General features: G+C 37.5%; 2 protein-coding genes and 1 pseudogene across 3 annotated transcripts; all 3 read left to right on the forward strand.

Annotated features, from left to right (window-relative positions):
* Nucleotides 1-13,442: 13,442 nt before the first annotated feature.
* LOC149151959 (probably inactive receptor-like protein kinase At2g46850) lies at nucleotides 13,443-14,265 on the forward strand (annotated as a pseudogene).
* A 264,300-nt stretch (nucleotides 14,266-278,565) lies between these two features.
* On the forward strand, nucleotides 278,566-282,895 carry LOC149151960 (transcription factor bHLH35-like). 2 transcript variants are annotated; one of them, XM_089439818.1, is made up of 4 exons: nucleotides 278,566-279,158; nucleotides 279,530-279,760; nucleotides 282,039-282,212; nucleotides 282,513-282,895. In XM_089439818.1, exons 1-4 carry the CDS (start codon nucleotides 278,886-278,888, stop codon nucleotides 282,591-282,593), a joined length of 759 nt encoding a protein of 252 aa, XP_089295944.1. In that variant the 5' UTR covers nucleotides 278,566-278,885; the 3' UTR covers nucleotides 282,594-282,895. The 2 variants fall into 2 exon arrangements, with proteins under 2 accessions (XP_089295944.1, XP_089295943.1); XM_089439817.1 differs by having other exon boundaries at nucleotides 278,574-279,158; nucleotides 279,518-279,760.
* Nucleotides 282,896-283,097: 202 nt separating this feature from the next.
* Nucleotides 283,098-285,918, forward strand: LOC149151961 (uncharacterized). Its single transcript, XM_089439819.1, has 3 exons — nucleotides 283,098-285,146; nucleotides 285,265-285,424; nucleotides 285,512-285,918. The coding sequence occupies exons 1-3, from the start codon at nucleotides 285,139-285,141 to the stop codon at nucleotides 285,671-285,673; spliced, it is 330 nt and encodes a 109-aa protein (XP_089295945.1). The 5' UTR covers nucleotides 283,098-285,138; the 3' UTR covers nucleotides 285,674-285,918.
* The last annotated feature ends 2,440 nt before the right edge of the window (nucleotides 285,919-288,358 follow it).

Genomic DNA, 288,358 nt, shown 5'->3' on the forward strand with positions numbered 1-288,358 from the left:
GACAGATTGCAGGTTAGCCCATGCATAAGGAAGAACAATAGAAGGATACCAGAATGAATGAGAGAGTGAAAAGCCTAGAGAAAAAGTTAACACTGAGTGAGCCTTTGGGAAAGGCAAAACAATTGTTATGGGCCAATATCATTGACTCTATCAATGAGATTTGGCCATCTATTCAAGTCATTTTTTAGCAGATAGACTTAATCAAATAGGCTACATAAGCCATCCAAAAGGTCAAAGAAGAGCTTGCATGTTGTAGGGAAAAGTATCCGATTCGGATGACCCTATCCCACTCTAAGGGTGATAGTACCTCAGCAACAACTGTAAAGAAGACTACTTAAGGTTTACTTCTTTATGAAAGCAAGAGAGAATGAAGAAATGCACTAACCGTTGCCTTGCGCTTAATGTCGAATCCAAACTCTTCTCTTTGCTTGCTTGCTCCCAGCTCCTTGCTCTTTTGTCGGCCCAGCTACAATGAGATCCTGCAAAATAACAAAGAAGGAAACTACAAGAAGCATGCAATCATAACTGATTCAAGGATTAGCATAAATCAAATATACAATTATCACAATACATCATTGAAACAAGTGCATATAGAAGAACCTCAATAGCTTTTATTAATGGAAGAAGTAAAGTTCTGAGAGTGTTACAACCATTGAAGGCCCCAATCCAGCAACACCTCCCAGCAGAAAGAATTTCTCCTCTTCACCTCCTTCAAGCAATCACCCAATAGCTCTATAGTGAAACCAACAGCATATCTTTACTTTGCACAAAATTTCAGCCTCCTGAGCTCATAGGAGAGAGCTCAATATATAGATGAATTGAGAAAGGATGAGTCAGCTTGCAACTGATGTGTAGCTGCCTTGTGTCCTCTCTCTCTTCAGTTGATCTTCAGTTCTTGAGTCCACTTGGAGAACCTTGCTTCCACTTGGAGAAACAGAGCCTCTGACTCATCACAAGGCGAAATCCCTGATCCAAGTGTCATTTTTGGAAGATTCCAGAGCAATGACTCAGTGTGCCACTTGTCCCATCTCGCTCAGCGTAGGTGGCCTTTGTTCTACCTGCTTTGCAACGCAGGTACACCATGGAGGAGTTGAGTTTCAGCGCAGAAGCCTAGTGGAGCACCTGCTTTGATTTCAGGATTGCATGTTTTTGAGTGTTTTCAGGTGGAGAACTGATCTGAGAGCTGTTGGTTTGCTGACCTTGTTCCTCTAGGGGTAGGAACATCATGTTTAGAGACTTTGGATCCCTTGGATTATTGACAATTCATGCTTGATGCTGCAAGGCACAAAATTGTCTATAACAGATGCCCCCTAAAGTATGAGGTCGTTTATCGGGTGAAATGCTTTATTAGGAGGATCCGAAGTTCATTCAATCTGCTGAGAAGTGTCCTGTAATAAGATACAATACAATACATTATTTTTTCATACTTTTTCATGATCTAGCTGAGGCGGGCATTCCCATGCTCAGCTTTATAAATTCATTTTGGTACATAGAACAGACGATCGTCTGATGGTAGACTGATAATTCTCTGCTGAAATTATCATCCTTTGAGAAGGATGATCATCTGCTGCAATGATGTACACATCAAATGTCTTTATATCCTGAATATATATCGCAGCCCGGATGGATGAAACTAGATCCGGGGTCTTCAATCTCTTCCGATCTTCACTCGATGTACAAGTCGATCCATGTGAGAATTTCTTGAAGTCGAACATGGAAAGACATCGCTTGATTACCGGTCAATGATGTAAACCGTTAACAAGCGCGAGAGGAATCACCGATAAGGATGATGACCCTCAAGGTACAGCAGTACAATTCACATGGTGGGAATAAAGGACTTGGCGTCAACCACCATGCAAAATCCTCTGGTCGAAGGTCATTGATGTATACCTGTCGCCGGAAGTGAGAAACTTGCCATTGAGGCATGCAAGCTTCAAAGTACTGAAGGGGTTGTTCCTAGATCAACTCCTTGGATAATGAGCTGATGTCGACAAGGAGCGATCCGTCAAAGGAGGGCCTTAATGAATCCCACATCATTGACACGGAACGGAGCTAGTGATTGTGATGAGGTGAAAACAAACTGTGATGTATGATTCAGGGTGGCGGTCATGAAATGGATGAAGGACAATGTATGGCAGTGGATGGGACACGGTTGACTCTTTGCAGAACAACATCTCTTGAACATATAACGACACTGATGTGATGGATTGGTAGCATTACCCCAAATGTGGATGGTGTGGCGAGGACCATGGTGATGAGACCGGTGAATGAAACAACCCAACCCGATGTGATACGGAGGACAAAGTGTCATGTTCAAGAGCGACTTGCTACCATTAAAGCTGTGAGGTTCTTCCAATTTTTCCCCAGTCATTGCTGACCAGTACCTCTTTATTTTTATCAAGCTTGAGGAGGATAACATATGCTTGTTCTATAACCTGCCCTTCGGGCAAGCCCATCGCTATGTTTTAACGAGCCTAGCGATAGGGAAACTTGTTCTCGTCTAAAGACAATTTTGTCGCTATTTAATGAATTTAACGAGTCTAACGACAAGGATAACTCGGTCCTTTTCATTTTTAGAGAGTCTGAAAAGGTACATAAAGTCAACTCCTGAATTCCTTTTTCGTCATCTAATCCCTTAAGTCCGAAAAAGTATAAAACAATACAAAAGGGATGAATTTTCGATTGCTTTAACGAGCCGAACAAAACAAGCGCTCGATCTTTTTGTGCAATAATCCCTCAGGTCCAAAAAGATTAAAATCTAGAGGAGGGATAGCTCTTCCGGTCGTTTAACGAGCTGGAAGGCCAAAACTCGGCAAACTTTTCATATTTTACGAGTCAGGAGAAAAGAGCTCAAAGAAGACTCGTCTTTTGAGGAACGAGTGATAAACAGGGATAGCAGCAGATTCCAGGTACAGGTTGGAATTTTCCAATCACGGCAGTGTCACAAGGATGGCTAAGTGAAATCACTCTTCGCAGCTGTTCCTCAAAAAGGGTAAACAAACATATGGAGATGAACGATTGGCCAAATGAACGGATGGAGGTGATGGCATATAAACACGACCAATGGCTTTTAATATGGCTGTCAAAGGTTACATTTACCAAGGTTATTTACCGGTTCATTTTTTCTGGGTGAGCTTGAACTCTAGGGGAAGATTGCTCACAACTTATGTTTATTTTTTAACGAGCATGAACTATGTGCGAAAACTGCTCGGATCTTGCGTTTATTTTTTAACGAGCATGAACTGTGTGCTAAAACTGCTCGAATATACCAGTCATAATACAAGAAACGCCTCAGGTGAGATAGCTATTTTTTAAGGAGCTTTATCTCACGAAGCTATGCTCCTATTTGGCAAGTTTTGACTTTTGCCCCACATCCTTTCTTTATGCAAGCTGGAAACGGCTAATCCTACGAGTTTAACGGGTTAGACCTACAGGTTTAAAGGGAGGACCTAAAAATTTAAAAAATAAATAGTCGTCCCGTGCTTGCACTCCAAAAGGTTCGCATGCCCCCAGGTATAAAGTATAATTTCAAGGCGCTGCCTCTTTCTTACTATCCGAAAAATGGTTCTGTTCGCTGCCGCAAACTAAACTCTTTTTCCCGGCGATGTCTATCATTAGGTTGCTAAGGATGGTGACTACTTGTTGCAGCAATTTCATCTCTTTCTTTGGAGGCTGCCCCTACTTATCCTTCAAAACATATGTTTTAATGGGTGAGGCTTGCCTTCAAAGATGGTGGCTACTTGCCGCCACAAATGGATCTCCTCCCTCAGGAGAGCCTACTTTTTAGACAAAGGGAGCGAGAAGCTGATTATCTCACTCACATAACTTTGACAAAAGAACTTTATCCTAGAACAACCCTCTCTTCCTTCTTTCGGACGGGGTACGGACTAGTCCCATTCTTCTGCGGAAATTAACTTTATACCCAAGGTTTCCTCTGCCCAAGGGAGGCCAGGGTGCATGCCCCCTGGGTCCCAGTTACATCTTTCCGAATCACTCGCATTCATCGGGAAGTAGAACCGGGGGTGGAGGCATTCCTTGAGTGAATAAACCGTTAAGGGATGGTATTTGACTATTTGCGATGCGTGATCCTGGAAATGAAAGTTGGTCTACGAGCTTGACCATTCTTCCTTCGTGCGGAAAACACATAACTCTGAAGAGTGAGGACACTATCGCCTCCATGCAATATATATAGTCTCGTCCAAGGAGTAAGTTATACACCAAGGGTCCTTGGACGACCATGACGTTCATATGAACTGTCTTCCCCTTCAATGTAATGGGAACATTGGGGAGAATCCCTAACGGGCGACTGGTTCCTTTATCAAAACCTGATAGATTTCTCATCTCAGGTAAAAGCGCCGGGGAACCCAGTGCTTTCCAAGCAATAGAGGAAAGGATACTCACAGATGCCCCTTCATCAATGATAGTTCTAGCCATCACCATTCTGTAGATTTGGACGATGATTCTGAATGGGATACTGGCTGGTAACCGGGGTCTACCTAGTTGATTCCAATCAAAGGACACAACCAGGTTGCTTGGTGGTGGGACCGAATACACGGCCAGATACGACCCTGACGATGTTCCTTCCTGCGATAAAGGAATGGGCGCGTTGCCCTGATGCTCATCAGAGTCTGTGTTGATGAAAAGAATCTGGATGGTGTCATCCTTATTCTCTTCAGTGAGGGTGTCATTCGAAGATGAATCTTCAACGACGGTGTCATTTGAGGATGAAACCTCTGAACGAAGAACCGGGTCAACTGCCGTTTCGACCTTTAGACTTTCGTCTGGTCTGGATTCAGTAGGTTCATTCTCAATGACCGACACTTCAGCTGACCACTTGATCGGGCCAGCTGGATTTTCAACTATCGAGGGACTTGGCACGAGTTTTTGGTATCCAGGAGGAAGTCGTAACGGTGAAACCGGACGATCTTCTAAAACTCTCTTCGCCTCATCTAAGAATGGACAACGGTGGATGGCGTGATCGCCTTCACATAGTCTGCAGGGTGATCTTGGTCTCCCTCTTTGTCCTTCACTCTCGCTAGTTGACGGAATGCAATCAACATGTCTATCAGAGGTTGATGCTACCGGATTGTGCAACCTGGGGGACTAGTCCCTTAGTATCCGGGGAATACAAGGACAATCACGGTGGAAGTGGGTCCCTTTGCAAATGACACATGGCGATTTAGGCCCGGTCGGTGCAGTGTGTGGATTTTTGTCAGATGTCTTTTGCTTGCCCCCAGTCGCCTTCGCCATAGGCCCCTTCTGCTTCTTTTCTCTCTTCTTCTTTTCCTTCTTCTCCATGGGAGGCTGACTTTTGCCGGCTCTACCTTGCGAAGATGAAGGATCAGAGGAAGAATTGTAAGAAGTGGAAGGCTGGTGGGTAGCTCTAGACTGGTCTGACTGTTGATTCGACTGCTCAGGATTTGTGGTGGTCTGAACTACATTAGTTGAAAAGAGCCATACAGGTAGGCCAATTGTCAATCCTGGAAGTGACAATGTGGCCATATGGGGCGCACCAACATCTCCCCAAGAGGAGAAGGGACTGGGACTTCCGCCAAGGTGACTTCCTTGGTTGGTGGGCTCCATACTTTTCAACTGAAAGATCAACGCGGGAATAATAGGTGATTATGTTCCGTTTAAAATAAATTTTATTAACGACGCTTTAGACACAACTTTGCTTTTTCATGTTTTAAGAGTCGAGAAAAAGCTAAAGATGACTCTAGTCTCCTTCGATGTTTTAACGAGCCCAAAATGACAAATGCTCGGATGGAATTTTTCAGTTATAGAGTTTGAAAAAGGCCAAAAGAAACTACTCTGGAGTTCTAGGCAGAGGGTGTGCCAAACTTTTCGCGAAACCACAGAATACGTTTTACGGTACGGGTGGTCGATCTTCGTGAATGCTGTGTTCACTGCATCGCGATCAGTAGGGCGGCCGACACGGCTTCCTATGGATAAAGGCTTTGTTCCTATAGGGGTCTCCCAATATATACGCGACGGTACGTGGGAGCACAAGTCCGTATTAGTGCCACCGACTCTCAGGAGGAATCACCCACCTTCGTAGAGATCGACAGTCACTACGTTTAACGACGCCGGAACACGTCTCTACCTAGACCTCTATGTGTTTGCGTTATGTTTCAAAGCGTTGTTAAGTAAATTGGATTTATTTTAATGTTGATCTTGCTTAGCAGTTTGCCTTTAAGGATCACCACGAGATGTATGTAACAAATTCCTGAATGCAGTCTAAGATGAGAAGCAAACTTTTCAATCTTTCAACTTTGAAAATCTTAACTACTGAGGAGAAGAAAGGCAAATCTTTTCACACAGATCATAGAGCACACACTAATGCAAAATTTCCTAAATCAGCATGCAAACAGTCAAATGCAAAATGCACAATGCATGTATTTTCTTTTCCCTTTCTTAATGTTGATGTATTACAAAAAGAAAGTTGTTATATAACTTTGATTTCGATTTAAAGCGAAAACAAACAAGCCTGTCCAAAATCAAAAGACACCTTAAGATTTACTTGTTTAATCACTGGAAATACATGAAATCAAACCATAATGACGAAAGTAAAAAGACTAATCAGCTATGGACAGCAAACAAGCTAACTCTTTAGACCAGCAAAATGCCTAACACAGGTTCAGATCTAAGAGGCCAAAGCAAGACTAGTTCACTTTCGTTATGGGAAATTGTAAATGATGTAAGAAATACAAAAGAACAAGTACAATTTCGTTATATAACAGAGGCGGAATGATGGCAAGTAAAGTTGGTTTCAGAACAGGTACAAGACTGGTAACTGGCTGCAAAATCTATAGTGAAAACAGGCAAGAAAAAGGGAGGAAACCCCAAATGCACAAGGCAAATTTGGGCCAACGCAGGTGCTGCACAGCCAGTCTGGCTCTCAGCGCAGGTAGCCCCTTCGGGACCTGCGTTGCAAAGCAGGTAGCCTGTGTACTACCTGCTTTGGAAAACGAAAGTTGCGTTTTCTCAGTTTCCGGGTCACAATTTTCTCAAAAATTCACAGTTTTTGCTCAAATCAGAAGCTATCAGTCAAGCACACACTAAGGGATGACAAGGAAGATGAAAAGCTATCACTAAGAGCTTACAAGGATCCTTGTAGATCAGCTCTTCAAATCATGAACATGCTCAGAAATGAGCTAGAGTAGCTGCCCTCTACTTCGCTTTTGATATAGTCAAAAGCTTTTCGATTTGGTACTCTTTTGTTCAGGAAATGAATAGCAAAATACTACAAACAATCAAACAGATACGATCCCCAGTGGAGTCGCCAATTTTGTTGTAGGGAAAAGTATCCGATTCGGATGACCCTATCCCACTCTAAGGGTGATAGTACCTCAGCAACAACTGTAAAGAAGACTACTTAAGGTTTACTTCTTTATGAAAGCAAGAGAGAATGAAGAAATGCACTAACCGTTGCCTTGCGCTTAATGTCGAATCCAAACTCTTCTCTTTGCTTGCTTGCTCCCAGCTCCTTGCTCTTTTGCCGGCCCAGCTACAATGAGATCCTGCAAAATAACAAAGAAGGAAACTACAAGAAGCATGCAATCATAACTGATTCAAGGATTAGCATAAATCAAATATACAATTATCACAATACATCATTGAAACAAGTGCATATAGAAGAACCTCAATAGCTTTTATTAATGGAAGAAGTAAAGTTCTGAGAGTGTTACAACCATTGAAGGCCCCAATCCAGCAACACCTCCCAGCAGAAAGAATTTCTCCTCTTCACCTCCTTCAAGCAATCACCCAATAGCTCTATAGTGAAACCAACAGCATATCTTTACTTTGCACAAAATTCCAGCCTCCTGAGCTCATAGGAGAGAGCTCAATATATAGATGAATTGAGAAAGGATGAGTCAGCTTGCAACTGATGTGTAGCTGCCTTGTGTCCTCTCTCTCTTCAGTTGATCTTCAGTTCTTGAGTCCACTTGGAGAACCTTGCTTCCACTTGGAGAAACAGAGCCTCTGACTCATCACAAGGCGAAATCCCTGATCCAAGTGTCATTTTTGGAAGATTCCAGAGCAATGACTCAGTGTGCCACTTGTCCCATCTCGCTCAGCGCAGGTGGCCTTTGTTCTACCTGCTTTGCAACGCAGGTACACCATGGAGGAGTTGAGTTTCAGCGCAAAAGCCTAGTGGAGCACCTGCTTTGATTTCAGGATTGCATGTTTTTGAGTGTTTTCAGGTGGAGAACTGATCTGAGAGCTGTTGGTTTGCTGACCTTGTTCCTCTAGGGGTAGGAACATCATGTTTAGAGACTTTGGATCCCTTGGATTATTGACAATTCATGCCTGATGCTGCAAGGCACAAAATTGTCTATAACATTGCAGAAATTCCAAAGGAAGCAATAAGAATTATTCAATTCCTCAACTCCAAAAACAAATATGAGCTACAATAACTTGACATAACTGACAGGACAGGTACCATTTTGGAAGTCAAGGGCATCCTAGCCAAGATAAATTTAACGTTCAATTTAGAATATAAGTGTCAAACCATTCGACTAGCCATTGATAGGTTTATGACCAAGTTTGAGCTTTTAAGAGAAAAGGGACTACCTAGTCCCTTAGTCATAAATGATAAATTGACGACACAGGAGGACTACAACAAGAAAAGAAGAGAAGTAGCTAGAGAACAAGCAAATACTTCATCATTGAGTGGTATACCAAATGGTAGAGTATTATACCAGATTTTGAAAATATGTTTTACCTCCAGCATGAGGTGAAACACTTATTTATTAACAAGCCTACTTTTTCCAAATATACAGAGGCTGATGAGATATACAAAATAGTCAACATATAGTTACTAGATGAAGAAACATGGAAAATTCTGAATGATTTACTGTAGTAAAAACATAGTAGATTATAAACTATAAATTATAAGTGTACAATAAAAAAGTAAATGAGCAGGGTAAAAGGATGAAGATAGGTCAACACAGTCAAAGTGCATCAGGTGAAAGAGTATCAGTTGAAAGATGAAAGTCAAATAGAATATCCAACATGAAAGTCAAATAGCTTGCCAGCATAAAGGGCTAAAAATCAAAGTCTATAGCCAGCAGAACCAAAATAAAAGTGACAACATGAAACAGTTCAATAGTTGCCTCTATCTTCTTGCAAGAAGATATTTTCCTTTTCCTAGATTAATTCTCAAATTAGTTTGAGATATTTTGTAATAAACATTTTGTATAAATACTTCAAAATTCGAAGTATTAGGGTGGATTATTTTACATTTGTAGAGTTATTGTGATTTTGAACCTAAGGGTGATTGTACTATTTTCAAGTCAACAGACTGGAGCAAGTAATAAAAAGCATTTCGCTACAGGATTCATGAGATGAGCCATTTGTAGTGAAGTAATTTTTTTGTGTTATTGTGTTACCTTTCTTTTTTTTGTCATAATCATAAATGTGTTCTAAAATATAAATGAATTAACTGGAAATATCATACAGAAATTGTTTAATTACACATTGTTTTGCACAGTAATTTATTTACATGTTTTCTTCTGATACTCGGATCTGAAAATCCTTGATTGCTCTCCCATCCCAATTGACTTCTTTCATTCCTTCCATGGCCATTCACCATTTAGACACTATTTTTAGAACTGTATCCAGTTTTGTTTGTTAGACATCCGACTCCATAGCCCATTGGTAGAAGCCCATCCTCTTTCAAACTAAGTAAAGTGGTCCCACCACGAAATTTTCAAAACAAAACCCAAGTGAAAGCAATAACTAGCCTAAAATCATCTTAACTAAAACAACATTAAATCTTAAAGAGAGAGCCTTCTCTGACCATCAGGAAGGCTAGGTCCTAATCTCCAAAAGTGGTTTGTGGTTACCTTTGGTTTTTCTTTCTTCTTACTTCAAAAGAATTATCAGAGTGATAACATTTCTGGCAGCCATACAGGGGACTTCGATCCTCAATATCATAAAACTTTAAGGAAACCTTTAATTGAATGATTAATCATTTAGAATTGGTTAAGGTGTAAAACTTACAAATTCACTTTAGGGACACTTGTTCCATTTAAAGAGTCATAAACGTTGAATTTAAATTTAAGATGTCACCAGCTAGATGTATTCTTACAGTGGTCGATGGCTAGTAGATAAAACCATTGGATAACAAAAATCAATGTTCGATAAAGAGATTAAAAATACCAACTGCAGAACAGAAGATGATAATCCCCAAAAATTTTCTACCAAATCTGCATTTTCTGGCAGACCTCGGGATATACAGTAGCTACAACTATTGTATGTCATAGTTAGGATAGAAATAAACAAGGATACATTACAAATTTCCATTACTTATTGCAATAGAGTGTTGATATAATTATCAACACATAGTGATAATGGTTGTAAGGTGACAAGAAACAATGTATATCTAAATCACAAACTATACCTACATATGCTTCAAGACTTAACTCATAGGCCTGTAACTGAATTCTTACAACCATCAAATTAATTCATGCACTATCAAGCAGTATCATCAGTGATATACATTGCCTTATAAAATATTATGCCTCATACCTTGAATCCGACCTAGAGTTTAATGCACATTTCAATCATAAGTGCTTACCTCAGATAAAATTGGCAACTGAGTTAGGGACTAGGCTTACCCACCCAACCATAGATTGGGCAACACTATGGTCTTTCTTGCTACCCAATCACCCCCAAGCTAGATTCCAGGGCATAAGGAGGTTGCTCAAGAACGAAAACAATCAAGAATCCAAGGAAATATCTCCACCCCAGGTTGTCAAAGGGAAATGTTGAAGATGCAGTTGAACTCATTGACAAAATGCTTGAATGGGATTCCGTGTCTTGGAAAACAAACATTTCAGCTTGTACCTAGCAAGGCCACAATAAGGAGGCTCTAAAGCTTTATTTTCAGATGAAGCCTGCATATTTCAGGCCAATAATTTCAGCTTGTGCCCAACAAGGCCACAATAAGGAGGCTCTGAAGCTTTACTTTCAGATGAAGCTTGTAGATTTCAGGCTAGACCAATTTACATTAGCAAGTGGTCTAAATCTGTGCACCAACTTATTGTCTCTGTAGTATGGAGCGCAAGTTCACATTGAGGTAATAAAAGTGGGACTTGAATCAAATTCCTTTCTGGAGCTTGCTCTTATTGAAATTTGTGTGATAAAATGGAGGATGCAATCCAAGTGTTTGATTACATCTACGTGCCTAATGTTTTAACATGGAATTCTTTGGTTGTCGAATATGCCCAATGTGGTAGGTTAGAGCATGCAAGGTGATTGTTTGATATGATTCCTGAAAGGGATGTGGTCTATTGGAGTACATTGATTGGGATCTATACCCAACATGGGTATAGTGAGGAATCCCTCTAACAATTCCATGAAATGCATAGGTATAGCATGAGGCTGAATTATATTACCTTCACTAGTGCCCTCAATGCTTGTTACCTTACACTTTATTGAGCAAGGAAGACATCTACATGGCTTGATAATCATAAATGAACTTCAATTGAATGTCTTCTTTAGGAGTTCCCTTGCAGACATGTATACTAAATGTGTTGGAGTATAGATGATGCACACCTTTTGTTTGATAAAATGGTTACGCGAGATGACATTTCATGGACATCAATCATTACGAGCTTGGCACCTTAGATAGTGCACACCAATTATTTGATACAATGCCTACAAGGAATGTAGTTTCTTGGAATGCAATGATGGCAACATATGCCCAGGTTGGGTATGGTGAGAAAGCCCTACATATTTTTAGAGAAATGTTGTTGGAGAGAATGAAGACAGATTGGGTCACCTTCGTTAGTGTTTTAAGTTCATGTGTCTATTTAGCAACTTTGAAGTAGGGAAGGCAAGTCCATGTACACACTATCAGAAGTGAACTCAAGTCAAAATGGGAAGCCACCTGACTTGAAGACTACCATGCACATCGAATTGGTGGACCATGCAATCTGGCGAAAGCTAGCTAGTGTGGGGTTTGAAGTTTGAACCTGCAACCTACCAATGACAATGCACAGATATGAGTTTGCAAGGAAGGTGGTATTCCTAGTGAGATATTAGAGTTTGCAAGGAAAGTGGTATTCCTAGTGAGAGATTAGAGTTTGCAAGGGAAGTGTTTGTTAAAATTCCACTAAGAATATGCATTGAGGTAGTACAAATGGTCTCCCTCTAAAGTTTGCTCCCCAAGTTTAACAAAGGGTGGATCAGCTGCACAAGTAGCACCAAATGCCTCTATATTCAGACATTCAATTTTATTTCAAACTGCTCAAAGCTCAAACGTAGCTTTGTTCTTATTAAATATCCACGTAAGAGGTCATAAGGTTGTCACAACTTATAAATTTACAATTTGGCACATAGCAGTCGCCATGAATGTTTACGAAGATCCAAAATCATTGTAGTCTCTTCGAGCTTTTTCAAAGAAAACTTTCACCAAGTTGGTAATATTTCTATTTTGACAAAAATGAAGACCCCCTTGGGTCTATATTGTATTTTTTTATTGGAATGGTTCATGGCTATTGTCAAAGCATTGCAATATTTTGCAGATTGGTAAAAATCTGTGCAAAATAAATGTTTTATTGCACTAATTGCAGAGATATGGACTTGAAATTAATCTGCCTCAGTGCAACTACTTTTGGTTTTGGTGAAAAAAAACATATTATCAGAGTGGCACTTGTATCAAAGTGGTGGTTTCCTCGTATTTTATATTGTGAATGGGTGACTGAAAAGTAGGACTCTTGGCTCACATGCAAAAATATTTCATTTCAAGGATTTGGTGATATACCTAATGTGTATATTGTAGACTAAAATGTATACACAAGAGCTATCAGGATTCGACAACAAAGCACTATTCATGTCTTCACGACCATCCTAACAACAAAGCACTATTCATGTCTTCATGACCCAAATCCAAGAGGTTTGAACCCACATGTCCAAAATGTCATTTTTGGTATTTGGATAGATATGTATATGTAATATGAGTAAATATACATGACATATACTCAGTGGTTGTGGACATACAATGAAGCACTAATCAAGCACACAATGAAATACAGGCTACTACAGTGTCTAAGCAATTATTCAACCTCTTGTCTTGTAGAGAACCAACAAAGAATATATATATCTATATATATATATATATATATATATATATATATATATATATATATATATAGATAGATATATAGAGCCATGATTGTCCTACTTTTGGGTTGATTTGATAGGGACCATTGTAGACTTTGCGATCGATTGAAGTAGTGAAGCTGAAAGGAGATATTTAGAGTAGGTAATGAGCATAGGATGAACACTACCATCATATCAGGTGCAAAATCTTGCCATAGCAGGCTTCAAAACTAGGTGGATACACAAAATATACATGGGTATTTGTTTTGTTATTTTGGGAAGTATATATTGTCTTAGCATGCCTTAAAATGATGTGGTAAATTTCAAGACAAATGAGTATTAGCCTTTCCTATCTTGTTATTCTAGCCCTTTTGGGTTCAGGGTTGCCTCAGGTCTTCTCGATTAGAGTGTTTTCTAACATAGCCTAGGGCACAAGCAAAAGCAGTGAAAGTTGTGGGAATGCCTCAATTCCATATCCTTTCTATATCAATTCAAGGCATTGTCAGCTGGATGGATTCAAATTGCAATGCTATAACAATACTACAAGGATTTAAGTGAACAAGCTTTACTATAATGTCCTCAGTTTCTCATCATATGGGATCATCATCGATCCTCTCTAATCTTCCTATCCTAAAAACCTCAAGGGCTTCAGTGTCAAAGGCATGAAGAATTATGCAAATTCTGTCAGCAACTTTCTCTAGTTGTCTGATTGCAAGAACACTACAGGTTGTCTGCTAAAGTGCAATATTCCTTCCATGCAGCACTACAATGAGAAGTTCATGTTTGATAGGAAATTTTGCTATCCCCTTCTAAATGCGACAATATGGCACCATGGAGATGATGACTTTTCTCACTTCTCCTAGTTGCAGTGCCAGAGTTTCATTAGTTGGATACTCACTCCCACATTGACCCATTTGGATGCAAAGTGTGGGCTAAAGTGGGAGTTGGGTGTTATGGCCACTTTTTGATGATGTTCACTATGACCCCAATGTGTTCTATCAACATGTGGTAGATGTAACTGAAAATGTGAGGTGTGCTTCTAAAGATGGCTATCAAGGAGATGGGTTTGGTCAAGGCACTGGATACATAAGAGTATGCAAAAGGCATGGTGAGAAGGCATATGATAAGGACTGTAAAAGAGATCAAAATGCCTAACTGTGAATCAAAGTTATAGTATCATCTTATCATCAGTAATCTTTTCCATCCCTTGGTGCAAACCCACAAAGGAGATTTATTCATAAAAATATTTGTACTTAAGGATCTATACAACACAGTCTATTTTTCCAGTTTGTTTTCAATAAAAGGATTGGTCCTGTCTTCTTAGGAATACATCCTTTGTACTCTATCTACAACATACCTAGAATGAAATTCAGTCCACTTTCCCAAAATGAAACAAAGTCAACCACAAAATCCTTAAAAAAGGAAGATAGAGAAAGATGTTGCAAGGTTTATGGCATACAACAACACTTTCAGAATGGTAGATAGCTACGTTAAATTTTTAAGAGTGCAGGCTTCAGCACAATTGGGTAAGTTGTAGGTAAGAGTACAAAATAATGCATCCCTTGGAAGAAAGGACTGATGGATTTTATAGAAGATGATCCCTAAAAAAAGAAACTATCCCTAGAATCTAGATCCATAAGTACAAATTATTTTATCATTTAATCTCCTGATGTGGGTTTTCACCAAGGGATGGAAAATGTTGCCAACAATAGGAAAGGTGGTTGACAATAAAAGGTAATGAAAGTTGGATTTGTAGGGAGGCATAGGGATCAAAAAACCACAAGGTATGTTCCTGTCATCTGTTGGTCAGAGTAGCTGCACATCAAGACAAGCCACAAATTGAAGAAGCAAAGTAGTGGTGACTGAGGCCAATTCAATTTTGTCTCCTGTTGCAGATATGAGCTCATTTTCATTTTGCAGTGTTATAGGTCAACAATGCTCTCCAGTAGGTTCCAAAGGTCTCAAGCTCTGAGTCACTAACCATGGTGCATCAAATTCTAGTAAGTATGAAGTTACATTGAAAGGCATTAATGTGTCTCTCTTGATAAGGGAAGAAAGAAGTAGTTGAGGTTGATAATGGAAGCTTTCTGGTTTTACAATTTTATAATACAATACAATACATAGAATACAGAATACATAATACAAAATACACAAACAGAGATATAATGGAATATTTCCCTCCCATTAAATTTCTAGCTTGATTCGAGATTAAACCTGAAATTGAAGGTGCTCTATTTTGTCAACCAAAAGTTCTATCTTTTCACCCCAGTCAAGGACCTGTAAAACCAAGAACAATTGTTACCTAAAAGGCTATACAAAAGTAGGAAAACTAGCAATTAAGATTAAAAGAAACAATACATAAAATGGAAGCACATTCTGCACCCTGCAATGGACACAAATCCAACAACAGGCAGTCTATCCCCAAAGGATCCAAATACAGTACAAGCTGAGTAATTTCCTTCCATAAAATGAAAAAGAAAAAAATATATGTAGATGTTGGCACAAATCTATAAATGCTTGACATTAGTCTGATACCAATCTTTTATGTTCTCAAATAGATTCCAGATAAATGACTGGAATAGTAGGAAAATAATTAACTACTTTATACTAAGAGGTGATTTATTGGTTCTTGGGTAGAATGCCATTTGTTGCAAATCATAGGAACAAAATAGTTCTCTGCAATTCCCAAATTATTGGTTGCATGCGAATCTTTGGTTAGATGTTAAAAGCACATTTTCCCTAGGAAAATTGAAGCGCTTGGAGCATCTTTCTCTATTTTTCCTTTTGAGGGAATATTGTGGTTGGCTTTGTTTCAAATTTTGGGAATAAGTTGAACTTTTAAGTGTGTTTGGGTATGTGTGAGGTAGAATACAACAACGTGTTCCTTTGAAGAAAGGACCATTATGCCTTGTGCATAAGGCACACTCTGAATTTTGAAAAGATAGGTTATGTTGCATAGGCCCTTTCGTGAGTTTTTACCAATGGATGGAAAAGGGGATGCTAAAATAAAAATGATAATAGAAAAGGTGGTTGAAAATAACATAATAATGTAACTTATATTTGTTGGGAGCATTGTTGTGTCGGGATCACAAAACCACAAGATATGTGTCTGTCCTCTGTTGGTTAGAGTAATGGCACATTGAGTTGAGCACCAGGTAGCAGGGGTGGCTGAGGTTGATTCAATGGTGTACAAGGTTGATCCAACACTAGTGTACACCTCTGTCAACTGTCACCACTACTTGCCTACTACTGAAAACTGGGCAGTATGCCAATGCTATAGTTATATGATCCCAATGCCTACCTGTGCATCTAAGTTACTGTATCATCTTATTTTTAGTAATCTTTGCCATCCCTTGGTGCAAACCCACAAAGGAGATTTATTCATAAAAATATTTCTACTTAAGCATGTATACAACACAGTCTAGTTTTCCAATGTGTTTTCAATAAAAGGATTGGTCTTGTCTTCTAAGGGATACATCCTTTGCACTCTATCTACAACATACCCATAATGCAATTCAGTCCACTTTCCCAATATGAAACAAAGTCAGCCACGAAATCCCCTCAAAAGGAAGACATATAAAGATGTTGCAAGGTTTATGGCATACAACAACACTTTCAGAATGGTAGATAGCTATGTTAAATTTTTAAGAGTGCAGGCTTCAACACAATTGGGTAAGTTGTAGGTAAGAGTACAAAATAATGCATCCCTTGGAAGAAAGGACTGATGGATTGTATAGAAGATGATCCCTGAAAAAATAAACTATCCCTAGATCCATAAGTACAAATGCTTTTATCAATAATCTCCTGATGTGGGTTTTCACCAAGGGATGGAAAATGTTGCTAACAATAGGAAAGGTGGTTGACAATAAAAGGTAATGCAAGTTGGATTTGCAGGGAGGCATAGGGATCATAAAACCACAAGGTATGTGCCTGCCATCTATTGGTCAAAGTAGCTGCACATCAAGACAAGCCACAGATTCAAGAAGGAAAGTAGTGGTGACTGAGGCCAATTCAATTTTATTTATTGCTATAGATATGAGCCCATTTTCATTCTGCAATGGTATAGGTCAACAATGCTCTCCAGCAGGTTCCAAACGTCTCAAGCTCTGAGTCACTAACCATGGTGCATCAAATTCTAGTAAGTAAGAAGTTACATTGAAAGGAATTAATGTCTCTCTCTTGATAAGGGCAAAAAGAAATAGTTGAGGTTGATAATGAAAGCTTTTTGGTTTTACAATTTTATAGTACAATACAAAATACACACACACATATATAATACAGAATATAGAATACAAAATACACTCACACACATATATATAAATTATGATACATGCACACCAAGACTGTGGCATCAGGGCCCAAAGAATAGTCAAACAAGGTTGGGGGATAATGTCTCAAAATGAATACCAAGGGATTCTATAGTAGTAATGGTGGTCACACAAATATCTTACAAGCATAAATTAACCCATATAAAATGCTCTTAAAGAGGACCACCATTGTTTTAGGGCATACATTTTAGGAAGGGGCATAAGGCGAGCCCAATGAATTCCTCCAACAACTCCATCTCACATGCCACAACCTTCTCCACAAATGTATTTCAGACGTACAAGTTTGATACAATGTTAAATTTTCAGTTTCACAGCATGGTGGGCAGATCTACACTTAAAACCCTAAAGAAAGTAAAATGAGACTGCTTAGAATACTATCTAAATAGGGGAATTCTAAGCACCAGTTCTACTAACACATAACTCTAAAAATTAGAACATCAGGCTATAGAGATTCGAAACAACAGATGTAAATTCCGATTCTGTGTAAAACAAAGTTCTGGAAACTAGGACAGTGAGAGGAATTTGCAGCACACAGTCACATATATCTTAACTGGAAAAGACTTCCACAACAAACTTTTTCACTCCTAAAACATGTCTGTAATGAAGCACCCTATCTCCCTTTATAGAACTAGAGAGCAAGGGTTACAATGAATGTGGAAAAAACCAACAAACCACCTATCTTAAGGAAAGTTTCATGACCCTATTGTGCCTAGGAGAGAGTACCCTCATGCATGGAATACACTACCTAGAATAGAATACCCACTAGAGAAAACAAAGTGTAAATATGCATGCACCTTCCAACCTTGGAAATAATGGCAAGTATAAATCTAGAAGCTCACCTAAATCATGCACTCTATCTAAGACTAAACTTACAACAACACCCTACTCATCTAAAGATAGCACATGCATGTGCCTCACACACTGGTTGCCTACTTAATTGTTGTGCGTTCCTAGTGGATTCTCTAGTGCACCACCATTCCAAATGTAAACAAGTGTATGAAGAAGAATGGCTGAGAAACATGTACAATCTCACAAAACACTCAATAATGGCACATGTAAAATCTAAGCTTTCTATTTTTTACAAGATTGTTCTAACGAGTTTTTGATGTATAATTCCAAAGCATTATTTATATTAAATGCAGATGCAGGGGCAAGGTCCTATGTAGAGAATTGGAGATGGTGAAGTGGGAGCCTATTTATATCTATGAGATGAAGGGCATTTATGAGTTGGTGCAACACTCCTCTAACATCAGGCTCCACTTTAATAAAAAGGTAGGGTCTTGGAGATCCAGTGGAGAGATAGTTGTAGTGTTGTCAGTTCATTGGAAAGGGTCATGTCTCTTTTAAACATAAAATTTGGGGTTGGTTATTGCTTCATCATGGATTAGCTTACAAGAGTAGGTTGCACAAATTTGGTACTATTAGAACCTATGAAGTACAATCTTCACTGGAACTAAACTTTACTTTATGTGTGGAGGAGGTGTTATGCTCCTATACCAATAGGTGTCATGTTTCATGATTGACTTGACTAGCTCTGCGATATGTACATACCTTTTTCTTGTTGCAAAGGTTTTCCATATTCTCAAAAAAATCAAAAAAATTTTAAAAATGTAAAAAAATATACCTTAAAAGAAAAATCAAAGGTTCAAAAGATAAATGGTCAAAAAAAAATGAAATGTAACCCAACATTTAATTTCAATTGGATCTTGATATATTACAGTGCCTACCACAAATTCATCGAAAAATAAAACAATTCGATTAAAAATTAGATTACAGCATGAATCATATTTTCTTCGCGCTCTCTAGCAGGTGCGGTCACCTAAAAATGTGGGGGCTGACGAATTGGAGGACATGGGCTGGAGAATTGGAGGACATGATTCGCCAAACCATCGCCAGTGATTGCTCCAGCTGAATTTAGTCAAAGATTAGTGATGGTTAATCTAACTCCATAGCCATGTTTGCTAAGGCTGAATTTAGTCAAAGATTAGTGACGGTTAATCTGACTCCATAGCCATGTTTCCGGAGCTTTTCAGCGCGAGGTGCTGTTGTTTCTGTCATGTCAAAATTACAATTAGATTTCTGGCTTGAAACTGCTTTTCGTAAAGTGGGACAAGCATGTTATTTTCACTTCCAGAATTATGTTGAGGGCATAGAAATATGGTCATTTTTTTCGAGGTTCAATGGTGTTTAAATAATCGAAATGCAAACGAAAAAAAAAACCGTGTGCAAAATGTCTAATATATTCCACAATATGAGAACAAACAAACAAACCATTGCTAAAATACAGCGTGTGTGCAAAATATCTAAGATATTCCAACTTGTATTAAAGGGAGAGATCCAAACACATTTTTATTTTATTTTATTTCTGGAAATGTTATTTACAATCGCTGCATTATGAGGACTACTTCAACTTTTGTGGGGATTTTTTTAATGGTGTCAAACTCATGAAGGGGGATATTTTAGGGTGTCTTAATCATGGAGGACTTACACACCGTTATCTCTCACCTGTTATGCAGGATATTATACTAATTTTGTAGTAAATGGACAAGGATTTAGTATCTCGTTGGCCTTTCATTAACTTTTAGGAGAGGCATTTTAATGTTATCAAATTAACGAAGGACATGTACTTAGGCTTATGTACATATGCTGAAGGGGCTTTGAATCAAGTGTCGTTGTTAAGACAATTGGATCACCTGTACTTTTCCACACCCATTCCAGGGACGTTGAGCAAAGTTAGTGTTAGGACAAGTTGCTTTATAAAATATGATCTTTTCATAAAAGACAATTAAGTTCTTATAACACATTTCTCTCTCATATATATATAGCTTTGAATTAAGTAACGATTGGATCACCTTTACTTTTTCCACACCCATTCAAGGGATGTTGAGCCATGTTAGTGTTAGGACAAGTTGCTTTATAAAATATGATCTCTTCATACAAGACAATTAGGTTCTTATAACACGTCATATATATATATATATATATATATATATATTTTAATCAAGTGTCGTTGTTAAGACAATTGGATAAGTGTACTTTTCCACATCCATTTAAGGGATGTTGAGCCAAGTTAGTGTCAGGACAAGTTAATATGATATTAGATTTTTATAACACATCACTTTTATATATATATATAAAAAGCCCCAAACTTAATTCATTCATAGCATTTTCCTAATCTCCTTTACTTATATATAATGGTTTCCTTAGGTATGAAAAACATCGCAATTGTGCATTTTTCTCGATCTTTTTTATATATTGATTTTCTTAGTTACTAAGATTCTCAAATATTTTTTTAATCCTTAATACCTTTCACACCTCTTAAAAAGACATAAAATATAGTATATCAACATAAAACATGATTATTAATATACTTTTTGGTATTTTTTTAATTATTTTTATGACACTTCGTCACATTTATATTAACTTTTAATATTTTTCACATAAAATAGATTTTTTAAATATATAGCTTTTATTTATAGTTTTAAGGGTTAATTTAAATTGTTTTTTAATTATTTTTAAGATATATTTTCATAATTATATTATTTTTATTCTTAGTATATAAATTTTATTTATAGTTTTTGAGAGTTAGTTTAAATTGTTGAATCCCTATCGTTAAAACATTTTTGCTATTGAGAGTTTTTAAACACTCTCTTGCACCAATTCCATGGTTAAGTTAGCAAGAAGTGATCTATCACACCCCTACACTAGCGATACTCTTCGAATTGCACTATAACGAGGTGCGGCACCACCGACCACTTTCTTTTCACCAATACTTGCGGTCGTGGACTACGCCTACTTTCGATACTTAGTTTATTTTCTTCTTTACCAAGTATTATGTTTTCCTTTATACACAATGAAACCATAAACATTCACCATAAACAGCATTACACACATAAATGCACAACAGTATAAAGGGAGGGGCAACTCCCTGTAATGAGTCTGCCCACAATATCAATATATATAAGTTTAATCTTGGGAAACCCTAAATGTACACTTAGCCAAATTTACAACATCGACAAACTCGGTTGCCCAGCTCTTCGTTTACCTCTGAATGCATTCGTTCAGCTCGTCGTGTTGTTTTCCCAACTCGAGCGTCGCTACCCATGTTACCGTGCCAACCTACCCGGGCACCTCTACACGCTGGCCGCACCTTCGTCCTCAACCCAACACTCTGTCGCACTTCGTTTTGCCTCACCATGTCGTTTGCCCAACTCGAGTGCACACTCGTGTCACCGCTCCACCCAACTTAGGCACGCTTGCACACCAGTCGCACCTCCCATTCACAACCCAAACATTTCGTTTCTTCTCTATCGGGCACGCCCACCCATGGGTCGCCCTGCACAAGTTACTTACCCTGCTCATTCAACGTTCCAACCGACGGGCACACACGCCATGTCACCCTGCACGTTAACTCTGCCCAATTCACCCATCGTGCGGGTTCATTACACCTACGCCCTATGCCTTGACCACAAAACCGTGTACCCAACTTGCACTTCGCACTTGGTTAATCGTCCGTCGAACGAATGATGCCTCGTCCAACTCCACCATCGAGTTACATATACACATCGCACGTTTGTGTGGGGGTGCTCGGCCGAACCACCAATCGTTCACCATAACTAATCGGCCCACCCACCTTAACTTGTCATCCCGTTCAATTGTCACGTCGGCCGCCCTTCGTTAAGTTGGCTTCACCCGCCCATTTGACTGTTCGCCCGTCGTCTTGCTCGCTCGTCGGGTCGCTAGAGACTGCCCTCACGGGTATATATGTTCTAACCTCCAAAAATCATCACATTTGCTTTGTTTCCCTTCACATGTGCTGCAGCTCGTTCAGTTCGTCCACGCCTTCACCCTGTGCGCTCTCGCTCAACCGCCCTCGTAGCTTGAGGTCCTTACATCCTCCCCCACTTGAAATCATTGTCATCCTCGATAATCTCTCATCCCAGCAACCATATGTCACCAAGATATCCATACCAAGGCATATAATCCACCGGTATGTCATACATCGGAAAGTCCCCTCAATCCATGATCATCAACCACATCCGTCGCAATCTCCACATGTTGCTCCCATTGTGGAAGGCTAGTCCCTCCAACTCAAGCTACATGCTTACTGCAACATCTCATGTCGACCTCATCATGTATCATCATCGTGTGAACCGCTGTCATGATACCCCAACACAATGCTAACACATCTCTAGACACTGCTATAGCCCTCATGTCTTGAACTAGTTGGGTAGCTAATCCAACCATCACGCACAAACCATGAGAATGCACATCCTCATGTCATCATCAATCATTTCTCAGACTCTTGTCACAACATCAACTCAATCAAGAATCCATCTCCATATAAGCCATGTCCAAGTCCATGAAGTAGTCCATATCTCATCTGCAATATGTTGTCCATGATGTTTGGTACCAATGTGCTGCATGAAATCAGTCGCATCTATCCCAACATCATCATCCATCTGCAAAACATCCATCTCCTCAAAGTGAAGAGATCCTCTCATCAAACTTTGACTCTCAATGTGCCACATCCAGGTCCATGAAGCAACCTCCATCATATCTGTAATGTGTCATCCCTCAAGTCTACCATAGAAACAAGTATACACCTGTCTCATCTCCCATGTGCTGCCCATGATCATAGATCAATCAACTCCCATGTGTCAAAAGTGGTTAAGTCTCGGCTCAACCCATGCCCAAGTGTTGCCACCAAGGCATCATCATCGTTGTAACTCCATCACTCCAAAGTGTCTCATATCGATCCTCCACATCAAGTCACTCTTTCAAGCACACCCATACATGTACTCAAAATTATGCACCCCATCCTGCATCAAAGTCCCTGACCTCAGCTCCGATTCCACCTACAGTGGGATCAACTGTCCACCGTTCACTAGCTCTGATACCACATGTCACGCCCCTACATTGGTGGTACTCATCCAACCGCACTATAGCAAGGTGCGGCACCACCGACCACTTTCTTTTCACCAATACTTGTGATCGTGGACTACGCCTACTTTCGATACTTAGTTTATTTTCTTCTTTACCAAGTATTATGTTTTCCTTTATACACAATGAAACCATAAACAAAATTACACTTATAAATGCACAACATTATAAAGGGAGGGGCAACTCCCTGTAATGAGTTTGCCCAAAATATCATATATATATATATATATATATATAAGTTTAATCTTGGGAAACCCCAAATTTACACAGCCAAATTTACAACATCGGTAAACTCGGTTGCCCAGCTCGTTATTTGCCCTTGAACTCATTCATTCAACTTGGCGTGTTGTTTTCCCAACTCGGGCGCCGCTACCCGTGTTACTGTACCAACCTACCCGGGCACCTCTGCACGCTAGCTGCACCTTCGTCCTCAACCCAACACTCTGTCGTACTTCGTTTTGCCTCACCATGTCATTTGCCCAACTCGAGCAGCCACCCGTGTCACCGTGACACCCAACTTGGCCACACTTTCATGCCAGTCGCACCTCCCATTCACAGCCCAAACACTTTGTTTCTTCTCCACCAGGCGCGCCCACCCACGGGTCGCCCTGCACGAGTTACTCACCCAACTCTTTCAACGTTCTAACCGGCGGGCACACACGCCGTGTCGCCCTACATGTTAACTCTGCCCAGTTCACCCGTTGTGCGGGTTCATTGATTAAAAGAATGGTGTTATTTTTAAGATTAATATGCTATTTTTTCTCCAAAACATAACGCATGTGTTCATGTTACAGCCTTGGCATGGTATGTAAATTATGAATTAAAAAAAAAATAAAAAAAATAATTATGTTTGGTTGTAGATAACATATGAAGAGGTTGACCATTATGCCCCACTATGAGGGTCTTAGCATATTCAATTTTTTATTTTACTACTTAAGATTTCATATCTATTAATGTGGGTTCTTTTTGGATTTCAAAATACGTTAATTAATCAAATGCTATTGCATAAATAAACAACCTATGTTTTTTTATATGGATTTGAGATAAATTATAAAAAAAGCAATAATTAATTTCTCAAAAATATATATTTAGAATATCCACATAGATCTCTATAAGTATGTGTAGTTGCATTAGTCATGAAAATGTACAACATATATACAAACATGGTTGAAACTTAGGAAATTGTAAAAATGGATATGTTTTGGTTTCCCAACCTAAAACCGAAGTGGCCACTTTATCCACCATGTAATTGGAAAAATATTTTTCTGCCAAATATTGTTTTTATTTTAGTAACATGTGGGTTTTAATAAAGTGTGCACATTAATAAAGCATGTCCATTCTATAATAATGCACACATTTTAATAATGTGTATGTGTTTTAGTAACACACACGGTCTCTTATCCATCTCTCATTGTCATTCCACTGATTTCTAGTAATGTTGGATAACTAGCATATGTCAGACTTTGTTATGATGTAAATATTATTTAATTGATATATATAAATAGAATTGAAGGAAAGGGTAGTCAACATAGATCCTGATGCCTAGAAGATACACATTACTAAAGGAAAAACTATGGGTTGATTGAGAAACTTCCTACCTTTCTTGAATTCAATTATACCCTAATATCCTAATTTGGTAGTTGAACTATCAATGGCCACTAGTTATGAGTGGAGTGGGGAGTAGTACTAGACATTCCCAGAGGTATGGTTTGTGTATCCAACAAGTGATTACAATATTTTATCACACAACTGAAGGTAATAGCTTGAACTCTCATGTTGGGAAACTCTTTTGGGGGTAAGTAGACATAGAGAGAGAACAAATAAAGTGAGGGGAGATTGAGAGAAGTGTGAATGAGAACTTGAGAGATTACATGCCAGAGAAATTGTGGGTTATGTATTGGGTGAATAGAACTAACCCACACATGGGGGAAGAAGTTGTGACTCTGAACAAGAATTGAAGAAAGTCCTTCTAAGTCATAACCACTTAGTGTGGAAGTGAGTTCTAAAGTGAGTTGGATTAGGAATTAATAAGGACACATTCACTTGAGTTTCATGGGATTGGAAGATTCTTGAATACTTCCTATGACTGAGGCATGTAATGCATTGGAGAAGGAAAGCATGGAGGGGCTATTAGATCAATCACAAGCTCCTTTTTTAGCTTTATTGACCCTAAATTGTAATACTTTTTTGTGTTGATAGGCCCTGACTCATCATTTGAAGTGAAAATCTTGAATCTTATATATGAAAGACAATGACCTTCATGTCTTTTACCTAATTTAAATCTTGCTAAATCTTGGGTGAAGCTTTTCCTTAAGGAAATATATCTATCTTAGGGGTGGCCAACTGCAAGCAAGAGTTCATTGTAGCCAAGGATAATGTAGGTGGAGTGTGGCTCTCCCCTTTATAGTTTATAACAAGTTTAAGAGAAAGAAATAAATGTAATTTGTCTTTGTTAATGAAAGGATATTGTTGTTGAATATTGAGTAAGTTGGTATTTGTTGTCATTGATATCAAGTCTAGTCATTTGTGTCAAATGATGTGAAGTTCAGGGGGAGCTTGTTGAGTCTTCATGCATAATTCTTATGCTATTATTGATGCGTGTTTTGTTTGCTAATCGCTTGATGTTTAACCTAGTATCCTATGTTTTAAGGCATTTTGTCTACAAGTAACTTTCGCAGAGCACATGAAAGGTGCTTGGTTGGATAGCCCTCTCCAAAAGCTTTCCAATGGTATATGGCACTTAGAATAGCTCCCTAGACATTAGGAAAAATTAGAGTTTGAACTGTTGAAGCTGAGTCATGGTTCTAGATGCTCAAGGTTCCATAAGGGCCCCACCTCATCAGATTAGTTCTAGTTGACAATGAAAGGATGAAATATCGAGAGGAATATGTTGTTGGATGAAAGGTAGTGACCCGACAAGATGTTGGTCACAATGCCCAGTTATAAGGGGTCGAAAATCAGTGTCGAAGTACTTATCGGACTACTGATAAGACTTGACCTATACATAACGAGTGATGAGTTGCAAGAAATGAAGTGTCAAGGCCACCAGTCAAATCCCTTGATCATAAGAAACTAGACTTAAGCACTCAAGCTTCTATCAGATCACTCGACTAAGAGTGTTGTTGCAAATGATGAACATGGTCAATGAGCAGTGAGCGTTGGAGTGACAATGTGTTGGTCATAGTGCCCAATCACTGTGGAGGCTGTAGATAAGAGCCCGTGCATTAATTGGACTTCCAGGTCTAACGATGTGCACAAAATAATGATGGGAAATGAGCAGTAGGCCAACAAGCCAACATGACATGGAAATATATGTTGAATATGACATAGATCGGGTGATGACATGGAACCCTGAGGTGAGGGCACGTGGCAAGTGGATTTTGGCCTTTTTGGGTGGATAATTACCCCCTTTTCAAGTGACACATGAGAATGACATGAAACCCTAAGGTGAGGATAGATGGAATTAACATGGCATGACAGGCGACACCGAATAGACATCATGAATGAGGTGGTAGTGACCTAGCAAGTGAGGTGGAAAAACCTCGATATTCGAGGTAGGGAGGAATTTTGTTAGGATTCGCAGCGTTAGGTAATTTAACCATGGATGTGAAGTGAATGATGGAGCTCAGGAAGTAAGTCAATCGTCTCGAATAATCAATGTGGTGCCATGCTCGAACAAGGGCACATATGAAAAAACTCAAACTCCCCTTCTTGTTAAAATTCAGAAAAGCAGGGGGGACTCGAAGTGAATTATATGCTGCAAAATTTGATGGGCTCATAGGATTAGTTGGTGCAATAAAAAAAGGTGGTCATGAGTTAAGTTGCATATGCGACAAATTATGAAACCCCCCATTAAAGTGTAGAAAGGCAGGGTAGGGGGGTGATAGTTTAATCGTTGATCAAAACGAAAGAGCTTGGCATGCCCTAGAAAGTGTCTATTGTTTAACCAATGAATGATTCACAGTGTCCTAGGTTGAGTGCCCTTTGAATCTAAGCCCATGGGAATGGTCAATTATCATATGTTGTAGGAAGCTATCCACTAGGGGCTACCAGACTAAAAATTTGACATTTGGGTGCTAAATTCTATTAGAGAATTAACGCTATTTCACACAACAAATTTAGTAAATGAGTGTGAATTAAAGTATTTGTTTTGCGAACATATATAAATGGAAATGAAAGGTCATAATAAATTAGTGTTCACATTCATAACAAAGTGTGGTAGTTGTTGTGAAAAGTAGTAGAACACCCAGTTCAAACAAAATGAAGAAAGGAGATGGAGTTGAGTAGCAGAGTGCATTATTGTGAATCTTAACCAGAGTATGATTATGTGTACTGTGGAGAGGATGAGTGAGGAAAATATGATTTTTAAAGATCTAAAGTAGATCTAGAGTCGTGGTGTACAAAATGATACATATCTAAGATCTGAGATGCAGTAGAAAAGTGTATGAGAAGTAGAGTTGTAGGGCATGAATGCAAAATGAGTGTGAGCTTGTACCAAAACAATACAGATCTAAGATAAAGATTGTTGAAGTGTTTTGTAGAGTTTCTGCATATTTGTTGAGGTCCAAGGTTGTTGCATTAAATAAAAGTGTATAACTAAGATAGAGTTGTAGAGGATTGCTAAGAAGAAGCTGAGTGTGTAGCATGGCTAAAATATGGAGCTATTTAGAGGAAATTTAATTTTAAAAAGTTAATATTGAGTTTCCATGTCATAATGTGTAAGATAATCAAAATCCTTTTAAATTCAAAAGAGATACATGTGTGACTTGGCACCAAAAAATTATTCAATAACATAATTTACCTACCTTAAGCATGAATGGTGTCCAAGTGACTCAAAACTACTTAAATATTAAAAATTAAATTAATATCTTATTCTATAAAAGTTATAATATTGAGAATATTTTTAATGAAAGGTAAATCATGGGTTAAGTGTGTTTTTAATGACTATAACTAATTTAAATTTTAAATTTGATTAAATCTGATATATATATATATATATCTATATATATTTTGCATTTATTTGGGTAATTTAAATTTAATTTAAATTTTGAATTTACTTTTCTGATTTAAATTTTATTAAATCTTGTGTTAATAACTTAATTTAAATATAAAATATATATTTATCGTTATTTATTTTTAATGATGAGTAACTAATTTAAATTTTAAATTTTATTAAATCTTGTGCTAATAATTTAATTTAAATATAAAATACATATAAAATTATTATGAAAAATAAGACATTTATTTGGGTAATTTTGATAACAGTAAAATAATAAAAATAATATATTAAAAAATTGTCTACATGCCATTATTTTATTAATTTTTTAATTATTACCATGAGTTACTCCCCACCATAATTTAAGCAAGTATTTGTGTAAAAGACGGGATATGGAACATGACGTAAATAAATATACTTACCATGACTTACTACACACCATTATATATGTATTCTTCAACACTTTTAATAAATAAGAAAAAAATGTAAATGAGCGGACTTACTAGCGATTACTACCCACCAAAATTTAATTTGGAAAGAATCATCCCTCTTGGGCATCCTAAAATCACTATAAAAAGATACTTTAACTTTTCATTTCTTCACTCACTTATCACTCTTACACACACACACACACACACACACACACACACACATATATAATATCCCATATCACATGAGAAGCAATCTAAGAAACATGCCAAAGTTTCTAAGGAGCTAAATTTTTTAGACAACCTAAGTTTTCAACATTGTGATCTCTACTTTCCTTTTATGATTATTGGTTAAATTTATAAAGTGTGATTGCTTGATGAAGATAAAAGAACTATAATATATATTCACAAGTAATTACATAGTTCAGGAATAGTGCTTGTATCCATTCCACTCTATTTTTTTTTAACAAGAAGGAGATAACAACATAAATTAGTTTCACCATTTTGTTTCTTTTAGAAGAAGAAAAATATCCATTTTTGGAATTAAAGAAATGAGATGGTTCAACTACACAATTTTTTCAAGATAAAGTATTAGAAGGATTCATACATGTCAAGAATGTTTTTAAGGAACCTCTAAGATGTCCCATGAGGGAAATTCTAGTGATCATTTCCAAATTGCATCCTTTCATAACAAAATAATCGGACCTAGAAATACAAGAGGAAGTCTCTAAAAATGAAATTAAATCCACATTACCCTCCATGTAAAGAGGAAAGAGCCTAGGGTTGAATAGACTTCCAATCAAATTTAGCTTGGATTTTTATAATCTAATCAAGGATGACTTACTCAAGGTGGTTCACAAATCCCAATTTTTAGGGAAAATATTGGGAGCATTAAACTCCATTGTTTTAGCTCTCATTCCCAAAAACATGTGGAAGCAACATTTTATGATTTTGTACATATATCATGTTGCAATGTTATCTACAAGATAATATCTAAAGTTATAGCCCATCACATAAAAACCCATTTTTTGTGAGTTCATCTCTGATGAGCAATTCAGATTCTTATGTGATAAACAAATTCATGACGTAATCTCTATTGCACAAAATACCCTACATTCTATCAAAGACCCTCCAACCTTGCACTCAATATAGATTTATAAAAGGCCTTCGACCGAGTAAATTTGACCTTTCTTAAATTGATTTTACACAAGTTGGGTACCGGACTCCAAACCATCAACATGATCATGGGGTGTTTACATTTTTCTTCTCTTGTTATTTTGACCAATAACTCTCCTTCCACTTTCTTCAAAGCCTCTCAAAGTCTTCGACAATGATTTACTCTCTCCCCTCTTCTATTCCTTCTCATGGATGAAGCCTTGAAATAACATAATCAAGGAAGCCAAATCTAAAAATACAATCAAAGTAATTGAGGTGGTTACACTAAAAAAAATTACTCACCTTCTCTTCAATGAAAACATCCTCCTTTCTTCATATGCACCTTTGATTCCCTCATCACGATTAGGACTCTCTTCCCTTTTCTATTAAGTCTTTGCCATGCATGCCAACCCCAACAAATGTTTCCTTATTCATCCCCTCCTTTCTTCTCAGGAAACCTAGAGTATAAATCTACTCTTCCCATTTGATATCTCCTCATTGGATGAAGGTTTTAAATACCTTGGTTTCTACCTCAAGCCTTTGGGGCATCTCTTTGTAGATTGTTTCTAAGTATTTTAAAAGTAGGAACTCGAATTAATTCACAAGGGGACATACTAATTCTTATAAGGGATGTCCTACAAAGCATCTTGGATTACTGGTGCTCAATCTCATACGTTACAAATGGAATCCTTACAAAATTAAGAAACCTTGCTTCCAATTTTTGTGGTCAAGTAACAAACACACTGGAGGCATCCCTCTTATTAAATGGGATGAACTACCTTTACCAAAATAATTGGGAGTTTGGGGTTTCAAGAACATGTACACCTTTAACGAGGCTCTGGAAACCAAAAGCATCTAAAGACTAGTGCATAATACATTTCTCTGGGGTACCACTCTCAAAACTAAGTATCTTTCTACTACCTATTTCTCATATTAGTATCATCTTCCAAGAAAATACCCCAAATGATATAACACTTGGAAAACCCTAGTTTTAGGATTCCCACTCATTGGCTCTTGGATAATCTAGCAAGTTGGTAGTGGACAGCAAATTAATTTCTTCCTAGAGCCTTGGCTCGGAGCAGGGAAAGACTTCATCATGTTTAACTCCCTCATTAATCAACTTCACAACTTGGGAGTCTACATGCTTGTGGTTTCAAAAGCTCATTCTCTGTGGGGATGGGGATCAGTGGGCTAGAAAAGTTCTTCCAATATAAATCTAACAAGCTAAGAAGACGAGGAATTTAAAAACTACTTTAAACTCCTAACTTTCAATTTCATCACGGTGAAGGATGATGTAGAGGATGACCTGGTATCATTAAAAGACCCCAACAATGGGGACTTCACATCAAAATTTGGATATAAAGTGCACATTGAACAAAAGTTCATAAAATCCAAATGTTAGTAGTGGGACCCTTTATGGAAGTTACATGCTACACTAAAAAGAAAAATAACTTTGTAGCTGGACTTATCCAATAAAACTCTCACTTGGGATAATCTCAATAAAAAGGGATGGCAAGAACCTAGTCTATTCCCTTTATGCAAATCACCAAGAGAGAACGTGTCTCACCTTTTTATTTCTTTCTCCTGTAAAGGACATGGCTTTCATGAATTGGACATAAAATGTTGTTGGATAGGAAGAGGACTAGAGGATAGTTTTAAAGCCTAGAAAAAAAGCACATTGAAAAATTCAAAGGATTTCCTTTCATCCTCATAAATTTCATAGGGTGGTCTAGAAACATTGACATTTTTAATTATGGGGACATCTTAGTAGAAGTCACTTAAAGACTAGTTATAAATTTCTTCCATGAATATAAAGTGGAGCCTAAGTCTCAAAAACATCAGGCCCCTATCATGCCTCCACTCACTTGAGCCATGCCATGGGGATTATTTGATTGCACAACCCAAGGGATTTCACTAAGGCGTGGAGTGAGATTGGTCCTCTTTCTTTCATAGTCATACTATGTACAAGTAAGATATGATCCTAGAATAGGAACCAATACTTGATCATAATTCATAGCCCTTTGTTGAAGCCTATAAATGTCCTCCTTTTGATAATCCTTTTTTCGTCCTTTTCATCCTTTTCCATAATAATTTTGTTACAGTTCCAAGCAAAAAGGGTGATCCTAGACACACTCAAGCATCTAAAAAGGTATTAATCATCCATTATTTATGATCTTTTGCTTCTTTGTGAAATTAAAATTAAAATTCCTACAACTACCCAATCTCATTCATTCTATAGCTAACCAAGAATTCTAAAACTATCTCCATGGTTAGACAGGTTCTAGTGCACCAAAAGATGAATAAAATGTCTTAGCAGATGGAAAATGGCCAGCATATGAATATCCACTTGTCTTGATGATCTAGAAAATTACATGGTTCGAGAGATTTGGAAGTCAAACTAGAAGTCAAATCTAATTATGACACTCCAAAATAAGCATATTTTGAAGGTGGTTTGTGGCAAGATCAAGTGAGCATGCATATGATTGAGAAACCTTCGAACCTGATGTGTTCGATCAAATCCGTCATGATCTTATCTTTTAGTAGCAAATAATGAGAATACTGAATTTCATATTGATTTTAATTCTTAGTTATTAGATTATTAAAGTTACCTCTCAACTTAGGACTCTTGAAATAGTTATTTAATAAAGGAGTATAAAAACCCTGAGGCAAGGCTAGAGATATTAGTTATCATTGTTAATTGTTGCAATCTCTTTGTATTGAAGACTTCTAAGATTAATAGAAAACGCTCTTTTCTGGACCAATGCATGGCTAAGTGATTTAACATTTGATTGTGTACTTGCACTCAATAGGACACCCCCATAGAGAGTTGTAAGAGCAGAATAGATTTTGATTATTTTCATTGCAATTTGTTTGATTAGTATCATTATTTAATTGTAGTATGTTGATGCATTTTATTGCAACAAACAGAGTGCTCATAAAAATATAAAAAAAATTGATTTCCCTAGTTCATTTCATTCAACACTTTCATTCCATAATTCAATTAATTTTGATAAGCAATTTCATAAATGATAAATAGAGAGATTCTAAAGTACAACTGCACACACTAGTAATCCTTTGAAGTTACAATTTTATTCGATATTTTGTTCGAGAAGTCTAGTTTTGATTTACTTCCTTTCTGCAAGTAGAATTAGAATTTCCTTTCTGTAAGTAGAATTAGAATTTCCTTACTGCAAATAGAGTTTGAATTTCCATTTTGAGATTAGAATAAGTTGTCATATTAAATTCATAGATTAAAATTTCAATTCAGTAAGTAAAATTTTGATTTCATTTTTCTTTGAAGTAGTTTTAATGGAAAGAACATGTGTGTGGGAACACTTTGATTCAATATAGCATTCATTCATATTTAGATCAATTTCATATTTTAAAAACCAAAAATAGAACTCCTAGCATATATTATGCACATTCACTTCATAAGTACACGAACATTGGTTGACAATTAATGAAGTAATTTAACATCAATTAAACTACCCAACATTTTGGCGTTGTTGCCGAGGAAGTGTATATAGGATTCCATTTTCAGTTTGCATATCATTTCATATGCATTCAATCTTATAGATGCATGACTAAAATATTTTAAAATACATGAATAGAGAAAGGGATTTTATAGACATATTTGTAAGTAGAAGTAGAGAACATAGTTTAATTCCTACATCACCACTCATTCCCACTAGACCATGTAGTGCCACACAATCCACCAATTTTCATATTCCATCCTTAGTAGGTAGAAATAGGCTTCCTAAGGTGCATAGATATGGAATCCAACCTAGATATTCACAAACTTCTTCCACTGAAGTTGTAGTTGAAGAACCTACATCCCCAATTGGAGTAATATTTCTCTCTTCAACAGGATAACAAATCATAGGTCAAGAGCTAGAGGTACCTAGTGAAGAGGAGGGATATTATTTTGAAATACCATTAGTAGAACTAGAAGAAGAGCTAGAAAATCCTATTATTGAACTTTATATTAGCTGTAAAGATTCTACAATGGCAGGCAAAGGGGAGGGAGAAGTACACAATGTAGAAGGTGAACTTAGGATTGGAGGTGGAAGTGGAAAATGAGGAAATAGAGGAGGATGTGGAGAATGAGGTGGTAGCAGAGGTAGGGTAGAACCATATCCTTATGGATTTCCTATCTTTGATGAAGATACCACAACCACAATAAAAAAATCACCTTCTATTCTTCCTAATTTTCATGGCTTAAGAACTGAGGATCCAAAAACATTTATTTTTGAGTTTGAAGTATTATGTAGATCCTATGATTACTTACTTGATACTTAGCAATTGAAATTGTTTCAAGCTACACTAAAAGATGGAACAATTAAATGTTTCATGGGACTAGGGGCACATAGTATTAGAACATGAGAAGAAATTAAAAGAGCAACCCTAGAAAAATATAAATATTAATGTATGCCCCATAACCCCGAGGATGAAGTCTTTAAGATGGTGCAAATGGAGGATGAAAGCTTTAAAGAATTAGTTGAAATATTTTCCTATAATGTTAAAAGGGCTAAGATGCATGAATTGGATGAAGAAACATTAAAATATCTTTTGTTAAAATATATAAGAGATGACTGGATTGACCTTCTCAACTTAATGGGAAAATGAGATATTTATCAACTTTTATTTGGTGAAAGTTTTGATTTGTGTAAACACATCTCAAGGGGTGAGGCTAGATCTCGCAAGAATCCAAGATATTTTCCATGTCAAGAGTTAGTAAATTTGCAACTAAAATAGTAAGTAGAGCAGAATTAGGCAATTTGTTGGAAAAGTTTAAAACATATATCCTTGGGAATCTTAGTGAGCAACTAGATACTCTCAAAATACAAAATAAGGAAAAATATGAAAAATGTTGCATTGTCTATTTGTTTTCCCAATTTTAGGAACAAACATGCTCTAAGAGAATTCCCTTTTTATAGTATAGAAATTTCTATCGTATATGCAGAAAAACATGATATAAGGGAATGTCCCTTAATACCTTGTCTTAAAGTTGTCTTTCAAGATAAATTTCGAACAAGCCAAGCTGAATCACTCTATTTTGTTGCTAAAAGACCATGGAAAATTCAACAAACAAATATGACTCAAGGTTTCAATACTAAATACCAACCTTATGAAAAACCAAAAAATAATTGGAGTGCACCTATGGCTTGGCAACTTTGGCCTCCTCAACCCCAAAATCCATCTTGGGCATAAGGTTGGTAGAATTATTTTGCAAAAAATCCTCAACATCCTCAATTCCAATAATATTATCCCCCTTTTCCACTACAATATTATCCTCCTCAACTGATCCAATCCCCTAAATTTCAAGCTCACCCACCAAATCAACAACTTTCATTACTATCCACTCCATTCCCTAAACAATCCAATCAACTAAAATGCCATGGAAAATTCAACGAAAAAATATGACTCAAGGTTTCAATACTAAATATCAACCTCATGAACAATCAAAAAATAATTGGACTACACCTATGTCTTGGAAACTTTGGCCTTCTTAACCCCAAAATCCATCTTGGGCATAAGTTTGGCAGAATTCTTTTGGCAAAAATACTCAATATCCTCAATTCCAACAATCTTATCCTTCTTTTCCACCACAATATTATCCTCCTCAATCAAACCAACCCCCTAAATTTCAAGCCCAACCGCCAAATCAACAACTTTCATTACCATCCACTACATTCCCTCAAAAATCCAATCAACTACCTCCTCAACCATTCCCAAATCCAAATAATGAAAATCAACAAACTGTCTATAATATAGAAGGTCAAAATTTTCAAGCTTGTATGATAGCCCCATTAGGTATAAATGATTTTCAACTTAGATTTGGTAGGGTTTTAGGAAAGAAGTCTCCACGAGTTGTCATCCAAAAATTTAAAGAGGATGAAGTTCTTGAAAAAGAAACACATCTTTATAAAGAAAAGACTCCTCCAAAGGATGATGTTACTATATATTTGAAGGATGACAAAATAAATCTATCTCCTATAGTTCCTCTAGTAGAACAACCTTCTATTTCCTTACAAGGTCCACCTTTTCCTAAAAGGCTCAAAATTGATAAAGGAATAGAAAGGAAAATTGTCTTACCATAATATGATATTCTAGATGAACTAAAGAATGTTTGCATGAAAATTATTTTGATTCAAGCTATAAAGGAAATACCAACATTTTCAAAAACCATTAAGGAGATATGCATTACAAAACCAGGAAGGAAAACAAAAGATGTCAAGAAAATCCAATTGGTAGGAAAAATTGTTTATATTATGATTAGGAAACCAATAGTTCAAAAATATCTAGATCCATGTAGCCCTATTGTAAAAATTCACATCAATGGTATCGAAATTCCAAACACCTTGATTGATTTAGGGGCAGCCATCAATATCATGAGAAAACAAACTATGGATCAACTAAAGCTTCCCAATCTTCAATATACCCCTACATTATTACAATTAGCAAATAGATTTATTATGAAACCTGATGGTATATTGGAAGATGCATTTGTTTCTTTAGATTCTTGGGAATATGTTGATTTTATGATTTTAACCCCCAAAAATAATTTAGGAGGCCATTCATTGATTCTTAGTAGACCTTCACTAGACACAAGTAGATCTGGTGATATGTTTATTTTTGGTGGAAACTCTACAAGTTATAAATTCACATTGTATCCACCTATAAAAACAATAACTGAAGTAGAAAGTGAAGTTTGGATAAATAATGATAATGAAGAATTTTATGATATTCAACTAGTATTCACTTTTTCACAAATAGATGTTGAAGATCAATTAATAGATTTAATGAATAATAATGATTCTTATTCATACTATGCACAAGATCAAAGTTTTTAAGAACAATGTAATATTGAATATTTATCATCTCATCAAATGACTTTGCATTCTATGGAAAAGTTTGGCAATTCTTTAGTATAAATCTTTCCAAGAAAATAATTAAACATTAATAATTACTTAACAGGAATTTTAAGAGAGAAAATTGATAAAAATGCTACAAAAACATTCCTATGCTGATGCATGGGAGTATACTGAAATGAAAGGGATTTATCCCAAAACTTGTATGCATCATATTTATATCCAGGAAATGCCAAATCAATTAGAAAATGTCAGAGAAGGATGAATCCTAATATGACAGAAATAGTTGAGGAATTGAAAATTTTATTTAATGTGAATTTTATTTATTCGATATCAGATAGTCAATGGGTGTCACCTTTGGTGATTTTTCCAAAGAAGAATGGAAAATGGAGAGTGTGTATTGATTATGGGGAATTGAACATAGCTACTTTGAAAGATCATTTTCCACTACCTTAAATGATATTTCAAAGTATCTCTACAAAAAGACTATGGAAAATTCAACAAACAAATATGACTCAAGGTTTCAATACTAAATATCTACCTTATGAACAACAAAAAAATAATTGGACTACACCTATGTCTTGGCAACTTTGGCCTCAAATCCAAAATCTATCTTGGGCATAAGGTTGGCATAATTCCTTTGGTAAAAATCCTTAATATCCTCAATTCCAACAATATTATCCCTCTTTTCCACCACAATATTATCCTCCTCAACCAAACCAATCCCCTAAATTTCAAGCCCAACCACCAAATCAACAACTTTCATTACCATCCACTCCATTCCCCCAAAATCCCAATCAACTACCTCCTCAACCATTCCCAAATCCAAATAATGAAAATCAACAAGCTATCTATAATATAGAAGGTCAAAATTTTAAAGCTTGTATGATAGCCCCATTAGGCATAAATGATTTTCAACTTAGCTTTGGTAGGGTTTTAGGAAAGAAGCCACCACTAGTTGTCATCCAAAAATTTAAAGAGGCTGAAGTTCTTGGAAAAGAACATATCTTGATAAAGAAAAGACTCATCCAAAGGAATATGCTCCTATACATTTGAAGGATGACCAAATAAATCCAGCACCTATAGTTCCTCTAGAAGAACAACCTTCTATTTCTTTACAAGGTCCACCTTTTCCTGAAAGGCTCAAAATTGATAAAGGAATAGAAAGGAAAATTGCCTTACAAGAATATGATATTCTATATGAACTAAAGAATTTTTGCATCTAAATTATTTTTCTTCAAGCTATAAATGAAATACCAATATTTTCAAAAACCATTAAGGAGCTATGCATTAGAAAACCAAGAAGGAAAATAAAAGATGTCAAGAAAATCCAATTGGTAGGAAAAATTGTTGATATTATGATTGGGAAATGAATAGTTCATTAATATCTAGATCCATGTAGCCCTATTGTAAAAATTCACATCAATGTTATCAATATTCCAAACACCTTGATTGATTTCGGTGTAGAATTTCCTGCAAATTGTCTACAAATCTACCTCTGGTATCTATGTAGAAAATCTGACTATAGATTAACTCGATAATGCAATATACCAAAGAAAAATACTATAATCTACTTCTACTATCAAGCTTGTGGAAGCTTAAAGATCAATCTAAGTCAGAGCTTAACACATATAACCATAAGAAGAAGAATCAATGCACATAAAACACATAAAATACTCAGGGGAAAGACTCAGCTAAAAACCCCACTATCTGTATTATCATAATACATCAAAATTATACAAAGCCTTAGCTCTCACAGCTAGCTAGCTCTCAATACAATCCTCCTGGATGCTCACAGGCAATCAAAGCTTCTCACAAGCCTTCTCCTTTGCCCTCCAAGCTCCTATTTCCTTGCACAGTTACCTCTAGGATGATCTCGTTCACCCAATGTAACACTGCTCTATCACACTGTTAGAACTACACAATCCTCAAGGAACCTTTTCTTGACTGCATGGATGAGTTTCCTTTATAGGAAAACACATGCAACTGATAGTAACCTGTCCTTGACATTTAGCTCAACTAGGTCTTTCTTAGAATAGACATGCATGAGTTTCTAATGAGAGAATCTTCAGTTATCTGGAGTACACTTGTTGCGTGCATGCATGCATCAACTGACTGATAACTCAAAATCAGTTCCTCAAACAATTTGGAACTAATTTAACCGGACTTAACTCAGTACACTGAGCTAACTAATTACAACTCAAATATTACTCAATCTTATCTCCTTAATTAAGGGATAATCTCCTTAATTTAAGTGATAACTGTTGCACGACTGCAAAAAGACTTCTAACTTGAATTTCTCCAACTAATTAATCCATAATGATTTAATTAATTATTTCCAAGCAGCTGTTGAGACTAAATTTGAATTTAATTCATAATTTTAATTCAAGGACAAATTAAAATTGGAATATTCTGGATTCTATTTTTATCATTTCTTATTTCTATTTTCAACACTCCCTCTCAACAAGAAAGAAATTCAACTCGATCCCGATCCTGAACCTTTGGAATGTTCTACATGCAACACTTCTCTCTATTGTTGTTGCTCCAGAAACTCCAGAAAAAAAAAAAAAAAAAAAAAAAAAAAAAAAAAAAAAAAAAAAAAAAAAAAAAAAAAAATCCAACCTAAAAATTAGAATGATGCCTTTGTCATCAAAGTCTCTGACTACTATTGCCTCTGTCAACTGAAAACTTTGCGCTTCTGCTGACTCAGCCTTTATGCATTGTTGTCAATCATTCTTTGCACTCTTCAGTATTTGATTGATCTAGCCTCTGTCACTTTGATCTCTGACTGCATTAATCCCACTGATTCCTACCACTACTATGTACTTTGGCCTCCCATAGCAAGGTACGATCCATGAGATAAAACCTCTTAATGGACCCTACCCAATTTCAGCCTTCTTGGGACTATCACTTCACATTGCCCCACCTCACACCTAGAGGTATGGTTGCATGTGATCCCTCTACTGACTCTAATTGTGGCTCCTCCACAATTGTCTAAGAATTCTTCTGGGACTACATGTTAAGAGGTAATTTATTCTCCCTCTCAACCACCAAGTCTCTAACATTTGCCTTGCTTCTCAAAGCTTTGCATGCATCTTGAACCTCAAGAGCATATAGGTTCTTGACTCATGAACTGATTTGCTTCACCTGTCTCGTGGTGATGTGTCTAAGGAAAACCTTTCCCTTACTAAAGACAATATTTTAGCCTTTGTCCTCCAACATCGTGACTGATACCAAGATCTTCTTCAGTCCAGGCACATACTTCACATCTGTCAAGGTGATAGGAGCTCCATGCTTCCTCTGAAAAGCAACCGTGCCCACTCCTAAAACACTAAACCTTTCATCGTCACCCATCTCTATTTGCATCTTGAGGTCTTTCTCCTCCAAGATACTGAATAAACATTTATTGTCGGTCATGTGGAATGAGGCTCCACTGTCAAGAAACCAACCACAACCCATCATCCATGACACCATGCATGCGATGAGGGTAAAGTCCATTTCGAACTAAGAGGCTAATGCCTCACCTTCCGATCCTTCCGAGGATCCCTTCTTGGACTTCTTCGATGGGAAATTAGTCACATAATGACCCATCTCGTGACAATTAAAGCATCTCACTTTAGACTTGTCACCCTTCTTCTCACCATGAGAAGAATGCAATTTGGAATGGGAATCCTTCCCCTTCCCTTTCCTTGCCTTACTTGCTAAGGCCAGATTTTCTTCATCATCATCCTTGGATGAAGAACCATCTTGAGTGCTCCCCTTGATCTCCTCCAGCATGAGATCCGACCACAATCGTTCCCAATCTGGCAGTTTCTCCCTTCCATTCACAGAGTCTTGGTAGCTATTCTAGCTCTTTGAAAGGCCAAGGAGAGCGAGGCTCACCATATCATCATCAACAGTAGTTATTCCCACACTTCCAAGCTCATCTCTGCCAATGGTGAGCTTGTTCAGATATGTGGAAATAGTATCGCCATTCTCCATCTTGATTCTTCGAAGATTATCCTTGAGCACCAATTTCCTTTGGTCGCTATTGTTCCGGTAGAGGTCCTTCAATGTCTTCCACATTGAATATGGATTATCCTTCCCATGGAGACTCAAGACAATATGGTCTTGAACTCCCTCAAGGATGATCCGTCTCACCCTCGCCACACACTTCTTCCACTCAGCCAACTCTTGTGCATTAGTTGAACTTGGATTTGGTATTTCTTGATCAATGAAATCCTTCAAGCCATTGTCTTCTAATACAGCCTCCATGTGATCTTTCCATGCTATGTAATCCAAGCTGCCTTCCAAGGCATACTCAAGTCTCAAGCCATAGAACACCATTGGCCAACCTTGAAGTATGATATGAAATCGATTTGCACCTGCAACCCCAAACTTCAAATTTTGAATTCTCCTCCGTATACTATTCACTAATCGATAAAATAGGCTCTAATACCATGTAGAACTTCCTTCAAATTCTCTACAAATCTACCTCTGAGATCTATGTAGAAAATCTAACTTTAGATTAACTCAATAATGCAATATACCAAAGCAAAATACTATAATCTACTTCTACTTTCAAACTTGCGGAAGCTTAAAGATCGAGTTGAATCAGATCTGAACACATACAACCATAAGAAGAAGAACCAATGCATATGAAACACAGAAAATACTTAGGGGAAAGCCTCAGCTAAAAACCCTACTATCTGTACTATCATACAAGGTGGAAATACATCAGAATTATATAAAGCCTTAGATCTCACAGCTAGCCATATCTTAGTAAAATCCTCCTGGATGCTCACAGGCAATCAAAGCTTTTCAGAATCCTTCTCCTATACCCTCCTAGCTCCTATTTCATTGTGCAGTTACATTTGGGATGATCTCCTTCACCTTGTGTAACGCTGCTCTCACACATTGCTCTAACACACTATCAGAACTGCGCAATCCTCAAGGAACCTTTTCTTGATTGTATGGATGAGTTTCCTTTATAGGAAAACACATGCAACTAATAGTAACCTGTCCTTGACATTTAGCTCAACTGGGTCTTTCTCATAATAGACATGCATGAGTTTTTGATGAGAGAATCTTCAATTATCTGGAGTACACTTATTGAGTGCACACATGCATCAACTGACTAATAACTCACAATTAGTTCCTTAAATAGCTTGGAAATAATTTAACTGGACTTAACTCAGTAAACTGAGCTAACTAATTACAACTCAAATATAACTCAATCTTATCTCCTTAATTAAGGGATAATCTCCTTAATTTAAGGGATAACTGTTGCATGACTGCAGAAAAACTTCTAACTTGAATTTCTCCAACTAACTAATCCATAATGAATTAATTAATTATTTCCAAGCATCTGGTGAGACTAAATTCGAATTTAATTCACAATTTTAATTCAAGGACAAATTAAAATTGGACTATTCTGGATTCTATTTTTATCATTTCTTGTTGCTATTTTCAACATTAGGGGCATCCATCAATATCATGAGAAAACAAACTATGGATCAATTAAATGTTCCCAATCTTCAATATACCCCTACATTATTACAATTAGAAGATAGATTTATTATGAAACCTGATGGCATATTGGAAGATGTATCCATTTCTTTAGATTCTTGGGAATATGTTAATTTTATGACTTTAACCCCCGACAATAATTTAGGAGGCCATCCATTCATCCTTAGTAGACCTGGGATATATACAAGTAGATATGGTGATATGTATATTTATGATGGAAACTCTACAAATTATAAATTCACATTGTATCCACCTGCAAAAACAATAACTGAAGTAGAAAGTGAAGTCTTGATAAATGATGATCATGAAGAATTTAATGATATTAAACCAGTATTCACTCTTTCACAAATAGATGATGAAGATCAATTAATAAATTAATGAATACTAATGATTCTTCTTCATACTACACAAAAGATCAAAGTTTTCAAGAACAATGTAATATTGAATATTTATCATCTTATCAAATGACTTTTCATTCTATGGAAAAGTTTGGCAATTCTTTAGTAGGAATCTTTCTAGGAAAAGCATTAAACGTTAATAATAACTTAGAGGAATTTTAAAAGAGAAAATTGATAAAAATGTTAGAAAAACATTCCTCTGTTGATGCATGGGAGTATACTGATATGAAAGGGATTTATCCTAAAAATTGTATGCATCATATTTATATCCATGAAAATGCCAAACCAATTAGACAACCTCAGAGAATGATGAATCCTAATCTGAGATAAATTGTTAAAGAGGAATTATAAAAGTTACTTAATGTTAATTTCATTTATCCGATATCAAATAGTCAATGGGTGTCACCTTTGGTGATTGTTCCTAAGCAGAATGGAAAATGGAGAGTGTGTATTGATTATGGGGAATTGAATAGAGCAACTTTGAAAGATCATTTTCCACTACCTTAAATGATATTTGAAATTAGCTCTACAGAAAGACAATGGAAAATTCAACAAACAAATATGACTCAAGGTTTCAATACTAAATATCAACCTTATGAACAACCAAAAAATAGTTTGACTGTACTTGTGTCTTGGCAACTTTGGCCTCCTCAACCCCAAAAGACATCTTGGGCATAAGGTTGGCAATATTCTTTTGGAAAAAATACTCATATCCTCAATTCCAACAATCTTTTCCCCCTTTTCCACCACAATATTATCCTCCTCAAACGAACCAATACCCTAAATTTCAAGCCCAACCACCAAATCCACAACTTTCATTACCATCCACTCTGTTCCCTCAAAAATCCAATCAACTACCCCCTCAACCATTCCCAAATCCAAATAATAAAAATCAACAAGTTGTCTATAATATAGAAGGTCAAAATTTTCAAGCTTGTATGATAGCCGCATTAGGTATAAATGATTTTCAACTTAGATCTGGTAGGGTTTTAGGAAAGAAGGCGCCACCAGATGTCATCCACAAATCTAAAGACGATGAAGTTCTTGAGAAAGAAACACTTCTTGATAAAGAAAATGCTCCTCAAAGAAAGATGTTCCTATACATTTGAAGGATGACCAAATAAATCTAGCTCCTACTGTTCCTCTAGTAGAACAACCTTCTATTTCTTTACAAGGTCCACCTTTTCCTAAAAGGCTCAAAATTGGTAAAGGAATAGAAAGGAAAATTGTCTTACCAGAATATGATATGCTAGATGAACTCAAGAATGTTTTCATCAAAAATATTTTTCTTCAAGTTATAAAGGAAATACCAATATTTTTAAAAACCCTTAAGGAGGTGTGCATTAGAAAACGAGGAAGGAAAATAAAAGATGTCAAGAAAATCCAATTGGTAGGAAAAATGGTTGATATTATGGAACCAATAGTTCAAAAATATCTATATCTAGGTAGCCATATTGTAAAAAATCACATCAATGGTATCGATATTCCAAACACCTTGATTGATTTAGGGGAAACCATCAATGTCATGAGAAAACAAACTATGGATCAGTTAAAGCTTCCCAATCTTCAATATACCCCTACATTATTACAATTATCAAATAGATTTATTATGAAACCTGATGGTATATGGGAAGATGTATATGTTTCTTTAGATTCTTTGGAATATCCTTTTGATTTTATGACTTTAACCCCCAACAATAATTTAGGAGGCCACCCTCTGATCCTTGGTATACCTTGGCTAGATACAATTGATGCATTCATAAATTGTAGATCTGGTGATATGTATATTTCTGATGGAAACTCTACAAAATATAAATTCACATTGTATCTACCTACAAAAACAATAACTGAAGTAGAAAGTGATTTCTGGATAAATGATGATAATGAAGACTTTGATGATATTCAACCAGTATTCAATCTTTCAGAAATAGATGATGAAGATTAATTAATAAATTTAATGAATAATAATGATTCTTCCTTATACCACGAACAAGATCAAAATTTTCAAGAACAATGTAATATTGAATATTTATCATCTCATCAAATGGCTTTGCATTCTATGGAAAAGTTTGGAAATTCTTTAGTAGAAATATTTCCAGGAAAAACATTCAACATTAATAACAAATTAGAAGAATTTTAAAAGATAAAATTGATAAAAATGCTACAAAAACATTCCTTTGTTGATGCATGGGAGTATACTGATATGAAAGGGATTGACCCCAAAAATTGTATGCATCATATTTATATATAAGAAAATGCCAAACCAGTTGGACAACCTCAAAGAAATATGAATCCTAATCTAAGAGAAATTGTTAAGGACGAATTGCAAAAGTTACTTAATGTAAATTTCATTTATCTGATATCAGATAGTCAATGGATGTCACCTTTGGTGATTGTTCCAAAGAAGAATGGAAAATGGAGCGTGTATTTATTATGGGAAATTGAACAGAGCTACTTTGAAGTGTCATTTTCCACTACCTTTTATAGATCAAGTATTAGATACCTTAGCAGGGAAGAAATATTTTTCATTTCTTGATGGTTTCAGTGGGTATAACCAAATCCAACTGGCACTAGAGGATCAAGACAAAACAACCTTTACATGTCCATGGGGAACATATGCCTACAGGGTACTTCCTTTTGGATTATGTAATGCACCTGCAACATTCCAAAGATAATTTTTGGGTATCTTTTCTGATATAATTCATGATTGTGTGGAAGTTTACATGGATGACTTTACTGTCTATGGAAATACTTTTGAAGAAGCTCTTGAAAAATTAGAAAAAGTTCTCATTATATGTAAAGAAGAAAATATTTCATTAAGTCATGAGAAATGTTCTATGATGTTAATGGAAGAATTGTTTTAAGCCACCATATTTCAAGTGATGGAATTAAAGTGGATACATCTAAGGTAGAAGTATTTTATAAAATTTCAATTCCTATTTGTCAAAGAGACGTTATAATTTTTCTTGGTTTCACTGGTTATTATAGAAGATTCATGTAAAATTTCACAAAAATAGCCTCTCTAGTGTTTAAACTTCTTACAAAAGATTGTGCCCTTTTTTGGAATTTTGACTAGCAGAAAGCATTTGAGACATTGAAGCAGAAAATCATTGAAGCACCAATTTTAAGAGGGCCTAAATGGTCTCTTCCTTTTCACATTTCAATTGATGGTTCAAATAAAATTTTAAGAGTTGTGTTGGGACAAGAATATCTAACTCCTTATGCCAAACACAAACAAAAATTTGACTCCTGCAAACTTAAATTATATTGTAACAGAAAAGGAGTTTTTAGATATTGTGCATGCCATTAATATGTTTTGTCATTTTTTTTCCCAAGGGAAAATCATAACTTTCATTATATATTAGAAAATTACATGCTATAGATGCTTCTCAAGAAGCATATATCAAAATCTAGTGGCAAGCCACATACATAGTAAAAAGTATGTTACATATCTGTAACGTGATGTCCTACGATAAATATACAAGAGATAAACAAAAAATATACAATTCAGTAAGTTATATCAGTAAAAAAAGTATCCTCTCCAAAATCAGGGCAGAGTTGCCCCTTGTGAGGGTTTTTCATCAAATGGCCTGTGAAAGTACTAGTAAAAGTCATGTCTATTTTGACCTTGAATCATCCAGTGACCACGTGGAAGGTGCGCTACCTCCTTGGAAAGTTGATCGGAAAGTTGATTCCTTTCCCTGTAAATATGATGACATGAAATGGTGTCAAATTGGGATTTTAATAGTAAAACATCATCCAATAGGTTCCGCAGTGTGTGCACGTGACATGTAGATTGTTGATTGAACCAATTAATGATGAGTTTGGAATCTCCAAAAATCTGAAGGTGTCTGCATCCCTTTTCTAATGAGAATGAAAGAAGGTGTCTGAGATTGATAAGCTCTGCAAAGTTATTTGTGCTTCTTCCTAGGCCCATTTTTTATTTGAAATGTTGATCCTCATTTAGATATAAAATCACACCACCCCCACAACCATCATGTTGTGCATTTCCATCAAAATATGCCCAAGGGATTGATTTTTCAATGGTATTTGTAGTGATGCTCTTGTTGGTTCATTTGGGTTCTTCCTTGGGAATGATGTGATAAAGAGTAGTAATGTGGGCAGAGGCCACAGTCTAGTTTAGATTCCTACCATGAAAGATAAGGGAGTTCCTACAAAGCTAGATACCCCAACAAACCAGTAAAGGGAGCTTCCAGAGCTTAGTGGGGGTTGTTTGATTCCACCATGCTTCACAGGTTATAGTGACTGTCTGACCAGTCAAGGGTATGCTGATGTTGAGAAAATGCAACAGATGACACTCTTATCACTCAGATTTTCCTTAGAATGTTATTGGAAAGAAGGAAAGGATCCAAGGTAACTAAAAACTAACTTTTAGACTCAGGTGCTAGCCCACCTAAGTCCAGAGAGAGCTCTCTCTTTATGATTTAGCTATGTTTTGATATGATATTAGGCTAGCTATTAATGTTTGATGAGGTTGTTTTGTTTGAGAATGGTGGAGTTCTAAAACAAATGGGAAAACTAGGCTTTTAGGCCATTGGGATTTGAAGTCAACCAGAGATACTGCACTGGATCAAGTCAAATAGTTGAGGTAGGATTTCAACAGGCATGATAGCAGAATAAAAACAAACTTTGGGACTTGAATGGATGATATTTCTTCTCAAAACTAGAGGGAAATTAAGAATCCTCAAGTTAGAATTAGAAAGAGGAAAGGAAGATAGGTCAACTAGCAAAGGACAATTAAGAATACAATACCAGGGACTTATTAGAGAAAAACTACAGGGATAGAGGAGCAATTAAGAATTCCTTTATCGAGATAGTTTTGAAGAAAACATATAAATGGTAGACAGTTGATAGCAGAGAGCAATAAAGATAATTCTGATATACATTGACTATTTTACCATTTAGATTTCAGATGCATGAAACATTGAAACATATAGGAAACACATAAAATCACAAGGATAGAATACTTATTTGCAATTATACTGCACGAGAATCTGATGAAATGTCCTCAACTTTCATTCCTTTTCCAGCAAAAATCCAGATTTGAGTACAACAACTTTTTTAACTTAACAGCATAGGCTTACAGAGATGTTATAGAATCCACCCTGAATACTTCGAATAGAGAAGTATTTATACAAAAGTTACATCAAAAATATCTCATAACTACATGAGATTTATTCTAGGGAATACAAAATATCTTTTACAAAAATATAGAGACAGATGTAAAACTAATTGATGTTGTCCCTTTATTCATGCATGAGCTGGAGGTTGAAACCCGGATTTGCCTCTTATTATTGCTATGGTGATTATGTGCTGGATCTTTGTTTACTTTTCCCTACTGGTACTCTTTACCTGTTTATCAACCTTTACTTTAGTAAATATTTCTATTTACCTCTGAATTGCCATAGTAAATTATAGGATATCGAGCATATTGGTCCACCATTCTTCATTTGGTACCTTCATCCTAATCAATTTCCTGTATATTTCATTAGCCTCAGTGTGCTTTGCAAAATTGGGTTGGGCTGTGAACAAGTGTTTCACTTCATCCTCAATATAGAAAAGATTTTCTAAACCATCATACAACACCTTTCCAGTTGGTAGTGCTTTTACTGTGGAAGGGTTGGCTTGACTTTTGGATTTCCGGTGCAGTTTCTCAATGTAGTCTACGTGAGTCATCAGATTGTTATTTATGACCAGTGGGTTTGGAAGTCCTTTATCCCTTAGAATGTCAAATTTTACCATGAAATCATCTATGTCCTCTTGAATACTTTGACATCTTCTTTCCAGCTTAAGCATTAAATTCTTTTTAGTAAGAAATTTCTTCACTTCAAGGATAGTACCAGTTTGATCCTCAATTTCCCATTGTTCCAGCTATTGCCTGCTTTTTCTATTCAAAAATTTGATCAATTGAGTTGCCTATTCAGGTTTGTCTCGAAATTCTTCCCTGGTCTTCTGTATGACCTCAGTAGCTAGTTTAACTAACTCAATCTATTCAAAACTGATCTAAATAAAAGACCAAATATCATTTATGGAATCAATGATATTGGTCCATAAAATCTCTCTAATATCTCTTAAGGGCTTTTCAAATGTTAAGTCCTTCTCTAATGTTTTTATTCTATCAGTCATCCTTCTACTCTTTCTCTCTTCTTTAGTGTAGTTAATTTGTGATATCTCATAATTGTGCTCCAAGCTAGTAACCATTTCTTTTAATTTACGTATCTTAGTTGCTTGGATTTTCATTTTTTCCATGGATTTGATTAAGTCCTATGTTTGCTTTGTTGAAGTTGCTGCTGCTTCATAAGTATTTGCTATTACGGTTACTGGAAGAGCTGTTGCTAGAGGAATGTTGGGTGCCAAAGATGTTGCAATAGTAGATGGAACTGTTGTAGAAACCATGGGTATTATAGTTTGAGGCATGGTGGTCAACTCAACCAGTTTAGACTGTAAAGCTTTTTCTAGTTCGTGTTCTGTTTCTTTCAACTGCTCATTCAACTTAAGGATCAGGTCCATAAGTTCTCCCTCATTTTGTTTCTCAATTACTTCTGCAGTTTGTGGATGTATGAGGGGAGGGAGTTTGAGTTGTTTCTTGAGTGTAGCAATGTCATCATTCTTTTTCTTTATTAAACTTTCAACTACTTTAACATCTTTGGGATCATGTCCCAACTCAATCACTAAATCTTCTAATGATTTTATCCTTGTGCCCTTAGCGTGAGAAGAGGATTTTTCCAACTATAATTGTGATGTAGTATTACTCAAAGAATTTTGCAACTGATGTGCAATGATGGCTTTGTTGGTCAATGTGGAATAAACCATCTCACCCGTTTGCTTATGGAGCTCAATCTGATCAATTGGGTGGATGTCTTTAGCAAGAACTTCAAAATTTGTTTTAAAATAATCAGCCATAGACTTTGGTTGTTGTACTGTTGGCTTCAAAAAGCTCATCTGCATCTTTCCCTCTTTGATGTCAAATGCTGACATCAATCTTGTCTGATTTGTAGGAGCCATTTTTAGATATTTGGCATAGGTTTGAGCCTTGAGCTGCTCATTCCTAGCCTTAATCTCTTTGTACTTTTCTTTCAAATCTTGATTCTGCTCTAAAGCTGTCCTCAGTGATGATACTTCTACACTTTGTTGTCTGCTTAATGCCTGTGTTTGGGAGGTAGATGGTGTCTCCCCTACCAGTGTTGTCTACACTGTGTCACTTCTTGTTTCTTCATATTCCTCCTCAGATAGAGGATTCAATCTTTTCCTTTTTACATATACTTGGTCCAATGGTACTGTAGAGGGGCTGGCCTCATTTCTACTTCTTTTTTGAATTCTTTCCTCATTAAGAGGAGTCTGCAATACTGGAGGATTGCCCATGTTTGTATCAGTTTGGGTCAACTCCTCAGAAATGCTCTGTGATCCTGAATCTTTTCCTTGTCCTGAAGTCTCTGGTTGTCCTAATGTCTGTGCACTATCCTCCTGTGTTGGTCTCTGTGAAGATTCTTCAGGCACCTGTACAAAGGAATCCAGATCAATTTGTCTTTCCAAATCTTTCATAACATTTTCTACTTCAACTTGTTCACTATCTTGTTCTATAAGTGTTCCCTCCACCCATTCATTTTGATTTGCATACTGTTCTATTTCTGGAATTCTATGATGGATGTAGGGGGATAGTTTATGCTTTTGTCTTCTATCACAGATGAAGCTATGAGGATCATAAGGCCAGATGAAACTCTTTTTCAATCTCAATCTCTCAAGGATTTCTTTTGCCTCTTTCCCTACCTTTCTGTTGTTGTAAACAAATGGTCCTAGGTGATCCTTTATCCTTAACTGGGATTTCTTCTTAGCTTTCATAAAATGGATTTCATCAGAGTTGATCATTTGCCTATAGTACTCCAAGGCAAATAATCGCATGGGGAGGTATTTAGGCATTTTAAAAGGAGGGAGTTCACACCCATAAATCCTTATCTCGTTATGGTTCTGGTACAATTACCAGTCTCCAACCTTATATTGCTTGGATAACTAAAGAATTTTCTTGATATCATCACTGATTCTAGGAAGGGGACTTCCTATCAACATGGTAGTTACTGGATGCACAAATTGATCAATAAAATGTGTATAAGGGTAGGGAGAAGAAGGTGAATTGTCAAAAATGGAAGTCCAAACGATAACTGACATGGGGTTCCCTCTGGTGTCAAGTTTTTGTATAGAGAAAGGAAATTTATCAGTTTGGTAGTAAAGGAAAAGATGATACAGGACTGAAGAATATTTAAATACCCTTTCATTCTCTAATCTCATGAATTGGTCATACATCTTATCAGAAATGAATGTAGCATAGTCATATTTGGCTGCAGGAGGTTGACCAGGGGTGAAAATAGACATGTAGACTAAGGTCAACTCATCTACATACTCACTAGTAGTAAAACCCAAAATGTAAGAAATCATGGTGATGATATCCTAGCCCAAACTTGTAAAGAAGCTTGACATATAAGGAGGGGGTTCTTTTGGCCTATATTTTTCTTCCATGAAGGTTTGACAGACTTGGTTGATTTCAGAACTGGACAGCCTTGAGGATTTTTCAAGTAAATCTGCAATGGAAAGGGGAGTGAGGTCCTGGCTGGGCTGTAATTGCAACATTTCATTTATAGACTTAGATGTAATGGTGAAAAGGACTTCCTGGTTAGGGGACATTACAGCTCTCAGATTAGGGTTGTAATTTTCATGGCATTGGTGGACAATATCTGGGAAAATATGGACAACAGGGAATTGATATTTGGGAAGGTTGGACTCCCAAAGACCTATTTTGTCTGCATTGTTCAGATAATTGTCCCGATACCTGCAATATAGCTTCAAAGTGGTTTCATCAAAAGTAAGGTCCTTAATTTGAAAATCTTTATCGGCCAAAGGAAGGTAGTCCAAATCCCTATGAGGAGTAGTGATTGGTGTGTCATTTAGGGCAACAGGAGCTTCCATTCTTGGTTCTTGCGTATTCAAGGAATAAAGTTGGGGTTTTCAAGGATTTCAGATAAACAGGTGCTTGGGGAATTCTTGGGACTTAGAAAACAGTTTAATTGTACTGAATTATTTGGGTTTAGAGAAATTTAGTGGAAGTTCAGTACAAAAACAGGGTTTCTAAGAAGGAAATGTGGTAAATACCTGTTTTTGGTTGACTGTGGGGACAAATGGCTACAATGAAGGCTTTGCAGGGTGCACACAGTAGTCCGTAGTGGCTTGGAGTTCAGCAACTGATGGTGGTTGACGGTTAGAAGTCAGTTGCTAGACTAGATGTACTCTGTGCGTGCATGGAAGGTAGAAGTCACTTTCTCGGAAAAAAGGGAAAACAATACATATTCTTGTTTTTATGCACAAAGTCAATGACTTTTGGCGGGTGAATGAAAACAATAGTTGGCTTTAACTACCCGATGGGACACTTTGTCGTTTAGTAGAGGCGGTAAGTAGGAGCGGTAATGGTTTTCACCACATAGCTTTTGGGAGGTTGGTGGTTTTGGCGGAGGGTCGCGCAATGCCACAAACTGAATGACACGTAGCATCGGTGAAAAGTCAAAACTGCTTGCATCGCGTAGTTAACATTCAGCCAAAAGGACTGCGTGATATGGGTGAGAGTCGTTGGGTGTGGGAAGGCCGATTGGATGGTAGTCGACAACAAGGAGTGGTGGAGATTTAATGGAGGGGCCCGATCATAATTAAAATGAATTTAATTTTATCGGGGGTGATATGATTAGCGGAGAGGCTATTAACTAATCCAGGTGATTAATTAATCCCTTTTTAACACGACGAGGGGTTTGGTTCTTAACTAATCGCGGTTCAATTAATTAATCCGACTTAATTAACTTTATTATGGTTTATTTTTCAAACCATTGGGAAGGGATATTTATTGATTTTGGGATTTTTATTAATAATACAAGAAAGGGTAATTTGTTTTGGGAGTTAAATAATAAAAATTAAAAGTTAATATGACCATGGAAAAGAAAATGCGCTAAGTAAATGTTTTCGAAAATACATTCATCATCCAACATTATAACTTAGGCTAAAATGTGTTTGGGAGGTTTTTATAAAGAACCTTTATTTTTCCTAAGTAAACGAGTGATTTTACCTTAGGAAAAGGATTTTAAGAGAATGAATGAATTATGAAGGGAGGTGAATTTTGATGAAGGGGTTTTAGTACTTATGCCTTACAAGTTATTGGGCCGAGGGTCTGGTCCCTCCAGAAGTTAGAGAAATGCTTTGAGCCCCTTTAAATTTCAGGTTGTTGGTGTCTTTAGTACTTATGGGAAATTAGCAAAATTTAGGAAAAATGAATGAGGAGGTTAATTAGTTTGACTTTTGTATATGATGTAAAATGTCTTCATTGTCATCCATATCTTTAAGTGATTTTGATGATGAAAGTATATGACTTGATATCTGGATAATCATTGATCACACATGATTCTTCAACCATTCATCTACTTACCCTACCTACTTGTCCTACCATTTTTTCTTCTTTTATTTAGGGTGCACTTAAACTGGCAAACCCTTATCAAAACCTTTTCTTTTCTTTTACAATGGAAATTTGTCTAAGTCTATCCTTATTACATCCAAGGGCTTAGATTAAACTATTGAGCTCCTTTTATTCACTCTACCTAATATAATTATCTGCCAAGATTACACAGTTTGGTCATATTTTATTCTCTATCTTTATAAATATGAAATTCAAAACATGGAATAACCAAGATTAAACTATTTGGTTACCATGGATTGTGGCATAGGTAACAAGTTGCACATAATCTTTATTACAAAAAGTGAAATAGTAGTGGCATTTGGGCTTGCACACTTTCATGGTCTTTTATTCTTCTTGGGGTTCATTTTCTTTCATTTTTTGACCTTTTCATTCTTTTTGTCCTTTTATTCCTTTTCTAGGATATACCCTCTTTACATTTTTTATTTTTTTTTTACAAATATGGAAAACATTTGTAGCAAGCAAAAGTATGTACATATTTCAGAGCCAAACCAAGTTAATCATGATATATGACACCTATTGGTAAAGGAACATAACAGTGGCTCCACTTGGTGATGGATTTTCCTTGTGGAAAGTCAAGAACAATCGATCAATGGCCTTCTGAAAGACTGTGATTGTGCTCTGCAATTTCCCTTTTACTTTGTTGCTTTATTGATATTTACTGACAGTAAAACTTTGGAAGATTAGGGCCTTCTCTTCGGGCTTCAACTCCAAAATTACCATCCAATCAACACTGAACATTATAAAGGATATAGTATGTACAACTTGAACTGGTAAAATTAGTAAATTGGGTCAATGTAGTGCTTTAACATTCAATCATTGACTGGTCCTCCTTCGATCTCTGCACCATCCATTTTTTTAAGAAAATATGAATTATTTCCTTTGAGGGCATGTATTATGTATGGTCCTTTCCACAGGAAGTCAAACTTCCCATGTTTCCCTTTTTCCTCTCTCCTTGAATCCCATTTTAACACTTTTTCTCCCAGATAGAAGTCTTCTGCTTTGGTCCTTTTGTCAAATATCTTCTTAAGTTTTTCTTGTAGTACTTGGGTTCTGTTGTATACTTCCTCCCTGGTTCACTGTAAATGGATAGTCTGGTTAATTCTCCTCTATATATCATTTGATTCCACTTGGGCTTATTGAGTAATTCATGAGTAGAACTCCTAAAGATGAGGGGAAAACTGCCTCCATTCCATACACTAACTCATAGGGACTAGTTTCAATTGATTTCTTAGTTGTAAGCCTATCTTCCCACAAAGCATTGGTTAATTTCTTATTCCAAGTTTTCTTTATTGTCTTCCAATAGTTTTTTGATAATATTTATTAGACTTTTATTGGAGGATTCGGCAAGTCCATTCCCTTGAGGATAGTAAGTTGTGGAATGACCAAGTGTTATATGATATTTGTGACAAAAATCAATCATTTTCTTTGACTTGAAGGCTGCAGCATTATATGTGATAATTTTGTTAGGACAACCAAACCTAGACAGAATATTAGCCTCTAGAAAACCTATTATTACAGTATCAGTGACCTGTCTAGAGGGAATAGCTTCTACCAATTTGGTAAAGTAATTAGTTGCAGTGAGTATCCATTTATGCTGAGTAGAAGAGGGTGGACGAATTTCTCCAATGAAGTCAAGACCCCATTGTTGAAAGGGTTTTTCTGTGGAAATAGGTTTCAAAGGAAAGGGTAAAAGTTTTCTTTTTCCTTCAAAGATCTAAAACTTGTGGTAGGAAGTTACAAAATTTTTAACATCTGAAAACAAGTTTGACCAGTAAAATCTAGCTCTTAGAATTTTGTCAGCAATTGACTTCCAGTAGAGATGCCCACCACAATCCCCTACATGAAATTCTTGGAGTACTTTGTCAGATTCTTCTTCTAATAAACAATTTAACAAAATTCCTTCATGATTTTTCCAAAATAAAGTATTATCCATAATGCAAAATTTTGAAGCTTTCATTTTCAAAAACCTACTTTTAGTTCTAGATAACCCTGGAAAAGCCTGCAGGTTTTGTAGAACATATATAATATCAACGTACTGGGGGGAATCTAGAAAAGGCTGGTTGATCTGTGGAGTCGCCATCTCCTGTTCGTTATCCAGTTCTACAATCAGATTTATGTCTAGGGCTTGGCAATTTATTTCTGCCATAAGTTTGGCCAACCCTTGACCTTTAATTAACTTGGTAGGTTTTATCTCTATATCATATTGTAAAATAGTAGCTATCCATTTTCCCCTTTTGCCATCGACTCCATCCTGTGTTAGGATATCTTTGACTACAACATTGGGAACATAAGCTACTACATGAGAATACAAAATATACACTCTGAAATATTTAATAGCCTTTATCAAAGCAAAAGCTTGTTTCTCCATTATTTTATACTTTAATGAGGCATCTCTAAGAGCTTTACTAAAAAAGGCTATTGGTTTTTCACATCCTTGATCATCCTTTTGTAGTAAGACTGCAGCTATGGTGTGTTCTGATGCAAAGGAAAAGATAATGAAGTCTTTGTCAAATTTTGGGCTTGTGAGGACTGGTGTTTGAGTTAAGGCTAATTTTATTTCTTCAAATGATTGTTTAGCCTCTACTATCCACTTAATAGTCGAATATTTTTTCAACATGTTATTTAATAATCTAATTAGTTCAGCTAAATTAGAGATGAATCTCCTTAAAAAGTTTATTTTTCCTAAAAATGCCTGAAGTTCTTTAATGTTTCTTGGGTGAGGTATTTGCAAAATAACTTCAATCCTGGTTGGGTCAATCTAGATTCCATCTTTATAAATAATATGGCCTAACAATTTTCCTTCTTCCAAACCAAATAAAGACTTCTTTGGGTTCAGTGAGATGCCAAATTTTCTGCATTTAAGGAAAACTTGCCTGAGATGATCCAGGTGCTATTGATCTGACTTAGAAAAGACCGTTATATCATCAAGGTATGTAACCAGGAAATCATGGATTTCTTTTGCAAAGGCAATATCCATTGCCATTTGAAAGGTGGCCCTGCATTTTTCAATCCAAAGGGAATTTTGACATACATGAAGGTGCCCCATGGTGTTGTGAATGCAGTTTTTTCTCGATCATCAGGATGAACTAAAATTTGGTTGTAACCTAAGAATCCATCTAAAAATGAAATCCTTGTAGAACCCACTACCCTTTGCAGTATGTGATCCATTTTAGGTAAGGGATAGTTGTCTTTGAGTGAGACTTTGTTCAAGTTTCTAAGGTCAACACACAGTCTAATTTCTCTTGTTTTCTTTCTTGTAGGGACAAGATTAGATACCCAATATGAAGACCTAATGGGGGCAATGATTCCTGCTTCATACATTCGTTTGATCTCTTTTTCAATGGAAGGTAATAAAACATGATTAATTCTTCTTAGATTTTGCCTGAAAGGTTTCTAATCTTCTTTCCAAGGGACAGTGTGTTGTAAAATATTGGTATCATAGGATTTTAAGTCTTCGTAACTCCAAGCAAAAACATCCTAGAATTCTTTCAACGGTTCAATATATTTCAACTTTTCCTTAGGGGGTAATGATTTAGACAATTTTATCAGATTAGGATTATCTTGAGTTCCTATGTTTTATTCTTCAATGTCTGCTTTCAAAGGCTCCATCGTAGGCTTTTTAGGAATATCATTAGAGTCAAATAAGTCCTCCAAAGGAGTTAATCCCTTGGGTAATTGATTATCTTTGAGATTTATGACTTCAGTTTCATCATAAATTATTTCATCAATATCCATTTGTTTTAAGTACTGAATATCTGTTTTCGTGAATTTAGTAGGGTGAAGCATGTTTAATGAATTTTCTTCCAATTTGTTAATGTCTAACTCATTAGTGTGATCAAAATTTGAAACTATGTCTACATCTATATTAATTCTAGCAAATTCTTCATCTAATTTCATAAAGTGATTAATCTACTTATCGTTTTCAAAAACTTGCCAGTTCTTAAGATTATCAGGTATAGCTGACATGTGCCTGACCTCAGCAGTATACTGGTGATTGGGCTGAAAAGGCAATTTGCAGGTGCTGACAAACACAACTAGGCTATGAGCTTGCATGTTATGTATTCTAGGGATGGTTGCAAGCTTAGTTTGTAAAAAAGTGTTAAGGATTTCTACAACTGTACCTCTGTAAAGTCCTAATCTAGGGTCTTTGGTTATGTAGACTCCTTTAATCTGTTTAACTATTAGTTCAAAATCTCCCATGATTGATACCCTTATAGCTCCTAATCTTTTAACTAGCTTGAGGTCTAGCAGGAGTGCTTCATATTCTGCCATATTATTTGTACATTTTAAATTTAATCTATAGGCATGTCCCTCTGCATGATCATTTTCTAGGTTATGTATCCTTACTCTTGCTCCTACACCTAATTTGTTTACTGACCTATCAAACTCTAAATGCCATAAGATTTCATGTTCATAGTTTTCATCTAGGGTAGTGGAATCTCTCTTAGCTAAGGCATCTGGGTTTTCTTTGTCATTTGATATCTCTTGAATTTGGACTGTTGACTTTTCTTTTATAATTTCTTTTGGTTCTGCTACTATATCATTTGCAATATCTTCTAGATTAGTTTCTGCATTATAGAGAATGAAGGAATCCATATCAGAATGCATTGAGTAAATAGGAAAGTTTTGAGGTCTCTCCTGACTACTCACTACATACTTCATTAAAGTTTCTCTATATAGCTTCTTTGGTTGTCCAAAAATAGATATGGTAGCGTATGACATGTCTAATTGTAGAGACCCCTAATGTTTGGCACCTTAGGATCTGGATAACAACATGCCATACTTGGGTGGAATATCTGCTACCACTATGTCCATGAGTATGGTTTTGGCAGGGTACTAAACCAAAGAGACACATAAATCCTTTATAAGTCCTAAACAATTCACTTGACTTGAATCAAAGGAAAATAAATCCTTATAGGGTCTAGTGATGTCTAAGTTAAGTTTCTCCATAACATACTTGGGCATGAGATTATGCAAGGCACCAGAGTCGAACATGGCATTATACAAAATCTTATCATGGATATTGAGACTGACATAGAAAGGTGGTATCCCTCCTTCCAGTGGTTTCCCATTTACTTCAGGACCAAAAATCAACTCGGGCTGGTCATCAAAGAGATTTACAGAATCTGCATTTTCAACGATATTTAATGATTTGTTTATTTGAGACCTGTAAATATCATGTTTTACCAATTCTGTCAAGGGGACTGAAATTTTAAGCTTGGCTACCTCTGCTCCGAGATTAAAGGGCAGGATTACTTTGTCTGTTTGAACTTTTGGATTTCTGGCAGCAACGTTTTCTATGTTTTCTTGTCTTTCAGGATTTGGGACATCCTTTGCTGATTTTTCTAATCCGATCTTTGGAGACTCTTCCACTGTTTCCTTGGAAGGAAGTGAAGTGGAAGGTTGTTCATTATCGGGCTGATTATCAGAAACATCTTCTATGGTGGGGCTGGAGGGGTTTTGATTTTTTCTTGAAAGGATCTGAAGTGTTTTGGTCACTGGAACTATTTTACCCTTTTTAGGTTGATTAGGACCTATTTTTTGGTTTGTTTCTAGGGCATCAATACTTTTTCTACTTCTTAAATTATATTGCTTATGTACCTCAAAAATAGCAGAGTCATATCCCTGTCTGAAATCAAATGACTCTCCTGTTTGGGTTTTGAATTGTTGCAGTATGTGGGACTCTTGGTCATCCTGAGTTAGGAAGACATCTTCCTCATCATCTAGACCCATTAAATTTATCTGAGTATCTGGTTCAGGGTCTTCTGAATTGGAGGCCTCTGCATAGTTTTCTTGGAAAGGTGGTCTAATATTCTGATCAGGAATATTTTTTCCAACATTTTGGTTCTGATTTTTCCTAAAGTTAGGATTTCTCCCTGAATTAGCCTGTTGGCCATCCCAAGGAGATTTCCTTTCGATAATTTCAACTCTGTCGAACAATTTGTCCATTCCTTTGACAATAGCATCAAGCTTTTGTTCAAAGGGTGTACTTTCATCTTTTACAGGTATTCTTCTTTCATTTCTAGCTTTGGCTCTTTTGGAAAGTAGGTTAGCCTCAACACTTACAGCTATGCTTTTCATTTCTTCCAAAGAAGGGGGGTTCCTTTCTCTTAACTGAAAAGCCATATGTGAATCAAATCCATCAGGAAATTTGATCAGGGCTAAACCGGATGGGGGCCTAAGGTCAACTGGAATGGCACTATAAACACTATTGAACCTGGTGCAATAGTCTTGAACAGTTTCATGAGGTCCCCTTTTAAGGCCCTCATATTCAGATAAAATCTGAAGTTGGTCCTTCTTTTTCTCCCACTTATTCAAGAATTGTTGGTAAAGGACTCTTAAACTGTCTATGCTTTGGGGAGATAAAGATCTAAACCAGGTTCTAACTTCTCCAACTAGACTTTGGACGAAAATTCTCATTTGGACATCTGTTGTGTCGATCTCTTGAAGTTCAAAGTAGTTAGTCATTTTCCTAGTGTGTTGCTGAGTGGTGTAGGTCCCAATTCCATCAAAAGTAGTAATTTTACTCTGATAATCCTATGGCATAGCACCTGGGACAAAAGGCAACACAAGGGGAGCATATATATTTTCCATGATTGTAGGTTGGGTAGTGGTATGAACGGGAGTTGGGGTAATAGGAGGTGTTTGGGTTGTGGAGGAAGAACTAGAGCTAGTGGTAGGGTGCTGAGTGATGATTAATTGAAGAGGAAGTGAAGGGATGAAGGGAGGAGTGGAATGGATTTCAGAAGATTGAATGAATATTGATGAACAACAGAAAGATAAGTAGTCTCAAAAAGTTCAGGTGTTCTATCGGTGGTAAGAGATAACTGAGTGGAATTTTGAAGATATCGATCAACTGACAAATTGGCTCATTGGATTTCAAGTTCTATGAGGAATTTTGGATCTTGGACAAGGTCCAATAATTCACTATCAGATGTGGTTCTAAACAGAGAGAGTTCAAAATGTTCGTCAAAAGGAAGATCTTCTAGGAAAAGCCACTCAATAGGGCAGGTATGTGATCTGAACAAAGGTCTAGGACTCAATGAACTTTCTTGTCTTCTGATGATTCTAGGAATCAGGTTAGGATTTTCAAACATAGAGGGAGGATTTGGATTAGGATTAGCCCTAGTGTAATGAGTCCTTTTTGAAGCCTGATTTAAAATTTTTATATGCTTTCTTATATGAATTTTCAAAATAACTTCTAAAAATCCTTTAATATATTTTAAATCAAACTCTCGAGTTTCTTAAAGGCTTATTTCAACTGAGGAATTGTTCATTCCCCAGTGGAGTCGCCACTATGTTATCACTCAGATTTTCATTAGAAGTTATTGGAAAGAAGGAAAGGATCCAAGGTAACTACAAACCAACTTTTAGACTCAGGTGCTAGCCCACCTAAGTCCAGAGAGGGCTCTCTCTTTATGATTTAGCTATGTTTTGATATGATATTAGGCTAGCTATTAATGTTCGATGAGGTTGTTTTGTTTTAGAATGGTGGAGTTCTAAAACAAATGGGCAAACTAGGCTTTTAGGCCATTGGGCTATGGAGTCAATTAGGGATAATTCACTAGATCAAGTCAAATTGTTAAGGTAGGATTTCAATAGGCAGGATAGCATAATAAAAACAAACTTTAGGACTTGAATGGATGATATTTCTTCTCAAAACTAAAGGGCAATTAAAAATCCTCAAGTTAGAATTAGAAAGAGGAAAGGAAGATAGGTCAACTAGCAGAGGAAAATTCAGAATCCAATACCGGGGACTTATTAGAGAAAAACTACAGGGATAGAGGAGCAACTAAGAATTCCTTTATCGAGATAGTTTAGAAGAAAACATATAAATGGTAGACTGTTGATAGCAGAGAGCAATAAAGCTAATTTTTATATACTTTAACTATTTTACCATTTAGATTTCAGATGCATGAAACATTGAAACATATAGGAAACACATAAAATCACAAGGATAGAATACTTATTTTCAATTATACTGCACGAGAATCTGATGAAATCTCCTCAACTTTCATTCCTTTACCAGCAAAATCCAAATTTGAGTACAACAACTTTTTTAACTTAACAACATAGGCTTACAGAGATGTTATAGAATCCACCCTAAATACTTTGAATGGAGAAGTTTTTATACAAAAATTACATCAAAAATATCTCGTAACTACATGAGATTTATTCTAGGGAATACAAAATATCTTTTACAAAAATATAGAGACAGATGTAAAACTTATTGATGTTGTCCCTTTATTCATGCATGAGCTAGAGGTTGAAACTTGGATTTGCCTCTTATTGTTGTTGTGGTGATTATGTGTTGGATCTTTGTTTATCAACCTTTACTTTAGTAAATATTTCTATTTACGTCTAAATTACCATAGTAAATTATAGGATATCGAGCATATTGGTCCACCATTCTTCATTTGGTATCTTCATCCTGATCAATTTCCTGTATATTTCATCAGCCTCAGTGTGCTTTGCAAAATTGGGCTGGGCTATGAACAAGTGTTTCACTTCATGCTCAATATAGAAAAGATTTTCTAAACCATCATACAACACTTTTCCAGTTGGTAGTGCTTTTACTGTGGAAGAGCTGGCTTGACTTTTGGCTTGCTAGTGCAGTTTATCAATGTAGTCTACCTGAGTCATCAGCTTGTCATTTATGACTAGTGGGTTTGGAAGTCCTTTATCCCTTAGAATGTCAAATTTTACCATGAAATCATCTATGTCCTCTTGAATACTTTGACATCTTCTTTCCAGGTTAAGCATTAAGTTCTTTTTAGTAAGAACTTTCTTCACTTCAAGGATAGTACCAGTTCAATCCTCGATTTCCCATTGTTCCAGATGTTTCCTGCTTTTGCTATTCAAAACGTTGATCAATTGAGTTGCCTCTTCAGGCCTGTCTTCCAATTCTTCATTGGTCTTCTGTATGACCTCCGTAGCTAGTTTAACTAACTCAATCTGTTCCAAAATGATCTGAATAGAAGACCAAATATCATTGATGGAATAAATGATATTGGTCCATAAAATCTCTCTAATATCTCTTAAGGGATTTTCAAATGTTAAGTCCTTCTCTAATGCTTTTATTTTATCAGTCGTCCTTCTATTATTTCTCTCTTCTTCAGTGTAGTTAATTTGTGATATCTCATAATTGTGCTCCAAGCTAGTAACCATTTCTTTTAATTTTTGTATCTCAGTTGCTTGGATTTTCATTTTTTCCATGGATTTGATTAAGTCCTTTGTTTGCTTTGTTGAAGTTGTTGCTGCTTCAGAAGTATCTACTGTTGCAGTTACTAGAAGAGTTGTTGCTAGAGGAATGTTGGGTGCCAAATATGTTGCAATAGTAGATGGAACTGTTGTAGAAACCATGGGAATTATAGTCTGAGGTATGGTGGTCGACTCACCCTATTTGGACTGTAAAGCTTTTTCTAGTTCCTGCTCTATTTCTTTCAACTACTCATTCAACTTAAGGATCAGGTCTATAAGTTCTCCCTCATTTTGTTTCTCAATTACTTCTGCAGTTTGTGGATGTATGAGGGGAGGGAGTTTGAGTTGTTTCTTGAGTGTAGCAATGTCATCATTCTTTTTTTTTATTAAACTTTCAACTACTTTAACATCTTTGGGATCATGTCCCAACTCAATCACTAAATCTTCTAATGCTTTTATCCTTGTGTCCTTAGCCTGAGAAGAGGATTTTTTCCAACTATAATTGTGATGTAGTATTACTCAAATAATTCTGCAACTGATGTGCAATGATGGCTTTGTTGGTCAATGTGGAATAAACCATCTTACCCGTTTGCTTATGGAGCTCAATCTGATCAATTGGGTGGATGTCTTTAGCAAGAACTTCAAAATTTGTTTTAAAATAATCAGTCATAGACTTTGGTTGTTGTACTATTGGCTTCAAAAAGCTCATCTACATCTTTCCCTCTTTGATGTCAAATGCTGACATCAATCTTGTCTAATTTGTAGGATCCATTTTCAGATATTGGCATAGGTTTGAGCCTTGAGCTGCTCATTCCTAGCCTTAATCTCTTTGTACTTTTCTTTCAAATCTTGATTCTTCTCTAAAGCTGTCCTCAGTGATGATACTTCTACACTTTGTTGTCCGCTTAATGCCTGTGTTTGGGAGGTAGATGGTGTCTCCACTACCAGTGTTGTCTGCACTGTATCACTTCTTGTTTCTTCATATTCCTCCTTAGATAGAGGATTCAATGTTTTCCTTTTTACATATACGTGGTCCAATGGTACTGTAGAGGGGCTGGACTCATTTCTACTTCTTTTTTGAATTCTTTCCTCATTAAGAGGAGTCTGCAATACTGGTGGATTGCCCATGTTTGTATCAGTTTGGGTCAACTCCTCATAAATGCTCTGTGATCCTGAATCTTTTCCTTGTCCTAAAGTCTCTGGTCGTCCTAATGTCTGTGCACTATCCTCCTGTGTTGGTATCTATGAAGATTCTTCAGGCACTTGTATAAAGGAATCTAGATTAAGTTGTCTTTCCAAATCTTTCATAACATTTTTTACTTCAACTTGTTCATTATCTTGTTCTATAAGTGTTCCCTCCACCCATTCATTTTGATTTTCATACTGTTCTATTTATGGAATTCTATGATGGATGTAGGGGGATAGTTTATGCTTTTGTCTTCTATCACAGATGAAGCTATGAGGATCATAAGGCCAGATGAAACTCTTTTTCAATCTCAATCTCTCAAGGATTTCTTCTGCCAATTTCCCTGCATTTCTTTTGTTGCAAACAAATGGTCCTAGGTGGTCCTTTATCCTTAACTGGGCTTTCTTCTTAGCTTTCATAAAATGGATTTCATCAGAGTTGATCATTTGCTTGTAGTATTCCAAGGCAAATAATCGCATGGGGAGGTATTTGGGCATTTTAAAGGGAGGGAGTTCACAACCATAAATCCTGATCTCGGTATGGTTCTGGTACAAGTAGCAGTCTCCAACCTTATATTGCTTGGATAACTGAAGAATTCTCTTGATATCATCACTGATTCTAGGAGGGGGACTTCCTATCAACATGGTAGTTACAAGATACAAAATTGATCAATAAAATGTGTATAAGGGTAGGGAGAAGAAGGTGAATTGTCATAAATGGAAGTCCAAAAGATAATTGACCCGGGGTTCCCTCTGGTGTCAAGTTTTTGTATAGAGAAAGGGAATTTATCAATTTGGTAGTAAAGTAAAAGATGGTACAGGACTGAATAATATTTAAATACCCTTTCATTCTCTAATCTCATGAATTGTTCATGCAGCTTATCAAAAATGAATGTAACATAGTCATATTTGGCTGTAGGAGGTTGACTAGGGGTGAAAATAGACATGTAGGCTAAGGTCAACTCATCTACATACTCCCTAGTAGTAAATCCCAAAATGCAAGCAATCGTAGTGATGATATCCTGGCCTAGACTTGTAAAGAAGCTTGAGATATAAGGAGGGGGTTCTTTTGGCCTATATTTTTCTTCGATGAAGGTTTGACAGACTTGGTTGATTTCGGAATTGGACAACCATGAGGATTTTTCAAGTAAATCTGCAATGGAGAGGGGGGTGAGGTCCTAGCCGGGCTATAATTGCAACATTTCATTTACAGAATCAGCTGTAATGGTGAAAAGGACTTCCTGGTTAGGGGACATTATAGCTCTCAGATTGGGGTTGTAATTTACATGGCATTGGTGGACAATATCTGGGAAAATATGGACAGCGAGGAATTGATACTTGGGAAGGTTGGACTCCCAAAGACCTATTTTGTCTGCATTGTTCAGATGATTTTCCCGATACCTACAGTATAGCTTCAAGGGGGTTTCATCAAAAGTAAGTTCCTTAATTTGAAAATCCTTATCGACCAAAGGAAGGTAGTCCAAATCCCTGTGAGGAGTAGTGATTGGTGTGACATTTAGGGCAACATGAGCTTCCATTCTTGGTTGTTGTGTATTCAAGGAAGAAAGTTGGGTTTTTCAAGGATTTCAAATAATCAGGTGCTTGGGGAAGTCTTGGGACTTAGAAAATAGTTTAATTGTACTGAATTATTTGTGTTCAGAGCAATTTAGTGGAAGTTCAGTACAAAAACAGGGTTTCTAAGAAGGAAATGTGGTAAATACCTGTTTTTGGTTGACTGTGGGGACAAATGGCTACAGTGAAGGCTTTGTAGGGTGCACACAGTAGTCCGCAGTGGCCTGGAGTTCAACAACTAATGGTGGTTGACGGTTGGAAGTCAGTTGTTGGACTGGACGTACTCTGTGCGTGCATGGAAGGCAGAAGTCACTTTCTTGGAAAAAAGGGAAAACAATGCATATTCTTGTTTTTATGCACAAAGTCAATGACTTTTGGCAGGTGAATGAAAACGACAGTTGGCTTTAACTACCCGATGGGACACTTTGTCGTTTAGTAGAGGTGGTAAGCGGGAGCGGTAATGGTTTTCATTGAATAGCTTTTGGGAGGTTGGTGGCTTTAGCGGAGGGTTGCACGATGCCACAAACTGAATGACACATAGCATCGACGGAAATTCAAAACCACTTACATCGCGCGGTTAATGTTCAGCCAAAATGTCTGCGCGATATGGGTGAGAGTCATTGGATGAGGGAAGGCCAATCAGATGGTAATCAGCAGTGGGAAGTGGTGGAGAGTTAATGGAGGTGCCAATCATAATTAAAATGACTTTAATTTTATCGAGGGTGATATGATTGGCGGAGAGGCTATTAACTAATCCAAGTGATTAATTAATCCCTTTTTAACACGACGGGGGGTTTCGTTCTTAACTAATCGTGGTTCAATTAATTAATCTGACTTAATTAAGTTTATTATGGTTTATTTTTCAAACCATTGGGAAGGGATATTTATTGATTTTGGGAATTTTATTAACGATACGGGAAAGGGTAATTTGTTTCGGGCGTTAAATAATAAAAATTAAAAGTTAATATGACCATGGAAAAGAAAATGTGCTAAGTAAATGTTTCTGAAAATACATTCATCATCCAACATTATAACTTAGGATAAAATGTGTTTGGGAGGTTTTTATAAAGAACCTTTATTTTGCCTAAGTAAATGAGTGATTTTACCTTAGGAAAAGGATTTTAAGAGAATGAATGAATTATGAAGGGGGGTGAATTTTGATGAAGGGGTTTTAGCACTTAGGCCTTACAAGTTATTGGGCTGAGAGTCCAGTCCTTCCAGAAGTCAGAGAAATGCTCTAAGCCCCTTTAACTTTCAGGTTGTTGGTGCCTTTAGTACTTATGGGAAATTAGAAAAATTTAGGAAAAAATGAATGAGGAGGTTAATTAGTTTGACTTTTGTATATGATGTAAAATGTCTTCATTGTCATCGATATCTTTAAGTGCTTTTGATGATGAAAGTATATGATTTGATATCTGGATAATCATTCATCACACATGATTCTGCAACCACTCATCTACTTACCCTACCTACTTGTCCTGCCATTTTTTCTTCTTTTATTTAGGGTGCACTTGAACTGGCAAACCCTTATCAAAACCTTTTCTTTTCTTTTACAATGGAAATCTGTCTAAGTCTATCCTTATTACATCCAAGGGCTCAGATTAAACTGTTGAGATCCTTTTATTCACTCTACCTAATCTAATTATCTACCAATATTACACCGTTTGGTCGGATTTTATTCTCTATCTTTATAAACATGGAATAACCAAGATTAAACTATTTGGTTACCATGGATTGTGGCATAGGTTACAAGTTGCAGACAATCTTTATTACAAAAAGTGAAATAGTAGTGGCATTTGGGCTTGCACACTTTCATGGTCCTTTATTCTTCTTGGGGTTCATTTTCTTTCATTTTTTGACCTTTTTCATTTTTTTTGTCCTTTCATTCTTTTTCTAGGACATACCCTCTTTACATTTTTTAAATTTTTTGTTTTGTTTACAAATATGGAAAACATTTACAACAAGCAAAGGTATGTACATATTTCAGAGCCAAACCAAGTCAATCATGATATATGACACCTACTGGTATAGGAACATAACAAACGCTATAATGCAATAATGGTGGGAAAGTGAAGGGAAATATGATCAATACGTTCTTCTGTGTTCGTACGCATAGCACACCAAGAGGGACCATAGAAGGATCTTTTATGTAGGTTGTTACTAGTGGGTGCTTTGTTGTGAAAAATACACCACATAAAGAGTTTTGTCATGGGAGGGAATTTCAATTTCCATAAGGGTCGCCACCACTAGATCAAATCAAGTGCCTTATGATCAACATATATGATTGAATATCCATCCTTGGGGGTGTACCTGCCATGTTGTGAGAAGATCCATATAAGTTCATCATCCCTGTCAATGATTCTTATGTGTGATTCTGTAAGTGCACCAATGTAGTTAGCCCATTCCTGATTCCATTCAGTAGGGATGTCGAGGTCGAGCATTGATTTCCAGGCTTATGATAATATAGAAGTGTTAGTCAGATCAACAATATGGTCAAGTGTTGTGATGCCAACTTGTTCCAAGAAATGAATGAGGCCAGGAGAGAGGGAGTGAGCATTGCCACATCTAGACCATGGATCTTTACCAATATGAACTTGTCTTCCTAAGACAATTCTCCATGCCAATCCATTTCGAATGTATTCAATAGAATTAAGAATAGCATGCCAAACTGAGGAGATGCAAACCTTGTTCCCTGGTGGACTTCTGATCCAATCAATGGGTCAAAGAGGACTGATATATTTCTGAGTGACTACCTTGGTCCACAAATTGTCAGCAGTGAGGATTTTCCATCCCAATTTAGCAGCAAGTGCCCTCGAGAAACATGAGAGTTCTTTTAATCCCCAACCTCCCCATTTTTTTGGCAGGTCAATAAGATCCCATCTTTTCCAAGAAAATGTGTGACCTTCCTTGGATCCTTTCCATAGGAATATACAATAGATTTGTTGGATTCTGGAAAGTATGCCTTTAGGAATCCAAGCTAATGACATCCAGTAAACCGAGGTCGCTTCTAGGAATGATTTGACGATGATCGGATGGCATGCTATAGAGATCCATTTATGCTACCAAATATTGAGTCGTTTCTCAATCTTGGCCACCAACCAAGTCCAGTTAGCTATTCTGTATTTATTTGGTCTTAGACGAAAGCCAAGATATTTGAATCCTTCTTCAAAATCTATATCAGAGAAGGGAAATCTATGAAGAGAAAATTTTATTTCATGTTGTGAGAAACCCAAATCTGATAAAGTGGATTTCAAATTATTACACATCATACCTATGGCTTTACATAAAATCTTGAGCACTATATTGAAGACTGTGGAGTCACTGATTGAACCATTCAGGAAAATAAGTACATCATCCACAAAAAGGAGATGTGATAAAATATAGTTATCAACTATTTTGATGCCCTTTAGTCTCCCAGAGTTATTTTCATCGATAATAAGTCTACTTAGGCCCTCCATTACCAAAAGAAAGAGTAGTGGAAATAAAAGGCATCCTTTCTTGAGTCCTCTTTCGACATGAAAAAAGTTAGTTGCAACACCATTTATAAGGAAACTGTATGATACTGATGTGATACAACACATAATATAATTGATGATGGAGATAGGGAATCCCAGGTGTGTCAGGAGCATCTGAATGTATATCCAGCTGGTCCCTTCAAAATCCTTTGCAATATCAATCTTGAGAATCATGCCCTTAATATTTTTAATATGCATAGAATGTATCCCTTCCTGTGCAATTCCAATGGCATCGTGGATCTATCGATTATCCAAAAATGAAAATTGTTCCTGAGAGATATAATGAGAAAGAATAGGCTTAATCTGGTTAGCAATGATTTTGGCGATAATTTTTTATATACAGTTGCATAGAGAGATAGGTCTGTAATCTGAGAAGGTGCGAGGCAAATCCGATTTGGCGATGAGGGAAATGAAAGTATAGTTAAAGGCATGATACATATTACCATTTGTCTTGGATTCTTCAACCACCTAGAGAAGATCATGACTAAGAAAATCGAGGAAGGTTATATAGAACTCCACTGGCCAATAATCCAGACCCAAGCTCTTGTCTTTCTTGAACCATTTGAGTACAACTTCTAATTCCCCCATCGATACAGGTTTGTTCAGGTCCTCCGCTATATCATCATCGACAAACTTGGGTAAGAGGCAAATTTTTTAATGATTTATGCCAGAGTGGCCTCCTATGGAGATTTGTAGATTCGACCAAAATGGGAAGTGTCTAGGGATGCAAGTGTCCTTCCTCATCTTCTAGGGACCATATGGTGTTGATGGCCTTTCCTCCATTAGAAAAATGATGGAAGAATTTTGTGTTATCATCTCTAGATTGTAGCCAAGTTCCTTTGCTCTTGAGCCTCTAGGTATCCTCTCTTTCGTTGAGGATTCTAATTATTTCTGATTCCAACTTAATGATTCGATATTTGGCTTCAATGGAGGAGAAGCCTCCTTTTCTAGGATCTTTAGATCTGATTAGTTATTCTTTGATATAGTTTAGCAACTGGTCTTCATGTCTTCTCTTAGCCCTAACCCACTCAATTCTTTTCTTTTTGAGGCATAAGAGCTTATTAGCAAAGATAGCAGAGGCAGACAGCACCGGGGAGGGTTGATGAGCAAGCCAGGTCTCTCTGACAAGCTGGGTGTAATTCTCGTCCATTAGCCAAGTTGAGTTGAATTTTAAGGGTGCTTTCAGCTTGGAAAAGGGTCTAGAGATGTCAAGATAAACCAGAGAATGATCAAAAATACCACCCAAACCCACCCATTATCTGTACATAACTAATTTTTCAAGGAAGGCTTCTTTAATCAGAAATCAATTCAGCCTTCGGGCAAGCATAACATCCCCAATTCTCCTATTCCACAAAGTAGGTTGGAGGCATTCCATTGAAATATCAATTAGTTATTGGTGTTCCAACAATGGACTAATCATGTCTGAGAGAGGGTCCATCTGAGCATGGGATCCCCAAGATTTTGCGGCTCTATAGAGAAATTGAGATCTCCCCCTAGTAAGATGTTGTCAGCTTGCATAAAGGAAGAATTCAACACTGTCTCCGAGAAAACCATTCGATTATGGAAAGGTCCATAGATATTCACCAATAGAAGTTCCATCCCTATATGTTCTGATAAAACATCTGCTACCAGTACTCCTTCCCTACACCATACATTAATGAGTCTCAAGGTCCCGGGGATGATGCCGGTATCGATACCCACTGAATGATTACGAGCATCAAGGGCATGGAGGGTTTGACCTCGTAATATCGATGCTATGATTGGGATGATATGTGTTGGAAATAATACTGAGAGGGGGGGTGAATCAGTAATATCTAATTCTTTTAATAAATCTTCCTTATATGTTCTTTGAATTATTTTTGCATGTCAGTACCATAAAATAATGAGCATGAACAAAGAAAACAGATAGTCACACCAAAGAACACAAGATGTAAGGTGGAAACCCAATGTGGGTGAAAACCACCTGCTGCAATATGTCTCTATCTTCTTTCAAATTAGAAACTCCTTTTACAATGGTTTTGTACTGGTGCAGTCCTTTACCAGTACGCAGGCTGCAACCTGCAGAGAGCTACAACTCTCTCTCGTTTTCCAGTCTCTTCTGGAAGGGAGCTACAACCCCCTACTTCTTTTCTTACAAGGACCACTTTTCATAAATTTTCAAACTGGATCCATAAGCATCAAATGATCATCAAGTATAAGAAAATCACCCAGTCAACTGTAGTAACCAAATCAACAATAATAGAACAAAACCCAGAACACCTTATCAACAGAAAAATATAGCCAAACAGAATGTCTTAAGACAGATACGCAGTTCTTCTTTCTCTGGTCTACGTGCGTACGCACTACAACTTCTGCTCCCCTGCGTATACCCGCAGAGACCCTTCTGCCGCACTGCATGTCCACGCACTGTTTCTTCAACTGCGCTGCTTACTGTTACTACAGGTACGCACCCAGAGACACTATTACGTCGCGTACTATTGCTGTAGGTACGCGCCCAGAGATACTATCGCACCGCGTACAGTTACTGTGCGTACGCACCTGAACCTTTGTCACTCTGCGTATCCACGCAGGTCTTCTGTTTCTTCTCTGCGTACCCACGCAGATCTTCTGTTTCTGCTCTGCGTACCCATGCAGATCTTCTGTTTCTGCTCTGCATACCCACGCCGCTCTCCTGTTAAACACCTGCATACTTCTGATTAGGGCTGAATAAGCAGTCCACCAGAGTGGCACAGATGCTCAGATGCCCAGATCTGATCATGCGCTCGAGAGATCACCCTTCATAGATTCACTTTCAACTTCATTTAGATCAATCTTTTAAGACCATAACCCAATATTTCAGATCTTAAGATATTCAATTGCAAAAGATACTTAGCCAAGTGATCTCCTTTGCTTTATATAGGCAAGCTCCTCCTAAAATCATGGATCAATACCACGAGCCAAAACCATAGAAACACAAATACCGTCGGCTAGTTAAACATAAGAAACCCCACGTGTGCTTTTCTTTGCCTTGAAATGTGTGCACTGGGGTACGCACCTTCTGGACAGCTTATCTGCGTATCAGGCCGCGGTCCCTTCACGGTGTACCTGCGGGTACGCACTTTCTGAACTGATCTCCTGCGTACTTCTTAATTTTCAACATATTGAGAGCCTTGCCACGGGAGTTGCCATCAAGTACAACATCTGTAACATATAGCCATACCAGAAACATAATGCCAACAATCTCCCCCTTTGGACTTGATGGCAACCTCACAAACTTCAGCTTCATTCTCCCCCTTTGACATCAAGGGCAAAGGGTTATGCTCCCCCTAAGAGCATGCTCCCCCTGAATATGAACCAGATCTGCAGCGAAAAACCATAATCCACCATGAAAGAGATAGAGACATATTGCAGCTACTTCCAAGATCTCCTTCTGCACATCCTCCATAATGCCAACAATGCATTATTTGCTCCCCCTGAACCTGTACCATCAATCTTCAACCAATCAGCCACCCAGCTCATGTATGCATATACAACCATCAATCAGAAGAGGTTCAGCAATAAGATGATGCATCAACAACCCCTAGCTTTTGCCTGAGGTATTCAAAAGTGTCCCTGGGCAATGGTTTGGTGAGTATATCAGCAACTTGTTCCTTAGAAGGAACATACTCCAACTTGACCTTCTGTTCAAGCACTTGTTCCCGGAGAAAATGATACTTGATTGGTATGTGCTTGGTTTTTGAATGCATAACAGGATTCTTTGAGATGCTGATTGCACTTGTGTTATCACATAAGATGGGGATAGGTGGTGTACAAGTGATTTGAAAATCCTGCAAAGTCTGCATCATCCAAAGGAGTTGGGTGCAACAAGATGCAGCAGCAACATATTCCGCTTCAGCTGTAGACAAGGCAATCGAACTCTGTTTCTTGCTGAACCAAGATACCAGTCTGGAACCCATAACGAACGCACCACCACTTGTGCTTTTCCTGTCATCCACGCTTCCGGCCCAATCTGCATCTGTATAAGCATGAAGTGTAAGATCTGTATCTCTAGGATACCATAAGCCATAATTTTGAGTCCCTTGAAGATATTTGAAAATTCTCTTCACTGCCTGAAGATGAGTCTCCTTCGGATTTGCCTGAAATCTTCCAACTATTCCAACTGCATGCATGATGTCCGGTTGGGTACCTGTCAAATAAAGTAAACTTCCAATCATAGATCTGTAGGTTGGTTGATGTACTGCTGCAGATTCATCATTTGTACTAAGGCTACATCCTGTGACCATGGGTGTACATACTGGTTTTGCATCTTCCATGCAATATTTCTTCAAAATCTGTTTGAGATACTTGGTTTGAGATAAGAAGATTCCTCCTTTTTTTTGTTGGATTTGCAAACCAAGGAAATATGTCAGTTCTCCTAGCAAGGACATTTCAAATTCTTTCTGCATGACCAAGGCAAAGCTTTGACTCATAGATTCTTCATTGCTGCCAAAAATAATGTCATCTACATACACAACAAGTATTAGCAATTTGTCATTTTCAACTTTTATATAAATATTGCTATCTGCTGATCCTTTTGAAAAGCCTTGTTGATGAAGATATTTGTCCAAACGGTAGTACCAAGCCCTTGGAGCTTGCTTGAGACCATAGAGAGCCTTTTTCAATCTGCATACAAGATTTGGATCATTTCCAAGAATGAACCCATCTGGCTGTTCAATGTATACTTCTTCTTCCAAGTCTCCATTCAGAAAGGTTGATTTCACGTCCATTTGAAATACATTGAAGTTTTGAAAACTTGAGAGAGCAAGGAACATTCGGATGGCCTCAAGTCTTGCAACAGGAGCAAAGGTTTCTTCAAAGTCTATTCCTTCTTGCTGCGCATACCCTTTACAAACAAGTCTGGCTTTGTTTCTAATTACTTCTCCATTTTCATTCAATTTATTTTTGAAGACCCATTTTGTTCCGATAACATTCTTATCCTTTGGTCTAGGAACCAGCTCCCAAGTGTTGTTCTTTTCAATCTGCTCAAGTTCTTCATCCATTGCTTTCACCCAACATTCATCTTTGCATGCCTCTTTCACATTTTGTGGTTCAGTAGAAGAGAGTAATGCCAAATAGCTTGAAGCTTCTGCAACTGTTCTTCTTGTTTGTACACCTGCTTCTTTCTGCCCCATAATCTGAGATTCTGGATGATTCTTCTGAACATATCTGGATGGAGTCTTTTCTTCTATTCTTGTTTGCTCCTCTGGTTCTTCTTGAGGTTCTTCTTCTTCATCATTCTGTCATTGAGGGTAGCCTTCATCTTCTTCGATGTCTTCATGATGTACTTGCCTAGGAATGTATCCCTTCTCATCAACCACTACATCAATGCTGTCAACAATTCTGCCAAGTCTTTTATTGTAGCATTTGTATGCTTTGCTATGTGGAGAGTAACCAAGAAGAATGCCTTCATCTGCTCTAGGTTCAAGTTTGCCAAGCTGCTCATCAGTATTCTTGATATAGCATTTGCTCCCAAAGATTTTGAAGTGCTTTACCGAAGGAGTCCTACCACTCCAGAGCTCATGAGGAGTTTGAGTGTTGTTCACCCGGACATTTGTTTTGTTGAGAATAACAACCGCAGCATGTGCAGCTTCACCCCAGAAAGTTGCGGGAGTTCCTGACTCATCAAGCATAGCACGAGCCATTTGTTGGACTGTTCTGTTCATTCTTTCCACAACTCCATTTTGCTGAGGAGTTCTTGCTGTAGAGAATTCTCTTCTTATCCCATGTTCTTCACAGAAATCGAAAAATTCATTTGAAGTAAATTCCCCACCTCTGTCGGATCTGAGGCACTTAATTTTGTGACCTGATTCATTTTCAACCAAAGCTTTGAAGGATTTGAATTTTTCGAATGCTTCATCTTTGTGTTTCATAAGTCCTAACCAGACAAACCTGGAGAAATCGTCAATGAATAATATCAAGTATTCTTCTCCTCGAGGTGTTCTTTTCCTGAAAGGACTGCATGTATCTGTATGTACTAGCTCAAGAGGCATGCTAGCTGATCCTTCTTTCTCTGGAAAGTTAGTTCTGGTTTGTTTTCCAAACTGACATGATTTGCATATGGTGTTGTCAGGAATTTTGATATCTGGAAGATCGCGAACTGCCTGATATTTGCATGCTTTCCTTATTTGTGAAAAGCTTAGATGTCCCAACCTCCGATGCCATAACCAGTGCTCATCATCCTTGCTCAGATAGCATTGTTGTTGTCCTTCTTCAAATATGTACAGATTATTTGGAGTTCTTTTGCCTTTGATCACTGTTTTACCTGTATCAAGATCACGAACAAGACATCCATTTGATCTGAATATAACCTCGGTTCTTTGATCACACATCTGGCTGACACTTAGAAGATTATGCTTCAATCCATCAACATACAAAACATTTCCAGCCTTGACCTTTTCTTTTAACTGAGCAATGCCTTTTCATTTTATAGTTGCAGGAGTATCATTTCCAAAAGAGACTTTCTTTCCTTTTTCTAGAGCAGAATATGACTCAAGTTTTTCTTTATCGCCTGTCATATGCTTCGAACATCCACTGTCAATGTACCATAGATTTTCCTGTCCCTCTGCATAAAATGCTATCCCACATCTTTCTGTTTGTGGTTCCTTTATTCTCCATGTTTTGGTGCTTGAGGCTTGTTCCTTTTTCTGCTGAAACCTGCTCCTGCATTCAGAGTCTTCATGACCAAAGTTATTGCAAATAGAACATTCAACTTCATTTTCAAGAACCGAAAAGTTGTTATAGGTCCTTTTTGTAATCCCGGTCATACTTCTTTGTTTTTGAGCTTCCCTAGTCATGATCGTTTTATATGCAACACATTGAGCTACTTTGTGACCAAAGTTATGGCAAGAAAAACATTGTCCATTGAAGAAACTTCTGCGGTTATCGAATCTACCAGCCAATTGATTGTAATTTTTATTGTCATCTATTCTTGAACCAAATTGAGAAGATTTTACCTGTGGCTGGTTGTAGCTTTTGTTCACCCTTAAGATGGATTGCCCCTGATAGTTTCTGTTTGCAATTCGTCCCTGCTTTACCTGATGGTCTTCATTGTGCTTTTGCTCATTTCTTCTTGCTACATCAAGATAAATTTTTGAGGTGGATACTTGAGAAGTTTCTCCATTATAGCCCAGACCTGTCTTGTTTAGTGGAGACCGCTGCACATTGATGATCTCATCCAAAGTTTCAGATCCTTTGACAAACTTAAGATTAATAGCTTTTGTTTTCTCAATCTCTTTTCTAAGACCAACAATTTCACCTTCTAATTTTTCAAGATGTTTTTCCTTTTCATCAATTTGAAATTGTAGAGTATCAATGATCATATTCTTTTCTTCTATACATCTCTTGAGTCTAGTAATTTCTTCATGAAGGTTATCCACATCTATAGCATCCATATAATCATCATCTTCAAATGCCATTAACAACTTATATTCATTACCTCGTTCATCTTCATCACTGTTTGATAGACCATCACTATCTTCATGGGTTCCGATTGGGATATACATCCTAATAGGGTACTGACTGCTTTCGCATTTGTTTCATACTTCTTTTTCTCGGCTGCATCTGTAGGAGTAGCTGAAGGAAAAGCGTAGCCTGTCTCTACGATGTCCCAAACTTCTGTACCAAGAGATTGAAGATAGGCTGTAACTCTTACCTTCCAATAATTGAAGTTTGTCCCATCAAAAACCGGTGGCCTGATTGATGCTTCTCTCTCGTAGTTGCTCATGATGAACGATCTACCTTCAAGCGATCAGGCTTCTCTGAAGGACCTGCTCTGATACCAATTGTTGGAAATAATACTGAGAGGGGGGGTGAATCAGTATTATCTAATTCTTTTAATAAATCTTCCTTATATGTTCTTTGAATTATTTTTGCATGTCAGTACCATAAAGTAATGAGCATGAACAAAGAAAACAGATAGTCACACCAAAGAACACAAGATGTAAGGTGGAAACCCAATGTGGGTGAAAACCACCTGCTGCGATATGTCTCTATCTTCTTTCAAATTAGAAACTCCTTTTACAATGGTTTTGTACTGGTGCAGTCCTTTACCAGTACGCAGGCTGCAACCTGCAGAGAGCTACAACTCTCTCTCTCGTTTTCCAGTCTCTTCTGGAAGGGAGCTACAACCCCCTACTTCTTTTCTTACAAGGACCACTTTTCATAAATTTTCAAACTGGATCCATAAGCATCAAATGATCATCAAGTATAAGAAAATCACCCAGTCAACTGTAGTAACTAAATCAACAATAATAGAACAAAACCCAGAACACCTTATCAACAGAAAAATACAGCCAAACAAAATGTCTTAAGACAGATACGCAGTTCTTCTTTCTCTGGTCTGCGTGCGTACACACTACACCTTCTGCTCCCTTGCGTATACCCGCAGAGACCCTTCTGCCGCACTGCGTGTCCACGCATTGTTTCTTCAACCGCGCTGCTTACTGTTACTGTAGGTACGCACCCAGAGACACTATTACGCCACATACTATTGCTCTAGGTACGTGCCCAGAGATACTATCGTGCCGCGTACAGTTACTGTGCGTATTCACCTGAACCTTTGTCGCTCTGCGTATCCACGCAGGTCTTCTGTTTCTTCTCTGCGTACCCACGCAGATCTTCTGTTTCTGCTCTGCATACCCACGCAGATCTTCTGTTTCTGCTCTGCGTACCCACGCCACTCTCCTGTTAAACACCTGCATACTTCTGATTAGGGCTGAATAGGCAGTCCACCAGAGTGGCACAGATGCTCAGATGCCCAGATCTGATCATGCGCTCAAGAGATCACCCTTCACAGATTCACTTTCAACTTCATTTAGATCAAGCTTTTAAGACCATAACCCAATATTTCAGATCTTAAGATATTCAATTGCAAAAGATACTTAGCCAAGTGATCTCCTTTGCTTTATATAGGCAAGCTCCTCCTAAAATCATGGATCAATACCACGAGCCAAAACCATAGAAACACAAATACCGTCGGCTAGTTAAACATAAGAAACCCCACGTGTGCTTTTCTTTGCCTTGAAATGTGTGCACTGGGGTGCGCACCTTCTGGCCGGCTTATCTGCGTATCAGGCCGCGGTCCCTTCACGGTGTACCTGCGGGTACGCACTTTCTGAACTGATCTCCTGCGTACTTCTTAATTTTCAACATATTGAGAGCCTTGCCACGGGAGTTTCCATCAAGTACAACATCTGTAACATATAGCCATACCAGAAACATAATGCCAACAATATGGTCACAATCACCAAGAGTCTCCTGTATCAAGATCACATCTACTTTATCAACATCAAAAAGTCATCTAAGGGCTAGTCGTTTTGTAGGGCTAGCCAACCCACGACAATTAAAAGAGAGCCACTTCATGAGGAGATCGAGGAGGGGTTATATATTTATCTAAGAGCCCTATCAATGGATAGTTGTCTACCTTTAGACACAACAAGACCATCTTGTTAGATAGCTTTGGACAATTTCCTATATGATCTAGGGTTCTTTGAGATCTTCAAGATCTTCAGGGGAGGCAGTGTAAACAAACCACCACTAGAAGATGAGATAGGTTTGTCTAGAGATCACAATTTATAATGTTTTCCGAAATGTGATTCCGAGGATGCATCAATGGAGGAGTAGGGGCAGAGGGAGAAAGCGGGAATGATAGGAGGAGGGATAGAGAATACATCAGGGGAAGTATTCAAGGGGCAGGATAAAGGAGTAAGATTGCATCCATATTGAAAAACAACCCTAGGAATAGCTAGTGAGGATACAGATGATTCAATCGAAATAAAATGAATATAGAGTAGAGGAGAGGAGTTAGTACCTAAAGGATGTCCAATAGCAGTAGAGCACACCTTGGTGACCCTTGGAAAAGGTGGTTGTGTGGCAGCAACCGATCTCCTTTGATGAGCCATGCTCAATTTTGATTTCTATGGCCCCTCCTTCATCGAATGTTGTTCCTTTTGAAGAGATTGTCTGACCTTATTAATATCAGCCAAAGTCACCAAAGGAGGGAGGTACTTAGAAAGAAGGGGACACTCTTTGTAGAGATGGCGAACTTTGTGGCATCATCAACACCTGAATGGTACTCCTTCATAATCCATAATTTCCAATTTGGTGGTATTCCTCCATTATATCATCATGTTCTACTCTAGACCTTCATGGGTGTCAAGGTGTACCAGGATGCGAAAAAATTCCATCTTCTCTGTCTCAATAAAATATTTTTCATGGTCGAGGTAAGTCCCCAGGGTATTTCCAATGTGCTTGCATATGTTCTCTAACCATAGATGCAGAGGAAATCTAGGCAACCTGACCCAAAGGGGGCTACACCTAGTTATTCCCAATCAGGATTGAATAGGGTACTCCACCGTTTAAGCAACACAGGCACCAATTCAATATGCCAAAATTTAGTGAGGACCCAATCGACATGTTCAGGTTTGTGAAATTGGAGAGCAAACCAACCCTTTAACATTGTGAAAACTGATGGTAACACCTTCATTATTTGGCCCGAAATATCCGTAATCCATTTTCACAGATGGGGAGTAGTATAATTCCTTTCATGAACCCTTACCACCAGTACCTTATTAGTGGTGTTGATGACATCATACATAGGAAGCCCTTCTCCAAGAATTAGCTGATTCCGCTTATTACTAACTTTGATACACTTGGATTTTTTCACACTGCGCTTGCGAGCTACAAGTTCTAGGTTAACTACCTTAGTGAAAGGAGCTTCAGAGGATATACTGACCTTGGCAGCTTCAATAGGGCTATCAAGCTGAGGAATGGGGCCTCCTTCGAAATAACTTGAGGACGGAGGTACAGGTATAGAGGGGGGATGAGGGGAATGTAAGGGAAGAGAGGGATGAACAGATGGAACCGAGGTGTAAACCCTAGAGGATCTTGGATCGACAATAGAGGTCCCACAAGGATGTAGGGCAAGACAAGATTCAAAAAAGTGAATCAAGGAAGGGTATGAAGTAGGGTAATTTGGCAGGTTAAAGAGAAAGGGGTCTTTAGGGTAGTAGTGAAATGGGGTTTCCACAGACACTTGACCAACCGCTCGAAAGGAGACCAAACCAGAAGGGTTAGGGTTTTCATGGGAATATACCAGTGAAACACTAAAAGTGCCAACTATGGAAGCCGATAAGTCGTCTGCCGGCGGTGGATCCATAGCTACCAAGTGATGTGGAGGCTTAGTCTAGAGGGATGTAGGTTCATAGGGGTCCTCTGAAAAGTCCACAATCTCTCAATCCATCTCAACCTCTGATAGTGATGCAGCTAACCTATGAGAGGATGTTGGGTCTGACAAATGCCTATCCCTATGGAAGATACACTCAAGCACCCACGTTATGCAACTGCCAGAAGATCTGTAGAGAGGGATGGGGAACAGTGAATAGTCTGTCAAGCTAGAGTCAAGCAGCGAGGCTTAACTGTGGTCATAAAGAGGTTACAGGCTCGAAACGACGCACATACTCAAAGCCATTTTTTCCTATGTTTCATCATTATGTCACTGGTTATGAAACTTTCATTCATATAGATCATTCTTCTATTGGATATATAATGAACAAACCAATTACTAATGGTAGAATTACAATATGGTTGTTATTATTATAAGAATTGAACATTACTATCCTTGATAGACATTGAAAAGAAAAAAAAGTTGTTGATTTTCTTTCTAGAATATAGAATAATAATGATCATGTTCCTGCAAGGGATAATTTTCCTGATGAATATATTTTTGTAGTGTGTACTAAATCTCCTTGGCTTGCAGATATTGATAATTATTTGGATAATGGAAAGCTACCCCAAAATTATCAGCCAAAGAGACACAATTTTTTTTAATCCAATGCACCTTATTCTTGGATAGATGGAGAATTATAGAAAACTAGACCTCATTTGATCATTTGAAGACGTGTTCGAGAAGATGAAGTACCAAAAATTTTGAAAGCTTGTCATGATGAGCCATGTGGATGACACTTTTCCGATAGAATATCTACTTACATGATCCTTCTTTCGGGATATTATTGGCCTTCTATTTTCAAGGATGCCAAGGAATTTGTCAAAATATGTGATAGTTGTTAAAGAATGGGAAAGGCTATTCCATCAGATGAAATGCCTCTGCAACCACAAATTATTATGGGCTATAGATTTTGTTGGACCAATCAATCATCCATCTAACCAAACAAGGTATATACTTGTTTGTAAAGAATATGTTACAAAACGGGTAGAAGCTAAACCTCTTTCATTTGCAACTAAATTTTTTTTAGTTAGATTTCCTTCTTAGGATAGTTTTACTCATTTTGGTTTTCCAAGAGAAATTATAACATATCAAGGTACTCAATTCACATCCAAGCTGGTGCAAAAGATAATGGAGCAATATAAGATCAAGAATTGAAAGTCTACTCCATATCATCCACAAGCTAATGGACAAGTGGAATCTTCCAATACGGTACTTGAAGCAATTCTAACCAAGATTGTGCATTTTCATAGAAGAGATTGGGAAGAAAAGCTTTTAGAGGAACTATGGGAATATAGAACCACATGGAGAAATACAACTAGACACACTTCTTATGAGCTTGTCTATGGAAAGAAAGTTTTGCTTCCAATTGAGTTCTGAGTGGAGACCTTCAGAACAACAACCAAATTAGGCCTTGATCTATCCAAAGCTCATAAACAAAGATTACCACAATTGAATGAGCTAGATGAGATTTGACAAGATGTTATCCAAAGAGCCAGCATAGTTCAGTAGCAAAGATCAAGATGGAATGAAAAAATAATCAAGGCTAAAAGGTTAAAGGCAGGTAATTGCGCTCTTCTTTTTTATTCCAAATTTAAATGTTTTCAAGAAATTTTCAAACTCACTGGATTGGTCCTTATGAGATAGATACTGTCTTTAATAGTGGAGTAGTCAAAATCAAAATTACTGATGATCAACAAGTTAATTTTCTTGTTAATTGTCACAGATTAAGATTATATCATGGATTATATCATGAACCATTAACAAGAGAAGATTTTTTCAAGCATTTGCAAGATAATTCTGAATTTAAGTTGGTTAAGAAAGGAGATCTTTCTCCTTGTTCTCCAATCATTGTAATTTTCTTATATATATATATCTTTCTCCTTGTTCTATCATAATATATATATATATATATATATATATATATATATATATATATATATATATATATATATATATATATAAGCATGAAAACCAACACTATTGGCATGTTTATACAAAAAATCTTAACTAAAAACCAAGAGTTCTTGGCAATTTATAATCCCCCTATCTCTTTCCCATTTCTTTTTATCCCTCTTTTTATAATAATTTTATAGATTTCAAAGAAGCACTTCTAAGGACCAGCCGCCTTCGATTTCCAACAAGAAGTAGAAGCAACAAAGGTTCTCTTCTAATCAGTAGCAAATTTTGGAAAAAATGAACAACTATGGAATCAGTGACATTTTGTAGCCAATCTCTAATTCCGCAGGTGATCCAATATTCTACAGCCAAATTAGTCTACATTCAGAAAAGTACAAAGAACCTACAACAAAGGAAATTACAAACATGACGAGGTATGTAGGGCATTGATTTTTTTTTCATTTAAGGAACAATAGATTTTCAATTCATGGGATTATCATAATACAATTCTTGAGCAATTTAAAAAAAGACCTCATAGCACTACCTAATATTATACTTCTACATCATAATCATAATAACCCTATCCTATATTAATACCCAAACCCATCACACCAAATCTCTTCAAAATCGCCTAAATTTTAACAATCCCATGGAATTAGATCTTAAAATATTGGCAATCATGAGAAATGAGTTAGTATTATTATGAATTGAATACCTTGCAAGCACCTTATTTCACCATCACTCAACCTTCATTCGATACCCTTCACCATCCATCTCTGTCAACCATTCCTCTTACTCGCCTTCTTCACCTTTGTCAAAAAGAGATAGTTCAGGACTGAAAATTCCGCCACCATGGGTGTCATTGTTGATCTTATCCCAATGTAGTCAATTTTCTTCAGGCATATCCATGAGTTAGAGAACAATAACAGTAGGTGAGTTGGCTCAAGTTCTTTGAAAATTTTCATGGGCACGAGACAGAGGGCACCAAATCTTTGGCACGACATTTTGATCGGGTAGTGGTAAAAATTGGCGACATCAAAATTATACTTACATAGTCCATAATTTCAGAAGCTACAGAATACCCTAGAAATAGAGAAAGTTGGTTCAAAAACAGGAAAATTGAGGATAAAGTGTGGACAACCTTCCTCAAAAACCCAGGTATGGTCATTTCTATTTTCAAAAAGGGAATTCTAGTAATAGTATTGAAAAATAAATGGAGGAATGTATTTCTAGTCATTCAAAAGTTCTTAACCTATGAAGGGAGGTTTGGAACCATGTTTGTTTAGCATTTCTAACTTCTGATGCATTTCATTGATGTGAATGGGATAAATTTGCCATATTTCCTACATTTTAGCCTTATGAAGATGGCGTCTAGTGTGAACGAGAATAAAAAACCCTCGAGAGTGCTCTCTATCATCATGGAATCATTAAAATTATCATAGAAGAAACACTTAGAAGCCAAAGGAGACAATTGGAAAAATTTTATAGTCCATAACCACTTTCTGGAAGCTCAAGAGGAGAAAACAAGCATAAAAGTTAAAAGAAGCTCACTCAGAATGCTCCCAAACCCTAACCATGAATATGAAAGTGAAATAGTGGGTGTGACTCTTGATCCAGGTGGATATTGGTGGCCACTTGCCTATTCCACCTGGACCCCCACCATTTTTTCTTTCAATTTTTCAGTTTGCTTAATTGTAGCATAATTTACTATTTTTGGCAGTTTTTCAGATTCCTTAACTTCTAGTGCCATTCTGAGGCCCTAAATGACTATTTTTTTGAAAAATTGTTGTGATTGGTTATTCAATGTTTACAATCAAAAGTTATAGTCTTCATATATATCTTTTTGATGAGGTATTGTGTGTGTCAAACAAAGACTGTATGCCAAAGTTACGACCCCGGGAAGTTGATGTACCAATTTACCCCAACGGGGCCCATAGTTTGTGCTTCATCTCCTAGAGTTAGGTTTTTGGATATTTAGAGTTTTCCATTATTTATCAATAATAAATAGGTTTTCGAGCCTCATTGTAACATAGTTCAGAGGCATGTAGCCACCATAAGCTACCATCACCCGAGCTAATTTATTTCCATTTTGTATGTAAGCATATTTTAGTTCTTTGATATTAATGAAATGAAGTTTTATTTCTGCTACAACTTTGTGTTTATTTTTATATCTATATTTTTTTACATTCCTACATAAGTTTGGATCACTGGTATCAGAGTGGTCTACTCTTTCTCTGTTTTTCTTTGCATGTCCCCAATGAGGTCAAGGTATAAGGAGTTAGGGCTTAAACTAGTTGAACCTTTGCAATACTAGCTTCACAAATCCTCATGACCTCCCATGGTAGAAGCAAAGAAAGATGAGGGAGCAGGAGATCCCTTCAAAATATTGCTTGAAGAATCCCTTGAGTGATAGAGGAATGCAACGATGGACAACTTTTCCCAGATCTTTTGGCAAATGCCCATAGGTGATGCATCTTCATCCGACAGCCACTCTAGAGGCACCACTCCCTTCAAGGTACAATTCAAATTCGATATTCCCATATTTGAAGGACAGATAGATGTAGATGCCATAGATAGATGGTTAAGTCTGTTGGAAGGGTATTTTTCAGTGCATGAATTTTCCAATAGGGAAAAGATTACTTTTTCACTCCTCAAAGTCACCCCCATGCCAAGGACTGGTGGGAAACCTACTTTGAGTAGAAGGACGAGAGGGAACCATCACTATTTTTAGGTACATCCACTTGGAACTCTATCTCAGTTTCCATCAAGGAGAAGTATTACCCTATCGGGAGCTATGAAGATAAGTATATAAAGTGGACCACATTAAAATAGGGAAGGGACCAAGACATGCTGAAGTTCACAAATAATTTTCATACCCTTCACACGAAGTTGGGTATCAAGGATTCTAAGTGACATCTGGTACTGAAGTAACATGGTTATCTACATAAATACATCGAGGTCAAGAGGGAGTTCCTACACATCTCCTTGCTTAGCATTTCTTACCATACATTGTCAATATCGAGCAGAAATTTAAACAAAAGAAGCGAGACTTTGGATCTGCGAATATGAAGCAAGGGAAAGGCACCCCCGAACCACAGAACAAAGGACAAAGCCAAGGCAAGGTGACCCAATACAACCTGTCAAAGCCACAAGAAAAGGATAACACCACGAAAACAAAGAAGGAAAAAAGAAAGTGGTGTGAGTTCCATAAGAGCCCCACTCACAACACAAGTGAGCGTCAAGCCAAGAAGTCACTGGTTGTTGAGGTGAAGGCTTCAAAATCATATGCATGTTTCGACTCTGAGTTAGAACCCAAGAAATGGAATGAAAAAGGGAAGCATATTATCGATGCGGAGCCTAGTGCCACTGTTGCTACCACCAAGGTCTAAAATATTGAGTCCAAAGATCGAAAGGAAGGGTAGTGTCTCTTCCACTCACAGATGTGGGTGAAGGGTTTGCCGCTACAATTCATTGTCGACAGCGAGAGCCAAAAGAATCTCATTTTAGTAGAGTCCATGAAATGGTTGGGCCTACCAACCACACCACACTCATAGCTATACACCATCGAGTGGCTTCACCAAGGACGAGATCTTCGCGTTAGCCAACAACGTCACCTTCCCTACAACATCAAGCCCTTCACGGATGAGTTATTTTGTGATGTTTCTCCTCTTGAATTTTGTGATGTATTATTAGTCCAACCATACTTGTGGAAGCATCATGTTGTATATAAGTCGAGGCCTCACACTGTTATTATTTCTTTTGGTAATAAGTTATACAAGATACCGGAGGTAGTCCTACCTACCCCCATCTCTTTTATATTTGCTAAGCAATGCAGTAAGAACATCTTTGAGGCTGGGAATTTTTTTTCTTTCTAATTTACTCTCAAAGTATGGGGAAGATTATGGCCACATCCATGGCCCCTAGGACGGGTTCCTCACATAGCAGAAGCAGATGGATAAGTTCGTGGAAGAATGCAGGGACATCTTCTCCTCCTCCAAAGGGGTACCCTTGCAATGTTAGGTCAAGAATTCAATCAATCTGACTCCTAGAGCACCTCTACCCAATGGGCCGATATATTTATGCTTTATTATGGAAACTGAAGAGATCAAGCAACAAATCCATAGGTTGCTGCAAAAGGGAACATCCGACCATTTTCCTCATCTTGTGAGAGCATGATTGTACTGGTACAGAAGAAGGATGGGACCTAGTGGCTCTACATTGATTATCAGACCCTAAACAAAATCACAATTAAGAATAGATATCCAATCCCAGGGATTGATGACCTTTTGGACCAACTTAAGGGGGCTCAGTATTTCAGCAAGATCAATTTGAAGGCTAGTTATCACCAGGTTCCAATAGAGACCACAAATGTATGGTAGACCACCTTCAAATCCAAGGAAGGCCTTTTTGAATGGTTGGTTATGCCCTTCGGGTTAACGAATTCCCCTGCAAGAACAATATCATAGCAGAGGACACTATCAAACTCTTCTTTGAACGAGTGTGGGTACATTCTTGGATTCTGCATACCATTATATCAAATCGAGATAACAAGTTCCTGAGCACATTCTGGTCAACACTCTAGAAACTATTGGACACCAAGCTGACCAAGTTGATTGCATTCCATCCCTAGACTGATGGCTAGATAGAGGTCGTTAATAATATGATAGTTCACATACTCCGCATGTACAACTCTGAGCATTCATGAACCAAGGATGAGATAATTCCCTATGTGAAACATAGTTATAACAAATCTCTCCACAGCTCAACTAGTCACAGTCCCTTTCAAGTGGGTGTAGGATTGTAACCATTATGTATGATTGATGTTTCCATGCCGCATGAAACTACACAGACATAATATACACATGTACTATCCAAGGCTGATAAATCAACCAAATTTATTGAACGCATCCAACATCTTCCAGTAGCTTCACGACATCTTGGAGAATTCTAACACCAATTACAAGTAGCGACATGATCAACATCACGTGCCATGCAAGTTTCAGGTGGGCAACAAAGTTTGGTTTCATTTGAAAAAATAATGCCTTATCGGAGCCCATCGGAATCTCAGACCACTCTGATATGGACCTTACACCATTACCAAGGTTGTGGGAGACAATGATTTTGAGCTCAACATTCCCCCATTCCTTGGCCTACAACCAGTTTTCAATGTGGACCGTGTTCGACCATATTTTCCACCATTACTTGACACATCAGACATTGCATAACAACTCACACCAACAGAGTTAAACCTAGACTACATGGAAAATACCACAACTGATCGAATCATTGACACGCAGATCAAGAACACTCCCTAGCAGAATATCCAATTGTATCGGGTTGTCAAAGCTAGTCAATTCGAGAACCAAGCAATGTAGCTCACTAGGGAGTAAGTTCAGCAGAAGTTTCTCCATTTCATAGAGGCACTCAACACAATGGGGATCATTACTTCCTAAGGGGGGAGGACTAATCCAGGTGGATATTGGTGGCCACCTACCTATTCCACTTGAACCCCCACCATTTTTTCTTTCAATTTTCGGTTTCCTTAATTGTAACACAATTTACTATTTTTGGAATTTTTTAGAGTCCTAAACTGATGAAGCCATTTTGAGGCCCTAAATGACAATTTTTGGAAAATGGGAAACTGCGAAGCTTTAACTAATTATTGCAATTGAAATTTATATTCCTTGGATAGATATTTCAAACGAAGTATCTTGCATGTCAAACAAATATCGTATTCCAAAGTTACGACCCTAGGAAGTTGATGTACCAATTTACCCCAATAGGGCCCATAGTTTTGGCACTTCATCTCCTAGGGTTAGGTTTTTGGATTTTTAGAGTTTTCCATTATTTCACAACAATAAATAGTTCTTTGAGCCTCATTGTAACAAAGTTCAGAGGCATGTAGCCACCGCATCTCTTCTTAGAGATAAGTTTCCATCGCCCGAGCTAGGTTATTTCCATTCTGTATGTAAGCATATTTTAGTTCTTTGATATTAATGAAATGAAGTTTTATTTCTACTGCATCTTTGTGTTTATGTTTATATCTGTATTCTATTGCATCCTTGCATAAGTGTGGATCATTGGCATCAGAGCAATTTTCTCTTTCTATGATTTTCTTTGGATGTCCCCAACGAGATTAGGGTATAAGGAGTTAGGGTTTGAACTGGTTGAACCTTTGCAAGACCAACCTCGCAAACCCCAATGACCACCCTTGGTGGAAGAAAAGAAAGACGAGGGAGCAGGAGATACCTTCAAAATATATCTCAAAGAATCCCTCGAGCGACAAAGGAATGAGATGATGTATAAGTTTTCCCAGATCCTACAGTGAATGCCCATAAGTGATGCTTCCTCATCCAGCAGCCACTCTGGAGGCACCACTCCCTCCAAGGTAAAAGTTAACTTTGATATTCCCATAATTAAAGGCTATATAGATGAATATGCTGTAGATAGATGGTTAAATATGTTGGAAGGGTATTTTTTGGTTCATGATTTTTCCAATAGGGAAAATATTACTTTTGCACTCCTCAAACCCACCCCCCACATCAAGGACTAGTGGGAAACCTACTATGAGTAGAAGGACGAGAGGGAACCCTCATTGTTTTTAGCCACACCCACTTGGAACTCTTTCCGAGACACCATCAAGGAGAAGTATTACCCTATCGGGAGATATGAAGATAAGTACATAAAGTGGACCACACTACAGGAGGGAAGGGACCAATATATGTCGGAGTTCACAAATATTTTTCATACCCTTCACACAAAGATGGTTCTCAAGGATTATGAGTAGAATCTGGTACTCAAGTACAACAGTTGTCTGCGTAAATACATCTAGGATGAGATGGAGTTCCTAGACATCTCCTCACTTGGTGTCGCCTACTGATATGTTGTCAAGATCAAGCAGAAGTTTAAATAGAGGTGAGGCTTTGGATCTATGAATCTAAAGCAAGGGAAAGGCATCCCCAAACCGCAAAAAAAAAGAACAACCCAAGGCAGGGTGACCCAAGACAACCCATTGAAGCCACAAGAAAAGAACAACACCATGAAGACAAACAAGGAAACAGGAAAGTGGTGTGAGTTCCATAAGAGCACAACTCACAACACAAGTGAGTGTCGATCCAGGCAGTCATTGGTGGCCGAGCTGAAGGATTCTAAATCAGATGCATGTTATGAATCTAATTCAGAACCCAACAAGGGGAATTAAAGTGGAAAGTATATTATCGATGCGAAGCCCATCGCCATTATTTCCACCACAAAATCTAGAAAATTGTGTTGAAAAAGCAACAAGAAAATCATAATTTAGTTTTGTCCTTGAATTAAACTAGGAATAAAATTGTAATTCCACATCTCATGATAACTTGTATTATTTAACTAAGTTAATTTGACTTAGTTGGTTGATTTAATTAGAATTGAGGGTCTAACTTGAGTCATTCACATTGTCTCCTACTTTATAGGAGCCCTAGTTGAGTTTATTTTGAGTTGTAGCTAATTAATTCAGTTTAAGTTAAAGTTAGTTAAACTAGTTCCAACTGTTGGAGGAACCACTGGGAGGTCTAATAGTGTGGTGTTCCCTGTAGTGACCAACCTGATAACTAATGATTCACTCATAAATAACTCATGCATGTCAGATATTAGAGTTACCTAGGTGAGATTGGAGTTCAGGGTCAATGTACTATCAATTGTATAATCATCCAAAGTGTATAGGTGGTGCATGCAAGTAGAGGAAGGTCTACGATGGATTGCACAATTCCTTTGTGGAATTCTCTAATTAATAGGGGTGCTAATTCTCAAGGAAACAATGCAAGGAAATAGGGACTTTAAAAAGCAATAAATTGGTTAATTATTGGCTTAGTCTCGTCTACGAAGTTGTGAGATAGATAGAGATAGTGCAAATATTACTCGAGCTTGAGAAAATCATTGTAATCTTCTCATATTTTATGACTAATGCAATATACAGATATCACGGGTTTTTAGATGTGGCTTTCCCCAGGAAATCAGTGTGTAATGTGTTGATTGAATTCTTTCTCTTGTATGCTTCGTGATTTCATGATCATTTAATTGTTTCCGCTGATGAGTAGAGTAGATTCAAGTATATTATTTTAGAAAATTATAATTAGTAGTTTGAATCTACAAGGAATTTCTACATGGTATCAGATTAGAAATAACTCTAGAAGAGGAGAATACAAATTTGTATTTTGCAGGTAAAATCAAATTTGTAGTATCATACTTCAGAGCCAGCAAGATGTCATTCTACAGATTAAGACTTGAATATGCCCTTGAGGGTAGTTCAAACTATATTGCTTGGAAGGGCAAGATGGAGGTAGTGTTGGAAGACAATGGGCTATAGGAATTTATAGACAAAGATATTCCTAAGCCTCCAGTATTTGATGCTTAAGATCTAGAAAAGTGGAGAAAATGTGTTTCAAAGGCAAGAAGGATTATCCTAGAAGGAGTTCGAGATTATATTGTGTCTAAAATCCATGGTAAGGAGACTCCATATGAAATGTGGAAGGCATTGATAGACCTATTTCAAAACATCAGTGACCAAAGGAAGCTAGAAGTGAAGGATAAGCTCAAAAAAATCAAGATAGAGAAGGATGACACAATACCAAAGTACTTGACCAAGTTCACCTAATGTCAGGAAGAGCTTTGAAGTTTTGGTGTTACATTTGTTGAATATGATTTGGTCAACCTAGCACTACAAGGCCTTCCTAAGAGCTGGCACATCTACCAGGATTCAGTAAATGGGAGGGAGAAGCTACCAGAGTGGGAGTGTTTGTGGTCTAAATTTGTGAAAGAAGAGATTCATTGGAACACTAGAGATGGATCCTCATCCAAGCATGATGATGAGGATAGTTGTGCCTTAGTTGGAAAGGAAACGAAAGGGAAAGGGAATTCATCCCATTCCAAATCAGATTCCAGTGAGGGTGTGTTGGGAATGGATTCCCCCATGAGCAGTTTTAGGGCTAAAAGCCCATGTTTTGGGATAATTTTGTAATAAAGTTGTAAAGTGTTCGCAATTTGTGGTCACGAAGTGCGAAGGTGTCAAGAGTCATAAAGGGTTGTCTTCCCTTATTTTGTTTAATATGTCAAGTCAGCTGTAAAGATCTATCCATGGTCTACACACCATGGGATTGTATAAAAAGTAGCTAAGTAAGTAAGCTCTAAGTAGTGATAGTGAAGAGAAAAGCAATGGAGTTTTTGTAGAGAATTCTAAGTGTTTCGGGTCTTACGTAGGTAGAGGCTCTGCAGCTGAGTGCGCAGAGGCCTAGGGTGGAAGTCTGCAGCTGAGTGCGTAGAGGCCTAGGGTGGAATTCTGCAGCTGAGTGCAAAAACCCCTGTAACTGTGTGCATAGGGCAGACAGAGTCTGTATTAAAGTAGAAGACATCAATAAAGAGAAGTATTCTACAAATTTTTTGTATTTAGTTCTTGTTAATACATCTGATTATATTGCGTTTTGGGTCTAATTTACAATGTTCATGTGATGCGCAAATATATGTGATTGTATTGGTTAATTGAACGCAAGTAAGGATATCAATTTACGCAGCACTAACTGTGATATATTAGTAAGATAAATAAAACACCTGAGATAACTTGGGAACCTATACAATACATTATCATAGCTGCGTGAAAGTACTCGAACCACGGGTTAGGGCTGCACAAAGGTCAATCATACACCTTCACGGAGGTACTGAAGGGCGGAATAATGGGTAGATTGACAGAGCCCCAAGGCTTAACTACCTACGCAAAAGTAGGGGCAGAGGGTATAAATCAACATCACGACCATCTCAGGGTGCAGAAACTTGGTTCTAGCATCCCCCCACATTGCTTTGGGTGAGACTTCGATCCATGCTCTGCGAGTTGATGCTGAAAGGGCTAGTAGTGTAGGGATTTGTTTGGCTAACTAACGCTGAACCTGGGTCAGGCCCCATAAAGCTAACAAATGGTTTCGTTGCCGCGACCAGAATTTGCATGAGAGATGTGTGATTTCATATCACTAGAATCCAACTAAGAAAGAGGTCGCAGACAGGTTGGATAGGAAGATCCACGAATTCATGGCACAGGAGAACATAAATCCATGGCTGACAAAGGAACAGTGGTTGGACATGTACCTATATACAAAAATCCACGAGATCTTTTTTTGTTCCTTCCCAGTTGAGTTATACGAGTGGATCGCGAAGCTAATGGATAGCCAGGGAAGGTGAAGGCTTGACGGTCCTATTGTCTGGACCTCAGAGTTGGTACAGAGACTGGAAGCTTCTGAGGATAAGATCACTCACGTTGTTGATCATTGGCTCGATCGTATCATAGGGGGGTTTGTGACAGAATTAGCGGTCGATACCTTAGGCAGCTACAGCGAGGCGGAGCAGCGCTTTTTCAAAGGTCTGCAAGGTAAGTACTTGAAGTTTTTAAATACTTGGATTAAGATGTTATTGTGCAAAAAGTGGGTTATGCAGCTACCTTGATGTTTAGAGCTACACGAAGTGGAAAGAATTACAGGAACGAAGGAAGAAAGGGTCCTGAATACAACCCACTGATTTCAGCTCCATTAAGTGACGAAGAAGGAGTAGCATAGACTTCTTCGTGAAGTGCATTTCAGTTAATAAAGCAAGGATTCCCATGACTACCACCTCCACCTACACCACCTCCAACTTCACCACCATCACTTGCAACTTTGCCGCCACCACCCCCACCTCCACCACACTTCAATATGGTGAATTCAGTGAAGCTACCTTTGTTTAAGGGCTTGGGAAATGAGGACCCGAACCATTTCTAGTTTGTAAAAGTTGTATGGGAAGCTCAGGGTGTCACAGACGATCACATGAAGAAGGAAACGCTGGTTACTGATTTACAAGATTGTGCACTAACTTGGTACATCAAGTACTCTAATGATAACCCAAACGCTAGGTTGGTAGAGATCTAGATCATGCTGAATAAAGAGTTCAGTAGGCCTAAATTCGAGGCACAGTCAATTGTGGGGTTCAAGGAAATTTCAATGAAACCAGGTGAGACGCCTTGGGAATTGGATCAAAGATTGAAGTGTAAAATACTCAAAGCTAATATGAACTTAACAGATGGACAACGCTGCGAATGGTTCGTGGCTTCGCTCCTGCCTCACCTAGGGGTTGCACTGTCACAATAGAAGATTACGACTCAGGAAGAAGCCTTGGAGATTGCAATAAGACTGCATGAAACACAGATGCAAGACCCGAATCTGGGGGTTCAACAGATCCATGTGCAGTTGCAAAATCTTTGCCTCGAAATGAAAAGTTTGAAGTAAGACAGAACAGTTCGACCAATGGCGCACGAAGATATATGGTTCCTGAAATGTAAAGGTCAGGGGCATGACAAAGACCACTGCCCCGTCTTTGTAAATTATATTGCAAGAGGAGGACCGATGCCTTTGAGTCCGGAAGCCCAAGCAGGGTCGAGTGCGGGGCTTGCATTGTGGTGCGCTATATGTCAGGTAGCAGGGAAACATACGACTGATAACTGTCATTTGCTGCAAAAGTTTGTACAAACACCGCAACAACTATTATGCAACTTCTAAAGGTCGGTAGGGCATGATGAGAGCAACTGCCAAAGTTATGAATTGATGATGGAAAAAACACCTAAATATAGAGTTCAGGCAGAAACATGGCCCCCTAACTAGAGTGGTGGGATGACGCGAATAGGATTTCAGGGGCAAGGATGAGGCTGAGGCGAAGGACGACTTGGCAGAGGTCGAGTACAATTGATCTGTTATAATTGTGGAGGACCATGACACTATGTCCGTGAATGCACTAACTCAACACGTCCGTCATGCAAATATTGTACTCATTTTGATCATGAAACGGTGGACTATCCTACACTGATAGCAAGGATACGCGACAAATGGGTGCTACCATTGCAGCCGACTCAGAACTTGTAGATGATGAGTGTTGAGCCTCGCAAAGAGGATTCAAATGTGAATATAGTGCCCCGAAGTGGAATTGCAACAGGCGACGATAATGGGAAACAACCTGAAGACATCGCATGGGTTCACAAAGCTCTGATGAAGGAGGCTAAATTTGATTTGGAGTGCGCACAAAAAATGTTCATGGAGGAAAAGAAGAGCTGCACTGAGGCCTCTACCTCAGGGAGCTAGTATAAGCCTGATCAATGAATAGACCCTTCTATGCTTACGACCTTTCTAGAGACCTGCATGAAGTTGTTGCGTTATAACAAGGCTATGAAGGGGTTACAGGAACTTATAAATAGATGCATCGGAAATGCTCCAGGTGAACCGCGCGTGGTATGAAAGATTGGTAAGCATAAAGCAAGGACAGGGCGTGAGATGAGACTCACGACACAGATAGGAGAATATGAAATGGATCAAGTTATTCTGGATCTGGGGTCAGACGTGAATGTTTTATCGAAGCAGACTTAGGAGTAGATGGGGAGACCCGTGCTATAGTGGTCTTCGATTCAGTTAAGGATGGCGAATCAACAGAAGGTCATCTCCATGGGACAGTTGCAAGGAGTAACTGTCGATATTGAAGGCGCGAGCACGTTGGCTAATTTTAAAGTGATAGAAATTGTGGATGACAACGACCCCTACCCTGTGCTCCTTGGCATCGATTGGGCTACTGATATGAATGGGGTAATCAACCTAAAGAAGCGAAAGATAATATTTGAAAGGAAATCGCTTCATATAATAGTACCCCTAGATCCTGCTAAAGGATCTCACTATACTGAACTAGTCCGTGATTACGAAAGCAATGACGATTTCGACTGCATATATAAAATAATAGCGCAAGACCAAGATTGGGTGAATCCGACAGTGAATGGATAAATTACATGGGATCGTGAGAGTTCCTGCAACTCAGACTCGGACAAAGAATTAGAGCACCGGTAGAATCAACTACATGAAGTAACCTCGTTGAGCTATAACATGATAACCCGGTTGCTGCGCTGTGTGTCGTCAAAGGTAACAAATTTTCCCACTTATGATGGCTTGAATGATGTGGATGTTTTTTTGGATGCATTTGAAAGGGAAGTATTAGAGAAGCAGTGCTTCTAGGCTTTGGACTGGGCACTACGCGCTACGCCCGTGAGATGGTGGGGTATGCACAAGGATAGTTTTGATGATTGGTGCGAGTGTAGGAGGATGATGCAAACATGCTTTGGGAAGCTGAAGGTATGAGTGATAGACAAGTATGATGGGAAATGGGCTAAGGCCTATGGAGCAAAGCCCCAACCTAAATAGGTACACTTGTTCTGTCATACCTTGGATGTCATCCTGATGAACTGGTACTTAGAGACAGAGCTCCGCCAAAGTGAATGGGATATTCTGCGCGAAGGGTTCATAATGACGTTCAAATTTGAAGACATGTTTGACTGTATTGACGAAGCGCTACAAGAAGTTAAAGCAATAATCTTTAGGATACTGCAGGATCCTTTGGATTTGGTTCAAACCAATTGGACTACTCAGCTGAGTAACGCATTGAAATGCTATAACGTGGCTGCTGAAGAAGAAGATGAGGATCCACGAAAGATTAATATCCCTAAAACCGAGGGTCACTACGAGGTTGAGGGACTGCAGATCGAGAATCCTGATATAATTACGCCACTAAAAATGAAACAGGTAAATATCGGTACGGAAGCAGAGCCCAAATTTGCGAAGATTGGAGATTATTGGGATGAAGCGACGGTAGATAAGGTCACTGAATTGCTCCGCGAATACCAGGATTTGTTCCCTACCAAGTTTACAGAGTTAAAGGGGATAATAAGAGACTTAGGCATTATGAAGATCATGTTAAAACCTGACGTAAAGCTGGTTAAGAAGAGACTTTACCATCTCAATCTGAAGTATAAGGAAAAGGTCCAGTTGGATTTGGATAAGATGCTCATGACAGGGATCATTGAGCCCGTAGAAGAATCTAATTGGGTAAGCCCAATGGTGGTATAGGAAAAGAAGCAGAAGGATGAATAAGGATATGCGTATATCTCTGGAAGTTGAATGATGCTTGCGTACATGATCCCTTCCTGACTTCGTTCACTGACGAGGTATTGGATAATGTAGGTGGCCAACAAGCATGCTCCTTCACTGATGGGTTCTCTAGGTACGATCAGATCAAAATCACGCATGAAGACAGAAGCAAGAAGACCTTCGTGACTAAATGGGGATGTTTTCAGTACACTGTAATGCCTTTCGGATTGAAGAATGCGCCTGCGATTTTTTCGTGCGTAGTCATTGCTACATTAAAAGACTTCACTCATAAGTTTCTGGAGGTGTACTTCGATGACTGAACTATGTTTGGGCTGGTAAAACGCCATATGGCAAGTTTGCGCTTAATGCTCGATACCTATCTAAGGTACCATATTGCGCTCAATATGAAGAAATGTTTGTTTTGTGTTCCTTTTGGGACTTTGATGGGTCATGTGGTTTGTAGACAGGGACTGATGGTAGATGCTGCGAAGATCGCAATGATACTTGGAGGCGCCCAGGAGTGTGAAACAGCTGTGCGTAACCTTGGGAGATAATGGGTACTATAGGAAGTTTATCAAGGGCTATGCCTAGATCACCACGCCTATGGAGAAGTTGTTGAAAAAGGATGTAACATTCTATTGGAATGAGGACCGTCAGAAAATCTTGGACATGCTGAAAGGAAAAAAGGTCACCACACCGATTTTAGTCTTCTCGAATTGGAAGAAAGAGTTTCATGTACATGTAGACGTGTCATGTATAGCACTAGGATCAATACTGGCATAGGCTCGCAGAGGATAATTAGACCATCCTATAGTGTTCACAAGCAGGAGGTTATCGAAGGTTGAGAAGAACTATTCCACCACCAAGCGCAAAGGACTAGCCATGGTATACTCACTCCAGAAGTTTATACATTGTTTGTTGGGTGGAAATTTTAAGATGTATATGGATCATTATGCGTTGAAATACCTGGTCAATAAGCCCATGTTGGGGGGGGGAATCTATACGTGGTTTTTATTATTCCATGAGTATGATTTTGAGGTTATTATGAAGCCTGGATGACTGAGCATGGGACCAGACCATCTGTCAGGCATCGAAATGGGGGAAGAGCCCACTAATTTGGAGGAGGGATTGCCTGACACGTATCTATTTGCAGTGTGCATCACGGATGGTCACTTCGAAGACACAGTACACTTCCTAACGACAGGAACCACCCCAGAAAGCTACACTGTCCAACAAAAAAAGGAGTTAGTGGTACGAGTGACAGACTTTTCTATCATCGTCGGACATCTGTACAAAATGGGGTCTGATGAAGTATTACGATGATATCTACCAAAGTTTGAAAGGAGAAGTATCCTCGTGGATGCTCATGGGGGCACCGCGAGAGGCATTACGTAGTAAGGGTGACCACACAGAAGATTCTACGCACAGGGTTGTGGTGGCCAATCCTCCATTAGGATTAAAAAGCTTTCTGCAAGGCATGTGATGTGTGTCAAAGGACTCACAGGCCATCGCGGAGAGATGAGTTGCCTCTGAACCCACAGATGACGTTACAACCTTTCGAGAAATGGGTGATAGATTTTGTGGGAACCATTCAACCCTAAGGAAAGAAGACGGGAGCACGGTACATTATCATCGCGACTAAGTATTTGACTCGATGGACGAAGGCATAGCTTGTGAAGGACTGCACAGGCACGACCACCGCAAAGTTTCTCTTTGAGTATGTACTGACGATATTTGGATCTCCAAATATTTTGATAAGTGATCGTGGTACGCACTTTCTGAATGAAACGATCAGCACACTCACAGAGGAAATTCAGGTATATCACCAGAAAAGCATGCCTTACAACCCACGGGGTAATGGGATGGTGGAAGCATTCAATAAGGTGTTGGAGAACATGCTGACCAAGGTTTGCAATGCTCAGCGAAGTGATTGGGACCTGTGCATACCCTTCGTACTATGGGCCTATCGAACGACATGCAAAAATTTGATTGGGAAGACACCCTTTAGGCTTGTATATGGTGTTGAAGCAGTGATGGCCATGGAATAAATTGTACCTAGTCTGCACATAGTGGAACTCATGGGTATGACAGATTGCGGAGCCCTGGAAGAGAGGTTCGTGCAGCTTGCTGAGCTTGAGGAAGAAATATTTTTGGCTGGATTTCACTAATAGTTCCAAAAGAAACACTGAAAAGCATGGCATGATCGGCACATTAAGTTGTGCACCTTTAAGGTAAATGATCTAGTTTTTTTATATGACAGAAAGTTTGATAAATTTCTAAGGAAATTCAGAATGCACTGGCTAGGGCCCTATGTCATTAAGGAGATTACTTATGGTGGAGCAGTTCAATTGGTCAAATTGAATGGAGATCCCTTCCTAGGAAGGGTGAATGGCAGTCGATTGAAGCCATACACCAGTGATCCGACTAGGTGACTATATGAAGGCAGCATAGTCTTAGCGCTCCAGGCAACTGAATGGAGGTGCGAGACTATAAAATACACTGCCCGAGTTGGGAAACTGCATGATTGGAGGATTGTGTGGAACAAGGTGATGTCACAGGTGAGCTCTCAAATGTGCATGATCTGTGCATTCCTCGAAGCATTGCTTGACTGCCTAGTGTTTGATCGATTTCTAAAATCCAACCACAATTTTATTTGTGATTTTATCCCAGGATCCGAAGCTATGGACGTTGAAGTAGTGACAGCTGAGGGGACTATGCTAGAGGTTGTTATGGAGGTAGAGGGATCTGCTCCAGAGGTTGCAGAGGTATTAGTTGAAGTCCCCAAGTCACCATGGACACTTAGACTGAAGCCTACCCTGGCCAAGGAGAGTGCGAAGGATAAGAAGCAAAAGCAGGCTATGATAATGGTGCGAGTGTCACCTAGAAGAAACCCACAGAAGGACAAGCCCGCCGCATAGGAAAAGAGTAAAACCATTAACCTAGAGCCGGAGGAGGAAGAAATTGAGGATGTCCTAATAGATGATGAGGATTTGAGGGTGGAAGGGGAGGAAGTTGAAGTTGATGGTTCTTCCCCTATCACTAAGTTGCCCGAATACATCCCTCCACGCAAAGGCAAGACAAAAGTGACGAAGGACATTGATGAAAGTAAGGTCGCCTTGCACACACCTCTGCTGCCAGATGAGATTGTCTTTGAAGGACCGCGCTTGGGGCGGGTTCCTCTGTTGAAACTGGAAGATTTGGACTTAGCTGACCATGAGAAGTTCCTGCATGTGGTGACATAATACCCAATGTGCTGCGTTGTTCACACAACCACTGGGATGACTGCATTGGAACTGTAGAAGTGGCTGAGGGGAGTAGAAAAGGCATGTCTACTCAAACTGCTATGGGTGTCGCACAATAATTGTACACCCATTACAGTATTGGTCATCAAGCAATTTCTATGATTGGTGTACGATGGGTGTCTATGGCTGGAGGGGATGATAACCATCATCGACAGGTTGATCCATAGGATCACGTGGCTGCCCTATACATTAGAGAATATGACCATGATGTTCGGTAGAAAAGGTGGTGAGAAGGCCCTCGCGGAGGCCATGAAGGAGAAATTCAACCTCCTAAAGAAGCCGCACGGCTATGCCATCTCGAGCATCTACGACCCTACAGTCAAGGTGGTGACATAGATCCTAGCAGGAAAAGTTATGTAGAAGTGTCGTACAGATGAAGTGTTGGCACCCATTGTTGCTCTTGCAACCCAATGCGCCGAAGGAGTCCAATTTAATTGGGCACACTATCTTTGCAGTGAGTTCCTTGTGAACTGTCATGAGACACACAAGCTCAGCAAGACCTTCCACTATGCGTGGCTTTCGCTATCTATTGTGCTGGCAGCCTGAGAGTTGTCGGAAGACAGTCAATTCCCCTCCGTCGCACTGAACCTGCCAGAAGCAGCGAAGTACGCTTCACTATGGGTGACCAAGGATGCTCAGCACATCAAGGATAGCAATATCTTCTGGATCTTGATGGAAATGAACATACGCATGGCTATCAATTGCAAACCGCAATTGTCACCTACTCTATTTTCCAAACTACAGGAGTACACGGAGTTCAAGGGAGACTTTCAACATGTATCGATCAGGGCATGGAAGGACCCTGAGAAGACATGGCATGACTTGCCTTACTTGGCGACGGATGACGCGATTGGTGTAGTCCTTGATCGTTGGCCAACGGAGTGGCGCACAACCTCAGACTTGGAAGCGGGATCGAGCAAGGCTATCATGCAGTGCAAAAAGGGGGAGGCCAAGCTCAAGTTGGCGTAGATGGTCGAGAACAGGAAGAAGGAGGCCACTAACAAGGCCTAGGCAGAGTGCGATGCCACCCAATAGGCAGAAAATCAAGCAGGCGAAACACAGCGTGGCTCTGACGAAGGTGTAAGGTCACCTTCACCCGAAACAGAGGAAGTGACGGAAGAGAAAACAGAGTAGAGTGAATCAGACCCAGAGACGGCTTCGTACCACATCAAACATCCAAGAGAACAAGAAAAAGTGGGGCCACGGAAGAAATCCAAGGCCAGTAAGGCGTCACTGAACCCAATCAACCTCACAAAGGGATATTTGAATGACATTGGAGACACGGTGCAGGATGTCACCGTAGAGATATTGCAACAGTTCGAGCAACAAGAAAAAAAACTATTGGGGACCATCCAGACGAGTCTGCATTAGCTGTAGATCTGTGCTTCACAGGCTGGCAAGGTGTCAACTAGCCCCGCTAACGGTACTTCAGAAGCTGCCGAGATGCTGCATGTGAAGGACTCCTGAGCGATAGTGCTGCCGGATGGAGCACTTACCATAAAAAATGAAGATGACAGGTCCACCGTCAGCGCCCTCAAGGGAGTGGGGTTAAACTTGGTAGCACTCCCTAACGAGGCGCTCCACCTACTGCAGGATGGAGTGATCACAGAGATGAGGGCCTGCGAACAAAGCATTGTGCAAGTAATCAGTGAGAAGAAGATTAATAATGTGTATATGGCCCTACAGCGAGACACCGCCCTCACTTCCATAGTGGAACTTACCAACACAAACATGTGCATGATTAAAGCCATGAGGGATGTTGAAAATGGCAACAAGAAATGATAAAAATAGAAGTGCTAAAAATAGCACTGCTATAAATAGCAGTTTGGGTACCAGTGTTGGACATAGCAACAAGGAATTAAAAATGGAGGTGCTAAAAATACCATTGCTATAAATAGCATTTCGGGATACCTTCCTATTTTAGTTAGTCCCTGAACTAAAATAGAGAAGTAAAAATTCGAATGTGATCCTAGCAGCTGTTTGTAAAACAATTAATTAATTCATCTTGAGTTAATTAGTTAAGGAAAATAAAACATGAAGTCTATGTGGGGACATGCAACAGTTTCTCCATTAATTGAGGAATTTATCCATCAATTAAAAGATAAGGTTTAGTTGTAATTATGAGTTCCAATTAGTTGACTTAGTTAACTGAGTCAAGTCCAATTAGATTAATTCAAATGGTTTGTTGAATTAATTGTGAGTTCAATTAGTTAATGCTTGCATTCATGTAAATGTTGCACTTTAGATAACTGAATATTCTCTCATAAATAACTCATGCATGTCACTTTAGACAGAGACCTAGTTGAGATCAGAGAAGGGACAATGTACTAACAGTTGGATGGGTTTTTCCTATAAAGGAAACTCATCTATGTAGAAGGATTAATCTCCTTCAGTTTTGTGCAATTATTTCTGAGCCAAGTAAGCAGTGTGAGGTGGGAATTCACACAAGTGGAAGCACTGGACCCCAGGAAAAACTACACAAGGAAATAGGAGGCTTGGAGGGTAGAGGAAGGTTGTGAGAGCTTTTGATTGTCTATGAGCAGCATTGTTTGATTGCAGAGAGAGCAGGATAGCTTGAGAGCTGATTCTTTTTGTAACTTGAACAAGATTTCCACTTGTATGATAATACAAAGATTGGGGTTTTAGGCTGAGGCTTTCCCCGGGTTATTTCTTTTGTGTTATGTGTGATTGATTTCTCATTCTCAGTTATATGTGTTCTCAATTGATCATGCTCGAATTGATTAAGCTTCCACAAATTTTGTTGTAGAAGTAGATCTTTATTTTTCTTTAGTCTATTGCATAATCTGTTGATCTACAGTGAGAATATCTACATGGTATCGGAGCCAAGTTTATCGGAGCTGTGAACAATATACGAAGAAGAGTATTTGAAGTGGAAAAAAATGGGCCACGAGTTTTCATAGCAGATCCGAAATTTTTTGTGCAAAATTTTCAGAAACAAATAGAAGATCTGGATTCCTTGTGGAAAAATACCCAAATTCAAAAAAATCAACTGAATCAGAGTTAGGATGAGGGAGATATCGCTGATTTAAAATCAGCTCCTTTTCCAGAAAATTTCATGACGGCGAGAAAGATGAAACTGATTAGTGTTCTAGCCAAGAACCTGTATGCACTTGAGGTACAAGACGCATGAAAAACCTTGAGGAGAAAGGCAAAGGTTAGATACTTGGTGGTTGAGAGGGAAAGTACATTACCTCTTTACATGTAGCGCCAGAAGAAGCCTCAAACAATTGTGAAGGAGCCACAATTAGTGAAGCAGCTTCAGGAGGTTGTGGAGCATCCACAACTGGAGAAGCCGCGAGGAGACCAAGTGGAGGCATCCACTCATGCAGAGACCTCCATTAGGCGGAAATTTCGAGCCAAGTGAGTAGAGTGATCCAATGCATCCATACCTCTAGGTCGGAGGTGGGGCGATGTGGAGTGACAGTCCCAAGAAGGCTGGAATAGGGGCATGATCTTTGAGGTACCCAACCTCTTTGATTAGACCTTGCTACAGGAGCCCCGGCGAGGAGTAACAAGATTGGTTGAGTGGGTAGAGACAGATGTGGATGGAGTGGTAGAGAGAGCTAGAGTGCAAGAATCCCAAGACAGTGCAGAGCTAGCAGGCTACAGCAATGCGAGAGGCACATGAGTTTTGCACCAATGCAGGATGGCACAGAGAGGTGTGCAACGGTGCAAGATGCATGGAGTGTTGTAGCAACTCAGAGGTCACAAAGGGAGCACTTGTCAGCAGCAAAGGAAGCTTCAGCATCAGAGGATGTTTCTAGCCCAACAGGGAGGTCAGTTGGGAGATTTTTTGTTTCTAGAGTTGTTGGAGCAACAACACTTGGGAGAAGTGTTACATGTAGAACATTCAAAATGTTCAAGATCATGTTCAAGTTGAGTGCCTTTCTTGTTGAGAGGGATGGTTGAACATGGCAACAAGAAATGCTAAAAATAGCACTATTATAAATAGCAGTTTGGGTACCAGTGTTGGACATAGCAACAAGGAATGAAAAATGGAAGTGCTATAAATAGCATTTCGGGATACCTTACTATTTTAGTTAGTCCCCGAACTAAAATAGAGAAGGAAAAATTCAAATTTTGTCTTAGCAGTTGTTTGTAAAATAATTAATTAATTCATCTTAAGTTAATTAGTAAAGGAATATCAAACATGAAGTCTATGTGGGGACATGCAATAGTTTCTCCATTAATTGAGGAATTTATCCATCAGTTAAAGGATAAGATTGAGTTGTAATTATGAGTTGTAATTAGTTGACTTAGTTAACTAAGTCAAGTCTAGTTAGATTAATTCAAACAGTTTGTTGAATTAATTGTGAGTTCAGTTAGTTAATGCTTGTATGCATGTAACTGTTGCACTTTAGATAACTGAATATTCTCTCATAAATAACTCATGCATGTCAGTTCAGACAGAGATCCAGTTGAGATCAGAGGAGGGACAGTGTACTATTAGTTGGATGGATTTTTCCTATAAAGGAAACTCATCTATGCAGAAGGATTAATCTCCTTCAGGTTTGTGCAATTATTTCTGGGCCAAGTGAGCAGTGTGAGGTGGGAATTCACACAAGTGGAAGCACTGCACCCCAGAAAAAACTGTGTAAGGAAATAGGAGGCTTGGAGGGCAGAGGAGAAGGTTGTGAGAGCCTTTGACTGTCTATGAGCAGCATTGTTTGATTGTAGAGAGAGCAGGATAGCTTGAGAGATGATTATTTTTGTAGCTTGAACAATATTTCGACTTGTATGATAATACAAAGATTGGGGTTTTAGGCTGAGGCTTTCCTCAGGATCTTTTGTGTTATGTGTGAATGATTTCTCATTCTCAGTTATATGTTTTCTCGATTGATCGTGCTCAAATTGATTAAGCTTCCACAAAGTTTGTTGTAGAAGTAGATCTTGTATTTTGCTTTAGTCTATTGCATAATCTGTTGATCTACAGTGGGAATTTCTACATGGTATCAGAGCCAAGTTTATCGGCGTTGTGAATAGTATATGAAGAAGAGAATTCGAAGTGAAAAAAATGGGCCGCGAGTTTTCAGAGAAAATCCGAAAATTTTTGTGCAAAATTTTCATAAACAAATAGCAGATCTGGATTCCTTGTGGAAAAATACCCAAATTCAAATAAAAAATCGGTTGAATCGAAGTTCGAATGAGCGAGATATTGCTTATTTAAATCAACTCCTCTTCTAGAAAATTTCGTGACGGCAGGAAAGATGAAACTGATTGGTGTGCTAGCCAAGAACCTATATGCACTTAAGATACAAGATGCATGAAAAGCCTTGAGGAGCAAGGCAAAGGTTATATACTTGGTGGTTGAGAGGGATAGTACATTACCTCTCAACATGCAGCGCCAGAAGAAGTCTCAAACAATTGTGAAGGAGCCATAATTGGTGAGCAGCTTCAGGAGGTTGTGGAGCAGCCACAACTGGAGAAGCCAAAAGGAGACCGAGTGGAGGCATCCACTCATGCAAAGATCTCCAGTAGGGGGAAATTTCGAGCTAGGTGGGCAGACGAATCACATGCATCCATACCTCAAGGTCGAAGGTGGGGCGATGTGGAGTGACAGTCCCAAGAAGGCTGGAATAGGGGCAGGATCTTTGAGGTACCCAACCTCTTTGATTAGAACTTGCTATGGGAGCCTCGATGAGGAGTAGTAGGACTGGTTGAGTGGGTAGAGACAGATGTGGATGGAGCAGCAGAGATAGCTACAGTGCAAGAATCCCAAGATAGTGCAGAGCTAGTAGGCTGCAACAATGCGAGAGGCGCATGAGTTTTGCATGAGTGTAGGATGGCACAGAGAGGTGTGCAATGGTGCAAGATGCATGGAGTGTTCCAGAAGCTCAGAGGTCACAGAGGGAGCACTTGCCAGTGGCAGAGGAAGCTTCAGCATTAGAGGAGGTCAGTTGGGAGATTTTTTGTTTCTAGAGTTGCTAGAGCAACAACACTTGGGATAAGTGTTGCATGCAGAACACTCCAAATGTTCAGGATCAGGTTCAAGTTGAATGCCTTTCTTGTTGAGAGGGAGTGTTGAAAATGGCAACAAGAAATGCTAAAAATAGAAGTGCTAAAAATAGCACTTCTAGTGTTGGACATAGCAATAAGGAATGAAAAATGGAAGTGATAAAAATAATATTGCTATAAATAGCATTTTGGGATACCTTCATATTTTAGTTAGTCCCTGAACTAAAATAGAGAAGTAAAAAATCGAATTTGATCTTAGCAGCTATTTGTAAAACAATTAATTAATTCATAGTGAGTTAATTAGTTAAGGAAAATCAAACATGAAGTCTATGTGGGGACATGTGACAGTTTCTCCATTAATTGAGGAATTTATCCATCAGTTAAAGGATAAGGTTGAGTTGTAATTATGAGTTGTAATTAGTTGACTTAGTTAACTGAGTCAAGTCCAGTTAGATTAATTCAAACAGTTTGTTGAATTAATTGTGAGTTCAGTTAGTTAATGATTGCATGCATGTAACTGTTGCACTTCAGATAATTGAATATTCTCTCATAAATAACTCATGCATGTTAGTTCAGACAGATACCCAGTTGAGATCAGAGGAGGGACAGTGTATTGTCAATTGTACGGATTTTTCCTATAAAGGAAACTCATCTATGCAGAAGGATTAATCTCCTTCATGTTTGTGCAGTTATTTCTGAGACAAGTGAGCATTGTGAGGTGGGAATTAACACAAGTGGATGCACTGGACCCCAGGAAAAATTGCGCAAGGAAACAGGAGGCTTGGATGGCAGAGGAGAAGGTCGTCAGATCCTTTGACTATCTATGAGTAGCATTGTTTGATTGTAGACAGAGCAGGATAGCTTGAGAGTTGATTATTTTTGTAACTTGAACAAGATTTCCACTTGTATGATAATACAAAGATTGGGATTTTAGGCTGACGCTTTCCCTGGGTTATTTCTTCTGCATTATGTGTGATTGATTTCTCATTCTTAGTTATATGTGTTCGCAATTGATCGCGCTCAAATTGATTAAGATTCCACAAAGTTTGTTGTAGAAGTATATCTTGTATTTTACTTTAGTCTATTCCATAATCTGTTGATCTACAGTAGGAATTTCTACAAGGGAAGCTTGCCGAATGGTCCCCAAATTGGCCATTCCTCAAGATGCAGAGGCAGATGAATAGGTCTACAATCTTGCTACAGGGGTGCGTTATGCGCGCACAGAGTTGGCTAAGGTTTAGCTAGAGCTGAACCTACAGATTGCAGATTTATAGTTGAAGGCCCGGCATTCAACTCCACTGGAAGTAAAGGAGCAGCGTGCAATCGTTGTCACAAAAATGATAGCGGTGGTCGACGGTGCAGTAGCAGACTGCACACGGGTTTTTGAACAATTGTTCGAGGTCCTGACGAGCCTGCAGGAGGATCCTAATGTATAGTGGCTAGAGATAAAGGCACGAGAACTGCATCAATTCTATGACAAAGTAAAAGGTACAGCGTGCATTGTCGCTCTCACACAAAGATTGGCGAAACTACAGGAGGCCAAAACATTGAAAGAACGGGTAGATGCAGCACAACACAAAGAGGCAGTGCTGAAGGCACGCTTGAAGCCCTGCTTGGATGAATCTTATTCTTTCACAACCTCCATTGAAGGAAATCTTGCTAATCTGCAAGTGACTTAGCATAAGCTTCAGGCTAACAGTTCAGGACTAGCGACAGAGCAGTTGGTTGAAGAAGTGAAGCAGGCAGCCACATAGTGCACCATCGAGGTTGAGGTCATACAGGTCGAGCTGGGAGGTCTTCGTGCCAACATCTCCACACCCACAGAGTGACTCGAGGGTGAGTCACCATGTTTGTGTTGGGGGCCTATTGGGAACGGGTTCTCCCAAGAGCAGTTTTGGGGCTAAAAGCCCATGTTTTGGGATAATTTTGTAATAAAGTTGTAAAGTCTCCGCAATTTGTGGTCGCGGAGCGCGAAGGTGTCAAGAGTCATAAAGGGTTGTCCACCCTTATTTTCTAAAGTGTCAAGTCGGCTGTAAATATCTACCCATGGTCAACGGATCATGGGATTGTATAAAAAGGAGCTAAGTAAGTAAGCTCTAAGTAGTGAGTAGTGAAGAGAAAAGCATTGGATTTTTGGTAGAGAAGTCTAAGTGTTTTGGGTCTTCGCATAGGTAGAGGCTCTATAGCTGAGTGCGCAGAGGCCTAGGGTGGAAGTCCGCAGCTAAATGCGTGGACCCCTACAGGTGTGTCCATGGCGGATAGAGTCTGTATTAAACTAGAAGACATCAATAAAGAGAATTACTCTACAGATTCTGTTTATTTAGTACATGTTAATGCATCTGATTATATTGGGTTTTGGTTTAATTTACAATGTTCATGTGATGCGCGAATATATTTGATTGTATTGGTTAATTGTACGCAAGTAAGGATATCAATTTACAGGGTGTTAACTATGATAGATTCGTAAGATAAATAAAACACCTTAGATGACTTGGGAACCTATACAATACATTGTCATAGCTGCGCGAAAGTACTTGGACCAAGGGTTAGGGCTACGTGAAGGTCAATCGTACACCTTTGTGGAGGTATTGAAGGGCAAAATAAAGGCTAGGCTGAGAGAGCCCCAAGGCTTAACGACCTGCATGAAAGTAGGGGAAGAGGGTATAAACCGACACCGCGACGATCTCAGGGTGCAAAAAATTGGTTCCAACATCCCCCCATACTGCTTTAGGTAAGACTTCAGTCCGCACTCTACGAGCTGATGCCGAAAGGGCTAGTAGGGTAGGGATTTGTTTGGCTAACTAATGTTGAACCTGCGTTAGGCCCCACAAAGCCAGCAGGGCATCAAGAAGAAGCACTTGTTGAAGATTAAATGTTTTCACAGTTGTAATTTAGGACACTATGCCATGAAGTGTCCACAAAATAAGGCCAGGAAGAAGCCCTCAAGAGGAGCGGCAAGTGAAACTCTTGCATCACAATTCAAGTTTGATTTCACCCTCATTTCTTGCATGGGGACATTGGTGATGGGTAGTGTGTGGTATCTGGATAGTGGAGCCTCATTCCATATTACTAACAACAAAGAATTCTTCAGTGACATGGACGAGAAGTACCTCCATATACACATCAAAATGGGAAATTATGGAAGGTATGGTGCAACTAACATCGGTACTGTTACTTTTCATAGGGATTCTATTTCTCCTCTCACATTAAAAGATGTCATGTATGTTTCGGGTCTGAAGAAGAATTTGGTTTCAATTGCTGTGTTGGAGGACCATGGCTATGATGTGATATTTAGCAAGGGAAAGGTTTTCCTTCATCACATAGCCTCAGGAAAAGTGAAGTGGATCATGGTTCAGGTGAAGAACCTCTACAAATTGGATGTAGAAGACTCTATTACTTTGAACACAAAAGCAGAGAAGGTGTAGAGCTGAGACATCAGCGAGTTGTGGCATAGAAGATTGGGTCACTTGCACCATAGAGATTTGAAGATCATGTAGTAGATTTCTACAAGACTTCCCAAGGGTGCACTAGAGTAGATAGATACATGTGAAGGGTGTACATTTGGGAAGTACACCAAAGCCACCTTTCGTGATAAGGACAATCAAGCGCAAGTGATCCTTGAAAGAGCTCACTTAGATGTGTGTGGACTATTCTCGATAGCCTCCATGAGCAAGCACAAGTATTATGTAATACTTGTAGATGATTTCTCACGTAAATGTTGTATTTTCTTCATGCAAAAGAAAGATCAGACATTCACTATATTTTGTGAACCTAAAGCACTTGTTGAGAAAGACACTAGCAAGAAAGTGAATGCTCTCAGGAGCGATAACCGTGGATAATTTGTGTCGAATGAATTCAAGAACTTTTGTGCATCAGAAGGCATTCAATGATAATTAATAGCACCCCCTAACCCACAAAATAATGTGGTGGTTGAATGGAAGAACATAATTATTGTGGGAGTTGCACGGGCAATATTACATGATTAGGGCCTACTGTTGCACTTGTGGGTTGAAGCATGCAACACAATTATATATGTGCAGAATAGAAGTCCTCATTGAATTACCAGGATGAGTACACTAGAATAATATTTTTCAGGTAAGAAACTAGATGTGTCACACTTCAGGATCTTTGGTTCATCAGTTTACTATGAATTTACCAAGGATGCAAGGAAAATGTTGGAACCAACAACTGACTTAGGGGGGTACACTGATACACCTCACAACTATCGGGTGTACCTACCATCTCACAGGATGAAAGTGGTTTGTAGAGATGTGAAGTTCGATTGAAGAGAAGTCAATGAGATGTGCCCTTGAGAGGGAGCTTCAGTTGCATGGACAAGAGGAGCTTTTAGCTCCAAAGGAAGAAACTCAGGATGATGTAGAGCAACCACATGCAGAGGAGAAGAGAGTGGAAGCACCCACTCATGGAAATACTCCCAGAGATGGATCAAAGTGCACCAAAAAGGCTGATAGATTGATGCATGATGTTAGAGAGAATGTGGGAGCACCCACATCACAACGCAGGTAGAGGAGTTCACCAGATCAGTACACTGGCTATAGGGATCTAATGAGCGAAAGTGTAGAGATTGAGCCATCCTCATTCAAGGAAACAGTGGAGTAACCAGTATGGGTTGATGACATGGTTGAGGAGTATGACTCCATTATCAAAAGCAATGTTTGGGAAGTGGTCCCAAGGCTAACAAACAAGTCAGTGGTGAGTTCTAGATGGCTTTACAAGGTAAAGCAAGTAGTATTTGGGAGTGTGGAGAAACACATGGCTAGATTTGTGGCCAAAGGGTTCTCTCAGATGGAAGGAATTGATTACGAGGAGAACTTTTCTCCAATAGTAAGTTACTCTTCAATCAGATCTATTCTAACATTTCAATGTAGATGGGATGGAGGATACATCAGATGGATGTGAAGACAACATTCCTCAACCGTGTGATTTAGGAAGAGGTGTACATTCAGTAGACTAAAGGATTTGAGACCTTCAATAGAGAGTTGCATGTGTACAGACTCAAGCGAGCATTGTATGGATTGAAACAAGCACCCCGTGCTTGGTACACTGGGATTGACAATTATTTCACCAGGTTGTGCTTCACCAAAACTGATGCAGATGCAAACCTTTACCATATTGTGTTTGAAGGTAAATTGTTGATTAGTATTATATGTTGATGATTTAATTCTAACAAGTGATGAGAAGCTGCAAAAATCTTGCAAAGAGAATCTTGTAAGAAAAATCGAGATGAAGGACCCACGGCTCATGCATTATTTCCTTGGTATGGAAGTATGGCAAGGAGATGAGGAACTATTTGTTTCTCAGGGAAGCTATGCCAACGAGATACTAAAGGAGTTCCACATGGAGAGTAACAAACCCATGGAGACTCCTCTAGCAGGGAATTAGAGGAAGGAAGATGTTACTGGTGAAGTAGTGGATGCTACTATTTACAAGAAGCTTGTCGGTTCACTTATGTATTTAGTGAACACATGAATGGACATATGTTTTTCAGTTAACCAACTTAGTCAAGCAGTGGTTAACCCAACCAAAGGTAGTTAAACATGTGTTGAGATACCTCAGAGGCACCACTCATTTTGGTCTTTGGTACAAAAAGACAAAGGGAGTGAAGATTCAAGGCTTCACAACTGCAGATTGGGCAAGGTGTCCATATGACGGGAAGAGTACATCAGGGGGAATCTTTAGTATTGGGTCAGCAACAATTTCTTGATATAGCAGGAAGCAGAGATCAGTTGCACTTAGTTCAACAGAAGTAGAGTACGTGGATGCTAGTCAAGCAACTTGTGATGCTGTTTGGATGAGGAATATCCTTGTTGGGTTATTTGGTCAGCAGATGGATCCTACAATGACTTACTGTAACAATAAGAGTTGTATCAAACTCTCTAAAAATCTAGTTTTTCATGATCAGTGTAATCATGTAGACATCCAGTATCACCATCTACAAGATTGTGTGCAGAGGAGAATCATATTGTTGGAGTATACTCTTATAAAGGAACAAGATGAAGATATTTTGGCAAAGGAATTTTCGAGGTGAAAATTCGAGTGTCGTAGAGGCTGGATTGGGGTAGTAGATAATACCTTTCTTGTTGAGAGGGAGTGTTGAAAATGAAACAAGAAAATCCTAATTTAATTTTGTCCTTGAATTAAACTAGGAACAAAATTGTAATTCCACATCTCATGACAACTTGTATTAGTTAACTACGTTAATTTGACTCAGTTGTCTTGCGTAATAGAAGTTGAGGGTCTAACTTGAGTCATGTAGAGTGTATCCTACTTTATAGGATCCCTAGTCGAGTTTATTTTGAGTTGTAATTAATTAATTCAGTTTAACAGAGTTAAAATCAGTTAAAATAGTTCCAACTATTGGAGGAACTAGTGGGAGGTCTAGTATTGTGGTGTTTCCTGTGGTGATCAACTAGTTAACTAATTATTCACTCATAAATAAAGCATGCATGTCATTTCTAAGAGTTAATCAGTTGAGATTAGAGTTCAGGGACAATGTAATAGTAGTTGTATAATCATCCAAATTGTATAGGTGGTTCATGCAGTCAGAGGAAGGCCTATGATGGATTGTGCAATTCCTTTAAGGAATTTCCCCAATTAATGGGGGGATAATTCCCAAGGAAATAATGCAAGGAAATAGGGACTTGGGCAAGTGAGAAATTTTTTAAGTAGTAGCCTAGGCTTGTCTAGGAAGTTATGAGACAGATAGATATAGTGCAGAGGTTGCTCAGGATTGAGAAAAGCATTGTAATATTCTCATATTTTCTGTGTAACGAAATATACAGATAACAGGCTTTTTTGTTGTGGCTTTCCCTAGGAAATCATTATGTAATGTGTTGATTGAATTATTTCTCTTGTATGCTTTGTGATTTCACGATCATTTAATTATTTCCGATGATGAGTAAAGTAGATTCAAGTCTATTGTTTTAGAAAATGACAATTAGCAGTTTGACTCTACAAGGAATTTCTACAAATTGAGCCTGAAGATCTAGAGGAGGGGAAGCATATCATCCACTCACAGAAGTGGGTGAAGGGTTCACTGTTGCAATTCATTATCAATAGCGAGAGCCAAAATAAACTCATTTTAGTAGATTTCATGAAGTGGTTGGGCATACCAACCAAACCACACCTACAGATGTACACCATCAGGTGGCTTCACCAAGGAAAAGATCTCCACCTCAACCAACTGTGTCGCCTTCCCTCCAACATCAATCCCTTCATGGATGAGGTATTGTGTCAAGTTGAGGCCCCACTTTTCTATTATTTATTTGGGTAATAAGTTATACAAAATACCAGAGGTATCCCTGCCTATCTCCATCTCTTCGATCTCTGCTAAGCAATTCAGTAAGATCATCTCCCAGAATGGGAAATTCTTCTTCTTTCTAATTCGCTCTCAAAGTAAGGGGAAGATCATGGCCACATCCATGGCCCCGAGGAAGGGTTCCTCTATGCAATAGAAGTAGGTGGATAAGGTCGTGGAAGAATATAGGGACATCTTCTCCTCACCCACAGGGGTACCATTGCACTATCATGTCAAGTATTTGATCGATCTGACTCCCAAAGCACCTCTACCCAACGGGCTGATATATCATAGTTCCATTCTAGAAAATTAAGAGATCAAGCAGAAAGTACAGGAGTCATTGTACAAAGGGCACATTCAACCAAGTTCCTCACCTTGTGGGAGCCTGATTGTACTTGTACAGAAGAAGGATGGGACTTAGAGGCTTTGCATTGACTATCCAACACTAAACAAAATCATTGTTAGGAACAATTATCCCATCCCACAGATTAATGACCTTCTATACCAACTCAAGGGGGCCAAGCATTTCAGAAAGTTTGATTTGAAGTTTGGCTATCAACAAGTTCTAATAGAGCCCACAAATGTATGGAAGACTGCCTTCAAATCCAAGGAAGGCCTTTTTCAATGGTTGGTTATGCCCTTTGGGTTGAAAAATTCCCCTGCTACTTTTATGAGGCTAATGGATAACATCTTGCGGTCCTTTACCAACTCATTTGTGGTTTTTTATATAGACGACATCCTCATCTTCAACAAGAGTTGGGAAGAATAGTTTCAACACATTCAGCAGGTCCTTCAAACCCTACGACAACACAAACTGTGTGCCAACTATAAAAAATGCACTTTTGGCATGAGCTAGGTCAAATATCTGGATTACATCATAGATGAGCGAGCTCTGCATGTGAATCCAACTAAGATCTAAGGCATTCGGGATTGGACATCCCCAACAACTCTAATAGAGCTTCACAACTTTTTGGATCTTACAAATTTTTATTTGAGGTTTGTGTTGGGATTCTTCCATATCACTTGGCCTTTGAGTCAGATTAATAAGCACGGAGCGAAAGAAAAGTTTTTTCTGGTCTAAATCCCAACATAAGGCATTGGTTGAGTCGAAGTCACGCCTCTTCTCTGCACTGGTACTCACATTTCCAGACCTACAACAACCATTTGAAATTGAGACAGATGCCTTTGACTATGTTATTAATGCATTCCTCACCCAACAAACGCATCCAATGGCCTTTCATAGCGAGACACTTTCTGATATAGTTAGGAAGTACCCCGCCTATGATAAAGAGATGTATTCCATTGTATAGGCTTCCAGGCAATGGAAGCATTAAATTCTGGGGAAGGAGTCAGTCATCCACACCGATCACCGACCTCTTTAGTTTATACAGAAACAAGGGAAGTTGTAGAATGATTGTCATCATAAGTGGTCTACATATTTGCAACAATAACAGTTGAACATTAAATATAGAAAAGTTAGCACCAATCATGTTGCAAACTGCTTTAGCTTCCCCCAGTTGCAGCACTAACTATTGTTCTCAACTCTTATGGACATGAGACCTGTGAATGGCTACAAATATACAAACATGATCTAGAGTTTGCCTCCACATACCAGATTCTAGTAGATGACAAGAAAGTTCCTGATTTCCACCTCTAGGTTGCATTGTTATTCTACCTGGGCCACCTTTGGGTTCCTTCAAATGACCATGCCAAGATGACTTGGGAGGCGCACTACAGTTGGGTCGTAGGACAATTTGGTGTGGAGAAAACTGTGGTCATACTACAAAAGTAATTTTATTTTTCAAAACTCTGATAGGATGTTGGGAAATATATCATATCTTGCACTTCCTGCAACATCGCCAAGCCAACCATCAAGAACAAAGGCCTGTACACTCCTCTGCATACTCCCAGCCAACTTTGGGAATCCATGTCCATGGACTATATGTCTGGCCTCCCTTCTACCGAGCATGGTAATGACCATGTATTTGTGGTCGTGGATAGTTTTTCTAAGATGGCTATATTGGCGGCCTATAAGAAGAATATCATATTAGAGGACACTGCCAAACTCTTCTTTGAATGAGTGTGGGTACATCTTTGGATCCCATTGACCATTGTATCAAATCGAGATAAGAGGTTCTTGAATGCATTCTGGTCAAGCCTTTAGACACTATAGGACACCAAGCTCACCTAGTCGACTGCATTCCATCCCCATATTGATGGCCAGACAGAGGTCGTCAACATGTTGATAGTGCACATACTCTGCATGTACAACTCCAAGTATCCACAAACCTAGGATGAGATCCTTCCCTATGTGAAACATAATTATAATAGAGCTCTCCATAGCTCGACTAGTTGTAGTCCCTTTCAAGTAGGTTTAGGGTTTCAAGTATTGTGTCTAATTAATGTTGTCATCCCTCATGCGACTACATGAACAAAATCTACACATGTACTGTATAAGGCTGATAAAGAAGCCATATTTATTTAACACATCTGGCATATCAACCAGCAAGTTCATGACACCTAAGAGAAGTCCAATGCCAAGTACAAGAAACAACATGATCAACATCGGGTGCCACACAAATTTTAGGTGGACAGAAAAGTTTGGTTGCATTTGTAGATAAAACGCCTTACCAAATCCCATCAGAAGCTTATAACACTCCGATATGGGCCTTACACCATTACCAAGCCTATGGGAGACAATAATTTTGAGCTTAGCATTCCCCCTTCCTTGGCCTACACCCAATTTTCAATGTGGACCACCTTCAACCATACTTTCGTACATTACTGGACACATCAAGAACAACTCACACCAAGAAAATTTAAACCCAAACTGCATGGAACATGCCACAACTTATCGGACATGGAAAAACAGACCAATAACACTCGCCAACAGAAGATTCAACTATATCGGGTTGTCAAAGTTGGCCAACTCCTCCACCAAGGTAAGTGGCTCAGGAGGGACCAAGTTCAACAGAAGTTCCCCATCTCATGGATGCACTCAATGCAATGGGGAAAATTTCTTCCTAAGGGAGGAGGATTAATCTAGGTGGATATTGGTGCCCACCCACCTATTCCACTTGGACCACCACCATTATTTCTTTCAATTTTTCAGATTCCTTAATTGTAGCACAATTTACTATTTTTGGCAGTTTTTCAGGCCCTGAACTACTAGAGCCATTTTGAGGTCCTAAATGATGTTTTTTTGGAAAATGGGAAAACGTGAGTAGAAATTTATAGTCCTCGGATATATATTTCTAACAAGGTATCATGCATGTCAAACAGAGATTTTATTCCAAAGTTACGACCCTGAGAAGTTGATATACCAATTTACCCCAACGGGGCCCATAGTTTTGGCGCTTCATCTCCTAGGGTTAGGTTTTTGGATGTTTAGGGTTTTCGATTGCTTCTTAATAATAAATAGGCCTTTAAGCCTCATTATAAAATAGTTCATAGGAATGTAGCTGCCACATCTCTTCTCATAGATAAGCTACCATCGCGCAAGCCAGCGTATTTCCATTATGTATGTAAGCATAATTCAAGTTTTTGATATTAATGAAATGAAGTTTTATTTTTGTTGCATCTCTATATTTATGTTTATATTTGTATTCTTTTGCAATCATGCATAATTCTAAATCAACTCTTGATGAAACAAAGGAATTAGAAGACCCACTAGAAATACCTGAAGTTGACACTCCTCTTTCTTATTTTTTGGAAAATATTAAACAAAAAAATGGAAAAGAAAATGCTTTAATAAAGAAAGGCAACTCAAGTTTTAATCTACCTGAGGAAAAATATGAAAAAAAAGAGGATAATAAATAGGGAAGAACCAAAAAAAAGGGAAAAACATCCAAAATACTCAAGAATCGGGGATAAAATTGAGAAGAAGCAGGAGAATTTCTAAATACTCAAGTGTACAGTCTCCAGAAGTAGTTGATCTTGAAGAAGAAAATTACAAAACACCACCTTAGACTCTGATTCAGATAAGAAGGCATCAAATATTGATCCATTACAAAAAAAATCTATGATTATTTCAAATCTTTGGAGCAAAGAGCAGAACAAGGCATAAATTCTCCTTCTCAGAATCAAGAAGATACTTTCAACGGGGAAATTCATTTTCCATATAATATTCCTTAAAAAAGAATACATAATTGAATATGCTTTAATGAAACACATATATGAGTTGGAAGTACTAAACAAACATCTCAAACAAGAGCATGAGGCAATTCATGAACAAAATGAAATCTTGAGGACTCGGAATGACAATATACTCATACATTTGTGCCATTGGTATAAAAAGAAGAAGAAACTCAGAGAAAACAATAAATTCCTCAGAAATAAATTCAGAGGGTTACAGAGAAAAATTCTGATGAAGAATCCAATGACAGTATTTGATATCAAGAAAAGAAAGATGAGCACTAGTTTTGATGTCCTAGCTCAGGCCCCAGTGATAATACATTGAATAAAGGAATGGGAAAATTTTGAAATTTTGATGCATGAGGGCATGCAAAACCTTTGGTTCGAGAGAATGTTGAAGCCTACAATTGTCCTCTTTTTGACAATCCTTTTGCCTTCCTTTTCATCCTTTTCCATAATAATTTTGTTACAATTCCAAGCAAAAAGGGTCATCCTAAACATGCTCAAGCATCTCGAAAGGTATTAATCATCCATGATTGATGATCCTTTGTTTCTTTGTGAAATTTAGAATTATACATTCCTACAACTACTAAATCTCATTCTTTTTGCAGCTAACCAAGAATTCTGCAACTATCTCCATGGTTAGACGGGTTCTAGTGCACCAAAGGATGAATAAAAGGTACCAACAAATGGAAAATGGTTAGCATATGAATATCCACATGTATTGATGATACCAAACTAGAAGTCAACTCTAGTTATGACACTCCAAGATAAATAGGTTTTGAAGGAGGTTCGTGGAAGGATCAAGCGAGTGTGGAAATGATGAGAAAACTTTGAATCCAATGTGTTCAATCAAATCCCTCATGATTTTATCTTTTAGTAGCAAATCATGAGAAGAATGATTTTCATCTTGATTTTACTTCTTAGCTATTAGATTATTCAAGTTATCTCTCGACTTAGGACCCTTGAAATAGTTATTAATAAAGGAGTATAAAAACTCTAAGGAAAGGCTAGAGATAGTAGTTATCATTGTTAATTGTTGCAATCTATTTGTATTGAATACTTTTGCGATTAATAGAAAAAAATTTGTTTCTGAACCAATGCGTGGCTAAGTGATTTAATATTTGATTGTGTACTTGCACTTAACTGAAGGCCCCCCTGGAGAGTTGTAAGAGTAGAATAGATTTTGATTATTTTCATTGCAATTTGTTTTATTAGTATCCTTCTTTCACTGTAGTCCATTGAGGCATTTTCTTGATCAATTCTTAGTTTAATTTTTGTTTTTTCAACAAACGAAGCGCTTATAAAAATACAAAATATTTGATTTCCCTAGTTCATTTCATTTAGCGCATTCATTCCATAGTTCAGTTAATTTTGCTAAGCAATTTCATGAATGATAAATATAGAGATTTTGAAGTACACCTATGTACACTAGTAATCCTTTGAAGTTATAATTTGATTTGATATTTTGTTTAAGAAGTCTAGTTTTGATTTATTTCCTTTCTGCAAGTAGAATTATAATTTCCTTTCTAGAAGTAGATTAGCAAGTAGAATTAGAATTTCCTTTATGCAAGTAGAATTAAAATTTCCATTTTTGCAATGAGAATTGAAATTTCCTTTATGCAATTAGAGTTAGAATTTCCATTATGAGATTAGAATAAGTTGTGATATTAAATCCATAGATAAAAATTTCAATTTAGTAATTATAATTCTAATTTCATTTTTCTTTGAAGTAGTTTTAATGGACAGAACATGTGTGTGGAACACTTTGACTCGATCTAACATTCATTCATATTTAGATCAATCTCATTTAAAAAAAACCAAAAATAGAACTACTAGCCTATATTGGGCACATGCACTTCATAAGTATATGAATCTTGGTTGATAATTAATGAAGTAATTTAACATCAATTAAATTACCCAACACCCTTCACACCCTATTGGAATGGCATATCAAAAAAATTCAAATCACTTCAAATCATGGGAGAGTCAAAACTTGTTAGTGGCTGAGAAGAAAACAAAATTGCCATTGAGAATATCTACCTGCAACCAATTTTACATGACATCAGAGACTCCATTTCCTCCTCTAACTGGTTCTCTTTCACTCACATCCTCTTAGAGCTAAACAATATTGTTGATAGACTCTCAAAAGAGGCCCTCAAATTAGACTCTCAAAAGAGGAACTTTTGTTGCTTCTGACTTTTTGGATAGTGTGGAACATGACCAAATGGTCATCCATGTCTAACTGATAAACTGCACAAGATTTTAGTATAATTCACACTTACAAACATTGTTTTTAACATGTTTGTCTCAAATAGGTTAATAAGAATCTATTTTTCACATAGCATCAAAAATAGGTACTTACAAACCATCAACAACCAAATGCATCACTAATGGAGCCCCACAAAGAAAATACCAACAATTACATGGTTTGTCTCTAAGGATTTGTTTTTTTATATTGTGTTCACTTTAGATTAAATGTAACTAAATCCCAAAAAATTTAAAGAGTTTTCAATGGAAAGAGTTACAAAACTACAAAAGTGAGTATTCGAGTGAACCCTTCATTTTTGGGTATTAATTGTTTTTTTATAGTTATTTGAGCTCAACCATTTTCTCTTGTTCACACTTTTCATGCATAGTAATACATTAGGATTTAATAAGTTTAACAAGTTTATATGTGTATGATAATAAGTTTAATGCGTTTAAAAATAATAATTTTTTTAAAGAACACCGTTCAACATGTTCATGGATAATAATTTCAATAAATAAATAAAATATTTAAATAAATTAACTATTGTTGTATAAACAAAACATTTTTGTGTTTTTTTTGGATGAATGTAATTCATTTAAAATAATTTATTTTAAACTAATACATTAAATTTTAGGAAAAATAAAATATCGGATATTTTTTATACTCAAGTAAATAAATATATTTACCTAGTGTTACTGCCTACAATAATTTAAGAAAGTCTTCCTTTCAAAATAAGTAGGATTCATACTTAATTAAATACAGACTTAAGACTCCACCAAAATTTATACAAGTTCTTTCACATGAAAACATTTTTTCATTTTTAACTCCACATATATTAACATGTGATCATTTAATAAGTTTAATAAGTTTAGTTGAATTTTTTCCCCTTCTTACTGTGTCCAATTTTGGGAAAACATACATATTAAACAACATTATTCAACATGTGGCTAGATAGTTATAACCCATTTAAGGTGGTTATATTTTATTTAGATAAAAAAAATCTTGAATAACTGATGTACTAAGAACACATCTATATGTCTTGTAGATGAATATAACTCATTTAAAATAACTTATTTTAAACCAATACAATAGGTTATAGTTGAAGTTTCAAATTCAATTCCTAAGAATAAGAAAATTTCAGATTTAATGCCTTTCATACTTTAAGCAAGTACTTCAACTAAAATATGTAGGATTCATATGTAACTAAGAACACTTATTAAGAGTTACTATCCATCATTATTTATGCATTTCTTAACACAAATATAGGTAGGAGTAAAAATGTAAATGTGCAAATTTAAGATGCCACCAAAATTTTTGTAACTCCTTGCACATGAATATACAAGAGAATTATGTAAACTAGCATGGATCTATCCTAACATTCAAGTGGGGTCAAATCTCTTAAGGTGCAAATTGCTTTTAAATATATTTTTCTAAAAAAAATTTAAACCTCTAAAAATTTGATCTTTCTTTATACTAATTAAAATGAAACTTCTGATATATAATTCAAAAAATTTAAATATATAAGTTAATTTATTATTTATACATAATTTAAAAGGAAAAAAAAAATCACAAGAACAAAGATAAGGCGATTTATTATATAATAGAAAAAGAAAAAAGTATGATTTATTATATAATAGAAAAAGAAAAAAGTATGAAGAGAAACCATCCCTTTGTGTTTTATTCTTACTATTACAATATTGAATGAATGCTAAATTCAACCATGTAGAGTGACTATTCGAAATTCTATGTTTCACATTGAATAATTTAATTTAGTTATTAGCAAATTTGAGTTTAGTTGGTATAATAATAACAAATTTGCGTTAGTTTGATAATAATAAGTTTGATAAGTTTAATGCATTGTTTAAGGTTTATAATTATAAGTTTAATGTGTATACTAATAATAGGTTCACATTTATATTTAATAATAATTAGTTTGTATTTGATATTAGTTTAATGTATTTAATATTAATTTGATTGGAAAGTTTTTTTAAATTATCTAGTAAAAAAGATGTAACTAGAATTTAAAGGTTTTAGAGAAATATAAATTATAACAAATACATCATACCTATAATAAGATATAGGTTAGAGTTTATAGAAATTAAATGATGTATAATTATAATAGATACCTTATAAATATATTAAAATATAAGTTCACATTTACATTTAATAATAATTATTAAAGAATATAAGTTCACATTTACATTTAATAATAATTAACAATAATTATTAAATTAGTTTGTATTTGATAGTTTAATGTATTTAATATTAATTTGATTAAAATATAAGTTCACATTTACATTTAATAATAATTATTAAAGAATATAAGTTCACATTTACATTTAATAATAATTAACAATAATTATTAAATTAGTTTGTATTTGATAGTTTAATGTATTTAATATTAATTTGATTAGAAGGTTTTTTTAATCATCAGTAAGAAAGATGTAACTAGAATTCAAAGATTTTAGAGAAATATAAATTATAAAAAATATTTTTTTTTTACCTATATTAAGATATAGGTTAGAGTTTATAGAAATTAAATGATGTTAAATCTGAAAGAAATATAAATTATAACAAATATCTTATAAGTATATTAAGATATAGGTTAGAGTTTACAAAAATGATATGATGTATAATGAAGGTTACATAATTTTCATAGTTATATATTAATTAACTTAATAAATAAGATTTGAATTTATTAGAAAAAATACTTATTATAAGTTAGTTATATGTATGAATTAAATCTGAGTGTAATTAAATAATTTAGGTGTTACTAAAAATACATTAAATCTAATGTAATAGGTTTTTTTCGCATTATTAAAAATGTAAAACATGATCATCTATGAGCTATGAGATATCAAAGTTTTAAGTTTTAACATGATTGACTTTAATGCAAATGTTAATTTCTAATTATATTTGATTGATTACAATAAATGCATTGATTTAGGGTACATATTAATTTATAATATGATTTGATAGATTTAAATAGATGCATAAGTTTCAAAATATTTAGATTTCTAACGTGCATTTGTTTCAACATATGGAAATTTTAGATTGGCGACATGCATTCATTTTTGTATACATGCATTTCTTTCATCATTTCAACTTTATACTTGTTGTGCGTTGCATTAATTTCAATATTTACTTTCCTTCATATAGGGTAGACTTATAATTGTATTACATTAATTCAAGTTATGATGTCCTCTCATAATAACCAGATGGATGATATGCATTTTGAGGATGTAAGGATACAAACATATGAACATATTAGACAACAAAAATAGCAACATAGAAGAAATTAGAACAAATGAGTGACGAAAAAATGGAAGATCGAAGAAATAAAAAAGTGAAAAAAAAAACATATTGACAAAGAAAGTCACAACTAACAATAATTGAACAACAACAAGAATAGATGAAAAAAAAGGCGCATTAAATAACAACTAAAGAACATGAAAAATGGAGATACAAAAAAAAAACAATATCAAGTAAATTCACAAGAAATGACATTTGAACAATGAGAAGAATAGAGAGAACACACAACCAAATGATAAATGGAATATCAAAGAGCATATTGACAATGAAAGGAACTCCAAATGGTAGTTGAAGAGTGTTAAGAACAAAGAACAGAAAAACTTGAACAACGAGGAGTAGATATTGGTATGAAGGTTTTCAAACAAGTGCAAGTTGATACATACAATGATGACAATGATAATTCCCTTATTGATGCATATACAAAGTGAAATGCCCATATTGAGCACTTTGCATTGATAGATGTCACAAAATCATGGCCATATGAAAAACATGGATGTGGGTATAAATGGTTATCACAAAAGAATGCAATTATTGTACATATGTTTCCTTGATTTAACTTAGTTCCCAATTGAGAAGATGACAAGTTTTTATAATTTTGTTAGCTTGAGTTAGTATTATACAAGAAATTTCATGATTTTAGCAGAGATCATTAGGGGAATTTTGAGATCTAAAATGGGTCTCCTAGGAAAAATAATAAAATAATAGTTAAAATAATAAATTCGGATTTATGAACGTTTAAAGGAAAAAAGGGAAACTACTTTTTAATTGTATTTTTAGCTTATATGTGTATATTTTAACTCAAATATAAAGTGTAGAAACCCATGGGATATGGATATAAATTCTGTGAAAATTTGGAAACCTAAATCCTATTACAAGAACTAGAAACAATTCTCTTAATTGTTAAATTAATTTTTAACAATTTATTTATTATTTTCTACAACAAACAATGAATCAATCACACTGCAACCTACACAAATAAAACCCCAGAAGAAATAAATTCTAGAAGAAGTGCTAGCACACACACCTGAATTTACATAGTTATTTTTGGAGCAATGTCCTGGGAAAATCCCAACTTGGGAAAACCGGTGCAGCAGCTGGGGGTTTTATTATTATGTAGTAGTGAAATAATATGAGTGCAAATGGATGCCAAAACTGGTAGTCCTATAGAGAAAAAATGGCAATAAAATTCTAGTGAGGAATTTCCTCACTCCACAAGAAAATCTGAGCTATGACCTTAGCTCAAATTGAGTTGTCCAAACTGGCTATGCGTAGCTACTATGTCACCCTAGGGCAGTCACTTATGTACTCACCTCGAACAAGCTTCTCCTCAAGTCGTTTAGTTTGCTCTTGTATGGGAAAATGACTCTCCTGGCCTCTCGAACCTCTGTCTAGTTTTTGGCATTGAAACTCAACTTTCCGTAGCAGATTCGAAATTGCACCTAAAGGCTACTGTGCTGCTCTGCATTAAACTCACTGTGCCTCACTTGCCTCTCTGCAAATGCACTCATCGAAACTAGAAACCTTCCTCTCGCCTCACTTTCTCTGCACCTCTCTCACCACTTCGATCTCATTGGCTCTGTCTCTGACAAGTGACTGCTGCTACTATGGAAATCAATCTATTAAGAAATAAAACCTCTCAAGTATGTTCTCCATCACCACATCGACCTCCTCTTATAATACTACATTGGAGCACCAACGACCAAGATTAAAACATAATCAATAGCTATGATCATATTTGAATTGATCCGTGTGAGTTTCTATATCGTTCGTGCCTTGAATTAATTAATACTGATTAATTAACCATATTCCCTAAGTTTAGACTTAGGAAATATATAAAAATTGGTTAATAATCTAATTAAGTCATTTCTAAGTGGAATTTCTAGAAACAATATTTGGGTTTTGGAGATATCATGTAGTGTAGCCTCTCCAAAAAAATTCAAGGTTAGAAAAGATCTAATGCTACAGAAAATAACACTCCCTCTTAGAGAGAAATGTGTTATGGTGTTACTACAACCCCTATTTTTGCATCATCTCTTGTCACGCTACTGATGTCTAACCATACTGCCTACCAACCACTATGGAAATCTAATATGTGATGCATCTATGTTGTTGTTAACTTTGTTGAATTGCTACCAACACTACATCTTCGTTGCAACTCCCTCTCCATCTGTTGCTGCTACAACTGCAACATCTGCAACTAAAAAGCATCATAAATAATGAATCAAATGTGATAAGTATGATGCATTTGTCTCCCGAGTCTTTGACTGCTACTAGTATCTGCACTGTAACTGAGGCATCTGTGCTACTGCAGACTCTGCATTGCACTCCCCAGCATCTGACTGTAACTAGACTCAGCATCTGTCATTCTGGAAACTAACTACATCTACTATCACTAATCCATCCCGCTAATGAATACTCTAGGCTCCCGTAGCAAGGTACTGATCCAAGAGGTGGACCTCCTCAAGGATCCTGCCCATTTGTATCACTCTGGGGCTATAAAAATAACTCACCCCACTTCACTCATGGGGGTGAAGTCTTCCTCTAGCCTGGAGGACAACCTATTGATCTCTTCTAATGCTACCTATTGGTCCTACTTATCCTCCTTGTCATTCTTCTTGAGAGGACTTCACCACATCTTAAGCATTTGACCTTTGATAGGTCCTTCTTCTTCTTTCATTGTTGCCCCTATCCCTGACTAGAGCCTTCGATGCAAGGGCCACATTCTCCTCCTCCTTCACCTGCTTCGATCCATTGCTTCTTCCACTGATGGAGCTCTTTTCTAGAGCTCATCTCAACTTCTCCTGTTGCAAATCAACCAACATCCTGTCCCACCTTGGCAAGGTATCTTTGCCCAAGATACTTTGGAAAAATACCTGCCACTCTTCTAAGACATTGTTGAATGCCAATCACACTATCTATGTGGGATGAGGCACTGCCCCAATAACTACAAGTTGGTCCCAGATCTCCTAAATCCTAGTGAGGAAGGGGTATATGCCTTTTCCCTTCTACATCCTTGTGCATCTCAAATTATCCTCTAAGTATATCTTTTTCTGCTCATAAGTGCCCTGGTGTAGCATGGTGAGAGTCTCCCACATTTCTATGGTAGTCCCTTTACGAGCTATGTGTGAAACCATGTGATCCCGAACACCATCAAGGATCAACCTCTTCACCCATGCCATCACCTTTTTGTACTCCTTCAGATGATCGACATCTATGGGGATAGTTAGCACTGCATCTATGAATGGCTTCAGGTCATATTAATCTAGAAGGAAGGACATTCTTTCCTTCCAGATGACATAGTTGGAAGTACAATCCAACCTACCCTAATCTCAATGTCCAACAGTGGCCATCTAAAATAATGTCAAAAATATCCTCTTCCCTTCTGCTCAATTGCTACTAGGCTATTCGCACTCCCTTATGGAGTGAGAAACTCTACTCACAACAACTGTTGATATGCAAGGAAAATCAAACTTCTTGAGACTAGAAGTTCCCTAAATTTTCCCTCAGTGTGTGCTCCTCTTCCTTCCACCCGATGCTAGCTTTTCTCTAGCAAACTACTGCATCCATCTAGAGATTTTCTCTCTAAAAAATAATGGTTGGTCCCTGTCCCTCTAGAATCCCTCGATCTAGAGAGATCAAATTTTCTGTCCCTCTCTCAGGAAAAATGATTCTCCTCAATAAATTCAACCTCTTAGCCAAGGTGATTGCGATGCCTCTGAGGTTTTGATCTACTGCCCCTCAATGAATAACAAAAATCCCTCTTCCTTCACTACTGAGCTCTCGGGATGATAACCTGGATCTGATACCATGTGAAAATTTAGAAACCTGAATCCTATTGCAGCAACTAGAAATCATTTTCCTAATTGTTAAATTAATTTTTGACAATTTATTTATTGTTTGCTACAACAAATATTGAATCAATAACACTGCAACCTACACAACTAAAACTGTGGAAAACCCAACTTGAGAAAACTGATGCAATAGTTGAGGGTTGTATTATTATGTAGCAGTGAAATAATCTGAGTACAAATGGATGCCAAAATTGACAATCCTACAGAGAAAAACTGGCAAGAAATATCTAGTGAGGAATTTCCTTACTCCATAGGCAAATTTGGGCTTTGACCGCAACTCAAATTGAGTCATCTAACCTGGCTTTGTGCAACTACTGTGTCACCCTAGTGCAATCACTTATGCACTCAGATCGAACCAACTTCTCCTCAAGCCATCTTTTTTGTTGCTGTGTGGGAAAATGTCTCTCCTGACCTCCATAACCTCTACCCATCTTCTAGTACAAAAACTCAACTTTCCCTAGCAGATTCAAAATTTCACCTAAAGGTTATTGCACTGCTCTGCATCAACCTCACTATGGCTCACTTGCCTCTCTGCAAATTCACTCACTAGAACTATAAATCTTCCTCTAACTTCACTCTCTCTTCCCCTCTCTCAATGCTACGATCTCACTGGCTCTCTCTCCGACAACTGACTATTGCTTCTCTGGAAATTGATTTGTTCATAAATCAGACCTCTAAAGTGTGTTCTCCATCACCACATCAACCTCCTCTTATAATCCTTTGTTGGAGTACCAATGGCCAAGATTAAAACGTAATCAATGGCTAGGATCATCTTTGGATTGATCCATGTGAGCTTCTAGATCATTCATGCCTTGAATTAATTAATATTGATTAATTAACCATATTCCCTAAGTTTAGACTTAGGAAATATATAAAAACTGGTTAATAATCTAATTAAGTCATTTTTGGGTGGCATTTCCAGAAACAATTTCTGGGTTTTGGAAATCTCATTTATTCTAGCATCTCCACAAGATTTCAAGGCTAGAGCATATCCTATGCTAAAAAAAACTAACAAATTCCACATCTAATTAGTAACCACTTTACATAATTTTGAATGGACCCACATCATGTAAAAATGAAAATACATGGTAATGTTTTCCCAATGTGGGTCTACGAAGAATTATGCAGAGTGGGTACTCATTGTATGTGGAATTTAATTATGCACCCAATGGGTGTCTACACTTGATAATTGAGTAAACCTATAAGGAGATAAGCCAAAAATAGAATTAAAGAAAAAAGTTTTCTTCTTTTCCCCCTGAAATATTTACCCCTGGGGATGACATCATCATCTTGAATCCTATCATAATAACCTAATGAAAAGTTACACTAGCAGATGCAATGAAGCATTCCGTAAGCTGCCACATTCGAGTGCTTTTAACGTTACGCTTCAATTTCGACCTTGCGCCATTCTCCTTGAGTGGGCTCGATTCTGAAGTATCTGAGCTATTGGTTCATTTAAAGTTAATTTTGTTAGTATTTTTTTTTTTTTGAGGCCCATTTTTTACCTCAAAATTCCTCGAATGATATTTCAAACAATTGATGACATAATGCATAATTGAGAAAAAAATTGATATAAGCCATCACAATCCATCACCTCCAATTGATCCAATTGAATTGAATAGATAAGAATAAGTTCAAAATCCACCTGAAGATCCTAAGGAGAATGAGTGGGAGATCATTTGTGGATTGTACAAGAATAAATTTATAAATTACAATGAGTTTGAGATAATTAGACATAGATATTTTGATGTTATGCATAATTGGAACACGAAAATTGTGGATGAAGATGGTTCCAATCATGCTATTCATTTCATATTTCAAAAACTAAAGTTGAATTCAATTAGAACTAACTAGCATGCATAGTATTATTTCTGTCAAAGTTTGGGGGTTAACCAAAGAAAATATTTTGATATTATGCTTGGACATTATAGATTTGGGGTTGATCCACTACGTATGATAACTGAACGAAATGTAGGTACATTATTTAAAAATTCCCTTAAAACTGAGTGCCTTCCTAAGAACAGTCCACTACTTCTTTTATCTAAGATAGGGGTTGTAACTTTCAACATATTTGCAACAAAAAATCACTTTGCACTTCAAATTCCAATCAAAGAAATAACACCTCCACAAGGATCATGTTTAATTACCTTACATGAAGATATGAAGCATGTGAAATATATCTTGATACTAATGAAATGAGTTTCATTGGAAGAAATATATTTAAAAACATTGATTCAATGCTTCAAAAGGTTTTCCTATAAAATGGTAACATTCCTTTTGGTGGGAGGTCAATTATATCTGTCAGTGATTTGGGAAAGTTTCCACCTATTTTGGATAAGCCCATATATGTATATCAAGTTCTTGAAAAAGAATTATGGAACTCATTCACAACATTTGTGACCCTTGATATTGTGTTTTGACAAGATGGATAGAGGAATGAACAAAATATTATCTTCATTTATCGATGAATATTAGGGATGCAATGCTAACTATCAAATACTAGAAATTACTTCTGACTCGTATATGTACATACTTACATGCTTCCATGAAAGAGTAATTTGATAAGGAAATGCATTTGTGTGCAACAAATGATGATGTAAAAAATCATAACAAGCTTTGTTTAAGAAATCTAAATTGTCCCAATGTAGTCTTGATGTTGTTGCAAGAGGAAAAAACAACTACATGGAAATAGATTAGGAAGAAATGGAACTTGAGTTACAATTGCAATTGGAGCTTGAGTGATTCTTACATCAAACTTATGGACTAGTGAATGAGTTGTAAATTGTGCTCTTGGAGTTTTATAAAAAAAAATTGTATAACCGTAGAATTTTATCCCCATAGCCACCCACATATGTCTTAGTTAGATTTTATAATTATATGGCATTACCATTGGATGCATTATCTTCTCAGATAGTTCCTATTACACCTATTGAAAGAGGCAATAGAAAATAAATTCCTTTGAAACTTGCTTGGGGCTTAATAATCCATAAATCACAAGTATTAAAGTTGAGAAAACTATTATTAATAGTGGGAAGCAAGATAGATAGTGTATGAAATTTACTGTAATATCTCGAGTTAGAGATTTGAATTGCCTGCAATTTCAAACTCCATTTTCATATGATCGATGTGAAATTATGTAAAAAGTAGTAGGTATGACTATAAAAAAAGAGGAAGAAGAGGGATTGAGATTAATTTCAATGTTATCTATTTGTAACTGACTACATTCTTATTATTTGTATTTTTCGTCATTCAATATTGTGACATTGTAACTTTGTATTCTAAATTTTTATTTTATCATTTTTTTATCCGAACTTAAACAAGAACACAACAAATTATAGATATAATCATAAACACAAAGATGCAATAGAAAAACCTTTCATTTCATTAATAGAAAAATATTGAACTATGAATACAAACAGAATGGAAATAAGATAACTCAGGCGATGGTAGCTTACCTCTGAGAAGAGATGTGACGCATACATGCCTCTGAACTGTGTTACAATGAGGCTCAAGGGCCTATTTATTATTGGAAAACATGAGAAAACCCTAACCCTAGGAGATGTAACACCAAGATTTTGTGGGCCTTGTTGGGGTTAATTGGGCAGCCAAATTCCCGTGGTCGTAACTTGGTCATATTATCTTCATTTGGCACATACGATACCTTGTTGGAAAGGTATCTTTGAGTACTACAGGTTTCATTGTATGCCCGTGATACGATCGTGCCATGGACCCATAAAAACATCGTTTAGGGGGTCAAAATTGCTCTGGAAGTTCAAGACCTAAAAAACTGCTAAAAATAGTAAATGTTGAAATGAACAAGGAAACAGATGAAACTGATTGGGGGCCCTAGGTGGAATAGGCGGGTGGCCACCAATATCCACCTAGATCATTCCTTCCCCCTTAGGAAGCAATGGCCCCCATTGCATACAGAGCCTCCATGAGGTGAGGAAATTTATGTTAAACCTGGACCCTGGTGAATTAGTTGGCCTGCTTTGACAACTTGATATAGTTGTATCCTCTGTTGGCGAGTGTTCTTGATTTGTGTGTCCATGATCTAATCAGTTGTGGCATGTTCCATGCAGTCCAAGTTGAGCTATGTTGGTATGAGTTGTTCTGCAATGTCAAATGTGCCCAACAATGATGGAAAGTATGGTCGAAGGCGATCTACATTGAACATGCGGTGCAGACCAAGGAACAGTGGGATTCTGAGCTTGAAGGCATTGTCACCGATGACCTTGGTGATGGTGTATGGCCCATATCGGAGCGGGTGAAGCTTGCGGTGGGGTCCAACAAGGCGATCCTTCTGCAAATGTAGCCAAACTTTGTCGACCACCTGGAACTTGTGCAGCACTTGATGTTGACATGGCATTGCTTATACTTAGGATTGCCTATGTCTAATATATCATGCACCTACTGGTTGATGTGTTGAATGCACTCAATGAAGTTGTTCTCCCTTTCAATTTCGGACTCAACGTGAGCTAAATATACCTGAGTGGCTGCAAATGGTATGGCCACCTCAATGGGGCATAATGGCTAAAATCCAAACCCTACTTGAAAGGGGTTGTCGCCTATTGAGCTATGGAGAGCTTTGTTGTAGCTGTTTTGGACATAGAGGAGACTTTCATCCCACATGCGTGGATGCTTCGATTTGTACATGCACAAAATGCGTACGATCATCCTTTTGATAACCTCTATTCGACCATCAGTTTGGGGATGGAAAGTTGTGGACTTAGTAATTTTTGTATCTAGCATTAACCAAAAACTTGACCAAAATGCACTTAGGAATCTGCCATCCTGATCTGAGACAATGGACTGTGGGATCTCAAAGTGTACCCATACTCACTCAAATATGAGCTTAATAGTGGCTTATCCTATGATACTCTTCTTGTAGGCCACCATGATGGCCATATTGAGAATCCGTCGACGACCATGAAAATGAAATCATTGTCGTGCTTAGTAGAAGGAAGGACTGACATGTAAATGCCTAAGGCCGACTAGGAGTATATAGGTCTTGCTTCTTGATGGTTGGTTTGGCAATGGTGTAGGCAATGCAGGATCTAATGTACTTCCCAACATCCCGACAAAGTTTTGGCCAATAAAAATACTTCTGCAATACCACCATTGTTTTCTCTACTCTGAAATGTTCAATGACCCAATTGTAGTGTGCCTCAAAAATCATCTTGGCACGCTCACTTGAAAGAACACAAATGTGTCCCAGGTGGCATAACAATGCGTCCTGAAGGTGAAAATTTGGAACTTTCTTCCCTTCGAGGAGTGTTTGGTATATGTTGTCGAATTATGGATCGCTCTTGTAAAGAGGGGGCTACACTAATGTCTCCTGCTTACAGGAGTCAAGCACAGTGATCAACGCCACCGGTGATCAGCTGAGGAAATCAACAACATTATTGGTGTTGCCCTTCTTATACTTAATGTTCAAATGGAATTGTTGCAAATAGGTGGACCATTTCTGATGGTGATTGTTCTACAACTTCCCTTGTAACTATGTGAACTGTAGAGGTCGGTGGTCTGTGTGGATGATCATTTCCTTCCCCAGAATGTAATGCTTCCATTGATGATAGGCCTGCACAATAAAATACATTTCTTTGTCATAAGTGGTGTACTTGTGGATTGTGTCTGAAAGAGTCTCACTGTGGTAAGCCACTGGATCCCCATGCTAAGTAAGAACCACACCAATAGCATAATCAAAGGCATCTGTCTCAATATCAAATGGTTGTTGTAGATTTGGTAAAAAAACTTTGATTTCACTCTGCCCTTGGTGACTTGACTTAAAGGCCAAGTGATATGAGAGAACCCCAACACGAACCTATGGTAGAAATTGGAAAGACCCAAAAAGTTGCAGAGCTATGTTAGAGTGCTTGGGGCTGGGCCATCTCGAATTACTTATATCTTGGATGGGTCCACATGTACACCCTGCTCATCAATGATGTACCCTAGATATTGAACCTGGGTCAGGCCAAAGGTGCATTTCGCCAAGTTATCCCATAAATTGTGTTGGCACAGGGTTTGAAGGACCTGTCAAATATGGTGGAGGTGATCTTCCCAACTCTGGCTAAAGACCAAGCTATCATCTAAATACACCACCACAAATGCATTGGTGAAGGGTTGCAAGATGTCATCTAGCAGTCTCATGAAGGTTGTAGGGGCGTTCGTTAATCCGAACGACATGACCAACCCTTCGAAAAGGCCATCCTTAGATTTGAAGGAAGTCTCTCACACATCGGAGGGTTCGATAGGCACTTGGTGATAACCTAACTTCAAGTCAATCTTGCTAAAATATTTGGCCACCTTGAGTTGGTTCAGAAGGTCATCAATCCACGAGATATGGTGCCTATTCTGGACAGTGATCTTGTTCAGCGCCCGATAGTCAATACAGAGCCTCCAGGTCCCATCCTTCTTCTATACCAATACAATCGGGCTGCCATAAGGTGATGAGCTTGGCTTGATGTTCCCTTTTTGCAATAGTTCTTGAATCTGCCTCTTGATCTCATCGTTTTCCATAATAGAGTGTCGATAGATCAGTCCATATGGGCAGCGGAGCACCTAGGTTCAGATCGATGGAGTGCTTGACCTGACAGTGCAAAGGTACCCCTGTGGGTGAGGCGAAAATATCTCCTTACTCTTCCACAACCTTGTCCATCTACTTCTGCTGTGCAGAGGATCCTTGCCTGGAAGCTGTGGCCACAACCTTCTTCCTGCCCTTGGGGCGAATCATAAGGAAAAAAATTTCATGGTCTCATAAATAATCTTACTACATTTCTTTGTAGTGATCAAAGAGATGGCGATAGGCAGGGCTACATTTGGTGTCTTGTACAACTTATTAGACAAAGTAATAATCACAGAGTGAGGTCTAGACTCATATACAACATGTCGCTTCCACAAGTATTGTTTTCCTAAAAATACATCAAAAAATTCAAGAGGAGAAATGTCACACAGTGCCTCATCCATGAAGGACTTGATACTATAGGGAAGGCGACACTGCTGGCTGACACAAAGATCGCATCCTTATTGAAGCCACCTGATGGTGTACAGTTGTGGATGTGTTATAGTCTTTAGGCCCATCCACTTCATGACCTCTGCTGAAATGAAGTTCTTTTGGCTCTCTTTGTCGACAATGAACTGCAACGAAGAACCCTTCACCCATATGTGAGTGGAAGAGGTGTTCCCCCTCCTCTCAATCTTCATCTCAATATTTTTGATCTTGGTGGTAGCCACGATGGCACTAGCCCCACATCAATGATCTTCTTCCCTTTGTTAGTTCCCTTATCAAGTTCTGATTCAGAGTCGGAATTTGAGTCTGATTCAGAAGCCTTTAGTTCGACCACCAGTGACTTCTTGGCCTGAAACTCACTTGTATTGTGAGTGGAGCTCTTATGGAACTCACACCATTTTCCCATGTCCTTCTTCATCTTCAAGGTGTTTTTCTTTGCTTGAGGCTTCAACGGGCTCTCCTGGGTAGCACCGCCTTGGCTTGGTCCTTTATTCTATGGTTTTGGGGTGCCTTTTCCTTGCTTTGGATTCGCAAATCCAAAGTTTCGCTTCTTCTGTTTAAACTTCTGTTCAATCTTGATAGTGTATCGATATGTTGTGCCGAGCGAGGAAATGTCCAAGAACTCCATCTCATCCTGGATGTACTTGTGTGGACTGTCGCAATACCTGAGCACCAAAAGCCACTCAGTATCCTTGATACACAACTTCATGTGAAGGGTATGGAAAGTATTTGTGAACTCTGGCACATCTTGGTCCCTTCCTTGCCGTAGCATGGTCCAGTTCATGTATTTGTCTTCATAGATCCCGACAGGGTAATATTGTTCCTTGATGGCATCTTGGAAATAATTCCAAGTGGGTGCAACTAAAAACGGTGAGGGTTCACTCTCGTCCTTTTGCTCACAGTAGGTTTCCCACCAATCCTTGACATGTGGGGTGGCTTTAAGAAGTGTAAAAGTAATCTTTTCCCGATTGAAAAAGTCATGAACTGAAAATATCCTTCCAATAGATTTAATCATTTATCTACAACATCTACATCTATCAGGCCTTCAAATATGGGAATATCGAAGTTAACTTGTACCTTAAAAGCAATGGCTGCTAAATGAAGATGCATCGCCTGTGGGTAGCCGTTGAAGGATCTAGGAAAAGTTATCCATCATCGCATCCCTCTATCGCTCGAGGGCTTCCTCGAGTAAAATTTTTAAATGATCTCCTGCCCCCTCATCTTTCTTTTCTTCTGCCATGGGAGGTCGTCAGGTTTTGCGAGGCTAATCTTGCAATGTTTCAACCATGTCAAGCCCTAACTCATTATACCCTAACCTCGTTGGGGACATGCAAAGAAAAATAGATAAAGAGAAGACCGCTCTGATACCACTGATCCGAACTTAAACAATAACTCAACAACTTACAAATATAATCATAAACATAGAGATGCAGCAGAAAAACACTTCATTTCATTAATAGAAAAATATTGAACTATGCTTACAAATAGAATGGAAATAAGATAGCTCGGGCAATAGTAGCTTATCTCTGAGAAGATATGTGGCACCTACATGCCTCTATACTGTGTTACAATGAGGCTCAATGGCCTATTTATTATTGGAAAACATGAGAAAACCCTAAACAACCAAAACCCTAACCCCAGGAGATGTAACACCAAGATTTTGTCGACCTCGTGGGGTTAGTTGGGCAGCTAACTTCCTGGGGTCATAACTTGGTCATATTATCTCCATTTGGTGTGTATGATACCTTCTTCGATAGGTATCTATGAGTACTATAGGTTTCACTGCAAGCCCCTGCCTATTGCGATGGGCCTACCGCCGACCCCAAAAAAAATGTTGTTTAGGGGGTAAAAACTGCTCTAGAAGTTCAGGACCCGAAAAATTTCTAAAAATAGTAAATGCTGAAATGAATAAGGAAACATATGAAATTGACTAGGGGTTCTAGGTGGAATAGGATGGTGGCCACCAATATCCACCTGGATAATTTTTCATCCTTGAAGTTATTAACTCTCTATGTTTTCAAGATTGGATCTTTGATAATGAAGTACATCATTCAATTCTACATCTCATGCACATTGGCCCAATATTAAAATGATCATATTAATTTGAGAAATATTTAGTATATTTAAAATGATTGGATTAATCATATGTTCAAAAAATTTGTTTTACCGCACATGACTAGAACCAACCTAGAGCCATCTTAACCTTGGATGAAATCTCTCGAGGTACAAACCTTTTCTCAAGTTTTGCACTCAAAAATACTTTTGCACCTAAAGAGACCTTGTTGGAATTATTTGGATTCTAATTCCAACATTTAACTATCAATCTGGGGTCATAAGAATTAGAGATGCAAGCACAGAAAATGCAGGAACTAAGTTAATCTAATTGAGATTACAAAACGAACTTAAAATCTTGAAAGGAAATTTTATTCTAAATCTATTTAAAAAATAAATTAACCAAACACTAGTCACATTCTTAGATGAAAAATAGGTTCAAAGGTAAATGCTTCAATCACAGTAGAAACTAAAATCTCCCTATTATATTCTTCACACACCCTTCAAAACTAAATAACACTACTCAAGGAAAGAAATCCAATGAATAACATGCAATCTAGAAACTACTCTGTTTCTGCAAATTAACTAAATCATTTCAAGACTTTCCATTTACTAGCTCATGAAGTATGAAATATGGAACCTTGAATTGTTCTTGTAGAAACACACTTGAAACATAAATCTCAAAGCAATTCTGCAAGGGATTGGAAAGGAAACAATTCTATAAATTCAATAAACAAATCTCAATAAATCTATAAAACTACCCTAAAGTGGGTTGCTTGTAATGGCCTAAGAAACCTGGTGCACCACACACCTATTAAATTCACACAAGATCAATCATATAAGAGAATCACTTCATCACATATATACAAATATAATTAACCATAAACATTCAACACTCTTCTTTCATTGTATGAACTTGACTGTAACATAGGTACCAAATTAGAAAACTATATTAGCATACATAATAGAACAAGTACAAAAACAAGAAATATAAACTAATCATGTACAATAGCTTACCAAGATGGATCAGTGGGCCCTTTCTGACACCAAAAAGGTAGCTAAGAACTCACAAGATTAAATGCTTCAAAAACTCAATGAATCATCAACTGTGACTTTTATTAACCTTCAACAAAAATACAATTTACAAAGAATTCCAAATGATGATTTCTCTCCCTCACAAAATATTAAATTAAAAACTCATGATCCCCTTCATTAGACCTGTGAGGTATTCTTTATACACTAAAACTAGTGGGTAAGGATAAGATCCAATCCAATAAACTCGGAATTGTTTTTACAACTTTAGAGGAAAATATTAGAAATCTGGTTTTTTTGCAATTTTATACCAAATGGTATTAAAGAACTAATCATATCTTCTCGATCATGATGCATTTTAGAAATTAGTTTATAAGGACCCTAACTTGACATATTATGAACAAAACGTCTCTTGTAATTTGATTCCATGGCCTCGGAAATCATGCATGAAGTTGATTGTTTGAGTACTTTTGCCAATCTTGGTTTTGCAGAAAATTTCTACAAAACTGCTTCGAAGAACCGATTGTAAATTTTAAATGGTAATGAATTTTAGGAAACAATTTGAGATACAAGTAAACTGATATGTTTTGAAAAAACCCATTTCTATGATTCTTGAGATTCTCCACCATGTGCACATAAATCGAGGAAAAACACGGTAGTTTAAAAATTGTTACCTATTTTTTATTGTAGCTTAAATCATGTGCTAGGATCCCAAACGTGTGAGTTATGTATATTACAATGCTTTTACCAGCATATTAGGCCCATGTGGCACCTAATTTACCATGCCAGAGAAAAGAAAAACATATTTTATAATTTTGAATTTTTTCCCTTCATTCGCGCAAGTGCAGAATTAAGTACCGAACTATTGAACTAGTATCGAACCAAGTGACCTATCACATTGTTTATGAGCTAGTCAAGAAATAGAAAATTTTATATTCTAACATTCTGCTTGGCCACATAACCACATTAGTAAAATTCCATTTCTAAAACCATGTTAAAAACACATTTAACTATTAAAAAATAAGAAATCCATCATAATTAACCATAAGGTGAAATAAGTACATTTAGCAGAAGTTGGTGGTATAATTGTTATGAAAATGTCATAGATGCGAGAATCCAAATTATGAATGGAGAATTTATATACTGAATGATATGACATATTCAAAGCCCAACATTCCCCCATGCCTAAGATTTTGCATGCCCTTATGCAAACAAAATCCTCGCCTATGACATTGTTTCTTGGTGCAGGTGATTAAAGGTGAACTATCATACCATCATAGACTTGATATGTTTCACAACAAGGTAGAAAAAATTGAGAACAAACAAAATATCGACTAGGAATGGATGGTGGGTAGTATAAAGTAAGGATGAGGATAAGGGTTGCAAACTTTGTAAGACCATTATTCACTTTGTGGTTATTTTCTTAGATAAACAATAATGACTTCATCCTCCTATTGAGAGCATTCAGATGATGATTTTGTGAATTCTTTATGATGTACAAGGAGAAGACACTATAGATGTAGCTTTATTCATGTACCATGATACTTTTTCATTCTTATGGTCTTACTAGAATATGCATTGATGGATTTGGAAATGGGGGTTTAATGGTGGTTTAAGAAAAGTAGATATTTATGGAATAGAAAGTGGTTAATCATCAAGATTCCTTAAATTTTAATGAGTTAAAGAGCCTTTAAACATGTTTTACCTCAAGTATACCTTTTGAATTTTGATTTGTACCATAGGCTGCAATGGAAGTTGTATGAAGTTGAAGATGAGGTAGAGTAAGGCTGAGAGTCTAGAATGATCTGAAAGAGCTAGAGTTGATGAGTGCCAATATGATATGTTGAAGGAAGCTAAAGAGAATGAATTGAAGATGCTAAAAATGTCCCAACAACCACTCCCCCATGCCTGAGGTTTTGCATGTCCTCATGCAAACAAGGTGAGGTACTGAAGAAGTGAGGAGGATTGCTAAGATGGATATAGTACAAAGGAACCTAAAAAACAAAACAATGGAACTAATGAGATGAATACTGAACAAAAATAAGTCATCTCAGATTTATTAAAATGATGGAAAACTAATACAAGCATAAAAGAAATTCTAAATCACTCATTACACATGATTTCATCAATTCTTAACAGTTTTATGCTCAAGAAGATAATCCTTTTATAAATTTAGGGGGGCTCTCTTTCTTTGTAGGTAGGAGGTTTTTTATGATCACAAAAAATGATGAACTAATGAAAAATTAGTTATTACTAACCAAATCCAAAAGTATTATGGTTATCCAAGTATTACAGATAAACTTTGGAGTTGAGTTTTATTAATTCTTAATGATCATAGGTCCCACTTCTAAGATAATTAAATCTTAGGTATAGTATGAAAAACCAATGATAGAGGACTCAAGATTACCTTAAGGCCATTCTTTAGCAAGAAATTTATGGAGTTCATTTTTCCTTTGACTTCATCCACACATGCTTCCTTTTGATTGTAACACTATAAAGTAGCCATCATACGTGTAGACAAAAATAATTGGTTTGGTTGACACTTATTTAGGAAGAATGCCCCATTGCCTGCGAGCATCCATAGCCTCAATGGGTTTGCATAGTGGTATCATAGGTTAGTACCTGCTACCAACAGGCATTCATAACATCGACGGTTTAACCTCTTAAACCTATTTTACACTGAAGGCTCTAGTCCCATGTTTCCTACCATTTTAGTTTTATATTATGGATATCTATTTTGCAATTGGTAAATGAGGGAGCGACTTCAGAAATCCCCTTAAAGGAATAGGATGACACCTTTCAAAGTGACTTAGATTACCTGCATAATGTCTTGGATTCATAAGGTACTTATAGGTACTCAAAGGACATAACATGAATCAGCCATTTTTAATGTGAGATGGATGAGGTTGCCAAAGAATAACCAAAGAACACCTAAAGTCCTAATCATAGTTTTCATATATGTTTTCTCTTTTAAAGTAGTGTTCCACTATGAATAGAGACTTCATTAACTCTCTTGCAAGTCTTAATAAAAATACTCAGGTATCATGCTTTGGTGTTATGGTTATAGTATTCGAGCTGGTTTTTTTTCATTGGTATCATTGTATGAACCTCTCAACTTTTTTATGATCCCCTTAGTGTGTTTTCATAACTATAGTTTGAGCAACTGTTTTGTATTAATAAATATGTCATCAAATACTCCCCTAAGTGTTCCATTCCGTTGATGAATATGTCTTTTCCACTCTTGAAAATATTCTTCCAGTATTTAAGCATCCCAAATGAACAATATCCTTGAATATTTCTTTGACATTGAAAAATATAAATTTGATACCAATATTATGGGTACGGGTACCGAATTGAGTACTGAAATTCTGGGAAATAAAATTTTGGGTACTGGTTGGCTAAAATATGCTACCAGATAGTTGGTATGCAATACCGACAATGTTGCAATGCAATCATTTCCAACCTCACATAAGATTCCAAACAAAGTTATCATTGCTTACTTTATTGAAAATAAAAAAATTAGACACAAGTCTAACTATCAAAATAAATAATAAGTGGGAAAGAATTGTGATAGTCGAATCATGTTTTTGTTTTGAAATAAGATTGAGTAGCAACCTTCATTAAAACACTATGCAACCGAAAGAGACCTCAACAACAATATGCAATAGGAACGTAGATCTCTCATTTTCAACTAATTTCTTTTTAGCTATTAACATCCCCACTTATAAAAAACAAATGAGAAAGATGTTGCAATATATTTTAGAACTAAACTAATTATTATATGCAGCAATTATTTATTTATTTACTATCCTATTCTACCTGAGAAAAATAAATTCCTCTCCTCAAGTATAGGAGTATTTCCAATGTAACCATGTGCGTAACAAATATAAAAATGCATTCATACTCAAGTTTAGAATATAATCTTCAATGCATACCTGAGTATGAAGAACCAACAATTTTAATGATGATGTCAAGAAGTAAGGAAGAATGAAGGAGGGGTATGGCCTTATAGTTTCTTGAAACCAATTTTCAATAAAATCAAAATGCTCTTGGTTTAACTCTTTATTTGGCTCATTTAGCATATCCTCCTTTACCATTCCATGCAAACCTCTATTATGAGCCGACTATCCTCTTGTGTGCTTAGAGGATACATAGATAGGCATGTCGAGAATTGTTCAATCTCAAGTTCTAATGGCTGCTCTCCATTGGATTTGGTCCATGATTCTTAAATTTCTTTGACAACATTGCAAGGGTCAAGATCTTCATGTGGATGTGGTTCATGGATTTTTTGTTCTTCTATCACTTCTAGGGAGGCAGATAAGTTCTTGATTGTTGCCAATATTTGTTCTTCCTGATAAGAAGAGATCCAAATTGCTGTTAGTATTTGACAAAGTTCTCACAAAATATTTATCTTCCTTGAATGCTGATTTTTGTTTGCTAATCTTTGTCATGCACATGGGTTAATGTATGGAGCTCTTATTAAAAATCCTAATTAAATAAGAAGAAAACACAATTAAAACAAATGCAAGCAAACCAATCATGTACTCGAAGTGCCACTATTCTACTAGGATCCTACTATCACCAAGTTACATGTTAACACAAGTTAGTCTTCTCTTATTTTCATGAATCAATCTAAAGTAAAACACACTTGCAAAGAAAAATAAGGGGAAATGAGGCTTTAGATCCTACCTTTAATTCTATGCATATGAAAAACAAACTAGAAAATCAATTAGAGATAATGAGACTTTGGAGTGACCCCAAAACAAAGCATATGCGTGGATCTTCACTCATGTCTTACAATCTTTCTCCACCCTCTTGTTGTCTTGCAACTGAGATCATGAAAAAAAACTTGTGAAAGAAACTATGCTATAATCCCTTTAGCACCTCCTCAGCAACGACGCTAAAAATATTGTTGGAATTATATGTATTCTAATTCCAACATTTAATTATCAATATAGGGTCATAAGACTTAGAGATGCAAGCACAGGAAATGCAGGATTAGAGCCTAAGTTAATCTAATTGAGATTACAAAACAAACTTAAAAGCTTGAAAGGGAATTTTATTCTAAATCTATTTAAAAAAATAAATTAGCACTAGTCACATTCTTAGATGTAAAATAGGTTCAAAGGTAAATGCTTCAATCACAATAGAAATTGAAATATTCCTATTCTATTCTTCACACACCCTTCAAAACTAAATAACACTACTCAAGGAAAGAAATCCAATGAATAACATGCAATCTAGAAACTACTTTGTTTCTGCAAATTGACTAAATCATTTCAAGACTTTCCATTTACTAGATCATGAAGTACAAAATATGGAACCTTGAATTGTTCTTATAGAAACACACTTGAAACATAAATCTCAAAGAAATTCTGCAAGGGATTGGAAAGGAAACAATTCTATAAATTCAATAAAAAAATCTCAATAAATCTATAAAACTACCCTAAAGCAGGTTGCTTGTAATGGCCTAAGAAACCTGGTGCAACACACACCTATTAAATTCACACAAGATCAATCATATAAGAAAACCACTTCATCACATATATAAAAATCTAATTAACCGTAAACATTCAACACTCTACTTTCATTGTATGAACTTGAATGTATCATAGGTACCCAATCAGAAAACTATATTGGCATACATAATAGAACAAGTACAAAAACAAGAAATCTAAACTAATCGTGTACAATAGCTTACCAAGTTGAATTAGTGGGCCCTTTCTGACACCAACAAGGTAGCTAAGAAATCACGGGATTAAATGCTTTAGAAACTCAGTGAATCATCAACTGTGACTTTTATTAACCTTCAATAAAATTACAATTTACAAAGAATTCCAAATGATGATTTCTCTCCCTTGGAAAATATTCAATTACAAACTCATGATCCTCTTCCTTAGACCTGTGAGTTCTTATTTATACACTAAAACTAGTGGGTAAGGATAAGATCCAATCGCATAAACTCAGAAAAAAATATTCACAACTTTAGAGGAAAATCTCAGAAATCTAGTTCTTTTGCAATTCAATGATCTAAATTATTTTAGATGGGATATTAGAAAATGGGGCTAGACTTGGTAGAGACATTCAATGAGAGACACCCTAGAGTCAGCAAGACTGTTGAGGCATTAAACATTGAGCCACCAAATGCTAATTTAACTTATACTTTTAAATGACATATTAGATTGACAAATTTAGTATTTTGAAAAACGAATTTTAACATGTACTTAAATATACATAGTTACATATTTATATTTTACGTATTAAATAAATATAAAAATAATAATATTTACATAGGTTAAAATAGTTGATGATTAAATAAATATAATAAAAATAAAAATAAAAATATTTACATGGGTTAAAGTAGTGGGTGAAAAGGTGTTTTTTATGAAGCACTATGTGATGAAAAGGTCTCATTTCATGAGTACTAGTTAGTATGGTTCGAGGTAAAAGGAATTCTTGATTATTCAAATTTTATTAAAATCATAAATTTTACTATTATAATATATTGTTGAGTAATTTACAATAATTATTAAAATTATTTTTAAAAAGTAAGATTTGATAATAATATTTTATTTTATCATAATATTAATAATGTTATTAATTAATGTTCTCAAGGTGTAGTTTGGTTGGTGATCACTATGATATGAAGTATTTTGTAAACTAAGAGACCCAAGGTTCAAATCCTCTTGAAATAACTTGTGATATTTAAATTGCAATTCTAATATATTGAAAAATGAACGAAAATTGTCAAGCTCGCAGTTTTGAATTATTTAAATCACAATTATTAGATTTGAGCCACAATCATGTCTAAAAAGATATAGAAAACATCGTATTTCAAGGAACTTTTACTTTGTGCTCTCCACATAAAAGTTTTATAATTTTGAAGTAAATTGTAAGCACCTTCGTCAAAAGTTAGCAAATCTAAAAAATTATTAACGACATTAATATTTTATTGAAATTGTAGTTTGACATTCATTAAGATTACAGTAGTTGGTTTTGGGCCAAACAAGGTTAGGAAACACATGAGAAACATGGTGTTACGTTGATTAAAATATTATTAAAGTTCATTAACATAATAACTTTAAATTGATAAACTTATACCATTTGAAAATATTTGTCATATTACTACTATTTAAAATTAAAATACTTTATATTGTTTATGAAAATTGGATTACATAGATAACACCAGGAACACACAAGAGGGAGCATCGAAACTCAATCCTCAATGTCTATTGTCTAAATGATCCACTAAACACTTCTTAAACCAAAACCAGTACATAGAGCCTTACAAGGCATGGACTCCTCATACCAGTCATGCATCAAAGCCAAAGCCAAAGACCACATGGGAACATCAAAACAAATGCCCACAACATCAAACTCCTTAGAATACATAGAAACCATATAGTGAGCCTCTTTTGAAGAATCCAGAAAACAATGTTGAAACCACTGACCCACTAAAGAGGAAACAACAATCGCCAACTCAAGAACATGTAGATCACCACCAAAAGTCACAACAACTCAAGAGATGGAAGAAAAGAAACATACACGACATGCAAAAATAAACGATCATGACAATGATATGTCATTGTAATTTGTAAAATCCAAAGGCCATCCAGGGGCCCGCTAGAGACAAAACAAGAGGCTTCAGGAGAGATTCAAATTGTGCAACCCATCATCCAGCTCAGAAACTTGGGGTGCACAACACTCTAGCCACTAGGGCAATACGTATTTCAGATCATGATAATTTTCAGCAAGAAAAGAACCACCTCTTGGATGTTTTCACAAAGAATGGATACAAGACACACCAGGGAATCAATGCTTTTAAGAAAGTTGAAAATCCAAGAAACAAACAACACAGGGATGATTATGCTGGTAAGGTTCACCTTACCGACATTCTAGGCACCACTGATAAGATTTCACACATCTTAAGAAAGAACAACATAAAAACCACTTTCAAACCTATGAAAACTATTAGCAGATGTTTGAAATCAGTAAAAGATCCTATTGACCCTAAACACCCCAAAGGAGTCTATTTGGTCCCTTGTTCATGTGGCAAGACATACATTGGTGAAACCGGCCGGTCTATATTAACTAGGATTCAGGAACATGTTATTGACATCAAACATAGCCGATCCAAAACCTCAGCTTTCACTGAGCACTCCAGTAAAACCAACCATCACATTTGCATCGAAAACTCCTGTGTTGTGGCCAAAATAGAGCATTACCACCATAGGAAATTTAGAGAAGCTATCGAAATAGGAAAACACCCCAATAACCTAAATCGTGATGACGGTTGGAAAATAAGTGATAATTGGATTCCCACGCTAACACGGGATTCCAACATATCCTAGACAAATCCTGATCAATATATTAAATTAAATTAAATTAAAATTAAATTAGATTAAATTAGAATTATAACTAAATTAATTAAAATAAATCATGATTAAATTATACTAAACTAAAACTAAAATAAATTTAAATTTAAATTTAAAAAGATTTGATTTAATTTAATTTAATTTAAATAAATTATTTTAAAAAGATAATTAATATTAAATTAAATTAAATTAAAACAAATTAGATTAGATAAAATTAAAATTAAAATAAATTAAATCATCTAATCCATTAAGTTAATCTTAAAAAATAAATAATAATAAATAATAATATAATTAAATTAAATTAATTAAAATAAAATAAAATGAAAATAGGAATTAGAATTAAATCAAACTAAGAATAACTAAATTCTATTAAGTTAAATTTCATTACATTATATTAAAATTAAATTAGAACTAAATTAAATTATACTGAATTAAATTATAATTAAATCAAATTAAAATTAAAATTAAATTAAATTAAATTATCAAATCATATTAAATCAAAATTAAATTAAATGAAAATATATTAAATTAAAACAAAAATCATAATTAAATTTAAACTTAAATTCAAATTTAATTGAAATTAAATTAATTAAAAATTAATTAAAAACCACACCTTAATCATAACCTGTTAGCCCTTTACACTACCTACCATAACCTTTATTTATAACTCAGCATTCTCTGACTTCTTCACATATCTAATCCTGATGATGAACCACAGAGGATGGTTCGAAATGTCGATACAAAAAACAACAAAATGCGATGGATCCGGAAGACATAATCACACAAAAAGCAGATCGCAGAAGTCTCAAATCCATTATTTTCAACCTATACGGAAGGGAGAAATCACAAGAAGTTCAAGCACTTGAACAATACAGGGTAAAAATGGCAATGAAGAAGTCAGACCTTACCTTTCTCAAGCGTTGCAGAGACGCCTCCATTATTCCTCCATTTGCCTGCATTAAACACAACCTTAAAAACTATAGAAACAACCACATTTTCACCAAAGCCAGCCATTCTCTCATTCGCTCAGAGATAAGAAAATTACAGTTAGAACTGAATCTATTAAATGAGAAAGCCCTTAAACTGCACTTGAATCTACCTAACCTCATCGAACCAGCACTATGGTCCAGAATAGACTCGTGCGTAGCTCTAAAATCCATTAAAACTGAAGAATGCAAGAAGAAAAAACAAACCTTGAAATTTTAAAGATTAGAAAAGAAATTAAGTGCCGGTACAAACTCCTCGGCAGCCTCCAGACCTCACACAAGTTCCAGAATCAAACCTACGCAGATCGCATTTCTTAATTCCCTTATCTCGAAAGATGAAACACACCACAACACTGTGAATGAAACATCGCATAGATCCAGGTCTGAAGGCAATAAGCTGGATACATATTCGGTTCCCATGAATACTCATAAAGAATCCAACAGAAACAGTGCTGAAGGTAACGCACATCTGCTGGAGAATGAGCTAAAGAGCATGGAAATCAACAGAAATAACAATTTCACGCTACCAGATGTGGTGAATAATGAAAATTATAACACTGCGTTATCGAATAGAGGGAACAATGTAAGTGAGGAAATCGAAACAACGTTACCTCATTCTTTGAACGTAGAGATGTGGTCCGATACATTACACGACAACATGATTATTAAGACCAGGAGTAGTAAGAATGGAATTGTGACAAAACACAAAGAAATCTCCAGGAAATACGTTAAACCCACAATGACAGCAATTGTTATTAAGTGTGAAGGCAATAAGCTGGATCCACATTCGTCACATGCACATCTGCTGAAGAACGCACATCTGCTGGAGAATGAAGCACTACAACTACTACACAACGTGGAAAACAAAATACCCCAGTCACAAAAACTTTAGGTAGACAACAGAAATAACAACACCACGCCACCAGATTTGTCAAATAATGAAAATAATTATACTGCGTCATCGAATCTAGGGGATGATGAAATTGTGGGAATCAAAACAACGCTGCCTTATTCATTGAACAATGAGTTTTGGACAGATACATCACAGGACAGCGGGATCATCAGGAACAGGAGCAGTAAGAAAGGAACTGCGACACAACAAGAAACCTCCAGCAAATGTGTTAAACCTATGGTGACAGCAACTGTAATTAATGGAACAATGAGCAGCAAATATGATGAGGCCCCCAATGGAGACACTAATAAGACCCTCAATAAAGACATTAATCTCATGATAGATGAGACAAGAAATGACAGAATAGAATCTCAACAAATCAAAATAAACAGTGAGACAAAAACATCCAATGATGAAAAAGTAAATATAATAAATCTCTCAAACACCCATATTGACGAAGTTACTATAGGTTTACTTGAAAAAGGCTTGAATTTGCTATTTCCCCCCGCACTATCCCCAAAGAAGATATTTTGTGTAGTATAGAATATGGGATCAAGGACATGCCTAACAATATTAAGGAAATCATCAGACAGGATTGTTCTATAATCCTCAGAAAAGCTAAACCGCCCAAAAGAAACATTTCAATACAAGAATACCTAGCTCTCAAAACTTTAACCAAAATCCTGACATTGTGGTCCTAAAGGCGAACAAAGGGGGTGCGACCGTTATAACACAAAAGACTACAATGAAAAAATGCTAGACCACTTAACCAATAATGGGTGTTACATCAAATTAAAAAAGAATCCCATAAGGAAGATCTCTAAGAATGTCAACAACTTAAATTAAGCAATGAACACAATATTAAGAATCTTATTGAAACCAACCCCTACACCCCTAGGATATATGGAGCCCCTAAAATTCACAAAGAAGGTACACATATTAGACCCATTGTCAACACGATTGGAGGCCCTATGTTATGAAACCAGCTCAAGAAAAGATAGAAAGGATAAATCCATGCCTTAGAATTCAGCCTCTTCGAGGGGGAAACCTCCTTTACATTACATAAATGAAAATATCTTGGATGATACAAATGAAAAGACCTCCTTTCTATATATAGGAGTCTAAGGGGTCATAACATAACCAGAGCCGACATACCAATAATAATGTAAGGGCACAATAATAACAATAGTGGGCTTCTATGGGGCACATTAGTAACAATATGGGCACTACATGGGTACATCAATATAATAAGTGGGTTGTACTAATAACAATAAGGGGTTACACTAGCAGTATAGGGGCCTAACATGCCCCTCTCCTTCAAAAATCGTTGTCCTCAACACTTGAGTAGTTCTTGATGCTTCTGTATAAAATTCTTGTCCTCCCATGTGGAATCTTCAGTGGGTAAGTTCTTCCACTTGATGAGATACTCTGAAATTGATCAATTTCGTAGCTGTCGGGTTCCTGTTTCTGTGACTACTCCAGGTTCCAATATGATTTTTCCTTCCTTTTCAATATCTGGTAATATTGTTTGAATTGGGATCTTTTGCAAGTTTTGAATAAGTGGTCATACTTCTTTGTCCTTCTTCCATTCATCCCTTGCTTCGTTTATCCAATCTGGTTGGATAATAGAAATAGCACAAAACAATGCTTCCACATCCTCATCCTTGAAGAGTCTTCCCATTCGGTAAGGTCGCCATTTTTTAAGTGCATGTAGTATTGCCAACGTCTCCTTCTCATAAATAGCTTGCATTAGATGTAGCAGTAAAAATACCAAATCGCCTACATCAAAACATTTTTCACTATGATGTTGATCTACCTGTTGTTTCATTTGATTTTGCACCGAAGTGGCGCTATCCTTTAAAAGTTGGAGAACTTGTTGTTGATGCTCGATGTGATATTTCACTGCTTGAACCTTTTTCTTCTTGATATGTCCTTCTATCTTTAGATTTTGAGGAGTGGTAATTTCTTCCAATCCTTTACAAGATATGGTCGGATTCATTTCTTGATGCTCGATGTGATCTTTCACTTCTTCAACATTTTTCTTGTTGATATGTCCTTCTTTCTCGCGAGTTTGAGGAGTGGTAATTCCGACCAGTGAATTACAAGATATGGTTGGATTCATTTCTTCTTTCTTGATGTGATCTTTCACTTCTTGCACCTTTTTCTTCTTGATATTTCCTTCTATCTTGAGAGTTTGAGGAGTGGTCATTCTTGCCAATAGTTTACAAGATATGTTCTGATTCATTTATTCTTTCTCTGGGGTCGGGTCCTGGCATATATCCTCTTCTTTTGATGTTTCTTGATCATCTTCATACTCTATGTAAAATAATTTCTTCTCAGCACACTTATGACCTTTAGTGCATTTGCTATCACAATTGTAACAAAGCCCTTTTACTCTTTCCAATTGTTGTGGTGTTGCTGTAAAGAAGGTGTTGCTCTTTGTATCCTCATAATGTGCTATCATTTCGTCCGTGAGAATTGACCACGTAACAAGTTTTTTACGAGAACAAAGCCCTTTATACCATAAAAATTGATTCGGTTCTAAATATGAAGATGCAATACATACCTTTTGTAACAGTGGTACACCATTTAGATCAAAATATTGCTCCATCTGAAGTATCCAATTTACCGGATCCTTGCCATCAAACTTCCTCATCTTGCTTTTTCTTGATTTTAGGACCTCGAACTTGAAATGACCATAACTCTGTACTTGTGGATATTTAAGTTCTGAAATTGCTACTTGTAGTAGCCCTCTATGTCCTCTTTCCAATGCCACCAGTCTGATCCAAATTGGATTCCCCAAAAAAGAGTTATGCACAATCTCCCAAGATGACCTGATTATAGACCTTTCCAGAAGAGTGAACTTGTATGAAGTTCCACGTGTCAATTTTTCGACCTATGGATCTGAAAAATGCATATATAAAACTACAGTCCGTTCTCTTTCTGTACCTTCTTACGAAATTTCAATCCAATGCTCAGAGAGAAAGTTATGACTATTTTCCCCAGGTCACCTGTTTTGAATGTAATTCAGGAGTCTGCAAAAAGACCAACTTCTTCAGATCATATCTCCACAAATATCACATGAAAAGCTCTGAAATTCGGACCCAAGGTTTAGAACTATGTATTCTCAAATGGGTTTTTTTTGCGACTTCTGAAACATCACAGAAAAAAAGTTATAGCGAAAATGCCACGATGACCTGTTTGGAGTAGCGAAACCCTAGAATCCAAAGCTCTGATACCAAATGTTATGAAACCAGCTCAAGAAAAGATAGAAAAGATAAATCCACACCTTAGAATTCAGCCTCTTCGAGGGGGCAACCTCCTTTACATTACTTAAATGAACAATTCTTGGATGATACAAATGAAAAGACCTCCTTTCTATATATAGGAGTCTAAGGGGTCATAACATAACCAGAGCCGACATAACAATAATAATGTAAGGGCACAATAATAACAATAGTGGGCTTCTATGGGGCACATTAGTAACAATATGGGCACTACATGGGTACATCAATATAATAAGTGGGTTGTACTAATAACAATAAGGGGTTACACTAGCAGTATAGGGGCCTAATACCCTACTTATCACCTTGCTAAATATCTTGCTAAAAAGCTTAAACCCTTGGTGTGTAACACTAGCTCCTTTGTCAAAGATTCCAATCAATCAATTAATGAGATCAAACATATAAAACTAGACCAAGATGACATCTTAGTGAGCTTTGATGTAAAAGCTCTCTATACCAACATTCCTATAGATGAAGCTATGGATGTTGTTTACAAAATCACTGACCCTAACACAGCTAAATTGGTAGAAATCTGTCAAAAATCCACCTTTTAGTTTCATGGATGAGATATATGAACAAACTTGCGGTGTGGCCATGGGATCACCCTTGTCTCCCATCATTGCTAATTTGTTCATGGAACATTTTGAAACCAAGGCCATTGAGTCTTCCCCTTTAAAAACCTAAATTGTGGAAAAGATTTGTTGATGACACTTATGTCATTTGGCCTCATGGAAAAGAAAAATTAAACAAATTCCTGGAACACCTTAACAGCCTATCAAATTCCATCAAATTTACAATGGAAGTGGAAGAAAACGGTTTTCTTCCCTTTCTTGATATCCTAATTAAAAGAAACCAAGATGGCACAATATCTCACCAAGTCTATCGTAAGAAAACACACACTGAACATTACCTACATGCTAACTCTCACCATCATCCGGCTCAGAAACTTGGGGTGCTCAACACTCTAGCCACTAGGGCGATACGTATTTCAGATCATGATAATTTTGAGAAAGAAAAGAACCACCTCTTAGATGTTTTCAAAAAGAATGGATACAAGACACACCAGGGAATCAATGCTTTTAAGAAAGTTGAGAATCCCATAAACAAACAACACAGGGATGATTATGCTGGTAAGGTTCACCTTCCCTACATTCTAGGCACCACTGATAAGATTTCACACATCTTAAGAAAGAACAACATAAAACCCACTTTCAAATCTATGAAAACAATTAGTAGATGTCTGAAATCAGTAAAAGATCCTATTGACCCTAAACACCACAAAGGGGTCTATTTGGTCCCTTGTTCATGTGGCAAGACATACATTGGTGAAACCGGCCAGTCTATATTAACTAGGATTCAGGAACATGTTGCTGACATCAAACATAACCGATCCAAAACCTCAGCTTTGGCTGAGAACTCCAGTAAAACCAACCATAACATTTGCATCGAAAACTCCTGTGTTGTGGCCAAAATAGAGCATTACCACCATAGGAAATTTAGAGAAGCTATCAAAATAGGAAAACACCCCAATAACCTAAATCGTGATGACGGTTGGAAAATAATTGATAATTGGATTCCCACGCTAACACGGGATTCCACCATATCCTAGACAAATCCTAATCAATATTAAATTAAATTAAATTAAAACTAAAACTAAAATTAAATTAGATTAAATTAAAATTAAAATTAGAATTATAACTAAATTAATTAAAATAAATCATGATTAAATTATACTAAATTGAAACTAAAATAAATTTAAATTTAAATTAAAAAAAGTTTGATTTAATTTCATTTCATTTAAATAAATTATATTAAAAAGATAATTAATATTAAATTAAATTAAATTAAAACAAATTAGATTAGATTAAATTAAAATTAAAATAAATTAAATCATCTAATCCATTAAGTTAATCTTAAAATAAATAAATAAAAATAATAATAATAATAATATAATTAAATTAAATTAATTAAAATAAAATAAAATAAAAATAAAAATTAGAATTAAATCAAACTAAGAATAATTAAATTCTATTAAGTTAAATTTCATTACATTATATTAAAATTAAATTAAAACATAATAAAATTACACTAAATTAAATTATAATTAAATCAAATTAAAATTAAAATTAAATTATCAAATCATATTAAATCAAAATTAAATTAAATGAAAATATATTAAATTAAAACAAAAATCATAATTAAATTTAAACTTAAATTTAAATTTAAATTAAATTTAATTAATTATAAATTAATTAAAAACCACACCTTATTCATAAACTGTCGGCCTTTACACTACCTACCATAACCTTTATTTATAACTCATCATTCTCTGACTTCTTCACATATCTAATCCTGATGATGAACCACAGAGGATGGTTCGAAACGTCAATACAAAAAACAACAAAATGTGATGGATCCGAAAGACATAATCACACAAAAAGTAGATTGCAGAAGTCTCAAATCCATTATTTTCAACCTATACGGAAGGGAGAAATCACAAGAAGTTCAAGCACTTGAACAATACAGGGTAAAAATTGCAATGAAGAAGTTAGACCTTACCTTTCTCAAGCATTGCAGAGACGCCTCCATTATTCCTCCATTTGCCTACATTAAACACAACCTTAAAAACTACAGAAACAACCACATTTTCACCAAAGCCAGCCATTCTCTCATTCGCTCAGAGATAAGCTAATTACGGTTGGAACTGAATCTATTAAACGAGAAAGCCCTTAAACTGCACCTGTATCTACCTAACCTCATCGAACCAGCACTATGGTCTAGAATAGGCTCCAGGGAAAATTTTAAGAGCCCCCCCTAAATTTATAAATATAATAAATGGACGAATCTCCATGGTATATAGGAAAAATGGAAGGCGATTTTATCAATAATTTAATATGTATATATAATTTTTTGGCGAATCTCTCACCAGGCATGGCAAATATTTTACTCAATTATAAAATCTTGTAAGATCTTGGCGAGTCTTTCACTAAATAATAAAACTTTGTAAAGTCCTAGTGAATCTTAGCATAGGCTACATGCTGGTTTAATTCCCCCATTTAAATAGGCTACATTCTAGGTGAATACCATGGGTCAATACCATGTGCCATTTTGGTGAATACCATGGGTCAATACCATGTGCCATTTTTATTTTTATTAATTCTAATATTAGGGTTAATAATGGTTTTTTGCATGGTATTAATAACAATCTAGTCCATGGTATTTGTCCCATAGTATTTTGGCCATAGGTTTCACCTAAATATAACCCATTTTTTGAGTGTTCGTAAATATAAGGTGACTTATGGAGTAAATATAAAAAAATGTTTTATTTGTTTACCATACCTCTCGTTTATTTATATTTTTATTAATTTACCATACCTCTTTTACAAATATGGTATTTGGCCCATAGGATTCACTTAAATAAAACCTCTTTCTTGAGCCTTCATAAATAGAACGAGGGTTATGGACTAAATATAAAAAGAGGTTTTATTTATTTAGGATACGTCTAGTTTATTTATATTTTTATTTATTTACCATACCTTTTGAGTAAGTATAAAAAGACGTTTTATTTATTTACCATGCCTCCACTTTACTTATATCTTTATTTGTTTACACCCTTACATGTATATAAGGTGACTGATGGAGTAAATATAAAAAATGTTTTATTTATTTACCATACCTCTCATTTATTTATATTTTTATTAATTTACCATACCTCTTTTATAAATATGGTATTTGGCCCATAGGATTCACTTAAATAAAACCTATTCTTGAAAATGGGCGAATGGATTCACTTAAATAAAACCTATTCTTGAAAATGGGCGAATGGAAGGTTGTAAGTCCTAATTTCAAGGGCTAAATTTACCCTTTTTACCCTCTCCCTTAAAATAAGGTGGGCTATTTGAGGTGATTTGTAAAAATGTACTATGATACAAAATATTCGCCCACTAAAAATTCAAAACCCCTTAATTTCGCCAAAGGGCGAACATTCGCCCCTAAAATTATCCTTGATAGGCTCGTGCGCAGCTCTAAAATCCATTAAAACTGAAGAATGCAAGAAACAAAAACAAACCTTGAAATTTGAAAGATTAGAAAAGAAATTAAGCGCTGGTACAAACTCCTCGGTAGCCTCCAGACCTCACACAAGTTCCAGAATCAAACCTACACAGATCGCATTTCTTAATTCCCTTATCTCGAATGATGAAACACACCACAGCACTGTGAATGAAACAATGCATAAATCCAGGTCTGAAGGCAATCAGCTGGATACATATTCGGTTCCCATGAATACTCATAAAGAATCCAACAGAAACAGTACTGAAGGTAATTCACATCTGCTGGAGAATGAGCTAAACAGTGTGGAAAACAACAAAAATAACAATTTCACGCTACCAGATGTGGTGAATAATGAAAATGATAATGCTGCGTTATTGAATAGAGGGAACAATGTAAGTGAGGAAATCGAAACAACGCTACCTCATTCTTTGAGCATAGAGATGTGGTCCGATACATTACACGACAACATGATCATTAAGAACAGGAGCAGTAAGAATGGAACTGCGACAAAACACAAAGAAATCTCTAGGAAATACGTTAAACCCACAATGACAGCAACTGTTATTAAGTGTAAAGGCAATAAGCTGGATCCACATTCGTCACACGCACATCTGCTGAAGAATGCACATCTTCTGGAGAATGAAGCACTACAACTACTACACAACGTGGAAAACAAAATACCCCAGTTACAAAAACTTCAAGTAGACAACGGAAATAACAACACCACACCACCAGATTTGTCAAATAATGAAAATAATTATACTGCGTCATCGAATCTAGAGGATGATGAAATTGGGGGAATAAAAACAACGCTGCCTTATTCATTGAACAACGAGTTTTGGACAGATACATCACACGACAGCGGGATCATCAGGAACAGGAGCAGTAAGAAAGGAACTGTGACACAACAAGAAACCTCCAACAATTGCGTTAAACCTACGGTGATAGCAACTGCAATTAATGGAACAATGAGCAGCAAATACGATGAGGCCCCCAATGGAGACACTAATAGGACCCTCAATAAAGACATTAATCTCATGATAGATGGGACAAGAAATGATAGAATAGAATCTCAACAAATCAAAATAAACAGTGAGACAATAAACATTCAATGATGAAAAATTAAATATAATAAATCTCTCAAACACCCATATTGACGAAGTTACTATAGGTTTACTTGAAAAAGGCTTGAATTTTGCTATTTCCCCCCGCACTATCCCCAAAGAAGATATTTTGTGTAGTTTAGAATATGGGATCAAGGAAATGCCTGACAATATTAAGGAAATCATCAGACAGGATTGTTCTATAATCCTCAGAAAAGCTAAACCACCCAAAAGCAACATCTCAAAACAAGAATACCTAGCTCTCAAAACTTTAAACCAAAATCCTAACATTGTGGTCCTAAAGGCGGACAAAGGGGGTGTGACTGTTATAATAAACACAAAAGACTACAATGAAAAAATGCTAGACCACTTAACCAATAGTGAGTGTTACATCAAATTAAAAAATAATCCCATAAGGAAGATCTCTAAGAATGTTAACAACTTAGTAAAATTAAGCAATGAACACAATATTAAGAATCTTATTGAAACCAACCCCTACACCCCTAGGATACATGGAGCCCCTAAAATTCACAAAGAAGGTATACCTATTAGACCCATTGTCAACACGATTGGAGGCCCTACTTACCACCTTGCTAAATATCTTGCTAAAAAGCTTAAACCCTTGGTGGGTAACACCAGCTCCTTTGTCAAAGATTCCAATCCTTTCATTAATGAGATCAAAGATATAAAACTAGACCAAGATGGCATCTTAGTGAGCTTTGATGTAAAAGCTCTCTATACCAACATTCCTATAGATGAAGCTATGGATGTTGTTTACAAAATCAGTGACCCTAACACAGCTAAATTGGTAGAAATCTGTCTAAAATCCACCTTTTAGCTTCAAGGATGAGATATATGAACAAACTTGCGGTGTGGCCATGGGATCACCCTTGTCTCCCATCATTGCTAATTTGTTCATGGAACATTTTGAAACCAAGGCCATTGAGTCTTCCCCTTTAAAACCTAAACTGTGGAAAAGATTTGTTGATGACACTTATGTCATTTGGCCTCATGGAAAAGAAAAATTAAACAAATTCCTGGAACACCTTAACAGCCTATCCAATTCCATCAGATTTACAATGGAAGTGGAAGAAAATGGTTGTCTTCCCTTTCTTGATATCCTAATTAAAAGAAACCAAGATGGCACAATATCTCACCAGGTCTATCGTAAGAAAACACACACTGAAAATTACCTACATGCTAACTCTCACCATCATCTGGCTCAGAAACTTGGGGTGCTCAACACTCTAGCCACTAGGGTGATACGTATTTCAGATCATGATAATTTTGAGCAAGAAAAGAACCACCTCTTAGATGTTTTCAAAAAGAATGGATACAAGAGACACCAGGGAATCAATGCTTTTAAGAAAGTTGAGAATCCCATAAACAAACAACACAGGGATGATTATGCTGGTAAGGTTCACCTTCCCAACATTCTAGGCACCACTGATAAGATTTCACACATCTTAAGAAAGAACAACATAAAAACCACTTTCAAACCTATGAAAAAAATTAGCAGATGCCTGAAATCAGTAAAAGATCCTATTGACCCTAAACACCACAAAGGGGTCTATTTGGTCCCTTGTTCATGTGGCAAGACATACATTAGTGAAACCGGCCGGTTATATTAACTAGGATTCAGGAACATGCTGCTGACATCAAACATAACTGATCCAAAACCTCAGCTTTGGCTGAGCACTCCAGTAAAACCAACCATCACATTTGCATCGAAAACTCCTGTGTTGTGGCCAAAATAGAGCATTACCACCATAGGAAATTTAGAGAAGCTATCAAAATAGGAAAACACCCCAATAACCTAAATCGTGATGACGGCTGAAAAATAAGTGATAATTGGATTCCCACGCTAACACGGGATTCCACCATATCCTAGACAAATCCTGATCAATATTAAATTAAATTAAATTAAAATTAAATTAGATTAAATTAAAATTAAAATTAGAATTATAACTAAATTAATTAAAATAAATCATGATTAAATTATACTAAATTAAAACTAAAATAAATTAAAATTAAAATTAAAAAAGATTTGATTTAATTTAAATAAATTATATTAAAAAGATAATCAATTAAATTAAATTAAAACAAATTAGATTAAATTAAAACTAAAATAAATTAAATCATCTAATCCATTAAGTTATCTTAAATAATAATAATAATAATAATAATAATAATAATAATTAATTAAAATTAAAATAAAATAAAATAAAAATAAAAATTAGAATTAAATCAAACTAAGAATAATTAAATTCTATTAAGTTAAATTTCATTACATTATATTAAAATTAAATTAAAACATAATAAAATTACACTAAATTAAATTATAATTAAATCAAATTAAAATTAAAATTAAATTATCAAATCATATTAAATCAAAATTAAATTAAATGAAAATATATTAAATTAAAACAAAAATCATAATTAAATTTAAACTTAAATTTAAATTTAAATTAAATTAAATTAATTAAAAACCACACCTTAATCATAACTTGTCGGCCCTTTACACTACCTACCATAACCTTTATTTATAACTCATCATTCTTTGACTTCTTCACATATCTAATCCTGATGATGAACCACAGAGGATGGTTCGAAACGTCGATACACAAAAAACAACAAAATGCGATGGATCCGGAAGACATAATCACACAAAAAGAAGATCACAGAAGTCTCAAATACATTATGACATCAGTTGTCAAAATCCTTACACTGGAGCCAGGGGGATCCCCCATTTCCTCACCATTAGATGTGCAAGGAATGTGGCTCTCAACATGCAGCAGATATGCATCAATTTTATCCACACTGAACCACAAGTTTCTAAGCACCATTTTAGCATCCTCTGGAGAGGAAAAATTTGTGTACTTCTCCACCTACTTATCCCTTAGGGAAATGGCTAGTAGTGTATTCATTTTACAGTGAAGTGTTACTAAGTTCATATATTGCTTCTTCCTACCTGGGGTGTTTTTAGGGTCTGACACCCATCCTGACAAATCCTCCAACAACTTAGAACATGAAAGAGACTATCTTTCCTCTCCAACTTTAAAACTCAACCTCCCAGATTTCCTAGCACGTTTTGGGCGGAGTTACATTGAAGTAAGATGCTACAGAGTCATGGGAAAAGAGTCTTTCCCCTCTCAGAGCCATATTACTTATGTTAGTGAAACTTCTAAGTTAATCAAATTTTAATTAATTTAAAACGATTTTTGAATATGGAAATAAAATATTTTAATTTAATAAAATTATAATTAAATTACACTATATTTTAAATATATAAATAAAAATTTATAGCCCATGGTTCTTCTAGAAATTTGATAGAAATTGTAATTTCTCAAGATTTCAACCTGAAAACAAGAGACACAATTCTACTCTACTAATATGCGGAATGGAAATCACAATTTAGAACAACATGCATAGACATGTAATAAGCAAAACCACAAATACACAGTGATTTCTAAGGGAACACAACTAGGAAAAACCCCTCAAGCATGTTTGCATTAATTAGTTGAATAGAGAAACTATTACAATTGCTTGCTCCAACTCTGAGCACAACCTACAAAATAATAATTTTTCTCTCTGCTGAATGAGAAACTCTGACCAACGCTTAACCAATTATTTTCTCATCTAGCCTCATATTTCCTTGTGCAATCCTTGAGGAAATTAGCTCCTAAAATATAGGAATTTCCTCCTATTTTCTTGCACAATTCCCAAGGATTGATCTCATGACCTCATGAAACAATTGTACACTCAAATTAGTATACAAATCATGTTACACTCCCTTGTCATCTCCACTTCAGCTGAGGAATTCGAATTCCATGCATGCATTAACTATTTTGGGTTGATTGATCAAATAACTGATAGGTATCTAAGTTAGAGTGTTGTCCCACTGCCCAACTTACCTTCAATTGACTCTATCAATAGTTAGAGGTCAGTTAACTAAATACAACTAAAAATAACTTAACTAGATTGCCAAAATTTAGCAATCAACATTCATAACTAAAATCCAAGCCATCTAACTCGAATTTATTGATCTAACTAAGTGAGAAGAGTTGTGTCACACTAGTTAATTGCCTCCAATTTGTCTTGCTAATGTGAAATTCTATTTACTCAATTTAACTAACGCTAAAGTCAAATTGAGCCTTTATTGCTACATCTTTTAACACTCCCTCTTAGCAAGAAATGGATTTTTCACCACCCCTATCCTGCACCAGTGGAATTTGAATTTACCTCTTGACAATGCCTTTGTCAATATGTCAGCATCTTTCTCCTTAGTTGGAATGTACTGTAGAAACATAATTCTCCTCTACACACAATCCTGAAAATGATGATACCAGATATCAATGTGCTTGGACCTGTCATGAAATACTAGATTCTCATACAGCTTAATGCAACTCTCATTATCATAATATATCACTATCAGATCCATCACCTGACTCAAAATACCCACTAGTATTTTCCTCATCCATATGGCCTCACATGTTACTTCAATTATAACCATGTATTTAGCCTTTGCTGAGCTGAGCATCATAGACCTCTGCTTCCTATTGTACCAGGAAATAGTTGTGGATCCAACACCGAAGATAGCACCTGAAGTACTTTTCCTATCTAATGGAATCCCTTCCCAATCTTTATCGATGAAGCCTTGGGTATTCACTCCCTCTATCCTCCTATACCATAATCCATACTCAGTAGTGCCTCTAAGGTACCGTAAAACATGTTTTGTTTCCTTGAAATACAACTTGGTAGGCCTCACCATAGATTGACTCAACTGGTTTACTACATTGCACATGTTGGGTCTTGTGTTCACAAGAGACCTTAAAGACCCCACAAGATACCTGTAAATGGTAGCATCGACCTCTTCACGTGAAGTGGCATTGTCTTTCCTCCAATTTGTATCTAGAGGTGTATCCATAGGCTTACAATTCTCCATGTGAAATTTATGAAGTATTTTAGAGGCATACCTCCCTTGAGAAAAACACTTCAACATCACCTTGTCATACTTCCAACCCAAGGAAGTAATGCATTAAGATGATGTCTTTTCATCTCAAATTCCCTTGCAAGATCCTCTTCGCAAGAGTGGATCAACTACTCATCACCTGTCAATATTAAATCATCAACATACAAAATAAGAATAAGAAACTTACCATCTACCACAACGCGAAAGAGGTTCACATCTACTTCACTTTTGGTGAAGCCCAATCCACTGAGATAATTGTCGATTTTATTGTACCATGATCGGGGTGCTTGTTTGGGACCATACAATTCTCTCCCAAGTCTACACACATGTGAATCCCAATCATATGTCTCAAACCCTTATGGGTGCTCTATGCAAATTTCCTCCTCAACAACATCGTTGAGAAAAGGTGATATTGACATCCATCTAGTAGGTTTCCCACCTCATCTATGAAACCAATGCTAGAATGGATTTGATTGAGGAATATCTTGCAACTAGTGAAAATGTTTCCTCATAGTCCACTCCCTCTACCTGAGAGAATCCTTTGGCCACAAATTCATACTTGTACTTCTCGATGCTCCCATCTGCTGCATGATTCACCTTGTAGATCCATTTGGAACCAACCACTGATTTCCCTTTTGGCCTCGATACCACCTCCCATACACTATTCTTCATGATGGATTCATATTCTTGCACCATGGCATGAACCCAAATAGGTTGAGAAATTTATTCTTCAAATGAAGAAGGCTTTGTCTAAATGAGCTCTATCATGAGAGCCATGTAACCAGTGTACCTATGAGGTGACCTCCTCTACATGCGCTATGATGTAGGGGCTCCCACATTCTCCCTAGCATCCTGAACTGATCTATTAGCTTCTCTGGTTCTCTTTCTTCCCTTTATCGAAGATTCTAGTTGAATGGGTGACTCCACTCTACTTCTTGTCTCTTCCTCTACAAGTGACTACTCCACATCCTCCTAAAGTTCATCCCGTGGCTCCTCCTTTAGAGCTAGAAGCTCTTGCTCCAGTGGGATACTCATCTCTCGTTCCAGAGAACATCTCATAAGCTTGTCTTCCTCGAATTTGAAAGCTCTCCTTACCATTGTCATCCTTAGTGAAGGAAAATACACCTAGTAATCATGTGGAGTTTCGGTGTATCCTACAAAAACTCCCAAATCTGTTGTAGGCCCAAGTTTCTTCCTTGAATCCTTGGAGACATGACAATAAACTAAAGCTCCAAAAATTTTGAAATGAGACGCATCATACTTTCTTCCAGAGAAAACTTCCAACGGTGTGATCATACTAAGAATTATATGAGGAATCTGTTTTTTCAAGTAGATTGTAGTGTTGCATGCTCCTTTCCATATATGTAATGACAACCATTGATCATGAAACATGGCCGTCATTGCTCCCACTATGCTCTTGTTCTTCCTCTCAACTACCCCATTTTGTTGTGGTTTATGGGGTGATGTCAACTCTCTTCTAATACCTTTTGTGGCACAGAAATCCATTAAGGGAATTTTGAGGTCTAAAATGGGCCTCCTAAGGAAATTATAAAATAATAATGGAAATAAGAAAGTAAGACTAGATTACATCATCAAATTCTAGAGGGAAAAATGAAAAAACTAATTTTTCAACTCGTATTTTCAGCTTATCTACCTATGGGTTTACTCAAATTTTGAGTGGAAACACTAGTTGGATGCAAAATTTGATTCCTCATCCAAGAATTACCCATGTTGCATATTTTCTATGGTCCTTGCTACACGAAAAATGAGAAATACATGAAAAAATGTGATTGTAATCATGTTTTTTCATGTATTTCTCATTTTTCGTGTAGCAGGGTCCATCAAAAGTATGTAGCATGGGTACTTCTTGGATGAGGAATTAGATTTTTCATCCAATGAGTACTCCCACTCAAAGTTTCAGTAAAAATTTATGGAGATAAGCTGAAAATATGAATTCAAAAAGTAGTTTTATTATTTTACTATTTTTTGATCCTTTTACTTTTTTACTCCAAAAATGGTGAATCATCCCCTATGGTTGACATCATCATCTTCAATCATATTTGGTTCTTATAAAGTTTATTTTGGTTGTACATTTTTCTTAGGAGGCCCATTTTAGACATCAAAATTCCCCTAATGCTTGAAGGAATTCGAAACAAACTCACCTCTATTGTTGCTCCTAAGAGCTTTCACATTCTTCCTAGTCTCCTTCTCAACCAATGCTTTGAATTCAACAGATTTTGAGAAAACTTCATCCTTCTTCCTGATGCAGGAGCATTTACCTCAACATTATCATTGTATTTTAGTAGACATAAGGGGTCTTGTGTTTCAGGGAAGTTGGTTTCCTAAGTATTGAATTAATGTAATTATTAAGAGTTTTGAGTGATTTTAATGAGGGACAATAGAATAGGATTTAATTGAATATAGTGAGACATATTTTTAAATATTCTCGAATATAGGAGAATATGAGAGATTTAGGATAGTTGAGGGAACTCAGGGATTTGAGAATTGATTGTAAAACTCATATTAGGAGTTAGTTCATGATTTTGTGGATTTGAGAGAATCCTTAGGGATGAGGAAGAGATTTTAGGATTTTGTTGAGAAGCTTATGGATCTAAACCAGGAATTGGTTTTAGAATCCTTTTGTACAAATGCAAGCCAAAACGGCACAGACAAAGATTGGTTGGATAGGTTAGATAGATAGCAAGTTAGATAATTGGAGTGTGACTGTAAGCCTATGGGCATCTTGTAAATCAGAGGCCACTATAATTAGAAGATCAGGCCAAAGAGGGACAGAGAGTATTGTTATGTAATTATTGGTTGTATGTACATATACAGAGATTTAATTCCAAAGTGTGTAAATGTGTGATTTGAATATCAAATGTTAAAGTTATGTATGAATGAGAGTATTCTATATAACATATGTGTGCAGGTAGAGTCCAGGCGAATACACAAAGGAGAAGAAGAATACAGAGGAACGTAATGGATCATTGAATCCATTTGAAGAACCCAAGTAATGGTTTGGAGTGATCTTGATCAAAGAAACACATATTGTTAAGCTTAGGATGAGTCACGCAACGGAAGAGTGGAAGGACGGGAACCATTGAAATAACCGAAACCACAGTGAACCATTGAAGAATGGCGTATAACTCAAATAAAGAGATGAATGAAGAAATGAAGTGTTAGTATACAGGAGCCGTCGGATTTGGAAGATCAATGGACAGGATTAAGTTGCAACGAAGGGAGGAAGTTGTGTCACATCGCAACATATTATAGCAGTGGGTAAACCCCAGCCGCAAGCGAGTTGCGATTGCAAAATGCAATCTTATTGTTAACCGTTGGATCGAGCGCTCAGATCAACGGTGGAGGACTGCTGTTAAATCTCGCATTGCAATATTCCAAAGGGAGGACTTAACCTTGGGCCACAAGTCTTGCAACATGCGAAATGCGATGGGTGATTGCGATTTCCGATGCGATCGGAGATTTGATCGCATCGCAAGTATTCCATAGTAGATGTGCCATGACCCTTAACCCTTGCGATATGCGACATTGCGATGAGCGGTATTGATCGAGCGAGAGGATTTGCGATATGTGATATAGAGCGGACCCAAGAAGGTAATGGAATCGGGTTTATTGTAGTTTGGAATCCAATGTGTTATCACATATCGGATGTAATGGAGGAAGTCATGTGTTAGTGTGACCCACGGAGAATTGTGATTGCGATTGCAATAAAGGAAGCCTCGAGAAATGTGCTAAGTAATGAAGGAACACGAAAAGGTATGTTTACGCATGGTTTATGTGGATTCTATTATAAAAGGTTTATAATAGTATTAAAGCGTCGATAGCTGATTTGTGGGTTAAGCCTATGTATGACCCAAAGTTAATAAAGGTTTGTGGGGTTTAGTTATATGTGTGGGCATTAATATTAATGAAGGTTTAATGAAAGCTTAATGATAGTGGATGTATAAAGAGCGTCGATATTAAATATTAATAAAGGATTATAAGAGTCATTAAGTCCCGATGATGAAAGGATTGATTAAGGGTTGATCTGTGGTTAGTTTGATAAATCATTCCACTGAGATTTAATAAACGGGGCCTTAACCATTATCTAATGAAGATTTGACCTGGTAGGTCATATTAATTCCTGGGGCAAAATGGTTTATGCAATTCAATATGCATACTATGGGTAAGAGCAGTGTTTTCCTGCGTCAAAGTGGTATCAGAGTAGAAGAATATTCTGCGTGCAAAAGAAGGGACATAGTATTGCTGATAGTTGGTGATTTTGACCAAGGTAAAGCTAGGAGATTGGTAAGAGGAATATTAATCTTATAATTTCTGCATTTTAATAGAATGTTCATATTTTGAGAAAAGTAGAGCAATTGATTTATGGCCAATGAATCTGTATAGTTGGAATTGTGAAATGTTTGAAATTGAAATTGGAGAACAGTTAAGTTCTTAGAGGCAGGTGAGTAAAATTAAGAAGAGATTGCAGAAACATAAAGAATCCACAGTGATGTTTTGAAGAATGGAGATTCACTTGAATGTGAAGAGTGCATGGAGACTGCTTGTGAAATCATGCTTGTATTGTTTTATTTAACTCTGATTTGAGTTTTGCTAGATAAAGAAATAGATTGAAGATTGATAGTTGTAGCTAATGAAGTACCTTAGCAAAAGAAGATCAAGCCTTAAGAAGCAGTAATGAAAGAAAGTGGTAAGGATTTCTAAGTGGAAGAAATATCAGTGAAGGAGAAATTGTTGCCTACAGTTAAGCTTTGCCAAGATAAAGCTGGAAGATTGAAAGAAAGAACTAGATTCTAAATCTGATTGACAGTAGTTGAATGTTGAAAGTTTGCACAGTGGAAGCATGAAGATCTGCTGAAATAGATTTGCAGGAGTGGTGAGATATTGAAGACAGGCGAAGGTATGCAAATTTGTCTAACGATTAACAGATATTGAATAAGTGAAATTTTAGAGTAGGATTACAGTAGTTAAACTGTAAGAGGGATGTTTGCAAGTTCTTGAAGTAACAGAGTTTGAAGATACAGTTGAAGGCTAGTGAAAAGAATAGTCCATTGAAAGTGCACGTGAATGGGGAGACAAGATCATACAGGGATATTGAAGGTGAGATAAAATATTTTTATTTTAATTTTATTTGAATATTGGAAAGTTGTGGTCTTTGTATTGATGCAAAAGTATTGTTGCAACTCCCAAAGGAAATTCCACAAAGGATGTGGGTAGAATTGATAAGAGATCAAAGAATTTGGTAAGAGTTTCTAAGTGAAAGCAGAATGTGGCAGAACCTTGAGGAATTCCAACAGGGACTGGATAAAGAGGACAATTGTGTTCTTAGAAGATGCAGATGAGTTAAATCCTAGAAGGAGCAAAGAGATGTGCTCAAAGGAGGTTCCAGAGATAGAGAACCAAGTGCTTGCCAAAATACCAAGTACAAAGGATAGCTTGGTGAGGTAAGTGGCAGTAGGGAGGACTTGCTGTTGTAGAGGCTTTAGTGAAACTCATAGAGAAGTGAGTGAGGAACTCATAGAGATGGAGAGGATGATGACTAGTGACAATCATAACAGAGGTTTTGAAAGAGATCATAGCAAAGGACAAAAGGAGAAGGATGCCAAGGAAAATGGCATGAGAATGAGTGATGAAGAATATGATAAAGAAATGGCTGAGATAGCAGTTCAACTTGAAGTATTAATGGAGATGTTGCAGGGAAATGAAATAGACCAAAAATATGGTTATGCCATGAGAAATAAAGTGAAGGGGCAGAGGCTACAAGAGAAGACGAATCAGCAGGTGAATATGCAGTTAATAAAGGAACTGAGGGAATTTGAATAGATTTTAGATGCCAAATTGGAGACAGAGAAGTTCAAAAGAGTTGAACTACAGCAAAGAGAGATGCTGAAGAAGATGTTGAAGTTTTGATATGTGAACCAAAACGTGGACCATTAATTTTTGAAAGTGATGAAGAGCCAGTGGATTTGAATCATATGAATGATTCAGAGCAGCCAACAGACTTGATGATGGAAGCATCAAATGGGACTGTAAGGACTTGTGATTTTAAAACTGATAATTTGTGTAGGGTTGCAAGTTTGGAAGAAGATATGCAGTCTATTAAAGCTGTCAAAAACATCAAAGAATACCTTCCAGAAAATGAAAGTTTTGAAGAAAAATATGACAAGGAGACTCGACAAGAAACAGTTCGCTACAGTGAACAAGTACAGAGAGGCATCATTAAAACAGATGGTGTTGGAGCGATACTTGCTGACAGTCTCAACGGTTGTTTGAGTTTGTATAAGCATATTGATGTGCTGACAGAGGAGTTAAAGGAGAGATCAGAGCAACATACTGAAAGGTTTCCAGAAGAAGAAGAAGAGGTACACATGCCTTATATTTTTTATTTTGATGATTGTCTTATGAGTGCAGATTTTGTTGCAGAAACTAGAATATATTTGGCACAGGTGGACAACCCAACGAAAGAAGAAGAGGAATAACATCTACTGAAGGATGTTAAGAAATATTTATCAGAGGAAGAAGGACCATGTGATGATGGGTCAATAGTAAATGAAGAAATGAGATATTGTGTAAAATTCCCAAAGTTTACTCCAAGTAAAATCATTGAATTATATAGAGAGTTAGACTTAAGGAGGAAGTTGGAAGAGCAGAGTATAAATGTTCAGGATAAATTGCTAATGAAGGATGTCCATTTTGCATGGAGTTACCGTATATATAGAAGGTGCGAGCACGCTGGCTGATTTTGAAGTGATAGAAATTGTTGATGACAACAATCCATACCCCACGCTCCTTGGAATTGACCGGGCTATTGATATGAATGGGTTAATCAATTTGAAGAAGCAAACAATGTCAATTGAAAGGAAATCACACCGTTTTGTAGTACCATTGGACCCTGAGAAGGACCACATTATACTAAATCAGTATGCGACTATGAGGAAAGTGATGAAGATTTGGATCAAATCTACAAAATTACGTTGCAAGACCAAGATTGGGTTAATCCAAGAGCTGATGAATGAATTGCATGGGACCGTGAAATCTCCTATACCTCATACATAGATGAAGAATTGGAGCATTGGGAGAATAGGTTGCATGAAGTATCTACTTTGCGTTGCAATATGATGACTAAATCACTGCGCTGTGTGTCATGGGAGGTAAGAAATTTACCTTATTATGATGGTTTAACTGATGTAGATAAGTTTTTGGATGATTTTAAAAGAGAAGTCCCAGAGGATCATCGTTTTCAGGCTCTGGATTTGGCACTACGCGCTACACCTGCTCGATGGTGGGGTACACAGAAGGAAAACTTTGATGAATGGCGTGATTACAGGAGGATGATGACGTTGCGATTTGGTCATCCTAAAGTGCATTTAACTGAGAAATATTATGGGAAGAATGATCTGCATGATCATCTAGCGGAGTGGACTAAATTCTATGGAACAAAGCCGTAGCCAGAGTGGGTGCAATTATTCTGTCACACTCTAAATATAATCCCTATTAATTGGTACCTAGAAACATAGCTCTACCACAGCACCGCGGAGTGGGATATCTTAAGGGAAGGCTTTTTTATGATCCTTAGTTTTGAATATGGATTCAAAAGCATTGATGAGGTGTTGCAGGAGTTTAAGGCAACGATCTTCAAAATTTCACAGGATCCTTTGGCATTGGTTCAGTCGGATTGGAGAACCCAGCTGCGCCATGTGCCGGAATGCTATAATGTGATTGCCAAAGGGGAGGATGAGGATCCAAGGAAAATCAATATCCCAGAAATGGAAGGTCACCGCGAGGTCGAAGGTCTGCAGATAGAGGACCCAGATATCACCGCACCATTGAAAACTAGGCAAGTAAACATTGGTACTAAAGGAGAAACAAAATTTTCGAAGATCGAAGATTATTGGGATGATGCCATAGTGGATAAAGTTGTTGAGTTACTCCGTGAGTACCAAGATCTTCTTCCTATAAAATTTTCAGACTTGAAAGGCATCATAGGTGATTTGGGTGTGATGAAGATAACTTTGAAATCAGATGCAAAGCCCGTTAAGTAGAGGCCATATCGCCTCAATCCCAAATATAAGGAAAAGGTCTTCTTGGAATTGGACAAGATAGCTTGAAGCATGCATTATCGATCAAGTGGAGGAATCTAATTGGGTGAGCCCAATGGTAGTTTAGGAAAAGAAGCAGAAGAGAGAGATAAGAATTTGCATAGATTTAAGAAAGCTTAATAATGCATGCGTCCATGATCCTTTCCTGGCGTCGTTTATTGATGAGGTACTGGACAATGTTGGACGGAAGGAGGTCTAATCATTCACTAATGGGTTATTCGAGTACCATCAGATTAAGATTGTGTCGGAAGATATGAGCAAAACAACCTTCGCAATAGAATGGGGGTGTTTTCACTACACAGTGATGCCATTCAGACTTAAGAATGCGTCGATGATATTCTCTCATGTAGTCATCACAACATTCAAATAGTTTATTCACAAATTATTGGAGGTATATTTTGATGACTGGGCGATGTTTGGGTTAGTAAAGAACCATGTAGACAGTCTAAGCTCAATGTTGGATATGTGCTGAAGATATCAGATCGTGTTGAACTTGAAGAATTTCTTATTCTGCATCCCCTTTGTCATTTTTCTAGGTCATGTGGTATGTAAGAAAGGACAAATGGTGAATCCTGCCAAGATCGTGGTAATAGTAAATTTGGAGGCCCCAAGTACTGTCAAACATTTGTGCGCAACACTGGGCCATACTGGGTATTATCAAAATTTCATGAAGGCTTATGCTCAGATTACTACTCCTATGGAGAATCTATTAAAGAAGGATGCTACATTATGTTGGGATGAAGAATTTCAGCACAGTTTGGATGTATTCAAAGAAAATATGGTCACCGTGTTGATCTTGGTCTTCCTGGATTGGAAGAAGGAATTCCATGTGCACGTTGATGCATCGTTCATTGCATTGGGAGTAGTTATGACACAAGCTAGTGAAGGAGAGATGGATCACCCTATAGCTTTTGTGAGCAAGAAATTATCAAAGGCTGAGAAGAATTACTCAACGACATAGCGCAAGGGATTGGCTATGGTATATGCACTCCAAAAATTCAAACACTATATGTTGGGCGGACATTTCAAGATGTACACAGACCACTCCACCTTGAAGTACCTAGTCAATAAGCCTGTGTTGGGGGGGAAGATATGAAAATGGCTGCTGTTGTTTCAAGAATATGACTTTCAAGTAACTATGAAGCTAGGAAGGTTGAATGCAAGACGTGACCATTTATCCCGAATTGAAATGGGGGAGGAGCCTAATAATTTGGAGTAAGGACTTCCTGATGCGCAGCTCTTCGCGATGCACGTAGTCGATAACCACTTTGCCGATATTGTCCACTTTTTGACCATAGGGACGGCTCCAGAGGGATACACCAATCAGCAGAAGAAAGAGTTAATAGTACGCATGACTGATTTCTCAGTAATTGTAGGACATTTATACAAGATGGGTCCAAATAAGATACTCCGATGGTATGTGCCTGATTTTGAAAGAAACAACATCCTTGCAGAGGCTCATTGAGGGGCTGTAGGAGGGCATTATGTAGGATAGGCAACGACGCAGAAGATTCTGTGCGGCGGGTTTTGGTGGCCTACATTACACAAGGATACCAAGGCATATTGTAGGGTTTGCAATGCATGTCAAAGAATGGTCAGGCCATCACGAAGGGATGATATGCCTCTGAATCCTTAGGTGTCATTACAGCGATTTGAGAAATGGGATATTGACTTTGTAGGACCAATTCAACCCCCAGGAAAGAAAACAAGTGTGCTCTATATAATCACCACGACAAAGTATCTGACCAGATGGGCGAAGGCACAACCTGTGAAGGATTGTATAGGGGGCACAACAGCGAAATTCTTGTTTGAGTACGTATTAACCAAATTTGGTTGCCCAAAAGTGTTGATGAGTGATTGTTGTACGCACTTCCTCAACAAAATGAGCAGTACACTGACAGAAGAGTTTCATATGTATCATCAGAGGAGTATTCCATATCATCCTCAGGCTAATAGAATAGTGGAGGCCTTCAATAAGATATTGGAGAATGCACTAACAAAGATTTGCAATGCACAGTAGAGTGAATGGGATGCGTGCGTACCAGAAATATTATGGGCATACTGGACTACTTGCAACAAAATAGCAGTTCATACACCTTTCTTGTTGGTCTATGACATAGAAGCTATGATTCCTATGGAATATATCATGCCTAGCATACACATAGCCGCTTTCATAGGGATGGAGGACCATAGAGATTTGGAAGAATGACTCACACAGTTGATTGAGCTCAAAGAGGATAGATTATTGGCATGCTTTCATTAGAAAGTAAAAAAGGAATGTGAAAAATAATGGCACGATCAACACATCAAGATGCGCATATTCAAGGTAAATGATTTGGTATTATTATATGATAGTAAGTTCGATAAGTTTCTAGTAAAGTTTCAGATGCACTGGTTGGGGCCATATGTCATCAAAGAAATCATAGATGTGGGTGCGGTTTAGCTCGTAAAGTTGAATGGAGAACCTTTTCTGGGAAGGGTGAATGGAAGTCGGTTGAAGCCATATGCAGGAGATACAGCTCAATGACTACATGATGGTAGGACAATCTTAGTGCTCCAGGTAGCTGCAAGGGAGTGCGGGACTATAAACTACACTGCCCGATTTTGGGGACTATGCGAGAGGGGGGCTACGCAAAACAGGGTGATTTCACAGTACCAAAAGCCACACGAAGGGAGTTGCACTATGGAGGGAGATACTGCACACACAAACTATAAAATGACCGTTAGAGTCACTATTCATGACTTGACAGCCAAGAGACGGTTAAGAGGAGTGGGTGGGCAACATTTAAGGCTAAAATATTTGGAGATCTACTTCCAAATCATCATTAATTTATGAGTTTTGGGGGGAATGGTCGAACTTGATTTCAAATTCCCCTATAAATTACACATGCCAGTCCAGCAGAGAACACTTTTCACCCTTATAGTTTTTGAGTTGTGCTATCTGTCGCTTATGAATCGTAAGTTTTTCAAATATTTGATCTCAAGCTCTATGTTTGATAATCTACCCAAGGAAACCCGAAAATTCATTTACAACACTATGTCTATACCAGGTGAGACTACAAGCACTGAAGGAACTATTGCCTCTGAAGGAGAAGCTCCAAAAGTTTTGAACAAGGAGGCTCTAGCTCCTATGCCTACGGCGCCGAGGTCACCTAGGGTGAATCCTACACCAGTGCGTGAGACCCACAAGCCAAAGAAAGACAAGAAAAAATTACCAGTGCAAGTGCATGAGTCGCCTAGAAATCCTTCTACTACCCAGGCACAGAAGAAGGACAAGTAGCGTGAGAAGGTTGTAGACTTGGAGGCTAAAGAGGGCGTAAAGATATAGATTTTGAGGGCACAGAGCCCATCTCCAAGTTGCCATAGTATATCCCTCCACGTAAAGGGAAGGTGAAGGTCACCAAGGACCCAGACTCAGAAAAATTCGTCATCCACATGCCCTTGTTGCCCGAAAATATTACCTTTGAAGGTCCGCACCTGGCACGGGCTCCCTTCTTAAAGATGGAGGATTGGGACTTGGCTGACCATGAGAGGTTCCCCCACCTCGTGATGGAGAATTACATGAAGCGGGTATATTGCAAAGACTCCAATGTGACTACATTGGATACAGTTTATTGGATCCACGGAGTCGAGCAGTATAGGTTATTGAACCTGTTGTGGGTGCCCCACTGCCACCACTTTAACATAAATGCCACCTGTATATAGCAACTACTGACTCTGGTGCATGATGAGTGCTTATGTCTTAGCGCTCCTATCCCCATTACAAGCATGCTCGTCCACAGGATCACTCTCCTACCACATGAAGACTTGAATTCAGCCAAGGATTTTGGCGGAAATACAAGCGAGCGGGACTTGGCAGAGCAGATGAAGAAGAAATTTGATCTTCTTAAGAAGCCATGTGGGTACTCCATAACATCCATCAACAACCCTACAGTGAAAATTTCCACCGAGATACTGGCCAACAAGGCCATGAGGAAGTGTCACGTAGACAAGGTTCTGGCACCCGTGATCTCATTAGCTGCACAGTGCACGGAGGACATGCAGTTTAAATGGTCGTGCTATTTATGTAGTGAATTCCTTGTGAATTGTTACGAGGCTCAAGATGAGAGAAAGACCTTCCAGTATGCATGATTGTTTCTCTCCATTGTACTGGTTGCTTGGGAGTTGCCAAAGGACAGTCAGTTTCCTCCATTGGAGGTAGGGTTTCAGAAGGCTGCATAGTTTGCCTCCCTTTGGACCATGGAGGACCCTGTGCGGGTCACAGAAACGAAGATTTTCGAGGTTTTGATGGAGGTGAGCATTCACATGGCCATCAACTAGCGCCCGTGGTTGTCAAAATATGCAGAATTCAAGGCAGACTTCCACCGCATTTATATCTAGGTGCAGAAGGATCCAGAGCATAAGTGGTTTGATCTGCCATATCTCTCCATGGATGATGTGATTTAGGAAGTAATTAAGCACTAGCTAGTAGACTGGCACTCTACATCTGACTTCGCTACGGGTAAAAGAAAATGCGTGGAGAATTCAGCAAAGAAAAAGAGGAAGGATGCAGTGAAGTAGGTGGCATAGAAGTTGGTCGCAGAATGAAGGAATGAGGCCGAGGAGATGGCCTAACTGGAAAAGGAGCATGCTGCAAAATAATAGGCTGAACAGGAGCAAGACATTTGCAAGAGAAGTGATAAATACCATTCACCTAAAGCCGAAGAGGAAGATCAGTCAGTGTAGGGTGGTGGAGGCGATGAGGGACAAATCATTCCATTCCAGCTAAAGAGGTACAAAGAACAATAGAAGGAGGGGTCTTGGAAGAAGACAAAGGTGACTAAGCCACCGCTAGATTTCATTACCCTAATGGAGGGAAATCTTGACGAGATCGAGGAAAAAGTGCGCAAAACTATAGTCAAACTATTATAACAGTTTGAGCAATAGAACTTGCAGTCCTTAGGAAATATTCAGAAGGATATGCGTGAACTGCAGATCTAGACCAGTAGAATTCATGTGGTTGCAGGACAAGTCAACGTCGCATAGACAAGCCTGGCACCAAGGACAAGCCAGACTGCAGAGCTAGTTAGGACCATGGATCTCAAGACAATCACGCTGCCAGAAGGGTCTTTGATCACAGAGTCGGTCGATGATAATATCATTGTTAGCACCTTAAATAACATCGACCTCAACATTGTATCACTTCCCAACGAATATCTTCACGCGCTGCAGACAGGTGTGATAGTAGAACTGGCAGCGTGGGAGCAGTGCGCTCTTAGTTTAATCAGCGAGTACAGGGTGAACAATGGAAAAATTTTCGCTAAGAAGATGGAGGACCTGAACGAGAGGGATATAATCCGGGCACAGAGCACTCAACTGGTGGCCATGATTGCAGAGGCATGCAGGATAGTGTCGGAGTTGCACATACCTGAGGAGGTACTGCTCGAGGCCAAGATTCAGAATCTAGCTGTGGGTGTTCGCGAGGCAAAGGCAGAGGTGGTAAGAGTTCAATTGAACTCAACATGAAAATCACGGAACTAGAGCTTAAGTCACAGACTTCGACTCCACCTAAAGACCGGTAACAACGTGGACCTGCCATTAAGGAAGGGATAGTTATTGTGTATGCTACGGTCGTTAACTACACATCTTTATTTGAACAGGCCATGGAAGTGGTGACAACCCTACAAGATGATCCCACCATGAAGATATTGAACACAAGAGATTAGCGAGATCCAACAGAAGTACAGCGAGGTTAGGGCAACGACGCGCTCCATTGCTACAGCACAACGCCTCGCTAAGTTGCAGGAGGCAAAGAAGCTCCTTGCACAAGTGGAAGTAGCGCAAAAAAAAGAGGCAGTGCTTAAGGCATAGTTGGGTCCTTGGTTGGATGAATCCTACAAAGTCATAGCCAACATCTAGGAAAAGCTAATGAACTTACAGCTCACATAGTAGAATATCAAGTGAGTCAGTGAAGGACCATCTATAGAGCAGTTGGTTGAACAAGTAAAGCAGGCAGCCACGTAGAGCCCAGTTGAAGTAGGAGTTATACAAGTGGAGTTGTGGGATCTTCGTGGCAAGATTAGCACGCCAACTGAGTGACTCAAGGGCGAGTCATGACCTTTGTGTTGGGGACCTGTTGGGATGGGGTCCCCTGGGTCAATTTTTGGGCAAAAGCCCAAATTTTGATGTAAAAAGATGTAAAGTCTCTGCAAATTGTTGATGTGGAGCACGCAGCTAGTTAGGAGTCAAAAGGGGTTTTGCCCTCATTCATGTAAAGCTGAGTCAGTTTTTTAGATCTACCCATGGTCCGCAGACCATGGGATTGAATAAATAGGTGTGTCTTAGAGAGCCTAAAGCAGATCTATGTTTTTGTCTATGGGTACGAACGAAGAAGTCTAGCGCAGAGAAGTAATTCTAAGAGGGGAAAAAGGCTCTGCAGCTGAGTGCACAGAGGCGTAAAGTAGTGTTCGTAGCTTAGTGCGCAAGAAAGTATTGAGTCTATAAACCTATACTGAAGATCAATCAAGAAGACTATTGTAGACGTTTTATCTCTTTACTTATGTTATGTATGATTTCGATATATGTTGTGATAAAACGATTTCTTTATAAAATAATGATGTGTTGATGCGCGAATTTACTTGATCCGTCTTATTATTTGAACGCAATCAATGTTAATTGATTACGCGAAGATCATGACCCTTTATGTTAAATTTATCGAACACTTAGGTAGATCTGAGTAAATACTTATTAAAGAGTAATCTATGGTGCATGTAAGTAGAAAATTTTCCTGTTCATGGTCCCCAAAAGCCAGTGGTAGACCTTCGTGGAGGTCTAGAGGTTGATTAAGGAAAGTTACAATGCTAAGCCTTCAAAGCTTAGAAATCTGTGCGAAGGTAGATCTAGGTCATAAAAATACATCACACTAATCTTTGGAGGCAGAAACTTGGTTCTAGCATCCCCCCATACTACTTCCAATGAGACTTCAGTCTGTGCTACGAGGATTGATGCCAAAAGGGCCAGTAGTGTAGGGATTTGTTTGGCGTAACTAACTATGAACTTAGGTCAGGACCCCCTTAGCCTACTAGTTGCAAACCCATTTGTTAAACTGTCACATCCTCCCACCCCACCTGCTCTGGATATATGCATAGATTTGGCTTGAAAACTTGTTGGTTGTCACGTCAGCTTATTCTCTCAACCTTTGTCCTCTCGTTTTGTTGATCCTTTGGATTGTATTATGTTCTGTTCTCTCGTTCTTGACTCCACATTTGTTGTTCACGAGGATCAAGTTGTTGACGGAGTTGGTGTTGAGTAGACAATCTGTGCTGTCATTTATAATTAGTATGTGTGGGAATCTGAAGAAGAGCATGCAGTGAAGGATGACCTCCTTCTGTCTACACCTCATCCATTGTTTCCTAACATCTTTGCTGATTTTTCAATTTCTGATTTGTCTTGTGAAAATCCATCCCCAGATGTTCTTACTTCTGATTATTCATAGAACACACCAGATGTCAGTTTGTCATTTGGTTGTGGAGAGGACACGTCTTTCTTTTTAAATCCACTGAATCTATCACCTTTTCTTTCTATAAACTTAGAGGGTGAACATTCTTGTTTCTCATCAACCCATCTGTATGATTCATCAGATCATGAGGATGTTGAAAATCATCTCAAATTTTTTGATCATGGTTGTTGTGATCTCTTTACTCCTTCATTCGATCACAATGTTGGTTCACTCATTGTTGATATTTCCAAGCCACCGATATTTTATGATCTACCCGCTGATGAAGTGGAAACCCCTTAAGTTGTCAATGCACTTCAGCGCAATCTACTGGTTATGTCAGGTCCTCACTGTCTTGGGGTCAGTTCTGCTTCCGATCAGAAATCTGTTGAAACACCCCAAGCTCCTCATCACTCTCCTATTTGCGTTGTAGATCAATCCCATCCACAGCTTTCATATCCTCCACTTGAACCACATGATCCCATCACTCATGCATTAGAGTAATCATACAAAATGAGCACTCTTTCTGAGATAAATTTGTCTTCATTTTTCATGTTTTCTCATTTTTCATAGTCAAAAGAGTGTACATGCTCATTTCCTGTGCACAGTGTGTTGCAACACCATGGTATGTCCGTAGAATGTTTGTCTTGCATGTTTAATCTTTTCTTTTTAGTGGACTCTTTCAGACTTCGAGCATGTTGGTCTTCATCATTTTATCTTTCTTGCATGTTGGTTTACTTGTATATCTTTCTGGTTGACTATTCCTTCACCAACATGGTTCAATCAATGTGTCGGTGGCTGCATTAGAAATATCACTTCACGTGAATAGGCCCATGCACTATTTATTTTAGGAGTAGGAGTAGTGTTTACTTTCTTGTTTTCTTTTCTTGAATGTTTTTCTTTGATTTCATGTTTTTCTTTCATTTACTCCTATCCTTTGCTTGTGTGTTTTGTTTGCTTGTTATGCACCCGTAGGTTTAGCTTCACATGAAACTGTGTTTGGCTCTTGAGACAAGCAGGGTGAAGTACAAAAGGACTTGTAAAACTATCAAAAAATTTATCATTTGTTGTCCTCTTTCTTTATGAAGATCTTGTTGTATTGATTCGATGATACCCTGATGGAAAATACGTTCTATTTATAGTGAGTCTTGGTGAAAATACAATGCTTACATTTCTAACTAGTATCGCCTACTCTAATCGGTTTTTCTATATTGGGGTAACCCTTGTCACCTCATTCAAGTAGAGTAAGGTGAGGGGAAAAACCTTAATAACTATGTCAAAGGTATATATACAACACACTTCTCTGAAGGGACAACCTCTTTTGCTCTTAATAAGTCGGGATCCCTCTTCTGCATCATGAAAGAAATAATTGCATATGCATAATTCTCTGAAGAAAAAAAATTGAAAAATGAAAAATAAAATAAAGGTGAAAGAAGAGAAAGGCTTCCTTCACAGAGAGGTGATGCAAGTAACTCCTTCAGGGCACTGACCAGGCTTAGTAGAAACAAAGTGATGCTTGTGTTCCCGCGTGACTCCACTGGGGTACTGTCCAGACCTGGTAGCAATGGAGCAACACTAGATATGAAACTAAAACTCTGATAGTTATAATACTTGTGCATCAATATACCCCGTATCCCCAATTGAAACAACTCAGTGGACTTGTCTTGGTATGTGTGTTGACTGATCCAGATAATGGTAGGCACTATATCTTTAATGTAAGCTAGTGTAGAATCCATTGCAAATAATTGAAAAATACTTCCAGGGGGGTTAGACTCGCTTTGCATGAAACAAGGTCCATACAGAGAGTTGGAGTTCTACGAGTGTGTCACCAATGTCATAGCAGCTACAACCACCCTCCAAAATTTTTCCTTCGCTATTTTTTGGAGCCTCCCTCCGCGAAATCTTAGCAGAATGTCTTGCACTACTTAGGTAATTGTGTTTTATTCAAGTTTATATTTCACTTGGAAGCTTGTGATCGCTTACTTGCTCTATTAACTAACCATAAGCTAACCCTGTGACATGGTTTACATCTGGCTCTTGTGTTGTCTCAAAAAACTACGCAGTCCTAGAGGGCAACCTACCTTGGTCTTAGGAATTCAATAGAGTAGTCTGGAAGCCTACCTTGCTCTCTGAAATTGCGTAGAGAAACCCGACAGTCGCCCTTTCTCTCCAGAATTGCACAAAGCATCCCAGTATTGAGCTTTGGCTCAGAACTTGCATAGACTCAACTGACAACTTGTCTTCATATGGGAAATTGCGTAGAGCATGAGAGGCAACCAGAGCCACTCAGCCTAGGAATTGTGAAGAAGCATTCCTTCAGCTGTTGCCCCATGCATGTGCTAGCAAGTTACTCAGTTCCCTCCAAAACTATGCAATTTCTCCATACATACATGGCAACCTTTCCCAAAAAGAAAAAAAAAAAGGAAAAAAAAAAGCAAAAAGCATCCCTAAAAAATATGGATCTATTTTAGAACAAGGAGTTACACTCAAGTTGATTTTAGAAATTTCCCGCCACTTGTCAATTTTTCCTAGATTTTGGACATGTGCATCATAAACCCTAAATATTGTATGGATGCATCTATTCAATGGATGCACCAAATCTCATTCCACACATTTTATCTTGGAGCTCTAGCTTCCTGAGGCATCTAGGAACCATCAGCACAGTCGACATAACTTTTCCAAGTAAGTTTTTCTTTATAAGCCTTTTGTTGTTTTTTCTATTGCTTTTATTTGCTTGGCTTGTGTGACAGAGTTTTTGCATGTTTTACTCACTGATTGCTGGAATTTTAGTTTGTTTTAACTTTTAGAAGTGTTGTTTCAAGTGTTACATCGTCTTTCTTAACAATCACATGCGTAACATTGTTTTTCACTAACGGTCGCCATTGCGGCAACTCTCCCAACCAGCTTCGTTGTTCATCTGTTTAATTGATTCCTGCATTTGTTTTGATTGCATGCATGATAATTCAATGCTATATGCACCATCCTTCACTCATGAATTCATATCTACTCATTTTCAAGTTTCCCTTGGGAAGATCTGGGCTGCCTTGGCTCAGATCTTGCTTTTCCCGACATGCACTGCACATTCCGAGATCTCAAGGCTCTACCTTGGCTCTAGGAATTGCATGGAACCTTCCTGTCACTGGCCTTCAGTTGCGCTCTATGTAGTTCTGGGAGATAGTGCCTAGTATTTCCCATTGGGATTGAAAAATGTACAGTCCCAGCCAGTAGTCAAGCTAGACTAAATTATGTATTACGTAGTTCCAGCCCACAATCAACCCAGCTAGACTATGCTCTGCACAGTTCTAGTCAGTACTAGGTCTCACTCGAAACTGAGACTGTGCAATTCGCAGTTCCAACTGACAGTCTCTCAGCCTTTGAGAGTCACTACTGTGCAATCTTGCCCAACAGTGACCCAGCTTATTTCATGATCGATCCTTGAAGTGCTTTGTGTCTTACACTGACATTTGCTTGTCGTGAGTGTCTTCTCTGTCTCTAGGTACATCAGTTGTTGAGCAGTCTCTTAGCAGTACAAGCATCATGGTTTCCAAGAGAGTTGGATCAAAGGACACTGTAGAGAGTAGCACTAGAGACGTGGTTGAACAAGTGCCAATGAACTTGCCCATCTATGCAGACACACAACTTTTCATAGAGAAGGACATGAAGATCACATGGCAAGAAATAAAGGACATATTTATAGGTAGTTTCAAGGAAGATCTGGAAGATCGAAAAGTCTATGTAAACATTCAAAAGTTAGGCTTGTACAGGGTTGCATGCAAGTACCCCACCTTCCCATGCACGATATCATTCACTAGTTTGTCTCACATACCAATCCTAAGACGATGAAATTGAGAAATACTAGTGGGACACAACTTGCCACCTTCAGGATGGAAAACTATCATCAGATGTATCACTTGCCGCAGCCGATGAACTACATGGATGCATTGTTCTTCACTCCCAACAACAATGTAAACACTAGAGATATCATGAAGTGTTGGGTAAAAGAGCCATCGAAGTTCAGGACGACACCCAACCAGGTCTACAAGATGAAGTCACTTAGGAAGGCTTACCAACTCCTAGTCATATTCGCATGTCACTTGTATGGTCAAGAGAGCACGAAGACCTTCCCGCAGAGTTGGTTGTTATGTTAGATGAATTGGAAAATGAAGGAAGGCCTTTCATCTGGTCGAACACATTGGCTCTTTAGCTGAAATTGCATGTGTCTAATGCCCAAAATCTGCCTAAGGATGGACAAGCAAGATTCTTTATGTCCGCATACTTGCTCGATGCAATCTGTGCCCAACAATAGTTCCCTGGCATGGGTTGGACATGGACACCATTAGAGGATGTTGTGAACATCTATTACAAGTTTCTCTCTAAGTGAAGGTACCGAGGAGTCATGGCAAGGTTGTATGACCACTTCATCATCCCACTATATAGGATGATTTTTTAGCAGGATCCACCTTGCATGTACCAAGAAGCGATGCATGCATTGCTTAACATTGCAAATTGGTATGCCTCACATGGTGGCACCTTCATCAGGATGTTTGGTGGGGACAATCCTCCACATGAGCTACCAAGGTTTTCCATGGACAAGCTGGTCATGCAAGAGGTTGCATACCACATCTCAATAGGGTTATCAGTAGGACCGCACAGGAGGAAGAAGTCACCATGGCCCACTCTGCCTTTGCGGATTGGGTTGTACGAGATCCGTACCTTGAAATATGGAGATGTCGAGGCTGAGGACTTGAAGAAGTTTGGGTTCAGCACTAGGAGTTTCAATTTGTATGATCCTCAGTGCTACATATGAAAGAACCACTGTGTAAAGGTTTAGTTCCCATTAGTCCATGAGGCATCTCATTGGCGAGAGGAAGATCCCTAGAGGTATTGCTACAAATCCTCTAGGCTCAGCGAATTGGTCAGCATGGTTGTAGAATGGAAACTACCACTGTAGGCAACAGCACCACAAGAAGAAACAACAACAACAATAGTGAGCAAAAAACTGGCACAAGACAAACGCAAGAGGAAGATTGTCAAGGGCGTTGAGGCTAAGAAAAGCTACAAGTTCAAAGAATATCCACTTATTGAGAGAGTAGATTTGGAGATAGATGCAAATAGGCAACAACACGAAAGGAGATTAGAACATAAGAGAAGATAGAAGCAAATGTTGGAAGATACGGAAAGGAGATTGTAGGAGACAGAGAAGAAGATGAAAGCAGAAAAAGAGCTTAGGAGGAGAGAAGAGGAAGAAAGGAAAAAATAGGAACTAGAGGAAGGACAAGGTGCAATGAAAAATTAAGTTGCATAGATACAAGTTGAGATAGCAGAGAAACTAAAAGATGATGAACATGGTGAGAAGGTGCAAGTTCGAGAACTTTCTCAGTAGGTTGAGTAGTTGGTTGAGGTGATAGACATGGAGACAAAACAAGAGATACAGGACCAAGACACCGACCTCACGCTGAGAGAATCCAAGGTCGCACCACTGTCTCTGCAACCTCTAGACTAACAACCAGTCTCGAGCAAGCAAGGATAAGTTTTTCTTCTTGATGATGATCCATAGACGAATGTGTACAATCTAGCATTTGACGAGTCATGACAGAGGATTGTATAGGCATGAAGAAGGCAACTCCTAGATGATCATACATCACCTTCCCACAAAAAAGAGTGGGTGATTGTACCAAATGTTAGAAGACATCTAGTTTCCATGGCAAAGGCTTCTAAGGCCTATGCTGAAGCCACAAGTTCAATGGTCAAGTTCTTAATAGCAGAGAATGATCGAATGGCAAAGGACCCTTAAGAGGCCAGGCAGAGAATAGAGCAGTCCACAGGATCTACCATGATAAAGATGAAGAAACCAATGATGGCAAAGATATCAAATTTGGAGGCCACCATGCAGACAATGTATAGAATATTTGTCAGTGTGTGTAAAGTGATTGTCCATCTATATGGATTTCAGCAGCAGTTCACACAGACAACCCAAAATCTCAGAGACATTCACACTTCTATTGTGCACATGCAAGAATGGACAATGAGGTACAAGGGATATCTTATTTACTTGCACAAGAGAATGAAGCTAGAGGCTGAGCTAGAAAAAGCATAGATTCAGATGTTGATCCAAAACTATGAGCAACTTCCTCCGCTCATCACTATCATTGAGGCTTCCTATGCACCGTTATTTACGATTTTGGATGTCATAGTGTGAACGCACAATATCACTTCCATAGGAACCCTCACCGAGGCCATGAGGAAGAACCAAGTCATGCTAGATGTTGACAAGTACATAGAGCAGCTGATTCGAAAATCCACTAGTGATGACTTGTAGCTCAGCGCCAAGAATATGCAAAGGTACATTAGTGGTCCTGCCACACTCAAGACAATGATGCACTTGGTTCAGGATGAGCTAGATAGAAGCTTCAGAACCATATACCTGAAAGCCATGGAGGTTATATTCCACTATCACAAAGATGTCATCAGATAGTATGGGGACACAATAGTGTAATACCAATCTTGGTATCAGTTCATCACTGAAGACCGTCGTGAGGATGTTACCGAGTTGGTATTTCCCCAAGACCCCGAGTGATTTTGTTTGTCTTGTTAGGCTAACTCAAGCCTATTTTTGTCCCACATGGGTATATGTGGAAATTGTATTATTGTAAATATGTTGTAGGTGAAATTTCAAGTATCATTAGTGGAATGTGAATAGTCACTATGTAATGTGAAGAGTCATGAGGGTAGTCCAAGAGTCAAAGGGGAATGACAAGGGTCAACCCACCCTTTTCTATATATATAACCTCATAACTCATAGTGCAAGCTTTTGGGAGCTAAGCTTTTGTCTAGACATTTCTTAGAGAAGGCTTGGAGAGTATTGTGATGAGCCTTAGCTTCTCCATAGGGTAGAGTGAGTACAACTCTTTGGAGGAGTAGGCAGTGTTGACTGTAATGTTCCACTATTGGGGCTAGTTGTTGTCAATGGTGTATGTATGGATGCAACTTTCACTATAGATATATATATATATATATATATATATATATATATATATATATATAATAGAGCCAACATGTTTCATGCATATGTTGTTATTGTAGTTGGACTATTTTGGTTACTTTAGAAATGAATGTTATTTAACTTACGCATTTGTGTATGAACTATTTTTATATGCACTTGTAAAAATCTTGTTCCAATCATGTTGTTGGTTTAACCCGTCACTTTGGATTGTGGACTATTCTACTTTCCATCTTGTGATGTCATTCAACTCGTGTGTTCCTTTTAGGATGTGTACTATTATAGGCCTCTAAGGGACACACTTCCTTTTCCCCTCCATGTTTTAGAACCCCCATGCATCTCACTTTACTCGCTACAAGGTCACACACTTTCTTCCGATAAAGATATCACACTTGCCTCTACGTGGTATTGTAGTCACAGAATTTATTTACCACCCACTGCTAGGACTCCTACTCCAAACAGTCTAAGTACTAATTGGGACTTCTTACCGAGGAGATCCCCTGACATGTTGGACAGTCCAGCACTATTAATAGGTGGATATTATGGGAATTATTGATTTACCTTTTGATGGTGTTTCATTGGTAAAATGAATAATTTCTGAGGCGTTCCTTCAACCCTCATACTTGACAGAACTAGGGCATGTATGAAGAACATTTTAGCCTTTCTACAAGGATATTCTAGCCTGATTTTATTAATTTCTTATTTTCTCATTCCTCTATGGTGAATTCACTATTTTGTTTGTACTAATCAAGGATTAAATATATATCAAATCTGAGTTCATCTTCTAAGACATCCTGAGACTAAATCCAATCTCTTCCTAGACATAATATTGCTCTACCTAAAGGGTATTCTTTGGAAATTCTTACTAGGGATCTTGGATGTATTAAAACAAATTTCCTGACACCATTTCAACCCTCCCAGGGCCTCACTCTATGGCATGAATTTGGCTATTCCTAAGAACCATCTTCAATGATAAACAAACATATTTCATATCTCCCTTTTGACAGTGTTTTTGAGACAAATGAGATTGAGTTTCAAAGGATTTTTAGAGGCATATGTGAGCCAGGGCTTCATTGTTCCTTTTACCCTTGTCTAATGATATTTGATCCCTTTTGAAGAGTCATCTAAGGCAAAGTGGAGTCATCTTAAGAAAAACTTGTGGATTGTCTTTCAGAGTATCTCATCATGTGGAAGAACTTACCCAATGAATATTCCAGATGGGAGGATGAGAATTTTATATAGAAGCATCTATAACTACTCAAGCATTGAGGACAACACTTTTTTGAAGGAAAGGGGCATGTTAGGTCCGTATAATACTAGTGTATTACCCCATTATTATTGTTATTGTAGCCCTTATTTTTATTGTTGTGCCCATGTTGCCCCCAGCCCATTATTGTTATTGTCGTGCCCTCACATTATTATTTGTTAGGTTGGCTCTGAGTATATTACGACCCCTTAGAATCCTATATATAGAAAGGAGGTTTTTTCATTTGAATCACTAAAGAATTATTCATTTCTTTAATGTAAAGGATTTTTCCCCCTCGAAGTGGCTAATTTTGAAGCCGTTGATCTATCTTTTCTTATATTTTGTGAGTTGGTTGCATAACAGGACTCCTGAAGTTTTAACTCTTTATGAAGCACAATACAAATGACAGATAGGTCACACCTTAGATCAAATTTAGAAAGAGATGGATACGTTAACATTGTGGACACACCTTTCCCTTTTATGTCTCCAAAATCAGATATACCATAGAGGAACATGCCACTATGTATCTATACCATAGAGGAATATCCCACTATGTATCTATATATTTCTAGAACTTGACAAGGAAGGAAAAACCATAATGGAAATTGAAGCACTCACAGAAACAAGAACTTGACAACTACAAAATATATCAATTTCAGAGTATCTCATCAAGTGTAATAACTTACCCACTGAAGTTTCCACATGGGAGGCTGACAATTTTATATAGAAGCATCCATAACTACTCAAGCATTGAGGACAACACTTTTTTGAAGGAGAGGGGCATGTTAGGTCTCTATAATACTAGTGTATTCCCCCATTATTATTGTCAGTGTAGCCCTTATTGTTATTTTTGTGCCCATGTTTCCCCCATATTGTTATTATTGTGCCCCATAGAAGCCCACTGTTGGATTTGTGGGCCCTGATCCAGGTTCAACATTAGTCAGCCAAACAAATCCCTACACTACTGACCCTTTTGGCATCAGCCCACAGAGCGCGAACTAAATTCTCACCCGAGGCAGTATGGGGGGATGCTGGAACCAATTTTCCACACCCTGAGATGGTCATGATGTCGGTTTATACCCCTTGCCTCTGCTTTCAACTAGGTTGCTAAGCCTTAGGGCTTTATTGATCTACCCTTTATTGCGCCCTTCAGTACCTCCACGAAGTTGTACGATTGACCTTCGTGCAGCCCTAACCAATGGTTCAGGTACTTTCGCGCAACTATGACAATGTATTGTATAGGCTCCCAAGTTATCTCAAGTGTTTTACTTATATTTCCAATCAATTACAGTTAGTGTCACGTAAACTGATATATTTACTTGCGTTCAATTAATAGATATAATCACATACATTCACACATCAAATAAACATTGTAAAATAAGCCCAGATCGCAATATAATACAATGCATTAATAGAGACTAAATACACAGTAATTGCAGAATACTTCTCTTTATTGATATCTTCCAGTTTAATACAGACTCTATCCACCCTACGCACACAGCTGCAGGGGTCCGCGCACTCAGCTATGGATTTCCACCGTAGGCCTCTACGCACTCAGCTGCAGAGCCTCTACCTTTGCTAAGACCCAAAAACACTTAGACTTCTCTACCAAAAATTCCAAAGCTTAATTGTTCTCTCACTGCCTAGAGCTTACTTACTTATCTACTTTTTATACAAAGAATGAATTGACACTTTACAAAATAAGGTCAGACAATCCTTTATGACTCTTGACACCTTCGCACTCTGTAACCACAAAATGCAGAGACTTTACAACTTTATTACAAAATTGTCCCAAAACATGGGCTTTTAGCCCCAAAACTGCTCTTGGGGGAACCCGTTCCCAACAGGCCCCCAACACAAACATGGCGACTCGCCCTTGAGTCACTCTATGGGCGCGGAGATCCTAGTGCGAAGACGTCCTAGCTTAACCTGTATGACAACAACCTTGGTGGTGCACTTCGTGGCTGCCTGGTTAACTTCTTCAACTAATTGCACTCTCGCTGGTCCTAAACTGTTAGCCTAAAGCTTCTGCTAAGTCGCTTGAAAACTAGCAAGCTTGCCTTCAATGGAGGTTGTGACTGAATAAGCTTTGTCCAAACAAGGCTTCAAGCTTGCCTTCAACACTACCTCTTTGTGATGCACTACATCTACCTGTTCCTTCAATGTTTTGGCCTCCTACAGCTTCGCCAGTCTTAGTGTGAGAGCAACTGTGCATGCTGTTCGTTTTACCTCGTCATAACGCTGCTGTAGTTATTGCGCCTCTATCTCCAGCCATTGTACAATAGGATCCTCTTGCAGACTGGTTAGGACCTCGAATGACTATTCAAACAACTGTGTGTAGTCTGCTACTACACTAGCTACTACCTTTATCGCCTATGTGACAACGGTTGCACACTACTCCTTTACTTCTGGTGGAGTTGAAGGCTGGGCCTTCAACTCTAAATCTGTAATCTGTAGGATCAGCTCCAGTTGAACCTTAGTCAACTCTATGCGAGCATCACACACCCCTGTAGCAAGTTTTCGAACATGCACCTCTACGGGGTCTCCCTTAAGAATGGCTAACTCCAAGACCATTTGACACACTTCCTCCACGACCTAAACTATGCACTTGTTTCAGTCGGTTAGTTAGTCATGGTGGCAATGGTAGAGTCTCGCTGTAGGGCCAGCTGCACATTATTGATCTGCTGCACACTGATCACCTGCACAGTGCGCTATTCACAAGCCCTCAGCAGGAAGCACTGCCAAGTTCAACCCTACTCCCTTGAGGGCACTGATAGCGGGAATATCAACTTCGTTTTCTGTGGTCAATGCTCGGGAGTCCTTCGCACGTAGCATCCCGACAGCTTTTGAAGTACCGATGTCGAGGCTGGTGGACACCATGCCAGCCTATGATGGGAGGATCTGCAGCTCATGCAGACCTGTATAGATGGCCTCCAATACTTGCTACCGCTATTTCTCGAACTGTTGTGCTACCTTCGCGGTGACATCCTCCACCGTATCTCCAATGTCATTCAAATTTCCCTTTGTTAGGGTGACTGGGTCTATCGACGTCATACTGGCCTTCAATTTATTTCGCGCTCCAACATTTTCCTATCCCTTTGGATGCTTGATATGGTACGATGCCATCTACGGGTCCTCTCCATGCTGCTTTGTCTGCTTGTCCGTTTCTTCCTCTGTTTTGGGCAAGGGCAACCTTGCACCTTTGTCAGAGTCGCGCTCTATTCCGCCTATCTGCTTTTCCACCTACTGTGCAGCATCATGCTCTACCTAGGCCTTGTCAACGACCTCCTTCTTCCTCTTCTCGTCTAGCTGCGCTATCTTGAGCTTGGCCTCCTCCTTTTTGCACTACACGGCGGACTTGCTCAATCCCACCACCAAGTCTGAGGCAACACGCCACTATGCCAGCTATCAATCAAGAACTGCATCAATCGCGTCGTCAGTTGCCAAGTAAGGCAAGTCATGCCACTTCTGCTCAGGGTCCTTCCATGCCCTGATCGATACGCGCTAAAAGTCTGCCTTGAACTCCACGTACTCCTGCAGTTTGGCAAACACAGTAGGCGACAATTGCAGCTTGTGATTGATAGCCATGCATATATTCATTTCCATCAAGATCCAAAAGATATTGTTATCCTTGATGTGTTGAGCATCCTTGGTCACCCACAGTGAAGTGTAGTTCACTGTTTCTGGAAGGTCCAGCGTGACCGATTGGAATTGACTGTCTTCAAGCAGCTCCCAGGCTACTAGCACAATGGACAGCAGGAGCCACACATAGTGGAAGGTCTTGTTGTGCTCTTGTGCCTCGTGGCATTTCACAAGGAACTCAACACAAAGATAGCATGCCCAATTAAATTGGACTCCTTCAATGCATTGGGCCGCTAGAGTGACGACAGGTGCCGACACTTCATCTGTGTGACACTTCCTCATAACTTTTCCTACCAAAATATGTGTGGCCACCTTGACCGCAGGATCGCAGATACTCGAGATGGCATAGCCTCGCGGCTTCTTTACGAGCTTGAATTTCTCCTTCATGGCCTCCATGAGGGCCTGCTCACCACCTTTTCCACCAAACATCATGGCCGGATTTTCCCCTGTATAGGGCAGCCGTGTGATCCTATGGATCAACCTGTCAGTGATGGGTATCGACTCCTCTAACCAAAGACACCCATCGTGCACCAAGAATAGCAGCTGCTTAATGAACAATACTATAATGGGTGTGTGATTGTAGTGTGAGACCCATAGTAGATTGAGCAGACCTACCTTTTCTACACCCCTGAGCCACTTCCGCGATTCCAACGCAGTCATCCCGGTGGTTGTGTGAACAACATGGTACATTAGTTGTTCTGTCGCCAAGTGAGGGAATGTCTCAGTGTCAGCTAAGTCCCAATCTTCTAGTTTCAACGGTGAAACCCACCCCAAGTGTGGTCCTTCAAAGACAATCTCGTCCGGCAATAGAGTTATGTGCAAGGCGACCTTGCTTTCGTTAATGTCCTTCAGCACCTTGGTCTTGCCCTTGTGTGGAGGGACGTATTCGGAAAACTTAGTGATAGGGTCAGAACCCTCGACTTGAACATCCTCCACTTCCACCCCCAAATCCTCATCATCCATCGGGATGTCCTCAATCTCTTCCTCCTCTAGCTCCAAGTTAATAGTTTTGCCCTCTTCCTGTGCGGTGGGCTTGTCCCTCTGTGGGTTTCTTCTAAGCAACACACGCACTAGTATTGTAGCCTACTTTCCCTTATTATCATTCACACTCTCCTTGGTCAGGGTAGGCTTCAGTCTAGGCGTCTGTGGTAACTTGGGGACTTCAGCTAGTACCTCTACAACCTTCAGAGAAGCTCTCTCTGCCTCCATAACAACCTCCAACACAGCCTCCTCAGTTGTCACTGCTTTGGCGTCCATAGCTTCTGATCCTGGGATAATGTCACAGATAAAATTGCAGTCGGACTCTAGAAATTGATCAAACGCTAGGCAGTCAAGCAATTCTTCAAAAAATGTGCGGTTCATGCACGTCTGAGATCTCACCAACTCAATGCTCAAAATGCCAAGTGTTTTTCATTAGGTAGTCACATGTAGTTTATAGGTCATTTTGAATTCAAATCCGACCATTCCCCGCAAATTCGGTTCATTAATGTCAGATTAGCAGCAAATTTTCAAGGATCTTACCCATAAATTTCATCTTAAATGCCAGTTGCCTGCTACATTTGGCTTAATTCTCATCGTCAAATCATGAATAGTGACTTTAATGACCACTTTTCAGCTGACCTACGTGATTTCTCCCTAGGTAGCGTAGCGCTCACTACACTATTGCGAACCCTGTGACATCTCCTCGTTCCTCACAATCCTCTAGTCTCGCAATTCCCCAACCCAAGCAGTGTATTTTATAGTCTCGCGCCTCCTTTCAGATGCCCAGAGCACTAAGACTATGCTACCTTTATATAGTCATCTGGCCAGATCACCTGTGTATGGCTTCAATTGGCTGACATTCACCTTTCCTGGGAATGGATCTCCATTCAATTTAACTGATTAAACTACTCCACCATTAGTAATTTCCTTAATGACATAGGGCCCTAGCCAGTGCATCCTGAATTTCCCCAGAAATTTATCAAACTTTCCATCATATAACAAAACCAGATGATTTACCTTAAAGTTGCACAATTTAATGTGTCGATCATTCCATGCTTTTTTGTGCTGATTTTGGACCTGTTGGTGAAATCCAGCCAGAAACCTTTCTTCCTCAAGCTCAGCAAGATGCGCAAGCCTCTCTTCCAGCATTCCACGATTTGTCATACCCGTGAGTGCTACTATGTGCAGACTAGGCACAATGTATTCCATGGGCATCACTGCTTCAACACCATATACAAGCTTAAAGGGTGTCTGTCCAGTCAACTTTTTGCACGTCGTTTGATAAGCCCATAGTACTATGGGTATGCGCAGGTCCCAATCACTTCACTTAGCATTACAAACCTTGGTCAGCGTGTTCGCCAGTACCTTATTGAATGCTTCCACCGTCCCATTAGCCTGTGGGTTATAAGGCATGCTTTTTTGGTGATAGACCTGAAATTCCTCCATCAACGCGCGGATCGTTTCGTTCAAAAAGTGTGTACCACAATCACTCATCTAAAGCTTTGGACACCCAAATCATGTCAGTACATACTCAAAAGAGAAACTTTGTAGTGGTCGTGCTTGTGCAATCCTTCATAGGCTATACCTCCACCCATCGAGTCAAATACTCAGTCACGGTGATAATATACAGCGCTCCCGTCTTCTTTCCTTGGGGCTGAATGGGTCCCACAAAATCTATCGCCCATTTCTTGAAAGGTTGTAACGTTGTCTATGGGTTCAGAGGCAGCTCATCTCTTCGTGATGGCCTGCCAGGACTTTGACACACATCACACACCCTGTAGTAGGCTTTTGAATCCTGATGGAGGGTTGACCACCACAACCCTGTGCGTAGGATCTGTTGTGCGGTCACCCTTCCTGTGTAATGCCCTCCTGCAGCACCCCCCTGAGCATCCGTGAGGATACTGCTCCTTTCGAACTCCTGTACATATCATCGTAATACTTCATCAAACCCAATTTTGTACATATGTTTGGCAATGACAGAAAAGTTTGTCGCGTGCACCACTAACTCCTTTTTCTTTTGGGTGGTGTAACCTTCTGGGGCAGTTCCTATCATTAGGAAGTGTATGATGTCTTCAAAGTGACCATCCGCAATGTGCACTGCAAGGAGTTGCACCTTAGACAATCCCTCCTCCAAATTAGTGGGCTCTTCCCCTGTTTCGATGAGCAACATATGGTCTGGTCCCACGTTCAGTCATCCAGGCTTCACAGTAACTTCAAAATCATACTCCTGGAATAATAATAACCACCTGCAAATTCACCCCCCCAACACAGGCTTATTGACCAGGTATTTCAATGCAGAATGATCCATATACATCTTAAAATGTCCACCCAAAAAATAGTGTCTAAACTTCTGAAGTGCGTATACCATGGCTAATCCTTTGCGCTCAGTGGTGGAATATTTCTTCTTAGCCTTGGATAACCTCCTACTTGCGAATGCTATAGGATGGTCCAATTCTCCTCCATCGGCCTTTGTCAGTACTACTCCCATTGTTATACATGATGCATCTACATGTACATGAAACTCCTTCTTCCAATCCGGGAAGACTAAAATCAGCGTGGTGACCATTTTTCCCTTCAACACATCCAAGCTTTTCTAATAGTCCTCATCCCAATAGAACATGACATCATCTTTCAACAACTTCTCCATATGCACAGTGATCTAGGCATAGCCCTTGATAAACTTCCTATAGTACCCAGTATGTCCCAAGGTTGCGCGTAACTATTTCACTCTCCTCAGTGCCTGCAGGTTAATTATCGTTGCGATCTTCATGGGATCTACCATCAATCCTTGTCTGCATACCACATGACCCAACAAAGTCCCAAAAGGGATACAAAATAGACATTTCTTCAGATTGAGCACAATTTGGTACCTTTGACAAGTATCTAGCATTAAGCGCAAACTGGCCACATGGTGTTTTACCATACCAAACACAATCCAGGCATCAAAGTACACCTCCAAAAACTTATGAATGAAGTCTTTGAATGCAGCAATGACTATGCGTGAAAAAATTGTAGGCGCATTCTTTAATCCAAGAAGGTGTACTAAAAACATCCCCATTCAGTCGTGAAGGTTGTCTTGCTTCTATCTCCAGGCATGATTTTGATCTGATGGTACCCAGAAAACCCATCAGTGAAGGAGTACACTTCTTGGCCACCTACATTATCCAATACCTCATCAGTGAACGGAGTCAGGAAAGGATCATGCACACAAGTGTCATTCAAATTCTTGAGGTCTACGCATATCCTTATTTCATCCTTCTACTTCTTTTCCTGTACCACCATTTGGCTCACCCAATCAGATTCTCCTACGGGATCAATGATGCCTACCGCGAGCATCTTATCGAACTCTAAGCGGACCTTATCCTTATAATTCTAATTGAGACAGTAAGGTCTTTGATTAACTAGCTTAACGTTAGGATTTAATGTGATCTTCATAATGCCCAGATCTCCTATTATCACCTTTAACTTCGTAAACTTGGTAGGGAACAAATCCTGGTATTTGCAGAGAAATTCGGTGACCTTTTCTACCATCGCATCGTCTTAGTAATTTCCAATATTCGTGAATTTGGGCTCCGCCTCTGTACCAATATTTATCTGTTTAGTCTTTAGCAACGGGGTTATATCAGGATTCTCGATCGGCAGTCCCTCGACCTTGCGGTGACCCTCGTTTTTAGGAATATTAACCTTTCATGGGTCCTCATCTTCTTCTTCAGTAGTCACGTTATAGCATTCTAGCATGTGGCTCAGCTAAGTAGTCCAATCAGGTTGAATCAGATCCAAAGGATCCTGCGATATCCTAAAGACTGTTGCTTTAACCTCTTGTAGTGCTTTGTCAATAAACTCAAACCCATCTTTGAAGCTGAACATCATTATGAACCCTTCGCAAAGAATATCCCATTCTCATGTACCATGGCAGAGCTCTGTCTCCAAGTTCCAGTTCATCAGGATGACATCAAAGGTGTGACATAACAACTACACCCATTCAAGTTGGGGCTTAGCTCCCTAGGCCTTAGCCCATTTGGCCAAGTGTGTGTGTGGATCATCCCTCCTGTCATACTTGTCTATCACTCATACCTTTGGCTTCCCAAAGCGTGTTCTCATCATCCTCCTACACTCGCGCCAATCATTAAAACTACTCTTGTGCATACCCCACCGTCTCGCGGGCGTAGCATGCAGTGCCCAGTCCAAAGCCTAGGAGCACTGCTTCTTTGGTACTTCCCTCTCAAATGCATCCAAAAAATCATCCACATCATTCAAGCCATCATAAGTGGGCAAATTTCTTACCTCTGATGACACACAATGTAGCAACCAGGTCATCATGTTACAGCTCAACGTGGTTACTTCATGTAGCCGATTCTGCCAGCACTCTAATTCTTTGTAGGAGTCTGAGTTGTAGGAACTCTCGTGATCCCATGTAATTCATCCATTCGCTATTGGATTCACCCAATCTTGGTCTTGTTTTGTTATCTTATATATGCAGTCAAATTCGTCATCAATTTCGTAATCGCGGACTAGTTCAGTATAGCGTGATCCTTCAGCGGGATCTAGGGGTCCTATTATTCGAAGCGATTTCTTTTTAAATATCATTTTTCGCTTATTTAGGTTGATTACCCTATTCATGTCAGTAGCCCAATCAATGCCAAGGAGCATAGGGTAGGGGTTGCTATCATCCACAATTTATATTACTTCAAAATCAACCAATGCGCTTGTCTTCAATACCTACAGTTACTCCCTGTAACCGTCCCATGGGTATGATCTTCTGCTGATTTTCCATCCTTAACTAAATCGGATACCACTGCAGCATGGGTCTCCCCATCCACTCCCAAGTCTTCTTTGGCAAAACATTCACATCCGACCCTAGATCCAGAATAACTTGATCCATTTCATACTATCCTATCTATGCAGAGAGTCTCATTTCTCGTCCTATTCTTGCCTTATGCTTACCAATCTTCTGTACCACGCACAGTTCACCTGGAGTGTTTTTGGTGCATATATTTATAAGTTCCTATAACCCCTTTACAGCCTTGCTATCACGAAATAGATTCATGCAAGTCTCTAGAAAGGTCGTAAGCATAGAAGGGTCCATTTCCTGAACAGGTTTATCCCAGCTCCCTGAGGTAGAGGCCTCAGTGAAGCTCTTCTTTGCTTCCATGAATGTTTCGCGTGCACGCTCCAAATCAAATTTAGCCTCCTTTTTTGGAGCTTTTTGAACCCATGCACTGTCTTTAGGTTGTTTCCCCTTATCGTCGCCTGTGGTAATTCCACTTCGGAGCACGATATTCACATTCAGGTCCTCTTCACAAGGATCAACCCTCATCATCTGCAAGTTCTAAGTTGACTACGGTGGTAGCACCCCTTTATCACATATCCTTGCTATTAGTGTAGGACAGTCCTTAGTCTCATGATCAAAATAAGTGCAATATTTGAATGACAGACGCGTTGGGTTAGTGCATTCCCGGGCATAGTGTCCAGGTCCTCCACAATTCTAACAGATCAGTTGTCCCCGACCTCTGTCAGGTCCTCCTCCACCTCAGCCTCGTTCGCGCCCCTAAAATCCTGTTTGTGCCATCCCACCGCTCTGGCTAGGAGGTCACGCTTCTCCCTGAACTCTATAAGCGGGTGTTCGATCCATCATCAATTCATAACTTTGGCAGTTGCGCTCATCATGCCCTACTGACCTACAAAAGTTGCAGAACAGTTGTTGCGGTGTCTTTACAAACTTTTGCAGTGAATGACAATTATCAGTCATATGTTTCCCTGCTACCTGACATATATCACACCACAATGCATGCCCCGCACTTGGTCCTATTTGGGCTTCCTGCCTCAAATGCATCAGTCCTATTCCTGCAATATAGTTCGCAAAGACCAGGCAGTGGTCTTTGTCATGCCCCTGAACTTTACGTTTCAAGCACCATATCTCTTCACGCACCTCCGGCCGAACTATTCTGTCCTACTTCAAAGTTTATATTTTGAGGCAAATATTTTGCAACTGCACATGGATTTGTTGAATCCCCAGATTCGGATCTTGCATCGGTGCTTCATGCAGTTTTATTGCAATTTCCAAGGCCTCTGCCTGAGTCGTAATATTCTATTGTGATAGTGCAACCCTTAGCTGAGGCAGGAGCGAAGCCACGAACCACTCATGGTGTTGTCCATCTATTAAGTTCATATTAGCTTCACGGATTTTACACTTCAATCTTTGATCCAAATCCCAAGGTGTCTCACCTGGTTTCGTCAGGATTTCCTTAAACCCCACAAATGACTGCACCTCGGATTTAGACCTACTAAACTCTTTCTTCATCGTGGTCTGGATCTCGACCAACCCAGCATTTGCGTTATCGTTAGAGTACTTGATGTACCAGTTTAGCACATGATCCTACAAAGCTCTAACCAATGTTGCCTTCTTCATGTGATCGTCTGTGACACCCTGAGCTTCCCATATAGCTTTTACAACAAACCAGAACTAGTCCAGGTGCTGTTTTCCTCAGCCCTTAAACAATGGCAGCTTCACTGAATTTGCCATGTTGAACTGGGGTGGAGGTGATTGTGGTGTGGGCGAAGTCACAGGTGATAGTGGTGAAGGTGGAGGTGGTGTGGGTGGAGGTGGTAGTTGCGGGAACCCTTATTTTATCAATTGAACTGCACTTCACAGAGAAGTCTGCGCTACTCCCTCTTCGTCACTCAAAGAAGGTGAAATTAGTGGGCTATATTCAAGACCCTTTCTTCCCTCATTCCTATAAGTCTTTCCACTTTGCATAGCTACAAACATCAAGATAGCTGCATAACTCGTTTTTCACACAATAAAATATTAATCCAAGTATTTAAAGACTTCAAGTACTTACCTCGTGGACCTTCGAAAAAGCACCTCTCCGACTTGTTGTAAGTGACTGAGTTATTAACCACAAATTCTATCACAAACCCTCCAATGATCGACAGTGCAGGCAATCTTATCCTCAGAGGCTTCCAGTCTCTGTACTAACTTTGGGGTCTAGAAAATAGGACCGTCAAGCCTCCACCTTCCTTGGCTATCCGCTAGCTTTGTGATCCACTCATATAACTCAACTAGAAAGGAACAGAAAAAAATCTCATGGATTTCTGTATACAAGTATCTATCTAGCCATTGTTCCATTATCAGTCGTGGATTTCCATTCTCCTACGCTACGAATTCATGGATCTTCCTATCCAACCAGTCTTCGATCTCTTTCTTAGTTGGATTCCAATCATATGACATCACACATCTCTCATGTAGATTTCATATCCCAGAAACGGAACCATTTGTTGGCTTTGTGGAAACTGACCCAGGTTCAACATTAGTCATCCAAACAAATCCCTACACTACTGGCCCTTTTAGCATCACCCCGTGGCGCATGGACCGAAGTCTCACTCAAAGCAGTATGGGGGGATGTTGGAACCAAGTTTATGCAACCTGAGATGGTCATGATGTCGGTTTATACCTCCTGCCCCTGCTTTCGTGCAGGTTGCTAAGCCTTAGGGCTTTATCAATCTACCATTTATTCCATCGTTCAGTACCTCCACAAAGGTGTATGATTGAGCTTCACGCAGCCCTAACCATCGGTTCAGGTACTTTCACGCAGCTATGACAATGTATTGTACAGGTTACCAAGTTATCTCAAGTGTTTTACTTATCTTACCAATCAATTACAGTTAGCATTGTGTAAACTGACATCTTTACTTGCATTCGATTAACAGATATAATCACATACATTTGCGCATCAAATAAACATTGTAAAATAAACCCAGATCACAATATAATTTGATGCATTAACAGAGACTAAATACATAGTAATTGTGAAATACTTCTCTTTATTGATATCTTCTAGTTTAATACAGACTCTATCCACCTTGTGCACACAACTATACGGGTCTACGCACTCAACTGCAGACTTCCACCCTAGGCCTATGCGCACTCAGTTGCAGAGCCTCTATGTATGCTAAGACCCGAAAACACTTAGACTTCTCTACCAAAACTACCAAAGCTTAACTGTTCTCTAACTACCTAAAGCTTACTTACTTAGCAACTTTTTATACAATCCCATGGTTCACGGACCATGGCTAGATCTTTACAGCCGACTTGACACTTTACAAAATAAGGGCAGACAACCCTTTATGACTCTTGACAACTTTGTGCTACGCGACCACAAAATGCAAAGACTTTACAAATTTATTACAAAATTGTCCCAAAACATGGGCTTTTAGCCCCAAAACTTCTCTTGGGGGAACCCGTTCCCAACACCCACTATTGTTATTGTTGTGCCCTCACATTATTATTTTTATTTTTTCTTTGATTATAGTGTGATCCCTTAGACTCCTATATAAAGAAAGAAGGTTTTTTCATTTGAATAATCAAAGAATTATTCATTTGTGTATTGTAAAGGAGGTTTTCCCCTCGAAGAGGATAATTTTTAAGTCGTTGATCTATATTTTCTTCTATTTTATGAGTTAGTTGCATAACAAGACTCCTGAAGTTTTAACTCTTTACGAAGCATAATACAAATGACAGATAGGTCACACCTTAGCTCAAATTTAGAAGAGTTGGATATGTTAACATTGTGGACATACCTTTCATTTTTATGCCACAAAACTTAGATATACCATAGAGGAAGATGCCATTATGTCTCTATCCTTGAAAATAAGCCTAAGTATTCCCTTTAAATTATGTTCCCTTTGTTGAGATATATCAACCATGAAATATGGTTTTCAACTGTATGAAATTCCTCCAGTCCTATTGTGCCCTAGCTGGGATCTAAAGGACAATCCACAAGTTTTCCTTAAGCTAAATCCACTTTGCCTCAAATGACTCTTAAAAAGGGGCCAAATAGCCTTAGAGAAGGGTAAAAGGAACAATGAAGCTCTAGCTCAGATATGCCTCTAAAAATCCTTTGAAACTCAATCTCAATTGTCTCAAAAACACTCTCAAAAAGGACATATGAAATATGTTTTCTTAGCATTAAAGATTATTCTTAGTGATAGCCAAATGAATAAGCATGAACTAGGATCTTGTCACCTATAACCTTCTTTAAGCGTGAAACATGGAAAACTGGGTGCACTTGGGAAGATGCATGAAGCTCCAATTTGTATGCCATAGTACCAATCTTTTGCAACCCTTATATGGACCATAATATTTTGGTGATAATTTATTATCCTTCTTAGCTTGCTTAGGGGACATTTTTTTATGGTTGTAGTCATAGAAATACCCAGTCACCTACATTAAAACTTCTTTCGTTGTGATGTTGATCTACCTATTGTTTCATTCTATTCTGCGCCAAAGTGACGTTATCCTTTAAGAGTTGAAGAACTTGTTGTTGATGCTTGATGTGATCTTCCACTACTTGGACCTTATAATTTTATCTTAAATATGATGTGATGTATGGTGGATGATATCCATAAAGTGCCATAAATGGGGTCATTTTTGCTACAGTATGGAAAGAAGTGTTATACCACCATTCAGCTAGAGGAAACCACTTGACCCATTGTGTTTGTTTATTAGATACAAGGAACAAAGATATCATTCCAAACATTTATTCACTATCTCAATTTTCCCATCAGATTGAGGATGCTAAGATGAGCTATAAGCTAACTAGGTACCCAGACAAGAAAATAATTTCAACCAAAAATTTCCAGTGAAAATGGGATCTCTGTCACTTATAATAATCTTTGGGTTTCCATGTCACTTCTGTATTATTTCAATAAATGCAGTAGCAACTGTACTAACTTTAAATGGATGAGATAATGCACAAAAGTGTGCATACTTGGTAAGTCTATCAACTACCACCACGGTGACACTCTTTCCTTCAAACTTGGGTAAACCTGTGATAAAATGCATTGAAACCTCCTCCCAACATTGACATGGAATGGATAAAGGTTGTAACAGACCTGGGCAACTTTATTTTGTTGGCAAACCAAAAATTTCGCCACAAATTTTTGAATATCAGATTTATGCCATCCCCAAAAAATTCCTTCTTAACCTTGTGGTATGTTTTTAAAAATCTTGAGTGCCCTCCTAATGGAGAGGTGTGCAATTCCAGAAGAATATTTTGTTTGAGTTGGGAATTATTACAGAGGTATAAACAATCTTTGTACCATAACGAATCATTTTTCTAGCTAAATGTGTTAGATGTACTGGGATCTTGCTGTAGATTTTGAATGAGTGCCCACACTTCTTGATCATTCTTCCATTCACCCCTTCCTTCATTTATCCAATTTGGTTGGATAATAGAAATGGCACAAAGCAATGTTTCCACATCCTCATCCTTTCTTAAGAGTGTGTCTGCAACAACATTTTGCTTCCCTTTTTTGTAGATGATTTCAAGTCATAACCAAACATCTTAGCTACCCATTTTTTCTGCTCTTCTGAAGATAATATTTGTTCTAAAAAGTATTTAAGACTATCATGATATTTTTCTACCTTTAAGTGTCTTCCCATTAGGTAAGGTTGTCATTTATTAAGTGCATTTAGTATTGCAAACATTTACTTCTCATAAATAGCTTTGTGTAAATACTTTCCTTTGATTGGACAACTTTCAAAAGAAATGGGTCTTCCTTCTTGCATTAAAACAACACCAATTCTGTTTCTTAAGGAATCACATTCCACAATAAAGGTTTTTGTGAAGTTTTGTGTAGCTAATACCACTTCTTGGCACATTTCCTCTTTATGATGTTCAAATGCCTTCGTTGCTTCTGGAGTCCAAGAAAATGCATCTTTCTTCAATAATGTTGTTAGAGGTGCTTCTATTGTCCCATAATTCTTAACAAACTTGTGATAATACCTGTTATCACCCCAAGAAACTCTCCTAGGTTGTATATCAGAGATGCTCGGTGTTAGAGTCGGTCTTGTCAGTCCTCCGTCAGAGATCAAAACTCTTTCTGCATCTCATTTTTAGGTGTCTCGCTCCATTCACTCAGCTGCATTCCGCTAGGGGCATGCCATAATCTGACGGAAGGACCTAGTCACTCATTTATCCCTTATGCCATGTCTTGCTGGCTTAGCTATGTTTATTAAAGTTCATTAAGACAGTCTTGAAATCATTTACAGTCTTGTTTTTATTGCTTGATAAGCAAAGGGTCAACTAGGCATTAGATCTAGGGTTTGCTTTTATTCCTGTCAAAGTTGTCCAAATGTCGGTCCATGTCACCGTTCATTTGAGTGTAGCATCATTCAAAGGGTTTTCATTAACATGTCAAGTTCCATTGGGTCATTTTACACCTTGTTCATGCTTCAGTTGCGCCTAGGTAAGGTCATTTCCCTCTCTTAGGGTTTTGAAGGCAATTCCTCTTGGACGGTCAAATCATCGGAAAAACTTGTATCCTGATGTTCATACACCTTCCCCTATCCTTAAAGTACCTTATCAAACACGTCCCGTCACCGAGATCCCCCAAATTCCTCATTTTCGCACAAACCCTAGTTTCTTGCTACAACCTGGCAATTTTCTAGGTTGGACCTATGTTTTGCCCTTTTAGACCCCTTCCCCTCACTCAATCTTTGAAATTACACTTTCTCCTGCTTCTTAACATCCATTCGTACTTCCAATAATTTTCCCAAGAATTTAGAAGCCGCTTATCCCCTTCATTTCGCTTCATTTCGACAAATCCCTTGTTCCACACATCGGGATAGGTTTCACTCAAATGATGTTCCTGAGCCATAAAAGATGCATTTTTAAAAACTGAGAGAGGTTTTTGTCAAAAATAGGAAAAGGAAGAAAAAAATCATTCACTTTTTACACAGGTGTCATGGTTTTATAGAAATGTCAAAAATACAATCGCCTCAGGAGAATTGATGCACCTCTAAAGTGACCTTGGGAAAATCAAGTTTTCTCCTAGCTTGGTTGGTCAAATGACTTGCTTGATGAGTCAAATGATAACTAGACACAAATCTATTTCCAATGAGATATCATGAGATCAATTTGGTGTTAAGGAAGGCATTCAAAAGTTGATTGTAACAGCACTCTGCCTTTAGGCAGCCTCATTTGGAACATTTTAACCAGTATTGGGAGATTTACTTTTTGACATTGCAAATTAACTCCAAATTGAAAACTTATAATTGGGTTGGAAATTAGACTCAAATATCTTTCCAACGAGCTATCCTGTGCCCAATTTGGACACCAGGAAGTCCTCCAAAAGTCACCTGGAACAATGTGCGACGCACACAGAGAGCGCTGCGCACTGGGAGAAAATTTCCAGTGTAAATTTACATTGGCACGACGCACATGGGAGGCGCGGCACACAGAGCCAAAAGGCCTGAAATTCATTGAAATTTCTCCAAATTGCTAATGCTTTTCCATTTTCCAGAATTTGAATACATCATCCAAAAGAGCAGTGCAAGCACAGTTTATACCTAGCAGTCATTTTGTCTTTGAGGTAGTTTGTCCACCAGCAGACATGACATCTGATCCGTCATATGATCATGAACAAGAGACACACAGTGATTCGCCAACAGAGGTACATGCAACCAGGAGGCCTCATAGAGGTATCAAAACATACGTGAAGACCAGTAGGCTGCCCAACGAAGCCTAAATGAGAGGACACCCATTCAGCAGGAGATAGAGGCTGATCAAGGGATTTGGCTCAAGAGGATCAACATTCACTTAGAGAAGCTGTTGGTGAAAGTGACAAGGACAAGGCATTATTGAGGCATATGGTTTCTCATTACAGGGCACGCAATATGAGTTCCAAGGCCCGAATCAGGAATTTGAAGGCGAAATTGAGGAAGGCAATCAAGAAGCAAAAGAGGCAAAGGGAGATCGATCGACTTCAGATATTGGCCGAAGCCTCTTTGGCCCAACATAACACTTGATAAGGAAGCTCCAACCCAAATTTCAAGAAATTTGGGACATTTTTGGTGTTTTTGGAAATTTTTGTGCAAAAAACAGGGTTTTTCTCCCAGTGGCGCGACGCTTAGGATTGGGAGCTCCAAATCACAAATGGTTTGCATTTTTGGATTTAGCATGCAAAATCACGACTACTGGTGCTTGGACAAGAAATTTGGGCATGATTTGAGTCTCCAAGAGGTCAAAAACACTCAAAAAATGACCTCTTTGCCCCTATTTTGACACACAGGAAGCAGTCTTGGTAAAATGAAGTTTTGGAGGGGCAAATGATCACCAAATTCAGAAGTTCCACTTGGGTTGGAAAGTAGACAAGCCGGGATTTCCAACAAGCACACTTGGGCACAATTTGGACTCCTGCAAGTACCTCAAAATCACCTCCAAAGTGGCATGACGCATATAGATTTGGGCGCGACGCATATAGATAAAAAGGCCAAAATCGCGCCCACTTCGCGAAATTTCGATTCGCGATTTTCTCCAAGTGGGCCCACTCATTTACACTATATTTTTCTCGAAAACTAAGGCAATGTTTAAAAAGTATTTTCACTAAAGGTGGGCTCCTATCCAAGTGGCAAAGGAAGGCGAGCAGTCACCCAAGCCATTTGTCATTTTTGTAACGCTGCACCTGTAACTAATGGTTGGCTTTCCACTTCCACTTTGTAATGATTCAAAAAAATCCCCAACTCTTGGTTGTTCTATTTCCTCATGGCATAGTCTATTTATTGTATGCAAACCATTTGCAAAGGGTTGGTTGGCTTGTAATTTCTGGGAGACTGTGGGAGAGAAACTCAGTTCTTCATTGTATATTTTGACAGAGGATTAATGAAAGGCAGCGGCTCTGTTTCATGAGATTCATGTGGTTGTGAGTGTAGAAAATGTGTCTCTTATGTTTCATATGTATTTTGTAATGTTTCACAGTTCATTTCATATTCATTTCCAGTGAAATTTTCTAAGTTAGATAAGGTAGAATTCATTTTTATTGCTCTGCCTGTGGGAAAATTTCATGTTCAGTGTTCTTCTTCTGTTGAAAAGGATTCATGTACTTATGCCCTTTTCACCTTCCTAAGAAATTCCTCCATTCCGCGATATTTCAAACTAAATTTCTAGACTTTCCGCCTGTCTTGCCTCACGAAGTAATCTGTGCCTTTCTATTAAATTCTCTGCTCATTGCTGTCCGTTGGTCCCACACCATCCCAGAAACACCGTCATTCATAAAAAATTGCTTCTTGTATCCATATTTACTTACTAGCCTAAGATCAATATTTCACTGTTAGTCATCTCAGACCATTCCGTTTACTTATTTTTTGAGCGTGACTCGGAGACAGCCCTCTCCTGTTCTGGTAGGGCTAGCTACCAGACTGAGCATGGTTTGTGGTTACCCTGAATTTTGCCTTCCTTCAGCCTAAGGCAGATTTAGGTGCTAACACTCGGGAACATTACAAACTCAACAAAAATGTTGGAAAAATGGTGGATGAATGAAAGAAATGTTGCATACTCAAGCCAGATAACCACTTCAACTATGCTTGACCCCACACATGAGTGAACACCCCTAGACTATAAGGCTTTAGACCACCAACTACTCACAGCTTTAAAGAAAATGTGATGATGGAGAACACTGATCACACCAGCAGATGCACAAGACCCTTTGATGGCTAGCTGCAACCAGTTAAAAGGTCTGTAAATCTGTTTTCTAATACACAGATAGGATGACAGCTCTCTAGCACTAAAATAACAAAAACCTACAAAAAAATTCAATGATACATGCTAAATCCTAACACAGAGGTGGGATGACAGCCCCTCTAATGTTAAACATTAACAACACATGAATAACTGCAAAACAGGCACAGCTTGGAACAAGAAGAAGAAGTGGAAAGTGAGAAATTAACAACAAAAGAAGCTTATATTAGCTAGAAATGAAGACAAGAAGTTGCAGGTTACATAGTAGTTACAGTCTCCAGAAGTTGAAGCTTACAACAGAATAACACTCATCAACCTATTACATTCTCTTTTCTGAATATATGTAGAGTTTGACTACAAAATTGCTCTACAAACCCATGCGTGGAGGGGTCATAACTGACCACCAACTGCATTTACAGTTAGATATGGGTCCTCTGCTACAATCTGAATGTTTTAATGGACAGAATGACATTTACTGGTACTTTGTTGTCGTTCACAAACAGATGAATTATTCTGAATAAATTTCAATAACTGTTGCAGTCATTGAGCTGCTTCAGGATCGTCCTTCTTGTCCTTGACCGTGTTGTTCTTTAATTGTGCTAACTGAGGATTTAATGCATAGATTTCTAGATCATGGTCTCCTTCCTCCTTCGGGCGCACAGGACAGGCCGAAAACACGTATAATGCATGAACAATGAACTACGAGCTGAGAACAAACGCCAACTATTGGATTGCTAAAACGGACAGCCGAGATCTAATGGCTGGAGGCAATGGGAAGGCACAGAGGTGAGATGGATTATAGACCGTCAGATCTGGTAAATCGGACGGCGGAGATTAGATCTGAGAGGGCTATTGAGCTTAAACAAGGATAGGCGAACGATGGTCGTTGGATCGCAGCGGGAATGATCCAACAACTGACGGGAGGCGGAGATGATCGATGGTTAATGAGCGGGGAACAAGCGGTTTCGCAGGCGGGCGATATTCCCCACACCACTTTTGGGTTGAGGGCAGTTTCCGTATATGGAGGAGCGATGCAATGAAACAACGACACATGGCTGACAGGACAGTAGAGAAAACCACTTTCCCGCGGGTTAACGGACATGCGGTTTCATAGAGTGGGGAAAGCGAACACCGTCAGATGATAAGGCGGGATGATCGGACGGCAGAGAGAAAAGGCACGGTTAACGCACATGTTTGGTTGATATGACAGGTGATGTGACAGGTAAGGGGCAGGCCCAGGCTTTATTAAAGCTTAGGGTTATGAATTTTATGATATGTGCGGGTTATAAAGGTTATCGGGGTTTATCAAGGGTTATGGGGGTTTATAATATTAAAACAAGAAAAATGCCCAAAAAGCCTTTAAACAAGGTTTATGCGGTTTAATAGCATTATAAACAAAAAGTGCCCGGGAGGTTAGAGGAACATGGGTTTAAAGGGGTTTTGGAGGCAAAACAGAGAAAAACAAGGTGGCGGGAGTTATAAGGATATAAAACAAATGAAGGGGGAAAAGATTAAATGAACTGCTACTAGCCCCTCCTTGCAGAAAACACCACGGCCGAGCTATCCTTGACCCTAAAAAATGCTCAAACATGTAGCAGAGCTAACAATACCCTATCAACCGGAGAAATCCTTGCAGATGCTTTATGGATGTGGGAATTTTCCATTCCTTAATGGCTTTCATTTTTCTAGGGTCTACCTTAACACCTTCATGAGATACAATATGACCTAGATATTGCACCTCTTGTACTCTAAAGAAACATTTTGAAGTTTTGCGCATAATTGTTTCTCCTCCAATAGTTTGAGCACCCTGTCAACGTGTTGAACATGATCCTTCCAAGACTTGTTGTAGATTAGCATATCATCAAAAAATACTAACACAAATGTTCTAAGAAAGTGTTTGAAAATGGAAATCATCAAACCTTGAAATGTAGAAGGTGCATTAGTAAGGTCAAAAGGCATGACCAAAAATTCACAATGACTCTCATGAGTTCTAAATGTTGTTTTTGGAATGTCTTCACTCTTCATTCTAATTTGATGATATCCTGAATCAAGATCCAAGTTGGTGAAGTACATTTCTCCATGTAATTCATCAAATAATTCTTCATTGATAGGAATGGGAAATTTATCTTTAATAGTGAGCTTGTTGAGCTCCCTATAATCCAAACACATGCGTCATGATCTATCCTTCTTGTGCACAATACTAGTGGAGCAGAGAAAGAAATTTGACTATGTTGAATTATACCAGCCTTGAGCATTTCTGCAGCCATACATTCAATTTCACTCTTTTGGGCATAGGGATATTTGTAAGGACTTATGTTTGGAGGAACACTTCCTGGAATCAGATGAATACCATGGTCATGATCACGAATAGGTGGGAGGTCTTTAGGAGTGTCAAATACTGTGGAATGATTATCCAAGACCTTTTGGAGATCTTGAGAAATAGATGATTTCGATGTAGGAACCTCTAGTGAACATAATTGTGAAATTATGCCCCATTGTTATTTCTTTAGAATATTTTTCATGTTGTTAGAGATAAGTATCTTTCTCGGTTTCCCTATGATACCCCTTAATTCCACTTCCTTTCTTCCCAAAAAAAATTCAATAAAATTTCTTGAAAATTAAAAGCTATTGTATCCAAATATTGTAGCCATTGGACTCCTAGTACAACAAAAACACCACCCATTGGAATGGAAACATTAGACTATTCAATACATATTATCCCATGGATAACTTGATATTATGGAACTTTCCAAAGCAATTTATGGTTCCTGCATTTGAAACCATCACTTGACACTCTGGTTCTGGATATAGGAAGCAATTAAATTCCTTGGCTATCTTAAAATGAATAAAATTATGGGTACTACCCAAATCAATCAACACTATTACCTTTTTCTTCTTGATATGTCCTTCTACCTTGAGATTTTGAGGAGTGGTATTTCCTACCAATGCATTACAAGATATGGTCGGATTCATTTCTTCTTTCTCTAGTGTTGGTTACTGGTGTATATCATATTCTTTTGACTTTTCTTGTTCCTTCTCTTCCTCCTCTTCACAATCTATGTAAAATAGTTTCTTCTTAGCACACTTATGACCTTTAGTGTATTTTCTATCACAACTATAAAAAAACGCTTTTGCTATTTTTTCTTCCAATTGTTGTGGTGTCAACGTTGTAGTTTTTGGAAGGCTATGGGAAACAACACCTCCATATTTATAGTTGTGAGTGGTAGGGTTCCTTGTGGCCATAATTTTTCTTTAAATCTTTCTTGCCAACGTGAATGCCTTCTCCAATGAATCAGGTTCCCAAAGGCGAACCTCATCTTCAATGTTATCCCTTAAAGTACCTATGAACACATCAATCCTATGCTCCTCTAGAATATCATTTACCCTTATATTCAATTTTTGGAAGTCTTCAATGTGCCCCACCATTGAACCCTTTGTTTGAGATTCATCAATTAACTAAAGAAGGTGTTTCTCTTCGTATCCTCATAATGTGCTATAATTTCCTCCATAAAAATTGACCAAGTGAAATTTTTTTTATGATAGAAAAGCCATTGATACCATACAAACTTATTGGGTTCCAAATATAAAGTTGCAATGTGTACCTTTCGTGTGTTTGCACATTATGGAGATCGAAATATTGCTCCATCTGTAGTATCCATGTTACGGGATCCTTTCCATCAAACTTCCTCATTTCAATATTTAGAACGTGGCAAGTCTTAAATCCAACATTAGAGTATATTAAATCATGATTAACATTTCTTTTGTTCTCATCATGAGTTTCCTTTACTACTCTTTCGCCATTAAGAAGCATTTCTTGTAGAAACTTTGTCAAATCTATCTTCACATCTTCCATGTTGCCTTTATGCTTTGCTTCCATTCCATCCATCTTAGCTTCCATTCCATCGATCTTAGCATCCATGCCATCCATCTTATCTTCCATTCAATTTTTTAAACCATCCATCTTAGCTTCAGTTAACTTTTGTGAGAGCAAAACTTGTTGCACTTGGTCTCGTAATTTTGATATATCATGTTGCATTTCCTCCTCTTCTTCATGTGTCACAGTAGAGATTTCAGGTTGCTTAGTAGGTGTTTCCATTTTCTTTCTTCGGGTCATCAATTAATGATAATTATGCTTTGCAATTCCCTTTGAATAATTTCAAATTGCTTTCTTAAACAAAACTTATGCAAATTTTAAAAAACTACACACCTTTGTTTTCCCTTTGTAGGATATCGATATTGAATCTGATGTATCTATGTAATAACATATCTCCAATGTCTCAAATTTCGTCCTACGGTATCCCTCTAAGTCTGATTTCCAACAATACAAGTCAGATCGCAATTGGATTCTCCAAGAAAGAGTTATGCCCAATCTCCCATGATGACCTGATTATAGATTGGTTGCATAGAGTGAACTTGTACGAAGTGCCACGTGTCACTGGTTCGACCTTCGGCCCTGAAAATGATACCAAACCAACTATAGTCTATTATATTTATATCACATTTTACAAAATTCAAATCCAATGCTCAGAGAGAAAGTTATGACGATTTTCCCAAGGTCAGCAATTTGAGATGAAATTTTGAAGCATGCAGAAAGCCTAAGTTCCATGGCTCCTATCTCAAAAAATACAATGCTTCGTCTAAAACAATTTATAGTGAACATTCCACGATGACGTGTTTGAAGCCATGAAACCCTAGAATCCAAAGTTGTGATACCAAATGTTATGCAACCAACTCACAAAATAGAAGAAAAAATAGATCAACGACTTCAAAATTAGCCTCTTTGAGAGGGAAACCTCATTTAAGTTACGCTAATGAATAATTATTTGATGATTCAAATGAAAAAACCTCCTTTCTATATATAGGGGTCTAAGGGGTCAAAATATAATCAGAGTTGACATAATAATAATAATGTGAGGGAAAAACAATAACAATAGTGGGATTCTATGGGGCACAATAATAATAATATGGGGACAATATGGGCACAAAAATAACAACAATATCTATAATAAAAATAATAATGGGGAATACACTAGTATTATAGGGACCTAACAAGTCCCCTTATATGAACAAGACAACAATATGATCATATGTAGGAAACAATGCATAATTAGTTAGACCATTGACAATGTGATAGGGATAGTAACATGAAACTATTGTGTTGCCTCATGATTTGATAAAGTGTTAAGCTATTGATAATTTTCCCATGTATCTAGAGTTTACATCGTAGAGAGTTTTCATCATTACATGCACTACTTGTTAAGGTTGAGATCGGAAATCACTACTTTATCTCTCATTGTTATGACATTGTATTGCCATGAATATTTTGTTGTTGTGAAAGATTGGAAGAGAAAGTATGATTGTGTATCGTTGAGTCAAAGCTTACATTGCAGAGAAATATTTGGCTTTCCATTATGATTGGGTGTCTCCCAAGGGAGAAGTTGAGACAACTTAAAGTTGGGCACAAGAAAGAATTGTGGCACATTGGACTATGCATGTGGGCATGAGTTAGCCGTGAAAATAGTGGAATTTATGTATTATGGTGACAATTATATGACTAGAGCAGAGGTAGAAAAACAATTTTTTTGATAGTAGTGGTTGAGCATCATATTCAATGTAATATATCTTATTATTTTATCTTCTAACTTCAGGATGGCATGGTGGTGCAAGGAGGAGATTTTAGTTTCTTTCAGGTTGCAACCTAAGAACACTTCATGGTGGTAGGGTGGTGCTAGGGTAAGTTGAAGCTTATAGGTTGTTGGAGCTTCGTTCCAGTTGGAGCTAATAAATCTAGGGGGTTGGACCCTCCTTCTAGTTGGAGCTGGTAAACCAAGGCGTTGGAGCATCCTCTTAGTTAGAGAAGATAAATCAGGGGGTTGGATCCTCTTTCCAGTTGTTGGTAGAGAATCTTGGAAGTTAGAGCTTCCTATTGATGTAATATTTTAAAGACCTATATTAAAAACATTCAGTGGTTTTTCTCTTGGAAGGGTTTCCACCTAAAAATCTCTTGTGTATTGTCTTTGATATTGTTCATTGTTTAATGGTGTTGTTAATTGTTCATGTGATGTGATGTGATGTTGATTTATGTTTTTATCTAGTGCTAATGTTATTCAATGTTATAAAGATTGAAATTAACTAATTAAAGTGAAATGTTGATACACCCCCCTTTCTGTGTTTCCAACAACCAGTTCCTTTCTTTAGTCTTCTTACAAATTTTGCTTCTTCTACATTTGAGCCTGAACTTGCTTCTTCTTGGTCTTCTATGGATTTCCTATCATATTTAAGTGCTACATCTGTTTATGTGTAATTTCCTTTTGTAATTATCATTTCACATGTTTTCAGAGAGCCAAGCAATTGATTCATTGTTATAATTTGGCAATGTTAGAAATTTCTTCAATAGTTGATACTTTAGGATTAAAATTGGAAAGAAGAGACTTCAGTACTTTTTGGACTAGTGTTGAATATTTAATGGTTTCACAAAGACCCTTGATAACATTCACTATTTCATAAACTAGAAGAAAGAAATTTTCTACATATTCATCATCATTCATTTTCAAGGACTCAAACTGCATTATGTAAACTTGTAATTTATCCAATTTCACTTTACCATCACTTTCATGAATGTTTCTTAATTTATCCCACATTTTCTTGGCAGTCTTACAATGCTTTACTTTTACAAATTGTGATTTATATAACCCATTAAGGATCGGATTCGTGGATTTGAAATTGAAGGAAAAATCCAATTTATCATCTTTATTTACAATAGAAGGGGGTTTCTCATAACCATGCTAAACTCCACCCTGAACATCTACTCCAAGGGACATTAAATATGTTATCATCTAACTTTCCAAAAGGTATAATTAGCAGCATTAAACAAAGGAGCTTTGTTTGTAGAACACCCTTCCTGACTGTCCATAACTATGAATTAGATCTTCCTTCCAACTATTAGGTTCATGATGAAGGAGCTAGCCCTGATACGACTTGTTGGAAACAAGGCAATTACTGAGAGGGGGGTGAATCAGTAATTGTGTCTTGTAACAATGATGAATTTTAGTAATTTTAGCTATGCTTTAACTTATTATTTAACAAGTAATCAAGTTATAAAGGTGTTCAATACTTAACCATGAATTTGAAGGAAAGGGCACAAGTATCACATGTAGACAATGTTGTCGCTACGACAAATACCCTCCAAAATATTTCTTACACTTGAATTTTGGAGACTACTTATTATCCTATGATCTATTGTTCCTTGATTGTTCATATTTTCTTCATGGTAATTTGATGTTCCCTCAGATTCTAAGTGTCAAAATCACTTATCGATGCATGCTTAGTTCTCGAAGAATTCACAAACACACACCTTTCTATGCAATCTTATATGCATTGCGCAACTCTTGAAGATAAGGCTTATGCAATCACTAGTGATAGTGACTGAGAAACCCATAAGAATAGTGTACTTTAAAACATATGTTGATAGTCAGTGCACACTCTCCATTGACAATCTCCCTCACTTTGATCGAAATTGTACTTCTATTTCTATGAGTTTTCTCAAATGTCACTCTAATGCACCTTTGTTTTTTCACGTTCTACAAGTGGAGTTATGGTTCCTTTCAAGTTGAAGCTTTGGTACCAATGGGTCCTATCTATCATGTAGACATGTATTAGGCTCATTCAAAAAATTTATGCACTATTGTACTAATGTCACGATTTTCACCGTAAAGTATATCTTAAGTGTCACACATGGGGGAGAATGTTGTTTTGTTGTCACGTTAAGGGGATCATGTTGATTTTCAGTAATGAGTGTTTAATTTTATGTCATCAATTGTGTTGAGTGTGTGATTATGTTCAAGTCCAACCTTGGTTTCATCTATGCCTCACTGACCCCACACTTAGTCAAATTCTAGAAAATTTCATGCCCGGCCAAAATGAGCTCACTCCACCCCCTTGAACTATGCATTGCACAATTGCATGCCTCATTGATCGGATTTAGAATACTAGTTTGTAATTCTAAGATCTTCCTCTGATTATAAACAAAATTATTTCATTAGGCTTAAGGATTCATCAATTCTTGCAAGTAAAATGAAGAGTTTTTATGTTAAGTTTTTGAGAAATTTAACATAAACCAGATACTGAACAACAACATAAACATATACAAAACATCATCAAAAAAACATTACAGCAAGCACATGATAAAGGAGATCACCCCTCCTGGGCTACGTCTCCTTGGTCAAACTTCCAATGGCTTGTGCCTCTATATTATGCTCAAAAGTGTACAATTATGTGTTTATAATGCTCAAATTCTTCTGAAACCTACTCCAATCAGTCTAGAATACTAAAAAATGGCAATCTAGCCTCTTTTTGCAGCCAATTTAGTGGAAAACTAAAGAAGTTATGACTTCTCCTAGTTCTCCTATTATTCGTTCCACAAATTGCTCCATACCTGACAGAAACACACAATTCCGCTCCAAAAATCCGCTAACCGACTGTCCATTGTAAATCGCAATCAACAAGGACCGACAGGCTTAAGGTTTGTGTATGTGACGACGATTGTGTGATTACGACATCGTAGACCTAATGACACTGTAAATAGGAACTGATGAACCTCTCGCATCTGGAGACTTTATCACATTTTGCAATTCAGCGGATAACCGGGGTTTTATATATGCAAAACTTTTGCACCATTGCGATTTGTGATTTCAATATCGCATCACAACACGGTACCTGACGGGGCTGATTCTATAACATCGACGCTTCGTCGATCTGCAATTACGATACATCACATCGAACCCTTCCCTACACGAGGGCACATTTCTAATGCCAACCTGCCTGCAATTGCGATTTGTGACATGCGGGGGCCAATGGCAGCTTGGCACCTCCTCATTCATTGAAGGACCTTGCCACATCATCCAATCCTACCATGTAAGCAAGTCAAATCTGAACTTTGACTTGCTCTAAATTCTGCATACGAGCTCGGATTTAAGTGTCGCTCACACCGTTGGAATCAGAATGACGAGAGATTAGATTTGAAGCTATGTTTAACAAAATTCTGACACTTAGATTTTTTTAGCATAATTTTGAGCACTTGATCACTCCTCCCCACTAGAAGCCTTTTGGACCCCAAAAGAATCACTTTCAATTATTTATCAGATGAGGGTATAATTCCCTCACCTTTCCAGCCTCTATCCATTTAGCTTTTGAAGGAATTTTACCTTTGAGCCCCACTCGAAGATAATCAATACTTCCCCTTTTTGTTGTCCTTTTTCTTCTATCAAGTATAGTGTCTTGCTGAATCACATCAAGAAATTCTGGAGAAAAGTCTTCAATAGATGGAATTTGAACATGATCTCATTATTCTTCAATCAAAGGAGGCTCATACAACCTTAAATTCTCAACATTAACAACAACATAAATTTTCATAAATGAAGGCAAATCCAACCTGAAGGCATTGTTACCAATCTTTTCTAAAATTTTGAATGGAGCATATCTAATTGGTTTTATATTTTTACCTTCTCCTTGGAGCCTGTCTTTGTTAATGTGAAGCCAAACTTCATCACCAACTTGGAACTTGTGATCTTGACAATGCTTTTCATTCCTTGCTTTGTACTTTACTTGGCTTTTCTCAAGTTGTTCTTCAACCTTTTAGTGTACTAATTTTATTTGTTCAATGAACTTTCTTACTTTGTCTATGTCGCTACGACCTTCAATAGCAACATCTTTGCCAAAAATAAAATCCAAAGGAGATTTAGGAAATTATCCCATGCATGCCTCAAATGGTAAACTTTGAGTGGAACAGTGCTTGGCTCGGTTGTAAGCATGCTTAATATAGTGCAAATGTTCATCCCACAACTTAGGCTGGTTGTTGCAATAACCACATAGAAGATGTATCACTATTCTGTTCACTACCTCTGTTTGACCATTTGTTTGTGGATGAAAGATTGTACTGTTTTTCAGTTTGGTGTCCATGAATCCCCTCAAGTTTGACCAAAAATTCCCCATAAAGAGAGAATCTCGGTCACTAACAACGGATGTGGGAAATCCAAAATGCACCCAATTTTTTTGAAAGAATAACTGAGTAGTTTGTTCAGCTATAACTTGCTTTTTACATGGCATCAAAATACACATTTTGCTAAACCTATCCACAACTACATACAAATAATCATGACCTCTTTTTGAAAATGGAAGACCTCCTAAAATATCCATAGAAACACTCTCCCAAGGTCGTGAAGGAACCAGAAGTGGTGTGTACAATCCTAACTTCCTATTACTAGGCTTACTGATTGCACATAATGAACATCCTTTAATAAAACGAGACACACTATCAAGCATACGAGGCCCATAACAATACCTTTCTAGATGTGCCACCGTCTCACTTACACCGAAATGACCAGGAATAAGAGAAGTAAGTGCCTCTCTTATGATGTTAACTCTTTCTCCCTACAGAATACAAAGCTTACCAACATGCTACAACAAGTTATCATGTAAATAATAATTCAATTCCTCTACTTGGTTACCTTGACTCAAGCTTGCATAAACATATTGAAAGTCATTATCTAATGCATATTACTCAGTATAAATTCCATGTAAAACAAAATTATGCTTGAGTAAAGTAGCTGCACTAACAATCAGTCTAGAAATCATATCAACAACTTTATTGTAGATACCTTTATTATACCTGATTACCAAGTGGAATTGTTGAATAAAACCCATCCATCGGAAGTGCCTTGATTGCTACAACTTTGATTGTGATTGCAGGTATTGAAATGGTTGATGATCAATGTGAATGATTGTTTCCTTACCCATCAGGTAGTGTTTCCATTTTTTCACACTTTGCACCAATTCATACAATTCTGTGTAATATGTAGGATAGTTAATCACTGCACCATTAAAAGTTTCCAATGAAAACAGGCTTACCATTCTGCATGAGGACTGCACCCATATCGTAGTCACTAGCATCTGTCTAAATCTCAAATGACTATCTCAAGTATGAAAGTGTGAGTACGGGAGATGTATTGATCTTTTCCTTCAACACATCAAAGGCCTTTTACTGTTTGCCTCCCCACTAAAAAACCTTTTTCACACTGGTCAACGCATGCAAATGAGCTTCTATAAGAGAAAAATTAGCAATGAATTTCCTCCAATATTGGTTTGGTCCCAGAAAACTTCTTACCTTTGTAACTGTCTTAGGCCTTGGACAATTTACAATGACATCAACCTTGGAGGGATCTATTTTCAACTCACCTCTTCCAACAATATGACCCAAGTAAACTAAAGAAGTCTTTCCAAACTCGCACTTTGACATCTTAAGATACAATAGTTCTTTTTTCAAGCCACAAAGTACTTTTCTTACATGCCTGATATGTTCAACACAGGATTTACTGAAAATTAAGATGTCATCTAAGTAGACTATGACAAATTCATCAAGAAATGGCCTCAACACATCATTCATTGCACGCATGAATGTAGCAGGAGCATTATGTAAACCAAACGACATAACTAGCCATTCAAACAAACCTTTTTTGTTTTAAATGATGTCTTCCAAATGTCTCCTTCAGCTATTCTAATTTGATGGTAGCCACTTCTTAAGTCTATCTTAGTAAAATACTTTGCATCTTTTAATTCATCCAGTAAATCATATATTCGAGGTAGTGGGAAATGGTTCTTTACCGTAATTTTGTTCAATGCACGGAAGTCCACACACATGCGCCATGTTCCATCCTTCTTTGGCACCAAGACAATAGGTGAGCTACAAGGTGAGGAAGATGGTCTGATGATCCCTTTATTCAACAACTCTTGGATTTGCGTCTTAATTTTTGTGCTTTCCATCACTGACATCATATACATGCCAATGTTAGGAAGAGGACAATCTTGTTGCAACTGTATCCAGTGTTGGATTCCTCTCTTTGGACGTAATCCCTTTGGTTCCTGAAACATTTCATCATATTTGTTAACTACGTCAACCAATTTAGATTTCAAATTCGAATCACAACCTTTAAAATCTTCATTATGAACATCAATTATGGGTTTGATCATGAGAATAATAAAATTCTTGCTCGAATTCACCAACCTTTTCATATGCCTTACATTAACAAGCGAAAGATTTGTTTTCTTGTTGTGAGCTCTCACAATATATTCTACTCCATTTTTGAATAAATGATATTTATTTTCATGTCGATGGAAGACATATTTTATGTCATAAAGTATGGGCTGCCCGAAACCATGCCACAAATATCTAACGGAACAACATCAAGCTCCACTTCATCTATGAAATTTGCAGTAATAGCGAATCTCAGTTTACACTTTCTTGTAACCTGCAATTGCGCATTGTCACATACCCATCCAAGTGGATACGGTTTATGATGTGGAACGGTTTCTAGATTTAAACTCTTGACAATGTTATCAGAGATAAGATTGGCTTGAAAGCCGGTATCAAACAACGTATCAATCTTGTTATGTTTTGATATCACCCTTATGTGAAACAGTTCTATTCTCCTATTTTCATTTGGATTTTTGTTTTGCGAGTCTGAAGAACTAGTGCTGGAAATGGGTTGTTTTCCTTTTAACCCAATGGATGTGATTTTAGTTTCATCACCCAAATCGGATCCCAAATCCTGTTAAGTGGTTGCAGTGGTATTTTTTTTTCCCTTGTTGTTGTTTCATTTTGCTTTCATTTCAGGATGAAGCTTCCAATAGTGAACTTCATTGTGGCCCTCTCTAGAACAGTGTTTTCATGTAATTTTCTCTCCTTTTTTTATATACGCATTTTTCTTTTCCTTCCCTTTGAAATCCTTTTCTTTTCCCTTCCTCTTAAATGGCTTTTTACTACCTTCTTCTGGGGTGTTTTTCCCTCTTGCCTCAAGATGAGTGGCTTGCACACACACATCATCTAGATTATTGGGATTGAACATTAAGATAGGATGCCTAAGGTAACTGTGTAAACCCCCCATGTACTTTAGCAAAGTGTCCTGTGACTATAAATATACACTTAACATTAGAGACCTTTTTATAAATTCTTGGGTGTAATCTTCCACATTTTGACCTTTAAGCTGTCTAAAGTTCTGCCAATTCATGATGGATTTATGCATATAAGCTAGAGGGTAAAATTGTCTTTTAATTGCAGCAATGAAGTCATTCCAAGAAATAGATATCTTACCATGTTTTTTAATCTCCTCTTGAGTCTTTGATTCCCACCATACTAGTGTTGCACCCTCCATTATCAAGGAAGCTAACCGAATCTTTATGTCATCCTCTTGAATGTTTTGAATCATGCAATAGACCTCCAACTGATGAATTCAATTATCAAGCTTCTCTGCATTCACTTCACCATTATTCATGGGCAACTCAAATTTAACATCAAGTTTTTAAAAATGTGTTTTACTAGTTCCTTTTGAAGAACGATGATGAGTATGAGTAAGGGATGTATTAGTGGGAGAGTGTGAAGATGCTTGTGAAGAAGAAGATGAAGAAGATGGTGGAGAGGGTGGAGGTTTGTCTCCATTCCCATTACCTCCTTTTCCATTACCTCCTCCTGAAGAGCTTTCTCATTTGGGAGGTTTGGAACATTCTCCTTGCAACCTGGTATTCCTCTCTTCATAGAGGACCTTCACCATCTCTGTCATATCAAAGAAATCCTTTATGAAGGTCTTCTCATCTTCTCTCGTATTTGTAGGTTATCCTTCATGAGACATTATCTCTAGAATCTCAACCGCAACTTGAGGCTAAACTAGTGTTCGAGATTGTGGAAACCTTGCTCTTCTTCCCCTTGACCCAACTTTAGGGCTTCCAACTAGCTTTCCTTCACCTCTTTTGAGTTTAACCTTGTAAGAATGACATAAACTTGAAAACAATTAAATCATTTTTTCACAAAGAAAACCTAGTGCTATGATAGCTAATTGATCTGATTTAGAATATTAGTTTGCAGTGCTAAGATCTTCCTTAGATTATAAACAAAATGTTTTCATTGTGCTTAAGGATTCATCAATTTTTGCAATTAAAATGAAGAGTTTTTATGTTAATTTTATGAAACATAAACCAAAAACTAAAAAACAACATAAACATATATAGAACATCATAAAAAAAACATTACAACAAGCACATGATAAAGGAGTTCACCCCTCCTAGGCTACGTCTCTTTGGTCTAGCTTCCAATGACTTGGGCCTCTCTATTATGCTCAAAAGTGTAAAAATTGTTGTTTAAAATGCTCAAATGCTTCTGAAATCTACTCCAATCAGTCCAGAATACTAAAAAATGGCCATCCAACCTATTTTTGCAACCAATTTGGTGGAAAAATGAAGAAGTTATGACTTCTCCTAGTTCTCCCACTATTCATTCCATAAATTTCTCCACACTCGACAAAAACCCACAATTCTGCTCCAAAAATATGCTAACCGAGCGAGAATTTTGCCGAGCGGCGGGCCATAATCCGTCACCACTGATTATCCACCGCAAGTTGCAATCGGCAAGGACCAGTAGTTTTAAGGTTTGTGTACACGGCGACGATTGTGTGATTGTGATATCGTGGACCTGACAGCACTATAAACTAGAACTAATGAACCTCTCGCATCTAAGAAATTTATCACATTTCACAATTTGGCATATAACTAGTGTTTTACATATGTGGAACTTTTGCACCATTGCAATTTGCAATTGCAATATCGCATCGCAACCCGGTACCTACCAGGGGCCGATTCGGTAACCCTGACCCTTAGTTGATTTGCGATTGCGATACATCGCATCGCACCCTTCCCTGCACGAGGGCCGATTTCTAACGCCAACATACCTTCGATTGTGATTTGCGATATGTTGGGGCCAATGGCAGCTTGCCACTTGGCACCTCCTCATTTGCTGAAGGACCTTGCCACATCATCCAATCCTACCATGTAAGCAAGTCAAATCCAAACTTTGTCTTGCTCTAACTTCTGCATATGAGCTCGGATTTGAGTGCCATTCACACCGTTTGAATTAGAATGATGAGCTCTTCGATATGAAGCTATGTTTAACAAAATTCTACCACTTTTATTTTTGAGCATAATTTTGAGTATGTGATCACTCATGCATGCATCCCTGCCTCTTGTAACTTCGAAAAGCATAGTCATTTCCTCCAAGGACTATGCATTGCATAGTCACAATGATCAAGGATTACCTCTTACTCCCTAGAACTAATCAATCATGCCTCGCATCTAGCCTTCTTCTATACATTGCACAGTTGCAAGAAAGAATCTATCTCCTTCCCTTCCTAAATTGTGCAACTATGCAATCCTATGGCCCTCTATCTCTCTTGAACTACACATTGCATAGTTACAGTGGGAAATCCTGCCTCACTATGATACTCAACAATGAAATTTTATTCCTTGATCCTCCAATGTTATGCATTACACAATCACAAGCAGCAATACCTTACTCCTGGCCTCTAGAACTACGCACTGTGCAATCCCTGATCCTTCCTCCTTGTTTAATACCCATTTCCATCTCAACCAATGGTTTTCATGAATCATGCTAGACTAGGATATTTCTAGATTGATATTGTCTTGTCACGAATGAATGAATTTGCAGTTACTATATCTTGACATGGCAGTATGATGCCTAGAAAGGAAGAAAAGGAGGTTATGCTAAAAGACACTCATGAAGTTGTAAAGATAAGATGGTCATCAAGCAAGAAGGTGAAGGGATACTATTTTATGACATAAGACCAAAGATCAAGACCACATAAAGAATCCATATCACTCAGCCCCTTGGAGGGTGAAGATGAAGAAAAAACCATTTCTTTCATTAATATGAAGTACTAAACATACCTCTCATGAATATTGAAGATAAAGAAACAAGCAGAACAACTTGGCATTTCCACTTCATCATGAAGTTCATGTCATCATTATCAAGTTGTGACTTGTATCAGTATCATCATAATGACATGTGTGTCCATGTGTCTTGCCACATCATTATTGGATGTAATGATGTAATTATCAAAAGGAAAGAATAAAATGTAATGTGTGGAAGTCCAAGAATCATATGTGGAATATGAAAAGTCACATAGGTATATGGACAAAAAAGTCTTTAGGAAAATTCCAAAAGTCGTATAGAAGTCCAAAGGTCACATTATAAGTGCAAGAGTCATGAGGGTAACTCAAGAGTCATACGGGATATGAAAGGTCATTCTTCTTGTTATAAAATAAAGCTCATAACTCAAGAAAAAGGATTTTTTGGAGGCTTAGTCTTTGAGAGCTAGACTTGGCTTCTATAGCTTAGAATAGGAGAGAAGATCATTCTTTGGAGAAGCAAGAAGTGACTTAATGTTCCACTATTGGAGCTAGTGGCTCGTCGTTACAACTGTGTACTTGGATCTTTCACTTAATAATTAGAATCTCATTGAGCCAAGATATTTTCATGCATATATTGTGAATATTGTAAGACTATTCTTTAGATGTTTGTAGTATATGTTTTGTTCATATGCACTAAGGAAATTGAACTACTTCATTGGCTTTGTTACTTATCTTGTTGAATGTGTGTTGTATTTCATTTAGTGTTTTATGTGTCTATGTGAACTATTTCACTAGATGACTATTGAATATTTCCTTGATCTCATGTGCCTCTCTTAGGACAGCACTATTACTTTCCTTTTAAAGACTCATTCTTACTTCCCTCTCATGAAAGTATCCTTTTACACATTACAATTAGTGTTTCACAATGTCGACCTTCTTTTTAATTTCAAATGTTTTCTGAATACTCTCTGGTGTTATTCAGGAAAACATTAAGTTATGGTGGCCGAGCCAATTTTAGAGGAAGACACCTTTAATTTCAAAGGAATAACATACTATTCCTTTTGTTCCTTGTCCTCCTCCTTTTTCAGTCCTAGCATGGGTGCCTTATTGTGATGATGTCAAAATTGGGAAATATGAAAATTAAACTGCATCTGTCTCTTCAATCTTCATTTACTTTCAATGAATCATATCCGATGGAGCAAACCTTGCAATGGCTTATGTAGAAAAAGGTGAAGATTAATCCCTCCACTTTTTAAGAGGATATTAACACTCATAACTTTAGTCTTGAATATGATTTGAATACTTTTCATCCTCTATCATCCCTTTCTCATGATCCCTTGTCCCTTGATCTACTTGATCTCTTGAAAAATTGTAGCAAGAAAGGCTCAATTTAAATTTAACCTTAGTAAAATTGAGTAAATCAAATTTCCACATCAACAGGACAACTTGGAGGCAGTTAACTAGTGTGACATGGATATTGTCACTCACTTAGCTGAGCAAATTTGAGTTAGAGGGCTTGGAGTTCAGTTATGCATGCGTGATTGCCAAATTATAGTAATCTACTTTATTTATTTTCAATTGTATTCAATTAACTAACCTCTAACTAGTGTTGGAGTTAGTTGAAGGTCAATTGTGCAACGGGGCAAGAGTCTAATTCAGAAATATGTTAGTTAACTGATCAATCAACCCAAAATAGCTAGTGCATGCAAGGAATTTGAGTTCCTTAGCTGAAATAGAGGCATTGTAATGAAAATGGTAAGCTAGTTTGAGCGTTTAGGTGTTGCATGAGATCAGATGATCAGTGCTTGGGAATTGCAAAATCGATTTGGAGGAAATTCCTAAATAAGGGGGCCTAATTTCCTCAAGAGTTTTGCAAGGATATATGAGGCTTGGTGAGAAAAGAATTTGCTAAGTGCTTGCTAGAGTATTTAATTGAGTAGTGAGAACAATTATTCTTTTGAAGGTTGAGCTCATAATAGGAGCTAGCAATTGTAATAATTTCTCTATTCATCTGATAATGCAAAGAGGCTTGAGGTGTTTTTTTGTAGTTGGGTTCCCCTAGAAATCACTGTGTCTTTGTGTTTTTTCTTATTGCATGTCTATGCACGTTGTTCTAAATTGTTATTTACATTTCATAGATCAGTAGATAAGAATTGTGTCTCTTGTTTTAAGTTTGAAATATTGAGAAGTTACAATTTTTATCAAATTTCTACATGGTATTAGAGCCTTGAAATCACATTAGAACCAATATTTTGAACTTGTATCTCAATAATTTTGACGTAGTTGCTTCACTGTAGTAGTTTTTCTTCAGGATCAGGAAAATGTATTTCAATGAATTGAGGTTGGAGTATGCCTTGGAGGGTAGTTCAAATTTCATTGAATGGAAGGATCAAATGGAGGCAACATTTGATGACAATGGTGTGTTAGAATATGTTAAAACTGCAATTTAAAAACCCCAATAGTCATATGCACAACAATTAGCCCAATGGAAGAAGGATGATGCAAAGGCAAGAAGAAATATTCTAGAAGATGTGAGATACCATGTGGTCTCAAATATCCATGGCAAAGCAACACCATTTGCTATGTGGAAGAAACTAATTGAGCTATTCGAAAATAATGGTGACCATAGAAAATTTTCCCTAAAAGATATACTTTGAAACATTAGAATGAATAATAATGAAACTATTCCACAATATCTCTCCAAGTTTACACAAGTTCGAGATGAGCTTGGAGGGGTTGGGGTGAATGTTTTAGAAGATGACTTGGTGAGCCTAGTGCTTCTAGGCCTTCCAAAACCTTGGCATAGTTACCAAGACTCTGTGAATCGAAGGGAAAGGTTACCGAATTGGGAAAGTTTGTGGTATGATTTGGTTTAAGAAGAGTTTAGGAGAAATAACAGGGATGGAACTTCATCCAAAGTAGAGGATGAAGAGAATTTTTCCTTGGTCAAAAAGGGGAAGAAGGGAAAAGGGAAGAAGACCCAAAGTGAACCTGAACCTAACAAAAATAATGGCAAGAAGAAATATTTGAGCAAGATAAAATTCTTCCACTGCAGCGAATATGGGTACTATGCAACAAAATGCCTGCACAAGAAGTATAAAAATAAGCCTTCAGGAGGAGAAGCAAGTGAAGCAATGGCTTCAAAATTCGATTTATACTTCACCCTAATAGCATGAATGTGTAGCATTGTTACGGGGAGTGTTTGGTACCTTGATTTTTGTGCCTCATTATATATGATAAGGTGTAAGGAGTTTTTAAGTACCCTGGAGGAGAATGACATCCAAAAGCATATCAAAAAGGGGGATGATGGGAGGTACATGCTATTGGAATTGGTACTGTCACCTTTAAGAAGGAGAAAGCCTCTCCTCTTCACTTCAAAGATGTTATGTTTGTACCTCTGCTGAAGAAGAACCCGATCTTTGTAACAGTATTGGAGGATCGTGGCTATGATTTTATTTTCAATAAAAGGAAAGTATTTATGAGACACATAACTACCGAGAAAGCGAAGTAGATCAGGCTTCAAGTGAAGAACCTATACAAACATGAGGTGGGATATTACACTACATTTAGGAGTAAGGCATAAAAGTGTAGAGTCAATATTTTGGAGAAATCTCGCACAGGAGATTGGGTCATTTACACTATGGTTCTTTAAAAACCATGCAGCAAATTACCATCGATCTCCCTAAAGGCTCCCTTGGCTAGCAGGATGTCTGCAAGGGTTGCACATTGGGGAAATCTATCAAATCCACTTTCAATGGCCGATATAGCAAAGAAACTGTAATCTTGGAGCAAGTCCACTCTAATGTTTGTGGACCCTTTTCTATAGCCTCCGCAAAAAAACATAAGTACTATGCTATTTTTATTGATTATTTCTCTAGAAAATTTTGGATATTTTTCATGCAGAAGAAGGATGAAGTTTTCTCAAAATTTGTTGAATTCAAGGCATTGGTTGAGAAGGAGACTGGGAAGAAGGTGAAGGATCTCAGGAGAAACAATGGAGGTGAATGTTTTTCGCATGCCTGAAAGGATTTTTGTGCCAAAGAAGCTATTCAAAGAGAGTTGACAACACCCCATAACCCACAACAAAATGGGGTAGATGAGAGGAAGAACAAGATAATAGTGGGAGAAACAAGGACCATCTTGCATGAACAAGGCCTACCATTAAATCTATGGGAAGAAGCATGCAACACCGCAGTCTAATTACAGAATCTAGGTCCACATAAAATACTTGCTATGATTATACCGAAGGAAGATTTCTTTGGGAGAAAGCTTGATGTGTCTCATTTCCAAATTTTTTGAGCTTTATTTTATTTTCATGTCTCCAAGGATTCGAGGAATAAACTTAAGGCTGCAATAGAGTTGGAATATTTTTTAGGATACATCGAAACTCCACACAATTACTGGGTGCATTTTCCTTCATTGAGGATGACAATTGTAAGGAGATATGTCAAGTTTGATGAGGACAAGGCTATGAGATTCTCTCTGGAATGAGAGTTGAGTATCCACCAAATCAAGAGCTTCTAGCTCCAAAGGAGGAGTCTTATTATTAGCTTCAAGAGGTTGTGGAGCAACCACATGTAGCAAGAAAAAATGTGGTAAGAAATCGAATTTGGAGCTTCAATTTTACTTTAGCCTTAGTCAGATTGAGTAAATTGAATTTCCACATCAACATGACAACTTGGAGGAAGTTAACTAGTGTGACATGGATCTTGTCACTCAGTTAGCTCAGTAAATTCGAGTTATAGGGTTTGGAATTCAATTATGCATGTGTGATTACTAAATTTTAGTAATCCAATTTAGTTATTTTCAGTTGTATTTAGTTAAATGGCCTCTAACTATTGTTGGAGTCAATTGAAGGTCAATTGTGCAGTGGGACAATAGTCTAAGTCAAAGATTTATTAGTTAACTGATCAATCAACCCAAAATAGATAGTGCATGCAAGGAATTCGAGTTCCTCAGTTGAAGTGGAGATGAAAAGGCAATGTAACAATAGTTGTAAACTAGTTTGAGTGTACAGGTGTTGCATGAGATCAGATGATCAATCCTTGGAATTGCACAATCTTTTTGGAGGAAATTCCTAAATAATAGGGGTTAATTTCCCCAAGATTTGCGTAAGAAAATAGGAGCTTTATGAGCAAAGAATTGACTAAGTGTTGTCTAGAGTTTGTCATTGAGTAGTGAGAACAATTATTCTTTTGCAGGTTGAGCTTAGAGTTGGAGCTAGCAATTGCAATAGTTTCTCTATTCAAATGATTCATGCAAAGAGGCTTGAGGGCTTTTCCCCTAGTTGGGTTCCCCTAGAAATCACTGTGTATTTATGGTTTTTATTATTGCATGTATATCCATGTTTTTCTAAATTGTGATTTACATTCCACACATCATTAGAGTATAACGATTTCTCTCGTTTTCAAGTTGAAATCTTAAGCAGTTGCAATTTCTATCAAATTTATACATGATAAATCTTTTCCAAATCCAAGTAGTTATTAGGTGCAAGGTAGTTACGTTTCACAGGTAGAGGAGAAGGAAGGTGAATATTTTTTCAATCTTTCTTCTCTTTTTGAAATTCCTCTATGTGAATATAATGTTTCTCCATTCTTGGTTGATTTTGAATCTACAAATCTTGGTATTTAATCAAATGAAATCAATTGTCATGAAGTCTTGGGTAGCCATCATTATGATGAGGATGAATCCTTTGATGTATATGATGATGGATGCCCAAGTGCACCAACTGATCTTTCCATTTCTCAACAAGATTTGTTTCTAAATATTTAGATCTTAAATCCGATTCGGTTAAAGAAGATTCTCTTATGAACAATTATTCTTCAGCTCATTATTCCTTATGTCCTTTTGCTTGTAATGAAAATATGCCATGCTCTCCGGATTCAGACTCTGATGAGTTGAAACTTAAAATGACAGAGGATAGTGAGATTATCCATGATGAAGAAGAAAGTAATGAAATCATAGAACATCCATTCCATTCCTTGCAATCTCCTATTTTGCATGAAGATAACCCTTCAAATCAGGTTTCTCATGAGTTTTCTCCAATTTATAGATATATAGATTTACGATCAAAGGGATCTTTTGAATTGAGTAATATGTTTGTTGAAATTGAAAAATATGATCAAACTAGTGATGCAAATGGTTGCCATCTCGATAATAGTGGCCTTGTTGATGCAGTAGTTGTCCACGTGTAATTTTCAGTCTTAATCAATCCTCAAAATTTAATTATCCAACTTTTCAAATTCCTGGAACTTGTAAGGGATCCGAGGAAATTCAAATTTCGTTGATGGTTCTGTTAGGTTCTCGCAATCCTAGTGATTTTCTCAAACCAAGTCAGATCTGGATTTCCTGGTATAACTCTATCTTTCATATTATTTCACTGGATGTAAACTATTTCTTGAAAGATTTTCAGTATTTCAAATATAGTTTTTCTAACTTTAAGATCAAGTTTCTGATCGTATAAAATATTCTGCTTTAGTTGATTCATCCCCATGCAGATCTCTTATATCAAATTTTGGTTTGGAATGTTTATCTTTCATGGATGCACATAGCTATGAAGCCTATCATCCTGATTATCAAGATAAAGATTATCATTGGCCGAAGAATTAATATTTGTTAAGTGCCTTGGTGGACAATAAACTCCTAATCCCGATTATGAATGTTACTAAACTAATCATTTTTGTTTTGGCCAAATCAATGCTTTTGAGTAACATTCAAGTCTTGAATAATTTAATGGATCAAAACCCCCATGCTAATATGGATTCTAGATTTGATTTGACATGTTCATATGACCTTTTGTCAAAATGTTGTTTTAATTGATTGCCTATATTTACAAGGCGAAAAATTTATTTTGATTCCACAAACTGTCATATTACTGGTCTATTATGGAATTGGACGATACATAATCAAGAGTCTTGCATGTTAAGCTAATGATATGATCATAATGTTGGATCTAACTATTGTCATTTGAATAACCATTTTCCCACTAGTATATATGATGATTGTTGTTTTACATCATTTGATCTAGTTGAATATAGTGGTATTTATTATTTATGATTTCATTGTTCATATATTTTTCAAATAGTCGAGGCATTTCAGTCTTTGTCGATGGTTATGTTAGGCTCTCATTATTTTGAAAACTCCTTTGAACCAGATTAGGCTATATTTCCCTTGTAAGATTCTTCCCATGATTCAGATGTTATAATTGAATGTTCATTCTCCTGAGAATCTCATGGTTGTCAAAAGGATGGTTTTTTATTTCATGACCAAATTTATGATTGGCTGGAAGCATCTTAGTTAGCAAGGCCTTATGCTAACAATAAGTTCCAATCTTTTTTTATCTTTGTTAAGGAGGTGCATTCATAAGAAGTTTTCAAGGTTTGTTTGGTTGTTTTGTTAATATAGAAGGTAAGGTTGCAGGATGGTTAAGATTAGTCGTTATGACACATCTTTATTCCTTTCGGTAAGACCTTCAATATTTTGTGCAAGTTATTCACGCTCTTATCTTCTCTTTTGCACATTGTTATATATATGTTTTAATTTTTGGTATCTTTGTGTTGGAAGGTCAAGAGCAGTTACAGTGGTTACATTGGAAATATCATTACACTTGACCCTGACCTTCTATATGGTTAGGTTAGGGGTAGGTCTATTTGTACTCTAGTTTCCCTTTTTGCACTCATCTTGTGTTTTCTCTCCATCTAGTCTATGCAATTCTTTTCTTTTCTTACTTCTATTTTAATGTTTCTTTATGTTCAACCTCCATTTGCTTGCCTTTTTGGTCTTGTTTCTTTGTTTTGTCTTTTTTATACTTTCATGTTTTTCTTAATAATACTTTGCATGAAAGGTTCTCTTGTTTGGCACAAAATACAACGTGGCAAAACTTGAAGAGGGAAATTGTGACGATGAAAAATGCTTGCCTTATCTGTCATTCTTTTCTATATATTGAGTTTACATATCTTTAAAGTCAATGAATTCTTAATGGAAAATATGATTCGTTCCATACGAAAAGTATTTGGTCAAACTACGAAGCCCATATATTTATTAGGTTCTTCCATTCTAACTCAGCCTTGTATTAAATGGTGTTTTGATCTGTCGAGTCAATCGAATAGAGAAGGGAAAGGAGAAAAAATTTAAATGAGCATATTGAATTTGGTTATCTTTCAAATCCCTTAAACAAGGAACAAACTCTTCTTCTCTCTATAAGTCAGTATCCCTCTTCCACCATCAAAATAAATAAGTTCCTTTTCACATTCTATTAGTAACTAAATAAAGAGGTGAAGAAGAGAAAGGTTTCTTGTGTAGAGAGGTGAAGCAAGCAACTTTGTTGGGGTACTATTCACTCTCATTGGCAGTGAAGAAATGCTTGTGGTTCCTTGAGGTGACTTCGTTGAGGTACTATTCAAGCTCACTAGAAGTGGAGGAACATCGAGGAATGTGCTTAAAATCTTGGTATACTTACTGTCCTTTTCCCATATCATACAGATGAAGTATGACTAGTCTTATGTTGATGTGTTTAAGGTTAAGAAAGGAAAAGAAATACTATATCTTTAATTGGGAAAGTAACAAACCAAGGTTGGAGGAAGTGACCAACCTGAGCTCACTCTTCCCCCTTGAACTATGCATTGCAAATTTTCAAGCCTCAAGCATGCATCCCTACCTCTTTTAACTACATAATTCACAGTCACTACCTCCAAGGACTGCACATTGTGTAGTCACACTGCTCAAGGATTTCCTCTTTCTCCCCATAAATGTGCAATCCTGCCTCTTAGCCAGTATCGTTTTATGCATTGCACAGTTGCAAGAAGCATTTTGTCTCCTTTCCTTCCTAAAATGCACAATCCTCTAGCCCTCTCTCTCTCCTAAACTTCATCTTATGTAGCTACAGTGCACAAGCATGCCCCACTGTGATCCTCAACTACAAAATCATGTCCCCTAAGCCTCCAATGCTACATATCCCATTGTCACAAGCATTCATAACTTACTCCTAATCTTTGTAACTATGCACTACACAATCTCTAATCCTTCCTTCCTATCCAGTACCTAGTTCCAGCTCAACCAATGGTTTTCATGAAGCAATCTAGACTATGAATTTTTTGGACTAACCTTGTCTTGTCATAAGTGAATTTCATTTGAAAGTATTATATATTGACATGATAGGATGATGCTTAGAATGTAGGAGAAGGAAACTATTCTAGAAGACACTCATGAAATTGTAAGGACATGATGGTCATCAAGTAAGAAGACGAAGGGACACTAGTTTACAACAAATACCAAAGATCATGACCACATAAAGACTCCATATTACTCATCCCCTTGGAGGGTGAAGGTGAAGAACAAAGTAGATCTTTCATGAATAGGAAGTATTGAACATACCTCTCATGGAGATTGAAGACAAAGAAGAAAGGAGAACAACTTGGCATTGCCACCTCATCATGAAGTCCATGCCATAATTGTTATGTTGTGACTTGTAGTAGTGTCATCAAAATGACATGTGTGTCCATGTGTCTTGCCACTTCATTTATGGATGTAATGATGTAATTATCAAAAGGAAAGGACTAAATGTAATGTGTGGAAGTCTAAGAGTCATATGTGGTGTTAGCGCTCGAATTTGGCCTCAGGCTGAGGAAGGCAAAATCCAAGGCAACATCAAACCACTTAGCCTCGTAGCTAGCCCTACGAGGACAGGAGAGGGCTCTCTCCGGGTCTATCTCGGCAAAAGGTTTTCAAAGGGCTGAGATGACCAATAAAGAACACTGATTTTAGGCTAGTAAACTGATTGGGAAAGTTTGATTTCAAATTTTTAGGGTTTTGTTGGAAAACTGAGCACGGCAATTTTGGGTGTGGGGATGAGACACAGTTTTTGCAGAGGTATTTTTGGGGCAAGGTAGGAGATTGTCTTGATGCCTTTGAAGGAAGTGAATGGATAGGTATGACTGGTGAGGAGCTAAGGAGAGCAAGAAACCATCAGGAGTTCTCCTTAAACAGATGAAAACATAGATATTAAGCAAACTTAAAGGTAGAGCATAGAAACCATGAATTCTACCTTAACACTTCATTTACTTAATTTGCAGAAGAGAAGAGTAGGAAAATGATACACATAACAAACTTACAAGTACATGAGAGAAACACACCATCAACACAAATCACCACAGGAATCCCAAATAGTGCTGCAAAACCCTGGTCTTTCCTTTGCCAAAATTGCAGAGATACAAAGAGTAATACAGTCTAAGCTTATCCCTCAAGAGTCCAACCATGAAAATGACTAAGAAGATACATAATATAGGCAAGCTAACACATTTCCTTGCCTCTAGGGGTCGAGCTCATCATCCTAGGAGCTGTTTCAACCAATTCTAAACTGAGCACTACAATCTAGGCAATCAAAACAACTTGCCTCTATAAGCTAGGAAACCAATTCATTCATTAAATTTTTGCCATTTTATGAATGAATCTTCTAGAATAGGTAAATAAGTGTCATGTCAACATAAAATTACATTAATTACATCAAGGAGGGTGAAAAATCCCACCAAAAGTCAAAACTGGTCAAATGTTGCGTTTTCCTGAGCTGAAGATGAAAAATTGAGAAAATGTCCTGATGCGTAGCGCGCCATTTCTCAACGCGTAGCGCGCCTTTGAGCCCACTTTTGGGGAACTTCCTGGCATCCAAATGAGGCTCAAGTGGTCTTGTTGGAAAGGTCTGGATGTCTACTCTCCAGCCCAAGTGAAATTTCTCAATTTGGTGCCCATTTGCCCCTCCAAAAATGCAATCTCCCAAGACTTCTTCCTGTGTGTCCAAAAAGTGGCAGAAGGTCATTTTTTGCTTGTTTTTTGACCTTTTGGGGGCCCAAATCTCAATGAAATGTCTTGGCAGTGGCTGAGCAAGTGTAATTTGTCATGAAAAATCCAAAAATGTAGAGTTTTTGTGAAATGGACCTCCCCATCTTCAGGGTAGCGCGCGGCGCGCTACGCGTTGAGGGCAAAAACCTGTTTTTAGCAAAAAAAATTCAAAATTGACCAAAATTGCTCCAAATTTTTTGAATTTTGAGCTGGGGGTGTATCATTGAGCACCATGCTCCTTCAAGGAGGCTTCAGCCAAAATCTGAAGTGGATCGGGCCTTTTCCTCCGTTTTAGTGCCTTGGCCAATCGTCCTTTGAGTACCTTCATTTTCGCTTTGCACACATGCATGCGGGCCCAATAATGATTCTTCATGTGGCAGAGCATATCTTTGTCCCTGTTTGCCTTGGCTAGCAACTTCTCTAAATGAGTGTTCACCTGAATGAGCATAGACCCTTGCTCAATAGGTGTCAAATCACCGGGTCTCTTGCGAGCCAAGTTCCGGTCTTCTCGGATCCTCCGCAACTCATCAAGAGTGTGTTCATCCTCTAACTGTTTGTTGCGCTGCTCTAAGTATTTGATTGTCCAATTTTCCATTTCCAACTTTTGCTGCAACAAGTGATTTTCAGCCTTTAGTTGCTGAATGATCTCCTTTGGCTCCGAGCTAGGAGAACTGATGTCAAGGTCAATGATGTCTATGTCCAAATTACCTGATGGTCCCTCATCAATCATGGGCTGCTTGCCCCTCTCCTGTACCTGTGCTGCTGTCGAAAGCGAGGCCCCTTCCACCTGATGTGGAGATAACACTCGCTGTGCTAACGAAGAAGGCGAGACCCCTTCCACCTGGTGTGGAGATAATACTCACCGTGTAGATGCAAATAAGGCCCTGTGGCCTCTCTGATATGTAACACATGCTGGAGTGCTGACATTCTCGGGCTCTGGAATGTGAAACTGATGTGAAGGCCCTCCCTCATCATGGACAATCTCAGGGGGTGGCTGTGGCACCGTGAAGAAGTCGCGAGAGATGAAATCCTCCCAAGCAATACCCTGCTGTGCCAACTGATGCATCACTATGATCTCGATCAGTGCATAATGATATATACTCTTGTGTTGCTGTGCGGGGTTCTTCCTTTGCACTAAGGGCACCATTCTCTCTATATTTCGGCACATGAAAAATGGGATGTTCATCATTCGTACCCGGGTGAAATGCATCAACAAACGGATATGGTACGAATATAAGCGTGAAAATTTTCCCTCACAAGTGAAATAGAGCATAATGAGCCTCATCAAGGGTTCATACTCATCCCTTAGGAATCTGAAGGGAAAAACAGCAGTTAGGTGCCTCATACACCCGGGTTTGATATATGGTTGATAATGAAATCTGTCTAGCTGCTGGCGCTTGTTCCACTCTTCCCCAACATTTGGTATCTCGGTGGCTTGAGCAACAATTTCGGGTGATAGGGTGAAGTCCACTCCTGCAAGGTTCACATGACCATTGTGTAAATGTAGGACAAACAAGCGGACTAGTTCTCTGTGATGTTGAATTTGTGAGATCCGCTCACAATATCCAAAGCATGATTGATACTGAAAACATGTCATTGCAAGTGGACAAGCTCGCAAATGAGCCAAAGAAGTGGGCTCCTCCCTGACATGCCGACCACCTTTACCACCCTTGTGATGCCTCCTTGGCACTTCTACCTCTGGTGTTGAATCACTGTCATAACTTTGCTGATAATCTGATTCGGTTTCTGACATGGTTTTGAAGGCAAGATGGCTGAAATGTAATGCTGACTTTGCACCCAATTAACTACTGTTTGACTTTTTCAAATGTTGTCACCAAGGGGACATAAATACAAGGGAATTGTTAGGGATAGGGGAACATGAGGGAATTAGGGACAATAAACATAAATAAGGAATTTAGGGAAGGCAACATGGGAAATCATAAAATTGTGGGATTTTAAGGTGAACTAGGGTTTGGGAATTTAGTAGGTTTTAGGGATTTTAGAGAGGAAAATTATGAAATTTTATGGGAAAATTTGAAGGAGAATGTTGATGGAGATGAGGGAAAAGAGGGATAAAAAATGGGCAACCTTGGACAGCAAAATATTTTGAAACCCTAGCACCATTAAGTCTTTAAATCTTCCACAGCAATGTAGGGTTTTGACTTCTCATTTTCATGGCATTTTAACATATTAATTTCTCATTCATCTTGCAAAACCAAAACTAGCCATGGAGGAGAGGCCTACCTGAAATTTGCTTGAGAGAAAAGAGGATTTGGTAGCTTGCTGGCAGTTTATTGGGCGAAAAACCCAACGCGTAGCGCGCCTTGCCCAACGCGTAGCGCCCCTCTGACGCGTAGCGCACGAGCAATTTTGTTCTGAGAAAGGCAGCCTGATGCGTAGCGCGCCCTCCCTGATGCGTAGCGCGCCTCTGAAACTGCCCAATTTGCTCAATGACTCTTGAAATCGCCTTTGCAAGGATTCACTTAGCTTGTGAGAGGCAAATGAGTTGCTAATGAAGATTGATGTGCTTTTATAGGCTCCCTTTAGATTTTTATTTGCCCAAAACCCACTTTATAATGTTTGAGTGTTGACAATTTTTTGAATTAATTGGCTCTGACTTCTGGTTTCCTTTCTTTGAAAAAATTGATTGAAATGATGATTTCTTCTGAAAATTTTTGCAGGGATAGCTTCTAAGATGCTTTGGCAAAGGAGACCAAGGTTGCGCTTCAACATTTGGAGAATTTGAAATTTTGACAATTTTTACGAGATAATGACCTTTGTTTTTCAAAAACAGAGTTTTGAAAACAAGGTGAAAATTTAGCTGTACAATAGTGAGAATTATTGAAATGAAATGAAGGACATCCCTCTGGCCTGCTGGTCCTTTATGACCTCTCAAGACAAAAATTGACTCAACCCTAGACCTAAGACCTTGAAATTTAAAACAAGATGAATGACCCTATGAAGATTTTATTTACTTAAGCAAACCTGAACCAGCAGTGCCAAACAGGAGGGGAATAAAAGACACAAACTTCCTCCACCAGGATTATGGCATGCCTAACGGAATGCAACATGATCACACTGATGGGACACCTAATCATGAAATGCAAAGAGCTTTGATCTCTGGTGGAGGGCTACTAGACCGACTCTAACATGTGGAATATGAAAAGTCATATAGTCATATATGGACAAAAAAGTCTTTAGGAAAATTCCAAAAGTCATATAGAAGTCCAAAGGTCATATTAGAAGTGTAAGAGTCATTAGGGTAACTCAAGCATCATAAGGGATATGAAAGGCCAATCATCTTGTTATAAAAGAAACCTCATAACTCAAGAAAAATGTTTTCTGGGAGGCTTAGTATTTAGAGAACTAGCCTTGTCTTCTCTAGGTTAGCATAAGAGAAAATATCATTCTTTGGAGAAGCAGGAAGTGACTTAATGTTCCATTATTAAAGCTAGTGGCTTGTTGTTGTAACTGTGTATTTAGATATTTCACTGAATGATCAAAAGCTCACTTAGCCAACACATTTTAATGCGTGCATTATGAATATTGTAAGACTATTCTTTAGATGTTTGTGGTATATGTTTTGTTCATAAGTACTAAGGAAATTGAACTACTTCATTGGATTTGGTACTTATCTTATTGAATGTTTGTTGTATTTTCTTTAGTGTTTGTTGTGTCTATGTGAACTATTTCACTAGATAACTAATGAATCTTTCCTTGCTCTCATGTGCCTCCCTTAGGATAGTAATATTACTTTCCTTTTATAGACTCACTCTTACTTCCCTCTCATGAAAGTATCCTTTTACACATTGCAATTGGTGTTTCACAATGTCAACTTTCTTGTTGATTTCCAATGTTTTGTGCATACTCTCTTGTGTTATTCATTGTAGCCAAGGAAAACATTAAGTTATGGTGGCCAAGCCAATCCTCTGGATGGGGTTCCTACTCGAAATGGTGTGAGGTATAATTGGGACTTCACAATGGGGAGACCCCTTAGTTGACGGATTTCCAGAACCATCAAGAACATCATATATAAGTGGAAACCTATAAAGGGAGAAAACCATGAACTTTTTTGTGATGTAAATGAAAGCGCCCAATCCATTTTTACATTAATTTTTGTAGGATTCTACCTAAAATAGGCTTCAATGTCTCATTTCTTTTGCAAGCTACAACTTTTTGGGAGCACCCACTCCCACTTCTTACAAGCTCTAACTTGTTCTTTTTCAGGATAATAACTGAAAGGAGACACCAATTTCCTGATAGATTAATTTTTTTTTTTGGCTTATCTGGTCTTGAAATTTTGAATTTGTCCTTCTCTTCGAACAATTTTTTATTTCCTCTGCTTGTCTTTCTCAATTCTATTTTTCTTCTGCTACTCTTCCTCAAGTCTTCATGTATTTCTCTTTCTTGATAAACAATTCATGAACCAAGTCTCTTAAACTTCAATCAAATAGCAGCACAACATTCCAAAAATATATATTTATATAACTTGATGTATGTGTGTATTCCAATGCAAAGGTTGAAATTAAAACAATGTTCCACCCATTCAATTCACGTTCTTCTCAAAAAAATTGTCTTTCACTTAGAGATGTAATTGACATTTGCATAAACAAATGCCCAACAAAGAAATGAATAGTCTTCATGAATAGAGATAAGACACTTGGCAATCACACATATAAGGTAATTAATATTACATTGAATATTTTCATGTTGTTCAAATCATCACCTCCTATTCAATGTATGAACTCAAATCACCTATTCATAAAATTATTCCAATTGTTCCATATATAATTTAAAAACTCCTCCTGAAATGTAAATTTGGAAGCTATGGTCATACCAAAGTTTCCACTGGAATAGAGAAATATGGTATAGGGAAGGATCAATATTCTCTCATAAAAGAGGACACTAAGTTTAGCTAAGCACTCCATCACTTCTTGAAGGGTGTTAAAGCATAAGCACATGTATCATCTCAGTCCACCATAATAACCACCATATGTATTTCCATCTTGCTTGAATTGCAATGCCCGTTGGATATTCATTTTGTCAAGTTTCACTTGGACATATGCTCTATCTTTTGCAAAAGTTGTAATGTCACTTACAGAATATATATCCAATAATGAACCATTTTTATCAACTATTGGGATTTCACTAACATGAGCTCCAAGTAAAATAGACAGAGAAAAACTAAGGGATGCAATTGGTCAAAGCATTGCCCGAGGATGACCACCTAAATTCCCAATTACTTGTATGCATGTGACTATTGGAAACACATAAATGGATGCTTTTAGAAGCTCCATAGATCTAGAATAGTGTTTAAAATGTCCATATACACATGTTAATATTTCTGAAAGAGTTGCAAGGTGCAATAGTTGTGGACATGAATGTAGTTATTTATGGTAAAATCCAACCAAGATTTCACCCTAATTTTATGAAAGTATAGGATATTTAGAGTTATTTCCCATTATAGAATTATTTTTTACTCTATTTTATTTTTTCATGTCCCAGATTTGTTTAAATGTAGTTCTCTATGGTAAAATTTAGTCCACTTCACGGAATCTAGGTTTTATAGGAGAGAGGTATTTACAGGACCATGTCAAAGAAGGCTGAGCCAAAAAATAGATCAAATTTTCAATTCTTTGTGGGTTATTAAACATCTAACAAACACATGACTATTCAACCTTCTGAATTTTAATTTGGTAAGCACCCACATCCATGTTTTTTCAAATGAAGAATGAATGTGATTATTAAAATTTTACATTGTGAAAAAATATTTTGAGCTAAATTGTTATAATTTTTTCTTATTCTAAAACTTTATATAAATAGTAGTCACCACACCATATTTTCTTATGTAGAGATGAAGATCGAATTGAGTCTTTCCTAATATTTTGATCTCTATATTGGTCAATGATTCATCTATTTTGAATAACCATATGGAATAACCATCATGTGCTATGATATGTACTTCTACGCCACTATATTTTCTTTTTTACCTTGTAGTACAACAACTCTCGCACGGAATGAAATTAATTTTCCATATGTTTTTTTTATTGTCTTAACAACTCTCTCATGGATGATGAAATTAATATTTTGTTTGATTCTTTTAAAACATTTAAGGATCATTATCTTGCAAACTTAAACGTAAATTGCTTTTTAATGATCACGTTTTAAAATAAAATAAAATTTATCAATATTAACATAAATATATTTAGATCAAACAAAAGGTAAATTAAATAAAAATAAATCATATACATTAAAATAAATCATTCATCTTTTTAATAGTGAAATAGTTATTATAGGTTAAACTTATATTTACATTAAAAATAAATAATGAAATTATTAATTTTACTATGTTTAATGTTATGCAAGACTAGTGTAGATTTGAGTCCCTATAATATATGAAATTTTTTTCTAATTTACTAATATAATTGATATTAAGGAGTTTTTAGTTGTAAATATTATGTGATTTTAATATAATGCAACAATGAATAATATAGTTGATATAGAATTTCATGTAATAAATAATACTTAATGTATTTTATTATGGAATAGATTTACACTAATAATGCATATATGAGTAATATTGTTAATAACATAAAATTTATAATATCTATTTGTTAATGATGTAGTTGTGTTTATAAAATTTCTTGTTGTGCTATGTATATAGTTGAGTATATGAAATATTATATAATGACCATATATATAATATGGTCATATAACTCAGATGCAACTATATAGATTAAATACTTAGTAAAGAGTAATAGGAATCAATCCATGATAAGCATAAAAAAACTTACTTTATGATACATATTCCCTTGCTAAAATTTAAAAATAAATAAAATATAACTATTTATTATTATTTATTATTATTATTATTAAATATATATACATATATTTAAAAATTAACATGTAACAAGATTCTTAACCATGGATATTCATCTTACCATGGAAATGCTCAATGTGTGAATGCGATTTCTTACAATACTATGGGCCAATACCTTAGCTTATTAATACCATATGCCCAAAAAACTATAACTCATTTCATATGACACTTATTTATAAGACATTTTTAAATTAATAAATTTAATTAAAATAGGAAAAAGGTCATAACCACTTTGGAGATAGATATTAATCTTTGATTTGTGAATATTGTTAAAAATATTTTAGAATATTGCATAGAGGTTAAATCCCTACAATCCACTTAATAAGTATTCACAATTGAATTAAAATTTTGGAAGCCCTCAAAAGGACTTTATTAGAAGGACTTTATTTCTCTTGGAACTTCATAGTAGATGGATATATGATAGTATATATAAGTGAAGAAATGTTATAATATAAAAATTACTTATGTAAAAATGTCAAGTTGTTAGGTATTAAGTTATTGTTGGATGATTGTTTAGATAATCACTCAGTTAATTCATCTCTAAAAATACTAAGTTTGACCCTTCAGGTGTAGATGATATGGTGATAGAGTACATTATTAAGGCAATCTTCGTGGCATCATTAGTTGAAACATTAAATGGCCATGAGAACCATATGAAAGAGGTTGCATGACACTACCTCTTTAATGTTGGTCATCATTAGTTGAAACCTTAAATGGCCATGAGCACCATATGAAAGAGGTTGCATGACACTACCTCTTTAATCTTGGTACTTTACAATATCTTTGTACTAGCATCAAAATGTACAAAAACCATATATAAACATTAACTTCACACATTCATATCAAAATCAAGCATTACATCATTAGGTTATTTGGTTTTTATTAATAATATTAGTATCAAGGCTTGCTAATAACTGTTTAACACAATTTATTAATACATTGTTATTACTAACTTTTAATAATAAGGTTTAAGGTTTAATAATAATATTAAGGTTAAGGTTAAGAACATTAACATGGCTATTAATAATGTTAATAATATTTATATTAGGTAAATATTGATTATTTCTTGTTGACACCTAATCATCAGGATTGGGTGAAGAACTGAAATTGATGTAAATAAATAATAGAGAATATGAATAGTCACTGAGAGATGAAATGAACAGTCTCTCCCTCATGTATATAATAAACACCAACCTAAATGGAAAAAATGAATTGATTTGGAGGAGTTACTGCCTGGCCTGACATGGTATCAGAGCCAGCTCCTGAAATTAGTTTTTGTGTAACTCCTAGTGTCAGTTTCCTGCCCATATTCTACCTAGTTGCTTGAACCCTGCTCCAGGCAATGTCATATACGTTTTTTGATATTGCATTTTTGAAGTTTGTTCCCTCTGTCAAGAGACCTGGTGCTCTTCATTTTCATTTTTGGTGTGTGAACGTTGTCATATGCGTTTTTCTTCATATGTGTGAACGTTGGTGCTCCTGTGCATACATCTCAAGTTAGCAGCCACGACCAGACCAGGATCTGAAGTTTTCCTTCCCTCAAATCTTGTTTCATCTGTCGTCCGTCTGTTCGTTCTTAAAGCCCAGCGTTTACCATGGTTGCGCGCTACTCCGTTCTAAGCAGCTTGGCGTTGAAGACGGCGGAGGAATACTGGTTGAGATCTCGTATAGTAGCGTTTTGGGGTTGGTTCCGTTGACTGGATCCACTGAATACTGCGCTGATTGAACATATCAATAATCCACAATACCGCTGATACCTCCATACTGGTAATTCGATGATACCTCCATAATCGTAATACTGTGTTGTTCATATTTGCGACTGTCGTTTTGATATACATTGTTGTTAATACAATACTCCCTCCAGCAAGACCGTGTGCTCCCGTTTTGAAGACCGTGTATGAGACTAAGGCCATGTGTACGATGAGTATTATTTTCGAATACAATATATATATTGCATGATATTGATAATGGTGTGGTTCCTCCATTTTTGGCATGTTGGTGCCACAGTATTTTTGGTATATATAAAGCCACTGTTTTGGTATATATAAAGCCACTGTTTTGATATATATAACACTGATATATATGTAAAGGTTTTCTCCAAAAAAAAAAGCAGTGTTTTATATACATAAATGCACAGGAGGTATCTGAATAAGTGTATGCAATCATGGTTTGTGGCTTTTTTAATACAACATTTTAATACATGCACGCTGCCTCTCCACTGGTAGCCATACTGTTTTCCCACACCGCCTCACTAGTTGTGTGTGTTTTTGGAGAATGTCGAATGCTGCTGCAATAATAATATGGATTGAGCTCTTGTAAAAAGAAAAACCGATTAATGTGTTGGCTGGGATATAAAAGATTTTTTATATTTTGATGATCGTGTGCACAAGAACCTGACCTATGATTTTTTTACATCAAAAGCACATTTTGCCAGCAGAAATATTTTTTTAAAACAATACACAGGTTTTTTTGCCAGCAGAAGATTTTTTTTTTTACAGTATGCATTCAATCATATCTATTGTGGGAATAGTTCTTACTGGCAAAGAGAACTATCCTGAGTGGTCCCGCATGATAAAACACACCCTAATTTTCAATGAGTTGTGGAAAGGAGTGTGTATTGGAGATGGAGACAAAGAGCCAGAGAAGCCTACCTCAAACAAAGAGCTCGCCATTTGGGAAAATAAGAACAACAAAACTTATGCATTAATTGCAGCATCTGTAAGTGAAGAGGTGAGTCACCATATTTCGCCATTTTCAACTACTTTCGAAGCCTTACAAAAGATGAAAGAACTCTGTGACTCACATTCTGCACTTGAAGTTGTTCAACTCATGATTAAACTCTTCACTCTTGAATTCCAAAATAATGATCCTCTTGCTCTTGCATCCGAAGTAAAATCTATAATGCATGATATCAAAGCCACTAAAGTTGAATTGGATATTCCTCTTATCGCTTTTCACAAGGCACTTTATCCTACTTACTCCAATTATCTTGAGTAATTGCAAGCAAATGGAAATCTCAAAGATATCACCTTTGACTCTCTTGTGAAAAAATTTCTAAAAGAGAGAAAGCTTTTGGAAAGAAGACAACCCATAAATCTTCTGAAGAGGCTGTGTGCCTTGCTCATAAAGAAAAGAATCCTGCTCAAGATTTTTCCAGAGGAAGAGGTGGTTGAAGAGGAAGAGGAAGGTATTTCAGAGGCAGGGGGGGCAGACACTCTCAAGGAGAAAAGTCGGACTTGCATTACATACACTGCAAAAGAAATGGATCACATGATGCCTCTACATGCAAGTTACCATGGGACAAAATTGAGCAGCAAAGAAACAAACAGAAAGGTAAAACTAATGACATAGAAAAAGGTAAAGCACCTGAATCCACTCATTATGTTGTGGCACAATGTAATATCAGAGTAAATGAAGACTTATTTAATGCTTCACTTGCTTCTTGGAAAAATGATTGGTTGCTTGATTCAGGATCAACTTGCCACATGACTCATAGAAAAGATTTTTTTGAAGAATTTACTAACAATGTTGATGGAGCAGTATACTTTGCAGACCAATAAAAAATCAAGCCATCAGGGCTTGGCACAATCAGGCTCAAATTGCCTAGTCTTCCAAATTTTCTTCTACATCATGTTCTATATCTCCCACAGCTGAAGAGAAACTTGTTGTCCTTGGTCCACATTCGCCAGAAAGGTCAGTCCATTCATATGTTTGATGGCAAGCTCGAGGTGAGAAAAGCATCTTACCACTCACTTGTCATGAGGGGAATAGAAGAAGAAAGGCTTCTCAAGCTGCAAGGTACCTCTGCTCGTGCACAACATTTCTCATACAATTCTCATTGTGAAGGAGGTACACTTCCATCAAGTTTATTTTGGCATGCTAGATTTGGACATTTGAACAATGAGAGCCTCCGCTTGTTGAAGAAAAATGGTGTTGCTGGTTTGCCTACAATTCCTAGGAAATTTAAGCAATGTGATGCTTGCATTCTAGGAAAGCATAGCAAACAATCTTTTCATGATTCACATTCAAGAGCACATAGAAAACTTGAACTCATTCATTTAGATTTATGTGGTCCAATGCATGTTCCTTCTACAAATGGAAATAAATATATGATGACATTTATTGATGACTACACCAGAATGTGTTGGGTTTATTTATTGAAGAACAAATCTGATGCTTTTCAAACATTCAAGAACTTTCATAAATGGATTGAAAATGATGCACAATCTCATATTGGGTCTATTCACAATGATAATGGAAAATAATACACATCAAATGAATTTGAAAACTATCTTCGCCAACATGGGATCAAACATCAAACAACTGTGCCTTATAATCCCCAACAGAATGGTGTAGCTGAAATAATGAATAGGACAATCTTAAATATGGTATGCTCCATGCTCTTCTTCAAAAATGTAAAAATAATGTTTTGGGTTGATGCTGTTCTATGTGCTGCATATATAAAGAATAGATGTCCATCTAATGCTATCAGAAACAAGACTCCTTATGAAATCTGGTATGGGCACATTCCTTCGATAAAGCATCTCAGGGTCTTTGGTTCCACCTGTTATGCCTTGATACCAAAGGTACATAGAAAAAAACTTGGTGCAGGAAGTCGTAAGTGTATCTTCCTGGGGTATTCAAACACCTCCAAAGTATATCGTCTCTATGATGAAGTCAATAAAAAGTTTGTTGTATCTAGAGATGTAATTTTTCTTGAATCATCCAAAACTGACAATGTTGTTGAGCGCAACTTGATCGCTTTGATAGATTTGCAAATGCAAAATCGATTCAAGAATTTGATAATCAGATTCCATATCTTGAAGGGGGGATTCCTATACTAGAACAACATGTGGAATCTTCTTCTGAAGCACTCTCTCCCCCAAATGAAACTCCAACAACGGATGATGCTTTAAGTGATGTGATTGATAGAATTGGGAGACTCAATCTTGATTTAGTCCCAAGTCAATCAACGGAGCAGCCTGGACCATGTGAGAAAGGTCCTCCAAAGTGGCCGATAAATACACTTGAAAGTGTTCATCCTGATGAGGTTGGCAAGATAGGAACTAGAAATTCGAACCGGCAAAATGGAGGTGATGTAGATGACTCTAATTCACTTGTTGATATGGATGTTTCTTATGATTGTAAATTGAATTTGTCTACAGATTTTGAACCAACTTCCTTCAAAGAAGCTGCTTCTCAGGATGAATGGAAAGAAGTGATGCAAAAGGAGTATGATTCCCTCATAAAGGATGGCACTTGGAAGCTGGTTGATCCTCCATTAGGAACCAAACCAATTGGCTACAAGTGGGTCTACAAGAACAAGTATAAAGCTGATGGCTCACTTGACAAGCACAAAGCTAGGCTTGTGGCAAAAGGTTTTGCACAGAAGGAAGGGATCGATTATGAGGAGACTTTTGCCCCCACAACAAAATGGGCTACCATCCAGACACTCTTTGCCCTAGTAGCTTAGAACGGTTGGAAAGTCCATCAAATGGATGTAAAAACTGCTTTCTTGAATGGAGATCTAAAAGAGAATGTTTTTATGTCCCAGCCGAAAGGATTTGCTGTGAAAGGACATGAACATAAAGCATGCAAACTTGTGAAATCTTTGTATGGCCTCAAACAAGCACCACAAGCTTGGTATGAAAAACTAACTGAGCATCTTCTGAAACTCAATTTCAAACATTATGATCTTGATGATGCAACTTTATTTGTCAAGAAAGTTGGCAAAATAGTTGTATATCTTGTGGTATATGTAGATGATATTTTGATGACAGGGAACAATGAAATCTACATTACATCCATAGAGAAGGAATTGAGGAAAGGTTTCGAAATGACTAATTTGGGCTATGTTCATTACTATCTTGGTATTGAAGTAACTCAACATCCAAAGTCCATATTCCTTTCTCAAAAGAAGTACATTGGATATCTGTTGAATAGGTTTGGCATGACAGAATGCAATCCTATTACTACTCCAATGGAACAAAACTTAAAGTTCACATCCATTGAAGGAAAATAATTTTAGGATGCAACAAAGTATAGACAGCTTGTAGGAAGTCTCAACTACCTAACTACTATCAGACCAGACATTTCGTTTGTTGTTGGAATCCTCTCCAAGTTTATGCAAAAGCCTTGTGAGAGACATTGGTCTGCTGCAAAAAGAGTTCTAAGGTACTTGAAGGGAACTCAAGACTTTGGAATCAAGTATACACAGGTGGACGACTTCAGCTTGATTGGATACTCTGATTCAGACTTCGATGGAGACAAAGAAACTGGGGTATCTACTTTAGGTTATTCTATGAATCTTAGATCAGGAGCTGTCTCTTGGAGATCACACAAACAATCAATTCCAACAGATTCTACAACAGAAGCAGAATACGTGGCAGCAGCTCAGGCAACAAAAGAAATTGTGTGGCTTAGGAAAATTCTTGAAGATTCGCAGGTAAAACAAGTACAATCAACTCCACTCATGATTGAAAATACCTCTGCAATAAAGTTGGCCAAGAATCCAAAGTTCCATGATCAAACGAAGCACATCAATACTAAATATCATCTGATTCGACATCATGTTGAGGCCAAAACAATCCATCTCCGCCATTGTTCCATGAACAAGCAAATTGCAGACATCTTCACCAAAGCGCTTGGAAGAGAAAAGCTTGAAAGATTCAGAACGATGCTTGGACTCATGAACATCCCTTCAGATTAAGGGGGGGAATGTTGATACCTAATCACCAGGATTGGGTGAATAACTGAAATTGATGTAAATAAATAATAGATAATATGAATAGTCACTGGGAGATGAAATGAACAGTCTCTCCCTCATGTATATAATAAACACCAACCTAAATGAAAAAAATGAATTTATTTGGAGGAGTTACTGCCTGGCCTGACATTTCTTAATAAGGTTCAATAATTTTTTTAATGATATTGTTTAAACCTTAGTAACTTTATAATACTAAATTAATAATTTTATATCAATACTACACATAATATTACACTTAATATATATTATATACATTAACACATGTCAATCATGGTTGACATGGTCAAGCATAATCAACATGGACATCATGCTCAACCATGATTATCCATAGACACCATACGTATTAGGTGTAGAACATAAATCGAAATTTATAGTTGCCAATGAATTCAGACCGAAAACAATAGAGGCAAATTTCTTCTACTCAATCTGCATAAGGGAAAACATACAATAGAAACACATGAAATCATTCAATCACAATGAACACCATTTTTACAGGGGAACCCAACTAGGAAAAACCCCTCGTCTATTTTTATTATATAATTTGAGAATGATGATCTATTACAATGACAACTTCAATGCTTAAAGCTCAACCTGCACTACAATACTAATCTCATCCTCCTCTCTGTACTAAAAAATACTCAACTTTCACTAACTTTTCTTGCAATTGCACTGCTTGCACTTGCTCCTATTTCCTTGTGCAATTCTAAGGAAATTAGCTCGTCTGCTACATGAAAACACTCTACACTCACTAGTATACAATAATGATTACAATTATGCCTTGCTCCTCAACTCAACTAGGAAATTCAAAAATGCATGCATGACTAGGGTTATTTTTAGTAAATTGACTAGATAACCGAGAGATTAGTGAGTTAACAACAATTACAACTACTCAACTAAACTCATACTAACTCTATTCTAGACTAGAGCTTAGATAATTAAGTTTCACTAAATATAACTCCACTAGATTGTTAGCTCTTAGTAATCAACTCATGCACAAGTCTACTTCTTGCCCACAAACTCAAATTAACTGAATTAACTTAGTGACTTGGACATGTCACTCTAGTTAACTGTAACTCAAGTAATTCTGTTGAAGTGGAAATTCAAATTTCTCTATTTTACTAAGGCACAAGTCAAATGAATCCTTTTCTTGCTACAATTTAACACTCCGACTTAGAAAGAAAAGGGTTTTAAACAACCCTAATCATACTCTTATGGAACTCAAACTTGCCTCTTGAAAAATGCTTATTCAATATGCCTGCTTCCTTCTCCTTTGTAGGAATGTATTGTAACATAATAATCCTCCTATGCACACAATAAATTACATGATGGTACTTGAGCTTCCTCTTTGGAATAAGATGGATCATAATCTATCAATTCTATCATGAGTGACATATATCCTATATATCTGTATGGTTATCTCCTTGATATGTGCAAGGATATAGGAGCTCCAACCTACTCCTAAGATTCCTGCACAAACCTTTCTACCATCCTATTACTCTTCCTCCCTTCTTTGGAAGGATTTGTGTGAGTGGGTGCCTCCACTCGGTCTGCTCTCTGCTCCTCCACATCATTCTCCTGGAATGTCCTCATGCCTTTGAGAAATATCTAACTTTATGGATCTAAATAGGGCTTCTCCTTTAGAGCTAGAAGCTCCTCCTCTAGTGGTATGCTCAACTATAACTCTAGCTATCTCCTTATGGATTTCTCCTCATCAAATCTAACATCCCTCCTCATAACATTCATCCTAAGTGAGGGCATGTACACTCAATAAATATGAGGTGTTTCTATGTATCCTACGAACATCCCCCTCTCTAGAGCGGGCTCCAACTTTTTCTTGCTATATTTGGATACATAAAATAGACTATGGATCCAAAAATGCGAAAGTGGGAGACATCTGGCTTCCTCCCAGTGAAATCCTCTTCAGGTGTAATCATTCCAAGAATTTTGTGAGGGCTCCTATTCTGCAAGTAAACAACTGTATTGCAAGCTTCTACCCACAAGGATAGTGGCAACCCCTGGTCATGCAAAATTGCTCTAGAAATTCCTACAATACTTTTATTTTCCTCTTGGCAACCCCATTTTGTTGTGGGTTGTGGGGAGAAATCAACTCCCTTCTAATACCATACTTGGCACATAATTCTTTGAAGGCATTAGACACATAATCTCCTCCATTATCACTTCTCAAGGATTTAATTTTATATCCGGTCTCATTTTCAACTAAGGCTTTAAATTCAAATAGCTTTGAATAAACCTCATCTTTCTTCTTCATGAAATCGATCCAAAATTTGTGGAAAAATCATCAATGAAGATCACATAGTACCCATGCTTTGCAATTTAGACTCTAGAAGGTGGTCCACACACATCTGAGTGAAATTTCTCCAAGATGGCTCCAGCTCTGCTATCTTGGCCTTGGAAGTTGGATTTAATATATTTTCAAAGATTGTATTCCTTGCAAACATAATGCTAATAAAGAGTGCATTTTGGAACTCAAGTGGTGATCTGTTGCATTATTTTTGAAGCTCCATGGTGTAAGTGTCCCATGTGCCTATTCCAGATCTCTCCAGCATCTCGACCTTGAACATGTTTTTCCTTGCTACTTAATGCAACACATGCATCAACTTCTAGATTATGGAGATTTTTAATCCTAACACTAATTTTTTTTACTTGTCTAGCATCAACATGCTTCATATAAGCCTTCCCTTTACTGAACACCACATCATATCCTCTGTCTTCAAGTACAACTACATAAAGTAGATTTTTCTTCAGACCAAGTACATACATTACATTCTTTAGGTGAAGATGGGATCTTGACTCCCTCTTAAAGGTGATATTTCCAATCTCTTTGGTTCTATACATTCCATCATCTCCAATATCTATGTGTCATTGTAGATTCTTATCCTCTAAGCTGCTAAAGAATTCCTTATTTCCTATCATATGAAATGAAGTACCAAAGTTAAAATATCATACACTATCTCATATAGTACTTGTCATGCAAACAATGAGGCTGAAATCCAACTCGAATTTTGATGTGAGAGCATCCCCTTCTGCTATTGTTGCAAGTTTCTTACTAAATTTCTGTTGGCATTATGATACATGTGTTGTACTTGATGGAAACCCACTTGTCACAAAACAACTCACTTGTATATGGTAAGTAGATGAATCTATAGGAGAGATATCAGATGTGACAGAATGCATGGAAGTTGTGTTTACAGATGTGACAAAATGTAGGGAAGTTCAAAGGAATCATTTCAGAAGTAATATGGCAAATTGCATTATAACAGGTGTATTTAGAGGGAACAAAGTAATGATACAAAAGAATGGGATGAAGGAACAAAGGACTACAGATCGGAATCAAGAAATTAAAGAAAGAGAATGGTTTAAGAAGTATATGCTAGTTCACCTTGTCCAAGTAGTGTATACATGCCGGTTCACAAAACAAAAAGGGCGTATATGTATGCACGCACTTTCACAAGAGGAAAAGCGCATATAGGTTGGATAACCAAGGAATTTCAAGAGTAGAGAATACTAGGGGTCAATACCATTATATTAGCCCACAATATTGAGTGGAGTAACGCCTATTTGATCCCGTCCAAGAATACCACAAATCCTACGTGTGGTTTTGGTCCGAGGTATTGGTCCAAGTTTTTTGGTCCAAGGTATTGGTCTGAGGTTTTGGTCTAAGGTTTTTGGTCCAAGGTTTTTGGTCCGAGGTTTTTGGCCCAAGGTATTGGTCCGAGGTTTTGGTTTGAGGTTTTTAGTCTGAGGTATTGTTCCGAGGTTTTGGTCTGAAGTATTGACAAAGGATCTAAGTATATAAGGAGGAGAAGATCAAAGGGCTAAGTGTGCAAGTAATGAATATCTTATGAAGTGATAGATCAAAAGAAAATATGCATGTTATGGGTTTCAGGTGCTTTGCTTGATCCACCTGATTGTTTGATGATGGATGAGATCTAATGATGGATCAAGATCATAATGAATTATCTTTGTGTGATTTGATAATGGATGGGCTATATCTGATTACTAACACACATTTTATCCTTTATATGTGGTGATCTGGGTATGTTTGAAGTCGGGAATTGCAGCGAAGTTATAAGTAAGTATTTGCAGATCTATATGTTGGTTCACTTTGGTGGAGGTGTGTATACATGTTGGTTCGGCTCTTCCAAGTAGAATATGAAAAAGAAAAGCTTGATGTTCAGGGATGTCTAATCTATCAGATTGGTTCTACTGTTTTATTTTTGTCTATCAATGAAGTCTTCTTAGATCTAAAAGTAAAACTAAATGCATAAAGATTTTGTGACTGACTGATTGATTGATTGATTAAGAAGGGTAATCCTTACTACTATCTATTTAGAACTTTGTAAATTGATAGTATATCTTCAGAATGCCACTGATTGGTACAGTTTGTGGTTTAGAGGTTTTATGATTCAGTATCTTTAGAGGTATACGCAGGTTGGGCTAAAGGAAGTAGTGTATACACACATGCTGGATTCATTGAAAGAGTGTATACAGTCTAACACATGATTTTTTGAGGTTACAATTGGTTCTGGATGTTGATGCAGTGTTCTGGGTTCAGATCTATGTACTGGTTACAATGATTTGTTTGTTCTAGTTTATTGGTTGAATTTGATTATGTTTGAATGAATGGTTGATTTAGTTGTGTCATAGGTTCAGTGATTGTTTGATTCAGTATGTCAGAGGTGTCAATGATTGATTGATTCAGTTATGGTTGATTAAGATATTGATGATTGGTTTCAGTTATGTCAGAGATTGATGATTGAGTTTCAGTGATTGGTTTTGATGGTTGTATTTCAGTGGTGATTGATTTTGAGCTTCAATGTTACTAATGGGTCCAGTATGAAAATTTGATGAAATGTGGCCTTCATGTTGTAGTATTGTGTACTAGGAGTAACCAATGTGAAAATTTATGCAACATGGTCCCTTGAGGATACTGAGGGTTGGAACCTTCAGTGATGAGGTTGAAGCTTCTTGCCAGTAGTGGCTGGCGATTTGATCAGGGGGTTGGAGCTCCCTTCCAGTAGCAGCTGGAGAAAAAGTGAAGGTTGTAGCCTTTTGTAGGTCGGAGCCTACGTAGTAGTAAACATATCAGTTAGTACAAGAACTCGGGAGTTGTAGCTCACTTCTAGTAGAAGCTGGAGAACAAGAGAAGGTTGTAGCCTTCTGCAAGTGGGTGCCTGCATACTGGTATGAGTCTACACTAGTACAAGATTGTAAACATACTTTATTATTATTAAAAGAAGACAAAGACGACAGTAGGTGTTTTTCACCCATATTGGGTTTCCACCTTACATCTTTGTGTTCATGTGTGTTGCTTATGTGTGATGGTTTATTCTATTATTACTACACACGATTATTGTTTAATGTTTAATAAAGTACTGATACACTAATTAAATATCAACATATGATGAATTAACTAAATCATAAGTTCACTAGATATACGTTGGTTGCCTTAAGAACAGTTGCATGCACACGCGAGTTCCCTTCATTGAAGTAGCGTATATAAATCTAATTATGGAAATGAAAATTTATTGATTTGTAAATATTGATTCACCCCCCCCCCCCCACCTCTCAGTATTATTTCCAACAATTTCTTGTGTGGGCACTTGGTTTCATAGCGTCCATACTCATGGCCCAGTGAAATCATTTAATTTTACTAAGGTTTTTCTTCTTACCATGGTCTAGTTGGATTCTACTTTGCCTTGGGCCTTCTTGCCTTTGGAATTCTTTCCCTTTCCTGCTAAATTAAAGTTTTCTTCCTCATCAGTTTCGGATGTGACACCATCTCTAGTGTTTCTTCTAATCTCCTCCTACACCAAGTCAGATCAAAGTTCCTCCCAATATGGGAGTTTGTCTCTTCCATTAACTGAATCCTCGTAGTTATGTCAGGACTTTGGAAGACTAAGGAGTGGTAAGCTCACAAGTTCAGATGATGGAACATTTTCTTCAACTCCTCCAAGTTCATCTCTTATTAATTGAGTGAATTTGGATAGGTATCGAACAATAGTTTTATTTTTATTCATTCAAATGTTCCATAGCTTATCTCTCAATGCCAATTTCCTGTTATCATTTTTTCTTTGGAATATACCTATGAGAGTTGTCCACATTGAATTAGAAGTACCATTTCCATGAAAATTCAAAACCACATGGTCTCTGACTCCCTCCAGGATAATTCTCCTCGATTATGTAGTATCTTTATTCCATTGAGCCACTTCTTGTGCATATGATGCTACTAGTTTTGGAATATCAGTTTGTGTCTACTCCAATACTCCATTGTCATTCAAAAACAACTTCCATTCTGTATTTCCATGAAATGAAATTTGAAGTTCCCTATGATTTATAGAAGGCTCAATCCATTGAAATACATTTCTCCTACACTGAAGAAATTCTTGCATTCAAATTCATGCACTTGTAGAATTTGAATTCCTGCACCAGAAATTTGTTATTTGAAATTTCTTTGAGAGATGATCGGGAACCTGATTTCTATGTAGTTTTCAATAAATCTGATACTATGTAGAAAATAATTTGAACTTTTCAATTGCTAATGAATTTAGATTGAAAAAAATAGACACAAATTTCTTCTACTCAATATGTGTAAGGGAAAACATACAATAGAAACACATGCAATCATTCAATCAAAATGAACATAGTTTTTACTTGTGAAACCCACAAGGAAAAAGCACTCCTTGGTTTGTATTATATAAGATTATAACAGTGATCTATTACAACAACAACTTCAATTATTCAAGCTCAACCTACATTGCAATATTGATCTCCTCCTCATGTCTGCACTAAAAAATACTTAGCTTTCACTAGCCCTGCCTGCACTTACTCTGCCTACACTTGCGTTTCCTGCACTCGCTCCTATTTCCTTGCGTAATTATGAGGAAATTAGTTCAACTTAGAAATGTAAACACTGTATAGTTACTAATAATGATTACATTCCTCCACTCAACTAGAAAAATTTAATTGCATGCATTACTAGGGCTAATTTTAGTAAATTGACTAGCTAATTGAGAGATCAGTGAGTTACCAACAATTACAACCACTAAAATGAACTCATACTGACTCTATTCTATACTAGATCTCAGATAACTTAGCTTCACTAAATACAAATCCACTAGATTACTAGATCTTAGCAACCAACTCATGCACAACTCTACTTCTTGCCCACAAACTTGAATTGATTTATTTAACTGAGTGATTCGGCCATGTCACTCCTGCTAACTACAACTCAATTTATCTTGTTGAAGTGGAAATTAAAATTTCTCCATTTGAATAAGGCACAAATCAAATGAATCCTTTTCTTGCTATAATTTAACACTCCCTCTTAGAAACAGAAGTGTTATGAATAACCCCAATCCTTCTCTTGTGGAACTCGAACTTGCCTCTTGACAATTCATTTTTCAAGATGTATGCATCCTTCTCCTCTGTAGGAATGTATTGTAATATAAAAATCCTCATCTACACATAATATATTAGGTGATGGTACATGAGCTACCTCTTCAAAATAATATGGCTAATAGTCTATCAATTCTATCATGAGTGCCATATATCCTATATATATATCTGGTGATTTTCTCTGTTTGTGCAAGGAGTTAGGAGCTCCAACTTTCTCCTAAACTTCCTACATCAACCAATATACCATATTGGTCCTCTTCCTCCCTTCTTTGGAAGGCTCTATGTGAGTGGGTGCCTCCACTCAATCTACTCTCTGCTCCTCCACATGTGGCTACTCCACATCATCCTCTTGGAATATCCTCTTATCTTTAAGAAATATCTGACTCTATGAATATGACTGAGGCTCCTCCTTTGGAACTAGAAGATTGTCCTCTAGTGGTATGCTCAACTCTCACACTAGAGAGATTCTCATGGTTTTCTCATCATAAACTCTCACATCCCTCCTCATAGAATTCATCCTGAGTGAGGGCATGTAAACCTGATAAATATTATGTGTCTCTGTGTACCCTAAAAATATCCCCCTCTTTGCAGTGGGCTCCAACATTTTCCTACTATCTTTGGAGACATGAAAATAGACTATGGATCAAAGAATGTGAAAGTGGGAGACATCTAGCTTCCTCCCAGTGAAAGCCTCTTCGGGTGTAATCATTGCAAGAATTTTGTGAGGGCTCCTATTCTGCAAGTAAACAAATGTATTGCAAGCTTCTACCCACAAGGATAGTGGCAACCCCTGGTCATGCAACATTTCTTTAGTATCTCCTAAAATACCTTTATTTTTCCTCTCTGCAACCCCATTTTTCTATGGGTTGTGGGGTGCAATCAACTCCCTTCTAATACCATCCTTTGCACATAATACTTTGAAGGAATTAGACACATAATCTCCTCCATTATCACTTCTTAGGGATTTAATTTTCTTTCCAGTCTCATTTTTATCCAAGGCTTTAAATTCAAATAACTTTCAATAAAACTCATCTTTCTTCTTCATGAAATAGATCCAACATTTGAAGGAAAAATCGTCAATGAAGATCACATAATACATGTGCTTTACAGTTGAGACTGTGGAAAATGGTCCACACACATCTGAGTGAACTCGCTCCAAGATGGCTCCAGCTCTGCTATCTCAGCCCTCAAAGGAGGATTTAATATATTTTCCAAGATTGCATTCATTTCAAACATCATATTGATCAAGAGTGAATTTTGGAAGTCCAGTGGTGATCTGCTGCATTATTTTCAAAGTTATAGGGTGTAAGTGTCCCATGCACCTATGCAGATCCCTCCAACATCTTGACTCTAAACATGTTCTGCCTTTCTACTCAATACAATGCATGAATCAACTTCTAGCATGTAGATATTTTTAGTCCTAAAACCAATATGTTTTACTTGTCCATTAGCAACATGCTTCAGATAAGCCTTCCCTTTACTAAAAACCACATAATATCCTCTGCCTTCAAGTACAACTACGTAAAGTATATTTTTCTTCAGATTAGGAACATACATTAAATTATTTTGGTGAATATGGGAGCTTGACTTCCTCTTAAAGGTGACAAAGCCAATCCTTTTGGTACTTTACCTTCCATCATCTCCAATCTCTATGTGCAGTTGTAGATCTTTCTCCTCTAAGATATTGAAGAATGCCTTATTTCCTGTAATATGAAATGAAGCACCAGAGCCTAAGTACCATACACTACCTCGTATAGTACTTTCCATGAAATAAATGAGGGTGAAATCCAACTTGAATTGTGATGTGAGAGCATCTCCTCCTGCTACTTCTATAGGTTTCTTACTCGATTTCTTGTGTAGACACTTGGTTTCATAGTGTCCATACTCATGGAAGTGAAATAATTTAATTTTACTAAGGTATTTCTTATTGACATGGTTTTGGATGGATTCTACCTTGCATTAGGTCTTCTTTCCTTTGGCTTTCTTTCACTTTCCTACTAAAGTAAAGTTTTCTTCCTCATCAATTCTAGATGTGACACAGTCTCTAGTGTTTCTTCTAATCTCCTCCCGCACCAAGTCAGACCAAATTCTCTCCCAATCTGGGAGCTTATCTCTTCCATTAACAAAATCTAGATAGTTGTGTCAAGAAGTTGGAAGACCAAGCAAGGCTAAGCTCACAAGTACAGATGATGGCACACTTTCTTCAACTCATCCAAGTTCATATCTCACTTGAGTGAATTTGGATAAGCATTGAACAGTAATTTCATTTTTATTCATTCAAATGTTCCATAACTTATCTCTCAATGCTAATTTCCTGTTATCCTTACTGTTGTGGAATGGATCTGTGAGGGTTTTCTACATTGCATAAGAAGTATCCTCAACAAGCAAATTTGAAACCACATGGTCCCTAACTCCCTCCATTATTATCCTCCTCAATTTTGTAGTATCTTTCTTCCACTAAGCCAAATGTTATGAATCTGATGTTGTTGGTTTTGGAATATCCATTTGTGTGTACTCCAATACTCCATTTTCATCCAACAACACTTACATTTTATCTTTCCATGCAATGAAATTCGAAGTTCCCTCTAGTGCATACACAAGCCTCAATCCATTAAAACAAATTCTTCGTGCACTGAATAAATTCTTGCACACGAATTCCTGCACCATAAATCTATTATTCAAAATTTCTTTCAGAGATGATTAATAACCTAGCTTCTATGTGGTTTTCAATAGCTCTGATACCATGTAAAAAATAACTCAAAATTTATAGCTGCTAATGAATTCAGACTTAAAATAATAAACACAAATTTCTTCTATTGAATCTGTATAAGGGAAAACATACACTAGAAACACATGCAATCATTTAATCATAATGAATACAATTTTTGCTAGGGAACCCAACTGGGAAAAACCCCTCCCGTGTTTGTATTATATCATATCAGAACAATGATCTATTACAACAATAACTTCAATGCTTAAAGCTCACCCTGCACTGCAATACTGATCTCCCCCTCATGTCTGTACTCAAAAATACTTAGCCTACACTCGTTATGCCTGTACTCACATTGCGTGCAATCACTCCTATTTACTTGTGAAATTATAAGGAAATTAGCTGACCTGCTACATGCAAACATTGTACACTCACTAATATACAACAATCATTACAATTATGCATTTATCCTCTGCTCAACTAGGAAATTTGAATTGCATGCATGACTATGACTATTGTTGTTAAATTGAATAATGAACTGAGAGATCAAACTCATACTGACTCTATTCTAGACTAGAGCTCAGATAAATGAGTTTCACTAAATATAACTTGACTAGATTGCTAGATCTTAGCAATCAACTCATGCACAACTCTACTTATTGCCCACAAACTCAAATTGACTGACTTAACTGAGTGACTTGGCCATGTCACTATTGCTAACTACAACTCAAGTCATCCTGCTGAAGTGGAAATTCAAATTTCTCCATTTGACTAAGGCACATGTCAAATGAAGCCTCTTCTTGTGACAATTTAACATTAGGTTTACTAATAATAAGGTTTCATAAGCTTTATTAATAATATATAATAATAATAATAAGGTTTTATTAATAAAATTAAGGTTCGTTAATAATATTAATATTAAGATTAATAATGTTAATGTGGTTATCAATAATGTTAATAATATTTATATTAAGGTTTATTAATTATTTATTAATAAGGTTTAAGCTTTAGTATTGATATTAATATTAAGGTTTATTAATAATAACAATTATTAGTATATTAATGAAGCTTTTAAATAATTTCATATTATTATTTAAACTGTAATAGCTCTATAATAATAAATTAATAATTAAGCACCAATACATTAATTTATACATTAACTCACTAATAATATATTTATCTACACATAATAAGAGATTAATAATATTGTCTACACTTTAAGATATTAAGCTACACATTAATATTAATTTATACATTAACTCATGTCAATCAATTGGTTAACCATAGCCAACATCAACATCAACATAGACATTAATATAGTCATAAAACTTAATAGCTTTAACTTTAATAGATTAGATAATAACTTCGTTATAGGTTTAATATTATTTAATATTTAAGTTTTTTAAATATTTAATTTTTAATATAACTTTAAGAACTTTTCCCATCCATGAAACTATATTCACCGTGGTGAAACCAATTCAACGATTTTCAACCATGATCATGATGGTTAACATGGTCAACCATTGTGAACATGGTCAACTATATTAATTTCTAGTTAAACATTGATAACCATGCTCAACAATGTTCACCGAGAGTTTAAGCAACAACATGTGGCTTAATGGAAGTTTATATTATTTGTAATTGATTTTTCCTTAATTTATCTCTTGAATGCTTCCAGTTCTCTTTTGATATTTAATTGACCCTTTTGTTGTTGCATGATTGATTTCATCCATGTTTTATTGATTTAAGTGTTTGGGTTAAAATTGAAGACCTTTTTTGAGTAAAGAATACATTGGTTTACTTTTTTTCATGTTTATTTAAGAAAGATATGACATTAGGCTTAACATATGGCTTCAATTATTTAGTGAGAATTCAATGTGTTTATTTGAAGTGAAGGAAATCGAGAAGTATCTAGCTATTAGAGAAGCAATGGATAAGAAACTAGAAGAATTTGATGTAAAGGTTCGATATTTTAATATAACTATTCATAGATATTATTTACATGCAAAGCCTATAGAATGTGAATTACATAGAATATGACTGAGCTGTTTGGATGTGTCAAGACCCAATTTGAGCAAAAGAACCTCTGCAATTCAACATTTTACACTTTTGGTTGTAACTATCCAACTAGTTTCCCCTTGGGAGGTAATAATATTGTTGCATTAGTGGGTCCTGACCCAGGTTTGGAGTTAGTTGCGCCAAAAATAACCCTACAGTACTGGCCCTTTCGGCATCAATCTGCGTAGCGCGGACTGAAGCCTCACTTGAAGCAAAATAAGAGGATGCTGGAACCAAGTTTCTGTATCCAGAGATCAGTTTGATGTCTTTTACGCCCTAGATCTAGCCCCGTGCATATCTATAAGCCCTTAGGGCTTGGCACTGCAATTCCCTTTGAACGACCTCTAGACCTCTATGAAAGTCTATGACTGGCTTTTGCGGACCTTGAACAGGCAAATTAGCTACTTATGTGCACCATAGATTATCCTTAGATCAATGTTTACTCAGATCTACCTAAGTGTTTGATAACTTTAACAGAAAGTGTTATGGTCTTCGCGTAATCACTTAACATTAATTGTGTTCATTTAATAAGATGGATCAAGTAAATCCGCGCATCAATACATCATTATTTTATAAAGGCATCATTTCATCATAACATATATCACAATCGTACATAACATAAGTAAAGAGATAAAACATAGGAATTTCTGCAAAAATTCTTCTTTATTGATCTTCAGTATAGGTTTACAGACTCGATACTTCCCTGCACACTCAGCTACAGGGGTCCATGGACTCAGCTGCGAACACTACTCTAGGCCTCTGCATAATAAACTATAGAGCCTTTCCCCCCTCTAAGATTTACTTCTCTTCCTAGCTCTCTAGACTTTGTTCGTCATACCCATAGACAAAATACTTCGATCTCATACTCTCTAAGACACACCTATTTATACAATCCCATGGTCCACAGACCATGGGTAGATCTTCAAAAACCAACTCAATTTTACATAAACGAGCATAAGAACCCTTTTTGACTCTAAACTAACTCTGCGCTCTACATCCACAATTCATGGAGACTTTACATCTTTTTACATCAAAATATGGGCTTTTGCCCCAAATATGACCCAAGGGACCCCATCCCAACAGGCCCCAACACAAAGGTCATGACTCGCCCTTGAGTCACTCAGCTGGCACATCTATCTTGCTACGAAGATCCCCCAACTCCACCTACACAACTACTACTTCAGTCGCGCTCTGTGTGGCTACCTGCTTCACTTTTTTGACCAGTTGCTCTGTAGTTGGTCCTTCACTGACTCGCTTGCTCTTCTGCTATGTGAGCTACAAGTTCGTTAGCTTTTCCTGAATGGTGGCTGAGACTTGGTAGGCTTCACCTAACCAAGGACCCGATTGTGCCTTAAGAACTGCCTCTTTTTTCTACGTTGCTTCCACTTGTGCAAGGAGCTTCTTTGCCTCCTGCAACTTGGCGAGGCGTTGTGCTGTAGCAATGGAGTGCACCGTTGCTCTAACCTCATCATACTGTTGCTGGAGCTCACAAATCTCTGTACTCAATATCTTCAGGGTGGGATCTTCTTGCAAGGTCATCACCACTTCCATGGTCTGTTCAAACAAATTTGTGCAGTCAACAACCATGGCATCCACAGTAGCTATCCCTTCCTTGATGGTAGTGTTGCGTTGTTCCCTAACCTCGAGCAGAGTCGAAGGATATGACTTGAGTTCCAGCTCTATGATTTTCATATTGAGTTCAAATTGAATTCTGGCCACCTCTACCTTTGCATCACGGATGCCCATAGCAAGTTTCCAGATCTTGGCCTCTAGTTGCGCATCCTCAGGGATGTGCAACTCTGACACTATTTGACACACCTTTGCAATTGCTACCGCCAATTGGGTGCTCTATGCCTAGATTGTATCCCTTTCCTTCAGGGCCTATGTCTTCTCGGTGAGCATTTGTTCATTATTCACCCTATACTCATTTATTAAACTAAGAGCACACTTCTCCCACGTTGTCAATTCCATTGTCACGCTTGTCTGCAACACGTGAAAATACTCATTGGAGAGCTCTACAATATTGAGGCTGATATGCTTCAGGGTACTAACGATGATCTTGTCATCAACCAATTTTGTGCTCAGGGACTCTTCTGGCAGCACAACTGTCCTAAGGTCCACTATCCTGACCAACTCAATATCTTAACTTGTCCCTGGTGATAGGATCATCTATGCGGCGCTAACTTGACCTACACCCACCTATATTCTGCTGATATTGATCTGCAATTCGCGTAGATCCTTCTGAATATTACTAATAATTTCATGTGTTGTTTCTCGAATTGCTACAACAGTTCAGCTGTAGTGTCACGCACTCTGTCCTCGATCTCGTCGAGATCACCCTTGGTCACCGTAATGGGATCTACCTGTGGTTTATTCTCCTTTGTCTTCTTCCGGGACCCCACCTATTATTGTTCTCTATGCTTCCTTACGCGAAATGGGGTGCTCTGCCCCTCATTGTCTACACTGCCCTGTGCTAACTGCTCTTCCTCCTCGATTTTAGGCAAAGGAGATTTTCCACTCTGCTCGGAGTCACACTGCTCTTGTTCAGCCTATTCCTTTGTGGTGTGCTCCTTTTCCATTCAAGCCTTCTCTTCGGCCTCCTTTTTTCGTTGCGCAACCAATTTCTGCACCAACTTCTTCGTTGCATCCTTCCTCTTTTTCTATGCTGAGCTCCCCATGCCTTTGTTGGTACCTGTAGCCAAATTGGACAGGGTATTCCAATCTATTGGTTAGTGCTTGATTACTTCCTATATGGCATCATCAGTGACGAGATACGATAGATCGAACCACTTCTACTGTGGGTCCCTCCACGCCCGAATGTAAACTCGATGCATGTCTACCTTGAACTCAACATATTCAGGTAGCTATTCATACATAGTTGGGGACAACCATGGGCGTTGGTTGATGACCATGCAGAAGCTCGAATCCATCCATACCCATAATTTTTTTGTTTGAGTGACTTGCGTGGGATACTTCGTGGCCCGAGGGAGGCAAATTGTGTAGCTTCCAGCAATCCGGCCTCCACGGGAGGAGACTGGCTATCCTCCGATAGATCCCAAGCAACCAACACAATAGAGAGCAACAAACCCATGTAGTGGAAGGTCTTGCTCTCATCTTGGGCCTCACGACAACTTGCAAGGAACTCACTACATAAGTATCACGACCAGTTGAACTAGATGCCCTCTGCACATTGTGTAGCCAATGACACCACAGGTGTCGAAACCTCGTATGTGCAACACTTCCTCATAACCTTTCCGGCTAGTATCTGGGTGGAAATTTTCACCGCGGGATCATTGATGGATGTTATGGAATAGCTGTGTGGCTTCTTAATAATCTCAAATTTCTTTTTCATCCTTTCTGCCAAGTCTCGCTCACTTGTCTTTCTGCCAAACACCTTGGCCAAATGCAAACCCTCATGCAGCACGTGCCTGATCCTCTGGATTCCCATATCCATGATGGGGATAGGCGCGCCAAGCCATAAGCACGCAACATGCACCAGAGTCAGCAGCTGCCATATAAAGGTGGTATTAATGTTAGAGTAGTGGTAGTGGGGCACCCATAGTAGGTTCAACAACCCAGATTTCTCTATGTCACAGATCCATTCAACTGAATCCAACTCAATGACACCTGAGTCTTTGTAATATAATCAATTCATATAGTTTTATGTCGTGAGGTGGGGGAACCTCTCATGGTCAGTGAGGTCCCAATCCTCCATCTTTAAAAGGGGAAACCGCAACAAGTGCGGACCTTCAAAGGTTATTTTTCTGGAAACAGGGGCGTGTGAATGATGAATTTCTCTTATTCAAGGTCCTTAATGACATTTGTCTTCCATTTACGTGGAGGGATGTATTCCAGAAACTTGGTGATGGGCTCCGTGCCCTCTACATCTATATCTTCACCTCCCTCTTCAGCCACTAAATCTACAACCTTCTTAGGCTGCTTATCCTTCCTCTGCGTCTGGGTAGCAAAATGCTTCCTAGGCAACTCATGCATTGGAACCTGCCTTTTCTACTTGCCTTTCTTCAGCTTTTGGGTCTCTTACACCGATGTGGGCTTTGGCCTAGGCAACCTCACCGCCATAGGCACTGGAGCCAGAGCCTCCATGCTCACAACCTCTGGAGCATCTCCTTCGAAGGCAACAATTCCTCTAGTTCTTGCAGTCTTAGCAGGACCTGGTCCTGACATGATGTCGCAAATGAATTTCCTATCTAACTTGGGCAATTTATCGAACACGGGGCTTGTGATCAAAGCTTCAAAGAACTCATGATTCATAAGCAATGGATAGCAGAACTCAAAAATTCTAAGGGTGAAAAGTGTTCTCTGTTGGACTGGCACACATAATTTATAGGGGAATTTGAATTCAAATTTGACTAGTGCATCTTTAACTTTCCTGGAAACTTAGCGAACTTACTATCATATAATAATACCAAATAATTTACCTTGAATGTGTGCAGCTCGATGTGGCGATCATGCCAAGCCTTTTCACCTTCCTTCTAGACCTGTTGATGGAATCCAGCCAAGAATATGTCTTCTTCGAGCTCCATTAGCTGCACGAGCCGTTCTTCCAAGGCTTTGCGGTCCACCATTCCTGTGAAAGATGCTACGTAGAGACTAGACACAATATATTCCATATGCATCATAACTTCTATGCCATAGACCAATCGGAAAGGTGTCTAACCTGTTAGCTTTTTGCAAGTATTCCTGTACGCCCATAATACTGTGGGTAAGCACATGTCCCAATCATTCTGCTACGCATTGCAAATCTTTGTCAGTGCATTCTCTAATATCTTATTGAAGGCCTAAACTATTCCATTAGCCTAAGGATGATATGGTGTACTCTTCTGATGATAAACCTGGAACTCTTCGATCAACGCGCTGATCATTTCATTGAGGACGTGCATATCTCGATCACTCATCAACACTTTCAGGAAACCTAACCTGGTTAACACATACTCAAACAAGAACTTTTCTGTTGTAGCCCCTATGCAATCCTTCACATGCTATGCCTCCGCCCATCTAGTCAGATACTCTGTCGCGATGATGATATAGTGCGCACCTATTTTCTTACCTAGAGGCTAAATCGGTCCTACAAATTCAATTGCCCATTTCTCAAATGGCTACAATGGCACCAAAGGGTTCAGAGGTAGCTCATCCCTTCACGACAGCCAGCTTATTCTCTGACATGCATCACATGCCCTACAATATGCTTTGGTATCCTTATGTAATGTAGGCCACCACAAACCCACGTGCAAAATATTCTGCGTTGTTTCTTTTCCTGCATAATGTCCTCCCGCAGCTCCTCCATGAGCTTTAGCGAGGATGCTATTTTGTTCAAAATCGAGCACATATTGTCGGAGTATCTCATCCGATCCCATCTTATATAAGTGTCCTACAATTACCGAGAAATCTGTTGCACGCACTACCAACTCTTTCTTCTTCTAGTTGGTGTATCCTTCTGGAGCCATCCCTATGGTCATGAAGTGGATAATATCTACAAAGTGGTTATCCTATATGCGCATTGCGAAGAGCTACATGTCATGAATCCCTTCCTCTAAATTAGTAGGCTCCTACCCTATTTCAATTCACGAAAAAATGGTCAGGTCTTGCATTCAACCTTCCTAGCTTCACAAATACCTCAAAGTCATATTCTTAAAGTAACAATAGCCATTTGCATATTTTCCCCTAAACACAAGCTTATTAACTAGATACTTCAGGGAAAAATGGTCTGTGCACATCTTGAAATGTCTGCCCAACAGATAGTGTCCGAATTTTTGGAGAGAATACACCATAGCCAATCCCTCGCGCTCCGTCATTGAGTAGTTCTTCTCAACTTTTGATAATTTCCTGCTCGCAAAGGCTATGGGGTGATCCATCTCTCCTCCGCCAGCCTGTGTCAGCACTGCTACCAACACAATACATGAAGCATCAACATGTAAATGGAATTCCTTCTTCCAATTCGGGAAGACCAAGATTGGCACGGTGACCATCTTTTCCTTCAAGACATCCAGACTACGTTGACATTCTTCATCCCAACAGAATGTAGCATCCTTCTTTAGTAGTTTCTCCATAGGCGCGGTAATCTGAGCATAAGCCTTAATGAACTTTCGATAATACCCAGTATGGCCCAGCATTGCACGCAGTTGTTTGACACTCCTTGGGGCCTCAAAATTGACTATTACTGCGATCTTGGTAGGATCCACCATTATTCCTTGCTTGCATACCACATGACCTAGAAAAACCCCATAGGGGACACAAAACAAGCACTTCTTCAGCTTCAACGCGATCTGATATCTTTGGCACGTATCCAACATTACACATAGACTGGCTACATGGCACTTGACTAACCCAAACATTTTCCAATCACTAAAATATGCCTCCAAGAATTTGTGAATGAATTCTTTGAACGTCGCAATTACTACGTGAGAGAATATCACTGGCGGATTCTTGAGTCTAAATGGTATCACCGTGTACTAAAAACAACCACATTCTGTCATGAAGGTTGTTTTGCTCTTGTCTTCCAATGCAATCTTAATCTGATGTTACCCAGAGAACCCATCAGTGAATGAGTAGGCCTCCTATCCTCCAACGTTGTCCAATACCTCATCAGTAAACGGTGTTAGAAAAGGATCATGGACACAAGCATCATTAAGCTTCCTGAGATCTACGCATATCTGTATTTCTCCCTTTTGTTTCTTTTCTTGGACTACCATTGGTCTCACCCAATCAAATTCCTCTACTGGTTTGATAATACCCGCCTCAAGCATCTTGTCCAACTCCAAGTGGACCTTTTCCTTATATTTCGAATTAAGGCTATATGGTCTCTGCTTAATAGGCTTCGTGTCTAGCTTTAAAGTAATTTTCATCACACCCAAGTCGCCTATGATGCCTTTCAAGTCCGAACATTTTGTAGAAAAAGATCCTGGTACTCGCGGAGCAACTCAATAACTTTATCCACTGTGGCATCATCCCAATAATCTCTCATCTTCGCAAATTTTGGCTCTGCTTTAGTACCAATGTTTCCTTGCCTAGTTTTAAATGGCGCAGTGATATCCAAGTTTTCTATCTGTGGACCTTCGACCTCACAGTGGCCTTCTATTTCTGGGATATTGATATTCCTTGGATCCTCATCCTCCCCTTCAATAGTCACATTATAGCATTCCAATGCATGGCATAGTTGGGTGCTCCAGTTTGGTTGAACTAATTCCAAAGGATTTTGAGGAATTCTGAAGATCGTTGTCTTAACCTCTTGTAGGGCTTCATAAATTCTTCCAAACCCATCTTCAAAACTGAAGGTCGTTAGGAATCCTTCCCTTAATATATCCCATTCCAAATGAGTGTCGTGTTAGAGCTATGTTTCTAGGTACCAATTCATAGGGATTATATCCAGAGTGTGATGTAATAAAATGCACCCACTCTGGTTGTGACTTTGTTCCATAGACCTTAGTCCATTTTTATAAATGATCACGCGTATCATTCCTCCCATCATATTTCTCAATTAACCGAACCTTCGAGCGACCAAACCACAACCTCATCATCCTCCTATAATCGTGCCATATATCAACGTTGTCTTTGTGCGTACCCCACCACCATGTGGGTGTAGCATGCAACGCCAAATCCAAAGCTTGAAAGTGATTATCCTCAGGTACTTCTCTTTCAAATGCACCCAAGAAATTATCTACATCAATTAAACCATCATATTAAGGTAAATTTCTTACCTTTGAGGACACACAACATAGTGATTTGGTCATCATGTTGCAGCGCAGCGTAGACACTTCATGCAACCTATTCTGCCAGTGCTCCAGCTCTTCATCTGAGTCTAAGGTACAAGAGCTTTCACGGTCCCATGCAATCCATCCATCAGCTGTTGGATTAATCCAGTCTTGGTATCATACTGTAATTTTATAGATTTGATCCAAATCGTCATCACTGTCCTCATAGTCACGAACTGGTTCAGTATAGCGCAGTCCTTCTGCAGGGTCCAATGGTACTACAATGCGGATTGATTTTATTTCATAAGACATTGTCCACTTATTCATATTGATTACCCCATTCATATCAATAGCCCAATCAATTCCAAGGAGCACAGGGTATGGATTGTTGTCATCAACAATTTCTATCACTTCAAAATCAGCCAACGTGCTCGCACCTTCTATATCTACGGTAACTCCATGCAGACATCCCATAGGGATAATCTTCTGTTGGTTCACCATCCTCAACTGAATCAGATACCACTGCAACGCAAGTCTTCCCATTCTTTCCCATGTCTGTTTAGGAAAAACGTTCGCATCAGATCCTAAATCCAAAATAACCTGGTCCATCTCATAGTCTCCTATCTGTGCGGTGAGCCTCATCTCATGCCCTGTTCTTGCCTTATGTTTGCCAATCTTTCTAACTACGTGGTGTCCTTCAGGATAATTTTCCTTACCAACACACTTATTTATCAACTCTTGTAGCCCTTTCACAGCCTTGATATCACACAGTAGTTTCATACAAGTCTCCAAGAAGGTGGTAAGCACAGAGGGGTCAACCTTTGTAGGCACGCTGGTTTTTGGAAATTTGTCCTGACTTCCTGAGGTAGAGGCCTCAGCGAAGCTTTTCTTCACCTCCATAAATGTTTCCTTCACGTGCTCTAAATCAAAACCAGTCTCCTTTTCTGGGGCCTTACAGACCCACCCACTTTCCTCAGGTTGTTTTCCTTTATCATCACTAGTCGTGATCCCGCTTCTCAGCACGATATTCACATTTGGATCCCCTTTACAGGGCTCGGCCCTCATCATTTGTAAGTTCTGGGTAGGATGTTGAGGTTGTGCCTTCTTTTCCTGCATCTTGGCTCTCAGCATAGGGAATTCTTCTATTGTGTGGTCAAACTGAGTGTAGTATTGACATGACGGGCATTTCTGACTCACACACTCCAATGTGTAGTGCCCTGGTGTTCCACAATTATAGCAAATGACCTATCCACGACCTCTAACAAGTCCTCCTCCTCCTTGGCCTCGCCCGCGCCACTGATATCCTTCACGCGCTCCCCCAGTGCCTTGATATGGAGGCCGAGTTTCTGCTTACATTCAATACGTAGGCGTCCTCTCCATAATCAATTTGCAGCGATGACAGTGGCACTCATCATGGCCTACTGATTTGCAGAAATTGCAGAACAATTGTTGTGGTGTCTGCACAAACTTTTTTAGAAAATGGAAATTTTTTGTTACATGTTTTCCTATCACTTGAAAATAGCACACCACAACGCGGACCCCACACTTGGTCTTGCTGGAGCTTCCTGCCTCAGGGACATTGGCCTTCCCCCTATGATATAATTTCTGAAGACAGGGCAATGATCCTTATCATGCGCCTAGCTCTTACACTTGAGGCACCGAACTTCTTCGTACACCTCTAGCCTGGCCTCTTTTTCTTTCTTCAAGCTCTACAATTCCAAGCAGAGGTTCTTCCACTGTGAGTAAATTTGTTGGAATCCTAAGGACGCATCCTGAATAGGTGTTTCATGCAATCCCATCACGATTTCCAGAGCTTCCGCCTGAGTTTCTATATTTTGCTACGATAAGGTAATCCTTAGGTGGGGCAAGAGCAAGGCTATAAACCACTCGCGGTGCTGACTATCTGTGAGATGCATATTAGCTTCGTGGATCACGCACTTCAATCTTTGATCTAACTCCCAAGGCATTTCACCAGCCCTCATCATGATTTCCTTGAACCCAATTACTAATTGCGAGTCAGACTTAGGCTTACCGAATTCTTTTTTCAAAGCGTCCTGAGTGTCTGCTAATGATGCCAAAGGATTATCAGTGCAGTACTTAATGTACCACGTCAACGCCTGCAGAGTGGTAACTAACTGCACCTTCTTTATATTGTCAGCCGTAATTTGTTGTGCCGTCCACACATCCTTCACAACAAACAAAAACTAATTTTGATCCTCACTTCCTAAGCCCTTAAAAACTGGCAGCTTCATTGTATTCGACATGTTGAACGACAGTGGGGGTGGTGGCGGTGTGGGTGAAGGTGCATGTTATGGAGGTGAAGGTGGAGATGGTCTGGATGGATGATGTATCTGCAAAAAACCCTACCTTATCAATTGGACAGTGCTCTACGAAGAGGCCTATACCACTCATTCTTCGTCACTTGAAGGAGTTCCAATCAACAGGCTATATTCAGGCTCTGCTTTTCCCTGGTTTCTAAAGCTTCGTCCACTTCGCATAGATGCAAACATCAAGGCAACGGCATAACCCATTTTTTACACAATAGCATCTTAATCTAGGTATTCAAAGATCTCAAATACTTACCTCATGGTCCCTTGAAGAAGCATCACTCTGCTTCGCTGTAACTAAATGATGTGTCAACCGTCAACTCTGTAACAAATCCTCCTATAACTAGATCAACCCAATGGTCAACAGCACGCGTGATCTTATCTTCAGAGGCTTCCAACCTCCACACTAGTTCCAACATCCACACTATTGGATAGTCAATCCGCCACCTTCCTTAGTCGTCTACTAATTTAGCTATCCACTCGTATAGTTCAATCACGAAGGTGCAGAAGAAAATTTCATGTATTTCTGTGTACAAATATTTGTCTAGTCACTACTCTTTTGTCAGGCACAAATTTATGTTCTCTTGTGCTGTGAATTCATGGATATTTCTATCCAACCACTTCTCAGTTTCCTTCTTGGTCGGATTCAAGTGATGTGACATCACACATCTCTTTATGCAGATCACGATCCCAACAATGGAACCATTTGTTGGCTTAGTGGGTCCTGACCCAGGTTTAGATTTAGTTGCACCAAACCAAACCCTACACTATTGACCCTTTCAACATCAATCTGAATAGCGGGGACTGAAGTCTCACCCAAAGCAGTATGGGGGGATGTGGGAACTAAGTTTCCGCATCCAGAGATCAATGTGATGTCTTTTTATGCCCTCGATCTGTCCCCATGTAGATCTATAAGCCCTCGGGGTTTGGCACTACAGTTCCCTTTGAACGACCTCTACACCTCCGTGAAGGTCTATCACCAGCTTTTGTGAACCCTAAATAGGAAAACTAGCTACTTACGCACACCATAGATTATCCTTAGATCAGTATTTACTCAGATCTACCTAAGTGTTCAATAAATTTAACAGAAAGTGTTATGGTCTTCACGTAATAACTTAACATTAATTGCTTTCGTTGTCCTCGATGAGGAGTATCAAGCCATTTGCTTTCATTTTTTTATCCTTTCAATGGTTGGTAAATTGTAAGTAAGTTTTGATTTCTTGTTTTTTCCATGAAGGTAGATTGGGCTTTTGGTCTTTATGCTCACTTTGTGTCCATGTTCTGTAGTGATGCGCTAGAACTATGCATGGTTGTTAGTTGGAGCCAATGGTTATCAAGAAATAGTGTGAGCTTTAAACACGTTGCTCCATTAATGGGAACATTTCTAGTCGCAGTTCATTATATTGGTGGTACTATGATTTTGGTCTTTATGCTCACTTTTGTGTCCATGTTTTGCAGTGGCTAGAACTATGCATGGTTTTTAGTTAGAGATAGCGGTTATCAAGAAACAATGAGATTTAAACATGCTTCTCTCTTCATGGAAACATCTCTTGTCACAATTCAAGAGATTGGTGGCACTATGGATAGTCGGCAATTGACCAAGCCCAACATTGACCAATGCCACTTTAATGTACTATGGATGTCATCTCTATTTAATGTAATTTAAATATGTTCAAATTAGTAGATTTCATTGTTGGTTATTATTTTGCTTATCATATTTATTTTGCACACTCTAATACTATTATCTATTGATCTTTTTGTTATTCCCCTAGATCTATTCTTGCAAGTCTAATTCTTTAAATGGTGCTAGCTCAATGGAAGAGTGCTTGCTTTACAAGTAGGAGGTTGGTGGTTCAATTCTATCATGCCCTGATATTCAGATGGAATGACGATGATTAGTTTTTGGTGGCGGAGGTTCTTTTGACTATCACCAATGAGCTTATGGTGACATTTTTCGACGCACACCAAAATATGAAATGGTGACGGTCAATTAACGCCACCATATATATGCATTAATAGTGATGTCCATGAAAGGTCCATCACCATAAATCACTAATGTTCATATGAAATGGTGACGATCAATGAAAATCACCATATATATATATATATGCATTAATAGTGACGGTCATGAAAGGTCCATCATAATAAATCATTATTGTTCATATGAAATGGTGACGGTCACTGCCTGTTATTATAATCATTATTTGTGACGGACCTTGAATGCCACCACATCTATATTTTTTGTGACGCCACCATTACTGACGTTCAATTTTTTGATGATGGAGGCTAAGGTGCGTCGCCATTGCTAATATGAAATGGTGATGGTCACTATCCATCATTATAAATCATTATTGGTGACAAATCTTGAATGTCACCATAACACTTATACTTTTGGCGATGCCACCTTTGGTTTGGTGGCAGAAGCTCTTTTGACCATCACCAATGAGCTTATGGCGACATTTTTTGAGCCTCACCAATGTCCTTTTTTCTTGTAGTGTAGCTTTGGAAACCCTAATTCCAAACAAATGAGTGCTTTGCATACAAGGAGTCTTCTTAACCTTGATTTTTTTTACTTTATGTGGATATGTTCTAGATTCATGAACATGTACTTGACAAGTATACTAGTTAGTCTCTAGTTATAGGTGGATCTGTCAAGATAATTGGAGTTCCTTGAGAGATGGTGTGGATCTATTCAGTTGCAAGGCAACAAGCTTCGCACAACAAGATAAGGTAACTAATGTATTGTTATGTTTATTTATGCATTGATATTATGTGTTTATGGCAGTATAATGCAAAAAGTTTCATGGCAAGAGAGATTGCCATGAATCTTGAAGAAGGATTAGGTTAATATTTCCTTTGGAAGCACTGGGAACCATGGCGATTGAGTGATGGTGTCTATTGTTAGTCTTGTGATTTTTGTCTTTTGTTATTTTTGTGCTTGATTTTTAATTTTTCATGTGTCTAGTGCATAGTTATGCCACTTTGTTGCGGTGTCGGATTGTTGTTATGTGTTTTCAAGATCTTCTTCTTTTTGTTTCTTGGGTTTCCTTCTATGTTTTGAGTCTTGGGAATTGGTTGGGAAAGAGGAACATTAGTGGAGCTAGGGGAGAGTCGTATGGTACCCAACAAGTAAGGTAGGACTCAGATGAAGCTTTGTGCATGAGTAAGCGCAGTGGAAGGTAATACTATGACAGTTGGTTGGACTGGTTGGTCCATAGTGGTAAATGGATGGTGGCAGTACAAACATGTGAAAGGTAACTAGAAAAGGTAATTAAATGGATCTGAGATGTGATATGCCTTTGCTATGTTGGGAACAATTGTTCTCAATGTTTTACATGTTATACACGGATAAAGGAAGTTCCCTTAACCTAGACCTTATGTTATATGGTAATTATGTCATGATCAAGATTATCCTGATGTTTATATATGTATACATGTATGTATGTATGTTGTTTTATAATAGGATGATGATTGTTTTATGCTAATGATTATATATGTATCTATGTATCTATGTTGCTGCCTGACAGGGTTGTGAGGGATCGTTCTTGTGGGGGAATGATTTCTTATGCAGGTGAATGGCATGAAGAGATTCCTGGTTCATGAGAAATCAAGTGGGAAGAGTAGTCACAACAAACATACAAGGTCAGTATCATGTGGATATGAATTGATATTGTATTATGCCTATGTTTATGTTATGACAGGTAATGAGTAAGGATACATCAGCGAAATGAAAGCGGTGTGGTTTGCGACATGCTGGGACAAGCATAGATAAGACACTAGAAGGAAGGTTTATTGGTAGAGACAATGTGCTTTTGGAGGTGAGGTACTATTCTTGTGCATATGTTGCATATGTTGTACATGTTGCATCTATGATGTCGTGCGCATGTGTTGTTGTGTATACATAGCGTGTGTACATATTGTTTATGCAATGTTATGTACAGGATGGTACAAATAGTGTTTTACGAATATTGCATATGCAGTGTTGGGTATAGATGGTGCTATGTACATGATGGATATGTGGTGTTATGTGAATATGGTGTTGTGCACCAGTTGGATATGCAGTGTTATGTACGAATGATGCTATGTACATGTTGGATATGCAGTGCTATGTACATATGGTGTTCTATGCATGTTGTACATATGGTGCTATGTACATATGGTCTTGTGTGCATGGTTATACAAGTGGTGTTGTGAGCATGTGGTGTTGTGTACATGTCATGCATGTGATGTTATGTAGATGTGGTGTCGTGCACATGTCATGCATGTGTACATTTGGTATTGTGTACACATTGTACAATGGTGCAATGTACATGTGGCATTGTGTACATGTTGTGCAGGTGGTGCAGGTGGTGCCATGTACATGTGATGTTGTGCACACATTGTGCAGGTGGATACAATGTACAGGTGGTACTATGTACATGTGGTACATATGGCACTAGTGTAGATGCATGTATTGCATGGTGTTGTATGATGTGTGTACATATATGTGTGTGATGCACACTATGTTTGTGTGCACATGGTTGAGGAGAAGGCATTGGGTGTTTGTCTAGTGTGGAAACTGATATGGAGTTTGTACAGAATAAAGACAAAGGTGGAAGCTAAGGATTGATTAAATGATTAGTATCAATATTTTATTTCAATTTTAGTATGCATGTGATTTATGATTTTGATGGTTATGTTTTGAGCTAACCTGATGTGATATTTTTATATGTGTTGATTTGGTCAAATATGCTAGTTTGACTTGTTGTGACAGGAAGCAAACATGATTGCAAATTTACCTTATTGACGAACTACCAATGAGGTATGATTTGAGGTTATTTCAATTTGTTTGAATCTAATGGAATTTATGTGCTTGGAACAGGAATGCATGAACATGCCCATTTAAGTGGTTGAAATCGACTACAAGAATTAGCAGCAACAACAAAAGAAATTGGAAGATGTAGTAGTATCTTGGTAAAACACTTCAGGAGTAGGGCCATTGTGGGACACTAGTACCCAATAATGTCCATTGATTTCCATGAGCATGCTATGACCGGTATGATGGTTTTAAGACAGGATATGCATTGGTTGTTGATCTTCCAATGCGAGGAAGCCTTGCCAACGGATGGATCGTCTGGGATAGGGGATTCTGGGGAACTTGGAAGGTGAGTGACTACACAGAAGGGGTTGACCAGATTTCCCGAGGGATTGTGTAGCAGAGAAGGGAAGGTCGCGGATAAATTGGTTTTGGTCATTAGAATTTTCAGATGGAATCAGATGCACATTGGGAGTGCACCTTGGAACAATGAGTCAGTAATTGTTCACTGAGAGGACAAGTGGCATAGGAATGTAGTGTTGGACATTGGATATTGTGACAGTGGATTCTGGACTTCCTAGGAAGGAGGTGAATCCTGGTATTACTTTGAGGGTGGAGGTGTGATCCTTTGGATTCCCAAATTGCATATTGATATGGATGTAAACGTAATGTGTTGTGGCTCCATTGTCATGTTGTCATGATTTTTTTCATTCTATTTGTTGGTTTAACAAATGTGCATATGTGTATATATGGTTAATGTAAATGCCGTAATGTGTTGTGTTATAAAGCTCCAGTATGTGGTATATTTATTATATTGTCATGTTGTCATGATTTTTTTCTTTTGACTAGGTCATTCATTGTAAATACTACAACGAGCTAAGTGATAAAGCTCCATGGGAAGTATGTTTTTCTTCAGCAGTTTTTTTGAGTTCATGGTGTGATTTAACACCAAGGATGGTGTTTCCGAAGGGAGAGGGCATTGTAACAACCCTGATGAAAAAATCCATGTAATAATGTACATAAAGGAAAAATAAGACCATGGCTAAGGGACACGTATTCCAAGTTGGATGTTGGGCAAAGATATCTTAGTGGGCATCACTGGATGTGTTTTTGGCTAAGGAAAATTGGCAAAGGCATTAAAAGGAAAAAAGGCATTTTTGTCATATTTGTTTATGAAAATAAAGGAAATTAGAAGAAAAGGAAGGAAAAGGTCACAGGTTGCATGTGAGAAGGAAACTGAAGGAAAATAATGGAAAATGAAGAAATTAGAAGCCTCACTGGTAAAAAGGCTTTGATGATCAGTTGGTGGGTTGCTTAGTGTTAGGCTTGCTCGGTGTTAAGATTTTGTCAAGTTCAAGTCTGGAGATCTCTCATTACTCTCTTTCTCTCTCTCTCTCACTTACTCTCTTGGTCACTTCGATTTTTCTTGGAGCACTCTAGTTTGGAGCAAAGGAAAGGGAAAACAAGGAAAGGAAATGGAGAGCAAGTAAGGATCAAGGAAAGGAAAGTAGGATCAAGCAAGTTCAGTAAGAATACTTGCAGGTAACTTTTTTCATGTGTGATTTCTTAGCTAGTTTGGACATGCATGGCTTTGCATGTTGGTGTATGGTTGTCTTGTTGTCGGTGGCATGGTTTCGTCGGGTCATGACAGTGGATTTCAGCCTAGCTTAGCCTTTTTTCAGATGCCATGGTATGTTAGGATGTTTATTTCGGTTTTGGAACTTTGGAATTGCCAATTGGATTTCAGAATCCTAGGGAGAGGTGGTCTCTAGGTTCATTCCCAAAGACCTACGAATCCCTTGCTCAGTTTTGGCGTGATACACGGTAAATCCTAAGAGAGCACTCTCGGTTTAGGGCCTGGTGATCCGGGTTTAGATTACGGTAAATCTTGAGAGACAAGGAGACAAAAAATTCCTCAAGGATAGTGATGGATTCCAGATGGCATTCCAAGTTCTGTTTGGTTGTGATTGGGGCACCAATTTTGGTGTGATCACAGTTGGATGAGGGTGGAGGTGGTTTAACCTTTGGATTCCCTTGGTTGTTCTTGGATTGGTTTTTCTATGAGATCCCACATTGATGCTTGGAATATGGAATGGGGGTGACTGGCTAAAAGAGAGATTTGGTTCAATCATGTCTATGGTTAGGTGGTACGTGGAAGTCCTGAACCTAGTTGGATTTGCCTATGCTTAATAAAAGCTATTTTCTCTTACTTTTTCACTGATTTATATGTGGATTTAATGGTTGTCATGTCTCTGATATTTATATGGTTTTATGTTGGTTATAAGCATGGTTGAATGGTTGGTCCATGTCATGGTTATTTCATATATTTACTTGTAACCATTAAATGGATGAACGCAAGACCTAATTAATGATGTAGTAGTTCAATAGAGAAGGAGGTGATCCTTTTGCTTATGTTTCATAAGTTGTTTCAGTCATTTATGCTCTGTCTTGTATCATAGACCTGTAGATTGCATTGATGTCAAGTGTTTGACAGAGGGTCAATCCCGGTTGGGGATGCTCAGACCTAGTCCTGAGGGTGATTTTTGATTGATCAAAATTTTTATTATGTTTTTAATCAATTTTGGAAGTTACAACAAGTTCTGGGCAGAGACCAAGATTCTAGGATAGAAAAGTGGTTTAAATCCTGGGTTCATTGGCACAAAACTATGAATTCTAGTCCACAGTTGCTGGCAGGTAGGCCTGTGAGAGCGACTTTAGTTTGTGGTTGATCCCTTTCCCATAGCATGAGAGTGACTATGGCCAAAGAGCTGCAGAATAATAGTGGGACCCAGGGGCAGGTTGCTTGAGTGGCTGACTTGTCTCCTGAGGATTATGTTGATGATGTTGGATGACTGCATGTGATGTTCTCTCGATTTCAATTCCTTAAGGTGACATAGGAGTCGAATATGATTGTAGTATCATCTCTCCTCATGTTTACCGAGTTGGCATGGTTACTTTGGGTAGACCTGGGAGGGGGTGTTACAGGTCCATTGATTTCAGTGTAGATGTTGATTTCTACAATATTTGATTTCTTGCATTGATTTCAATGTGGATGTTGATTTCTAATCCTAATTGATTGCTTTTATTAGATGCATTTATTTTAGTGTAGATGTTGATTTTTAATTTTTCATAACTAGATGTATGGTGTATATTAATTTCAAGGTAATTAGATTAACAAAGTGCATTGATTTCAGCGTAAGCACAAAAAAATTATTGACAACGTGAATTGATTTCTATGTTACAATAATTCAACCACAAATAAAATACTTAAATATTCATTTTAAATAAAATGTCCACTTAACTGAAATGTTTGCTTCTTGAAATTGTAATCTATTTGTAATTGACTACATTCTTATTATTCCCATTTTCCATCATTCAACATTGTTAGTCACTTTGCATTCAAATGAGGTAATAGAAAACAACTACCATTGAAACTTACTCAGGGTTTAACACTCCATAAGTCGCAATGATTGACTTTAGAGAAAGTTACTATTAATATTAGAGAGAAAGAGAGACAAGGTCTGACATTTAGTATAATAGTGTGAATTAAAAATTTGAATGGTCTACAATTTCAACTTCCCTTTTCATATGAACAATATGAAAATATGACAAAACTAACAGGTGTAATAATAAGAATAGTAGAAGAAAATAGTTTGAGATTGATCACAATGAAGACTATTTGCAATTGACTATATTATTATTATTCACATGTTCTATCATTCAACACCATTAAATTGTCACTTTGTATTCAAATTTTTTATTTCATCAATATTCGTCTTTTAAGTTATTAATAGTCTATATCATCTCAACAAACTAAGATAATTGGGCAAATTTAAAATTAAAATGACCATACTAATCTTTGACATATTCAACATATTCAAAATGATCAGAAGAATTAGATGTTCCACCTATTTTCTACCACCGTGCACAACTAAAACCAACTTAGATCCATCTAACACCGGATTTATCATGCGTCAAGAGGGATCAAATCCTTCGAGGTGAAAACCTTTCCTCAAATTCTACACTCCAAAAAGAAGGTTTGCACCTTGAGGGATTTGATCCCTCTCGGCACATGATAGATACAATGTGAGATGGGTTTAAATTGGTAATCAATAATTAAACCAACCTACATCCATTTTAAGTCTGAATCTACCAAGTGCTGAGGGGGATCAAATCTCTTGAGGTGCAAACCTCTTTTAGAGCGAAAAGAGATTTGAACTTTCTTCGTACTTGGTAAATCTAAAATTAAGATAAATACAAGATTTAAATCCATATGAATCAAACCAACTATTATATATATATATATATATATATATATAATTTTCAATTATTAAATTTACACCAACTTTGAATTTGAATAAATATATATATTAAATTTACGCATGTGAATGTATTAATCACGTTCTAGTTTATCACGAGATCATTGAGAGATTATTAAATTCTATTAATCACGTTGTGATTTAGCAGGACGTCATTAAGAGATTATTAAATTCTATTAATCACGTTGTGATTTAGCGGGACATCATTAACAGATTATTAAAACTAATTTTATTGTCAAAGTCTTTAAAAGAACATTATAACGTTATGAAGCAGATTATGAAAACTAGATATATAAATAGTTTCAAAATTCCAATCTCAATTGTGGTGGATGCGTATAAAAATTCAATTAAGGAGATTCTAAGAAATATACTCCAAACTTTAATAAAACTGTTATACGATTTCAATAAAAATAAATTTTCAACTTTAATAAATTAAAAATATTAAAAAATACATTAAATCAAATCAAATGAAAATCATATTATAGATATGAATGATTACTAATTTGAGTCGTGGTTTTCTCATACCTGGTTTTGAGCACATAGATGTCTGGAAGAAAAGGGTGGTATTATGGTAAATGGTTTGTTGGGTGCAATGCTAAGCACTTGAGAGACAAGTTATGATTTTAAAAATAACTTTTTGTATTTTTAAGAATAAAGTACTCGTCACCGCACATAGATCCATGATTGGGTGAGAGGGTGGTGTGGGATCTTGCCCAGGGGACAAAATCATCTTTACAACTTGAACTTTTGCATTATTAGATGCTTATAATATATGATTTGGACAACCATCCAAAGAGCTAAGCTAACTGTTCAAGTTAAAACTAGTGTTTACGGTTCAGAAGATCATGATTTAAGGCTCCCTCTCGGAGGGTTTATTGGGTTGAACATCAAATCAAGACACTATGTTTATCAAACTTATTTTTTCACCTTTGTAAATATTAAAATCAAGATATTAGGTTATCCTCTCATAACTAAGCATCAAATTTATTCTTTCACCTTTGTAAATATTAAATTCAATATACTATGTTATCCTCACATAGTCAAGCATCCAACATATTCTTGCCTAGTTTAAGAATTAAACCAACATTACGCTGAGAAAGAAGGAATGGTACTATGTGTTAAAATCCAGACACCTGGTTATCAAATTTACTCTTTCACCTTCGTAAATATTGCATTAAAATCAATGTACTATGTTATTATCTCATAATCAAGTATACCTGTTCTTTCACCTTTTTAAATATAAAAATAATTATAATTCAAAAATTAAACAAACATTATCTTGAGAAAGAAGGAAGAGTAGGTCATGGATATTTTTAATTTTATAGTATTGAAGTTAAAAAAAAAGTATTGAAGTTAAAAAAAGGAAGGAAGAGTAAGTTATGAAAACTTCAGATTTTATAGTATTAAAGTTTAAAATAATTTATAATGAGATTTTTTTTATAAATTTCCATTACAAGAGAATAAACCATTAGAAATCTATTTATTAATTATACTTATATACATATGTATTTATTAATTATAAATTTGAATATGATATGATTATATTATTTTTTTTCTCTGTAAAGACTAAAGACTAATTCTATTAACTGAAAATCAAAATAATAATGTTACAAGGAGGTTGAAACCTCAAGCAAGAGCATCTGAGAGCTTTTAACACCTCAAAACCGTCCCAAGTAAGGGAAAACTAGTTACAGTAAGCAAGGGACCAGACATAGGAACCGGAATTTAACAAAAATATCATGATGAGGAGATGGGATAACCCCCTATGAAGTTGTCGAGACCAAAAAAAAGAGATAGAGACGTTGGCCAAAACCACAAAAGAGCTATAGACTGCTGCCCCACCAGGAAGAAGAATGAAACTGCCAAGCTACAGAGGTAGAACCAGAGCTGCATACCCAGAACCGCATGAACTTAACCATACGAACCATCAGAAAGAAAACAGGGAAGGCTCGAAAGGGCCTAGGAGGCATCATATTACCACGTTCTCATTCGAAGGCTCCTCCACAACCGGGCATGCGTTGCCATACCACATTTCATCATTTCTTGCCATGTTACCCGCATCACTGCCGCCTGGAAGAACCGACGAGGGATGGGTGTCGTTGGAATTGCCTGCACTGACCATCAAGACATAGGTGCCATGAGAGCTGCCACTTGGTGGCTGAGTGTCGCTAGGAGCACCACCCTTGTCATGCTGCTCACCACGCCCTTCCTCCTGGCCTTCATCTGCCAAATTCTGCTCATTGCCCTGGCTGCCCTACACTCTGTGACCACCCTGAGGAAGCTCAGCCTGAAAGCGCATAGTAGTTTGAGGTGGAGCCTCTTCTTTAGAAAAGATAATAGTAATATTAGCCGTGATAACATGCCTGTTTAAATTGCTCTGAAACTTGAAATGAGTAGTCTGAAAAGCATTGTGCGGGATCGACCTTCGGGAAGGACTAAGAGGAGGCGAATTCACCGGAGAAGAGGGCAGAGTAGCAGGAGGCGGGGGAGGATCAACAAAGCGAGCAAACTTTGAATTCCCACGGCCACCACGGCTTCCCCCATAGCGGCTTCTCATGCGATGGCAAACCATGATGAGGCCACGGAAGGGAAGCTCAGCAAAACAAGAAACAATGGCGTGGAGATGAGACAACACAACGAGAATCCGCTTCAAGATCAAAGAACAAGCCTGAGGGTGAAAGGAGGGAAGCGCAATTCTAACATCGAGAGCACCCGAGAGCAGTCCCTTGTTAGCAGAAACTGACCTGCTGCAAAGACAAGTAGCCAGGAAAGGCCAGAGGCAAGAAGATGGAAAGCAAACAATGGAAAGGAGAGCCAAAATCACCATGATTATACTAGCAAGAGCCTCGCCTCGGATGGAGTGAGCACTTAATACAAATTTCAGGCCAAATCGCCCTTGCCTTAGGTGAACCTGCTTGAGCCAGATTTGCTCATGGAGAACTGTGCTGATCTGTGGCTGGCAGTACCAAGCGCTTACACCCTTCATTAATTCCATAAATTAACATTTAATTCACCTGCATCCGGGTGATCTGCTCCTTCCTGTTTCATTTCATTCTTCACAAGGTTTTGATAATCCAAGAGTTGGGTTTCAGAGGCTAGTCTGGAAATTGATCCAACATGAAGATCCAACCCACATTCAACTCCAAGGTTAGCAAGTAAGTCAGCTACTTTATTTCCTTCCCGGCGGATGTGCTTAAGAGTGACCGCCCTGTGAGAGGAGAGCCAACATTCAATGAGTTCAAGCCTTTTCGCCATTCTCCAGCTGTTGCTCACTTTGCTTGAGGGAGATCCTTGCATAATTTTTGAGACCATATTTATGATGATCTGAGAATCACCTTCTATAATAAGCGGAAAGAATCCTTTATTTTGCGCTAGAATGAGACCCTGCCAAAGACCTTCCAATTCCGCCGAATTATTGGTATCCCATCCCTTTGATCCTAAGAAGGATAGAAGAGGAGCACCCTTATAGTCTCTGAAAATCCCTCCAAAGCCTGAATTACCTGGATTACCTTTCGAGGCCCCATCAAAGTTTAGCTGGAACATATGCATGGGAGGGGGTAGCCACTTCTTAGGTGAACAACCCATCGGAAGTGAACAACCCATCGGAGGTGTACATTTGAGATTTTAGGTTCAAATATTTTGATTTACCATGTGAAGGGTATGTGAGGAAGGTATAGGTTTTTTTAGGGGACCACTACATCCACGGGAAAATCGAGGTAAATCAACTCGATCGCTACATCCATGGGAAAATCCAGCGAAATCAACATGAAGGGATCTACACATCGACTATGACCGTTACATCCACTGGATCCAGACAAATCAACTCGAAAGGATCTAACTGTCCACCAAACAAGCAAGGCCTGACCCCAAGGGCGGCTAGGAGATTTGACCCTTGACCTCCCAACAGCAAGGTACTTAGCAACAAGAACTCGACCAACAAAACTAACCTTTGAGACTAGACCAGTGTAAATTAAATTATGAGTTAAACTAAAATGATTAATTAATATATATATCAATGAGATACGCAATCATGATTTTATTACAATCATAACAATATGCCTAACAAAACAGTTCAAGAAACATTTTATTTCATCTATGAAACATTTTTGAGTTTAAATGGATTTGTACTCAATATATCAAATCAAAGAAATGAAATTAATAATAAAAGTTAGTGCGCTTCCATCATGAGTCAAAAACGGGATTGATATAACGACTGACGTGGCTATATAGAGGCCAGTTAATTGATTTGATGGGAAAGCCAAAATAAGCTAAGAGTCATATGTAACGTATTTTTAATATGCAGCGTATTTACACAGTTTTTGATATTGTGAATATAGAATTTTGACAGATTAATAAACGAAGAGTGGACCACTAATGTGGAAAGGAAGATATGGAGATTTATTGTCAGTAAGGGGTTTCGTAGAAATTGGCAAAGTGGGCTTTGTTTTTGAGAGAATTGCAGTATAGTATTATATCAGCCATGGCAATGGGTTTGTTCAAGAATTTCATCTCCAAGGTATGAGCACTGGATCTGTAGGGCTTGATAATAACTAAGCAGTTATTCTGAGACGAAAACAGCAGAGGGCCGAAGAGATCAATTTGCCCCCGATCTGTTGAAATGGATAAGCGATTGCAATATGCTGCTGAAATTTTCAAGTCTGATTATTATGAGGATCAAAATAATAAGCTGTGGCTGGACAATATAGATGAAATTTCAGGGCAGTTGGATTGGGACGACAGCGACCCAGAGATGATGGGTGGGTCGAAGCCGGCAGGCAAAATTAATTATCTTCAGGCTGCATCCAAGAATTTGTATACTGAAAGAAAGCGAAGGAAGAAATTGAACGACACTCTTTATACACTGCGTTCTGTAGTTCCTAAGATCAGCAAGGTAGGCATTATTTCATCTTCTCCCACTCATTTGTATTAGGGCTTGAACCAAATGTTAGAAGGGTTTTTAAACTCAGGGCGAATCTTCTTGTTATGTTGTGAAAATGGAGTGTTACGTATGAGTAAGTTTTTCAGATTTATTTATATTAGCCAAAGAAAATATTTAGAAATTATATTTAAAGGATAGATACACATCTAAAAATTATAATACTAGCTATAAAAATTATAGTAATAGCTGTTGAAAATCTACAGACAACCCAGTTCCCTGTCACTTTATATACAAAATATATAAATAAATAAATTTCTGAAGGGCTCTTGCAGAAGAGTTTTCTGTTAAATGTCTAAATTTGTTATGGGCAGATGGACAAACAGTCTATAATAGGGGACGCTATCAGCTACGTGTTAGATCTGCAAAAGACGATCCGAGAGATTGAGAGTGAAATCGAAGGTCTGCGCAGCTCAAGCAATGGTGACCATACTCAAACGATTCCACAGACTGTTAACCCTCTAGCAAATGCTAATTATGAGTTGGTAAAACGGTCGGTCGAATCCGGTGATACCAAGAAATCAATGGATAAATTGAAACATGCAAAAGTACTGCAAGTAAGTACTAGTTTATACATCTCCCTGTACGTGCATGCTTTCTGTATTTTTAGAGATTCTATGAAGCTAGAGAGGGCAATTAATATATCTGGGCTATTCATTTATTAATGTTTTGGGTAGTATTGTTATGGGTTGGATTTTGTATTTGTTTAAATTTAATGCTTAACATATATTGTTAGGCAAATTAATAGGATGAGTAACACAAAAAAAATATATTGATAACAGAGTTGTTTTTAGACTGATTTTTTGCATTTTCAGGTATTGTTGTTTTTAGTGTATTTTTTGGATTTTTCAGTATTGTTTTTAGTGAGATTTTTCGGACTTTTCCGTATTAGAATTCTGGAGAACAAAATTGAGGTGAAATCTTGATTTGTGTTATTTAAACTAGTTTTTGACTCTATATACAAATTCAGCACCTTGAAAAACTAGGACACTTCAATTCTGGAGGGGTTGCCCATCAAAATTGTGATTAATTGCACCAATCAAGTTGCTTTTCCAGCTATCTATATATCTTTCACCTTCTTTTGAAGGCTTAGTGATTAATTTGAATTGTAATTGTAAGATATATCTTTCAGTTTCCATCTGTTGAAGGTCTGTTCTCATATCCAGTGCCCATCAGAACATCCAACGAGCATAAGTTGCAAATTTAAAGTCCTGTCCAGTGCTAAATTAAAATCAAAATTTTAACCCTTCATCTTATTTTCAAGGATTAGTCTAAGGATCAGCTTAATTGATTTAAGCAACGCTGAAGCTCTGTGCTCACATCCAGCGACCATATGTTACATGTTTAAGGAAGATCCTAGATAATAAAATATTAAAAAAAAAAATTCCTCGATCTAATAATGCAGTTCATTCATTTGTTAACATTATTTACCCATCATCATCTCATCAATGTCCTGACTGACTAGTTAAAGTGATTGATCTCAGAATCATCTAAATTAGTTTTAGTTTTCCATTTTAAAATATTTGAAATTTGATGAAAAAAAAGTTTGAAGTCAAATAATTAATTAACTTAGATCTTATTCATTGAATATTTCAAAATCTACGATTGAATTGTCGAAACCAAAAGCTATAACCAAATTACCCTAAAAATCTGCAATCTACCATTCAATGGCACTAATTACAAATCAAACATCTACACTTTAATTGCACTAATTACGAAAACAGTAACTGAATTATTCTGGAAGACTGCAATCCAGTTAAGCTCAGCTTCAGCATCAATTTTAAAGTAATGAGTTTTATTCCAAAGTAATTCAGTTACGCCCATCAACATTTCCGGTGTCTTTATCGGGCAATCTGTTGTATATCTTAGGTTTTTTATGTATAAAATGTATCTGGTTATCTGTGTCAGTTCCTCTTTTTGTTCTCTCCCTGATGTATAGGGTGTCTAGTTTTGTCCTCATGTTTTTCAAAAAGCTTTTGTACTATCTTTTTTATTATATAATCTCAATATAATACATGTCAGCTTTTTCGTTCTGAAAAAAAATTAAAATAATAAATTTTATTTTCGTTAAAATGATTTTACACTCTTAAGTTATATTAAAGGGGCATTTTTATCTCTACTGCCCATCTCCTGAATATTAGGCAATCCAAAGGACACGGGCTCAATCACATTTTTTACCAAGCCAGTGTCTTATTATTAAATATTTGAAAAATCGGCAATCGAAATAAGTTCAGAAACATTAAAACAACTAAAGATGGTTTTGGAGTTTTTTTTATCAAAATTGAATAAGTAATATATATATCACTGTAAAAAAAACCCTAATTTATAACTCAAAGTTATAATTTCAAAAATTCTAAACCATTTATACTTAAAACTGTGGAAACAAAAGCTCCAAATTTATGATTTGAAAAAAGTTATTAATTCTAAACAATTTATACTTTAAAATGTGAGAACAAACGCTCCAAAATAATTCTTGGTACGCTGAGTTTTTAATTTTTTTCACGAAGTTCTTAATAAAGATTATGATGGACCTAATTTATCGGAACATTTGTTTTGATTTCAGTCCTATTTAAGTCCCTTAATACGTATTCGGTGAGCATTTTATTTAATTTATATTATTATTTGTGTGAACGTGATAGCGCTACAACAACCAAATGCTTTGATTTGACTTCACGTGCACGCCATATCACAAGTTGTACACAGTGTACCCACCTTATCTTGTCTCGGGGTATTTCGTCTTCGTTCTCTGTATCTGTTAGGAATTGAAAATAGTCATGTGATTTGCATGGATTAATGTGAATACTGACACCTGTCAATGTCACTTGGTACGGCTAGGTTGAAATTTGCAACGCAGGGGAAGGTGGAATATATCATGTGCGAATAGAGGGCAAAAAGGAGACTGGTGGTTTGGTGAAGCTGACGCGCGCCCTAGAATCTCTACCTCTGCAGATCATGAATTCAAACATCTGCTGCTTCGATGAAGCCATTCACTACTCCCTCACTGTCAACGTAAGTGATTGTTTGAATTCTCAAATTAAGTCGTATTCGGTATATTTTGATAATATTTTAGAATTTAATTGTAAAGAGGAAATGTTGGTGATATATTTCGAGAATATTTTAGAATTTAATGGTATATTTTGAGAATATTTTAGAGTTTGATTGTAAAGAAAAATCAATTATTTGATTTATTTTTACTATCAAATTCTTAAATATTTCCAAAATCTATCATCAACTTAAAAGTATCTATTCTACCACTTTTTTTTTTTTTTTTTTTTAATTTATGGTCTCTTTCGTGGCTTGGAACGGCAGGTGAAGTCATTGGGAAATGTAAGCACGGCCAAATTGGAGGACATGATTCGAAAAACGACAACCAGTGATTGCTTCGAATAAATAAAGTCAAATTCGTGTTGCATGAGAGGATTGGGAGATTAGGGTTTATGATAATTTTTAGTATAAAGTCGTGTGTTTCCAGATGTCTAACCCAACCAACCCGTATCGTAATATAGCTTTTTGACATGAAAATACTTTTTGTAAAGTTCCCACGAGTTTCTCGCTGTGCAGAGATTCTTTTCCAAATCTGGCAATATTCCAAACACTTAAGACATCATGTGAAAAGCAAGTTTTTATGATAATCGATGGGAAGGATGGGCCTCCGCATAAAAATGCGAGCCCAATTCTAAGATTCCAAATAAGTTTTATGATAATCGATGGGAAGGATGGGCCCACCCCAATTCTAAGATTCCAAATCCCTATCAAGGTGATAGATATGCAATTTCATTTTCTTTTAAAGGATTAAATTCACTAAGTTGATGATGGATAAAAACGTAAAGCCAATTACTTTGGAATAAACATAGCTTACCAAATAGCTTTAGTTTAATTGATGATTGATTCAAATTTCGATGCGTTAAGCTAATTAAAAAAATATTTTACATAATAATAAATATAATTTTAACTAATTTCTTCAAAAACGAACCCATACTTTTCAAATACACTCTAGTACCTCTTTTTCATAAGGAAACTTCCTAACGTACTGTTCCCTTATGTATACATAGTTTGTATTCCTTTAATGGTTTATACAATATTAAAAATAAATAAATTATAAATTAAAATTATACACTACATCACTTATTTTTAATTATTTTATTGATATTTTTTATAACCACATAAAATTATTATATTTAATTTTTTATATTATTGTACACAATATGTTGAGATAATAACCAATATAATGACCAATTATTTCTCACTTACATGCCCCCACACAACACCAATATGATGACCAATTATTTCTCACTTACATGCCCCCACACAACACCAATATGATGACCAATTATTTCTCACTTACATGCCCCCACACAACACCACTACCCATGATCCCTGGTAATTCAACACTCTTAACTTATATGATAACTACTAAGCCATTAACAATTCTAATTCTCTGGACTCCCACATAGTGCCACTATCCTTTATCCTTGGACAATTTCCCAGAGTGACACATTAAAGCTTTGAGATACAATAATTAACTAGTTCTTAACCATGTCTAAATTTTAGGTAATTTTCTCAACCTCCTATCACACTTTGCATGAAGCACAGGGCACCAATACCCCTAATCTTCGGAAAATTTCGCATATATAAAACACATCAAGACCTATAACTTAAATGAAAATTAAATGATCTTTGTTGTTTTATTGGTTCTTAACATTTTTTTACAATTTTCTTGACACATAATTAATAATTCTGAAAAAAATTTGTGATATTTTTAACAACCCTCTTAGTAATAATGGTCATTAAAAAGTTCCTTAACATTTTTTTATAATATTCTTAATGCTGGACACATAATTAATAATTCTTGATAAATTTTGTGACTTCTTCCACAACCCACATAGTATCAATACTTATTAGAAAAAATCTGTTAACATTTTTTATAATCTTCTTAGTACGTAAGACATAATTAATAATTCTTAATAAATTTTGTAACTTCTATAACAACACACTTAATATGAATAATCATTAAAAAAATTCCTTTACTTTTATCATACTTTACTACACTTTCAATCTCTTTTACACTATAAACAACATTTAAAATTCCTTAATAGTATTTATGACGTCTCTTACATTTCACACATTACGTATAAAGAAAAAATAACTCAAAAGTGTCAAAAATATATATAAATCTCATTCACAAAGTAACACATTTCAAAGGACATCATTTTTCCTAAAAATTTAACGGAGGGGAAACTCAAATTATTTAAAAAAAATAGTCTAATTTGTAAAACTAAAAATATATTTAATATAACGTGATAATTAGAGTTTAATAATTACTTTATATTATATATAATTAATACTACATATAATATCAGTGGTAATGAATTTTATATATGTTATGGATTTTGAAGTTGGAATGGAGATTAAGAATATTTTAAAAAGATTTAATAAAAACAAATATCTATTAGGTTAGAAATATGAAAAAGATTGTGATAAGTAAAAATATGTAGATTAGAGAAAAATAAATGAGTATATGATGGTGCCAGCGCAAACGTCCTTATAACACTATGATATATGAAATGATTTGGTTTGTTTAACTAACGTGTGTGGAATGATTTATGTAATAGTTATGTGGTTGATTAAAACAAACAATATAACAGACACATGTATGAAATGCACAGGATGTAACTTACGGTTGGTATGCCATTTAATGAGTTCATTAAAACAGTCCTTGCCTGGGTAAGTGTGTTTCCCGCTCGAGCCTAGACTCTTCCCCCGATTTGTCTGCTCATTTGGTCATTTTCCATTGTTAGCTGTGGGTTTGCTACCGAACTCTGCAAGTCGGAATGTTGTGGTTATGCGTTAAACTGTGGGCGTTTCTGCTTGTCTGTTTCTGCATGCATGCGGGTGCTTATTCCCCGGTCCGTGGCTTGTTCTGGTTCATCCAACGATGGCTTGGTAAGTTCTCTGTCGAACTTCGGCTCCTCTCTGTCACAATGTCTTCAGGCTTTGCATGTAAACTTCGGTAGGGGAATTCTCATTTTAGTTGGCATTTCCAATGGTGGCTTGTTCTCAGGTTGGCATTATGGTTTCCTTCGGCTTCTGAAATGTCCTGTCCCTGCTTCAATCATCAACGCTTCCTTCCTCAGTCATTAATCTGGTTTGTTCCTTGTTCGCTACAGTCAATGGTTGTTGTTCTGGGAATGTTTCTCCACGATGCTACTGCGAGCTCTCAGGTATGGTCACGGTCCCTTGCTCTTGCTCTGTAATTTCCTTCCTTTTAATTGATGTTTGGCTAACTCTGGCGAATGCTGGCTCTACAGGTATTGAGGGCTTCAGTAGGAGGGTTCAACCAAGGCTCTTCTCGGTCCTATCCGGTAGGCTCTGCCACTCTACGATATTTTTGTTGGTTCCTTGTATGGCTCTGTCAACTCAGGTTCTCGTTCCTTAGTTTATGTCTGTCACGCCTTCAAACCCTCACCTAGGGTTTCACCACTCTCGGTCAGTGCCTGCTCTGTTGTATTAGTTTATCGAAATCGAAACCCTCTTCCAGGGTTTGTAATTCAGGGTCTTGTATGTATGTAACCCTCAGTATTTTATTCTTCCGTGACTCTTTTTGTGGCTCTGGAAATGAAAACGATATTGAAAGATGTAATGTTGCACATGTAAATTTACCTGTAATTGTCGTGGCTTGTATTCGTTGTCCCGTCACTAGAACTACTGCTGTATATCGTCGACTTATTAATTGAACTGTTTGGAATGCTTTACTGAACGTTGTAGTCGTGCTAATAATGAAATCTTCACTCGGGCTTGTTTTCTCGGCCAATAATAATTCTGGTTTGTGTTTGCGTTTACTGTTACGATGTCTACAAATTCTTTGTGTTGTTTTGCTCCTTAGCATAGTTAACGAACTGACTATCCCTCTCAGGTAACATAACAGAAAAGGTTTATTTTATGGAACCTGTAACTTATAGCTATACATTTTCAAAGTATTCTCTGTCAGATTTTTAACAAATAGAAATAAACATACAGATGGACAGCAGTCTGGATTTCTCTGTTGATATTATTTTTATTAGAGTGTGAGTGGTCTTCAACTGAACCCCTCTATAGTCTTTTTCTGTTACATTTATAGCTACTCAGTTCCAGTTAATGAAACTTTATGATTGTTCTTTCAGTTGGGTTTTTACAGTTATTTGGTTATTAATCAGTTGTCCTATATTACGACAAGATTTTGTCTCCCAATACATTTGTCTTTTCTTTTCCTTTTAAAACAAAAAGGATAATCTTGATTTGCTAACAACAGACAACACCAGATCCTAACTATGTAATGGTCTTTAACTAAATGTAAGTAAATAAAAGTAACAATCCACCTAATTTTCCTGTTGACCATCATAAAAAAACTCATAAAATTAAATTCACTGTTTTTTGACCTCGCTGAGACTTCTCCCGATCATGGTGAGCTAGATGCTCCTGCATCAGTATACATTGTATAAATATTTGTGGAATTAATGTTTAAATTTTCACTTAATTTAATAGTTTTTTTTGTTACCAACAATGTAATTAAAAGAATTTATACAAAACACAATAAAATAGTCCTTTTTTATAAATTATGAGAATTAAGCACATTAAGTATAGATAATAAATGACATACCAATTAACAAGGCTCGTAACACATGATTAGCATCAAAGTCTTATATAAGTAACTCTTAAAATGTAAGATACTTGAGCTATATAATAGACATATAATTGTGAAAAGAAAGTTTGTGTTAATAAATTATATCATGGATTTAATGTCTTAAAGAAATACATCATACTAATAAATACACTAGAACTAATTAAAATTTTTCTTTTTTTTTATTCATCGCTAAACAAATTATAAAATTTAATTGAATTAATAAATGTTGACCTTCAATATTTTTGTTGAGAAATTATCATATTTTTATTGGGATTAAATTAAATATACACATTCATTTACCTAATGTACATAGAGTTGTTGAGAAATTATCATATTTTTATTGGGATTAAATTAAATATACACATTCATTTACCTAATGTACATAGAGAAAGTCCATGTAGGAGAAAGGGAATAATGGAAAATTAGAAATTAATAGTTTGAATATTGATCATAATGTGAATGGTCCCCTCCTTCTCACTTTGAGGTGCTTACTTACAAAATGCACTGAAATCAATATTATAATTATGTTTTTAATTTTAAGATAATTTTATAAAGTAAAGTCACATGTTATTTTCATTTCTATAATTCATTAGAGAAAAATATTTAAAATGTTAAATGCATCATGTGGAACATCTTTTATTATAATTAATGCATAAGATGTTGTTATCTAGTTGGTAGTATGGGTTTTTTTTTGCCATTATTACATTACTAGTTCAAATTATATGAGTGAATTTGTGGCACATCAACCCTTTCCCAGTTTTCCAATTCATGGAAAAAAAAATCCATAGATAAGAGATATTCCAAACGAAAAAAATATATGGAAATATTAGATTCTAGACATTGTACATAATATAAAACATGATATTTAAACACATAAAGGCCTCTAATATATATCATAAAATACATTAAGTAAAATTTCCCATAAAACACAATAATTAATTGATTCTTTAGCAATTTTATAAACATTACCAATATTTTTCCTTCTCAACATTTTTGACATATAATATATGGATGCACTTAACTTGCAAACTAATTAATTGATTATTGACAATTTCTCTAACCATCTCAATCTTTCCATGATGCATGGGTAGGTAACTTACCCTACTGCCCTCACATCTCACATGGCATCATTGTGATCCATGTAAATTCTCTCATAAAATTGATCGGCCTTAATAACCTAATTCCCTCATAAAATTGATGGGGATTAATAACCTATAGAAAACTTGTTCCCTAATAATTCACACATAAAACACATTGAGGCCCATAGACTACATAACAATTAACTAATTCTTAGCAATTTTCTTAATTTCCCTAACCTCCTTGCTACCCCATATAAAACCATTAACTCTTAAAACTATTTACTATATTGTTCTAATTCTGAGGTAACACCATTGTAACAGGCACGTAAAAAACATTAATCCTTAACAATTCCCACATAGAATACATTAATCTTTTGTGTTTTATACATAAAACATGTTGACCTTTGTTGAATCTA

This window comes from Pinus tabuliformis, chromosome 9, assembly GCF_031772625.1.
Source record: "Pinus tabuliformis cultivar Carrire ecotype Pingquan chromosome 9, CPIR1, whole genome shotgun sequence".
Lineage (NCBI taxonomy): Eukaryota > Viridiplantae > Streptophyta > Pinopsida > Pinales > Pinaceae > Pinus > Pinus tabuliformis.

What these genes read in the sequence shown, in the direction of transcription:
- LOC149151960 (XM_089439817.1), top strand. Translation starts at nt 278,886, where the DNA reads ATGGATAAGCGATTGCAATATGCTGCTGAAATTTTCAAGTCTGATTAT. An exon ending in AACATGCAAAAGTACTGCAA is followed by an intron (nt 279,761 to 282,038) that starts GTAAGTACTAGT and finishes TGGTACGGCTAG; the next exon opens with GTTGAAATTTGCAACGCAGG. An exon ending in ACTACTCCCTCACTGTCAAC is followed by an intron (nt 282,213 to 282,512) that starts GTAAGTGATTGT and finishes TTGGAACGGCAG; the next exon opens with GTGAAGTCATTGGGAAATGT.
- LOC149151961 (XM_089439819.1), top strand. An exon ending in ATGCTACTGCGAGCTCTCAG is followed by an intron (nt 285,425 to 285,511) that starts GTATGGTCACGG and finishes CTGGCTCTACAG; the next exon opens with GTATTGAGGGCTTCAGTAGG.